Here is a 259,936-nt window from a genome sequence, read left to right as displayed (position 1 = left end):
ATTATATATAAAAAATATTTTGTATAATATTAATTTTGTATAAAATTTATATATAAAATATTAATATATATATATTTTCCCAGCCGGTCCGATTTCGGAAATCTTAAAATTGAATCGGACAGGTTCTGGCCAATTTTTCTAATACAAGAACCAGTCCTGAACCGAACCGGTTCAAAACCAGAAAAATGGGTCCGGTCCGGGGTTTTTCGATGTAAAGTTACACCCCTATCTCTCTCTTGTCAAACTGTCTGGTTGATTCAACGAAGAGGGAAAACTGAAAATGCAGAACCAGTTGAGACGTAGGGTGTGGGATTTGGCACAATGATTGATGAGAAGATTTTCTTTTCGAATAAAGATTAAAAAAAATGTGGAGTTCAAATTTTTAAATCGACATTACTTATATTGTCAAATTAATATACCGCATTACTTATGATTTGAGATTTAATTAATAAAATTTAAAATAAAATTATATAAAGTGAGCATTACGTACCCCTCTCAAAAAAAAAAAAAAAAACTTTACGTGAAAAAAATTAAAATTTTAATAATAAACTCATTCTTTTTAAAAAACAGCAGACTTCACAATCCACTCGTCACCGTTACTCTTTTACGAAAATCAAAAGAGCCCTTTCGTTGAATTAACTCGCTGGAGGCTGCCCGATTGTTTCAAGGAGACAAAGAATTCGTGAGACGCAATCCAAAATGCCATATTTCTGGTCCGAGCAAACCCCTCGATTCGTTTTTTCTTTATCTTTTTTTTTTTTTTTTTTTGATAATGAAATTTTGAGGGTTCGTGATGGAGTATAATTTTTTTCTCGGGAACCAAACAAAGCTAAATATTGATATCTCTTTTTTGTCTTCTTTTGATTTTAATCTTTGAACTCTGAGTGGTTTTTCCGCTTCGTAATTGAATATACAGGACCATAAGGCCAATCCTTCACAGACCTATGACTTTGCTTGAGATATCTCTGCTTGGACGTGTATAATGCAACTCTGTTGATACGTTCCGCCTTGGCTATCTCGTCTTCTTGCATGCATGGGGTGAGTTCTCTCTCTCTCTCCCGTTGTTTGTCTAAGTTATTCATCGACATGAATCCCGGCCCTCTCTGGTTGCTGAGAAAACGGGAGAAAGGAGCAAAAAAATTGCAGATTTTAAATGTTTGCTTCCCGAGAAAAATGTAGGAAAACAGGGGAATAAACAGTTAAACGTTTTTTCAGAATGCCAGTCATTTTGTTTTGGTTCACGAGTATATAATGTCTGGTCAGCTTTCTGATTGGCTCAGTTGAATTAATGTTGAAATTCTTGTGATACTGCGATAACAAGAAATATAAGATTTGAGATTCCAATTTCTTTGTTATTCCTTAGCTTTCTGTGTGACCAAACAAGGGGTGTCGAGTTTTCTTGTAGTTTATGATTTCTTTGTCCTTTATGGAATCTTTTTGGGTTTGTGTTTTGCTTGTTTAGTAAGCGAACTTTCAGACTGGGTGAACAGGGAGACATGTTGGGGCTTTTTGGTTTTCATTCTTTCCTTGCAGTGTTGGGAAGTTGGTTAGACTATATACATAGGATGTTGGCTTTTCTATAGGGGACTTCATAGGAGCTATGTATTCTAGGTGTTGTTTGTTAGCCCAGTCGGAGAGATGCGTTCAGAAGAAACCCTGCTGTTCGTTTATAATGTTTTATGGAGCGTATCTTCATGCTCTTATGCTTTTGATGAGGGAAAGGGTCAAGGCTGAATGGAAGGCACTTTTTGTAAGAAAGAGGACATTTTTTTAGCTGTTTTGTAGAAATGGAATACCGTTGAAAGTGACATGTCTTCTTTTCACCACAAGCGGTTTACTTCTGTAAATTATGTTACCGTGGCTTAAATTGGAAATGTTGATCCAGTGATTCCCATTTTAGTAGTTAAGTTTATAATGCGGTGATTTCAATCCTTATTCTCCTTTGTGTTCATAGGAAGTACGGCAGAAAGGATTTCGTTCAGTTTTTGTCATTTTGCCAATGTTAACACACACACACACACATGGAAGATTATATGTAGATTCATTTCAACCCCCTCCCCCCCAAATAAAAATTTCCTCCTTTTTTCCTCTTGAGAATTTTCTTAGTAATTATTTTGAGATCAACAAATGTAAGTTTTGGACAAAGTTGTATGAGTGTCTCTTCTTTCCTCTTTTTTTGTTTCTTTGGTTGGCAATATTTTTTTCTTTTTTGGGGGAGGGGAAGATGCAATAGGGAAAAGATTGGAAGCTCCTGTGGCAGTACTTATATGTGTTAGCACAGGCAATAATTTTGTCTAACCTCTTTACTTTTTAAATTTCAAATCGTGTATGTGGTACTAATCTTTTTGTGGTCAAAACCTGCTTTGTAACAGACCAGAGGCTGTCTTGGATGCTATCCAAAACCTAAACTAACCACTTCAGTGGATGAGTCATCAAAAGGGAGATCTCAAAGGCAAGGACGATCTGTGAAGAAATCAAGGGTATTAAAGGACTCCCGGAGCACCAGCACCTGTGAAATGGACAACAGTGCAGTTCATTCCCAGAGAAGCATCTCATCAAATCAAGGCCTTGATACTGGGGGTTGTGCTGGCAGAATGAGCAACCCATCTGAATTCATTAATCACGGCAAGCTCATATTTATTAACTTCTTCTATTCACAATCTGATTACCATATATTTCTTATGTTCTTGCAATTACCTGTCGGAATATATTGTAGCTTACTTGATTTTGATTTTCACTGTAGTGGCTTTTTTTTTATGCCATCTCATGAATATCTTCTCTCTCAAAAGAAAATACATTTTCTCACCATTAATCTTATTTACATGTCCGCCAAAGCTAAATCTTTTTTACAGTGGAAACTTTTTTTTCTGATGCAGGTCTGCTTCTGTGGAATCAGACAAGGCAGCAGTGGCTTGGAAACAGAGGGTCGCACAGGCACCCACAAGTCCGTGAACCCAGAATAAGGTGAATAACCAGCTGTTAGCATTCTGTTAATCTGTCACCATGAAAATATTATATGAAGAATCACAAAAGATTTTTCTCTTCATCCCCACTCCCCCAACCAAAGAAAAAAAGAAACAAAGTAACAGTTATATCCAAGCATGTGGAAAATTTAACTTGCACGGTTTTAGTGACCTGATTAAGTTACCTTTTAATATTTTATTGACTCCTATTTTACCATTAACTCCAGCCCTTGTACTTGCACCTTTTTGGAGGTCTTGAGTCCTTTGTGGGAAAACTCCGCCACTTCAGTAGTCACAATCCAGCAGCTTTAGCAAGACTCGGTCATGCTTTTTGGTTGTTTAACCTCTTTCATTTGTGCTTCTGCAGTTGGAATGCAACTTATGAGAATCTACTAACCAGCAATAAGCCTTTCCCCCAGCCCATCCCCCTTCCTGTAAGTTGTTATGGATTGAGCTTGTTTCCTCTATTTTCATTGCTTGTAAATGTTAATACACTATTCCTGACTGTTTTATCGAATTTTAAATGACAGGAAATGATAAATTTCTTGGTAGATATTTGGAAGCAGGATGGTTTGTATGATTGATTGAGCAAACCAGGAAAACTCTAAACTCTTCTCTCTTTTTTTCCTCCTCCTTCAAATCTTTATTTGTACTGATTAAATATCAGGGACTACTGTATTTTTTCAATTTGAATTCATCTTCTGTGCTTAGGTTCTTTATGGATGGGCTAGACGAAATTTATTGTATTATTAATATCTTCACTTTTCAGAGTATCAAACCATAAATGATTTGGGTCTTCCATTATATGAGTATATCTGGGTTTCCTTTACTTAAAATGTAATCAAACAAAGATAATGTTTCAAGCACTCCCCAATCAAATTAACTTAGGGCCAAGATCCTGTTCCATGCCTTGATGTCATGAACAAGGGAGAAGAAAATAACTTATAAGAAATGAGACTCGCACGATCTCTCGCACTAGTCATGCAACACTGAGGTAAGATCAGTAGCTCAAACTCGAATACTTGATCCATTAAGCATTTCAAAGTTCAAATAGTCATTAAGGATGTCCCAGCACAAAATCAGCCTTCATCAACAATTCCCATTACCCATTTGTTCAACGGAATCAGCTTAAACAAACAATTCATTTTATCCTGAACTATCTAATAGCAGAATCTCCCAAAATTTTCTCAAGATTTTCAAAGACGAGGTAACTAATCAATTCTTGAACTTATAAATTAAAACAACCTGACAAATAGTTACATACAGTGCTGCAAGCTGGAATGCAAACTCCTATGACAATACCAGCAACCTTGAAAGCACACAAAATAACCAATGCTGCTATGGACAGGACGATATCACAAACCATAATGCAAAATCCTTCATGCCTTCATCGTCAAATAATTCAGGTCTTATAAGTCTTATTTTCAGGAAATAGAGAGGGCTCCATAAGTGCTCATCTCATTCTATTGCCACATTTTGTTTAATTCTCCAATGGTGTGGCTTCTTGAATCAAGGTGGCATGAGGCTGCTCTTCTACCTCTGCCCCATAATCTTTACACGCTTGAGTTTCACTTGGCTCAGCTATGGGAACTGCCTCGGGGTCTTCAATGATAGATGAAGTTCCATTCATTTCACTGGACATATTGATATTCTCTTCATCTGTTGCATTGGACATGGCAGTCTTCTCTTCATTTCTTGCATTGTCCAAGTTATTATGTTCTTTATTAGTTGCATCGGAGAGGGTGTCATATTTCTCATGCTTAGCTTTAGTTGAAGTGGTTTTTTCTGGAATGATTGCGTTAGATATATTGGTATTTTCAGAAGGCAATCTAGGAAGAGACTTTCGTTGTGGCTTCTTAGGATGGATGGTACCTTTGGCAGGGTTTTCCTTGGAGACTTTCTCATCTAGACTTAGCCTGACTATTCTATCACTGGTACCATTCCCTTCAGTCTCAGAGCTCTTCTTTCGGCCAAGCTTGGGAGATTTAGCTCTTGTTGGTGGTATCTGCTTCAAAGTGACAAAGGTTTTAGGGCAAATAAACTTCAATATGATAACAATCCCACATGCTAACCCAAAACAAATTCAGTTAAATGATCGATGCTGCCACATAGCAGACAGGGACAGTAAATAGGATCATCAAATAGAGAAAATCACGAACATAATGCAGCAAACTAGATGACATAAAAATTTGCTATTTGTACATATACCACATTAGGCTAGAAGACTAGAACCATGATAAGTACTGAGAAGGTCTTCCCTGAAACAACTCAGCATCAAGATTAACTGTTTTCATGGTGGACAAGAGATGAGAAACATTCCAATTATGAAAATATTACCATTCGTATAACATAAGCATGATAACTACACTAAAATGATAAGGAGCCATGGGTAAATGGGAACAAAGGCTCCAAATGACAAACTAAAATAGGATCAGACTAATAATGAATGCCTCAATAAGTCCTGAATTGAACAATTGACATGTATAGCACATTGCCAGCAATAAAAGATACTTAAAATCACCAGATACAATACCAGTACACGTTGTTGATATATCCCATACATGTAAATAATATGCCAAGAAGAAAAGAAAAGAAAATAAATATAATAAAGAAGAAAGGCCAAAGTTACTTTAGAACAGTTCTAAGAGGGCCTATCAAAAGGATTCCCCAACAGAAGTTAGCTATCTGATAAGTACGAAAAACATTATATGAAGATACACCTAGGGAATCCTCATTGCCTTTACTAGCACCAATTATATTGTAAAAGCTGACAGAGCCCTGGCTCTAAATTAGGTATGCTGGCTAGGACACTTTACAGGAAAACTTCAATGCCATTTGGTGCTATTTATTTCATTTATTACTAGGCTATAATCTAAATGACAATTAAAAAAACAAAGGAATGCTACTATCACAACCTTACTCTGACACAGCCTAGCAAGTACGTGTATGCTTGGAATGTATCAAGTTGTGGACAAAAATAAAAAAAATTATGGTAGATAGCACGTGTTCATACACCTTACCTTCTTCAACTCCACTTTAGGAGGTGGAGGCTCCTGATAGAAGCTTGGCATGGGGGTTGCTTTAAAGGTCAAACGCTTTCTAAGCATCTTGATCTCAGCTTCTTGTGTTTCCTGCAAAACAATTGAAAATTCTTCATGGTCAGGACATATTGCATATACAAACAAAATTCCAGTACATATTTAGAAAAAAATAACACCTGGGACTTGGCTTGCAAGTTATTCTTCTCTACTTCCTTTGCATGAATCTTTTCCTCAAGTTTAGAATAGAACTGCACAATATAAGTGTAAAAGATTATATTTACGTGCAGATCCAACAGGAGAAGACCATTTAGTAATTCAATCAGGTGCAAGTACAAAACCAACCTCTCTCCGTTTCTCAGCTCGTTCATCACACCTAAAACTGAAACCATAGTTTGGAAGTGCACCAACCTTGAGAAGTTTAGCATCTCCTCCCGAGGGACTTTTATTAGCACTTAAGGATAAACTAATGGATATCAGTATATTATCATAAGCCACAGAATAAATGTCACATTGTCTTTTCTACTTACACAGCAAAGAATAATGTTCAAATTTCTAACTGCAGAGCAAAAGAATAATGTTAAAAAACAAAGGATACGAGGAAGGTTGTGTGTCATCGGCTTTACCACCAGATCCTTTTTTCAAGGGCTTCATTTTTGTCTTATCCCTGTATCCAGGAAATCACATTTAACAAATACATGCAGACAATAGCTTTATGATTTTCTTTATTTGTAATTCTGGTAGTAAAATTAGGTAGCAACAGAAAAATAGAACTAATAAATTAATCAAATATTTCAGACATAGATGGTTAGGTAGATCATCCTACATCCTGTCTCGCAAACTTAGCACCAGCTTAAATTTGGATAAAGACATAGCTCTATCGCTCAAGGATTAGATAAGGAAATGACAGGCGATGGCAAGAATACATACTCAAGTCCTTTAGACGGTGCTCCTACAGACTTTCCAGATTGCTGTTAAAAGCAGATAGAGACCAAAAACAATCATGATTATGAAAAATCAACTTCAGATGAAATAGTAGGAGTGGTGAGCTAAATTTAAAATTCAGCCATGCTACAAAAGGAAGCCACCATAAAAGTTTACCTTAATATTTGTTGGGTGCATATTCAAACCATCTGAACCATTTGAAATAGATGTTCTCTCGACATCTTTTCCATTATTGCTCCTCACCACCCCAGCTGCTGAAGCACTTTTCAGGCTCAGGGCCTTCTCATTCTTGCTCTTACCTTGCGCCTTTTGAGGTTTGGATTGCTTTGAATGATCTGCATTTTTCACCTCCCCTTCCTGTAACATGGGCACACGGGTGGAATTCAAATCATAAGGGATCATTCAACAAACCATTCAGACAAAATAAAAACATCCTACCTTAGATGTGTAGGGAACGTCTGATCTCTCATTGACTTCCCCAGTAGAGGAGTTAATAATTGCATCAGCATCCAACTTGACAACATTCTCCAAATACCCATTTGGCACCGCTGGCTCTGAACTTTTACTGACAGTCCTTTTTGCATTATCTAAAACAGCTCCATCCTCTCCAAAAGCGGGAAGTTGCTCGTGAACACCATTTTGATGGGTTGCCTCAAGCCCATCAACAGGTACAAGACCATCTGAGTCCATCACCCCAAGAACACTACGAAAGCAAAGATGCATGGAACTATGAACTTAATCATTAAGGAATTAAGCAGAACTCCAAGAACTCCAGCACCCCCCCCCCCCCCCCCCCCCGGGGGGGGGGGGGGGGGGTGCTGAAATCTACAATCTGCTAGTCCTAATAAACAAACCAGCATATTCTTCCATTTTCACATGGACCATATGATCTTGAGGGTCTTGCACTATCGTGCATGAGTACATTTAAATTTCAAATCCCGCATGCAAGCACAATCAAATGTGCAAATACTCCATTGAAGTTAACAGGCCGGGCGTTCAGAACAACCAAGACACCACATTAGTACACAAGCCATCCATTTAACCTCGCTTGGCCGCTACAGAAGTATAGAAGGAGGCAAGAAATGCGTAAAATTTGGGACTTGTGTGGACAAAACCTAGTTTCGAACTATAATTGACATTTTAATTTCTTTTATTTTCGAAAACAATCACATCCAATTAAGGAGGCACTTGACACTAATCAATGATTTCGGATGAAATCTCAACACCTAAGCAACATAGACACATAAGCAAGATGGAAACGAATCAAAATACAGCAAAAAAAAATCAATTTTCCACTTTAAAAGAAGAAGAAAAAAACAAGCACATTTCTAGATAAAAGCTATCATTTGACATTGATCTGCCATATACACCAACATGCAACAAATCTTCATCATAAGAATCAGGAATCTGTTTGATTTTAGAGGAAATAAGAGGAAACAGCATCCTGAATCTAAGTTGAGACCATTTAAGACTTCACTTCCAAAAAGACGAAAGCAGCATAGAAACCATTCGATTAAAACATTATTCCATTCAGTTCATTTTCAGATACTTCAAAATCTTTGCTCTTACCTCGAGAAGCGTGCAATAATCAAATCTCCATCAAAGCACGATTTGCTTTGATTCAACCACAGATTCGCTTGGAAGCTTTGAAAGATCTATGCAGCGCAGAACACGCTCGCGCACACACAGTGTCAAAGAGATAGAGGGGATGATAATGAAGATGGCGACAATGGATCGAAGGATCCGAACCCTAAGAAAGTATCTATCGGAATCAAAATGTCACTGTTGGAAATTTCCTTTTAATTAATTATTTATTTTTTAACAATAATAATGGATTCGAAAGATGTAGAGGGAGGAATTGAAGGGTCAGAGAAGGTGTAAATCGGGGTCTTTCAAACCCATTTCATGGTCAGGTCAGGTCGGGTCACACTCCTTCGAGTGTGTGAGGGAGAAAGAAATAGATAGGGATGGAGATAGAGAAAGACGGTTAGGTATGGACATACGGTTATACGGTTTTTCGGGGAAATACGCGCAGTTATACGGTTTTTATTATATACGCACTGTCAAGTAACTGACACCGTCTCCCTCGTAACTTTTTCTGTAATGGATACAACCAACGATCGGTGTCCTAAAGGTGTAGAGTTTAAAATAGCAGTGACAGAGATAGCCGGACCATATGAAATTTACATTTTCTTTACGTGATGTGATGAGGTTTATTAAAAAAAATGAAAAAGTATAAATATAAAAGAGTTAGCTCAGATATAGATGATTTTAGATAAAAATTAAAAGTTGAATAAGATATTATTAGAATATAATTTTTTAATATTATTATTATTTTAGGATTTGAAAAAGTTGAATTGAGATTTGAAAAAGTTAAATTATTTATTGTATTTTGTGTAAGAATTTGAGAAAATTGTAATTATGAGATAAGATGAGTTTAGATGGTTTCTCAATCCAAACGGGGCCTAGAGAAAATTTAAAATTTTAGTTTTCTTTTTTTTTTTTTCCAAATTTTCAGATGCCCTCTTACTTTGAATATAATTTTGTTGTATTTTTTTTCAATAAATCACGTTGCATTATATAGTGGTGTCACGTCAAAAGGATCATCTGAGTGATAAGTTTTAGATGATTCAATAACAGTACTCTTACGTAATAATATTTTAAGATGGGGATATGTCATTTTTTCAATAAAATGACGATATTTTTATATATTACATTATTATATATTCTATATAAAAATTTAAAATTTGTCAAAAAGGTTTTATATTTATCATTTTTCTTAAAATAAAGAAAAATGATTTGATAGAAAAATAAAGAAAAGGTTAAATTCATTTATAAATTTTATTTTAAAAAATGTGAGTGGGACTATTGATTTTGGTTTTTAATTGGTGACATTTTTACAAAATCTACTTAATAAATCTTGTAGTGACATTGCTCTTAATATAAAAACTTTCAATGTTCAAAGCTTTAACTTTGAAAAAAATATTTGCAATTATGACAAAAATATTTAAGAAACAAATTAACTTAATACAAAGGACTAAAGTAAGGCACATATATTTTGATTCATCTTCTGTTGAGTAGACAACTTAAAATCAAATTTCTTTGTTTAAATATGTTGATGTCGTGTTTTGCAGGCCTAGGCAACTCCAAACTACATGCGCTCAGGTGCTTCCTTCCAAGGAGGAGCTCGGGGGTTGTGGTACTTCCGACGGTCAAGTCAGTCAAAGATTGGAGACAAAGAAAGAGAGTTGAGAGCTAGACTGAGATAGCAAATGAGAGATAAAAAATAAGTAACCCCCTTCTCGGCAAAGTGAGGGGTATTTATACTTAGTCTGGGCAGATCCCCAAGTGATGATGACCTGTATGAGGCTCTATACCGTGGTCATACATTCTCGCCAGATCTTACTTTACTCTAGACATGTCAGGTCTAGCATGGGTCGTTGTTGACACCTAGGTGGGCGCATTGAATGTGGCGTGCTCACCCCTACTCCATTAAATGCGGTGTGACTCTAGACAACCATGTCAGGGACGGTGACGTCTCTGATGGTCAGCCAACTCTGTTCATCTTGCTGCCCTATTAGTCTCCTTGGTGCAGTTTTAGATTGGGTAGGTCCCCACGCTACTTGGGCACCCAACCTCACGTTCCTGGCCCTGGCCTCCTGGGCCAAGCCGGCTCATCCCTGACCCCATGAGCGGGCCTTGGCCTAGTGTCCATCCCGGTCTGGTCCTTGGAGATTTCTCCCCTCATAAAATACATCCAAACTTATGAAGCCAAAATGACCCTCTTCCTACTAATGTTGTGTGGGATGGTAAAGTCAATTAAAATGCGAGAGAATTAAAAACCAAAAACAAATACCATATCAAAAATGGAAAATTTCTATTTTCAATTTGGATATGTTCTATACGCAAATTTAAATATTACAAATAAAATTTTATTATTTTGAGAAGCGTAAGATCGTGAGTAGTGTAGTTGCCATTATCGTATCATGCACACTATAATATTATTCTGTCGTTGATTTAACAGATAGAAGAAGAGGAGGAGGATTGAACACCAACAATGAACTGAAACGGCGACAAAAGCAATTGGCCTCAAGTGAGCTGGAGTTTTTGGTGTTTGAGCAAAAGGGCGTGGCCTCAGTGCTTGGATCTACGCGAGCAATTTAAGTTTATTTGTTGTGGGATGTGAGAAGGGTTGCGTAAAACACCTTGTTTGTTTCCAGGGAAACCATTCCGTCGATGCATTTATACAATATTGTTCACTATAAGCCCAACTCCAGACATAAAAACTCCGTAATGGGCGCATGGCAACTTCCCTTTTGTTCACTGTAAGCCCAGCTTCTTCTGTGTTTCTCAGTTACTCACTACACTTGTACCATGGACTTTAACGTATACCTCTCTTTTTTTTTTTTTTTTTCTTTTTTTTTTTTAAAAAAATTTATATATATATATATATAGTTGTTTCGGGAAGGGGGTCCAACCCCAAGACCTCCAAAAAACCCTAGACCTCCATTTTTGGAGGTCTTGGTATTATGCTACCATATCATATGCCTTTTGGCTCTTTAAGCTGAAGGCTGACAATTATAAAGTATACAAATATCACACAATTATTTTAAAAAAGATTTATGGCACACAAAAATCTACTAAATGGTAAAAACTTAGTTATCAATGCTAGTAAAGGAAGATACTAGTAATTATTAAAGATAAATAATTTGTACAAATTTTAAATAGACAAAACTCGTACATCTTTTTGTAAAAAAGTGAACCAAATCTTAAAAAAAATTATTATTTTTTAGTGAAACTCGTTTTTTTTACAAAAAGTTTACGTGAAATTTGTCTATTCAAGACTTATATATATAACATTATTCAATTATTAAATACGTTTAGGATACGTATTGTAAAATGACATGTTATATGGAGATAGGATAAGAATACAAAGTTATCCATATTCCGAAACAACTTCTGAATTCATTGCATATTAATACATGGGAACCTCGTGCATACCTACATATTAATGTTCCACAGTGAAATCATATATATATATATATATTGCCAACGTACTAAAAGGAGCGATAGACCACACCCCGATACAGATCAATCATGGTTTAAAAATAATTGTGCAGTTAGGAATTTGACAATAGGAATAGAGTAATGCAATATTTAGTAATTAAGTGTAGCGTAATTATTTTAAAAAATAATAAATATTATTAAAAAATTAATTTTTTTGATATCATATTTATTCAAATTTTTTAAATGAGATTGCAGGACTATAAATATAATTTATTATAGGAAAAATAGTAGTTGGGACAAACAAATTGTCGGACGGGCCTACGTTTTATTCACTGTATTTAGTACTACTTTTGACTTAAGAAATTAATTTCCTGTTTTTAATATTTTCTGATTACCCACGTTTAGAAATATAAAGAATTATGAAAATAATTTGTATTATTATTATTATTATATTTTCAATAAATAAGCCCATAACACTATATTAAAATCATTATTTCTATAATCCAAAAAGAAAATCAAAGCAACCTAATCTCGAGAAAAAATAATTTTTTTAAAAAAATCTTTATTGGTTGATCCTAAAGAAAGGTTATAAAAGATATAAAAGAAAATGGGTTTGATTTGTAAGTCAATTCTCTTGTACCATTGATATCTCGGCATAACACGAGTGACCATCACAATGTTAACATTACATATTTTAGATATATTTTTTACTTATAAATATATATTTTTTAATTTTTAGGCCAGAAATTAAGACCCATTTAAATAGTAAAAATATATCATCTCATCTCATTATTATAACTTTATCATATTTGTATATAAAATATAATAAATAATTCAACCTTTTCAATTCTCAAAATAATAATAATATTCTAACAATATATTATTCAACTTTTAACTTTCATCTCAACTTATTATCCAAACAATACAGTAAAAAAATTAAAGTGGTTTGGATTCAGAGATGAGTTGAGATGATTTGTGAATAGTAGAATAAAAGTTAAATTATTTATTATATTTTGTATGGAACTTTGAAAAATTTATTTTGGAATTTGAAACGTTTAATTATTTATTATATTTTGTATAAAAATTTAAAAAAATTATAATAATGAGATAAAATAAATTGAGATAAATTCTAAATTCAAACGAAGCAATCTATTTTGACCACTAGGTCACGTGGTTTCCCATGGGTTTGTAGTCTCTTGCGGAGAGGGTCGTACTCGATCCTGATTGGATTTCAACTGACATGTTTGGATCGAGGGGATGCTTTTTTGGGTCTCGTCTTCTCCAGCATTCCTACACATTTCCTTGTTGCTGTATGTTCCTCCTCTGCCCAAATTGAGTTACCATGCTCTCTCCTTTCGAAGTAATTACATGTTTTTCATGCCATTAAAAGTGATGAATCAAGCATTCCTAGCCGTGAGCACCTCGAACCACAAGTTCGAAAAAGTAAAATGTGGGCCCTGAGCCCAATGGGTCACATAAAAGTCATGAGATTGTTGAAGATGTATGAGCCCTTATCATCTCTATATATCACATTTTAATTTTTTATTTATTTAAAACATAATTATATTTAAGATTAGAGCTTTATTACTTATCATTTCCATACACTATATTTTTTTTAATTTTTTTAAAAATTTTTTAAATTTTATTCTTCTTAAACTAATTGAATCCTTCTACTCATTATCTATATACCATATATTTAGTAAGAAAAAAAAAATTTAAAAATATAAAAAAATATATAGTATATAATATATAAAGATAATGAATAGATTTTTCTGATCCAAACTTTCAGCCCGATTTATAGGGTCGTTCTTTATCAAAGGATTAGGCTTGGATCTAGGAACTGGGCCATGCCCTCCATTAAATAAGATTGTCACATGTGGTTAGAGGGAAAAAAATAACCCTCAACAACGATTAAGAGTAATGTTAAGTATAAGTATTAAATAGATAAATCTCATATAAATTTTTTATCAAAAAATAGATCTCACTAATAAAAAATAATTTTTTTTATACTTTTTTAAATGTGAGATCTACTTTTTTACAAAGATTTGTTTGGACTTGTTTATTTGAGACTCGTAAAAATCATTTCTCAATGCTTAATATACAATTGTAAAGTATTTTTGCATATAAAATACGATGCTAATATAGAAGTGATGGTCGAAGATACCCAAAAAGAAAGAGTCTTTCAAAAAAGAAAAAGTGGAAGGGCGAGGAATTCCTTGTGTATGCATTGTGAGTAATTTTATTATTAGAAAAAGATGGAAATGCTACTAAAGGGACCCATGTGTGCATCTTTTTAATTTACAACCATTATGCCTTCATTATTTTTCTTATTATTTTCCCATTTTGGTTCTTCTGTAACCTAAGACTTCGTATACTCTGTTGATCCCCATGTGCAACCTTTAATTGTGAAGTTTTGATTATTTCCCTTTCTTTAATCACTTGGGGTTGGTGCATAAGTTGGATCAAAGCAAAATATTAAGACATTAAAGTATTGAGTTTTTTTAGTACAGCATATACATCGATCTTTGGCCATATATTTTTCTCCACCACCACCTATTTATATATATTCCTTATCATGTTGGAGGGAGGGTCTTGCTCTAATGCCCTCATGATTTTGTTTATTTCTCTATATATCTTTAATTTGTTAATGCTTATAATTCCATAACAGGTCGGAATGGAGGAAAGAATCATCACTGGTTCACGATGATGATTCGGACTTCGATACGATGCTCTTCGCGTTCATCTATATAATGAATAGTAAGCAAACAAATAAAAATAAATATAGAGAAACACAAGGATTTGCGTAGTTCAACATAAAAGCCTACATCTACGGGTTGTTTGGGAGCGAATTTTACTATAATAAATGATTTTACAATCTCTCATGACTCACACATCTCACAATACAATGGAGGAATTTAGGAGATATCTTTTGGAGTCACTATGTATGGTGGAGTTTGGACATAGAGAGCTTCTGTAGAGAGATTTTGTGTAGCAATTCTTCTAGGTACAAGCGTACCAATTAATATTTTAAAATTGTTGTCAGTTGTATTAAAAAAAAAACTAAAAAAAAAAGAGCAAAACACGATAGGATCCAAAAAAATTGAAACAAAGCGGACTCTCTGTTTCTCCTCGGCACTGTACTCTTTGTAACCACAACTCACTTCATTAAGCTTCGAAAGCATTCCAATGGCATCTTTTTCTCTGCAGAATTCATTCATCTTATTGAACACATATCTTTGTCTCCGCATCTCCTTGATATCCCTCACCATCTCCACCCTTGTCAGCACTGCCTTTTCGAGTTGGATCTCGGCTTGTGACTTTGTCATTGTTGAAATCTAGAGCTTTTCGGACAGCTCTTTTTGGATTTCTAACAATGAACTTAGCCTGCTCTTGCTTTCTTTAATGTCGATGATTACTTCGTTCATTTGTTCCGTTTCTACGACTAATTCTTTCTCCAACTCCGATCGATTTTTTACCTCATCTTTTATAGAAGTTTCAAGTTCTTCAGCTTGCATAAAAGATGAAAAATTTTGTAGTCATGGTTTTTCTAAGGGACCAAACACAAAAAGTACTAATCATAAATTGAGAAACTAAAGAGGTTGCATTAATTAGTACCCGTTGAATGCATAAAGAAATGACCCATCCAGCTTTTGCATGGAAGGCACGTAGAGAAGATTACCAGAGAAGAGAGAGGGCATGCAGGGAAGAGGCGCAATGAAGAGATCATTCGTTTAACTTCAGATCCCACCCAAAACTGTGCTCACTTGAGTTAAAATCAAAACGATTCATTTCATTAAATCAGTCCATGTCAGCTTCTCGGTGCACTTCGGTGCGCAAATTTGCTTGAGTTAAGAGTTTTCCTTTGTGTAGAGAGCTTGTCAGATTTGTGAGGAACTTGCTCCTTATATAGAGGTCTATTTCTTGGAATAATTGAGTCTAACTTACCTTGTAAAAAATTTTTTTTTAGAAGTCTAAGTCTCATTTCTTTTAGGCGTATGAGTCTCGTTTCTTTCAAGAATCTGAGTCAACTTGTCATATCTCTTCTTGACTTTATCTCTTAGCTTGATTTTTAACCTTATCTCGAAACTAAATTATAGGATGCTGATTTGATCCCTACAATCTTACCAAAAGAATTCATTTCGTGATCATATGAAGCTAAAGCTTTGAACCCGGGTCTAAAATGGCTGAGAGCCACTTTAATATAGAAGAAATTTCATGCACTCGTTGTGATTTTGTGCTTCAGGCTTGTTGGTATTTATTTGAAGGATGTGTTCGTGGTCAGATTGGGAGGGGTTGAAATTGACAGCCATGTATTTTTCGGTGTTTTCCAAGATCAACGGGTAATCATGCATGTAGCTACTTCCAATTGTTCAAAGGGTACGTACGCTGTACGCAGTACTTCAATCATTTCTTTGGCAAAATCATATTCAAGCAACCTGGGAGACAACCGGAAGTTGGGTCAATCCAAGGAAGTGAGATAAAACAGATCAACAATCACCAACTTGTTAATTTCTGCCATCCTATTAATCGGAAAACCTCTATACCATTCATATCAATGCCAATTTAGAAGTGAAAATCCTCACCCTATTCATATCGGTTCGGGCAGGCAGGTCAGGTTTGCTTTTTTTTTTTTTTTTAGAAGATGACGGTCCCCTATTTTGATTGATAACTCTCACTTGATGTGGAGCAATATCTTGTATAAAGAGGTCGGATTTTCTGTTCATACTCTGCACAACGCTAGTTTGTAGAAGCTGGAAATTTCCTAGAGGTATAGAAAATGCACTGACCCATTCAATTTAAAGCTATAATCTAACAAAGGGTGTGATCTAAAAGTGTGGATTATTATTCAAACAGCAATTTAGGATATCAACTGTAAAAATGACAGCATGGATATGTTTTTGCAAAAGAGGAGAAAGTCAGCCCAATCATAGTATGTTTCTGCCACCCCCTTGGAAAAGTCCACTTTTGATACAACGTTAAACCCACCAAAATAAGCTAATTATTAAACTCCAAGAACATGTATCTTTCAAAAGTTACCTGAAGGATATAGCACATGGAAAATGCGTTTTATTCCTTTTGAATGGGTTTGTGGCTAAAACCTCTTTCAGGTGTACATCACAGATGCATTTCCAGTGCATAAATTCTTCTCGGTCCTTTTACTTAATTTGTGGATGGGAGGATTGACATGACAGCTTGAGATCACGTCTTTTCAAATGCACCTGAACTTTTGAAACGGGAAAATGGGATAAAATCTCTGGAATTTTGCACTATTGAATATAATCAATCACTCTTTTTCTACAAGGAAGAGCGCATGAACAAGTGAGAAAGCTCAAGCAATGGCTAGTATTACAAAATTTGATTGTTCTGACAAATATACAGGAACATAAAACATGGAAACTGTAGCTGTCCACGAAGGCTCTGATGCTGTTAACCCCCATCTTCAGTTACTGTTATCTTGGGCCAGAAAGCCGCACAGCTGAAAGGTAGGCATCGCTGTTGCAGTCAGATGGTCCTGAGGAAGTGCCTTCCTCGCTGATTGATTTAAAGAAACTTGAATATAGGCGGGAACCCAGTGGAGAGGAAGTTGGAGGCTGAGGAACAGCACAGAGACCTTCAAGCATTTGCACGACTTTGGTCATTGATGGCCTCAGATTCATGTCTTCCTGTACGCACCACAATGCAACCTTAATGGCAGTAAACACTCTCTCATCGTTTTCATCTATCATCAGCTGTGAATCGAGGATGTCTCTCAGTTTCCCTTTTTCCAGCATCTTAAAAGCATAGGATGGGAAATGAGATTTCTCCGAAGTTTCTGCTGGATCGAAGTTTTTTCTTCCACCTATGATCTCCAACAATACCATCCCATAGCTATACACGTCACTCTTCTCTGATATAGCATAGTTTGTGATCCACTCCGGTGCAAGGTACCCCCTGGTGCCCCTTAAGGTTGTGAAAACATGGCTTTGCTCTCGAGTCATTAGCTTAGCTAAACCAAAATCTGAGACTTTGGCAAGGTATTTATCATCAAGAAGCACATTTTCAGGTTTTATATCGCAGTGTACAATCTTGTTGTCGCAATCTTCATGGAGGTAAGCTAGTCCTTTTGCTGTTCCCAACGCAATATTGAATCTGGTGTCCCAATCCAACAGAAACTCATCCTTGTTTTTCCTGAATATCCATTTATCTAAAGACCCATTTGCCATGTACTCATAAACAAGAAGCCGATGAGTTCCTTCAGCACAGAACCCCTTAATCCTGACCAAGTGGAGATGATGGATGCTGCCAATGATGCTAACTTCTGCTCGAAACTCCTTCTTCCCTTGTCCAATGCCTTCTAACTTCTTCACAGCCAGTCGAGTTCCATCAGGGAGAGCCCCTTGGTAGACAGATCCAAAACCTCCTTGCCCAAGCTTCACTGAGAAGTTATTAGTTGCAGTTTGAAGATCTCTGTAATTAAAACGAATTGGCATCCCAGATAAGGTCTCCAAGAAATTATCCTCCTCAGAGGTCTCGCGAGGAGATTCAGGGATTCTTTTCTTTTTCCTGTAAAAACGAAATCCTACATAAAGCAGGCCAACAATGACTAGTATTGTTGCAATAGCTATAATTACAACATATGGGAAGCGCTTTTGGCTGCTTCCATCTCTCCCAGTATTTGTGCCACTCCCTCCATTACTCAAGACCTTAATCAATGAAACGAAGTCAGAGCCCTTATCAGAGTTCTGGAAGCTACCTATCCTGTCAAACAGATAGCAATCTCCCGTGCTGTTCTTGAAGAACAAAGCAAGGCATGAGCAGTTACTAGCACAGGACGCTTTGCAACCATTCAAATCAGATTTAGAAGAAGGTGGAAGGAACCCAAGTGCAAAGTAGTTAAGCCCATCCCCAGCATTTACGAGTTCTGTAGAAACCCTTGAGCGACCACATGGAGAGACAATCCCGCTGTTGCAATTTGAAGAAGAGGCAAGAACCGAAGGGCATCGGCACCTGTTGTCGCTGAAACATATATAGTATGCACCACAAGGTTCCGGGTTGCTGCATGGGTTGCTTGGTATTTTTGTTGGTGAAGTAACACTCGATTGTCCATCTTGGAGATTGTAAAAAGAGATGAAGCCATCATTTCCTAAGACTGCAATCCAAGTGGCATTGGTGTCAGTGTTGTCTGAAAAAATAAACTGCCACAGTAAGACCTTGTTTTTATCATAGAACCTCCATGAATTTGCACTGAGAGATGCTACGGTGACCACACCACCATCTTTATTGATGGTCTTTCTGCTGTCCTTCCCCATAGACCAATATGGTTGTGGAGTTTGAAAACCCGCAGAAAGTATCATGTCCCCTGACTTGATCTCCAGAATACAAGTCAAGTTACTGGAGCTAGGATCGCTTATAAGTTTCAGTCCTTCAAAAAAATCTTGGTTCGATAACAGGGTATCTGTGGGATGACTAAAACTCTGCCAGATTAATGTACTTTGATTCCCGAGCAAAACCAAATTCCCCGAGTCGTGTAATTCCATTGCTGTAACTACTCTGCCACCAGTTTCTACTGACCAAACCACACCGTTTCCTTTTTGCAAAAATACATTACCCTTTTCATTGAACACAAAATAATCAGAATTTGTAACTGGGGAGCCTCTATTTGCAGACCAGACTACTTTCAAACTCCTCGTGTGAATGATTGCTAGCAGGAACAATCTCACATCTGGGGTAGTGACAAAGCCGAAAGCAAATTCCTTCTTGGCGGATAAGAGAAATAGCCCATCATTGTCAATATATCTCATCTGAGACGCTTGAAACCCGGGCTGAATTTTTCCTACACTTTGAATGCTAGCCAAACATTTTGCAGACAAAAGGAGAACAGACAACCACAAAAGGCCTATGAAACGAAAGAAGCCCCAAGTTTCCATGGCCCACTCTAAGAACTTAACAGTCTCGGGAAAATCAAAAGTATAGTGAGAAGAATAGAATTGGCCACCCAATAAAAAGAAGTATTGTAACTAGAGGTAGAAAGGAGGAAGGCGGATGTCGAAAGAGCAACAACGCCCTTCGACCGTTGACATTTTAAGACGGGATCGAAATGCCCAAACCTTAAACAAGCTAAGGAAATGGACAAGAAGATATGACAAGCAGAATTGTCCTAAGTTCAGCTAAAACTTAATAAAATATGAGGTACAAAGAAGACAACCCATAATCCAACTGCCCATATATGGTTTTGTTTCCAATTAAAAGCCTCCTCAGGTTTGCTATCAACCCAGTTCTCTTTGATTCCTAACTTGACTTTGAGCGCACAGCTTGGAAAGCTCCAAAATCATATATTTAAGAAATAATTCGACGAAACACGTTAAATTCAAGTACTGCAATCACACAAAATTCTACCTTTCATGCTCAGAAAGCATCGAAACGCCTGAAAAGAAAGAGATACAATAGTCAACGAATGGTGCTCTTTCACTTGACATAAATTGGAAGAGGACTACCCACTTGAATCCCAAGCTAGGAGAAGATTCGATGCTGACAACTTCTGGGTGCTCTTCACCTAGCGATAAATTCAAAGAGAGCCACGGCCGCCCAGTTGAATTGAAGGCCAGGAGAGGAAGGGAAAAATCACAATTAATAGGTACCATTCATTTGAAAATGGCATGAGAGCAAGTTGCAGGAAGCACAGAAAATTATGTCCAAGAAACCACGTTCAGAGGAATTATCCAACACACGACAACAGCAAATGAATAGAAGAAGGGGACACAACCAAGGAAAGGAGGAGAAAAAAAAAAAAAAAAAAACAGAGTGAATTTGCAGATATGGGTCTCTCAGGCTTTTTACATGTGTTTCTGCTTCGGTAATGAGGTTTGGAGATCTGAGGTCGGATGTATTATTATAAGAAAAATGATAAACACAGTACTTTATATAACAATATTTTATATAGGCGGTTCAGTAACGTCAAGGAAATAGTTTACTGGTTGTTTGAACAATGACAGCCAAAATGATTTCCGTCAAGCCCAAAAACACAAGCACAAGGTAAAAGTCAGATAAACTTTTAAACAAAAATAAATAAATAAACATGAACCACTTGGAACCGTTCGGATGGCTAAAATGTTACATCTTATTTTATTTTATTTTATTTTATTTTTATAATTTTTTTAAATTTCTTTACAAAATAAAATAAATAATTTAATTTTTTTTTAAATCACAAAAAAATAATATTTTAATAATATTTTTTTTAATTTTTAATTTTTATCTTAATATATCTCATTTTATATCACTGGCCGGATCTTAAAAAAGCATGCTTTATTTTTTGAGCGGAAGAAAATCAATAGCTTTTTTTTTTTTTTTTTTTTTTTTTTTTTTAAATTTCTTATCCCGAAGCTGATAAGAATGGAAGGCGGGGAATTCGCATTGAAATGAATGCAAGCAGTTGGAGTAATTAATTGAAAGTTGCAGAGTTTGAATAAAGTTGAGGGATGGGGATGGATCGAGGCTCGGAAGTTTCTGCAATCCAAAAACCCAAGTCGTGCCGAGCGTATCGTTACGTTTGAATTTAGAGATGAGTTAAGATAATTTGAAATGATTTAAATAAAATATTATTTTTTAATTTAAAAAAATTAAATTATTTATTATATTTTATATAAAAATTTAAAAAAATTATAATGATAAGATAATATAAATTGAAATAAATTTCGATTTAATCAGATAGTAGGCCCCAAACTAATTAATAAAGTCTCTGTGGGAAAGTTTTGTCATTAGAGAAATGCTTCTCTCAATCAACGGCATCAGCTTCTTGTCGTAATCAGTCTTTCAACGCAATACTACGCCACGTTTGTTTGGAGTAAGCAGGAAGAAAAAAAGAGAGGTAGTGGATGGTGCAGCCGGGGAAGGTTCTTATACTATTTTTTGTAGGAAGGAGACACTAAAATCTATTCTAATCCTCCAAAATCAATATCAACCCGTTTAAAAGGTGTGGGCTCATAAATCATACCATCCCTCCATTATTTTTAAAATGATTCCTATAAAATAAAGTAATTTTTTAAATTTACAAATTGATATAATTTTATATAATAAGTTAGAATTATTTTATAATAAAAATAATTTTACAATCTAACGAATATCATCAAATCACGTCAGTTTATGAATTTATTTTTTTATAATCTTTTTTATGACTAAAACATTTTTCAATATCTAAACACTATTATTTTATAATTTTTATGCAAATCTTTTTAATAAAATATTATTATTTTTTAAATGGATGATCTAGCTATATTTTGTTTTATTTTATTGAACAGCTATGCAAAAATTATAAAATAATTAGGCATATATCATTATTCTTTTTAAGTTTATTCTATCTTTTACCAAGTTTAGCGATCGAGCGTACTAGAAATTCCATATAGAGTAAAACCACGTACGGTTATTATTTTCTTTTCCTTTTTTCTTTAATCAAATAGTATAAAATTTTTTTAATAGAGGCATAAAAACGTACAATAAATTATAGTATTTGTTTATTGATTGTGGTCTCACACTGTAATCCTTTTGTCAGTCATATTATAATAAACCATGCAAGTGATCTTTTGATAATTTGTTCAGATTTTTTCAAGAAATACTTATAAGCAAATTAAACCTTTTTATATAGTACTCTATTTATTTATTTATTTATCTCAAACAACATTATCGTACAAAGTGCACATGAAGAACGAAGACAATGGAAAAGAAAGGAAAACTGATGTAAAAATAGAGATCCTGATATTGAACCCATGCATGCAGTCAACCAAATTACGACCGATTGGGTCACACTATCGCTATCATGCGAATAACATAAATATAAACAGCTGTTATATACTACTTGCAATTAATCATTATTATTATTATATGCTTATATTTAATTATTTCTTTAACTAATACCCAGAAACAACATATATATTATATGGTTCGATTTCTGGAGCGTACATAAGATTTTTGGAAACACAAAATTAATCTCTAGCTAGGGTTACCTTAAGAGACACGAAAGGTCTCATACACGTACGCTTGATTTTAACGTGACGGCCTGCTCCTATAATATATATATATATTTTTTTTTGTTCTATTATTGATCATCAGTAGACTACTGATCTTAGCATAACATGAAATTTAACTTTCACGTACGTACGAGAATGTGGCATACAATTAATATTATTTTCCAATTAAAACATATAGAATTTATGCGTGAGATGATCAAGACTAGGTAGTGATCGTAATATGACGACCACCGGCCAGTAAAACTCGGATTTTGGCAAATCATACGATCCTCCTATATTATATGAATCATGTAAGTGGTGCATGGTATTTTATTCACTTGATCGATCAGAATCTTCTGATGATCATCTCTAGCTAGCTAGTACTGTAACGATTAAGAGATATAGAACAGTATAAACTATATATAAACTAAAATAAGATCATAATACATGGGCCACATTAATATTAATTACAATATAAAGTTGATTAAATTAATTATTGTATTAATTCATATATATTTAATGAACACGCAATAACACGTACCATACAGCTTTCTTGGGCTTAATCTATTCATGTAATGCAATACACATATAAAGTAAACAGGAAAAAAAAAAGTTGCGTTAATTAATATATAATTGATTAGAGAATTATATATATATATATATATATATATATATTACTACATACGGGCTACAGCAAAGACCATTATGTCGGAAATGTATTCAATATTGATATATAGAACTATATATTGAAGTGGAAGCTTCAATTCCAGTACCATTACCTCAGGATAATTTTTGCATAAATTTTTTCAAAGAATAATGCTGTTTGTCCCGATAATTTGTTTTTTTAGTAATTAAATAAGTGTTTTTGAATGATATTATGAATTTCCTTTTAAAAAAATATGTAAGTGTATAAAAAAAATGAATAACAAAAAAAAAACCAATTGGTCTTATCGGAACCATCATCAGCGTATACCAATCTCACTCTTTTTCAAAATCTTTAAAACTAATTACAGGTTAACAATTAGAAAAAAAGTTAAAGATAAATGTTATTTATCATTTCTATATCACATATTATCATTTGATTTTTTTTATTTAAATAGAAAATAAAAATAATAAATCACGTATTAACGTTAACGTGTGGTATAAAAAATGATAATAAGAATTTTTCGAAAGTTAAATTGACCATGGCCTTTTTTTTGTTTCCTACTTACCAGACCGGTTGAATCGAGAAACAAATGCAGCGTGTACGACGGGCTACCTGAATTACAGCTAAGCTTTAGGCTTTATTTAAATAGTGAGGTGAAATAGAATCATCTATGAATAGTATTAAATTAATTTAAAATTTATCTGTTTGAATCTGTATCTAGTATTATTAGGAAAAATTTGAATAAAATTATTATAAGTTAAATATTATTTTTAATATAATTTTTATTTTGAGATTTAAAAGGTTGAATTATTTTTTTATATTATTTGAGAGTTTGAGAAATTTGTAATAATTAGATGAAAATATTTAATATTTAAAATTAAAAAATATTTATATTTATAGTGTTTGTATATTGACATGAAATAGAATGAATTGAGTTGAGATAATAGAGAGAGTTTTATAAAATTCACTTAAGATGTGTTTAGATATTTAATATGGTACGCTTTGCAAACTTTTCATTTTCTAAATGTCAGCTACTAGTAATTATGAGTGATCGGATCTGAGTTTGCGTACGTCCGACTGAATATATAGTTCAACAGCTTAACTCATGAGGATGCAGTTGGATCCATCCATATATATAATTAACCATACATCATGGTCTCGACATGGAATTAATTCATTAATTAATTATGCGTTATGGTTGTCACTCGTGATATATTATATTAATTAATAATCCTCTGTATTTATATACCTGTGACTGTGAGAGTGGAGACAGATATATATATATATATATATATGTGTGTGTGTGTGTTGTAAGATATATATATAAGATATATATCGCATGATGTCTGCAAAATGGGCAGGACATGTCCTCTTAAAATATTACCAACAAATATATACCTATATAAGTACATTTAGCTACCACAAGTGACCTTAAAAATCCAAACATTGTGGTACATGATAAGATGATCCATCTCATACATGTTATATATGAAAATTTATTCTATTATTAAATCTGTGGTAAAACATATATCTACGTCACTTAAATGATATATACAATTTAATTTATAAAATTAAATTATATCATATAAATATTTTATTAAATTATATATTTTACTGAATATAATTTTTCAAACATGAAAGAAGGTGGCATATATATAATATGGAGATCGAGGAATTAATATCAATATTGCCGGTACGTACGTTGTAGTTTGAGGAGCTACCAATTTAGCCGGAGACATTCACATGATGCATGCAGCTAGCCCTAGATCTCACAGGAACTTCGGCCATTCAAGGATTATTTTATTTTTTTCTATCTTCTTTCGATGAAGTAGTACCATGCACACCACCACATGCAAGGAAATTCTTTCTTTAATATTACCAAAGGAGAAGTCACTGGACAAGCTGCTGACATTGATGTGATCCGTATTTTCCAGTTGAGATCATGCATGCATTAGCAGGCATGCAATTACTTCCTGAGCTGTTCAACTTCAACCACCACGTTCAAACTCCATTGCACCGGTGAGGGAGCAGGTTTGTACGTAATAATCTTTAATTTTGTGCCCCAACCCAACTCAACTATACCAAGAAAGTGATGACAACTAATAATAGTACTGTATTTATATAATATAAAGATTTCTATGTATTATTCGTAAGAATTGTATTATTTATCATCTCGATACTTTTAAAAATAAATGTATTCTTTCTGTTAAAAGAAAATAATTTATATAATCCTATAGTGTAGGATCAATCACTTAATTTAGTCATGCAAATTGGTCCATTATTCTTGTATATATTATGAGAAATGATATTTGTAATCTTGAGATGTGTAAGTCTTACATATTTTTTTTTAAAAAAAATTAAATAAATCTTGGATAGATATAAAAAAAAATTATTTTTTTAATAATAAATCTCACTTTTTTTGTTTCAAATAAAGTACTACTCAGGATTTGAACGTATGATTGTATGTCACATTCACAGTACTTATATTTGTTTTGCTAATTAATTATTAATACTATTATGAAAACGAGAAGAAAAATCGCTTAGAATAAAATAATAATTAATTAATATATTGCTCTGATTTTCCAAGTAACGCTGGTCTTGGTTTTGGTCTTGCAGCACTGAATTAAGGAACAAGAAAAGCAGCTTTAATTAGGTTCTCAGTTTAACCTTTGAAAATATATCTGACTTTGAAACAACGACCAAGTACCAAATGAAGGGAAGGGAAAGCCGAAGTGGAGACTGAAGAAAGCCTGAATTTTACATAATTCAACGTACAATTAAAATGAAAAATGATAGTATGTTGAATGAGTTTCTTCTATTATTTTGACTGTTTATGTATTTATTTATTTATTAATTTTTTTACTTAATAATTAAAAAAGTGATTTTTAATGTATTAGTGTATTTTTTTATTTTTAAAAATATCTAAATTTTTTAAAAAAATATGAACAAAAAAATTAAAATATACACTTCATACTATTGGACACGTCTAGCAGTTAAAGATAGACGGGACACTTACAGCACCATAGAAAATGATAGTATGCCCCAAATTTAAACTATGGGTTAGGTAATCTTGAGAACTTAACGAGTTTGAAGAAAAGGCAAGGTAAATTAATTAGAAAGTTCAACTTTTGCATATATACAGTACTTCGGATGAGTAGCACTGAGATGAGATCGATGTAACATGCAGCTTTGGTCAAAAGTGCCTCTTTCTCTTAGAATTAATAGTAAATAGGTGGGGGAAGGTCATGGCCTTAGAGTTTGGTTAAATTTGATAGAATACCCCACCATTTGAAAAATGAAATAATTAATTTTACATCACTGCTTCAATCTTATTCATTCATTTTTCAACAACATGTATCTAATAATCTACGGTCGAACTGTTCCTTAAGAAAATTTATGATCTCATTAGTTTACTTTATATCTTTATTAATATAACACCTCTCTTATATTTAACTAGAATTGTCCTTTTTTTTTTTTTTTTTTTCGGCGAGTTTGTGCCCATGTGTGAACCATATACAAGTCTTATGCATTGTTTAGGCCCGGAGAGAAGCCCAGGTCCCATCGTTGAATTGAGTCATAAGTGAGCAACTTTTAGAATTCGTGGGCCTAGTGAAAGAAGCCCAATTAAACCTGGCCCAAGTAAGTTATCATAGTTTTGTTTAATTTAGGGAACGTTGGGGGGAGGAATGATTTCGGAATAACTATCTCATAAATATAATGAAAATGTCTAATTTTCAAATTCAAAGTCATACATATATATATATATATATATATGATCCAAAAAAGGAGAAATAAAAAGGAGGACCCCCACCCACTAGCCAGTCATTCATTGAGCAATTTCTTCCTACTCCTGCTCCTAAAGGACAGACAGAGAGAAGGCCATCAAAAAAGTCCAGGTGAGGGGCCCCCTGCCTCAATCTCAAATACAGGAGGAGCAGCAAAGGGATTATTCTGCTCCGGGGTCCAAGAATAATTGGTTCTACTTCAGAAGTAGAGGAGTGAAAAACTAAATTAACCCAAGCTTCTTCCTTTTTATTTGTGGCAATGGGAGACAATGAGGTGTCCTTTTCCCAACCCTAATTATCATCCCCCATTCAATTATGCCTTGAGAGTTGAGAGACTATTGTGGAGTGTGGACCCCTTTGTTGCTTGGTCTACTCAGGAGGAAAACTAAAATGATTATTAATGATTAGGTGTATCAATAATCCTTACAATTATTATTTTTTAATTCTAATACATTTGTGATTTGTTTTTTGTTTTTCTGAATTTCCAGTTAATGATATTTAACTGTTTTTTGAAAAAAATATATGATAGTGTTGATGTCATGTTTATGTTAGAAAATAGAAAAATGATAAACACGCATAATTTTTCACATCGCATTATACAATCATGTTTTAAAATGAAGGATAGTTTAATAAAATATTCTATAAAAATAACATCACTTTACAAAAATACCCTCGCTTTAAAACATGTGTTGTGAAATATATTATAAAATGTGTTGTGTGGGTCGAGACAAAGTGAGCTCTCAATTCTGAATGCTAAAATCCAGGCTTGATCTGTCTTCCTCTTCTTCAATCCCAACCCACAATACCATTCTTCAGGTCATGCACAAACCCATCTCCTTTTCCAATTTGTTTGATATCATACCTCACCACTTCTGCCTTCCGTAACTGATAGAAAAACCCCCATATGTGTTGATGTAAACATGTTTTATAAAGCCTCGAGTGTTATCAGCCTCCATTTTAAACTAGGCACACTATCTCCCAACACTTTATTTCTTCAAAAATTCAAGGGCACTGTTCTGAAAGCAAATCTTGATAGTGTATGAACTAAGTCAACACAGATTAATGGCATATAGTTCAATATTATACTACCAGCATCAGCCATACAAGACTCTTCTGTACATTGCACATTAAAAGGCCTCTGCAGTTAGATTATCCATCGCGTGCATCTAATTTAAACTGAGTCTGTTTACATTTTTACAAATGATGCATCATTGCAAATAAGCAACTCGTCACTATCTAATTTAACCATATAAAGATTGCAAGAGACAGTTTCCACACCAAGATCTGAAACAACATACTTTGAATCGGTCTACGAACCTGCATTTCTCATACTTCCAGTTAGGTGACTACATGGAAGCTTTGGCTGCCGACAGAGCTGCTGATCCTCTGCTGGGTGGTCAAAAACTGCCTTTCTCTTTCTCGTTGTTTCTTCTACATTTCTTTCGCCATCATAAATCCATTTTCTTGAACACAAGTCTAATGGTCCATGCACATATTTCCCGGGAAAGAGGGATAGTTTTTTATCCACTTCTGGTGCTTGATAACAAAACTTTCCTCCATTTGGAGAATTACCAGAATCAACATCTTCAACATCTAGTAGTTGGACCTTACTGTTTCCAACACTAGGGCATGTATCAGACACAGGGCCCAACCGCAATGATAGATCACAACCAATCTTACATAGTTTCTGAGGAGTTCCACTTGAATTAGTTTCGATCGTCTGATATGAAGCATCTACATTACATGAAAAGAGGTTCTCAATACCCACCTGGGCAGGGTCCAAAGTGTTAGAATCCATTTTAGGGAGGATTCCAAAAACATGCTGGGATTCTTTGAATGGGCAGTCATTAACATAACACAAGGGATAAACTGAACAAAAATTTGACGCCAGATAGCTTTCCATAGGTAGACTGGGGATATTACAAGAAGGCAGAACATTCTCAGATGCAAAGGGATACTTGTTAGACGCATAATCGATGTTTTGAATAAAATTGCTCGGACCGGTTGGAATCAGAGAGGCAGGATTCAATTTCACGAGTTTCGGACAGCGTGACAAGTACTGTAAATTGGTGGTATGATTCCCTTGACAAGCATTCTCAACAGTTCCGGAAGAAATATGGAGGGGTTCTTGAATACTGGGAGTTAAGTAACACTTCGGGTTGCAATTCCGCTGGCTCCTTGATGCTCTTCTTGGGGTGCAGCCCAAATTTAGAGCAGCTGAGTGGTTCAGATAAAGAGTAAAGAATTACAAAGATATTTAACCCAGAAATCTCTCTTTGATTGTGTCTATATCCAGTGCTTTTTTTGTTAGAAACGGAGAGAGGAAAATTACACACGGTTACCACGTGATCAAATCACAAACTCTTGGCAATTGATTTCAAGTCCAACCAAAATTAAACTAAAATAATGAGAACCTAAAAGCATATATGCAAAATTAGATTGAAAGTAAAATACATAAATAAATAAACTTTCAATACAAAATCGTATGGGTTACCTTCAATACATGGCTGGAGAAACTTTCCATTTTCTGTACTCTCATCACGCCTTATAATTGTATTAATGGCGTTAGTAGCTCGGTCCCACAACGTTTTAAGGTCCATGTATTCAGCCTAAGCAAGAAAGAGGACCCAAAAATATGAGCTTGAAAAGAAGATGGAACTAAACCCAGATGCATATACTAAAGCAGTAAAGCTGTGTATCAACAAAGCAAATGTGGTAAATGAAAGAAGTTTAGAATACTCGAACTCACAATCATTGAAGTTTAGGACCCAAACAACATATTTGGCCTTACTCATGAAGTAAATACATGTAGCTCAGTTGATTGTTTCTTTAGGGGAAACCAAAAAAAAAAAACTTCGCTCACTTGTGTATACCTCGGAATTGGCTTTGGAGTACATAATGTCTTCTGCTTTGAGCACAACAATAGGGAGCTTCTCCTGCCATTCTTTGTTCTTCTTCGTAGCTGAGCTATGAACCTTTTCGACAACCCTAAACAGGCAGACGGCACAGATTAGAAATGTTTCATGGGATACCTGGGCATATATCTATATTGTGCGATATGGGGTACCTGAAAATTTCTTGAATGAGAGAACCTCTGATGGGCTGGTGTCTATCGCTGTGCCAAGCTTTCCTAACACACTCATAAGGTCTTGGGCCTGGTCTAGGCATTTTCCCTAATTCCTTCATACGCAGAGAGACAGAAAGGGGAGGGGGGGCTTAAATTTCCTGAAAGAGAAACAAAGTCCAAGCTTTAGGAGAAGTTTTGGTGGTTTCTGCTTTTGCTCTACTTTCTCTTACTTCCGAGACTCTGAACAAAAATGCAGTACCTCCAAGATATTTCTATTTAGCAAGCAAGGAAGAGGGGAGGGGGTTTGGCTTTTTCCTCTGTTTGCAGTATTCTTTCTTTTCTGTCACAAGTCAGAATTATTTGTGAATCTTTGGTAATGAAACTCAATTATTTCCTTCTGATAAATAATAACTCTCTTCTTTTAATATATCTTTTGTGGGTTCTGTTCGGATGTGAAAACTAATTTAACATTGACGAGTATGGCGTGTCCCCCACTCATCCACATGCCTGCTTCCCCTTGCCCCTAGAGTCCCTTTCTCTCTGTTTCTTTTGTCGTTCAGCACTCTGTCTCTCTCTCTCTTCCTCTTGACCATTCATGTCGAGGAAGTGGGAGAGATTTGATAATTCGGTCACTGTCGATGGTCTTTTGGCAACCCCAACCGGTACTCGATACTGTAACAATGGCAAAAGGAGCGACATGAGGCAAGCTGGGTGTCTGATTCTGGATCGCCTCATCTCTTCCCCTCTGCCGACCATTCTTACGAGAAAATTATATATACAAAAAATGTAGATTTTATTGCTTTGGTTCTGCTTAAACTTTAATTTTATCACACTACTCTTAACACATTATTATTAATGTGTTTTTTTTTTTTTTGCGTCAATTAATATAAAAAAATTAATGTTTTATTTTTATAACTACGATAAATTTGATAACAATTAGGCCTCGTTTGTTTACTTAATAAAATGAATCTCATATTTAGTCATTCGTTTGTTTTCACAATTCATTTCAACTCATCTCATATAATTATTATAATTTTTTTAAATTTTTACACAAAATAAAATAAACAATTCGACTTTTTTAAATCTCAAAACAAAAATATCATTAAAAAAATATATTTTAATAATATTTTATTTAATTTTTAACTTTAATTTCAACTCATCTCATCTTATCTATGAAAACAAATAAAGCCTCAACAAATTTCTTACTGTTGATGAGATTTTACATTGCGAAGAGGAAATTGAAAGTAGACCACTTGAAACATTAATTTTTCCTTTTATCGTCCACATAATCGGTAAGGAAAAAATAAAAATAAAAAAGGATAAAACATTATGTGTAATGTATAGAATATGGATGAATATAATTTTTCTGAAGATTGAATCAAGTGCTGTATGACTGGGTGCATTTTGTCCATTTATGTAACTGATTATTCAAGGAATATCCTGACTTTTTGCTGATTTGGGTAATTGAGTTTTGTTGCAAAATATCGTTTTTTACATTAGAACTATGTCTTGTAGTTCTTGTGATTTGTTGCTATAATTAATTTTTGTACACGATTAGATGGAGCTATTCTCCCTCCTATAAATTGGATCTTATTTATTCAATAAAGCTGAACTTACTAAAAAAAAAAATCTAGATTTGAGTTGTAATCTAATATCAATCGTATCAACAACATAAAACTACTAAGATGGTGGATAAAAAATGTTAATACTCGTTAGCAAACCTCGAGGCTCCAATATGCTTGTTTGGATATATGTAGACGGAAAATAATGATAGGAGAGTTAAATTATTTTCCTTTGTTATTTAGAAGTTAAGGTATAGTTTGGATAGTAAGATTATTTTAGATAAAAGTTAAAAATTATATAAAATATTGTTAAAATATTATTTTTTAATATCATTATTTTTTTAAGATTTGAAAAAATTAAATTATTTATAAAATTTATAAAAATTATAATAAACAGATAAAATGAGATAAAAACATATTTATTATCCAAATAGTGCCTAAAAAAAACAAGTTAGTTGAAGTGCTCATCATCTGGCGGTAGGTTTATTTCACTTCAATCATTTCGTTTATTTTACGAGTATCTAAGGCTTAGTTTATTTTAAAAGATAAGATGAGTTGAGATTAAAATTAAAAAATTGAATAAAATATTATTATAATATTATTTTTATTTTGAGATTTAAAAAAATTAAATTATTTATTTTATTTTGTGTGAAAATTTAAAAAAATTGTAATGATGAGATGAGAGATTTTCAAAATTTTCAAAATTTTGGATTAGGGGTGGTGGGCATAGGTTTGATATTTTTAGAGAGCGGAAAATGATGTACCTTAGACTTTTTCCTAGCTTGTTATGTTTGTGAGGAGATTTATTTGATTTTCATTCAATTTATTAGGGTAAGGCACGTTTAGATATTGAGATGAGTTGAGTTGAGATGGTTTGTGAATAGTAATAAAATTATTATTTGAAATTATATAAGATAAGATGAGAAATCATTAGACAACTCAATCAAACAATTTAGACTGTGTTTGGATGTTAAATTGAATTGAGTTGAGATAATAAAATATTATTTGTTAATATTATTATTATTTTGAAATTTGAAAAAGTTGAATTGTTTATTATATTTTGTATTGGAATTTGAAAAATTTATAATGATAAATTGAAATGAGTTGAGATGAGTTTAAGAACCAAACAAATATTTGGTTTAATTAATCCACCTTTTTAGACGAAGATGGACGGGTACTCTAAATTCATTAATAGTCCTAATTTTCGGTGGAAGAATACCATCTACAAAGATAAAAACTTTGGAGTACTTACAAACTATCTACTTCAATAACAATGTGTTTATAAGTTACTCAAAGTAATTGGTATTAATTGGACATCATGATCGATCTGATTGTTTTTTTTTTTTTTCATCATCTAAAAAACTTTACAAAGCTAAACATATTTGTGTGATCCTGTCCTTGCATATAATTTAGTCTAGCCACTATACGCTATATTAATGTAAAAAGAAAATAAACATGGAGCGTACAACCAATATAAGATGTAAATTGAAAACCTTCATGCATTTCATGTGAGTGTAGTCAGAATAAGGAGTCGACAACCCTTTCCTTATTTGACCTTTTGAGTACCAAGAGTACTTTTGTTTTTGTTTTTTATTTTTATTTTTTGTTTTCTTAGGACAAAATGATTATACAAATCCTGTGTGCAAGCCTATGCCTCCCACCCCCAACCTAGTTTGTTATTTGGTCGGAGAGACAAGAGAAGATTAAGACTTGATTAGATAGTAAGATGAGTTGAGAATTTTATAAATAGTAATAAGATAGTTTGTAAATAGTAGTGAGACAATTTGAAATGATTATTTTTTGAGTTTTGAAAAATGAGAAAAAAAAATTAAATAAAATAATATTATTTTTATTTGAGAATTTAAGAAAATTAATTTATTTTTTATTTAAAAAATTAAAAAATTTGTAATAATTAATTGAAAAATTTTATATTTAAATTATATTTAAGAATGGGATATAGTTTTATTTTCAAAGAAACCCTAACCGTAAACTAATAACGATCAACCAACTGAAATAGCTAAATTTCTGGACACTGCTTATGGCAGAAAGACAGGTTTTTTATTTTTTTGGTACCAGCTTTCTGAAACCCTTTAAATGAGAGTACCAACACGATGAATGTGCTACGACTATGTCCCCACACGTGAGGCCCAATACATTAAAACCTCGCACTCGAAAACGGCAGGCTCACGTAATTGACATTTGCATGCTTGCCACGTGTAGTTACTGTCGTGATATCCAACAAGGTGCTTCGAGTCTTCGACAACTCGAAAAACGTTGTTACCCAAAAAAGGAAAGGAAAAAGTTTGCTCAAACTGACAACGGAGACGAGCCCTCATCAAACTTCAATCCAGACCGTTCGATTACACAATCACGAAATTCGAAAAATTCAATCCTACGGATATAAATATGGGTTGAAACGCCATCGATCGGCGCCGAACTCTAGGATTGTTATTAAGAAAAAATCTCGATGGCAATTAGTGGGACTGCTTTTAGGTTTGCAAAATCATTTCGGGCTTATCTCCGCCGTCGATCTAGGATAGTACTTTTGTAGTAGTTAGATTAGAACCCAAATCCATACACCAAATCCCACTCTCCCTCTCTGATTTCACTGTCTCGCTCACCATCTCTCTGCTTTTTCGATATTGACTCCATTTGCTCTCTGACCACAGACAATCATGCTGTCCCCCACTCCACTCTCACTCTTTTGTGCTGTGCTTCTCTGCTTACCCCTCGCCGTTGTCTTCACCGTCAGGACCCCACTAGCATTACCACCATCACCACCACCAACACCATCAGCAGCCATGAAAATCCAGAAACCATTGTTGTACACAAGCTCGATTGCACCCAAAACTATCAGAAAATGGAGCTTCAATCCACCACTGCGCCACCATTATCGCCACCCCCAGAAGCCATTGTTGTTACCAAGCTCGATCTTACCCAGAACCACCAGGAAATGGGTCTTGAATCAACCACTGCGCAACCATTACCGCCACCCCCAGATGACGAAGACTCGCTCTTCCGATCTGCATCCCTAGCTAACCCAAAGCCCTCTCCCCGAACTTCACCCAAAAAGGTCGCTTTCATGTTCTTAACCACCGCGGCTCTCCCATTTGCACCACTCTGGGAACTATACTTCAACCAAACAAGTAAAAACCTATTCAACATCTACGTCCATGCAGACCCCACTTACCAGTACGAGCCCCCGTTCTCGGGCGTCTTCGCTCACAGAGTCATCCCCTCCAAACCCACCCGCCGTTACACCCCAACTCTGACCTCCGCAGCGCGTCGGCTACTTGCTCGCGCGCTTCTCGACGACCCTTCCAATGCCATGTTCGCCCTTCTCTCTCCCTCCTGCGTACCACTCCACTCCTTCAAGTTCACTTACAAAACCGTGATAAGCTCCAAGAAGAGCTTCATCGAGATTCTCCAGAACGAGGGCGGGGCGTTTGGGAGGTGGGCAGCGCGTGGGGAGGACGCGATGCTGCCGGAGGTGAAGCTGGAGGAGTTTCGAATAGGGTCGCAGTTCTGGGTGCTGACACGCAAGCATGCGAGTCTTGTGGTGCGTGACCGGAGGCTTTGGGCCAAGTTCAAGCTGCCTTGCCTGGTGTGGAGCACGTGTTACCCCGAGGAGAATTACTTTCCCACTCTACTCAGCATGCGGGACCCACGGAGGTGCGTTCCAGCGACGCTGACGCACGTGGACTGGAGGGGGCGGTTTGACGGCCACCCTCGCACGTACGAGGCTTCAGAGGTGGGACCAAATTTGATCTTATCGCTTAGAAAGGATCGTCCAAGGTACGGTGACGATAGAACGAACGGTTCGGATTCATCTGTGTCCAAAAGGCGTGACCCGTTCTTGTTCGCCAGAAAGTTCTCCTTCGATTCCATTGAACCGTTGATGAGTATAGCCAACGACGTTCTATTCAAAGATTAGAATGGAGTGGCGTTGTTTGTAAACTTCTGATGTTGACGGATAATTGTATAAAAAACATATATATTTGTGGAACAAAAAGCCAATAATGGTTTGGTATTATTTGAAAATCGTTATTTAAATATTCAAACTACACCTAATGTTTAGAATAAAGAAAAATGATATTTGCAAAGTAGGTATCTCATATTCATTAAAAAAAAAAAAAATTCAATAACTTTTTTTAAGAAAATGCGTAAGATTTGCAGATTGTATTTAATATTATTCATCTTTATATAATCATGTCAGTCATCTATAAAAAAAATGATATTTACTGTTATAAAGTAATTAAATATGAGATTTATATGAAAAATTATTTTTTTAATAATAAATATTATTCTTTTTTAAAATGAATGTGAATTTAACATTAATTTTTATATAGACTTCATTTATTTTCACAATTTCTATCATCTCATCTAATTATTATAATTTTTTTAAATTTTCACAAAGAATAAAAGAAAAAATTTAACTTTTTTAAATTTTAAAATAAAAATAATATTAAAAAAATATATTTTAATTATATTTTACTCAATTTTTAATTTTAGTCTCAACTCATCTCATCTTATTTACGAAATCAAACTAGGCCCTTATTCTCTGTTTATATATATTCTGGGCTTAGCCCAAAACGAGTAAGAAGGTCACACCGATATCGGGCATGGTTGATGGTTTCACTGGACTTTTGGATCGTGAGTCTGTTTTGTTGGTTAGTTGATTGGGCCTGGGCCTTCATGGTTCATAATAATTCTTTGGGCTAAAAGGTCAGGTCTGTTCATGGAGTAGTGTTAATGCATAGTTGGGGAGTTCCAAATCGGCTGGTTTTGGTTCGTTTTAGGGGGCAGAATAGAATAATCTTAATTGGGTCCACATTCTCCGCCTCAAAACCACCATTACCAGGACATAAATGATATCCGGAAATGAGCTTTTTGAATTTGGATATTGCTAATAATAAGCAATCGAATAAATAATGATACACATATATATATATTATTATTATTTTATTGAGTCATTTTAAATTCATTAATGTGATAGTGATATTTTTAATGTTTTTTCTTTAAAATTTTCAGCTGATTTAAATTTTAAATTTAAATAGTGATATTCTAGTTTTAACAAAATTATATATATATATATATATATGAAAAAGAGAATTGCTATAAACACAAAGAGTTTACACAAAAATAAATCCACAAACTGATGTGCCTTCACGTGATTCGTTAGATCTATTTTATACTAAAAATAACTTTACAATCTGATGTATTACATCAAACCATATCAGTCTATTGATTTCCTTTTGTATAATTCCTTTGTACCTAAAGTATTTCTCTACTTTGGTCACACAAAGAAATTTTATAAAAGTTAACTCAAATTAAAGTGAATTGATGTGATATGTAAAATAAATTTAACGTATCATATAAAATTTTATCAATTTTTAAATTTATTTTTATAAAATCAATTTGTGATTATAATACTTAAAAATTGAATTAAAAAAAAAAAGAAAAAAAAAGGCAGGAACAGCACTTCAAGTGGTGGGACTGGTGAGCAGTTAAGTTGACCTTTCAATGCCCCGATTTAATTTCACAACAATTTTAGGTGTAGGTATTATATCTGACATTTTTTTTTTTTTTTTTTTTTTTTGTGTTTAAAGTTGGACTTGTCACCTCTCTCTCTCTCTCTCTCTAAAGGATTATTATAATATATTTTTGGGGTTGGGGGGGGGGGGGGGGGGTGGTGGCCCGGGTGATCCCTATAATCGTCCTGTTTAAACTTTAATAATTTTAGTTTGAAATTGTTTATTGAACATATGGAAATAATTAAGATAGGAAAATAAAGAAACGGATCATCCTATCACCTCACACGATCTTTGCTTCAACCACAACTGACAACTTTAAACCTAATTTTTAATTGGATATCACCAACTTAGGAGCTTCGTGTTAACGGAATCTAACACAGAAAGTGCTCAATCATAGCAATCAGCAATCATAACATCACCTAATACGAAACATGAGAGAGAGAGAGAGAGGACCTGAGGATGTTTGGCAAGTGGTTATCGTTGTTTAAAATAAGGTAAAATGGTTAAAAAAATGGAAACTTCCCCGGTGGAGTCTCGGGGTGGGTTTTGATTGTCATGTATATAGTAGAGATTGTGTCAGCCTGCACTTGCATCATCATAATTGAAAATGGATAGTGGGGAGGAAAATTTATTTAACCATTCTGTTTTCAAGATTCAGGTGTTTTGCAATAGGGTGTGATTTCAACCCTTGACAGAAAAAAAGAAAAAAAAAAAAAGGGTTCTCTTGTTATGGTCGGTGGTGCCTAAGATGGACACCACATGCATAATGCCATGATGCCACTTTTCATCTTTCATTTGAGACCAACAACCATACACCCCCCCACTTTCACTCGGATGGGGAGTAATAACAGGTGACATGGAGGGACACAGATGACAGATCCACAGCACCGACAAGCATGTCCATAATACTAAAAGTGAAAATGGCCATAGGGATGACACAAACCACACATTTCTTCTAAAAGCTGGATGCATGCCTCTCCCCTAAAATACTGTTCTTTTTCCATCTCCCTTGTCAATAAGATCTGATTCTATCTATATAATTAACGGCAGGAATTTTGGGTGCACAACAGCCACAATCTCTGAGTTTTCAGTGAATGAAAGAATGAGCATTCAGTACAAACATATGGAATCCAATGTCCATCTTCTCCATGATTCAGCTGTCCTATTATTATTATTATTATTATTATTATTTATGGGACATCAGTTGTCTCCAATCCCAATAACCCAAGTGGGCAAATCATAGCTCCTCAGGCTTAATCAAATCCAAGGTGCAATTTATGTCACAATTGTAGTCCCCATGTTCTTCTTTTAGCAAAAATATTATTCCCAATTTCCCACTTGTTTTGTCTGTCTGAGTAGAAAACCAAAAGGCATAGTTATTCACTCGAATGCCTTTTGTAACTCATCATCCTAACACTACACATAATTATTTATTTATTTTTTCTCTTAACAAACGTGTGCTATATGGATGATGAGAAAAAAAATTGAATTACTCTAAGAAAAATTAAAATAATAATAATAATAAAAAATGTGGTGTGTGGAGATGATAAGTAGCAAAACTCAAAATAAAATATCAAGAGCAGTGTACTAAGGCGACTGATAAGTTAGTTACCTAATTGGTTTGTTCCCAAATTTTTTTTTTTTTTTTGAAAAATAAAAAGGAAAAGAAAAAGTTTGGTTGGCATAAGTGCTAGGGTTGTATTATCGGATCGAATGAAGATTGATCTTACAAAAGTTTTACCCAATCCTTTCCCCGAGAACAAGGCACGTATCAATACAGAGGACATGAACTAGTATGGCAAGAAACTAACAAGTTCCAACCCAACTTTTTGCGATGACTGAACCTTTTATGTAACCCAGAGAAAAAGAGAATAAATTCTTAGTTAAAACAATGAACAAGTGAAAGTAAAGATGTCAAGAACATCCATCTATTACAGAACATAAAGAGACATCACTATTAGTTAACACATTCAAGGAATCAAATATCACGTATCATTCCAACTCAGCCAGCCTGTTTCTTCCCCTCCATTCTCACGCAACAGATGGCAGGAATAAGATCATACAAGTTGGATAAAAGAAGCAAAACGCTAATGGAAATGAACAAAGAAAGGTTATCGCAGATTTGTGGGAGAAAGGCAAATTCAGTAAGGAGTGTAGTAATACCCTGCTGGAGCAGGAGCTCCTATTCCATTGACTGGCGGCATGCCATAAGGCATCATGGGCATGGGACCTGCAGCATAGTATCCAGGGCCGCTGATCTTCGCTAAACTAGCTTGACCTTGCATTCCATCCTTCGCATATTGCTGCCATACCTGCTGCTCCTGTACAAGAAAGTGCTGTTTCTTCTCCATATCAGCCATTTGCACATAAGATGGAGGCGGAATACTCATGGATGCAGCAAATGGGTCTTGATTAACTGTTTGAACCGTCCCATCCGGTGCAGGGAGAGCCAAAACAGGTGTGGCACTATTCCCTGGCCCTGGTAACGCCACACTGCTGGCACTTCCTCCACTCAACTTGGCAGTACTCACATGCTGCCTCACCATTCCCTGATCATACATTCCATTCAAGAGCAACGGATCAAGTCCACCACCCAATGCTGCTTTCTGCTTCGATAAATTGCTGGCCGTCTCAACCAATGCCAACTCCCAATCAGCCTTGCCAGATTCAGCAGCCGGAGTCTGCCAAGCCGATGTCACTTCCGGCTGTCCATTTGATGGGAACGCTTCCCACGATCCATTTGCATTACTGGCGGGTGGACCAGCAAACAAAGCCAAGGCGAACCTATTCCCCTGATCATCTGAAGTGGCTACATCCTCCCTCAAATCGACCAAATCTTCAGTTACTTGTTGCTGAGGCTTAGGCTCCATGACAGGCTCTGGCTCTGGCTCCGGCAGTGGAGGAGTGTAATTCTCAGGTGGAGGCAACGCCTTTATCTCATTCATACTCTGTACGGCCGCCTCCTCCTCTTTAGCCACGGCCTCCTGTTTTCTCTCAGGACTCTTTGGTCTCTTGGCCCTATCCCTCACAAACTCCTCCAACGTCTCCAGCAGCTTAGCCGTAATCCTCTGCACATCTGGATACTCGGACGACCTTGACACGCCGGTATCCTTACACCAATTGTAGAACGCGATAAGCTCATCAATCTGCTTGGCAGCACCCGCATAAGCATCAAAGGTCTTAACACAATCTGGGTATTCCATGTCGAAGAACTTATCAAGCAGCACTGCTAAAACCTCGCAGATATCCGCGTACAACTGGAAGCTCTCTTTCACCATCGGATACAACGCTATCAAAATCATTCGGCTATTCTTGGCCAAACTCGTGGGCCGGCACGACAAGAACCGGTCACAGAGCCTCTGCAAATGGGCCATCTTCCCGAATATCCTCTCGGGCTTCATATCCCTCAGTGGAGTCACCGGCATCGAACCCCTCTTCTCTGGTGCTTCGCTCACGTCTCCGAAGGAACGGGACCGTCTCATCGTCATCCCGTAATTCCCGTACCCATGAGTACTACTCTCGCCGCCTCCGTAATCATAATCGTATGGCCTCGAGGGCGAAGGTGACCTAAAATTGTCTCTGCCGCCCCCAAATCTTTCATTTCCACCGACGCTACCGCCGTCGCCGCCTCCTCCAACTCTACCACCACTCTTCCTGTCGAAGAGCATCAACTCCAGGCGCTGATCCAAATACATGGCGTAAGTTCTCACAAAAGCGGAGTGATCCCAGGAGCTGGAATGCGCTTCGTCCCTGAAATCGGACATGTTCAAGAGCCTGGTGCCCCGTTTCGTGGCGTAGAGGATCTCCTCTTGAAACACGGGGTCTCCCTCGTTGAGCAAGCGGTGGACAAGCATGAGCGCCTTGAGGGCCACGATCCAGTCCCGCGTCTTGCTCAGACGCTTGGACACGGCGGAGACGCAGGCGTGGACGTACCCGCGAGAGTAGGAAGTGAGGTTGAGGATGGAGCGGATGTACTTCTCGTCGGCGGGGTCGTCATCGTGGCTCATAGCCTTCACAATCGCCACCTCCAGCTCGGGGGCCATGTTGCTCGCCACCTTCGCGAGCCCGATACTCGTCTGGTCCTTAACGGCCCCAATCGCCTTCCGGATCGTGCTCGGCGCCATTTATGTCTTACGTTCCCCCTTTTCTTCTTCTTCAGTCGCCCAAACTAGCATAATCACAATTAATACAGATAGAAGTTAACTTTAACACACTGAAATATAGCTCAGAAGATATGTAATGGATTTTAATGGCCAATTAAGCTCGTAATTAGTTGACTTTAAAGGAGTGCTCAACGAGAATGAATCAGAAAATGAAGCCTAACCTAAACAAAACATATAAAAAGATCTGAAATTTACCGTTGCTTTTCGAATTGTAGATCGGCGGGCGAGTGCGGACTCTCCGTCTCCGATCAGAGAAGTCGACGTCGGATCCAGTCAATCTCCTCGACAACAACAGCGTTCCGATCGAAACGACCAACTGAGTTATGAGAATGGGATCAGGGTAGTCGTATAATGCAAGAAAACAAAAAGCAAAAAATTCTCCGAGATGGTTCTCCACTAGATTCTCTCCCCCTCTTTCGGATTCTGTGTAGGAAGAGGGGGTAGGGATAGGCAAAGGAACAAAAAAGGTCAGATTTTTAAAGTGGGGACTGGGAGTGAGTTTGGGAGGAATTTATTTAAAAACTGTTGGATTGAGGAGAGATCTGGGAAAGCAGTGCAGGCTGCAGCCCTCGTTTACCTAAAGCGTGGAGAGGCGTGCGGGTGTTTCGCTGTCGGAAAGAAGCATATGGCTGTGCGCGCGCGGGGGTTAAGAGCACTAGCTATGGTTTATCTATCTTTATCTTCATCTTCATATTTACATAACAATTAACATGGCAGTGAGAGACCGGGAGAGACCCGGTTGATCTCAGTGAGCTCAAGCTGTGCTACTTGTATGCACAGCTTCTTATGAGATATTTATACACATATATCATTTTTTTAATCCTGTGATAACTTCACATATGACTCCGTTTGATACACAAAAACGGTTTTATCTTAATTTGTATAGTCTCTCATTTATTATTATAATTTTTTTAAATTTTTATATAAAATATATTAAACAATTTGATTTTTTTAAATTTAATAATAATAATAATAATATTAAAAAATAATATTATAACAATATTTTATTAAATTTTTAATTTTTATCTAAAACTATCTCATCTAATCTCAATATCGATCTTCTTTCAACCTTATAAACTGATGCACTGTAAATAAGAAAAATTATGATTAAAAATATTTTCACTTTTGAACCGTTTTCTGAAAATAAATTATGTTCTATATTTTAAATTTTATCGCATCCAATCAGAGTATATATGATTAATGTGACTCATTTTAAATAATCTTACGTATAAACTAATTATTTAAAATATGTAGCATCCAAAATAAAAATAAAAATATTATTTTTATAGTGGTCGCGGATTAATTGGGTTACTAAAATTCGGTTTTAGGCTATCAAACAACAGACAACGACAACGTTGGTCGATCTCGTTCATTCTTAGGTATTAAATCTATTCTCTAACTTGGCTTCATTGATCATATCAATATTGTATGGAAAAAGTTACTTTATCTTTTCATTTTATCAATTCTATTTGATCGTTAGTTAATTTTTTTTTATTAGTAATTAAAAAAGTTATTTAAGTATATTAATATATATTTTTTTATTTTTCAAAAATATTTATATGTATTAAAAAAATAAAAATAAAAAAAAAACTTTTTAGGTGAAGTTAGGGCGGCATAGTAGCCGCACCTATTTACAAGTTTGATTACACAATCATTTTGTTTTGTCGTCTTCAAATCTTTCGTTGTCTTTTCAATAACTCTACTGTTTTCTGTGCAAGTTTGTATCTTTTCTGTATGCAATTGCAGAGCTTGGTTATAATAACCTCCATGTCACAAAGTAAATTACGGAGGAAATAGCGTCGGATCGCGTGGCCTAATGGATAAGGCGCTCGCCTCCGGAGCGGGAGATTGTGGGTTCGAGTCCCACCGTGATCGCATATCATGTCTCTGTCGTTTTAAGTTGTTGAGTTGACGGAAACGTTAAAAGTTGAATATAATATTATTTTTAATATTATTATTATTTTAAAGATTAAAAAAATTGAATTATTTTTTCCATAAAGCATAAGGCTCGGATAATGAAAATAGTTTTAATTAAAAGTTGAATAAAATATTGTTAAAATATTATTTTTTAATATTATTATTTTTTTAAAATTTAAAAAAATTGAATTGTTTATTATATTTTATATAAAAATTTAATAAAATTGTAACGATGTGATCAAACTATTTTGTATCCAAATGGGGCCAAAGAAGACACGGTTTGAGACGCGAGACTTCACAAACCATTCAATATTGTTTTCACAACATATATATTTTACATAAACACACACACACACACCCATATATATTACATGGAGTCTTTCCTACAATCCTATCCAATTTATTTTAAGCCTTGCATAAACTATATATGCAATTATGCATCTTCATTGACACAACCATTTGCTGTTGTTAGGAAGTTTTAGGATAGTTGAATGGAAACTGGTCCTTGAAAAATGAAAAGCATAACCAAGCACCCAAAACATTCTCGAGTGCAACAATTTATTGCTATTTTAACACATTAACATGGTCGAAATCAGCGTAATCCTTTCTTCCTTGGTGAGTCTGTGTATACTCGCATGTGTCCTGGTGCACCCTTTTTGGTGAACCATAAGTAGAACATTGATAAGATTATCACAAAACCAGCTACACATCCAATTGCTATTCCAACAATTCTTCCTACAAGCTTCTTGTCCGGTTTGGAAGAAGACCCAGCATTAACTGCGGGAAATGTTTAACATTTATGATGATTGACAAAGGAAAATGCGAATTGCATGGTACAGGGAAAGATATAAAGAATTACCTTGATAAGCAACGACTGCTGACACCAATGGTCCATATGTGCCTTGCAATGGAATGCAGCAAGTGCCTTTCCCAGCCCAGAAGAAGTGGATATCCATTATTGTGTTTGTTACATTGACCTCGAATGCTCTGATCAACGCTCTTTTGGATCCACCAGCTTCCTTTTGAATGTTGAAGTCTTGGAGAACTCTCTCACCCTTCGGCCAAATTGCAGCATTTCATGAATGTTAAAATGGGCAATCAAAATAAGATGAAATTAAGCAGTTGATCCACTAAAATATGCAGATTCAGGAGAATATGTCTCCCTCTTCCTAACACGATAGGAAAACTTGAAGCAGTTTTTATGATCATTAGGGAATTAGTCTTAAAGCAAGTTTTTAACCACAATCTTATCAGTCTTGTCCACTTTGCATTATTCATATAAAATGGTGAGCCTGCCTTTGATATCAGATGTTTTCACCATACCTGAATGTAAATATCAAATAAGCGTCTCCCAAGACCTTTCCAAGACTGAGTATCATCGTCCATTGTTATCTCTGCAAAGTGAAGCTCAACAATGTACTTTCCATTCTTCAAGCCAAGGCCATAGTACCTCAGTGAGCTTGGTGAAATCCTTGCTGTTTTATACAGTTCAGAATCTAAAGTTTCCGTGATTTGAGAGTCAGTCTTTGCAATATACTGGGGTCCACTTGGATTGGAAATGAAAAATCCAGTGTTGCTTACAACCCATTGATCATTAGAACTTGTGTACATCGAAGCAGCTCCAAGGTTTTCAGAATCATCATCATATTTGATGCCAGTGGAAGATATTTGTTCAGTGCCTCCACATTTAATAGAAAATGAAGCTACAACAGAAGTATATTCCCCAAAAACTAAAATTAAAACATGAACTTGATCTAGAAAGTAAACAAATTTCTACCCTTTTTGCGAAGAATTTCATAAGTTCCAATCCCTCGTCAACTTTTTTCATATATCCAAATGGGTTACAAGATGGTCATATCAGTATATATGATTAAGAAAAAGTTTACTCACAGGCTGGAACTTGGTTACTGCATTTGGCATTTCCTTGGAGGCATTGCAGCATCCCTATTGCCTTCCTATATAGATGACCATTAAAATGATATAAAAAAAGTTTACTGGAACCTAGAGTTACGAGAATATAGTCAATCATCAGTATCATAATATCATTCACTTTCAGTTATACAAATTACCTGTCCAGTAAACTATTTGCATTGATGGATGTTCCAACAACATTCCTGAAGGGGAAAAGGTAGTTATTTCATGTTAAATGGCACCACAACATAATTTTACTATCAAGGCACACATAAGTTTCAAAAAGCCTGCTCTCATAGGTTCGTAGTACTTCTACTTTATCACAGTATCAAGCAGTTAACTTACGGGACGTAAAGAGAAGATTAACTTACATTGAAAAGCCTCTCTTTGAAAAATTTAGAGGCAAACTGCCAGAGATGGGATTGAAGGAGATATCTCTGCCCACAAACCAGAACTATTAGTCGTACTTCTGAGAGATTTAAACAGGTTACTATATTTGAGAAAATTTTTACAGCAGGCCTAAATACTTTTTATGTATTCTTATGGTCATATAATTTAGCCTTTTAAAAGACTTCCACATCCTTCGAGGCAGGAAAAAACAGATATTTCTTACAACAGGACTGCACAGCTTTGCCTTTATTGTAAATTGCAGCTATTATAGATCCGTCAAGAGATACCATGCTTGAAAAATATTAAGGAATAACATCTCAAGACTTCACCAGATAATGGGAAATCTTGTTCACAAACAAGAAGGGAAATCATAAGTTCAAGGTTGCACATACAAGGCGATGAGCTTTGGACTTATGATATTCGCAGGTAGCTGTCCACTCAGGTTATTGTTTCCCAGAAATCTGAGACATAGAAAGCGATTATCTTTTAATGATTCTGGTAGCTGTCCACTCAATTCCTATATATATATATATATATATATATATATATATAGTAATGGAAGTCCGTTGGATTACTTACAGATATTGCAACAAAGGAAAATCTTTTAATGATTCTGGTATTTGGCCACTCAACTTGTTGAAGCTTAAGTCCCTATCAAAGACATAGAAAATCAGTAAGAGTCCTTTAGAAAAACTAAAATCATGAAAACTTCATATTAGAAAAAGGTAAACGACTTGATTACTTCATTTAAATAAGACATGAAACATAAAATAAGTGAATGATTCTGATCATGAGAAAAACATATTGTCAAGGTTACTTACAGGTGTTGCAACTTAGAAAATGTGCCAATCCGTTTTGGAATTTCACCCGACACTAGACAGTTTCGTAAAGATCTATGAAACACGTTTGAGAAAGTTTATTTAGTATGTACATTAAAGATTCGTGTTAAGTTTCTTTTTCTAAGATCGATACAGAACATAGAACATCTTACAGTATGGACAAACTTGTTTGTTTTTCCAAGAAATCAAGATTTGAGTCTTCCTTGCTAAGATCACCGATTCTCCTAAGAACATAAGGAAAGCAGAAATCCCAAATGAGTCGGGGAAAAAGTATAATCATGAATAGTACATCAGAAGTGCAAAGGGATATATATAGATCTTATAGCAACAATTAAAGTCCACATGACGCATAAAAACATGCAAGTTCATATTTAGGAGAGGCCTTACAGATTCTCTAGCTTAGTTAGAGCACCAAAACTGCTTGGGATTGGGCCTTCAAGCAAGGAACCTTGAAGTCGCCTATGAAAGAGAAAGTGCAGTACCAGTCAACATAATATATATCAAATATCATAATGAAATGAGCCCTCCTATTTTGAAAATATAGTAGCAATAAGCAATTGGAAATCCTTGCATACAGGTCCCTGAGTTCTGTAAGGGTCCCAAAGAATTCTGGGAGCTTTCCGGTAAAGCGATTATCAGATGCCCAGCTGAAACAAGACAAGATAATCCACAATGAATATACAACGGACATCATCAGACTCTGATATTTCAAAAAGCACCATGTTCAAGTACATAGAGAAGAGAAATTAAGTACAGAATTTGTAGGGATTTTAAGTTTGCAAGTTCTTGAGGTATTGGTCCACTCACTCCACTGCTATCAATATACCTGAAAGAAGTACAGGTAAAAAATGAGATGGCTCAACAAAGAGCAAGATGATACTTCAAGGTTGCCAAAAATGGGAAAAACTTACAGCTGCTGCAAGGAGGTCAATTTTCCAAGCTCAATTGGTAACGGTCCAAAGAAGTTGTTTGAGCTAAAACTTCTGTAATATGATAAAATTTTTGGAAATTACTAGATGAGTACAGAAGAAGCTTAACAAACACAGAAAATAGCGTTGAAAAAATGCACATGTTTGCTTACAGAGAAACCAACTTGGTTAAATTACCAAGCTCTGGAGGCACTCGACCAGTCAGGTTGTTTATGCCCAGGCTACTGTTCAATCACTCATCATAAAGAAACTAAATATGAATACACCTCAAACGTACATATGAAAATGAAAAACGGCAGTGAGTTGATTCTATCCATTCAAACTAGCGGTAGGATAAAAAGAAGTTAGTTTGGCAGTTACAGCCTTACAGGTATTGCATATTTTGCAACTGTGCAATTTCATCCGGTATGGGTCCACTCAGAACATTCTGACCCAGATTCCTGCATCATTAGGCAAGATTTCAAATATCAATCAATATCAAAGCAACAAGGAGTTCTTAAAATCTTAAGAATAGATCCCTCACAAGTCCATCAACTCCTTTAGCAGAAAAACTTCCTTGGGTATTTCACCAGAAATGTCTAAAGCATAAACCTTCCTGCATCAAGTGAAATATATTGGAAACTTCCTTTACCCAACAAGAATAAATGTGACAACTGAAAAATGATGAAGGAGAACTAACAGGTGAGTGATGTGGCAGCTGTTGCCAGCACAGTTGCAAGCCACACGGGGATTTGCAAGCTCGGGAGCCCATGGTGCATTCTGGCTACATGGGTCGATCGTAAGGTTCACTTTGCTTCTCAAGTTCCAGTGGTCTATTATCTTGTTGAGAGCAGCCACTGACCAACAGAAGCAGTAGTTAGAAACATTGATTGAAAATGACTCAAACTGAATTTCTTGTATAAGAATCTGAATTCGTAACAGCTAGAAAACCTTCATCAGGAGCAGTTGTTTGCTGTGCAGAAACAAGCTGAAATGCACAGAGAAGAAGAAAAGAGATTCTCCCGAGCTCCATTGCTGAGCAGCACCAGCAACACACTTACGCACATGCGTAGCCACGGACGAGCATAATTATAAACGCAAAAGAGAGAGAGAAGAGGACAAGGACAGGCAGGCTGCAAATTTTAAGAAAATAGAGACTAGAGACCCATGTAGGTAGTTCATTATGCTGGCTTATTACGCATTATTTTTTTTCTCTCATGCAAAAAACAAGAAGAAAATCAAGACTTGAGGTTGAAATATAATATCAAAATACATATTTCTTATGAATTTTCTATGGCTGTATGAAAACGGTGACCAAACAGAGCTATAAAATTTGAATATAGACCTTTTTTCTACCTTTGATGGATTCATTGCCGCCAATAGCAAGCTGCCAGTATTTTGTTATCTTTAATCCCACTTTGCAATACCACAGCGACGTTTTACCCTACAGATAGGCCCACTCGAGCATCAAATTGCAACCTGTAAACTTCGACGGTAGTCTTTCATCTCAACGACAGAGATGTAGGGATGCAAATATTCAACGAGCCAATTAAATGGGACTGTCACCAAATGGGCCATCACAGGATTCACTGATAGTGCTTCAAATGTTGCTGCAACCCATTTGATCCATCCCATTATTCAAATCCAGCTGAGTCCTGAGGGTTGAACAGAGAACTTGGTTGACTCACTTTATCCCGTTGAAAGAAAAGGATGTTGCAGAAACATCCAAGCAAAGGATGCAAAATTAGAGAAAAAGACAGCATTTTTCTTTCCTTAACATATACTTTCTTCATCACTTCTTCTGTCGAACGAATCTGAAAATGTAACATATGAATGTCTTGTTTCACCAAAAGCATAAAAACCGGCCATGAATGATTTTTCCAAGTAGACTCCGAACCAAAACGGAAACAACAATTGTAACTTTTGAGTCATAAAAAAGTACTTAAATCAGCGCAAATCACGGCCCCTCTTTCCTTGCACTTTACATCTGATTCTCTGATCACCAAGTGCTACATCTTCTTGCAATGGTTGGTAGATGAATTCTCTCGACCTTACCTAACTGTTTCTGCAACACACTTTCATACTATCAAATGTCATAGGTTGCTCTCCCTTTGAATTCTGAAGGTTTGACCCAAAAATAAAATATAAGCCTTTTCTAGGCTAGCAATTTTCAACAAGAAGAAGTTGCAGGGGCCCCGGTGTTCCGAACGAAGGCCGGGCCATTTGCCATTTGGAATGAGAGCGGGGGGTATTTCGGAGAGCTAGAACCCTTCAAGGATGTTATGGTAAAATCATGAAGAGTATTGCAGGGTAAAGTGGTAAAAAGGTGGTTGTTGAATCTCAACAAGAAGAAGTTGCAGGGGCCCCGGTGGGCCGGTGTTCCGAACGAAGGCCAGGCCATTTGCCATTTGGAATGAGAGCGGGGGATACTTCGGAGAGCTAGAAGCCTAGAACCCTTTAAGGATGTAATGGTAAAATCATGGAGAGTATTGCAGGGTAAAATGGTAAAAACAAATTTGGACTATTTCTCGATTTATGCGTGTCATCCTTGTACAGGGGCCATGTTAATCTTTTCTGCATGGTTCAGCGTGCTGCCATATAAAGGCATTGAAATTGTTCTGTCTGAACGATGTGGGATAACAGTAGTGGACCCCTTTCAATACCGACTTGGTCTTGGACTTGGGCCTGTTGTTCTGATAATAGCGCCCCAGTTCTATTATAAAAAAGCTGAACGTGGGCTTGGACCCACCTAAGTCAAATTTAAAGTTTTGTTCAATGACCCAAAACCAGATATTAATGATCTTATTATTCAAATGACTCAAAGCATAGGGGAGAGGACGTCGGGTATATTGCCTATATTATTATTGTTATTTTTTAAATAATGATCTTGATCTATTATAATTAAAACAAAACTGTTCATACTTTTACACCAAGAGATGTAGCAAAACTTTTTTTTTCCTCGTAAAAAATAAGAATGTAACGCAAGAATGTCTCAAGAGGTGTCGAAACTTTTATATACATATATATATGGTGATTGTATAATTTCATAATTTGAATTGGACACGTGAAATCATGAGCTTTTTTCAAAATACATATATATAGTTTCTACTTCTTGTATTTTTTTTAATACAATATAAGTCAATTGAAATTGAGACTCAACATTAATAAAACCGAAAATACACCCAATATCATGAGGTACATATATTATATAGAGGTCTCTTTTGGATATTCGAAGTACAATCGATGCAACTATATATATATATATGGCTAGCAAACAAACAGTAATAATATCTATGCTAAAATCGAGTCATTGCTCTGAAAAAGGGAAAGAAAGAGAAGTACTGGAGTAGTCGAAAATAGAACATTAATACTACTATTAATTAACCAGCTTAATTAATTACTGAAGCAGATAAATGATTAATCGCAGTATAAGGATTATATATCATTTTTTGATCTTGATTTATCCCATGCATGGCCATATTGATCATCAAGCACTTGTTACCGGCCTTATATTGTGAGTTATCATCGATCTGCAGCTTCATTATTACAGCTCAACCGTCATTCCTTATAATCTCCAAACGCTGCACAGACTCCATGAAACTTCTGCAAAATCATCATTAATTTGTTAGGCCTCGTACGAATTAGCTAGCTAGGCTTGAATCCATTCTAGTTTTTTAAGATTGATAACACGAGGAAATTAATAATTATTAGAAGGGAGTAATAATATTTTTTTATCTTAAATTTTGTCATCTCTAATCATACTTACCGATCATGCGATCATATTTTATATGGCGCATAACATGAAAATTTACCTTAATTATCTTCCTGAAATTTAAGAATAAAAAGGATAATATAAAAATATATAGATACGTACTGCCAAGGAACATCTCCTGCAAGCAGCCAATCTCCATCTTTGTCTTGATAGGTGAGTGTGTAGCTTGAACCATGATCTTTCTCAGTTTGTTGGTCTGAGCATAAGTATATATAATCCCAAGCAGAACCATTAATATGAATAATCATATATTGACTAGACCACCTTGTATCAAATTTTTAAAATGCTAGCTAGCTTGCTGCATGTCACTTACAATTAGCAAACATGGTCATCAAGCTGTCTCTAAGCATCTGATAAGAGTGATAGAGCCTCAGATCAATCTTCCTTGCTATTGGTACCCCCTCCATCTTGACCTTCACATACAAAGAGTAATTTGGTCCAGTATCAGTTGATCTCTCGGCCGTCCGATCATTGATCTTAATCTGCCCACCTTGATTCTCATGATGGAGCTGTTTCTTCACCCATGGTTTTATAGGTGGCCACCCCACCACATGATTTTCTTCCTCTTCTTTCCTGTCATTTGAAATAATACCAATTGGTCATGTAGTTAGAAGTATATAGTACTTTCCATGCTCGATCAGTCTAAAACCCCTCTAAAGTATTACTTGCATAGAACTTATAAAACATAAGCGAGCCTTACTATATATATATATATATAATTGTTGGGTGCCTTGGAGTATATATAGTGTTCTAGGAAAATCGCATTTAGCTGATTGGTCGCATGAATTCTGAATGTAATTTTTGCTGTCAAATATGTTACCTTTCTGGGCAAGCATTCAAATTGTTTTCCTCAAAACCCTTTACCATGAAAAGTACGACCTTTGTTCTTTTTCTTGAAACAAACCTATAAATTTATCAAAATCAAATTTATTCATGGCCGGCACTTGTTTATAAATGGAGCGATCGCAAACTTGCTTTCAACATGAAGGACGTACTGATCATCAAAGAATTTTTAAATTACCTTCGTTTAGTTTAGTTTTTTTTTTTTTTTTTTGTTCCATATTATAAAGAAAAAGTTATGATAAGACATTAATTAACTTATTGTCAAAAAGACGAGGGAAAAAACACAAGAAGAAGAAGAAGAAGCACGTTGGCCAACAAATATCTGATGATTAATCCGATAAAAGACTCTTTTCTTTGTTTTTTAGGAAAAAAAAAAACTGAAAAACTTACTTGTTAATGATGCAAGATATCTGATCATCTCCTGTCTTTCCAAATGCAACCTCAAAATTACGTTTGTTTTTGGCGCATTTTTGGCTTTCCAAACAGGTATCATAGTTCCATGATTCCGAGCCCAGCAGTTGAAGCTCGCGATGATCATGATTTAGGTCAAACGTCACCACCTTCTTTACTACTGGAATTAGTGCCAGGCCCAGTTGGAGATCGTCCATCTCATATATATAGCAAGCAGAATGGCAACGCGAAAGCTAAAAAATATGGAGGAAATCTAGAGATAGGGACTTAGTTAATAAGGTGAATGCAGAAGATTCTGTTTGGTCTTTTGAAGTACTTATAAAATGCGTGTTCATCATATTTTTGAGAGACAGAGAGAGAGAGAGAGAGAGAGAGAGATCTGGACGGAAATGACCAATATGATCTTCTGGAAGAAAGGAAATAGTTGGGGACAGCATGGTAGTTGGGTCGGCTAAAGAACTAGCAGTAGTGTGATCTAGACAATATGCGAAGAAAATGATGCATGAATTATATCAACGTGCCAAGGCTGCCTAAGCCCCTGGCCTTGACTCTTTAAACAAAAAAATGGAAGAAGTAGTCCAATCCAAGATAGCTAGTAATTCAGGGATTAGGTTTTTTTTTTTTTTTTTCCCAAATATGAAGTATAATAGTTATTGAACATTTAATAATATTAAAAAAAAATACATAATAAATATTATATGTTCAATTTACGTATTTATCTGATCTCGGACTAATTAGCATCCCTAGCCTTCTTTCTTTAAAGTTTATTCTCAAATGCTGGCTTTTTCGTTCTTGTAATGACAGACGACTTGGCCAGCCACATGATTTGGAGTTGGAATTTCTTGTGCATTTCATGAACATTAATATTAACTCATGAGCTTATATGCACTCTGCACTAATTAATTAGATCGGTATTATAATTCGATAAATATTCAGATTTTTTTAAAGCTTCATGATGTAAAGGCATGGGATTAGGTCTATGCATGATTTGGGCTTTTCATGAAAATCTGCTGTTTAGCATTTTAATTTGTTTCGGTCATTTGTTTGACCCAAGCACTCAATAAAAGTTTAACCTAAGTGGGCCATTAAAGAAAAAAAACATGTTTCAAAGTTTGACCTTACCAATTTGTATAACACTGTAGTTCATTTATTGATTATTGAACAGAACAAAAATGTAGTACCGGTTAGCTTTTCGGTATTATTTTCTATTATATCAATAAAAAATGTTCCAGCCGCAAAATAAATTTTATAAAAATAAATTTATAAATTAACGTAACTTTTAATATTAAAATTACTTTTATTATAAAATAAATAAAGCTTATCATAAAAAGTCGAGTCAGTTTACAAATTTATTTTTAAAAAATCTCTTTATAACTGTAATATTTCTCTATCTAAGTCAAAAAATCCTGTGTTAACCTATCTATGTATGTATTTTGTACATCATTAAAGTGTTTATTAAATATCGCACTTTAACTTTGAAATGTGAATTTAGGATGATTGAATTATAAACTTAGAACAAATCATCATTAATTTACAATAACTTGCTTGATATATAATATAGTATAATTTTTTTTTATAAGATTAGCCTATATAATTATTATTAGAGTGAAAAAACTTAAAAGACGAAAATCATCATTTACCAGCTTGGCCATTGATGCATGCATTGTGCGTCTTTTGAATTAGTCACCAAGTGCAACCATCCATGAGCACGGCACACGTGACGTGGGATCCAGCATACATAGACTGTTGTCGTTAGGTCTACTTCCATGCACGTTGGACATGGTTTCTTCAAGCTTTCACATTAATGACAGATTTATATGACGTTAATCTCGAGCCACTAGAGACCTCAGACCTGCAGCAGGATGCCAGGAACCCCAGATCAGATACTGTCTTGTCAGAGACGCAAAAACCCCACCATGCGGCCTTACATGTTTCGATTGAGTTTGATGCTATTTTTTCTTTTCAAAGTCCAAGACTCTCTCTCTCTGTCTCGTAATTTTCATGATCATTAGTAGTTGGTTTGAATCCTCGATCGGAAAAAGGCGCAAGAGAAGGTCAAGTCGATGGGCGGGGTGCTACGTGTTGGGGCACCAAAGCTGCAGAGAGTGCAGACAGTATCATCTTCTTTTGTTTCATATATCATTTCTTCCAATAAAATCAGTACGTTCTGTGAACTCATCTTTCCACCTTTCTATTTTCCAACCATCGTGATAAAGCTTTTGAAAAGCTACCCGTCCTTTGAGATTCCGCAATTTCAATAGCTTCCACGCCGAAGAATTCTATCGTATTATTCACTTCACACTTTATATTTATAAATTTTTTATATAAAATGTATAGTATTTTTTATAAGATATAAGAGTATTTCATAAAGTATAAAGTGTAGTTTAATAAATAGTAATTGATGAAGACAATTTTTGTTCTTAAATAATATTGCTAATTTATATATATATATATATATATATTAAGTGAAAGCAACGTGTAATATATGTTTGCTTAGTTTATATTTACTTTTTTTTGTTAAAAACTAATTTTTCTTTAAAAAGAACGTAATGTTTTTGATTAATTAAATAACAATGTAATATTTAAGTAATTTATAAATAATTACACGCTGTGATATATTATAAAATAAGAGTATTAATAGAAGCTATAACATAACCTTATAAATAAATAATATTGTCCATAGTTTTATGAAAGTTGTTTGAGATAATTTTAATTCTAAGATGACGATCCAATATTTTTCTCATCTTGCATTGCCTCACGTCAATAAGCTCTATCTTCTCTCTCTCTCTCTCTAAGATTCACATCTCTCTCCATATCACACGAAATTTCTTCCGAGTGTATAGTTTTGAAAGTGAAGTCATAGTTTGTGGATCTTATGGATCTCTCCGGCGATTTTAGTTTGTAGTTGGTGTTGCGATTGTTGGGCATTTTTTTCATATTTGTGATACACTAGTAAACTCACTGCCTTGTCCCTCATTGTTTTTCATCCACAATATCCTTCCACTTCCTGACCAAAACAAAACCATCGCAATAAATTTTGAACAACTTTCTCCAACACTTGCACTATCATGTGCAAGATTAGAAACGAAAAAAATAAGAACATTTGTACATATTTCTCTTAAATTTTGGTCACTAATAGCTTCACCAATCTCCGGACATCGCTTGATGAATGCTTTCAAAATCGATTCACATGCCTTCCTACTATATCAATCTCCTATAATTCAAAATAGCAACAGATGAATAAATATTAGATAATTATTATAATTCAAAAAGATTAATTTAAAAATACCAAGAAAAATCTAGTAGCATAAATTAGAAGATAAAAACATTAGTTCAAAGACAAATAAGTTAAAATAGGCCATAGGTTGATACAAGTTTGGGAGAATTGAAATTACAGTTTTTCCTAATAGGAGCATATATGATGCAGAGGTTTTCTTGCACAATTTTTTCTTTTTCTTTTTCGTTAACATAAAGCTGTGAGTCATTCCAGATTATCATATTCAGTATTTACAGAAGGTTTAAACTTCAAGAGCTCTACTTATGATGGTTCAATTGTGTAGATCTTTTTGCTCTCTAAGAGAATGGATAGAACTTGGAAGCTCCACTGCAAAACAACATATGGATTAACAAGAAAAAGTTTTCAGAGAAAAAATGGTCCTACAAAATCAATACTAAAAAATGAAATAAATCTCAGTGAAAGACAAACAAGAATCCACGAAAATATAGTGGCCATCATATACATCAATAAAAGGCAGAAGATATGCCAAATTCTTATATAGTAGATGAACCTTTAAGACGATCTTACACCATAATCATGATTATCATATAGCAAATCTTTTGATTAAGATAGGCTAAGCTTATTATATATACTAATGGGCTCTAGAAATAAATCGTCCCACAAAGAAACAAATAGTGTATTAGTTTTTAGATATAAAATTGGGACCTTGTATAGGTGTCATCCCCAAAAATTAGTAAATGTTTAGAACAATTAATTAAGTACAAAAACAAATAAATAGAGCTAAGCATGGAACCAACTCTTTGTTACACAATCAACCTTGCAAACTACAGGGGATGGTAGCAATGTAAGATAAAATCATCAAATCCATATATAGAAAATGGATAAAAAAAAATGAAATATAAACATAAATGATAAAAATCAACTGGAGGTAAAAAAGTTAAACCATATGCAGAAAGTGGTGGGCTTACCAAGTAGGATAGCGATCTATCACCATTTGCATTCGTGTAACCATCCATATCAGATTCTTTTTGCATAACTCTGGCATTGAACCAAAGCCATCACCAAGAAGTCTAGCACTCTTAACATGATTAAGGGCAGTTTCTTAGAACCAAAAGTAAGAGGAATAAGGCAATAGCTCATGAAAAAAAATCTCAGACACATGCTATTCAAGAAAAACAGAACGACTTGTTAAATGATGTAATTTTGGTTTTTAAATAAGTGGTATAAAATTTGAAGAATTAATCGTATCTACAAATGATTCATCAATGTCTCTATAGAAGCTGTACGATCAGCACCTATTTCATATGATCTAATAGAAAAATTTTGCCGGAACACCAAACCATCCTGAACAATTCTCCCAAGACCAAAAGGGTCAATGAGCATGTTAGGCCGCCTAGGTTTCCAATCAAGCATCATCCACTACTTCTCAGCAGCCAAGAAGATTATGGTGATAACGGCAATAAGCATGCTCCAATCAGGTAACGTGTTAATGAAAGTCCTAGGGGCAGCCCAAGTGATTATAAATTAGGATTTTGTAATGGGCATTTTAGGAAAAAAAAGGAACAATTGTGAAATAGAGATATAGAAAAAAGGCGGGCGCAGGGGTGCGGACATATTTAATTCCATATCAAAGAAAACATTTACAACCTCACATGAATACCAAACAACTGGATGCTGATACTTTGCATATTGTAACAGTAACATAAAAGCATTTCTTTTAACCATGTGCCCCCAAGTCATAGAATCATTGCCAGAAAATTACCTGGGTACCAACCAACAGGAAAACATTTGCTTTTTCAAGACCAGCAATGGTACTATTCATTATATATCTTGATCGCAGATCAGCATCGGGATTCATGCCATTTCCTTCACACCATAGATTGTTTGACCCCAATCTGTTTAAGAAATCTTTTAGTGCCATCATGGATTCAGCATCAGACAGCTTGCCAGCAATCCCAACAATTTCCTCCCCCTTAGCTTGATGCAATACCTCAGTAACCACAACAAGAGCATCACGCCAACTAACAGCCTTAAAATGCCCATCAACACCACGAATCATAGGGTCATTTAGCCTTTGCCTCTTCAAACCATCATAAAAAAAAGGAGTCTTATCTGATATCCACTCTTCATTAATGTCCTGCAACAAGTAAGAGTAGATGGCTCAATAGGTAAACTAATACATAGAAGATAGTTAAGTAACATTCCTTTTTTGCTAACCAGAAGTTCCAAAAGTTTATACTTGTATACCTATAAGTTTAAGATTGTCCTACAAAGGACAAAACGGGAACCAAAATTCTCCACTCTATTTAAATGAAATGCAAAAGATAAAATGAATTATGCATATTAAAGTTTATTTTGTTCCTTTATAAAAAATCGAGGTCAAATACAAAGTCAGCTTCATAGCCTTCATTAACTCTTCAAGTTCCACAATTGACATAGGAATCAAACCATTAAATGGTTGAGTCAAATCTAGAGAGAGAGAGGGAGAGAGAGAGAGGGGCCTTAAAGCACCACTGATCCAAGCCAGTAACTGAAGAAATGATATTTACAAGGAAAAAGCCATGGAAGTGAGACAAGATTGGTTCATTTATTCCAAAGTTTGATCAGGTGCTCAATTTAATCAAACTGCTATGATATACGTTAGCATAATTTACCTGTGTGTTTGATCAGGAGCAGGGGATAAAGAATGCGGATGTAGCGGCAGTAGCAACTATGATGAATTTCTATGGCCCAATAGAATCAATCAACGTTTGTCGCCAATCAGAGCACTTTTTTCAGAGAAACTCTGTGTTTGTCATGTAAAGGAAATTACAACCAATGGCGATAATATTTAGAAACACGAACCAGACACCAATATGCAGCGAAAAAGCTTTATTAAGCATCGTGAAAACCCATACAACTAAAGCAAAGCAATTGCCTCGATAAATTACAGTACAAACAGAATGTCGTCGGTCTCTATGGTTCAGATGAAGAATAAGTAAAAGTAAAAGTAAAAACTACTTAAATAGACAAAAAAATAGCTAAGAATGATTCTCATAGAAAAAGATACTAATTAGAAAAAGTAAAAAAAATAGAGATCTAGGACGCCTATGCTTGGTTTTGTATGTAGAATATCTTAATTCCCATGTGATTTTCATATTTTTTTGTCATGTGCTCGGAGGTATAACCATCTTTGCACAAAATGAAGTAGAAAAAGAAAAAATAGAAAACGTCACAATTTAGCATAAGATATTCACATGACAAAACCCATAGAAATTAAACGCAAAAACCCTAAATGCAAAACTATTTACACATATCCAAATGCACGAAACAGAGGTCCAGAAAATCCGCAAAAATCCAAATTCGAAGTACGAGATGCCAAAAACATTAACACAAAATCCGGCTAGCAAATTTCCATCGAGCAGGCTTCTGTTGATTGCGATTTCTGTCAAGCCCTAGGAATCCATTTAAAAACCTCATAAAAACATAAAAAAAAAAAAATTAATCGTAATATAAGAAAATATAAATTCGAAACCACAAAAAATCTAAAAAACATTAAAAAGAATGAGAAATACTGGGCAAATTAACCTTTTAGAAGCAATCTTTTGGAAAAAAAATGTCATCGACCACCTGTTTTCCATGTTGAGAAAGAAATAGTCAACCCAACCATCGCGATTTTCTCATCCACTCTCAACAATTCATTTTCTCTCCTAAATCGGCGATGCAGTCTGCCACTGGCGCCCTCTGTTGGCGAAAAGAGCCCATTAATGTCGTCGTTTTCCCTTGGGGAGATATCAGGGGCTTGCCTTGACGACATTTCCAGATCGCCTTTTGCTCAAGAGGTTTTCAGAAATGAGAGAAATTGATAGAGAGCGATGAATATGAAGAGGTTGGTGCTAGAAGCATTACTTTCTATTCTCATAGATATTATTTTACAACAACCAATTAAATAAATGAAGTTAGACGATCCTGACGGATTTAAAGGAAAGTTAACAGAAAATTACTTCTTTCCGTTAAAATAAGAAATTTTTGTTTGATAGGCTCTTTATATATATAGATAGATATTTTAAAAAATCATAATAACGTAAACTCAATACGTGCCTGATGAATTAAAATTTAAGCTTTATTATTTCGATATTGTCAAATATTTAAAACTAGAAGGATGCCGTTTTGCACCTCCAATATGAGTTTAAATAGTATTTTTATTTTTTTACCTATTGTTATTGAGATGACAAAAAAAGATGAAAGGAAGAATAAAATAAATGAATGAAAGAGAAAAAAAAAAATCATTGAAATTCGGAAGACAAAAAAGTTCCTAATTGGGTGGGTCCATGGGCCTATAAAAAACCTAGTCTTTATTCCATACTTTATTGTTGCGTCTGGCTTTAATTGGTTTGGGCCAAGTACTCGCTCCATCTAACATTAATGGATTTGTATCCAGTGCTTGCATTTTTTAGTTTAAAAAATGGTAAATATATATTATTTTTCATAATATATTAAACAATTATATTTTAAAATGAAAGATAATTTAGTAAAATATTTTATAAAAATAACATCACTTTACAAAAACACATTCACTTTAAAATATGTATTATGAAATATGTTGTGAAATGTGTTATGTAGATATATTACTCATTAATTTTTTTATTTTTTAAATATTTTTTTTAAAGACATCAATATATTAATAACTACTTCTTTTAACTATTAAATAAAAAAATTAAAAAATTAAATATATGAATAGTGGAAGACAGAATCATTGTACATGGTATATTTTCCTTCCGATTAACGTTTGGGCATCGACCTTTATTCATTTTTCATTTTCCTTTGCAAGTGTTCACAAAAGTGTCAACCGTCTCTTGAACTGTCTTTTTTTTTTTTTTTTAAAGAAATAACGAGTATATAATTTTACATTTTACGCTGTTATCCTGCCTGTGCTCTCTCTCTCTCTCTTTCTCTCTCTCTCTCTCTCGAAAATCATTAGAATCAATTTTGATATTCGCAATTATTGCGTCACTTGAGAAATATAACTGAATATCTAAATTTTTTATGTGCTTTCGTTCTTTTCATTAATATTATATATATATGTATATATCCATGTGATAATATATATATATATATACAATAATTATTAGTTATATAAATATTTTTACATATTTTAATTGTGTGAATCATCTAATTGTAACTAGACGAGATTTTGAAGAAAATATATCCGTTGAGTTCGAATCAAACTTTAAACATGTTTACTACGATAAGACAATTTTAACATGTGTGTCTAGAGATGATAAATTCATCAACATTTTTTTTTTTTATAAATATCATATTAGTAATAGATTTTTTTTTTTTAATTGTAGATATCCAGGCTAGTTTGCGCGCATCTCAACTAATCTCATAAAACCCTGAAGTTAACAACCAGGTAAACCTCCAATAGCCTTAAAGAGAAATTGAACTAGTGACTATTGGAAAACAAATCCAATGTTCAACCGGCTGAGCTACCCCTTCAGGATTTATTAGTAATAGAAAATTGAATACAAAATCTTATAAACTAGTGAACTATAATTTTCTACAAGCATAATACAATGAGAAATATTGTTTCCCATTATAACTTTCATCAATTTTAGATATTAAAATTAAATAAATGCAAATTTATTTATTGAAATATACACTAATATAAAGTACATATTTTGGATTGCGGTGAAAAATATAATTTATAGCTTTGAGACTTATAACTTATAGCTTAAATAATAAATTATACTATTAAAAATTTATTTATTATTGGATAATCATATGTTTAAAGTGTTTTTAAATATGTTACATTTGTTTGAAAACAAATTAAAATACTTTATAATGTAGAAATGGCAATCATTTGATTTGTTAAAAATTATGATCATATATTTAAAAATTTAAAAATTATAATTATCTGAAAATTATATGAATATATTCACTAATTGACAATCTTTTCAAAATTTAAACTATATTTCAAATTATTTGAAAAAACATGTTTGAGGAAAAAATCAAACGTACATTTTAATTTATTTGAAATTAAAAATATTTACATGTAACATCCAAATAATTTAATTTTTTCATTAAAATATTTTTAAGACTATTTAAACAAAATTTAAAACTCTTAACTCAACGTACGTTATGATATGAATTATGAAAATATGAGACAAAGAAAAAGGTAAAAAAAATTGTCCGATTCAATTTGGGCATACGGGCATGCACGGCCATTGCTGAAATTGCCTCACCGTCGGAAATTTCCAAATCCATAGGACGGGCGCTCTGAGACTGAGTGCTTGACTTGACCCGATCAAGTCTAGCCAATCATTGACTTCCGACTCGTCTTTGAAATAGGTCGTTCAGTTTCGCCGGCGAAGAAAACCTCCATTTCACGAAGAAAGAGATACACTTGGCAGAGGTAGAGATGTCTTTGAAGGCTTCGAGTTCGTCGAATAATCTGATACTGCCAGTTTCGGATCCTCCACGCGACGAAGAGAGAGGCAAACTTCTCAAGGGCGATGAGAAGCTCTTCCAAGGGTCTGCCATGACCAAAAGAGGAGCCTATGCTGCAATCTCTTACATGTCTTGCGCAGGTATATCTCTCCAATAGATTTGAAAATAAAGCTTCCAGTTTCAGTATTGTTTCGCTTTTTATCCTATCTAATTTGCCTCAGAATCTTAATAATCAGTGAATTTGGAAGAATTTAAATTTCAATCGTGTTCTGAATCCATTTTACTTATTTTTCTCGTCACGGTATGTTTCAACTTAGTTTGTTTATTAAGGTTTAACCTTATGAAGCAGGTAATAAAATTGGCTGCGAAATTCTGTGAGAATTGAGTTTCCAAATGTCTTACTGTAATCCATGATGGGATGCTGAATTTGATACTTATTTTATCCTGCTAATTGCTGGTTTTCTATAAATAGCTGTAGTATCCATGTCTTCTCACGAATTCGCAAGCCTATAGGCTATAGCTTAACCAAAATCACATTAGCTAAGGTAGGTGCGATTGTGTTGTTCAGTTGGCATACTGCCATTGAGAGATAAAGTCAAGCTTATTTGTTTGTAGCTGGGCTTGTGCGACAGGTGTTCTCGAGATCATTCCCTCATTTCTCTAAGCGTTTTCAGACACATCTAGTGCTACACTTAGATTTTAACTTGTGTCCCATTTACTCTGCAGTGCTCTTGATATTGTTCAACAAAGCAGCTCTTTCATCCTATAGCTTCCCAAGTGCAAATGTCATCACACTTTTTCAGGTATTTATTGCAAGTTATAATGAATGAATGAAATAGTGCTTTTGAAGGTCTGAAGTTGCCAAAGTCTTGTATTCCATTTTCCCATTAGATCTTTTATGGATTGTAATGGACTCAATACTAAGGCCTCGTTTGGATGTTGAGATGAGATGAAAAATATGCGAGTAGTAATGAAATGGTTTGAGTTAAGGTGTTTTATCTGATCAATTTATTGGCTTTAATAAATTGCAAGGCTTGGCTTTAATAAGACCTTTGTAATTGATTATCATTGGCCATTTTTTTACAAAATATATTTCTGTGTCTATTTATTGGTAACGTACTCCTTCTCTCTCTCTCAGAAAAGAAAGTACATGCTTTATGTTTCTGTTCTGCCAAATTTACTAGTTAGGCTTTGAAGTTTGACTGCCAACAGAAGAATTGTTTGAAGATTTATGTGCATATTTTTAATTTTGTTTCTACTGCAGATGATATGTTCATGTTGTTTTCTCTATGCAATGAGACGCTTGAAGATAATTTCTTTCACAGTAGGTGAATCTTTGACCGTGTCTGACAATGCAACAACATTTGTACCATTGAAGACGTTAAGGCACACCTTTCCTCTTTCAGGAGCCTATTTGCTTTACATGGTAGGTATATTTCATTATGCTGAAAACATTCTTTTGGTGTTTGAATGTTAAGAACATTATTTGTTAGTTATTTATAATGTCTATTATTCCTCTATCTCTTTGAAAGCTGGCCACTATGGAGTCTGTCCGTGGAGTAAATGTTCCCATGTACACTACCCTCAGGCGAACTACTGTGGTATTTACAATGGTTGTGGAATATATTCTGGCAGGGCAGAAGTACACATCTTCTATAGTTGGAAGGTAAATGGCTTTTTATACAGCAATTTTAAACTTTTGCCCTCAAACAGCTCACTGCATAAGGTACTCTATTATCAAGGGTAGCCCTGTGCATATTCTGTTAACATAATTGATTAAAGATCAGGTACAATGCTAGTAAGAATTCAAAGATGATTACATGAAAGGCTTATGATTGCTATTTTTTGTATTAAGCATGCAAGATGTGCTTTTAAGAAATGAGAAGCCTGGTTTCACACATAATTAAACAATTTTCCCCTCTTTAGATGACAGTATAAAGTAGAATCTTGCTCACTATATTAGTAAGACGATGTGTGTGTGTGTGTGGATATTCAACTTCATTATTGTAAATTTCTTCCTTGTTAATCAGTCAGGCAGTTAACATAAGCGAGAAAACTCTTATGCAAAAGGTTATTGTTGTTGTTGGTAAAATCTTACCATTTGTAGTGAATGATTAAGTGTATGCCATGTCGCTTGTGCAGACAAACATATTGCACACCCTCTAACCCCTTTAGCCTCGTTATTTATAAAACCTTGTGTTACTACAGATAGTCGTGAGACATTTTACTTGAATGCCCAAGTTTCTAATTCCCTCATTTAACTGAAAAAACTTAAGAATGTTATCAGTGTTGGATTGATCGTTCTTGGTGCATTTATTGCGGGAGCTCGGGACCTCTCTTTTGATGGCTATGGCTATGCTGTTGTTTTCTTATCCAACATCACCACAGCAATATATCTGGCAACCATAGCTCGTGTTGGTAGTACCATAACCTTTGAGAATCTTTGAATGGCATTTTCTCTTTGCCTGCTTTACATCTTTTTTAGATATTCACTGTTTTTTTGTTCTCAGGGAAATCCAGTGGTCTGAATAGCTTTGGCCTTATGTGGTGCAATGGTAAGCTAACGGTTCCTAACCTGAATTTGTTAGTTGAATCTCATAGTTTTCCTGCAAATAAAGTGATGCATTTATTTTAGTCTATCTATGACACAGAACAATAATGCTCTTCTATAACAGGAATAATATGTGGACCAGTTCTGCTGTTTTGGACATTTGTTCGGGGTGACTTGGAGATGACAATTAATTTCCCTTACTTGCTCTCACCTGGTTTTTTGGTACTATTTGCTCATTGGTGAATCTCAGATAATATATATAGATAGATATGCGAATATATATGTTTATATATATATTTCATGGTTGGAAGTCATCTTGAATCTCCATGCATGTTCTTTGTTGTAGTCAGGAGGGCAGCTTTGTCCAATATTTTCCTGTATATACACCAATATATCTTGATTTTCATCCTTGAACAGCATACCTTTTGTCTATTTTCCTTTTTTGGTTATTGTTGTTTAAATTTCTTTCAAACTGTCCTGTTTGTTAGTATGGTTACTCCTCTTATAGTCCCCCCCCCCCCCCAAAAAAAAAGGCTTTCCAAAATTGAGTGTGCATATTGTTTTTTTTTTTTTTTTTATAAGTGTGCATGTTGTTCTTGAAGCTGTATACAAAGTTAGGGCAAAATCTTCCATCAGAATGTCATTCGTTTTTTGGCTCATCGATTTTATTCCGATACATAATTCATTCGCTGTATATTTTATTAAACTTAGAATAAATCTCCTGTGCTGAATTTATTTAGAGAAAATATACAATCTCGTGTGTGTATGTGTGGCACACGTGCACGAAACCACGCAGCTATGTGTTTGCACATGCTTGCTTGTGCATTGGTTTTGTAAACAATGACCTGTAGTATTGTGGGTGTGCTTAGATATCCCATGGGATCTTCTCATTGTTTTAATCAATCAAAGGTTTGAGTCTATTAATGATGAGTCTTTAAGTTTAGTGTCCTACTTTGTTGTGGAATTATTGTATTCAGTGTTCACGCCGATATAAATAATTGACTAGTACTTGATCATGTCGTTACTTATTTGGATGGTTTCTACAACCTTGATGCATAATGTTTTCATTCAATTTGTGCAGGCCGTGTTACTTTGTTCATGTATATTGGCTTTCTTCTTGAACTACAGTATATTTCTGAACACGACTCTCAATTCAGCACTGACACAGACAATTTGTGGAAATTTGAAGGTTTGTTTTGCCAACTTTTCCTTGCATCTTGCATGTACTTGCACACGGTTTTGTGGCTTGAGATATGACGGTGTTGTGTGGTACCTACAGCAGTGCATTAGTACATTTCTTGTCTATTTAAACTGGCCAAGCCATTAATGTAGGGTTCAACCAGTTAGAACAAATATCATAAGAACTGGGTGAAAATGATTGTAATGTATATGATTATTCAAGTTTCCATCACGTACAAGTGTTATACTTCTGTTCATAAATATTATGCTGAAATTTGATATTTATTGGGTTCTCACAGGATCTTTTTACAATTGGGTTTGGCTGGTTACTTTTTGGCGGGCTTCCATTTGATTTTGTGAGTACAAAATGCTCTAGCTCAGAGGGCATATTTACTGTGTGTGTGTGTTTATATTCCCTTCTTTTTTCACATTATTGCTATTCTAATGGAACCTGAAGTCCGACGTGTTATGTTTTCAGCTGAATGTTATTGGGCAACTTCTCGGTTTTATTGGCTCTGGTCTGTATGCTTACTATAAGCTCGTGGGGAAATAATTTCTCAAGCCGTTTCATGGCTGACCTTTTCATTGGAGATAGTGAGTTTTTGCCATATTGTTTTCTCCTCCAATCCTGGTTTAATTGGGAAGTGAGATACACTGTTACAACGATGACGAAGAGAGATTTCTGCAGATCCAACTTTTTTCAAAGGGATCAAAATCTGTGTATTCAGAATGAGTTTATTTATAGATGGGTGGGTTTAGAAAATAAAAATGGCATCTAGGCACTCTCAAAGCCATGCCAATGTAATGTGTCTTGAGTATACGCTTTGTAGTATGATGATTCTTTATTGATCCCTCTTCTTGGGTGTGCTGTTTTATCACAGCAAACATGGATTGGGAACAAAATGTAGGAGAGAAATAGGTGGTCAGAGGTTCCTTGGTTTGTTTTCACAGATGAGTTAAAATTAAAGTTAAAAATTGAATAAAATATTGTTAGAATATATTTTTTCAATATCATTTTTGTTTTGAGATTTGAAAAAGTTGAATTGTTTATTATATTTTGTGTGAGAATTTGAGCAAATTGTAATGATGAAATGAAATGAGTTGAGAAGTGTGTGAGAATTTTTTTGAATTCAGATGCTTTGTAGTCTGAATACAAAAAAAATGTAACAAATGGACTTTATTAGATCATACTTCAAGTAATCTCGATTTTACCAACAATGGCGATCTTGTTGCAACGCTTGTGCTTTCATTTCTCAAACCATCGACAATATTCATTTGCGTCTTGAAAAAAATCTTTAAAATTGAGAAGGTTTCTTCTTGTTTGTGATAAAAGTAGTATTAATTTTCATATTAAATTTATTATCTTCAATCACATCATATAATTGACGTCTCGATGAGAGATAGAGATCCACCTATTCAGCAGTTGGCGCGTGAGACAATTATACCCTTCAAAGCTATATATGAACCTCAACTGTCGCTCCCGCCAAAAATCCACCCCGCAAAATAAAAAAGAAAAGCCCCACTCTCTCTCTCTCTCTCTCTCTCTCTCTGTGCCTATTTCCTGGAAACTAGGGGTTGAGAGGGGATGTTTCGACTGGGAGTGGGGATGGTTGATAGTATTCCGATAATTCACGAGGACGATCTTGCCCCTAGTGTTTCGGTGGAGAGGCGTCGGCGCTCTCTCGCTTTGTGCATCTCTTCCTTGTTGATCGTCGATGGGCTTTGTCGCAAGGGTTCTCTCTATAGGAAGCTTCCTATGGAGCCCCTCAAGCTCTCTGTGCTCAAATTGGACGGCTCTTGCTTCGGTAATCTCTCTGGTTTGTTTCTGTAATTGTTTTTTTTTTTAATTATCTTCTCCTATGCGGTTGTTTGGTTGCAGAGAAACTGTTAGTAGACTAGTTGGTTGCTGAGAAAGTTGATTATGTGCTTTGTGTCGTTTTGGTGCCTAGAGTTGGAATAAACTCGCCACTAGTTTAATATTAGGTTCCTATTTTCTGGCAAAATATCCTCTGATTCAGGATTTCAATTTCATTTCTTCTCCTACTATTTTGTTCTCAGCATTAGATTTAACGATAATATTCGCTGGACTTGACGTTTAAAGTCCCTAACATATTCCAATTTTCCCCTCGATTCACCGCCCCTCTCTATATATACGTGTGTGTGTTTTATATAGGGGTTAGATGAACCTATTCATATGCTTGATTTTGCAGATATTGAAGTTGAAAAGACAGCCACTGTTGCTGAACTCAAGCAGGCTGTGGAGGCAGTCTTCGGTCACATGCCACAGAAGGGACCGTGCAAAATTTCATGGTATATTCATTTATTATTTTTTATAAATTTTGCAAATACAGTGATCAAGATTTTCCTTTCCAGGCCAGTATTTTTGTTGTGACGTTCAAATTTTGTTTTTCTGTGCCTCTGGAAAATCTTCAAAGAGGTAGCACATATAAGATGTTAAGTATAGTTCAGTTAACCAAACACTTCTGTATTGCCGGAAGTCATATAATGTATATAAGTCAAGATAGTAAAAGTCAATTTCGTTTCATTTCCTGCATTTTTATCGGTTGTCAAACAGAGCACATGGGGATAATTATTATGTATTCCTAACATTGAATTACTTATTGAATCTGGTTCATGGAGGTCACATCTATGGGGACATTTCTGCTTGTGCTATAATGGTCAAAAGCTAGTCACAGAAACTGACTCTATCAGAAATTACGGCATCAAGGATGGTGATCAGGTTTGTGGCAGGTTTCTTCTGGTTTATTATTAGAAGATGTTCCTCATAGGGTTGGCAATTTAGATGTTGATGAAACTCTAAAACTGTTTTCTTTTTCTAATCAGGTGATGAAGCACTAAAACTGTAAAAAGATCATTTATATGGGAATCAATTGGGTAACTGATTGAAGTTTTCTTCTTCTATTAAGTTTTTCCAAGTTGGGGATATGCTGGGGAAAAATTAGAATATAATTCATCGTATTTGTTTTCTCAACGTCTTCACACTGAGAAATATTGAAGCAGTTGCTACCATATGTTACTAACATAAGCTGTGAAAGCATATAGGTATTGCTTCAATTGGACGTCAAATGCTTGTCTAACACACGATACTTACATAATTATCAGAACTGTATTGAACATCAACCTAAAAAAGTCAGTTCTTAGTACCATTGGTTTGACCTTTCTGGTACAGATTTATATATATAGTGAATATTTCTTACATAATTATTCTAATAAAAGTACATGAAAGAATAGTTATTAAGCATAGAATAGATAGTATATCTCACCAGCGAAGCTCTTATAGTTCGGTGGTATTGCCTTCTATATCTAAACTTGGAATTCCAGTTCACTTTTTCAGTCCGGTTCTGTTAACCGTACTCGTAAACTGACAAAATTGACAATCACCTTAAAGACAGCAACTCAACTATTATTCCATGGCTGAATCATTTGTTCTCTCGTTACTTTTCTTATTTTATCATCGGGAACTTGCATCTTTGTGATGATAAATTTAATAAATGTTTAAAAGTTGAAGTTTACCGCTGTCAACTCCTTTCTTAAAGTTTATCATTCCTGTTCTGATATGTATAGCTTAAGTTTGTTCGGCATATTGCAATCGGCTACAACCTGAGAAAGAGGCGAGCAAAGAAACGGGTTGTTGGCTCTAAGCAAAAGTTGTAAGGCTCTATCCATGGCCTTGGCTCTTTTATTAAATTTCTCTTATAATTGTCTATATATAAAACAGAACTTGCATCCACTGCACTAGTCCACACAAATCAGAAATGACATTGTCACTGGTAAATGTGGCACCAGTACAGCCCATCTTTCCTGTGGCTCAAATTACACAGGTCTCAAGTGTAGCACTAGGAAACTCATTATTTATTTGTATGCTGCATTATGGTCGAGCAATACCATAGAACAATTTAGCTTTATGATTTTCCTCGAATATGTGAAGCATAGAGCTTCATGAGATTGATATTTCAGCGGACTGTGTAGGTTGGGACTGGGTGGTCTAATGGTTGATTGCATTTAGTACTGTTTTAAGTAAAAAATCTCAAATGGAGTAGTACAAGGATCAAGAGTCGATACTTGCCTCTGTCATTTTGCCCGCATTATATAAAGAGCGCGCTTGTTACTCGGATTATCCTTGCGAATTTAAGGATCTAAGGCTATTCCTCTGTCAGGGGAGTCACTGTAGAGCTTATGAACTGTGGGATTTGGTGCTGACTCTGTCCTGGTGGGAACTACTGCCTATTGCAGTTATTGACATCATATAGGAATTATTTTAAAAGGCTTCGATCTTTTGTTGTCCATTTCTTTTAAAAAATAAAAAACTACTGCTGATCCAGGCTCAGAAAAATTTCCTCCCCTTTCACCTGTCAGCTAGTCATGTGGTTGTCTTAACTGGGGATAAAGAGTTCTTCAGATAGCTACGATAAGGAGATCAAAAGAGATTTGCTATCTCTCTAAGCTAAGAAACCCCACGTGATATCCAAAAAAATAAACATGTACTAGTGCTGGCCAAGTAAAATCTTAATCAGGTATCCTTATAGGCTAATATGAAGAAAATTAAAAATGTACTGTACTTTCAAACCTTTTGTGCCCACCAGCAAATCTGGTTCTTCATTCACTTTTGTTGAACTTGTAGATGGTGTAATTGGAAATTTTCAGGTCAGCAATGCAAGTAAAAAGCAGTGAAGAGGGGGAAACGAGGGATGAGAAAGATAGTGATTGCGGTGATATCGAGAAGGGGGAGGTCCTGCGTTACAATAAAAAGGATCGGCGTTTGATTCAATACCGCAAGTCCAAGATGGCTGGCCTACTGGGAGGGTGGTACTTAAACGCAAGGCTATCAACTATTAGGAGGAGGAAGATTGTGGGCTTGGCTTGTCCTGCAGGAATTGCCACTGGTTTGGTGGGTGGTTTTAGAAAGATTATATGGCTTTGCAGAAGAAAACCCTCTTCTGGGAGGATACATGGGGAAAGGATTGATGCTTCTGCTTGAATTGGTTTGGTAGGATCCATTTCTTCAAATTCCTTTGCGCTATACTCTTAAATTCTTAACACGTTCAAAAGTGTGTTCTTAGTAAAAATATTGTGCCGATGTATGTCAGTTAATTTTTCTTCATGGGGGATGATCTTCCAATGCTCAGAGTCAGGACACCAATCAAAAGTTTGAATAGGTAGTTCACAGCGGGGAAATTACCGTATGCCATGATGTGGTTTGCTGAATAACATCGTGATCACTTGTTCACTTTTAAAATGTATACTTGTGAGAGTCCTTGAAATTGTTCACCCTCCGAGGATGGCTGCGACGTAGCCACAAACCGTCCTGACCATCCTGTGGATGGTGCGCAACCATCCATGCGGGGAAAGGGCTCCCATCCCCTTTGACGAGCCGAAACACTGGAAGCGTGTTCCCGTCTCCTTCGGTGACAACAATCATCACACGAGAGGGGGACCTCACTCCCTCCCTTTTTTTGTTTTCTTTTAATATTTTTCAAAATTGTTTTTGTTTTATCTAATTAGATTTTAAATATGATTGTTCTAAATTAATTTTATGCTGATGTGCATCATGAAATAGCATTTTGGACTGTGTGTTTATATGATTGAGATTGTAACTTGGTAGATTTCTATTCTGATTATCAGTTTTATCATTCCGGACAAAACCCCCACGTAAACTAACACAACAATTTTTTCCTAAAGTTATATTGTCTTCTATATCCGATGGTCTAAACGTGATGATGAGGTGAAACAAAATAGGGATAATTACGTAATAAACCGTGAGAGTTTGATGTTGGATTCACGTTTAATTATATAATAAAGTTCCGATTGCATCAATCCCTATCCTAAAACGAATGAAGGCGTTCACTCTTTGCTTCCTCATCTTCTTGGGATGAATTGAATAAATGACAATGTTGGGGTGTTTGTCAAATGTGTCTACCAAATGTATACATTAGTGCAAATGAGTTCTTTGTATTTTTTTTTTTAATATTTTTTAAACATCCTTAACCATTAAGAAAAAAAAAAAGAAATTCATTAATAATGACTTTCTTAATCATTAAAAAAAATAAAAAATATATATATAAGTGGGCACATTTGATAGACATATTTGATAGTGAATTACCAACAATTACAATAGAGCTGTTATTGCCTTCCCGACTTATTACTACTTATCCAATTAATTTTTATTACATATTATATTTAAAAAAATCGGCTGTACAAAATATAACATTTTATGCCTGTTATCTTTCGCTTTAATGGAGGTGAATATTAAACTCAAGATCCTCTGCCTAATTAGCTACCTTTTTCACATATCTTAAAAAGGGCGAATATTCTAATCATGTAACTTTCGTAATGTGTTTCAACCAAAATAAATGAAAAGGAAAGAATAAAATGAAAAGGGCACTCAAGTACACGTGTAATTTTGTCTTGGTTATATATAATAAGTAAACTAATAATTTATTTATTTATTTTAAGGTAATTAAATAATTTATTTCAAGGATTAATTTATTTATTTTAAGGTGATTTTGATTGTTAATTCATGCAAAGATACTAAAATCTAAAAATGGATAGAGATAAATATGAAAATTAAGTGTCATACTATTTATTATTCTTAATAAAAGTAAATCTTACAAATATTATTAAATATTTAAAAATTTCACGCTCTTTTGTACGTTTATGATTTTATCTCTTTTTTAATTTTAGATTCTAAAAAATTGTAATAAAAATTGCAAGAGATCCGGTCGGCCTGCGACTGCAGTATGAAAGTCGCAATGCCATCCGGCTCTATTAACGAGGGGCCCACCTCAGGAGACACCGGCTCAAGGACAATGTATGTTGCTCTCAGTTTCTCAGGCTCCATTCTTCGGATTGTTTTCTCTAAGGGACACGTGTGTTCCTTTCAGTTTTTCAGTCCCTTGCTTGCAGTGGATGTATGTGTTGTGTATGCGTCTCTGTTTCTTCCTTCGCCAAACTTCCCAAACTCCCTCCCTCCCTCCTCTGGGATTCCAACCCCAAAACTTAAATCCTTCCTTCAACTCTCTCTCTCTCTCTCTCTCTGTTGATTTTGACTCTTAATTTGTCGGCACTTTAGTCTTTGTAAGTTTTTTCTTTCTCTTGCCCCTTAAACTTTGCTTTGTAACTTAGGAAACGATTGTTTTGTTTTTAGTGACTTCCTTAGAATACTTAAGAAATGAAGGAGATGAAGAAATTTTGTGAATTTATAAATTCGTGTTGTTTCAATTTCTTTGTGTGATTATGAACTGGGTATGAATTGACTCCAAGTTTTTTCGTTAATAAGTTCCTAGAAAGGTAGATGAAAATTTTATGCGGTTAACTTTTAGAATCTGCACTTTTCCTTCCTTTATCATATAATTTTTGCTTTGATATTTGTACTGTAATTACTAATTGGGTATGTCCTGTGCTTGTTGATTTTTGTGTCTGCCATCATATTGAGACTGTTCGATAATCAAATTCTTGTTGCTCTATATCAGGTTGAGTGAATGGCTAAACAAATTGTTCCCACCCAACCTGGTGCTTCTTTTGATTTCGAACTTCTTGAAGATGATCCCGACCGCCCTAACGTGGTGGCCTCATCAAGCCGGACAAACCCATGGATTGAACCTGCGAAACTGAAACTTCGACACAGAATTGGGAGGGGTCCTTTTGGGGATGTTTGGTTAGCAACTCATCATCAGTCAACCGAAGACTATGACGAATTTCATGAAGTGGCTGTCAAGATGTTACATCCAATCAAAGAGGATCGCACGAGGGCTGTGCTGGATAAGTTTGATGTTTTCTTTTTCAAATGTTTAGGGGTTGGAGGCGTTTGTTGGCTGCATGGGATTTCGATTATAAGTGGAAAGGTTGAGTTTTTCGTAGTTGTATTTGGATTTGATGCATCGTAGGGAGATTATGTTGTCTAACTTTTCAAGGTTGGTAGAGAATGATGTTTTCTATATATTACAGATATGCATCATAATGAAATTCTACGAGGGATCAGTTGGTGACAAAATGGCTCGCCTTCGCGAGGGGAAGCTTTTGTTGACTGATGTTTTGAGGTGGGTTTTATCGTGTTTCTATCACTGCATAAAATAGCGAAGGATTGAGGGTACAATTTTGATTGTATGCTACTCGTTGCAGGTATGGTATTTATTTGGCTCAGGGAGTTCTTGAACTGCACTCAAAAGGGATTTTGGTGCTTAACCTTAAACCTTCTAATGTGCTCCTTAATGAAAATGAAGAAGCGATTCTTGGTGATTTTGGTATTCCTTATCTATTGCTTGGTATTACATTGCCAAGCTCAGATATGGCTCGCAGGCTTGGCACACTAAACTATATGGCTCCAGAACAATGGCAACCAGAAGTAAGAGGTCCAATATCCTTGGAGACTGATTCATGGGGATTTGGTTGCTGCATTGTTGAGATGCTAACTGGTGTTCAGCCTTGGCGCGGGAGATCTGTGGATGAAATTTATCTTTCAGTTGTCAGCAAGCACGAAAAGCCATATATCCCTGGTGGCCTCCCTCCTTTACTGGAGCATGTTCTTATTGGTTGCTTTGAGTATGACTTGAGGAATCGTCCTTTGATGACAGACATATTGCACGTGTTTAAAAGGTATCTCTCCTTTTAAATTTATATGTTCCCTTCCTGTCTACAGAGTAACAGATATAAACACATCTCCTCATATATGAGGTTTCCTTTAGGTTAGCTGCCGAAAATAGCAGTCATGTTGCATTTGGTCTTGCCCATTGGTTGTGATATATGGCCTGCACTAAATCAAGAGCATCTTTTATCCTGTCTGTGGCTCTGTGCTATATTTGATTTAGTTTAAAACTTTATGATTTTTTTTTCTTGGTGTAGATGAGTTGGTTATTCAGGACTTCTGGGTTCAAATTTATTAGTCTTGAGTGAAAATTTGCATTGTTAAAGCCATAGTCCTCGGGCGAAATAGAACCTCCTCCCCAATTGGAGTGGATTGTTGGATCACAGGCACAATCTCATACAGGCACATGAAACATACTTTTTTGGTGAAATAGTCTTTGATTATTAGATATGTTGTATAAAAAATTCCTGTCGAAGCAGCTTTCCCCAATAAATGATCAAATTATTAGTTTGGTGTGGAAGCAAATTACTTTGTGCAAACCTCTGAGATGTAAAAAGAACATGGCTGTATCTACATGGAGTTATAGGGAGCCAAGGTACTTGATTAGTGCATAGCATGATTCAAAGTTCTTCCAATAGTGTTATACATTATGAATACTCATATTAATGTCAAATGCTACTTTTTAACTTTACAGCAACACATTATATCTTATTTTCCTTAATTTTCTTGTGGACTTGCATCGAAGCTTAATGGTTAGTGACTGTGTTGTCCACATTGGAGCTAGCAAGCTTGCATTTTGTCTTGCTGACCTGCCAGCATGTAAGGCTTATCAATCTGCCAGTAGGACTATTGAGAAGCAAAGTGATACATTTGTTGAAAGATGCTATTTATGAAAAGATTAGACTTGTTATTCTAATAAATGCACCAGGAAAATATTCCTGTTAGTCTAGTAAATCTTTCAGCTTTTCATTCTTTCCCATTGAGATAAGGCAGTAATTTGATTGGGACAAATGCAAGATCTGTTGTTTGTACTTGAACTTCTGTGTTGTTGATGATCACAAAATTTGCAGCTTGAAGAATGCCCTCGACAATGATGGTGGCTGGACGGGTCTTGGGAGTAGGTCAATCATGGAAAAATCAAGTAATACCGGTTACACAGAGTGGTTCCTTGCCAAGGATCATCTGCAAGTGGGCGACATGGTGCGTTCCAGAAAGCCTCCGAACTCATCCAAACCTGAAAACATGGATGTCCCAGAAGGGACAGTAGTGGGTTTGGAACGTGACACAGATAGAGATGGTTTTGTTTTGGTTAGGGTCCATGGCATCCATGACCCGTTAAGGGTTCATGTCTCAACTTTGGAGCGGGTAATGTTAGGCTTGGCAGCTGGGGATTGGGTACGCTTGAAAGAAGAAGACAAGAAGCACTCGCCAGTGGGTATAATTCATTGTATCAATCGAGATGGTAGTGTGGCAGTTGGGTTTATAGGGATGGAAACTCTTTGGAAGGGAAGCTCTACAGAGTTCCAGATGGCAGAATTTTATTGTGTGGGTCAGTTTGTTAGACTGAGAGCCAATATTCTGAGCCCTCGATTTGAATGGCCTCACAAAAGGAGTGGGACTTGGGCTACAGGGAGAATTTGGTGGATCCTACCAAACGGGTGCCTTGTAGTCAAGTTTCCAGGAATGTTGACTTTTGGAGATGAAGGGACCACCTTCTTGGCTGATCCAGCTGAAGTAGAAATTGTTACATTTGATGCTTGCCCGGGTATAGTAAAGAAATATCATCACCTTGAGGATTTTCACTGGGCAGTGAGACCACTTCTGATTACACTGGGCCTATTTACAGCCATGAAGTTGGGCATCTTTGTTGAAAAGAAACTGGGGAGGTCAAATGCGAAGAAGCAACAGGCCAGTGCAATTCAAACTAACAGCCAACATATGGATGGTCAAAATGCTGGAAACTCTGGGTGGATCCCTCCAAAAGTGGCAAATATGCTTTTCTGAGGTGGTGTCTGGCCTGCTCCGTATCTGTTGTGCTTAAATTATCTGCCAAAAGCTGGTTACGTTTGCCAAAGAGTTCATTCAGATTGGCATAGCTAGTCAGTAACTGTCAGTTCGCTAGTGAAGGGCATTTGGCGTTCTGCTAAAAAGTGCAATGGGAAATAATATTTCTGCCAAATGCCTATATATCCTATAACACAAACATGTCTGCCTGTTCATAATTGTAAAGATTCACTTGTGCTAGTCTTGAGTAATTTTCCGTGATTATTGTTAATGTTGGCTGGTTTAGCTTGTGAATGTGCTCATTTTGTGATTCTCGGAAACCTAGTCCTTGAACACAGGGCCGGTTATCAATAGAGTGGCAATTCGCAGCTTTGTGGACTCATTATTTCCTTTTTGGGTACTTCCCAACTTCCAACGAAGTTGGACCACGGTGTGGGTTTGAGAAGAAACCCGAGACCGCTCCACAGAGAGAGAGAGAGAGAGAGAGAGGGAGGGCTTGTGTGGCAGAGAATGGGACTGGAGGGAGAAGGACCAGAAGGAAAGGCTGACATTGGCGAGGGCGACAAAGTTTAGTTTCGAAAGAGACTAATAAGATATGAGCTTTGCTACAGCCTTACATACCATACATCATTTTTTTTTTTTTAATTTTTTTAGTTTTATTCTTCTTAAACTAATTAAATTTTTCTATTTATCATTCATATAGCACACATTTAATAAGAGAAAAAAAAGTGTATTGTATAGTATATGAGAATAATGAATATAATTTTTCTATATATATACTTTAACAAAGGTTTCAGCATTATATCGAGCTTCGTTAAAAAACTGGTTGGTCTTTCATTAATCATCAAGACTACCAATAACAGTTTTTGTTCTTCCTCCGAGTCAACGACCCCATACCTGTTTTCGTTGAGCCTCTTTAGTCTTGTAGCCCAAAACCATACCCATAGAAAGAGTTCAAACCATAGCGGATTTTGTATTCCTTCGTATCAGCCCAAGAATGGCAATCCAAACTGAGGACAGACATCACATCAAAGCTCAAAAGGAGGAATTTTTTTTTTAACTTTAGCAAAGATATTTATTCAATTCACTCGAAAACTATGTCAGTATACTGCATCCAGTCGTAAAGTAGGTTATATATTGTTTTGAAAAATATTAAAATTTATTATTAAAAAATTAATTTTAATAATCATATTTTTTATTTTTTTAAAATAATTACATAACGTTTATTTTTAAAATATAACACAAGTTTCATTGATGTGATGTATGATTAAAGCTACGTACGTATGCGTGGAAAAGCCAGCCATGATCTCTATGGCAGAAGGAAGATCTGTGATGCAAATTATTCGGTCTGCACCCCAATTAACGCTACGTGTACTGGAAAAAGTTGCCTTCATCATCATCGAAGATCTTGGTATTTACGCTGATCCGGGATTTGCGTGCGCGAGCTGCCTCTTTACAATCGAGGAAGAGTTATTAAATAAGTTAAACGGGTTATGAAACATTCTTGGAAGTGTTGGCCTATTGCCTAATTACGTACAATCCACGTGATCTCTGCTACAAAAAAAATGCAATAAATCAAAAGCCTATCTTGCTCGCTCACGTCAGTATTAACTGTGCCAAACATACGCCGATGGGGGCAGATCTAGCATGTGATCACGCGGCTATGGTGCGGCCTCCATTCAAATCTTCATCAGAAATGCTGCTCTTTCATTTATAATATCGTATTAGATGAGAAAAAATTATTTATTATATTTTATTTATAAATTTATAATTTAATATATATCACATCATAAAATGATAAAAAAAATAATAATAAATAGATTTTTCTAATCTAACTTGTGGTTCATTCCTTGAAAGGGATGAGAAGGAACATCAACACGTTTTTTTCCATCCTTTCTCTTGGCTTCTTCTTTTATTTATTTTTATTATTTTTTTCCATCTTTTCTAGTACTGTTGAATCGTTGATTTATCCTTCAATCGACAAAATCATCTTCAAGACAGCCCGTGAGTTGAGAAACACTTTCAAACTTGAACGGTTAAAATTCATCCTTTGCTGATTTTTATTTCCGGTTTTACATATTTATTTTAATTAGATGTTTGTTCGTATATATACATCCCTCGTCTTTGAGGTTTTTTATTCTTTAACGGCTTGGATTATTGCCTAGCTTATGGCAACATACAACTAATAAGATAAATCATGTTTTAATCACATAAAAGATATATCACAAAAGTAAATCCATAGATTAATATGGTTTAATACGATAAATTAGATTGTTAATTTATAAAACTAATCACATTAAAATTATTTTTATTATAAAGTAGATCATATAAAATCATATCCTCATCCGTGTATAAATTTATTTTTGTGGCTCATGTAGTGCGCACTTCTTAATTAACTGATAATTTGACGAGCATATCAATTTACTGATTAATAATTATTCATTTGTTAAAATCCCACGTCCAGATCAACTGATCTGCCCTAGTTCCAGGTACTATATATACATGATGATTGGGTTCGGCTTACTGAAATTTTAGGAATTAGCTAGCAAAAATCGCAACGAATTTATTTTTTAACAATAAATATCATGCATGAAAACAAACAGATTACTAATATAACAACGTTACAAACAAAAAGACGCAAATTAACTATCATGAAAAAAAGATACGAATTTCTGATAAACACTGATCATAATTCAGGCAAAGCAAGCTTGCTGGCCTGCCTGGTTATTTGAACAAATCACATCAGTCCCACATGAAACAAATGGAAATTAAGAGCGAAAATTAACAAACCAAAGCAGTACTACGTACTCTGTCAAGCCACAAACCCCAGCCATGCATGCATATTATATATATATATATATATATGATGATCAGCAAAACAACTAGAAACAGTACCTTAAAATTAAGCTAACTTGCCATATATAGAGCTAGCTAGCTTTGCCCTCGTTAATGCATGCATGCATGCATTCCCTATTCACATACGAAGCCAGGAGGAACTGACTTTTGGCAAGCACTAACAAGCAAACTAAGCGTTAGGGGCACGTTCAAGTTAATTCCAAGCACATTGGCCTTGATGGCAGTGCAAAGACACAGAGCAGCTTCTAGATCGGCCAATCCCGCAAGCAACGCGCAACACTTGCTCGAAATAGGGGATCCAATCTGAAGGTTAACAAGTCCGAGAAGGTCGACGCAAACTCCAAGCTTCAACGTGTCGTTGGGGCATTTTGCTGGAGGAGTTGGCTTTGGCCTGCATGTGCCACAAGCGCTAGAGAATGTGGCGTACTGGAAAAGGAGAGAGATGACCAGAATGGTTGCGGAGAGCTTTTTGGAAGCAGCCATTGCAGGAGCTCTAACTAGCTAGACAGATCAGTAGTAGCTACTACTGAATTCAAGGGCTTTGGATGCCTTTCTTTGGAGTGGATCGGAGGGAGAATCTTTTTTAAAGGAAATTGTGAGGCGTATGTTTGGAGTTTGATTGAGTGGAAGACAGAAGAAAGGGACGATATTGTCACAGTTGGATTTTTTGTATACTAGCTAGCTTGCAGCATCTCATGTTGTGCATGCAGCATGCCATGGAAGATTTTTACTAATTTGTTTCCTTCTACAACATTAATTTTTGCAATAATTTCGCTTGGAAATTTCTATGCTATAAGCTGACAAATTACCCTAGCTGTATTTAAAATATATAATATTACTGATAATAATTTAACAATTAATTATTGGATTTTTATTGATAATAATTAATTTCTAATTTCAACAGCGATAATTTTAAATGTTTCCAAAATTACCCTAGCTAGCTGATAATTTCTGGCAAATTATATATTTATCTAGCTAGCTAATTTGCTTCACTTTCAGTAGTACTACTGCCCTTTGAATGGTTGGAGAAACTAATTTCCAAAGCAAATTGCAGTAGTACCCCCAAGGCACCACTCATGGCTTACAGCTTTTGAACTGTAACCAACGTGAACCTCTTGATCTGATATTCCTGGCTTGTCTTGTTTTTTTCCCAATATTTTTGTTTTTTTTTTTTCTCAATTATTGGAAACAATGAGGTCTGGAACGCAGTTAGGATCACATGGTCGGGCCGGGTGTTGATGGAACTGCATGCAAGGACCAGTCTTGCTCTGCTAATATCTTTAGCCCTAGCTCGTGATCAAGATGGATGGTGATTTTATGTCTGCTAGCTAGCTTGTGTTGATGGGAAACCACTCTTAATTAAACTACTTCTCCTATTAATTAAACAAACATTAATAAGTTTCAACAACTAATTTCGCTTTTGAGTTTGGACTTTGGAAGTAAGGAAAAGTCTTATTGCAAGCGAGTTTGCGTTCTAAATCGCGCATCGATACTAATATGTAAGATATTCATTTAATGAAATATTACAAATTAAAGACGGAAATAATTTTGATGAGAGAGATAACCTTTTCTTCTCTTATTTTTTTTCTTTTCAATAAAAAAAGTAATATCAGTATCGGTATGCGTTTTGGTGTATCAAACTACTTATAACTAATAAGACTCAAGGAGTAAATATATATATATATATATATATATATTACTTGGACAGTAGGAAAATCTTTCTCCGACTGGCTGGGAGATCATGTCAATTTTCTTCAAGAAACTGCTCATGATTTATTCCCATGGAAATCAGGATGATCTAAAATATTATCTCGCCATTGTGCATGTGAGCGATCTTTCAAACTCCCTTTGCATCTGGGGAAATGGAAAGCAATCCATCGATCGGCTTTACACTGGAAGAATGGCAACAAATTAACCGAGACAAGGGCGCTATGGACCACGCGGGTGATCAGCATGTAACGTACACCGACCATGACCAAAAGTAAGGTTTGTTCTGTTCTGCTACAGTGAGGTATCTCTGCAGCTACTCTACGCTAAGATCAGAAGTTCGAATAAATTGCTTATAAGCGACGACATTGCTTTGTGTTGTCGACTTGGATCTTGACTAATTCTTGAAGTTTCCCATTGATACGTACCAAGGTTTGATAACGATCGAAGATACAAACTGACCTTTACAGCATTGCAACAATCCCAGCAAAGTATTCAAAAAGATAAATGTTTTAATCACAACAAAATTTTTACAAAAATAAAATGCATCAATGTGGTTTGACGTGGTGTTAGATTGTAAATTTATTTTTATTATAAAATAAATATAAAGTATCATATGAAATTATGTCATCATATTAATTTATCTTTATATGATATCTTTATAATTGTAACACAGTAAGAAGATGGATTATCCACGTTAATTCTGCTTTTCTGAAAAAATAAATAAAATAATCTATTTTAAACACCCCCCGGGTTCCAACTTTCAAGGAGATTGGAACGTGAATTGAAATGGTCTAAAATCAACCCGGGTCAGCTGGGCTTAGCCTACCATTAGGCTTGGCTCGCATTAACCTGTCAAGGCCCAATCGATATTTTGTTTGTGGTCCAGCTTTTTTGGTCAGCTTGCTGTTCGGAGTCCGGACCAAATCATATTCTTTTGTTTGTTCAGAAAAAAAAAGATACAAATAAATGAATAAAATTATTTTGTCTCTGAGCTGAGGCTAACGAGTTCTCTACAGAAAGTTGAGAAAATCACGTGCGTAACCCATGTGCGTGTACAAATGACCAATTTCCGTTGTTTAACTCCACCTAAATTATTATTATTATTAAGTTACAAAAAAGTAGGAAAAAAAAAAAGATATTATCTTTGAGCCCCATTGTGCAAAGAAAAGCCCAGCATATCCCTTATTTTCTACAATTTCTGAGCCCATTGATCATGGGCCGGCTCATCGAATTAACCCACGATCACATTCTTTAATCAACTGTTCTTACGACATGTTTATTTTTACAAATGAGATGAGTTGTATTGAAATTAAAATTAAAAATTAAATAATATATTTTTAAAATATATATTTTTAATTTTTTTTTATTTTAATATTTGAAAATGTTGAATTATTTATTTTATTTTATGTGAAAATTTAAAAAAATTATAATAATTAAATAAGATGAATTGAAAATAATTGTGAAAATAAACTAGAGACAAGAGCACTCGTATTGGATTAGCTAAAGCTAAAGTACATTTTTTATGAATGTAAGATGAATTTAACTTTTAACTATTCTATACAAATAAGTCTCCATATTGGAATAACTATTTTTTCATTATATGATAATAAAATAATATAAGATGAATTTAACTTTAACTATTCACATCAAATCTCCATATTGGATTATTCATTTATTCATTATATAGTAATAAGTAATTAATAATTTCAAAAATATTTTAATTTTTTTAATTATGAATTTATTTTATTTTATCATATTTTATTATTCATGATATTATATATTAATTAGTAATGATATTCTAATTATATTTTTTCAATTGTCATTTAAAAGGAATAGATAAATAATTTATATAAAAGGGAGAGAGAAATAATTAATATAAAATATATTTGATAAATAAATAGTTCATTTTAAATTTAGAAATAATTTTAGAAGTGACTGTAGCTGAAATTTAGCTATTTTAATGTGATCACATTTTATGGTTTAATAACTAAATCTTTAATAGATTTAAATTTTAACTAATTCAATGAGAGTGCTATTAGAGAATTAAATCACACGTGAATAGACGACATCGGTAATAAAATAATAATAATTAATAATAATAATAGACCAGTGCCCACGCCACGTGCAATACTTTTTATGTTTATTCTTTTGATTTTGTTAATACCCTCACGTTTTTTCTTTTTCACTTTTTTCATCATTTCTCTCGCTTCCCATTTCAGTTAAATGTCTTTAAAGTGATGATTCATGACTAATGAAAACTTTATCCATTTAAGTATGAGATTGAGATATTTGAGGGTCAAATTTCTTTAATCCATTCTTTAAACATGTAAGAAAAAATAGTTTGTCTAATTCTAGAGTGTGTTAAATATGTCCACCTTTTTTACACAAAAGTAAGACGAAATTGTAAGCTCACATGAAAAATCTAGTTTTTGATAGTCTTATTTTTTTTACAAATAAAATATGCGCTACTTACGTACTCTAAAATCATATTTAATATTATTCAAATAAAAACTAAAAAATCTATTCATCTCTCATTTTCTCACTATTCTCTTATCATCTCACGATATGAAATACAATAAATAGTATTCAATTATCTAATATCACATTACGAGATGATGAGAAAATAATAAAAATTGAGACGATGAGTAACATTACTAAATAAAAATAACAATAACATTTATTTTATGATTTTTAAAGGTAACAAAAACTAAATATAAACACACCATCAACCCAAAACTGAACCACCCCAAAGGATCTCCGCCAATTAATAACTTGTAAAACATACCTAATTACTAAATAGTGGGTTGTGAGTTGTGACACTCGTGTAGAATTAAATATTTTGAGCAAGATTTTTATGATAAACTTCTTTGTATTTTAATAAAAATAAAACTTTTTATATGTCTTAACCAGGAATAATATATTTTTCTAGGCATGTTCTTTGTGTGATTTTATTTTAAATAATACTACTCATCATCTCAATTTTTATCATCTTCCATCATCTTATGATGTGACATTAGATAGTTAAAGATTATTTATTATATTTCACTTGTAAATCTATTATCTAATGTCACAGCATGAGATGAGAAGAAAACAGATGATAGATCTATTTTTTCTTTTATTTTATTTTTCTCAAATATTGTTTAAACATTAAAAAAAAATAAGTACACAAATTTACTAATAGACAATTTTTTAAACATTTTAAAAAAAGAATTAAAATATACCAACAAATTAGCATTTTCCAAAAATAAAATGAAAGGATAATACATATTGATGTCTTAAACAAGATAACATACAAATTAGTAGATTGAAACACGTCGTATTCATAACATACAAGATAACATACATATTGATGTCTTTCTACTATGTCCTAAACACGTCGTATGTCTTATGGGGCAAGGCAAGTCGAAAAGAAAACCTTTTCCAGCTCGACAGTCGTATGTATCGAGGGAGAGAGAGAGAGGGATAGAGGAGAGACCGAGTGGAAGAATCCCGGCTGCTTGTGAGACATAGAATTTCGAGGAAGGAATAGATTCTTGCTGTTGATAATTTGATATAGCTCCCGTAATATTTAATTTATATTATTAGGAGTAGTTTACGGAGAGGGAATCGCATCACCATTTCTAAAATTGAGGAAATTTTTTTAGAGAGAGAGATATAGAGAGAGGGAGGAGGATCTTTGGTGGGGGATGGCGATACTCTACGCTCTGGTGGCAAGGGGATCGCTGGTGCTGGCGGAGTTCAGCGCCACGTCTACCAACGCCAGCGTGATCGCGCGGCAGATACTGGAGAAGATACCGGGAAACACCGACACCCACGTGTCATACTCTCAGGACCGCTACATCTTCCACGTCAAGCGCACCGATGGCCTCACCGTCCTCTGTATGGCCGACGAGAACGCCGGAAGTTAGACACTCGCCCCCTTCTGTCTTTGTTTCTTTTACTTATCTCATCCAGTGGTCTCCGACTTCGATCGAGTTCCTAGTAAATCGAATTTGATATTGATTTCATTTCATTTTGTGTCTGAAATTGTAAATTCGGTATTTTCTCACAAATTTAACGATGTTTGTGTTTGTATATGTGCTTAATGACGTTAGGGTTTCGTTTCCATGAATAATTAATTTGATGTTTTATCCCAAATTCTCTGTTTTTAGAAAAATGAAATATTGCTCGTGTTTGTTGCATCTGGAGTGGAATATGGTAGAGATCTTAAAGCACAGACAATGTTATGTGCAGGAAGACTACCATTTGCGTTTCTCGAAGACATTCATCAGAGATTTGTGAGGACTTACGGCCGTGCAGTTCTTTCGGCCCATGCTTATGCCATGAATGATGAATTCTCAAGGGTTTTGAGCCAGCAAATGGAATACTACTCGAACGACCCGAACGCTGATAGGATAAATCGACTAAAAGGTGAAATGAGTCAGGTAAGTTTTGAATGCTTGCCAGTTGTCATTAACTATGATTTCAACGTTGTTTAGTTTCCTGCCCGTGTAAGTTCTCTTTGAAGAAATACTTAGTACTTTGGGCTTTCTGCTGGTCCTTTATAGCTGACAAAGTAATTCGGATGCATGATTTCATTGCATACGAGTCTCTTTGCTTGAAAAATGAATGTACTCAGTTAGTTATTGTTGCTCGGTGTATAACATTATCCTTGGGACGGTTAAAAGATTATCTATGATTAAACTCCTCACAACTTATCAATGGATATAACCCTTTTGGCATAGCTTTTGGTATGAATAGTTTATCAGTTTGGGTGTGGATGTTCTTATTTGGACATCTTGTTTGCACTATTGGATTTATGTTCTTAATTTCCTGGAATGGATATGGCAAGAATTGATTGAAACTTTAGCGTGGGTTCAGGAAGGCACACCTTTGGTTAATTTGATTCGATGGAGAGATAAATCAGTGGCTCTTTCCAATGTGCAAGCAAGATTGGTTGGATTAGCCCACTTTTCTATAGGTTGTATATATTTGCTTATGTGGCTTTATTGATTGCTGCCACATCGGGCAAATTTGGTTAATTCTTTATTTTATGTGTTATATCCTTCATAATATCAGTTCTTTTGATGGAGAGGGAGTCTGACTTCTTCTATTTCTACATCCAGGATACTACTCAAAAGAACTGAACCATTATGGCAAAAAAATGTTTAATTCAGGGGGAGGTTGTGTGTTAAATCGTGTGTTTTTCCTTCAACCTTAACCTGCTGCTCAAATTTAATGATTTATTTTTTTATGAATAATAAATCATTAAATGAACTATAGTACTTTTTTTGTTGAGTATAATTAAAATGTAATGATTTATAATAAAGGACCAAAAACCGTAATGGTTTGTATAATCTTACAGTTCCCGAGTTCCTGACTTTTTTGTCTTTGAAAGACTATTGATCCCCCCAGTTTTGCAAAATTATGTTTGAGTAGGTGCGAAATGTCATGATAGAGAATATTGACAAAGTTCTAGATAGAGGCGATCGTCTGGAATTGCTGGTTGACAAAACTGCAAACATGCAAGGAAACACCTTTCGCTTCAGAAAGCAAGCTCGTCGTTTCAGAAGCACGGTGTGGTGGAGAAACGTCAAACTCACGTATGTTCTTGAACTAAAGTATCTGCGTTAGAAATTGCATTAAGGGAATATGGATGAAGCATAGCTTGTTTATGCATATATGACAGAATCCAATATATGTTATTATTTTTGTTCAGGCCAAGTTAACTCATGATATCAACCCCTAGGGGTTGATATCATGAGTTAACTTGGTTGGCTCAAGTAGTAAAGGCCTTGGGCTTGGGGGTATGCTCCCCCAGGTCTAAGGTTCAAATCCTCTTGGGTGCAAACAATCTTTAGGGGGCCATCGGACTGGGGGATTTATGCTGTTCCTAGACACCCGGTGCCAATAAAAAAATAAAATAAAAAATTCATGATATCAATCATATTTTAAAAAGCTGCATATACTCACTCCCAACAAGAATCAACCCTTGTTTTCACGGTCTAAATTACTTGTTCCTACTTTCCACAATCTGAAATTTAAACTATAATGAAGCCAGAAAATTATCATATATCCCTTCGGCTTGGAGAAGTGGTGTTTCATGAATTAGCATTACCTGCCTGCTGAGATGGATAACTCTTTTAGCCACTGATGAAATACTTTTTGAATCTGATTATATTCTTGCAGTGCTGCACTGATACTCCTGCTGCTAGTGATTGTTTACGTTGTGCTGGCTTTCGTTTGCCACGGTCTCACCTTACCTTCCTGCATCAAGTGAAGAATTGATGTCGGAGTGAAATTTGGATGTGCGTTCTTTTCTCAACCCTTTCTTATCTGGTGTGATATATTGGATTTTTTGTTTTTCAAATTTCATCTTCCACTGTTGTAAGATGCCTTGGACTTTAATTTTTGCGCTTGCAAACACTTAACTGTCAATGTGAGTGCTTATTTTCGTATTTACTCCTAGCAAGTGCAAGTGGTTCAGGCTGTGTTGTCGCTTGAAGCCATGCCCCGATGAGTATACGGGAAGACCGTCTTGTTTTTTCTTGCAGAAGATGTGGCTTTTTCTTCATCGTTTTTAATGAACTTTTGCATATGAGGTGGGAACAAATGACTCGAAAAGCATACAAGGTTCCCGAATGAACTATACATACTATCAAGATTGTCTTAACACTAATAGTATAAAACAAGTACCTTACTGCAGGACAGGAACTTTCGTAGATCATGCTAATCCTGAAGTTCGTTGGAGTTGTGTGAAGTGAAAAATCAAAGAATTCGACAAATGACTCGTAAAAAAAAAAAAAAAGTAGAATTCGACAATTCAAATTAAACCACCCATAATTTAAACGCGTAATTATACCTATTTAATTGAAAATTTATATTTGTAAATTTTTTTAATTATAATTCTTCCATCATTTTTAGTAACATTTATTTATTTATTTTATTTTTATACATAACTGACTGTCTCAACTAAAATAGTGCTTTTTAAAAATGTTTCTTACTGCAAAAAGAGGTACGTCGATATATTCATTTCACATGAGCTTACTGTTCTCAATGGACAATTATAGTTAGAATAATTATTGTCATGGAATGCTATTTATTACTCTATATCTTATGAAAAATACTTCACATTCTATAAAAAAAACTTGTCAGACGTGGAGTGTGGGGATAAATAGTGATTGGTGTATAGAAATTAAGTAATATGAATAATGGCTATATATAAAAAATTAAGTAATATGAAAGTATGCGTTTGACACTAAACGAGGATACAAATAAATAAAATAGAGATATGTTATTCAAAGTTTTTAATTATATATATATTTTCATATCTAGTCTTATTGATTTTTAAACCTTTTTTTTTCATAAAGTCTTGTAGATCAAGTTTTCTCTTTTTTTTTTTTTTAATGGTATCAACATAGATCCTCATAAAACATATTTTGAAATAATTTTATCATATACTATATCTATATTTTATTACTGTTTCACAATATCGATGTGGTATCATATATATGAATTTGATTTTTAAAATAATAATTGATTCAAAAGTAATGATACACCCAATTATTTTTATAATATTTTATATAACTATATTTTAAAATAAAACTATTTAATAGTGATGTCATTTTTATAATTTATTTTATAAAAATGTCCCTAATTTAACGTAATTGTGTAAATGATTGTAAAAATAATTGTATATCTATTATTTTTATTCATATTTTACTTTTAAAAAGAAATAAAATATATATATATATATAAATTCTAAACGTACAAAACTCGCGTATAAATTTTATAAAAAATAGATCTTTGTAATTTTTTTTTTTTTTTTTTTTTTTTTTTTTTTTTTTTATGTTTTGTGAGATAGATTTTTTTTACAACAAAAGGCTTACAAAATATTTGTGCATCGGGAAAATCCCATTACTCTAAAAATAAAGAAAAGAAAAAGGGTACACTAGGGGTGCACGATAGTTAAGCTGCGCCTTCAATGTCCAAAGTTCCATCTTCTTAGCATCTCTCACCACATGCTCATCGCTCCTCTCTCTCTCTCTCTCTCTCTCTCTCTCTAAATAAAAATCGATCCAACGAAAAAACCAGAGATAGAGAGGAAAGCCTACAAACAAACCAGAAAACGAAGAGATGAAGCAGAGTTCACCTGAAGCAGTCTCTTCTTCATCATCTGCAATCGGTCTACCTGACCAATCACAACCAGCCGCGTCATCATCGGACAAGGCTTCATCAATATCTACTGCGGCGGCGGCGGAGGACCTTGCCGTTGGTTCCAGGGACGGCGGAGGCGTAGCCCATGAGAGCGTTACCGTGGAACGGCGTGGCGAGTTCTCCGCCGTGTGCCGGTGGACGGTCCAGAATTTCCCGAGAATTAAGGCTAGGGCTCTCTGGAGCAAGTACTTCGAGGTCGGCGGCTATGATTGTCGCCTCCTCGTCTACCCAAAGGGCGACTCGCAAGCCTTGCCAGGCTACATCTCAATCTACCTCCAAATCATGGACCCTCGCGGCACCTCCTCCTCCAAGTGGGACTGCTTCGCCAGCTACCGCCTAGCCATCGTCAACGTCGCGGACGATTCCAAGACCATTCATCGCGATTCTTGGCACCGCTTCTCCAGCAAGAAGAAATCCCACGGTTGGTGCGATTTCACTCCCTCCTCCACTGTTTTCGATTCCAAATTGGGTTTTCTTTTCAATAGCGACACGGTGCTGATAACCGCCGATATTTTAATCCTTAACGAGTCCGTTAATTTCACTCGCGATAACAATGAGGTTCAATCCTCCTCGGCCTCGTCGACGATTTCGTCGTCCGTGGTTGCGGGTCCCGTGTCGGACGTTTTGAATGGCAAGTTCACTTGGAAAGTGCACAATTTTAGTTTGTTTAAGGAAATGATCAAAACTCAGAAGATAATGAGCCCGGTGTTCCCAGCCGGAGAGTGCAATCTTAGGATTAGTGTGTATCAGAGCTCGGTGAATGCGGTAGAGTATTTGTCAATGTGTTTAGAGAGCAAGGACACGGAGAAGACGGTTATTTTGTCCGATAGGAGTTGTTGGTGTCTGTTCCGAATGTCCGTGTTGAATCAGAAGCCCGGGTCGAATCACATGCATAGGGACTCCTATGGGAGGTTTGCTGCGGATAATAAGAGTGGGGACAATACAAGTTTAGGTTGGAATGACTATATGAAGATGTCGGATTTCATTGGGCTGGAATCGGGGTTTGTAGTCGATGATACTGCGGTATTTAGTACTTCCTTTCATGTGATTAAGGAGTTTAGTAGCTTTTCCAAGAGCGGAGGATTGATTGGAGGGAGGAGTGGGAGTGGGGCAAGGAAATCAGACGGGCATATGGGGAAGTTCACTTGGAAGATTGAAAATTTCACAAGGTTGAAGGATCTTTTGAAAAAGAGGAAGATTACGGGCCTCTGCATCAAGAGCAGGAGGTTTCAGATTGGGAATAGGGATTGCCGTCTCATCGTTTATCCTCGAGGTATGACTATTGCTGTATTTGTTTTTTCTTGTGAATTCAATTGTTAGTCTTTTAACCGTCAGGGTGGAGCCTAGTGGCGAAGGGAGGGTTTGGGATGAACTGTAAACTAGATGGGTTCAATTCCACATTAACAGTTCCCTTGGATTAACTTATACATGATTTTGGCTGGAGTTATGTATTGGAGTTTACTACCTAGGGGTGGGTCCTTAGGACCAACCTTGGGGAGGTTCCACATCTTGGAAAAAATTGTTGATCTTTATAGGCCTCAATTTGAGGTAATAAGGATTACCAATATCTTTTGTACCTCTAGTATGTTAGTAGAGCTATCTTTAACTTATTAAAAAACTGTTATTTATCTTTTACCACTATCCTTTTCCCTTGAGCTTAATGAAGCTGTGCTGATAGCTGCTTGGCATAGTTGTCTTATCGCGATTTCCCATATGCTGAAGCTCCATGCAGTTTAAGCCTCCGTTCAGTTTAGCATATAATTTTTGTACTCTAAACCTTAACTTTCTTAAACTTGTTGCTTAAGCGTATATGTAGGGAAGTGGGCTTCCAATTCTTTATCTTGTTTGCTTTACCATGCTTGATGGTAGCAGGGAAATTTTTTAGTAACCTTGCATTGTGGGTTGTGATGTATTTCCTGGACCTTTCATTTGTGATTATATGACCTAGGCTGAAAATTGCTTAGGTTGAGCTCAGAAGAGTGAACTGATGAAAATTTCCCATATACTTGATGGTATCAGGGCAGTCTCAGCCACCATGCCATCTTTCAGTGTTTCTTGAAGTTACAGATTCTCAAAATACTTCCAGTGATTGGAGTTGTTTTGTTAGTCACCGGTTGTCTGTTGTGAACCAGAGGATGGAAGAAAAGTCCGTCACAAAGGAATCTCAGAACCGCTACTCCAAAGCTGCAAAGGACTGGGGTTGGCGTGAATTTGTGACGCTCACTAGTTTATTCGATCAAGATTCTGGATTTCTTCTTCAGGATACAGTTGTCTTCTCCGCAGAGGTCCTTATATTAAAAGAGACATCAATAATGCAGGACTATACTGACCAGGAAACTGAGTCTAACAATGCTGGTTCACATACAGACACGGTTGGGAAAAGACGCTCATTTACATGGAAGGTGGAGAACTTCTTCTCCTTTAAGGAAATAATGGAGACCCGCAAAATATTTAGCAAATTTTTTCAAGCTGGTGGATGTGAGCTTCGGATTGGTAGGTATCCACCTCTTTCCTTCTCCCCTGGAGAGGTAGTTGCAGTTGTTGCATTTCTGTATTTGATTGACGGTGGTTGTTATTGTTTTTTCTTTTTTTTTTTTTTTACGACACAGGTGTGTACGAGTCCTTTGAAACCATCTGTATATATTTAGAGAGTGATCAGTCAGTTGGCTGTGATCCAGATAAAAACTTTTGGGTTAGATACAGGATGGCTGTTGTAAATCAAAAGAACCCAACAAAGACGGTGTGGAAGGAGTCTTCTATTTGTACAAAGACATGGAATAATTCTGTCTTACAATTCATGAAGGTTTCAGATATGTTGGAAGTGGATGCAGGGTTTCTTGTGCGTGACACTGTTGTTTTTGTCTGTGAAATATTAGATTGCTGCCCTTGGTTTGAGTTTTCAGATCTGGAGGTTAGTATTTGTGGGTCTGTTTCATCTCTATGTTACATGGAAGTCATTATAAAGTTCTTTTCATGTTCTTCTAGTGAGTTTGAACCTATTAGGCTATTACTGTATATATTTTCGTTGGCCTTTGTAGAAATTATTTTCTTAGTCAAAAGCAATTTTCCCATAGTTAAAGACTAACCTAATATTGGCTGCAGACGCAAACTTGGTGTCTGTGTAACTCTTATCTAACCCTCTTTATTTTTGTTCTTCATGTAACGTGGCTTTGGCTATATACTGAAAAAGATCCCTAGGTGCTTAATGATGATGCATTTATGAAAAGGGATAGTTCATAATTCTTTTTCCCCTTCTTCGTAGTTGGTTGCTTTCTCTTGTATTGACCCTACGTACTTTGGTTGACCCCCTTTGTGTTTTTCAGAAAATTGACGTACTTATAAAAATAATTATCTTTAGGCCATTTCTTGTATACATTCAGTGTACTTGGTTACTATTTATATATATAATATTTTTACTTATAAAAAAAAAATTTATCTTTAGGCCATACACTGACGATTTGAAGCATAGGTTTTATTCATGGTATATTATTGTAAAAAAATTGAACGTCACCTTTTTTGTCCGTAGCTTTGAGTGCGCTGTTCAAAAGTTAGATTGGTATTATCGTTTGAACGAAGAGGCTCCAGATTACAAGTTGTAGAAACCCAAGCTCATTTAGGTTAAATAGTTTGGGGTATATATTTGCATATACTATGGATTTTTACAAATTTATTAGAAAACTTATTTGCTCTCCTTTATGTGGTGGTTGTAACTGTGTTTATGCGTGGCCTAATATTGTTCAGGTTTTGGCTTCGGACGATGATCAGGATGCTTTGACAACAGATCCTGATGAATTGATTGACTCTGAAGACAGTGAAGGAATAAGTGGGGATGAAGAAGATATATTTAGAAACCTTCTCTCTAGAGCTGGTTTTCACCTCACATATGGAGATAATCCTTCACAACCACAGGTCACTCTACGAGAAAAGCTTCTGATGGATGCTGGTGCAATTGCTGGTTTTCTGACTGGACTTCGAGTGTACCTTGATGACCCTGCTAAAGTAAAGCGCTTGCTTCTTCCAACGAAGCTCTCTGGTAGTAATGATGGAAAGAAGGCCACAAAACCTGATGAATCTTCCCCTAGTTTGATGAACTTGCTGATGGGAGTCAAAGTTTTGCAGCAGGCAATCATTGATTTACTGTTGGATATTATGGTTGAGTGTTGCCAACCTTCCGACGGAAGTTCTAATGGTGATTCTTCTGATGCAAACTCGAAACCTTCTCCAGATGGAAGTGGATCTGCAACTCCGTTGGAATCCGATAGAGAGAATGGAGCAACAGAATCTGTGCAATTTCCTGAATATGAGAGATTGGATTCTGGTGTTGATGAAGGTGGCAGTGCATCTGCTGTACAAAGCTCTGACATGAATGGGCTAGATCGACCAGAAAAGTCTTTTCCTGGACAACCTATTTGTCCACCAGAAACATCTGCTGGGGCTTCAGATCAAGGACCCATTCGCTCAAAGGTACACTTATATTTCATAGTAAGTGAACTGCTTTGCTTCAAAGTTGATGTTGGCTACTTAAACAGATTTTATTTTTTAGACAAAATGGCCAGAGCAATCTGAGGAGCTTTTAGGCTTGATTGTAAACTCGCTGAGAGCGCTAGATGGAGCTGTTCCACAAGGGTGTCTGGAACCAAGGAGACGGCCTCAGTCTGCTCAAAAGATTGCACTTGTATTGGATAAAGCTCCCAAGCATTTGCAAGCAGACCTTGTAGCGCTGGTACCTAAGTTGGTTGAGCAGTCTGAACATCCACTAGCTGCTTGTCTGCTCCTTGAAAGACTTCAAAAGCCAGATGCAGAACCTGCATTAAGGATACCTGTAAGATAGCATCTGTAGAGGCTATACTTCCTTTTCTCAATAACCTGTTGGGCTTGTTGGCATGTGCTTTCAGGGTTATTCTTGGAAAATATAAGCATCTTTGTGGAATATATTTTTCTGTAACTGAATGTAGTCCATTGCTGTATCTTTCATTTTCTTAACTTGATTAATATGTTTCCTAGGTTTTTGGTGCTCTAAGTCAACTGGAGTGTGGCTGTGAAGTGTGGGAACGTGTTCTGTTTCAATCTTTTGAGCTTTTGACTGGCTCAAATGATGAACCTCTTGTCGCAACTATGGATTTTATATTCAAAGCTGCATCCCAGTGTCAACATCTTCCTGAAGCGGTATGCATTAGAGCATTCTGAAGTTTGATTGGGTACTTTTACTCGTGTTTTTATTTTAATTTTTTAATTTCTTTTCTTTAAATGTAGTAACCTTCTTTCTCTCTATTATAGGTCAGATCTGTCCGTGTTAGGCTAAAAAATTTGGGTGTTGAGGTGTCTCCTTGTGTCCTTAACTTTTTAAGTAAAACTATAATTAGTTGGGGAGATGTTGCTGAAATCATACTTAGAGATATTGATTGTGATGATGATTTTGGGGAAAATTGCTCGACAATTCCCCACGGGCTTTTCTTATTTGATGAATATGGTCCTACTTCCGAAAGGCTGCATCTGGTGGAAGAGCAGGCTTTCCGTGCTGGTCATCATTTTTCTGACATTTATATCCTTATTGAGATGCTATCTATACCTTGCCTTGCTGTTGAGGCTTCTCAAACATTTGAGAGAGCTGTAGCTCAAGGTGCCATTGTGGCTCAATCAGTAGCCATGGTGTTGAAAAGGCGTCTAGCGCAAGGATTGAATCTTAGTGCCAGTTTGGTTACTGAAAAGTATCAGCATGAAGGTGCTGTAGCAGAGGTTGAGGCTGACGAGCAGCCAACACTCCAACGAGATGATTTTACTTCGGTTCTTGGTCTTGCTGAGACATTGGCCCTCTCGAGAGACCCTGCTGTGAAGGAATTTGTAAAGATCCTGTACACAATTTTGTTTAAATGGTATGCTGATGAATCTTACCGAGGTAGGATACTGAAGAGGCTTGTTGACCGCGCCACTAGCACCGTCGGTGACAATCGTGAAGTAGACTTAGAGTTGGATATATTAGTTACTTTGGTTTCTGAGGAGCAAGAAATTATTAGACCAATTTTAAGCATGATGCGGGAGGTTGCTGAACTTGCCAATGTTGGTCGAGCTGCTCTTTGGCACCAGCTTTGTGCTAGTGAAGATGAAATTATTCGTATGCGTGATGAAAGAAAAGCTGAAATTTCCAATATGGTCAGAGAAAAAGCAATCATAGCACAAAAACTGAGTGAATCTGAGTCCAACAACAATCATCTCAAGGTATTTGATGTCTCAATTAGAATGATATGATTTCAACTTTTCATATTTTTCTAGTATTTTTGGAGAATGTGAATTGAAGCTTTACATGAAATGGCAGTCAGAAATGAGGGCTGAGATGGATCGGTTTGCTCGGGAAAAGAAGGAGCTCTCTGAACAAATACAAGAAGTTGAAAGTCAGCTTGAGTGGCTTCGCTCAGAGCGGGATGATGGAATTTCAAAGCTCACTTCAGAGAAGAAAGTTCTTCAGGATCGTCTACATGATGCAGAGACACAACTCTCCCATTTGAAGTCACGTAAACGTGATGAATTGAAGGTATCAAGCTACCATAACTTTGACCATCAGTTCCTTGCCTTTCTTTTAAGTTTCTTTCTGCAAAAGAGGGAAAAAGACTGACTATATTTTCTGTTTTAGGTGTTATATGATCTTTATGGTTTGTCTCATCATAGTTTTCTTGGTTGTATAAAAAACTATGTGCACATCTTCTATGACTATTGGCTGCATTTTTAACATCTCCATCATGCCTGCTCTGGGAGAATTTTCTGTAATTTACCTCCCTATCTATCTACTGTAAATTTTTACTCTGTTTGGGACACATTGATGCATTGTAGGGCGTCTAGTATTTGAAAGGTCCTGGTGTTTTGATGCTGTTAATAGATAAGAGTATTCATTTTATCAGTACTTTTTCGGAGGAAATTCAGAAATGGATATATGTCTAGTTCTAAGTTGCTACCAGATTTCTTCAGTCTGGCTTTGAACTAATTACTCTGCTATTGAAATTGAGTAGAAAACATTACCATTCAAGTCTACATTCAATTTTACTTCATTTACCATCTTCTCTTGCTCTGCACTTGCAATCTTAGGTTGTGGCTTGAGCAGCCACGTTCTGTACAACTATATAGCATCAGAACTACAAGCACTTGAGGGTGATTTGTGTCTTGCTGTTTCCTCCCGCTTTTTTTTATCTGCTTGCTTCCTAGTTTGATACTTTTGAGAACTTGGGCCTCGTTCACTTTCACAAAACTTTTCATCTCATCTCCATCTCATCTCATCTAATCATTACAACATTTTCAAATTCCCACACAAAATAAAATAAACAATTCAACTTTTTCAAATCCCAAAACAAAAATAATATTAAAAAAATATATTCTAACAATATTTTATTCAACTTTTAACTTTTATCTCAACCCATCTCATCTCATCTGTGAAAACAAATGAGGCATTAGTGTAAGATTATGTTTCGATCTCCCAATAAAGGCATCCTTTCTTTTTGAAGCATGGCATTTATAGAAATTTTAATTGGATAAACTGTAAGTCCAATGAAATTGCTATTTTATTTGGGAGGAGGGGAGGGGTTTTTTATTTGGCATTGCATTTTTCTGACTGCAATTTGTACGTTACAGAAAGTTATGAAGGAGAAGAATGCTCTTGCTGAAAGGTTGAAAAGTGCTGAAGCTGCACGGAAAAGATTTGATGAAGAACTGAAACGGTATGCCACAGAAAACGTGACTCGAGAGGAAATCCGTCAGTCACTGGAGGATGAGGTTCGGCGATTGACACAAACAGTGGGGCAGACTGAAGGAGAGAAGCGTGAGAAGGAAGAGCAGGTTGCTCGGTGTGAAGCATATATTGATGGGATGGAATCAAAATTGCAGGCGTGCCAGGTTTTTTCTCTGAAATAGCTTGTGCTTTTTTCACACTCCCTTCTGTATTCATATGGTCATCTTTGTTTTGTTCTTCCATCACTTGATTTCTTTAGAGGTCAAAATACTTGGTTGTGGTTCTACCTCAATCAAGCTAACAACTGCATTGATGTCCAGTAAAATTAACATATAGCTGCATACATTGACATTGAATTTGATCGACAAGATAATTTGCTAAATAAATCCTGGTAGACGATCTAACCCGTTTGACTGAATGAACTCAATTTGAATTGGTACGACTCATTTAGGTAACTCAAATAAAGATGAATTTAGCATTTGTTTGGTTGGACATACTGCGTGCTAATAATTTATAGAAGAGTAGTGCTACATATACTTATACTTTTACTTACAAGACTCATTTTGTCAGTTTTGTTTTTAAATTCAAATTTTGAATTTCAAATTTCATAATTTCCAGCATATCAATAACTGACATATGGAGAAGTAAGTTTTTTGTAAGTTTTTCTTAAGTACAAATGGCATTTTTCATTTATGGAATAGTATAGTGGTATCAATAGGTGGGAAACTGCTAAAATTGTCTATTTGAAACTCTTTGGCTTAGAATGTTGAATTTGGTTGCAATATGGCTTAGAGTGGATATCATTATTATGTTGTTAAAAAAATCCTATAAACTTTTGTGAGCTTACCTTGAATTTGATTGCCTCTCTCTCTCTCTCTCTCTCTCTCTCTCTATATATATATATATATATATGTGTGTGTGTGTGTGTGTGTGTGTGTGTGTGATGACTCTGAAGATGAAGAATAACAGAGTGGTGGATTGATGGTTCTCTCTCCTTTTCTCATGCAGCAATATATTCACACCCTTGAGACTTCACTCCAGGAAGAAATGTCGCGACATGCCCCTCTATATGGTGCTGGTTTGGAAGCTCTGTCAATGAAGGAGTTGGAGACATTGACACGTATTCATGAAGAAGGGATCAGACAGATCCATGCTCTTCAACAGCGGAAAGGGAGTCCAGCTGGCAGTCCTCTTGTGAGTCCTCACACCCTTCCACACAATCATGGGTTATACCCTGCTGCACCACCTCCAATGGCTGTTGGATTGCCTCCTTCACTCGTTCCAAATGGGTTGGGATCCACAGTAATGGACATGTGAACGGTGCGATTGGACCCTGGTTCAACCATACTTGAGTTCTGCCAATATATAGGCATTGGTTCACTCAGTTCAATGGATCTGAGCGACATCTTAGTATGAAGGCATGTGTTATTTCTCTTTTTTCGAGTTATTTTTTTTGGCATTTTGACTGGTAGAACTGTTGGAACACACGCGTTGGTGAGGGAAGGAATAACAAGGGTGGATGGGAAGAATTTAAGTGAGGAAGTGGCTGTGGGTCCAATAGAACTGACAGTTGCAAATGCCACACTATTTGCATCTTTCTATTACAGCTAAATCATAGGCTTTTTGCAAAGTTTTGTCAATCGCGTTTCATTTACATCTATTATCGATTCTCTCTCTCTCTCTCTGATATAACTCCAGTTTTACGAGAGAATGGTCTTGCTGTCGTCCGAGCAACGCAGGGAGAGGAGGCCGTAAATGATACTTATGTGAGAGACACGTCGGGGAATAATGTGGTAGACATGACTACTTTGTACAGTGGATGAAAAGAGGGAGGGGTCTAGTAGCAGGCCATCAAGTCGAAGAATATCGAGACCGAGGGACCGACCGACCTTCCCAGAACGGTCCTGGAGACGTGCTCAAATCTCAAATGGTTTTATACGCAGAATTAGAAAACATCCAATACTAGTGCTTTTTGTCCCAAGCAGATTTAACAATTCATCAGAGAAAACATCATACCAATAATCATTAACATAAATAAAGAATAGACGTTACATCGTCGTACGAATTGTCCAAATAGCCTCCCATTTCCCCGGTCACCGTTAGTACCGCAGATATTAGCCGCGGAATCCTTCACTCAAAAAAAAAGGACATACCAAAGCACTTGGATTACTTACATACATCAAAGGTAATCACTCAGATGCGAAGAGAAATTATTCGTAAAAAAAAAAAAAAAACACCAAAACTTTTGTATACCCATAATCCGTGTTTTATGCCCCGCTGGCGTATAACAAAACAAGAAAGGAGAATTTAACTACAGCAGACAAGCCGAACAAAGCCCACCTTTGTCCTTGTGCAACTATATAATATAGAACGGTAGAACTTCGACGGGGGAACCCGAAAGGCAGAATTATGAATTAAAAAAAAACCAGGATCATGCTGCCAGCAGATGCTTATTTATATATAACCCCAATTGGTACCAAAGCTAGGCAAGAAGGAAATTTGAAGGGCAACGGTGTACCGAAGAAGGGTGGTCGTTTTAGAAAGACGGAGTAGACTCCTTTTGAAAGAACTAAAAATTGAGAATATTTTTAGGAAGCTGATGATATAAAGAAGGCCCGACCATTGATATGACAGACCAAACATTTCAGTGCCAAATGATGGGTTCTACTTCTACCCCGTACGAACCCCTAGTTTTTGCAACGAGACTCTGATGTCGTTGCTGTTGCATCCCTCGGCTTGAACAATATTGGGACTATCAAATGGCACAACGTGTTCTAGAGGATAACTTCTGTTAGCATGAAGGTCACGAGCACTTGTACCGGCTCCCTTCAGTATCACAGTTTTATGGACACCACCGAGCAATCCTTCATAATCCGTATCTCCGCATTCTCCCACGAAGACCACAGTATTTGACAGGTCCATGCCCCAGCGGACAAACAGATACCTGCAAGAAGATGTACGAGTGCTCCATAGTTACCAAAAGAAAAGAAACAGGAAACGACGTGAACTACTACTATTACAGGAGAAAAATTTGAAAAATAGTAAACCTCTCAATGTAGCATACCTTAGGGCTTGGGATCTAGAAGCCAACACAGGGATTATATTAAGCTTTGAACCATTTTGGCAATATATAACATGGCACCGAAGAGCCTGAATTCTCATCAATTTTCGAAGTTCCTTAACCGGGGGGATCTGTGATGGCAAAATGGTTACTAAAAAATAACTTCAAAATTACAAAAAGAAGCATCGGTAAGCAGTAAAACTAAGAAAATATGTGAAAAATCCAACTACAAACGAATTGATCTAATAACTAACAGTGCAAAGATGTAGCCTTATATCAGAGAGAGAGGCTTTGGTATAACACCACTTTTCCTATATGTCTTTTCACGTATAGAATATAAAGAAAGATTACCAATGATAGGTCTTTCACTTTAAAAGCATAACAATGCACAGAAGATCCTGCTTCATCTTCTGCAACAATTTTTCCTTCTCCCTTTCCATCATTGATAGAAGCAGCCCAACGGACCAAAGTTTTCCTCAAACCTTCTCCACCCCAACGGTATTCAGTGTGTGATCGATAATCCAAGTCTACCAAAAAGGGAAGACCAGAAGGACTGTCCTCAGAGTTAGAGGATGGATAGTAGAGCTCACTGCCACTGTTACAGATAAAAGCATCAAATTCTGACGGGCTCAAGCCTCCTGAGACCAAAAGAGAGTGCACTTCAGATATTGTCAGTGATGTTGACAATATGAACCCAATGGATCCTGCACCCCAGTCCTTCCCTGCCACCTCAACAACTGTTTCAATAATTTCATGAAAATCTGAGGTTGTATTGCCATCCACGGCAATTACAAAAATATACTTCCTCCTCCTCAATGCTGGAAATTTACTGGTGTTGTCTGCTTTCTCCATTGACGAAGCCTTTTGTGTACCTCCTATAACACCCTTAGACAATGCCAAAACAGCATTTTCAGGTCTACTCTTGCCATCAGAACCATTTTCTTCAGTGTCTAAAATATTATCAAGTGTGGAAACCCCGTCATTTTTCTCCCCATCCAATGAAAGCTTTAAGTTTAAAGATAGATCCTGCATATCTCTCAAGGAATCACCAGGTGAATCTGATTCTGAATTTCCAAATTCCGCATCACTTCTTTGCCATTGTGGCTGCCTTGGTCTGCAACTGGCTATTCGAGATAAGTATGTCTTACAATGCTCTGGCCATGAAAAAAGATGAATATTTTTCAGTCCATTCTGCCGGCATCTTGCCCAAAGTTGCTTTTCTGAAACAAGCTTCAGAAGAGCATCAGCAATAGCTTGCTGATCACTTGGATCAACAAGTAGACCATTGTCAAGTACCTGTAATAAGTCTATCATCAGTTTTATTAAAGCTAGAACGAACCTTTGACAGAACATTAAGCCACTAAGAGGAATTAAAAAAATCCTTCAAAGTAAAAGAAAGGCTCCATAAATGGACAGACCCTATGAATATCCACAGGACCCCCGTTTTTGGTGGCAACAATTGGCAAACCATAAGCTGCCGCCTGCACAGAAGAGGAACTAAAGTTGAGTTTTGTACAAAATAACATCTAAAAAAATAAAGTGTCCTAATGAAAGATAAAGACAAACACCTCAATTAAAGTAAGGCCAAATGGCTCAATGAAAGCTGGATTGATGAAAACACCCTGCAGAAACAAAATAATTGAGATAATAGGTCAAGCAACACATGAGGTGGGGAAAATTGAATCAAATCAATATGGTGTAAAGATGAATAACTTCGAGTGTGAGGGAAACATGTAGAGAACTTCAGCCAACAAAGTTATTTTGGTGAGATAAAATTGAAATTTAATTCAGACCATACCAATATGACAACAAAACTTGATATGCTCTAGCAGAGATGATAATACTTGCCCTTTCCCCGTGACACATTAAAGCAGGGTGTCCCACTTAGTTAAGTGATCTCTTTGACATAATACTTCCCATGCAGAGAATTGATAAGTGAACTTTCCCATTTATTTCAATATTCAGCAAGCCTATATTAAGAAAAAATGAACAAGAAGAAAACATTCACAAGAGCTAATGGGAAAACATATGCCTAGACAAAGACTTCACCAAATGATGCCAATTAAGCCATGTTGTGCGGTTATATATTTTACTTTATGGTACTTTAACCAGTTGATCCCATTCTCGCAAAAATATGAAAAATAAAAGCAGAACCTTTGTTTTTGCTGCTAGACGATAGATGTTAGGAACATCAGACTGCTTGTGGTGTTTAGGATATGCCACTTGTCCATACAGATCATATTTGTCGATCAGCTTAAGAATTGAAAGAAGCACAGATGCATTTGTGCTAGACATTTCATCAATATCGTCACGGTTTCCCATTATTAATGTCTGGAACAATAAAAAAAAGTGCTATCAAAATCAAATTTTATGTGCAAGGTAGGTACAGTTCAAGGGTTAGAACAGACAAGGTTAGCAAGCTCCCTCAGTGGGCGGCATTCTCCAAATGCTTTGACTAAGGTTGTAATATTCTTTTTAGGGTCTGCTCTGGCAAGGGCAAGTATCATAGGCTTGCGTGGATTGGAAAAGAAACGCATAATCTGCCCAAGTGAAATCTCTGGCATTAGTAATACAACTGAAATTCCTACCACACCAGTAAAATGTTTATCGGCATATTTGCTGCAGGGCAATCAAAATTGAAAGGGCAGCAATTTATAGGCTCCCACACAATCACAAACCAAACACTGGTAATGACTGGACATTACCTCAGACCAAATTGGTGGGTCAGAAGAAGCAGAATGGTCTTCATTTCTTTCCACATCCCCGTCCATATCACCGTCATGTGGAACAATGTGGTGAAATTCCATTCCAGGAGGAATCACCTGGAGAATGTTGTGAAAATTTAAACACAAATAGCAAGTTAGGGAAACTTGCTATAGATGCAGAAAGGAGCCTGACGACTCATAATTTTAATAATGAACTTGAGAACAGTATCTTAATACTTACAACCATCCGAGGCATAAACCTGCCATAACAGCTCACACCCCTTTTTATCCTCGCTCTCAATTTGCGTTCTAGTATTGGATCAAAACCATCGTACAGGCGCCATTGCTCTTCAATCTCCTGTCTAGTGCTGGTTATAACAATTTCAGAGGCATCAAGAGATAGCTCCTCACCTTCTATCCTCCGCATTATTTTGTATGTCGCATTTATCTCTTCTCTTGATTGCCGTCCTTGCTTTAAATTTTGTTCAAGCTTATCTCGTCCTAGTGAATGGCCAGTAAAAAGCATAGGTACATTTAAAGCTCCAGACAAGAGAGCAGCAGAGTCACCTGCATCTGCATAATGTCCATGGATTGCAACAGGCCAGGCAGGTTGGCCACTGCCAATTTGCTCACCCAGAACTTTGGACATCTGTATAATGTGGCGGAGTGCACCATCAACAAATTCAGGAATGTAGGGCCAAAGGAGTTCTTTAGGAATATATTTATCTTTTGGGCCAAACGGTATACGGATTATATATGCCCCGCCACTTTCCCCAAGCTCCTGCATTGAATTTTCAGAGCTTCTTGTATTCAGCATTTCAGTTGGTTCTCCATAACTCCAGTCTACATCCGGAGAAGATATTTGTCTCGTCAGCAAGTCCACCCGATAAACACCTGGCATCGTACCTAAGGCCCTGGCAAGTTCTACCACGTACTTAACCTGGTGATAACATATATCATTCAAACCCCACCACAAGCAGTTCTCAGAAATGTGTGTCTTGAAATATCCCTGACTAAATGAGAAGACACATCATTTTTTCATTTTAACAAACTAAAGTACATGGCCAAAAGTCACCTGGCCCCCTGTATCAGAATCACGACCAAGCTCCATGTTTTCACCACGTATCAGGCCATGAAGGCTGCATGAAAATTGCTTGTTAAAAAGAACTAAATACCATACAAATGATGGGAATATCACAAGCTTTTTTTTCAAATATCAGAAACAAATCCGTGCTTTTTTTTTGGGTAAGAATTAATTCATGTTTATGTCTGCTGATTTCAGAATACACCCCCATAAAACATTATAAGATAAAAGTTTTCAGTTCATGCCTAATTAACACAATGTAGAGTTTCTTCTCCTTGTGCTGGCTGGCCCAGTTCTCCATCACATCAACAGAACTGATTCTGGGCATTCTTCCTCTAGTGCTATCGACATGAGTCGAAATATCACCAATCACATCTCCTTTTTCTCCCTCTGACAAGTCTTCTGACATATCAGCCGTTGCCTCTCTGCGGCCTCTTTCTCGTTCGAGACGGCGTTTAGCTGTATGCTGAGCTTCCTCTCCCTCTAGCTGATAAAAAAACCATCAAATCAGCACAAAATTTAAAAAAGAAAAAATGGGATTGTATTCTCTGACCAGCATGAATTCCATTAAATTACATCCAAGTTCAGACGATATTCAATTATTAATTATTGTATAAAAGGTCGGTAATCAAATTATGACAATGCAAAGTAACGTCTATCACATATCCTCTGATGTTAGTTCAAATATGCAGCAAGGGATTGTGGGAAAAAAACGATGAAAACAACATTAAAAGCACTTATATGTGATCATACGGCATAATGCAATGAAACTCTCAAAACAGCAAAATCAGTCATCAAGCACTCCAAAAATTGGGGGATGACTAGTAACACAACGAGCATTCATTTGCCAATATTAGTATAATCATCAAGTAAAACTTCCAAACAGCTCAAGCAAGCGTGTATTTACATGCAAGGCAAACATTGCGTGGCAAATGAAACGCTCAGAGAACCAAACCAAACAAAGAAAATAATTGCAACTTTTTAAGTTTTCGAGTTTGGACATGTAACGATAGCCATAGTTATATATCGACCATCATAGCGATCAGGGAGTGAAATCCATCGAAAGCAAACTAACAAAATCCAGTGTGTAAGTAATAGCAAAGCGATTTATATAGAAATCGAGGCTGTACCGTATCCAATCAAAGCAAGAAGTTCGTCTTAATGATCATCGTGATGAAAACAAAATACAAAACCACTTTACTAGTATATACGCGTGTGTGCAAGTACATATATACACATGCAAATAAAAAACTATAAAACTATAAAACCTTTTTGCTCAAAAAGGCGAACAAAAGAGAAGAGAAACAAGAAAGAAGACCTGCTTCTTCTTGCGAACCAAATTCCAAATCCGCCAGCACATGTTCTCCAATCTCGTGTTCCTCTCCTGCGGACTCCTAGTCGCCGCAGCCTAAGCAATGGAAATTAATCAATTCAAAATCAAACAAAAAAGAGGAAAACAAAAGGAATGAGAAGATATTTGAATGAATACTCGAAGCCATGAGCGGTGGAGATCGGTCTCGTCGAAGCCGGTGATAACCTCCTCCACAAAGTAGCGGGTGGGGCTGAAATGACCTCTCTCTCGGAGCAACAGCGAAGATTTCTTGGCGTCGTCGAGCCCCGGCCCGACGTCCAGGATCGCCTCCAGGTAGCTGTTTATCCAGTCGTTTCCCGCCATCTCCAAACGCTTTCTCAATTCTCAACGCTACAATGTGCATGCGCCGATCTATAGCTATGTATGTGTGTGTGCGCGCGCGTGAAAATGTTGATTTCTGTTCGTCTATACACAAAAACATACACAGAACGAAAGAGGAAAAGCGAGAGATGATCAAATGGTAAGCCTCCACATTCAGTTGGGAGTGTGTAGTCTAAAAGAGAGAAACCGAGAGGAACGGTTATGGTGCTGTGCTTGTTATTAGATCCGAGTGAGAGACACAGAGTGCGACAGAGAGTGGAGGACTTGGTAGTTAGGAATGGGGAGGTGTCATCACAGAAATTCCACGTTTCCGAGGTTCGAGCGACTTCTCTGGGAAAAACTTTATATGACTACTCAGAGAGAGAGAGAGAGAGAGAGAGAGAGAGAAGAGGCTCTGTTACCCTCTTTTGGACTCGATATTCTCACCGACTTATGTTTACCGCTTCTCCTTCGTAACGCATCTATAAAAAAAATAAAGAGAATTTAAAATTTTAATCTTATTTTTTTATAAATAAAATATATTCTTTTATAACGTGAACAATAAGCTTGGACGCCCGGCTGATTGGCATCAACTAGCTTTTAAAATGGAGGTTTTAAGTTAGAAAATCTCTCCCTGTAAAAAAAAAAAGATTAGACCCGGAAGATTCGAAGAACTCGAAAGGAAAATAAAGCAGTGTGAAATGGCAATATTGTCCAAGAGCAATACTATTTATCATCTCAATTATCATCATTTCATGATATAGTATTAAATAATTATAGAATATTTATTATATTTTACTTGTAAACCTATTGTCTAATACCATATCATAAAATAACGAAGATGATAAAAAAAATGATAGATTAATAGATTTACTCATTGTCTAATCATCCAATAGCATCTCTAAAAACGTACGTCTTAACAGTTAACAGTAGTTTGATTCCTTTCCTTTTCCTTTGAGATATGAATTCTAGAAGATTAACGGATCTTAGCAAAGTACAGGGGCATCGAATAATCAATCACATACGAATGTGTCCTACTTTTATTTGCTTTCCATCAATTAACGACAGGCTCGTAAAAAACTACAAAACTTTATTAACAAAAAATAAGATTTATGGGCCACGATGCTTGAAATGGATCCCACGATCAAAACTCATATGGTTCTTCTCCCTGGGATGGAGGGAGAATGGAGATGCCTCAAGTAAATAATTTCTTTAGAAGATGGGGCCGTCTTCTTTATATATTCCTCTGGAAGATAAAGGTGTTGTTCTCTGAGTTGAAAGCAATGCCATGTGTCTTTTTCTGAAATCTGATGATCTGATCAAATAGATTCGTAATCACATTTCCTGGAATATTTTGATTTCCAAATCAATTCCCCCAATATTTAAACTGTCTATATCTTACTCGTCCAAGAAAATAAGGTACTATTGATAATACAGCCCGTCACCCGGCAACTGTCGTGGCAAATCTTTGCAGTGGAAAGATTAGTCCTTGACTGCATGCACCAACAGATCCGTAAATGTAATTGAATAGATTCAAGGAACAACAGATCTTAATCCGATTGTTTCAGCAGCTGATTTCTCCTACAGCTTACAATGACTTTTCTTTAATCTCCTCCTCCGCAGATTGCTTGCCCTGCATGATAATAGATCGTGACAACATACTTCACTACATCCCTAGTTTTACTAAGAGTAACCTGCATTTGAATGCTTGATTGGGATTCATGGCCCATGAGAGCAAGCAAATGGCCATCTACGAGATAGTTTTGCTAGGGCATCTCTAATCAGGATTTGGTTTGGTAGACAACTGGTAGTGACATTGATTAGCCATTTTCTAACAACTCAACAGAAGCTCAATACGGATACAAGAATTTAACTTCATCCGCTGTCATTCTAGCATTACAGGATTAAGTAAAGATCATTGAGTTAACCATTAGAAGATTTTTTAGCACCAGCCCTTCATCTGAGCCATAGCATAACCAATAGATATGCAGATAATTTATTATGACTGCAACTTTTGTTGGCATCTGGAGAGCGTTTCTTTTATTGACCATGATAAAATTTGGTTCACTGACTTGATCTTTTCTATTAGTGACAGCCCAATCCAGGAGGAACTCAATCAACTGTGTTGACTTTAAATGTACTACAAACAAAGAATAAAAAGGTCTTAAGTGGCTCTTTCTTTAACATTTATATATATATACACCATATACAGATATTACTTATAAACCTTCAGGTCAAAACTAAATATCCACATTCAGAAGCAATTCATGAAAAAGTTGGACATAGTTGATTCTTACCAGTACTGATTGTAAAATGTTACTGAATCTGTCTCTGTTTTTTTCCCATCATCATTTCGATTCCAATGGTAAAATGCGAGGGTTCTGTTCCTGATCTCCAATGTAGAATGACCATAACTGGCTTCACGGAATGCAGAATAATCTGGTTGTGGGTCCCAAAACCTACAAATAAATCCCATGTATCAGGAAAAGTTTCCAAAGAAGGGAATTGTAAATGCAGAATAAAATGAGAAATTTTTTTTTGAAGAGTAAAACAACAGCAATCGAGAAATTTACAAATTGTAAATCTTGCTTTACCTTCCAGCAAGACCTTCCTGATTTCCTCCATCTCCAACAGTTATGTACACTGGAGCTGATTCATCAGGTATTGGATAACGGTCACCGCTTGACACATTGTAATGTATATTCGAGATGCGATACTACATAGGAAAACATCTCTTATTGAGATGAAGATGTAGTTGACTTTATGGTGCATAGCAGGAGTAAATAGAGACATGGTAACCATTATTCTTGGCCCAAAAAAAAAGGATATAAAGTGTAAGTGCCATAGGAAACCTTGCATCAAAATGTTGTTGCAAAATTACTTATAAGTCCTACCGTGCGAATTATTATAATATGGCTCTAGAAAGACCAGTCAAGGAATTGACAAATGAAATGTGGTAGAAGCAATTGCATTTGAGGACAAAGTAGCCAACTGGTCAAAGAATTTTGATAGGGAATTTGGGTTGCAGCTATGTGAGCCAACTTCACCATCTGCCTCATGCATATTGATATTCAGGTGTTGTGCAAGGGAAAATCATCTAAGAATATTGATGTCATGTGCTATGATTTTCATGAGAAGTAGATTGAGGAACATGACTGAAAGAATTATGCAGAATATTTTGGGTAAAAAGGCTGAATGAAAAGCACATGATCAAGCACAATGTGGCATGGTATACCACAGTTCCTGGTTCTTCCCTGACCAGCTGAAGAACGAAGTACATGTGGCAACGACTGTAGTTCCTAGATGTGTCTTTCTGCACAGAGTCCTTTGTGCAAACCCCATCACCCTCCCCCCCACAAAAAAAAAAAAAAAAAAAAAAAAAAAGAAGAAAAAAAGAAATCCTTTCTGCCCTGAGGAAGAACGGAGAACTATGTTGATGCTTGTTGCCTTGTGACCAAAAGGCATGCATATGCAAAAGAGACTTCATAGGGCTCTAGAAAAGGACAAAAAAGAATTTTTACCGATCTTTCATAGGCATGAACGTGCCCAGCAAATACGAAATCAACTCTATAACAGACAAACCATCTCTCAAAGACAGCTCGCATACTTTCACCTTCCATATAGTGGGCTGAGTTACTACTGTAGATGGGTACATGAAGGAGAATAATAAGCCAAGGTGTCTTCCTCCTATCCACTCTTTTTAGTTCTTCTTGCAGCCACCTCCATTGAAGTGTATATTTCACTGGCAATAATATGTCAAGAAGATTAAGTTAGAAGTAAATAGCAAATTCAACAGTAATATATGTATTTTTTTAAATGCATACAATTCATTTCCCTATGAGAAGTGAAACCTTTCTGTCGGCCCAATCATTCAAAGTTAAGAGAAAAGCATGCATAGAAATAATTCCAAGTTTTGGATTAATAAAAGCACCATGGAAACTATAGTCTATAACCATCATACTTCACCCATCAAGAAGACATGGATAACTATTCGCTGAAAAAGAAGAAGCTGTTGTTAGACTTTAAGGGCATTAGAAACTCATAACCAGACGTTATTGCCATTATAACCACATAACTATAACCATATCTGATGATAAAATGACTCTTAACAAAGTGTTTGTCAGAATGCATCAATGTGACAAGAGACAAGGATAAGCCAAATTACCAAATGGAGAATAGCTGGATAGGACAATAATATGTGCAGACGCCCTTCGAACAGCATACCAGAGAGGACTGGTGCTATGTGATGCTATATTGGGTGTAGCAAATCGATGTAGATATGACTTGAAAGGCAGAACTTCTCCCTGAAAAATATGTGATCATATGTAACAAATCATGAAAACAGAAACGAATAACATCATTTATCTAGTGCAAAACTCATAATCAAAAGAAATCAAGTATCCCTTCAGCAAGTGCTTCTCTTTCTGATAAGTACTTCCACCCTCATTTTCTCAAATAATGGGGAAACAAAAAGATACCCATGCTGCCTCCCACATCCGGGCGGAGGCCAGGAGGGGGGGCGGGCAGGGAATAGCCAAACTGTAACTCTAGTCGGCATAGTCGCCTTTATAAAGTAGTAGCCACTATTTCTCAAATCAAACATCCAAGAGAAAAATAAAAACTGCAATGTCAATAAAGCTCTCTATAACGCTTTATATGACACTTTACTAATTCATATATGTAGAATAAAATAACAAAACATCCACATAAGTGCATACAGATGTATGTAGGTATTTTTAGATACAGAAATACATACAAATATGGAGTAATTTATAGCAAGGTGCTCATGCTTACTTATAGATAGGAACAAAAGTAAACATTAAGCTTAAATCGAAAGTTTGCAAAGTGCAATTGGTAATAGTACCACATTTGGCATGTACTCTATTTCATGATTCCCAGCTGACCAAATCCATGGCTGATATGCAGTACTTCGCTCAATAAAACGGCCCCATGCATCCCATCGAATACCAATATTATTGTATTCATATCTATCAGCATAAGAGAGATCACCAACATATAAGACAGTCTGTCCCCCACTCTGCATGTAATGCTCAAGAGTGGAAAGAGAATTATACGTTTGACCCAAATCACCTAGAATGTACAAAACCAATAGAAAATGAGAAAAATCTCAAAACACATCCTATAAACAACTTGTTCTTCAAACTACCATATTATATTTTCCATATAATCCTATATGAATGATATATAGTTTGTTTCTACTTTGCCTTTCTAAGGCAGTGCAAACTGTGAATCAACATTCATATTTTCTTTCAAAGAGGTTATATAAAACGAATATCTTACCAATAATTCCAAAAGTATAGGAAGCATCTGGATCAATATTTGGAGGTGTTTGAAACCAAAATTCACGAGAAGAATCGCCAACTCCAAGCTTGTAGTAGTACTTCGTGTTATACTAAAAGACAAGAGATTGGTAAGCTTTAGCATAATAGTAATACTTCACAGGCATCAAATAAACAGATAAAAAGTACTAAACATTTTTCCTCTTGCAAATAAATAACCATAACTTTTTGAAGCAAAGGTCTTTAACCAGCTGACAATCGGAAACTTACCAAAAATTACTTAATATAAGCAACAAAAATCATTTACTTCTTTCACTAGACATGGAAAGGTTGACTAACTTATATAAAACCTATACAAGAGCAAGTAAACGGCCGAAGACATTAAAGCAAATGCATCAACCCATAGGTTAAAGAAAACAAGAAATAAAAAATAAGATGCTGTTAGACAAAGAATTTTGGTAAGGTTAATGAAGACCCCTTAACATTAAAGTATGTATTTGTGTCGTTGCGTATGTCCATGCCTGTAAAAATGACAAATTATAAAATGTAATGGAAAAAAAAAAAAAAAATAGAATGACCTTCATCACGTGCATGAGTACAATAGGAATATTTCCCTTTAAGCAATATTTTTACAGCCTTTTTTTAGGCAAGAAGGAGGAGACCATAGTAGCACCCTAGTCCACTAGGGAGCCATTTAGAAGGGACCTACACAAGCTCACATAGAACCTGCAACTTAGGGTCAAGGCAGGATAAGTTTAACCACAAGTTTTGCTTCTTCAAACAAACTGTAACCATGGTCTCACCTTAGCCCCACCAAGGGCATAGTGGTACTAAGCCAGTGGATAGAGATAATAAGCGTGAACCTCATGTCCTTAGCGTCTTGCCATACATACTCAAACCCATAACCTTCTATCCACCATCCTATATGGGAATAAGCCTCTTACCACGAAGCCAACACCATTGGTAGTTACAATCTTTTAGATATTGACAAAAAGTTTTATTAACGAAATGGATTTAAATACTGATATTTATCATACTTTTTCCTACAATTGTGTTTGTCTGCATAGGCCAAATTGCGCGGGCATCAATCATCAGTTACCTTTGCTACACACAAGTGCAGATGTGTATAAAGAAGAATAAAATATATTAGCTCCATTAAGGATAACCAGGTGCCTTTTTAAGTACTTAATTCATACTTGTAGACATCGTCCAAAAGATTAATCACAAGAACATGACATTCTGTAAGTATACTCAGTATACTTTGATTAGTTTGACTAGTTATGATACAGGTAATATTACATTTCAGTTTATATTTACCTCAAGGCCATCAACAAGGCAGTGATGAATGTAGCCGGACTTATAGGTTGAAAAGGTATAGTTTGCCACTGTGCCATCAGCAGTAAAATCATATTTCTGCTTTGATGTGCCATATTGTACTTTGCTGTTCCCTGGTTCATCAGTTGTAACCCATGAAATTATTATAGCCGTTCCATCATAGTCACCTTGAGTGATATGCACCTACAGCCAAAGGAAAAAACAACAATGATGGTGTAAATATAGCTGGCAGGTAAGCCAACATTACCACAATAGCACAAATGCATGCTTGTTTCAATAGGAATAATTGCAATGTCACAAGGCTCAGTAAGAGCGCTAGGTGGCGGTAAATCAATTGAGTTGCCATGATCTATTGTCTCAAACAATGCTGAAGTCTTATAAAACAGATTTGAGTACTTTGCATTTTCATGGAACACTAGAGGCCTCGAGTGAATTAGGGAGCTACACCAGAAATCTAACCTTGCGATTAGATTGGGAGATTTGATGCATATATACTAAGACGACTGATTGTATGAGACAGAATCATTCAGAACAGTGCCGTTGGACAAAGTCTAGCACACAGCATGATAGCCAAAACCCATTAACAGTACACCTGCATCAACTACCCAACTAGAAGTAACTATCCCTTAACATAACCAGACGGCAAAGCCTATAGCGCGTCTTCAAGTATATACTTGGGAATGTAGACGTCCAATACTATCTACATATATGAAAATTATTAATCTCGTACGGAAATCATAAACAATTTTGCCTGGCCGGGTATGAACAAAGATAAAAGGCTTACTTGTTGTGGGGCGTTATGAACTTTTGGGATTGAAAATATTTCATTATCAAGAGGGATATCAACCGATGGCCATTCAGAACGAATAAAAGTGCTTGTGATTCCTGCATTCCCTTGTCCCACGGATCTTAAGATGATACATATTAGAAATAGAAGGCGGTACAGTAACAAGCACACGCCAAAAGTCAACAGCATTGCTATTCTTCACTCAGCCTGTACAACAGCCAATTTGGTCAAATCCAACGAGTGTAAAAAAAAAAAAAAACCAGAAATCACAGCCTGAACTGGACAATCCCCACCCATCTGATAGGGGGAAAAAATCTCCAGTTCCCGGGCGTCCGATTTCCTTCCACTGCTTCAGTCCCCACTAAACCCAGTTTTTAACAACCATATCCCATCAAAACAAAAAACCAGACAAACCCGAGAAAACTAAACAAGATCGAGTAGAACAACAATTGCCAATTAGCTAGAAATATCACAATTAGATAATCAGAACGAGGAAGAAAATAACAAAACAGAATAGCTGCTTCACAAACAGAATAGAAAGAGAATACCTGAACCGATGTAAACAAAGAGTAGGAAAAGGCTTAGTCGGTACGTTGACGGTTAATTAAAGTGTTAATGAGATTTGGGAGCGTAAGATTGCAGGGAGCGACGACGGGTAAGCGTAAAATAGCAGCCAAAGGTTCGTTGTAGTGTCACTGCTTTGTTGCAGCCTTGCAGGGAGCGAGGATTGGCCGCAGACTCTCGGACGAAACTTTCTTCAAAGAGGATTCTGCGACTGTCCAACGGAAATTGTCAGACTCAGCGTACCTCAACTCATTCGATTCTTCTCGTTTTATTATTACAAAATTTTCTCAATTCTTATTCAAAATATAAGAAATAATTTAACGTTTTTAAATTTAAAAAAAAAAAATTATAGACATAAACCTCATACTCCTACATACCATTTAAAAATATATAATTTTATTCTTTTATTCTCATATTTCATAAAATGTAAAATATAAAGATAAAAATATAAAATCACATATTTTTTAAATAGTGTGTAGAGTGTGAGTTTCTGTGTAATATTTCTTTAATAATAATATTAAAAAATAATACTTTAATAATATTTTATTATATTATTTACAAATCATCTTAACTCATCTTTAAATTCAACTTTCTTAATCTGATGTGAATATTGTTCTATCAGCTCATCCTTTTGATTGAAGGAAAATTCTTGAGATTCAGTTTCGATAGTAAGATAAAATGAATTAATTTTTTATAAAAATTTAATAAAATATTATTTTTTAATAATATTATTATTTTTATGTTTGATAAAATTGAATTATTTATTATATTTTATATAAAAATTTCATAAATTTATAATGATAAAATGAGATGATATAAAATATTTTAACTATCTAAATGGGACCAATTTCTTTTTAGTAATATTATATATAGTCCGGTTAAACAAAATTGACACGTGTCTTTTTTTAAAAAAAAAAATAGTAAACTCTTAATGTAAATCTTATATTTATTTATTATTTTCAAAAAGAATATACGACCATTGTGCAAATATCATTTTTTTCAATTGAATTTAGAGATAATAACGTGTAATTAGCTCTTTTGGAAGTTGGAACGCCTATCAAGCGAGTTTTTATTTTATATATTTATTTTTTGGCCTGAAATTCAAGTTTGTTAGGTTACATTTGATCCGAGAAATGTTTTATTTCATCTCATTTCATAATTATAATTTTTTTAAATTCTCACACAAAATATAATATATAATTAAATTTTTTCAAATTACAAAATAATAATATTAAAAAATAATATTTTAATAATATTTTATTCAACTGTTAATTTTTATCTTATTTTAACTCACTATTTAAACGACATATTAGATTTCATCTAACTATAAGAAATAGACCGAAAAAGGTTGAATTTTCTTTATGCCATAGTCATAGACCGGTGAACTGTGTATAAAAAAAAGAATGAAATACCATGAAAATGGAGTGATATTCAATGAAGGGTAGTGACTAGTGATAGGCTTACTATCCTATTACTACTCATTTATTAATCAAATATATTTCAAGTTTTTTTTTACTTTTTTATCATTTTTTTAAAGTATTTTTTTAACATTCTTAATCATTAAGAAAAAATTAAAAAAATATATAACTTTACTAATACTCACTTCTTTAACTATTAAGTAAAAAAAAAATTAAAAAAAAAATCAAATATAAAAATAATAGTATATAGATAGTAATAAAATAGTAATCCTATCATTATTCTTCAACGAATACATTCATAAAAACCCTAAACATATAAGTTATAACAGCCACAACCGGCCACGCTTTTTCCTCACTTGCATTCACCTTAAATACACTCAAACGACTAAAATCATAAGCAATGCCGTGGGTGACTAATTTGTCCAAAATACTTATAGCGTGTTTAGGAGACAAATTTTTTTAGTAATAGTACTCATTATCTTAATTCTCATCATCATCTCATGATGTGATATTAGATGATTATAGATTATTTATTATATTTTACTTATAAACTTATCATCTAATGTCATAACATGAAATGCTGAAAAAATCATAATAAAATAAATGATAAATAGATTTTTCATGAAATTTATCACTATTCATTTTTCGGCAAAATTGGGTGTCTAATACGGTCTGGGCATCCGCCCAAGTCAATGCTTGAAAAAATCCGAGATTTTGAAATCCTGAATCCAAGTACTCGAGCTAACCAAATTTTAGGAGTGACAATATGTGATATGACTTGCTAACCCAACACGAACACGACACGATAATAATATGTTTGAGTTTAGTCTTAACGGGTTTGGGTCAAGACAGGTTGGCCCGTTATAACTTGTTATGACCTATTGAGAAAGTTAAAGTTACAATTATACCCTTATACCTAAAAGTAAAATTGTTGATATTTTAATTTCAATATTTGTATTTTTTCGATTATAATTTTAGATTTATAGTTCGTTTTATATTTTTATAGATGTTGTGATTTTAACATCTATATAAAATTATACTAAACTTAATATGGTCAAATGGATAAATTTTGACTCTCTTCAACTCATTTACATTAACGGGTTGAAACGGATTGGGGCGTGTCGTATTAACTTGTTTCGAAGTATTTACTAACATATTAAAACGAGTTGACACAGTACGACCCGTTATGTTAATGGGTCATGTTAATATTTTAGATTTTGACATAATAAGCTTAACGAGTCGTGTTCAAGTTGGTCCATATAATATACATGTCTTGATACGATACGAACACAACATATCAAATACTCTACCAAATTTTGCAAAAAATTCACTATTTTTTTCTGCTTAATTTTTAAATCCAACTAACTAGGTTGTGCCCAAGTTAAAAATAAAATGGAATTGTGGGTACTGGATTTTATACTCGATACCCGTCTCATGTACTCATACCCACCCCCGATTATCGACCTGAGCCAATAACCGCCTCCATAATTGGGTTCCATGCCATGTCGATGGAGGGATTCTCACCTTCGGATTTTCTTCTCATCCAATTTTAAGGCAATATTGAAATATTGCCTTAAAATATATTAAAATAAAAAAATAAACATTAAAAAACTCCTCTCTACACCAATATTATGATAGTATATAATATATATATATATGAATAGTATATTATGATATTATTATAATAACATTTAAATAATATTATGCTAGTATATAATATATATATATATATGATAAAATTATTATATCATTGTATTAAATCTATTATATAATAAATTTACTATTAGAATAACTACATTTTGTTTCTCATGATAATCGTACTCCCAGACATATAGAATTTCCATGCAATACATCGTACTACCAAACTAGACAAAAGGCTTTAAAGGAGGGTGCTTTCTCTTCGCGGGGGAAGGGTTGTCTGAACGCGATGACAGCTGCTAAGCGTATCCTTAACTACGTTGAACGGTTGGTTAGTTGGTCCTCCTTTTTGGATCTATTTTTAGGTAACTTGGGTTTTCCTGTTCTCCCCTGGCAGCGACCTCACCCTCCCCCAACCCCCCTCTTCTCCCTCTCTCTCTCTCTCTCTCTCTGTCTCAATCACCGAGCTTCGAATCTAACGAGTCATGGATTTTGAAGTTGATCAGGAAAAGGAAAATCGACATGTTCTAACACTCTTAGAGACGCTGAAGAAGGCCTCCAAAGATCTACAAAGCAACCCCATTTTCCTAACCAACAACAACGATTTGAAAATTACAGTTGAAATCGTTTCTAGGGTCGAAGCCGAGGTTGCTACTGTTCTTCCCTCAGACCCTAAACTTCTCAACATCTCTCAGTTGCTCTGCAACCTCAAGACCTTACTCGAGAAGCTCGAGAAATCTCAGGGCTATGGCCTCAAATCCATCCTTCACCGGCAAATCACAAACTACAAGATCTCCCAGGTTGCTATCACGACTGAGGCTGAAATTCAAGCATTTCTAGGCCGTGAAATCGTTCAAATCCTTGCAAGAACGTTGAAGGAATCAGCGGACGAGGACGAGAAAGTTAGGGTCTTGATTGAGTTCAAAAATCGGGTGTGCCAAGGTTTCGATAGAGATTTTCAAGATTTGATTTTGAGAGCGAAGGTATTTTCGATTCTTGAATTTTTACTTTGCAACTCAACGTGTTCGAAGCGGGCTCGAGGCCATGCGGCTCTGGTCGTAGATGCTTTAGTTAGATTCAACAGGAATGTTTTTGTGGGATTGGTGCTCATGGGTCCTACTGTTGGGGCCTTGATTTCGATGGGTTCATGTCGTTCGGCCAAAGTGCTTTGCTCACTGATCACATTTATCAGAACTCCATTGGTAGATGAAATGGAGTGTAACGGTGAAATCCCAAGAATTATTAACCTCTTAAGCTCGGAAGATTTGTCTATTCGAGCTGCAGCCTTGGACTGCATTCTCGAACTTGCTTATTTTGGGAGGGAAGAAGTTATCCAAGCAATGCTTGGAGAAGATTTGGTCAGGAAGCTCATGGAGTTGCAAAGATTGAACAGTGGGAGTGGTGTGCTTGAGAAAGAGAACGGAGGAAGTTGTGTTGAAACAGAGTCAGACACGAAATTAGACGACAAAGGGAGTAAAAACATGGAGAATCATCCATTTGAAAGCTGTGTTACAAGGTTTGCAGTGCAAGTGGAAGTGGGGGAATGATTGAGTAGCATAGAGAAAAGAGAAGTTAAATTGGAGATTCTGAGGAGAGTCAGAGAAACCTCTATTTCTGTTGCAGAGTCCGCCACCATTGAGGCAGAGGTTTTATGGGGTTCTTCTCCTTGAATATATATATATATAGGGAGCTGGTGCAAACAACGTAGCGACCTTTCCTGTGCATGATCATAGGAGCTCATCTCAGTATGGAATGATCGGTTTGAGTTATAGCAACCGCTCAAAAGGTGAGTCCGTCACACAGCACTCCTAAATATCTAGTTAATCCAAATCCATCCACATAACTTAAAAGATTAGGCTTTATTATCACAAATAATTTCAAGTTATGTTATGATTCGAACTCTGATCTTAAGAAATACCAGTTCGTACCAACTGTACTACCAATTTGGTGAATCTCCTCCTTGAAATTAGATTAAGGATGGCCCTTTCTGTCTTTTTTTTTTTTTTTTTTTTTAAATTAATTTTGGGTTTAGTCCGGGAGAGTAGTACCACCATTACTCATGATCTTTTTTTCAACTAGGAGGAGGCATGATAAATTATTTTACAAACAAGAAATTACCTATATTGTGCGGAGTGTGTCCAACTTCCAAGTGTGTTTCCCGCGTTCCGCACCAATTTATAAAATATGATTTTTTTTAAAAATCTATTTGCGACCATCTTTATTGTCACATTAAACATGTCCTTGATTAGTCTATCGTGTCAGCCCACATAAAAAGTGATGTTATCTTGTTTTTTATTTTTTATGAATAATAAATTTCGTAATAAGTAATCTATTACATACTAGACTTATCAATACTACAACTCATTTTCAACATAATAAATGATGGACCCTACTCATTATATGTCCACAGCACTGCTGTGACAGCAGTAGTCATAACAATAATACTCTTAGTATTTGAAACCAGCCAACAAGGGACAAAATGAGTGCCCCACTAATACTTGCTTAAGAAAAAAACAAGAACACGACTTGTGCCCCAGAAATCAGTGGCGATGGATATTCTTTTTGTAGATACTGACATATATTGGATGGGGGGTGAAGGTGGTACTGCAAGTAGTGTGATTTTCAGCCTAAAACAGAGTGAGGTTATTAGATAAAATGTGAGTTTTAAAAAAAAATATATATTTTAACCATAAAATAGATTATGCACAAAAAAATTATATAAAAATAAATATACAAAATAAATATTTTAAACAATTTTCTTATTGGTGCTATATTTGAGAAGGATGTCAAATACCGACATTTTCCAAGAAATACGAGATTGCGGGTTTTATATAGAAATTGAAGCAAGTACTACTTATTTAATGAAAAGTTGCCATCGACATCAGGAACAAATCCTAGCCGAAAGCTCTCCCTTCCTTTTCTTTCTAAGAGCCGTCCCAACAGAAACCCAACCTAGGGGTTGGAGCTTCAGCTCCTCCTCTCTTCTCTTATATGGTTATTAGATAAAATGTGAATTTTTTTTTAAAAAAATATTTTAATTACAAAGAAATTATCTGTTATAAATAGATTATACAAAAATAAATTAACAAAATATATATTTTAAGCAATTTTCTAAATGAACCATGTATTGCTGCAATATTTGAGAAGGATGTCAAATATCGAAATTTTCCAGGAAATACCAGATTGTAGGTTTTATATAGAAATCGAAGCAAGTACTACTTATTTAATGAAAAGCAGCCATGGACACCGGGAACAAATCCTAGTCGAAAGCTCTCTCTCATTTTCTCTTCAAGGTTGCCCCAGCAGAAACCCAGCCTAGGAGGTAGAGCTTCGACTCCGCCCTTTCTCCTCCTATCTTGCTAGACTAGAGATAATGTAATCCTTTATTTTTCTATTTTTGTTTGTTTTTTCGTCTAAAGTATGGTGAAATGCTAATCTGCTGCTTTCTGAAGCCTATCGACCACCACACACCCCTCTGCAGGATTCTTAGGCTGCCAATCATTCGGACGGCTAAAGGCTTTCATCGAACAGAGAGGTGCATGAGTCACACACGCGGGTAATAACAACGTGTGAGATCCACGTGCCACCGCACCAGAAGCTTCTACTACTGCCACGCACGGTGTTTTTGGGACTAGGGACCTCGGTTTCTTTAGACTCGATTGGTCGCTACGCTCCTAGCATGGCGCGTCGCGTGTCTCTCACGTGCCACTACAGTCTCTTTGGTTCTTGTATTTTGCTTTCATTTAGGCTAGAAATTTGGATCTACACTTGTAATCCGTTATTTTTATATCTATTTTTATGTTTATTATTATTTCCTTTTGTTTAGGTAAAAATAAAAAAAGAAATAGTCTCTTGGATATTTTGTCCATAGAGTAAAAGTCCTCTCCTCCTCTGAGGTGGGGTTTGAAATCTATGTTTTAGACAAAGTGTGGTCTCTCAAATAGTTATTTATAGAGAATTATAAAAGTTAATACCATACCAGTCACAAATAAATTTGTGTACTGGTGGAGCTCAAACTATAAGTAGTTGACTTGTAATTTAAGATTTTCTTTATATATATCAGGTCACAGACGTAATTTTAATGAAAAGCTATCATTTTCTCGTGTCGGTTCCTCTCGACAGCCCTTTCATAAGTCGTGACTAAAAACCAAGCAAAAGACTAATAAAAGGATATTCTACCCACGCATAAAATCTGGAACTTAATTATCAATTTACTCTCAAATGTAACATGATTTATAATTTATTTTTGAAATGAAAGCCCCGCGTACTCAAATGCTGGAAAAAAAAAACATTTGCAAAATCCTAAAAACTTGTAAGAAATGAAATTTTATGAAACATGCATTGCTGTTTGTGCTAGTTTCTATTTCCTTTTGATCCGAGGAGGAAACATATCGGGGATAGAGGGTCGTAGTAAATAGTTCTGCGTGTGCGAACTAAATTTCATGAAAAAGATCCTTTTACGACCAACAAATAATTGTGGATGATTGGTTAATAAGGGTTCAAGACTTTTAGAATTTCTATCCTAATCATAATATCTAAAGTATGTGAGACACATTAAATAAGATCTATAGCAATTGTTGGTGATAATTAGAATAAAGATTAAATGTTGAATAAATACATTTGACTTGTTTTATCCAATAATCTATATCGTTGTAAGTTACAAACGTCATCCAAATAAAAAATAAAATAAAATTACCATTAAAATTCCTTAATTAATATGTAGTATTCTCTATTGATTTTCGTATTATCCGCTTAAGTTTCTGACTAATATGATATGATAAACATATTACAACTCGAAAGTTGATGTTCACGTGAACCTGTGTCTTTGGTTCAATAGGCGGGGGAGTGAGAGAGGGAAACACGGAAAGAAATAGAATTTCAGGTCTTCTACTCCGAGAGGGTTGGGACTAGAAAAAGAAAGAAAAACCGAGGAAAATGGGAGAGAAAATCTGAAAATGTGAGGAAAAATGCCCAATATCCTTTCTAAGTTTCTAAATGGAATAACTTGAGAGAGAGAGAGAGAGAGAGAGAGCGAGAGGCAGGAACTATATTAATTAACCACCAAAAAGTTAGAAACTTAATTTTAACACTTCCCTCTCATTCTTTTCGTCCCCGTTCCCTGTGCTTTGGCTTTTTTATTTTTTTTTTTGCAAAGAATCCCCTCCAACCCCCCAACAACGTCAACGCTCTTGTTGATTCACACACCAGCCGCCCCAACTGTCTTCTCTCCTTCTCTGTCTCCCGAGATCTTATTTTTACATGTCGGTGATCGACTGATTGGGGAAACGAAAAAGACGTTTCAGAGATCTGAGCGGACCGCTACAACGCAGATCGTTGGCAATTCCTGTAGACTCTGTATCTGGGTCTTGTTTGATTCGCTATGAGTTGGAAATACAGGGCTGGGTTGTTCCTGATAGCTGCTGTTGTTGTTATATGGGTCTCCTCTGCAGAAGTCACCCAGGTCAGCTTATAGGCTATATGCACTCTAATTCTCTCGTTTTTGTTTTATATATTTAGTCGAATTCGGGTGAAATCTCCATTCATGATAATGCATTTATCTGCCTTTTGTTGGTGTTTGATGTATTATAAGCTCTTGTTTCTGGTTTGGGTTTGAAAATGATTGAAGATACCATGTATTTGGATCCATTCGCTGAAATTCAAATCTATCTGCTCGGTAATAGGTTGGATTATTGTCCACGGAACTGTCCGAACGTAAAAGAGAAAATTGCGATCCTACGTTGTTGGAGACGCTTTTGCAGCGTATTTTAGCATATCTTCATCTCAAGCGTCATATTCGTTTTCGTTTTTTCTTTTTTCAAGGGTCTTATATAAGGTTGTGTTTCTTGTTTCTTCAAGTGTTTGCATAATCATTTATGGGCAATAGTAAGTCGCGATATTTTCTCTCTCAGCATGTTTGACATAGCGCTTAGTTATTTTCTTGTTGACATAATACAACATCATGCCAGCACCCGAACTACTTCTCGCGTCAGGTTTGAGCTGACTGCTATCTTATTTGCAGGGCATATTTACAGACTATAAGCAGCCATTTGCAGTAACATATCTTGGAGCTTCTCTTTTGGTAGTCTACCTTCCAGTAGCATTCTTAAAGGATTGGGTGTGTAGTATCCTAAAACGTCGCTCTTCTAAAAGTGGAAAAAATGCGGAAGGCATGAATGAATTTTCTGTTGGTTTGAGTTCTACTCTAAAATACATTGGAGGCCAGAAGAACTTTGAATTGGAACTTCAAGGAACCTTGAATAGAAAAGATAGTGAAGCAGACCTTTCACCTCTTGCAGAAGGAAGGCCATTGGTTGCTAAACACAAAGATGATGCACACATACTGAAACAAGATAGAGAGCTTACAACCAGAGAAATTGCTACTTATGGATTTTACATTGCCCCGATCTGGTTTGTAACCGAGGTAAGGCACTCCCTTGGCTGGTTTCATCAAAATTATATCTCCCGTCTTGTTTTATAGAACAGTTTATCATGAATATTGTTTTCCTAGATCCATTTACTTTTTTGGATGAATGTTTAATTTGAACCCATTCACAATTTTGGATAAATGTTTAATTGGAATCTTTTTGGAAGAGCAGAAAATGATACTTCCTCTGCATGTATCTTGATTCGTAGAATGATTCAAGGCAATACTTGTGCCCCCTAACACAACTGTTACAGTAACTGTTCTCTTTGTAGAAATAGTTCTAAGCATTATTGATTGCTCCCCACTTGTTGCATGTGTTAATTGGTGCTTGTGCTTGTGAGTTGGGAGAGTGGTTTTTTTCATAACCGCAAAGGGTGCATGCCCTTTATGTGAACTAGTCTATTACTTTTTGCAGTTTTGTGATGTCTTGGGGTATGTTTTGTCATGCATTGGCTGTTAGGTGCAAAACAGGTTCTTGGGTCGACTGGAAACTGTGTTTTAATTGTTCAATCATGTCTACTATCATATAAGGTTCTCAAAACCCCTAGGGGTTGGCTCAAGTGGTAAAGGCCTTGGTCGTAGTGGTAAGCTCCCTCCAGGTCTAAGGTTCGAATCCTCTTGGATGCAAACAATTTTTAGGGGCCATTGGAGTGGGAGAACTTTTCCTTGAATTACCAGAGATGCACTTGCGGGAAACTCTTTGTCGAGGGCTTGTGCATCTCTGGGATTAGTCAGGACTTTGTTCTTGGACACCTAGTGCCAATCAGGAAAAAGAAGAAAAAAAGAAAAAAAAAAAGAGTTCTCTAGGTGAAGAGTTTAGGGAGGGGTTGTTTATTGCAAAACATGTACGTCGTGGCATTGACCCAAATCAGGTATCCTTACCCTGTGTGAGGACATGTCTGACGAGGAGGTGAGTGCTTCCAAGTCTAAGCTTACCAGCCTACCTACTATTGGACTGTGAGGGATGCAGGTGAAGAGGAACTTGTTCTAATGTTTATATACTCTGCTATAAGTGAGGGCTTTTTAACTCAATTATATGGTGCCGCTCTCTTGAAAAGAAGTCCTAAGGTGTATATCTATACGGATTTTATATCAGTATTTTGTATTCTTTTGTTACCTGTTGACATTTTTTCCATGACTTTGCCATTGCAAATTTTGATTAATGCATGGTCAGTGGTATTTTCACGGAAATCTTGTTATTTGATTTCTTGATGGTAGTAAGGCTTTCAATTTAGTATGAAGAACCCACAAATACTTCTTACTCGTGTTTTTTTTTCTTTTCTTTTGGCTCACAGTATTTATCAAATGCTGCACTGGCACGTACAAGCGTTGCAAGTACAACAGTATTATCCTCTACTTCAGGACTTTTTACTCTTTTCATCGGTGCGTTTCTGGGCCAAGATTCTTTAAACATTGCAAAAGTAGTTGCTGTCTTTGTAAGCATGGCTGGTGTTGCCATGACGACTCTGGGAAAAACCTGGGCTACAGATGATTCACAAATGAATGCTTCTGCGTAAGTGCTTACTCCATGGCATCATGTCCAATATTGACCTGCTTTATACTTAAGACCTATTTCTAAGGTAGATGAAATTTATTGATGGTGGTTGATGTGGTGTATAATTTAACGATTATGATGTTGGCGTAATATATTAGTGAAGTAAATGCTGAGTTAGCAAGGCTTGCTGTTAGTTCAGGGAAGGTGTTAGTTTTTCTAGTGGCAAAGCTTTCTTGTTCTTTGCTTACATGTTGGCATGCTGGCGGGGGTCTAAGATTCAGCCATTCTGAGTACCAATATACAACTTTACTTATTTATTGAAAGAAAGGCTGTCTGCCCTTTTGCCATAATATGAAAATTGTTATTTAATATCTATTTTTTTTTATAGTTTCCTTTGTTTATGCTGAAGTTTTTTGTTGGAGCTTTTTTGCCGTGCCCTGAAGATTTTTCCATTCCACTTTATGAATTTGAGAGAAAATATCCCAAGCAACTAAGTATATATATACAAATTATGCCGGCTAGCTGTTTCACATTTCAATATATATATATATGTATATATATAGAGATATGTATATGTATGTATGTATTCTAGTTGCATATAGTCAGTTTGCTCTTTGTAATGCATGTTTTGGGTGTTGACAGTTGATGTTTGTTTTCAGCAATGGGAAACGTTCTCTTGTTGGGGATCTTTTTGGCCTTCTCTCGGCTATGTCATATGGTTTATTTACAGGTCAGGAACTGTGTTTGTTACTCAGTTTTAGTATTCATTCCAAATTTATATTGACAAAAAGTATGTAACGCTATTTTATGATCGATGCTGCAGTGCTTCTAAAAAAGTTTGCAGGTGAAGAAGGAGAAAGGATTGATGTGCAGAAGTTGTTTGGCTATATAGGATTATTTTCGCTTGTAGCAATGTGGTGGCTTGGTAAGAATCTTGATTAGCTACAATTCTATTAATCAGCTGTCAAGAGTGTTTATAAGGTTCTTTATTTGCTCATCTCTCCTTTCTTTCTGTAGTGGATGCTGACAGTGGACTTTTCTTTTCCTTACTAAATGTTTGCTTTCCTTGGTCTCAGTTTGGAGAGTTAAATTGTTGGGGATCTCTTCCTTCTAAAAATTTGGCAATAATGATAATTTATGAGACATATATAATGGTCCACTTCTTCAAATCCAACCACTCGTTTAAACGTACAGAAATCAAAGATCTACTTTGACACCCTACTCTCAAATATATCTGAATCCAGGGACACTTAACATTATATCTCAGTTGTGTACCCTTTTCCTTTTTTCTTCGTATGGCTAACTTAGTGTTTGAAAGGTGTGCTAGATCTCTCTCTCTCTCTCTCTGTCTCTCTCTCTCCTGTGGTGTCTTTCATGTGGAGAGTAGTGTAGGATTCTGTTTATTTAATGAATATATATCCTTTTGTTTTTTTTCCTTTCAGTTTGGCCATTGACAGCGTTGGGACTTGAACCCAAGTTCACAATTCCTCATTCTGCCAAGATGGACGAAGTTGTTCTTGCCAATGGCTTTGTAGGAAGTGTCCTCTCTGACTACTTTTGGTATGTAAAAGCAACTGCTTCTAAATCAGTGATGTGGAGCTTACGTTTTCTCCTTTTTGTGCTAAAATATCTCATATCTCCATAGGGCACTATGTGTTGTATGGACGACTCCACTTGTAGCCACCTTGGGCATGTCACTCACCATCCCTCTTGCTATGTTGGCTGACATGGTGATCCATGGTCGTCACTATTCAGCAATTTACATTCTTGGCTCAGTTCAGGTAATGATATTGATATAAAGATGCATTTTCTTTGGCTTTTGTTGTAATTAGCATTTGTTGTATCTTGTTAAATCCATTTTTTGAAGGCATCTAGAATCTCTGTCATTTTTGTGAATTAGGTGGAAAGTGTTGTTTTTTGTAGGGCACAAGTTAAAAGTAGAAGACTAGGGTGTTCATGATTGTGATCTGGTTGCTTCTCTTTTCTAAAATAAAAACAGTTAGTGTTGCATCCATGTTTGTTTGTTCTTATTATATATACATACATACATATATATATATATGTATATTTATTTTTTGAGTTGCTGGAAGAGATATGTTCCAAGTCTATCCATAATAAATATTGCTGTCACCCTTTCAATGCTGCTGATTGTGATCGAATATATTTTGACTTAGGTTGGAGAGGCAGCGAATACTCAGCCACTCGTCTCTCGCTCCAAATCTTGAACACCAATAAACAAACGGAAAAAAAGAAAAAAAAAACTCTTCTTTTATAAAGAACTCTCAATATGAACTAAAAGTATTTAATTATCAAATAAGTTTACCACGTCCCTTTCTATAGGTTACAAATCCCAGTCCTATTGTAGATAGAAATCCTAAGAAATGAATTACTTGAAAACTACCATTCCTTTCAATGCAAGCTACTCCTAAACATTCCAGGAAACCTAAAAGTATATAAATTAACGAGGATGAAATACCGACACCATCAATATCAGTCGTTGTTTATACCAAGTACTACACTAGAGAGAGAGAGAGAGAGAGAGAGAGAGAGAGAGCTACCCAGCAATGGTGTTCTACTCTGCATTGGAGAAAAATATTAGCTTATTTAATCTCTAATTTATTTTGGTAATCATGTTTAGATCTCTGTACTACACCATGGTATTCAGAATACACTTTATCGATTCAAATTTCTGAGGCTGACTGTCTAAAAGTCTATGTTTCTTTGGTGGTTCATTGCAGGTATTTGCAGGTTTTATAATAGCAAACCTTTCAGGCTGGTTCTCAAAGAAGTTGGGATTATAGCATTTCGTTATATTCGTGTTAGCTTAATCTGGGAAATCCTAATTCGTTCTCCATTGTTTTGATTTGGATGCCACATTCATAATTCTCGTGACCAAAGTTCCTTTCCGGTAATATGCATCAATGGCATCTCAGCAAGTGGAAAGTTATGAATGTTACTGTACTATAGTTGATTGTGTAAATGAAGGTTTCGCCTTTTCGTTGGGTTTTGAGTGTTGGCCCCCATGGTGTAATAACTTCTCTTTTTGGTCAAATGAAAATATTTATTTTGAGGCATTTTTATCAATGTTTCTTATGAACGTTTGCAACATCTTTCTATTTTGGGAATGGCTTTTTACCAATGCAATGTCGATTGATATTTAACTGCAGAATTTGGCAAGAATAGGAAAACAATGATGATAACCATAACAAACAAACTGATGCTTGAAATATATACCGACCCCCATCGAAACCTTATTGTAAAGTGTAACTGAATTATCTTTATATCATTTTTTAATAGGACATTGAAAAATTATTTAATTCTCTTTTAATTATTTGATAAATATAATATAAAGATAATTGAGAGAATGATAAGCAATATTTTTCTATCCGCTTTACCCATTATCTGATAGTTATTTCTGTAGCGGTATATAAATTGATGTGATTTTATATAATATGTTAAATTTAATTTATAATAAAAATAATTTTACAATCTAATGTATTATATTAAATTATGTGAGTTCATGAATTTATTTTGTAAAACTTCTTAGTAGCTAAAACGTGTCTCTTCATTCATTGTGAAATGAACCGTTATTATGCATGGACGGTCTATATTTCACTTATGTACAAACATTGACTCATTCATCTACGGTCCAGAGGAGCCTCTCGCTCTACTTGTTTGATGCCATCCTTACAGTCACTTGCGAGTGCATGACCAAAAGAACACGGTAAGGTCTCTAGGTCAGTAACACTGGATCGCAATAGTAACGAAACGGCGAATTCTGAGAACACGAAGAAGAGTCCCAGTCGTATTTTTCTGGCTTTGATTTCTCGCACTTTCCGAAGCCTTTTCCTAGGATCTGTGTTATTAGCGGAAGCGACCATGAGATCCAAACCGGTTATTCTCTTGCTTTTTCTTCATTCATTATTATGCTTCTCCTCTCTGGCTTCGTCGCAAGCCATATCAGCCGGGTAGGTTTTCTCATCTTTTCTCCTTTTCAATAAAATTTCTTCTTTTTTTGGTTCCTTTGAATGGAAAGCGATCAATATATATAACTGTAGCTTATATATATGTTGATTATGTACTGTATCTTAGGCACCGAATTATAAACATTTTATCAGTTTTGTAGGATATGAATTTTAGGACCTCAACTTTAGTTTCTTTGTTACTTAATTTAGTTGTTATCGTTTCGTTTTTGTTCTTTTCATTTCCAGTGATGGGTACACGATCAACGGTCGGGTGAAGCTTCGAAGTATGTTGTTCTTTTCCTCTTTGATTTAAGTGCAGCTTTGAAAATTGGAACTGCTATGGTCTTTACAATCCGACTAATGTGTAAATTGTATAAGTTTGAGTTACATTCAGTTATTGAGTGGTCGGTTTTAAATCAGAACATTGAAAAACGCAATAGAGATGGAATTTGTGTTATTACAACATTAGACCACGAATCAAATGTACTATCAGTTGCTTGTTGACCTTTCATTGCTGCCGTAGGTCAAAGGTTTTAGATTTAGGTTTTGGAAATTTTCCCCCCTAGATGTGCTACTTCTTCCTTTGCCACGCCTTTTAAGAATTCATCTATATCATTTGTGAATTTATTTGACAGGTATGGGTGCACAAGGTTTTGGCCTTCCTGGAAAATTATCAAATGTCAAAGTTATACTAAATGGAGGCCAAAGGGTTACTTTTCTGAGATCTGATGGATATTTCTCGTTGTATCCTATTTTTCCACTTTGACATGTATCCTATTTTTTAAATTTGACATGTATTATTCTGTTAAAATTAATTCAGGATACTTGGTGTTTTCTTTTTAAACACAGCAAATTTCTCTTCAAAAAACCCGACCCTATCTTTTAATCAATGTTTGTCCTAAAAAAATTCTCGTTAGTGTTATAATTGTTGAACCATTTCTTTTTCTTTTGCAATTTCAGAATGTAAATTGGAATATTGAACCTTTTTGCTTTTGCTAAATAGGTTTAACTATTGTATACCCCGTGGACTTAGATTGCTTTAGTGCTTATTAATGAAATCATCTGACTTATCAAAAAATCTCAGAACGAAGATCTGTGCGTTACTTTTATGATTCCTAAGAACTTTTTTTTCTTTTAATTCTACTCTTTTGGGAGGGATGCCAGTAAAGCATGCTTTAAACACTCTTATGTGGTTCCTTAACATGTATGCTTAAAGCCATAACGTGCCAGCGGGAACTCATCTAATTGAGGTGGATGCTATAGGCTATTTCTTTTCTCCGGTGGGACTCTACTCTTTACTATTTCCTGTCATTTAATTTTCTTTAATCATTAATGGCCAATAAGATTTTTCAGGATTAAACTTGCAAGAAAATATGATTTCTCATGATTGCACTCTCTTAATTGTTGTTTAGGTCCGAGTTGATGTTAGTGCCAGAAATCCAGGTAAGGTTCAGGCAACACTTACAGAGAACAGGAGGGGTCTGAGTGAGTTGGTTCTAGAGCCAATGAGAGAGGAACAGTATTATGAGGTTTATTTAGACTAAACTTTTCATGTTTCTTCTTATTAGGTTGTCTGTTTGAAGTTATTTTCTTCTCTGTCTAATTTTGTTTTCTGCTTTAACAGATTAGAGAACCCTTTTCCATCATGTCTGTTGTGAAAAGCCCAATGGGTCTGATGATGGGATTTATGGTGGTGGTTATGTTTCTAATGCCCAAATTAATGGAGAACATGGGTAAAGTGCTCTGGTTCATAGCGTTTTATGTTTTAAGTTTTAACACCTTGTCTTGGGGCTCTGACTTGCTGTAGTTTTATCCTGGTTGGCTTGGTTAATGTAAAACAGAATTGAGTCCAAGGTTTCATTAGAGTTTCTCAAGGCTAATTGGGTTTGTTGTTTGGTTCGAGTTATCTTATTGACTGTATCCATCTGTTATGTTTTGGTGGCAGACCCTGAGGAAATGAGGCGAGCACAAGAAGAAATGAGGATCCAAGGGGTTCCCTCTCTGGCAAACATGTTACCTGGTGGTGCTGCCAGGAGTTAAGAGGATTAGTTTGAAAAACTGTGAACCACGGGCCCCTTCTCTGTTCGAAGGCTGAAAGATTATGAAAAGTTTGAGGTTGGAGCCGTTTAGGCCTTTGTCATGATCAAGCAAAAAATATGCTCTGGGACATTTATCTGAATTTATGCTCTTAAATTCTGCTTCTTTTTTGTTAGGACCTCTGAAATAAAGGTTTTTAATAATTTGGGTTTGTGATGTTGATGGCCGTTCATTGGGCCGGTTTGGATTGGAAACTCATCTCAACTCATCGCATCTCATCTCATTATTACAATTTTTTTAAATTTTTACATAAAATATAATAAACAATTTAATTTTTTTAAATTTTAAAACAATAATAATATTAAAAAATAATATTTTATTCAATTGATCTAAAATTATCTCAACTCATCTCTGAATCTAAATTGGAAATTCTCTAGCTCTTTCATCATTGAGTTGTTTTCTTGAAAAATTGATGGAGCTATTCTGCAAGCCTCTCTCTCTCTCTCAATCCGTAATTGTTACCTGGCTGATGTTGATTTGAAGCTCTGAGTTTTATCTTGCACTCGTGCAATAGCAGAGAAGTACTTCTCCAGACGCTAAAATGTGACTATCAATCAAGAGAAATGATACAAGGGGGATTCCACCAGCATGCTTTCCTTTTCCTTACCCAAAATAGGCCAGCTTTAAGCCAATCTGCCCCGCCATCTAATTTGTTGGCCATGGGGTGCCATGGAACTATCCGACGTCTGATTACGGTTCTAAGGGGATTCAGGATTAAGATCTATGAGCCTAATTCATGATTAATATCAATTGCTCCACCCCAAATTTTTTCTGAATAATGCTCCTTCACCAGCTGAAATTTATTGCTGACGTTACACGATTATTAAAAAAATAAAAAACACAAACATAAAAATAGTAGAGGGAACCTATAATTTTAATTTTCTTCTTTTTACATATTCGAATATCCTTTTATTTTGAATATGTTTTTTTCTAATAAATCTTGTGGCAATCATGATAGTGCCAGGTCAAGAGGGCCGTCTGAATGATAAGTTGTCAATTTTCCTACTTTAAGCAGGTTCCTTACCATACATGCTCCTAAAATTCTCAGATATAAATTCTCAGATTTCATCTACTTCACATTCCTAAAAGGTCTTTGGGTGCAAATCTGCATTCTGACATGCTTGTAGCGATGTTAGATGAAGGAAAAAAATCTATTTATTTTCTATTTTTTTATCATTTAATAATATAAAATTAAATGATAAATTTATAAATAAAATATAATAAATAATTCCTAATTATCTAATGTTACATAGAGAAAAAAGTATAATATAAATGAAATAGTGGCCCAAACACAAAAAATATAAAATTATTAATAAATTGCACGCTCAGCTTGAATGGTAAAGTTTTCTGTTCTTGTATCTAGGTGAATCATTCTCATACAAAATAAAAATGAGCACGGCTACGGGTCCCAAATTCGGGATCCAAAATGTTCACCGAACAATATAATTTTTTTTTTTTTTTCATGTATTTTTTTAATCATCATAAATACTTTTTAAAAAAATAAAAAATTTACAATATTATTAAAAAATATTTTTTTAATCATACAGTTAAAAAAAAAAAAAAAAAGGAATTCGGTGAACTTTTTGCATTTCTCAATAGAAATACTCTTAAGAGATTTTACAATACTATGTCGACAGAATTTGATATGATCTTATTTCTATAATTATAAAAATCAAATCATTTAATTTGTAATAATAATCAAATTAAATTGCTTAATTAGAATAGACGTAAAGACTGTATATAATTTACTCTCCTTCCCTCTCCCCCTCCCCCCCCGGTCGAGATGGAGGGCTTACCGACGACGATGAAATCAGAGCGGCGGTCGAGATCTAAGCCTCTCCAGTCCTCCAAACCCTCGCTCGTCATGGCTTTCTTCTCATGCCTCGCTTGGCTCTACGTTGCCGGCCGGTTCGTCTCCCTCTTCTTTTATCCATCGCTCTTAACTCGGACGGAAAATTCTATCTTTTAGCTTTTGCTTCCATTTTGATTTCCTGGAGAATAATGTCTCTTCTAAAATGACCGAAAGATGATAGTATCTAGGATGTGTTTGGCTGCAAAGAATTGGAATTAGTTCTCTTTGTAATTGGAGAGATGGGGTCTACAGACTTCAAGTGTAATTCCAGTGTCATTGGTGTACGTACCAGCCTAACTAATGATTTGGAATTGGATCCTCCCTTCTGAATCCCACAGCTATCCAATGGGGAAAAAACGCAGCCTTCAATTCAGCCATCCAATCTAAATATGTTTTTCCTTCTTCTTTCTTTAGTTTTGCTACAAAACATGATCAGTAACACATTACTAATCTATGCATTTTCAATCATTGATACTTTTTTTTTCACAATAATCAGGTTGTGGGAAGATGCAGAGAACAGAAAATTGCTTGCCAATCTTCTTTACAAGAATGCCCTCCAGGTCCTTTTTTTTTTCGTTCCCCTCGTTTTATTAAGCTCTTACTTCGATTATGAGGATAGTATTGTACCTCGACAAACAATATTAAGCTCATCTTAGCCTATTAAGTGTTGTAATTTATTATAATTTTTTTCACGTATATACATATATATTTGTCTTAAGAGTTCCTGGGCTTTCAAATCGTGGGATGTGACTTGTGCAAATGTCTGTTTCGTTTCAGTTTTTTTATTCAATATATCTTAAATATGTTGCTGTGTTATTATTCACAGAGACCCAAGGTTCTTACGGTTGAAGATAAGCTAATGGTGCTAGGATGCAGGTAACTTCTTTTTGTTGTTTGATAAGTACCTTTCTTATCTTTCTTTTCAAATATCTCTTTTTAGGGTTGGATATGCTTCAGTTTCTATATTGTGTTTGTGTTGGAATCTATGGTGTTGATTTTTATTTTTAGAGATTTGGAGAGGAGGATTGTGGAAGCTGAGATGGACTTGACGTTGGCTAAGAGTCAAGGGTACCTAAAGGACAAATTGCAGCAAAGTGGGTCTTCTTCTGACCAAAAGCTTCTTGCTGTTATTGGAGTTTATACTGGATTTGGCAGTCGCTTGAAGCGAAATGTGTTTAGAGGGTCTTGGATGCCTAAAGGTCAGTGGGAATTCTAATTGCTCATTATGCTGGTTCTAACCTGAATGCTCATTGGTACTTTTGGATGTCTGGTCATTGCTGTCCCCAATTTCTGGATCTCTGGCTCTGTCAAATTGAAGTTTCTGACTGTACTCCAAAGTCTTCTTTGCACAGATTGCTGAATTTCTTTTCATCATATATTTGTATAATTGAGAGCTTATGTTAGTTTTTAAATTATCTCCTCTAATCATAAACTATTAATGAATTGAGCCTGATGCCTGGGAAGACACATCTATTGTTTTTTCTAGTCGGTAGGTCAGATTTGTAGCATTACTCAATTTAGACTAGAGTAAATAATTTATTTTTATTTTTATTGAAAAAGTTGAAGGAATATTAAAATATAAAGAACCGATCCATCTGGAGAAACTTCAAAGATTTCTTATGGTTTTGAATGGAGTTTCTATTGTCTGTGAAGTAGAAAGCTAAACCATAGATTGAAGAATTGAAGGGTTTTGACCTTAAACAAGAATGTTCCCAAGACTTTGAAATTGGATTTTTTATAAGTAAATGAATTTCCGTATAAGTGCAGAGGGGTACAATCCTGTTTTCAGTCCAATCAAGACGTATTAATGTTTAAGTGTGGCATTTCATATGTTCAAGGAAGCTCATGAAAATTTGCAATACCCCATCCAGTTGTGATATACGAAACCTTAATTCACAATGCCTCCAAAGCTACTTATAATTTTTGTTTTCCTTTTACTTATAACTAGTTGCTATGCATCTCTATCATTTTTGCTTTATATAAATTTTTAGATGTTGTATTATACCATGTCTAACACTAGTGATAAAAAACAAAATATATATATATATATATATATATACACACACCATGTCTAACACTACAACTCCCTTTTGTGAATGGAAATTTCAAGGATATATAGATGCCTCTTTTTTTTAGCAATATATTAAAGCACCGTTGTTGTGGCTTTTACAGGTGATGCCTTGAGAAAACTTGAAGAAAGAGGAGTGGTCATTCGTTTTGCAATTGGGCGGAGGTGTTTACCCAAAAAAACATAATCCTTAAAATAGTATTAGTATATGTTTTCTTTTTCCTTTATTTTTTTGGCTGGTTCTTTTAGAATTTCCAGGTCTACACTTTGGTTAGCGAGAATGGTCAAGGTTCTGTCTTACCTTTTAACTTTGAAACTGGCAGTGCTAATCGAGGTGATAGCTTAGATCGCAATATTGATGAGGAATATCGCTCAACAAAGGATTTCTTGATTCTTGTGAGTTAGAAATTCAAATGATACTACAATTTAACTCATCAATCTTTTACATTTGATTATATGAACCAACATATAACCATAAAAAAAAGGTATAATGACGTCTTTCAGCAGCGTGTTTTAACAGGGACTACTTGAAATTTAAATTGAAGCTACTCTCTCAAAGGAATCTTTTTTTTCCCCACTTTTAATTGCTATGCTTTTGTAAGAATCTCCATGTTCCATAGTCACTAATTCTTATCATCAAAAATTAAAATTTTAATGAAAGATAAATCCTTGATTGCTTTAAGTTGGATGCATTTGCTCGAGTTTGAGTATATGCTTCTCATTTTATAGCTTTATAACATGCTTTGCATAGAGTTTGAACATGTTTCATTGATAATATATCAGGAAGGTCACGAGGAGGCTCAAGAAGAGCTGCCTAAGAAAGCAAAGTTCTTTTTCAGTACTGCAGTTCAAAATTGGGATGCAGAATTTTATGTAAAAGTTGATGACAGTATAGACCTTGATTTGGGTAAGCTTTTATATGCATCTGTTTGTTCAGAAAGGTAAAACTTAGTACATTCTGATATATTGTTTCAGAACTTTTTGATACATCATTTGCTCTATTTTCTGCTCGGGCAGAGGGGTTAATTGGACTTCTTGACCGTCGTCGTGGTCAAGATGGTGCTTACATTGGGTGCATGAAGTCAGGAGACGTGATATCCGATGAGTATATATTTAGCATTTTTTCTACAGATACTCTAAATAGAAAACATTTATAATCTGTTATTGAAACCAGCTTTTCAGCATATAATTGTTCTTTTCAGGGGAAAGTCTTGGTATGAACCTGACTGGTGGAAATTTGGCGATGAGAAGTCGTAAGTGATCTAACTTGTGAATGAGAATTGTCCTCTCCCTTAATATCTGTTGTAGAACCTCAGGATTCAGGAGGTGACTCTAATGTTTTTGTTTGTTACATGATAATTATTTCTGAGGATGTTGGGAGTCTGAAAATAGTTTGCACAAATTAGGCAGTCTTCATCTGTCCTTAGAGATTAATAATGTAGTTGACTTTTCTCATTATGATGGTTCTGCTTGCTGCTCCAATTGCCATGATATGACATTTGATCGTAGTTACTTGTCTTCATTCAGGTACTTCCGACATGCTTCTGGTTCTCTTCTTATACTCTCCAAGAATTTAGCTCAGTATATTAACATCAACAGGTTAGTTTTCAATGATTTAATGACACAGGGTTCGGTTCCAATAGGCAATTCTGTTATAAGTTTTGAGCTGATTACTTTCAACGTCTGTCATTAGAGGCTTAGTGTAATTTGCTGATATTATAAGAAACTCAATAACTAAATCCATTTGAAAATTGGAACATGATGGTCAATTCATTTGATTTTTCTACGATTCTCATTGGTTGTCAACATGCTTGCATATTTTGAAACATGCAAAATGATGACGGAATTGATATTTCAGTTTAAATAATGAGTAGGTAACTTGTTGCTACTTATATTGCATCATTCTTTCCCTCCACTGTATCAAACTGAAGTTGCGGAACCTATTATTACAGCATCATTGTGTTCAATTGCACATCTCATTCCCATTTTCCTTATCATTTGCAGTGCATCTCTTAAATCATACGCTCATGATGATGTATCAGTGGGTTCATGGATGATGGGCCTCCAAGCAACTTATATAGACGAGAACCGCCTTTGCTGCAGTAGCATTAGACAAGGTAAACTTTCTGTCATGCTTTAATTGATAGCTTATCTAAAAGTAGCGACTAGATCCTGCTCTTTTGTTTTAACAAATGCATCCTTTATTATTTAAAAGAGAATAGAAAGAATTTTGGGCAATGGATACTTATATTAAGGACTATAAAAGGAAAAGGCCTTGAAGAAACATTCTGATCAACAGAACATTTTTTAAGCATCGATTAGAGAAGGTGAATTTTATGTTTGATTTGGGTCAGGGTGGTGGTCTATCTTAATAAATATTTTCAATAGTAGTGTTACATGTATACTAGGGCAACAACTTTTTTGATCATTAATAAAGTTCAACTTGCAAAAAAAGGTAGTCCTACCCTTATTTTTATGTCATTTACTAGCTATGCAACTTGTATTTAGTATCTAAGCTTCTTATTTCCAGACAAGGTGTGTTCCCTGGCTTGATCAGAGGAAATAGCTTCTTATCAGAGAAATAGATGCAACTTCCTTCATGGTCCATTCATTTAGCACTCAGCAAGATTTGCATAAGCACATTCAGCAACTTCTAGCGTTGGTCACAACAGTGGTGGTCTGTCTTATTGGTTCATTCTGGGGCACATATCTGTCTTATCCGTGGGGAATTTGTGAAAGCATCATCAAGATTATTTTTTTGCCTAGGATCAGGAGATTGGCTGCAATTTTTATACAATCGATGTACACATGTTTACTGGACTGTCCTCTCCAGTTGGGGCTCGGCTGTTTGAGCTTAAGTGGTAGCTGAATGCTATTGTGTAAAGTTGATGAAATATTTCATGTTTTGTTTACTCAATAACAAAGCTTCTGTTTGCCACATGCCATGCATGTGCAATACTCACCCCCTCCCCCCCCGCGCGCGCGGGAGTTGATCAATTGAGCTTTACAACATGAAAGAAATCCTTTAAATTAGCTTCGGTTGTTTTCACAATTCCCTCAACTCATCTCATCTAATCATTACAATTTTTTTAAATTTTCAGGCAAAATAAAATAAACAATTCAAATTTTTTAAATCTCAAAATAAAAATAATATATTCTAACAATATTTTATTCAACTTTTAATTTTAATATCAACTAATTTTATCTCAACAAACAAGTTATAAAACTCCTCTTTCAAAAGAAATTTGCTTACAAATCAAAGTTCCACAACAATGGGAAGATGAGTGGTGGGTAAATTACAAAAAACCCAAACTTTGATTGCCTGATATGCCTTAACAATTCTGTGGCCCAATGTCATTCCCTAATTCGAGTGGGCCGTTTTGGGTGAAATTATCAAATGTGCATCCATTTGATTCGACTCTTGATATCTAAATGGATAATTTGCTATTCTATTCATATGAATTCTGGCTGGGGGCTGCCGAAGCATACACCCAAAACGACCGCTAAAGCTCGAACTCAAAGAGAACCCCGGTAACAGCCGGAAATGGCTACGCTCCTCAAGTTTTGCAGACCTTTCTGCCCCATCCGCTTCCCTAACTTGATGCGGACGATTCGAGTCACCACTCACCTCCCCCATAATACCCTCTTCTTCAATCCGAAGCCCAGGAGGAGCAGCCTTATCCGTTGCGCTCGTCTCAGTTCTTTGAGCTCGTCTCAGCCATCGGAGCTGTGCTTGTACAACACAATGACCAAAAATAAGCAAGTGTTCGAGCCCAAATTGGAGGGCCGGGTCGGCATGTATGTCTGTGGAGTCACCGCCTATGATCTCAGCCATATCGGCCACGCTCGCGTCTATGTCACTTTTGATATTCTCTACAGGTCCTTACTTCCCTGAGCTCCCTCTATATCTATATCTGTAAGGAGAAAAATATGAATTTTTATTTTTGAATTTTGGTGATGTATTTATATTTGTCCGCAAAACTTTGGATTTAGGCAGATATCTTAGGCATTTGGGATATGAAGTCCTTTATGTTCGGAATTTCACTGACGTGGACGACAAGGTGAGTTGAATTACAACTTAAACTTCGCTTACGAGTTACAGATTTGGCTTTGTTTTATCTTTCCTGCTTAGTAAAGCGTGTGTGGGCTTGCTGGAATTTCGAGTAACCATGAAGATTGAGAATCCTCTTCACCCACCCCACCCTCCAAATGTGTTTGTCTGGTGTATCTCGTTTCTTTCTACAAGATTTTAACACCCATAAACTTTGGGTTTTTTCCTCGTGATTTCTAATCTTTGTGACTAAGTGTTTGTTCACATTCTATAACTTGTTTATTTTGTTTCTTACCATCCAGTTTGACACTCTTGTAATTTGGGTTGTAGCTCTTAAAATGTAAAAAGGGTTTTATGTCTTTGTGCTACAAGAGCTGGATGCCAAATACCAACTTCCTCTTTTCACATTGGTATGACAGGATAGCTGAGTCTGCATTTTGCAAATTCTGTAGATAATTGCTCGGGCAAATGAATTGGGGGAGGATCCAATCAGTTTGAGCAGACGCTACTGTGAAGAGTTTTGTCAAGATATGTTGCATCTTCATTGCCTGCCACCTTCTGTTGAACCACGAGTATCAGATCACATGCTCCAAATCATTGATATGATCAAGAAGGTGCCTTGTTTAATTTTTATCTATTTTGTTGTATAATCTCAATATCAAGAGATTCTACATTGAATTGACACCATTTTTTAAATTGATCTCGTCTCAAGCTGCACATCTAGAAATGTTTTTGACTTGTAAGGATACAGTACACTTTTCTTTTAAGTTTTCATTTTTTTATTTGTAAGGAGTGTATTTGAGTCTAATATTATACCTCTCTTGTGCTCTCTCTTGGATGCTTTTCCTTGAAATATGAGATTTGTTGATTGTGATTTGCTGACATGCTTCTTGGCAGATTCTTGATAATGGATATGCCTATAGAGTTGACGGGGATGTGTACTTCAACGTATACAAGTTTCCAGAATATGGACGATTATCTGGGCGAAAACTAGAGGATAATCGAGCTGGTGAACGAGTTGCTGTGGACTCGAGAAAGAAAAATCCAGCTGATTTTGCTTTATGGAAGGTAACCATTCGTTAAAATTAATGGCGAAGTACTTGCATTATGAATGCAAAGTATTAAACAATCGGAGCTTGTAATTATACCCTCTTATGTGTACTAGTTAACCTGCCTTGCTATTAGCTGATTACAGGGGAGTTCACTTTGTAAATTCATGCATGTGCCTTTGCGTGCCCACATGTATGCCTTCATGTTTGTGAGTGGTTTAATGACATATGTCACGTTGGTTGTTGTTCTGATCGGTTCCCTTTTTAATATGATTCGTTATGTGTATTTACATGACTTTCTCTGTTATCTTCTGTCTTCTGTACTAGAGGCAGATGGACAGAAGACAGTGAACATTGTTATTTATCTTCAGTTCAGAATTTGTTTGAAGTTATTATATAATTTTGCAGGCTGCAAAGGAAGGAGAGCCATCTTGGGAGAGCCCATGGGGTCTTGGAAGACCTGGGTGGCATATTGAGTGTAGTGCCATGAGTGCTGCTTATCTGGGTCACTCTTTTGACATTCATGGTGGAGGAATGGACCTTGTGTTTCCCCACCATGAGAATGAAATTGCTCAGAGCTGTGCTGCATGTAAAGAAAGCAATATAAGGTACTGGATCCACAATGGCTTTGTCACTGTTGACTCGGAGAAAATGTCCAAATCTCTTGGGAACTTCTTTACAATACGGCAGGTACAGGATTCTGTCCGGCTTAGAGCATTTCTTTGTTAGCCTACTCTTTTTTATGGCAATTGACTTCATCATCTTGCTTTGAGCCCTTAATTTTTTGCATTTTAGAAAATTTTGGAATCATCCTTTGGGGATAAGTATATAATGATTTAACAGGTTATAGACCTTTACCATCCACTGGCTTTGAGACTTTTCTTGATGGGGACCCACTACCGATCTCCAATCAACTACTCTGACGTACAACTTGAGAGTGCTTCAGATCGTATTTTCTACATTTATCAGGTACCAAAGACACAACCCCCATCTCTCTCTCAAAGTGGATCCTCCCGAGGTTGTTTGATTATGTTTTTTTATATCTATTAATTTTGTCTTCAATTTCCGAGCCAGATTCATTTTTTGGACCGATATACCTTGGTTATTAGCTATTGTTCTTTCTGCTTGGGTCCCTGATGAAAGATATCATTACAACTTGGGGTTTCATTGGGTTTAGTTTTCATTGATACATTGCAGCATTTGAACTGATGTATTGATATTTTTAGATTTTTTTTTCTAATTCTTAACACTGGATTTCATATCAAACATGTGATCCAATTGGTTGCAGACATTGCATGATTGTGTAAATGTTCTAAGCCAGAATGATGTAGCTGTTCGAGTGGATCTTATCCCGCCTGATACTGCAAATTGCATCAATAACTTCCAAAACATTTTTGTGGATTCAATGTCAGATGACCTTCACACTCCTGTTGTTCTGGCTGCAATATCTGACCCACTGAAGACTATCAATGATCTCCTGCATACGCGCAAGGTATTGTGTTTCTGATGCACTTGTTCATTGTCATGAATATGTAACTTTGTTGAAGTAATTTGTTTGAATATGGTGTGTACATCATGAAATAAACTCATAGGATGTAATATTGATTTATATTTTCATTTTACCAATAAAAAGGTATTGGTTTATATTTGGCATGAGTATATTGTAGTTTGGTTTTACATTAAAGATTTTTTTATAAATAAAAAGCAGAGAGTGGAAGAAGATTACATTGAAGATGTTTTACGTTAAAGATAGTTGAGCTTTTAAGCTATATCAATGAGTTGAGGACTAAATCCGACCCTTAAACCCATGCATGCCACCTGTGAACCAAAAATATTCATGACCAATCTAAGGATCTTGTTTGCACTCATCCAAATTGCCGTCATTTTTTTTTCTTTTTTTGCAGTAAACTTGTATATGATTGAGATTCTCACTTTGTTGCTTCTTCCTACAGTATGATTAATTCACCTGGTTCTTGCTAATGATATAATTCCTAATCTATCTTCCATTTTTGTTTCTTTGTGTCCTATGTAACTGAATAATCCGAACAGGGGAAGAAGCAAGAGTTTCGAATAGAATCACTTGGAGCTTTGGAAAAGACAATCAAGAATGTTCTGACTGTTTTAGGACTAGTGCCCACAAGTTACTCAGAGGTACAGAATATTCATGTTATCAGAGCTCTCTGTTGCAAAATTCTACTTTCTACTTTGCATTTGCAACCTCTACTAAAATTTATCTTTTCTTTACCAATTCACATATTTTCTGAGTTGGTCCTTTTCTCACTTTTCTCCACCATTTTTGCACATGTTTCTTAATCAATTCCAGATATTTAATAGATTTGGATGCCGTACTTCTTATATCCCGATTGCTGTTATATGCTGTTTTAGTACCTCATAGTTAATATTTGCTTTCTTATGCTACAGGTTTTGCAGCAGCTTAGGGAAAAAGCTTTGAAGCGTGCTAAGTTAACACAAGACCAAGTTTTGGAAAAAATAGAAGAACGGAAGGCAGCAAGAAGGAACAAGGAGTATGAAAAATCAGATGTAATTAGGAAAGATTTAGCTGCCGTTGGGATTGCTCTTATGGACAGTGCTGATGGGACTACTTGGAGACCAGCGGTTCCACTTGCACTCCAAGAGGAGAAAGTGACGGCAACTTGAATGGCTTTTTAACTTGTCATTGTGATTTTGTACCTTAAGATTTGGAGGAATGCATTATTTCCATGGCATTTAAGGACGGTGTTTTGGAATTTTGGGTTGTGGAATGCATTAGGAAGGTTAGCACGTGCTCTATTATGAGGAGATGTCACACTCTGATATAGAAAACAAAACAAAACAATTAGAACAAAACTGAGTGAGCTTCGTAGTGAATTTTGACGCTCATGTAATGATTGATTCATTTTGTTCTGTACTTGTCTAATCTTGTTCCCAATGAAAGCAATCAACTGTAGCCCTATTAGCATTTGATCCTGATTTGGAATCTTCTTCAATGGTATTATCCCTGTAAGCATTTTTCTCCATTCCTTCTCTTTGCTAGATGAAATATGTAAACATTTTATATCTTGCGTTTCACCATCTTATAGAATCAGATAAGAGGAAAAAAATCACTCATATTTGTGATCCCTTCTTTTTCTCCCGTACAAGTTTGGGATATTATTTTACACATGCAAGTGGGATTTATCAATATTTGTCGCTGCACTTAACTACATGCAGAGAGATTACTGTAAGGTATTTGAACAAATACAACAGAGAAAGGAGCAACAGTTGCTGGATCTGATTGGTTTACATTTATTGGATCCAAGGATGGAATAGCCCCAGAAGAATCTACTGTGAGTATTTGCCCATTTAACAGCACTGTTTGGCTGTGTAAATTCCTATCTTTTGCTGTTAAGTGGTATTCTTCTCTAGTACCATTACCAATTTTAGACCCTGGAGACATTGTAGCAAATTTTGTTCTTGGATTTTGACTTTGTTGTGAAGTCGAAGTACTGATGCTAGTATCATTTTCTGTCGAAATGTACACTTGAACTGTAGTGCTACCATCTAGGTTGATCAAGAGCAATGTGATTCCTTGCTGCAATGATGAAAACTTGATGAATCAGCTAACTTTCTCTTCCATTTTCCTTCTTTATCAGTTTTTTTTTTTTGAACTAAACTTTAGATTATTCTTACAATTTTCTTTGAGCAGTGAGCATAAGCACGAATTTTTTTGGTTCCAGAGAAGTTTGTGGATAGAACTTTGTTTCCCATTAAACGGTGCCAAAGAAGTGCACTATAAAATGAAGCAACAATATTAATAGCTTAGGTGATTTATGGAAAGATATGCATAATTCTCTATTTCTGGCTCTCCTGTAGTTATTGCGGGGGCAGACCCACTAATAGATATCGCTTTGGAAGAGAAATATTGTACTTGGAATTTAAGAATAACCTGTAGTAATCAGGGTTTGGAGCGAAACTGGAAGTGTTGAGTAGGCCATAGTTTCCACCAATCAAGGATTGTCTACAATATGTTTTGGTGTCAAAAGACGACGCCATTCCAAGCTGGTCCAAGTACCTGTTTGTTTATTTCGATGGCAAACAAGATCTTTACCCAACAGCATATTCAAATGGTTAAGGAAAAAGAGATGTAAGAAAGTGAGTTTACTGTTACCAGAAACTGAAAACAAATGCATTAGTGACATGATTGTGGCCACTGTTATGAGCACCGCCTGCTTCGCCAACCCATGCAACTGCTCGAGTCCCACTACTCTTCAGGATGCTCTGAAGGCTACTAAATGTATGTGATACGCTGTCAAGACTAGATGGATCCAGGATATTGTCAATAAGGTGATCACTCACACCTGCATTTGAGAAAACAAAAGAGTTATCAGATAAATTCTCGGGCAGCTATAAATGCAGTGAGGCTTACTTATTGTGTTTATCTTTCTCTTATTCTAGAGAATCCAGATTGGAGAGGGATGTGACATAGAAATAACTATATTTTGTGGTGAAATATCACTTCCCCCATATTCTTTTACTATATACTAATTAATGTACCTGGACCAAGGCTGTAGATGTGGAGTGTGACCACCTGAAGAGATTTAGGTGTTTTCTTGATGAATTCTGAGAGCCAGTTTGCGTCAAAGAAACCTCCTGGTGCAATGACTAGTGGTTTTACTTCGAAACCAGCATAAATCTTCTGCACTATGTTTTGGAGAGAGTCTATATCAGATGCATATTGATCTGCTGAAACTTTTGTTCCAATTCCATTCCCACTCAGTTCATTTCCTGTCAGGGAAGAAGGTTTACATCTGAGATTGAAGCCTTCGGCAATACACTATATGTTTTCACAATTTCTCTCAATTCATCTCATCTAATCATTACAATTTTTTTAAATTTTCACACAAAATAAAATAAACAATTCAACTTTTTTAAATCCCAAAACAAAAATAATATTAAAAATAAATAAATTCTAATAATATTTTATTCAACTTTTAACTTTAATCTTAACTCATCTCATCTCATTTTATCTGTGAAAACAAAGGTTAAAAAAGTAAGTGTAATGTATGTTCCTAGCTAGCTTAGATTACATTGAGTTTATATGTAGCTATAAAGCTACATATACCTTTCAAATATGTGCATAAGATGTCTTACCAAGCTCCCAACCATGAATAGTATAACCCTTTCTGACACTATATCGTATAAGAGACTCAGTATCACTGGAATTCCAAGCTCCAACAGCAGCACTTGGGTTGTCTATAGTCTTCCCGCTTAGCTCATTTAGACCAAAAACAACAACAGCCCTGGATTTCAAACGAAAATGTGATCGATGATGCTACGTTGATAAACAGTTAATTTATAATGTTATTAATAGGCCTGTGCAGAATATCCGAAAACCTGGCCCACCTTGTCCGACTCGACGTGAACTGAACCAATAAAGATCAGTTTTCATTGATTCGGTTCAGTTCATGTTAAGCATAATTTCAGTAGATTTGGCTGACAAAGTTGTTACCCGGTTTTCTTGAAGAAAAGGTTGAGTTCGTCCCAGCGAGACATTGATAAGCAGCCTTGAGAGAATCCAAACAACTCTGAATTATTTTTGACAAATGAATTGCATTGTTGTCCATTGCCTTCTGTCTCATATATGACTTTGTTTTGTAGAGTCCCACCTAATCTAATTTTTAAGGGAGAAAAAGCTGCTAAAGATCAAAGCTTATGATCAGTCCTGAACTTGGGTAATATAAGAAATTGTTCAGCAAGTATTTATGTAGGCGTGACTACTTTACCTTTCATGGCATTCAGTAATATAACGTTGTTTAGGTCCTATCAAAAGAAAAAAAAAATCATTAATTTCAATAAGGAAAATGAAACGTGAGCTTGCTCTTTACGACATTGACCATAATCTTAGGAGTTTGTTGTTCTTTTTTTGGTTAACACTCTTCAAATTAAGGAAAAATCACCTTCAACCTGCAACTAAGTTGACCCAAGAACAAGCAAGCTGAGAGTAATCAGAAGTCCTTAGAAACTAATATTGGGGAAGCTCCTTAGAATTTGAAAAGTTGAAAACCCTTTTCTCTCAAAGGGAAAGTTCAGAATTTTTAATAGATATCCACTTGAATGCTTATTGCTGGTCCTGTATTAATCTCATGAGTTTTGCAAATAAAACAGTAAATTGATTCATGGACCAAGCAATTTTGTGATGTCCAGTACTTCTGGTTCCTGCCATGAACAGTCAAATCACTATAAAATGTTTCTTATATGTTGTGGATAATTAAAAAATCGATGCCATACCACTTATATTTTGCAGATTTTGGCCGTACTTCAGTCATGGTAATCACCTTTTCCGATCAGTGGTCACTATCTTCGATCCTAGCTAGATATTCATTCCGAGATGCAAAGTATATATAGTTTTCCTGTTTCTAATTTGGAATGAGAAAGTGTTGGTCTGTTCGTCATGATCTCAAAAGTGTTAAAGGAGGATTTAACTCAAAGGTGGCAATGGCTAAAAAATTCTAAAAAGCTTTGTAATATGAAATTGTGGACAACCCAACCTACCTACCACCACCTTTGGAAAAACTCTATGGCCAATAATCTCAGTGAAACTATATATATTTTGAATGATATCAAAGATGGCCGGAATGATGGGGCGGGGCTACTGAAGTATGCGAAGGATATATATTGATCGGCTCGCTTACTAGATTTAGTATAGAAGCTCTGCCCCAGCTACATCTTCCATAGTCGCATTTCTCAGGAGGCCACCAATCCAAAGTGGCACAGACAAAATCATCATCTATTCGTCCAATTGAAGTTTCCCCATTTATATGAACCACACCTTTAATGGTATTTCTAGCCGTACTCTTTGAAGACATATAGGTGTTGTGAATGATCCAGTAAAGCCAGAAACACCCACAAAAGAGCAGACATAGAGAACCCATCCCATAAGACAAAGTCTTCTGCATGCGCTTATTTTGTACCCTGGTCTGCTGCAATTCCAGCCACTGTTAATTTTAAGATATTACATATATATATATATATATATAGAGAGAGAGAGAGAGAGAGAGAGAGAGAGAGAGAGAGATACCAATTGATTGCAGAGGGGAAGAAGAGAGAGAGAGAGATGTTAACAAATCTCAAAATCAAGACCTGTAGCCGAAGATATCATAGTTGCTAGGAAAACCTCCCCAAGACAATCCAGATAATTAGATATGAAGAAAAACCTCCACCAGAGACCAGGTTTTTTAAGGACAGGTAGTCACTAACAAAACCATAATATAATCAATTCAAGGGTCAACATACTCCCGTCGAATTCGGTTCACTGTCCCTATCACCTTCACGATCAAGAATTTGACCCGTTATGAGATTGGCCATGTATTAATTACAATAATGTTGTAGATAGATCTCTCATATTATTGATAGACTTCTGATTATCAAGAAATCTAGAGACTTTATATCCCATCGCGACTCATCAATTCATTGATAAGTATTGAACTATTTTAAATCTATTAGGATACAAGTGTGTGAGACATACATTTAAATAAAACTCTTATATATATATATACACACATATCTGTGAAATAGCCTGTTTTTTCAGAAAATGTCTAAAGTACACTAATTTGGTTGAGTGTGACAAGCAATAAGCGTGCACTTCCTCTAATATTACTGGTTGACGACAATGGCGGCCAACAAGACAGATCATTCCAATTGCCTTATCCAAATTCACGGGAGGTCCTAATTACTTCTCTCTGGTCGACACTGCATAAGTCACGTACATATTCGATATATTGTCAAAAGGCTTTTTAATTAAGAAAAATTATATTCATCATCTTTAAGTCATACACCACACATCACATATAATTTTTTATTTTTTTTTCTTATCAAATATGTGATATATGGATGATAAGTAGAAGGACTAAATTAGTTTAAGAAGATTAAAACAAAAAATAAATAATAAATAAATAAAAATAAGTATTGTACGCAAAGATTATGAGTAACAAAACTCATTTACATTGGTAAGTGGATATTTGTAATTAAAAATACAGCTTTCATTGATTATAGATATAATTATACCTTAATTATACTAATTAAGTCTCATATTAAATATTTATTAGGTGAAATTTAATTCTATATACGATTACAATTTACAACGATTTTGATTAAATTATTGGATATTATGCAAATAATGTGATTCACTGATTAGGCAAGCGAATTATTAGACCGTGAATTAATTAATAATAATATTGGCGAGATTTTTTAGATATTGCTTGCATATGCGATGGCTATACTCAACGAAAAAAAAAGTTATGATATGAAATATTGAGGGCGATTTGAGGAAATTAATCTAAAAGTTTTAAATTTCTTAAATTCATCATTTAAAACCACAAAATCTTGAAGAATTAAAAATGTTGGAAACGGTAGATATCTCAAAATTCAGTAATTTTTCCTTACCATAATTGTTCAAGAGACCTCTACTATTTATAAGTAGATCATCGAGGAAGTCCCTTGAATCGATTAAAGCAAAAAGAGAGTGACCATCATCTCTCCAATGGCTGCCATCATCAACAAGAATTTATTCTTAGTTCTCTCTCTGAGTCTGATCATTGGCCTAGGTACGTATATATGAATATTTCTATAGTTTCTGCATTTCAAATTAAATTATTTCATCATTGCAATCCTTTTCAGTCATAAATAAATAATATATATATATATATCATACATGCAATCTTCTAAAAAATAATGTTAGAATGCCTCTTCATTTTGTCCCCTCATTTTGACTGCTCATATATTTATTTTTTTTTTAAAAAAATTCTTAATGATTAAGGAATTGACTATTAGAGTATTGGTATTTTTTTAAAAATGTTTAAAAAATATTTGAAATAAAAAAATACAATTTACACTAGACGGCACACGGAGTGGGCACATAGAGGCGGAGTAGCACCACTCTCTTCTTATGATTTAAAATTAATTCGGAAGTTAATATTTCTTATGATTTAAATTATGTTTATTCAAATTGCAGGCCATTGCCAATGCTCTCTGAAACAAATTGCGATTACCCAAACAGATACAGGAGCTACAATTCATAATAAACCGGAGTGGAAGGTGACAATTCACAATGTCTGTTCTTGTGCTGTATTGCATCTGAAATTAGCTTGCAGTAGTTTTCAAACCGTGGAAGATATTGACCCATCAGTCTTGAGCATATCCAATGGCGAGTGTCTTGTCAACAATGGTCAACCCATCTATCCATCTAATACATTCAGCTTCACCTATGCTTGGGATACTTCGTTTCCTTTCAAGCCAGTTTACTCTGAGGTTGCTTGTTCTTAAGGAGTATCAAAAGGCCAAAAGAAAGATGACACGTAAACTAAGTTCTATAGTATTTATTCCCGTTCGACTTTACGTGTTTATCACTTTCCTATAGAATTAAATAAAATGTCAATTCAAATTCCAAATGTTTTGAGATAATTTGATTTTGTAATGAGAACTGCTACAGATACAGAAAGATTACACAAAATAAACCCATAAATTAATATGACTTCATAGAATCAATTATATCTATTTTATAATAAAAATAATTTTACAATCTCTTGAGTTTTGCAAATAAAACAGTAAATTGATTCATGGACCAAGCAATTTTGTGATGTCCAGTACTTCTGGTTCCTGCCATGAACAGTCAAATCACTATAAAATGTTTCTGATCTGTTGTGGATAATTAAAAAATCGATGCCATACCACTCATATTTTGCAGATTTTGGCCATACTTCAGTCATGGTAATCACCTTTTCCGATCAGTGGTCACTATCTTCGATCCTAGCTAGATATTCATTCCGAGATGCAAAGTATATATAGTTTTCCTGTTTCTAATTGGGCATCAGAAAGTGTTGGTCTGTTCGTCATGATCTGAAAAATGTTGAAGGAGGATTTAACTCAAAGGTGGCAATGGATAAAAAATTCTAAAAAGTTTTGTAATATGAAATTGTGGACAAACCAATTACCTACCTACCACCACCTTTGGAAAAACTCTATGGCCAATAATCTCAGTGAAACTATATATATTTTGAATGATATCAAAGATGGCCGGAATGATGGGGCAGGGCTACTGAAGTATGCGAAGGATATATATTGATCGGCTCGCTTACTAAATTTAGTATAGAAACTCTGCCCCAGCTACATCTTCCATAGTCGCATTTCTCAGGAGGCCACCAATCCAAAGTGGCACAGACAAAATCATCATCTATTCGTCCAATTGAAGTTTCCCCATTTATATAAACCACACCTTCAATGGTATTTCTAGCCGTACTCTTTGAAGACATATAGGTGTTGTGAATGACCCAGTAAAGCCAGAAGCACCCACAAAAGAGCAGACATAGAGAACCCATCCCATAAGACAGTCTTCTGCATGCGCTTATTTTGTACCCTTGTCTGCTTCAATTCCAGCCACTGTTAATTTTAAGATATTACATATATATATATATAGAGAGAGAGAGAGAGAGAGAGAGATACCAATTGATTGCAGAGGGAAAGAAGAGAGAGAGAGAGATGTTAACAAATCTCAAAATCAAGACCTGTAGCCGAAGATATCATAGTTGCTAGGAAAACCTCCCCAAGACAATCCAGATAAGTAGATATGAAGAAAAACCTCCACCAGAGACCAGATTTTTTATGAATAGGTAGTCACTAACTAAACCATAATATAATCAATTCAAGGGTCAACGAGCTGGGTCTCTCTCTGTTAAAAGGGAAGAGGGAGATAAATATTAGACTGAAAAAGTTGTTTATTTCGTATTAAGCTTTACAAATAAATAGATGTACAATGAACTATCTAAGGAAAAATATACACAAGGAAAGTGGACTAATTGATTGAGTCCTAAAATTAAGGTAATTACAAAAATTGTGCGAGTCTTGATTCTTTGCATGTATGGTAAGAAATAAATCTGTCAATACTCCCTCTCAAGTTGGCGCATGGAGGTCCGTAATGTCCAACTTGCGCGAAAAATGATGAAAAAGCTCATGTCCTAAAGCTTTGGTGAAGATATCCGCAATTTGCTCATGTGAAGAAGTGTGGACAGCATTGAGGAGGCCCGGGCGGATTTTGTCGCGAATGATATGACAATCAATCTCAATGTATTTGGTACGCTCATGAAACACGGGATTGTGTGCAATATACAGTGCAGATTGATTGTCACAATGTAAGGTAAAAGGCTCGGGATGAGAGACACAAAGATCAGTGAGAAGTTGTTTTAACCAAGTGAGTTCACAGGTTGTGACGGCCATAACTCGATATTCAACTTCAGCAGAAGAGCGAGAAACTGTACTCTGTTTCTTGGTGCGCCATGAGATCGGACTGGTGCCTAACTGAATAAAGTAGCCAGTGGTGGAGCGGCGGGTGATGGGGCAGCTGGCCAAATCAGAATCTGTATAGGCCGAAACATGTGTACTGTTGGTGGAGGGAAGAAGATACCTTAGCCGGGACAGCCTTTGAGGTAGCGGAGAACTCTGGTAGCAGCAGTCATGTGGGGAACCCGAGGTGCATGCATGAATTGACTAAGTGTGTTGACGGCATAAACAATGTCTGGTCTGGTGATGGTCAGATAGATGAGACGACCGACAAGGCGACAGTAAAGGCCAGGGTCAGGAAGGAGATCGCCATCTTGAGTAGTAAGCTTCAAATGTTGTTCCATAGGAAAATGAGTAGTCCGTGCACCAAGTTGTCCACTGTCAGAGAGGATGTCGAGAGCATATTTACGCTGATTAAGAAAGATGCCTGTGGGAGAGCGAGCAACTTCGAGTCGAAGAAAGTATTTCAGGGAACCGAGTTCCTTTGTCTTGAAATAAGTGGAGAGAATTTTCTTGAAAATCTCAATCTGAGAGAGGTCGTTACCAGCAACTAGGATGTCATCAACATAAACAAGAACAAGAACAATGCTGGTGGAAGTGGTGAGAGTGAACAAAGAATGATCTGCCTGAGATGAATGAAAACCTGCATCAAGAAGCGCAGAGGTTAGTTTAAAAAAAAGTTCCGGGAGGCTTGTTTGAGGCCATAGAGGGATTTTCTGAGGCGACAGATGCGGGTCTCCCCCTTAGGACAATATCCAGGTGGTGGGGTCATGTAGACTTCTTCATCAAGATCGCCATACAAGAAGTCATTGTTGACGTCGAGCTAATGAATAATCCAATTTTTGGTAGCTGCAACTGCCAATAAGCAACAGACTGTGGTCATTTTGGTGACTAGAGCAAAAGTCTCATGGTAATCAAGACCATCAACTTGAGTTTTGGCAACAAGTCGAGCTTTGTACCTCTCGATGGATCCGTCGGCTTTGAGTTTGGTTTTGAAAACCCATTTGCACCCCATGGGTTTCTTACCAAGAGGAAGAGGCTCAAGAGTCCAGGTGGAATTATCCTCTAAAGCACGAAGCTCAACAGTCATGGCCTCGTGCTAGTGACAGTGGCGGATAGCATCAGTATAGTAAGAGGGTTCAGTACAAGATGTAAGAGCATTCAAATAAGTAATATGTGAGGGAGAAAAACGAGAATATGAAAGAAAAGCAGATAAAGGGTGAGCAATACTTGAAGCCGGTGAAGTAGATGTAGATGACGTGGGCTCCGCATGTAAGGTAGGACAAATATAGTCGTGAAGGTAGGCAGGTCGAGTAATAGTGCGGCGAGGGCGAGGAGCTGATGGAGAGGGGTTGGGCAAGGTCGTGGGGGACGGAGAATCAAGAGAGACATGAGAGTCAGAAGAGACAGGAGAGTCAGGAGATATAATAGGTTGAGGGACGGGAAGAGGAACAATAGGAGCGGAGAGAGATGGAGTGTCATGAAGATCTTGGAAAGGGAATGTTTGTTCGTGGAAGGTGACATCACGGGAGTATAAGACGGACTGAGTCTGGAGATTGTAGAGCTTGTAGGTTTTATGTGTGCTTGGATAGCCAAGGAAGACACATTTAGTAGCACGGGGTGAAAACTTGTCGCGGTGAGCTCTGAGAGTTTGTGCATAACAAAAACAACCGAATACACGAATATGATCATAGTTGGGAGTTTTATTGAACAGAATTTCAAAAGGTGATTTATTTTGGAGAGTGTGGCTAGGAGTGCGGTTGATGAGGTAGGTTGCGGTGAGGACACAATCACCCCAAAAAGATAGAGGTAAGTGTGCTTGAAAATGAAGACTGCGGGCAACATTTAGAAGGTTCCGGTGTTTACGCTCCACAACGCCATTTTGTTGGGGAGTTTCAACACAAGTACGTTCATGAATGATGCCGTGTGTGTGCAGGTATGTTTGAAATTGATGGGAAAGAAATTCTTGTCCATTATCAGTTCTAATAATTTTGACGGTGGTGTTAAACTGATTGTGGACAAGAGCAAAGAAGTGCATTAAATGGGTGTAAGCCTCAGATTTAAAACGCATAAGATATACCCACATGGTGCGAGAAAAATCATCAACAATTGTGAGAAAATAATGAGCGCCACATAAGGATGCCGTGCGATAACCACCCTAAATATCACAAAAAATGCGATTAAAATGAGAATCACTTTTATTTGCATAAGAGGAAAAATGTAATATTGTGTGTTTAGAACGAGCACAAACATCACATTCAGAAAGAGTACAAGGAGAATTAAAAATACTAGGAATATTAAAATTGGAAGGGTGACCTAGATGTTGATGCCATAGGGTCTTATTTGCAGTAGATTAAGCAGCAAAAATGACGGGGGGTTCGAGGCGGTACACGTAGAGCCCATTGCATAGATTACCCGCTCCAATTAGCTTCATCGATGGAGAGTCCTGAAATAAACAAGAATTATTGGAAAATGTTACAAGACAAGAATTATGAATGGCAATTTGAGAAACTGAGAGTAAGTTGAAGGATAGAAGTGGAACATAAAAAACATTTTGTAATGTGAGAGAGGGAGAGAGACGACAACAACCTAGCCCTTCGGCTGGGATATCTTGTCTTGTAGGAAGCCAAATGTGATGCAGGGAGGCAAGGGGCTTCAAATCGGCAAAAGCTTCCCGTTGGTGGCAGATGTGGTGGCTCGCACCACTGTCCACCACTCAATGAAGGCGCTGATTGAAGGAGAAATCAGATGGGGAGAAGAGGTTACCAGCAAAGGGGGTAGAGGATGGGTCAATCGAAGCGGGCGGTGGTGCTAGAAGGTTGAGCAGCTTCTGATACAACTCCGGAGGGAGAGAAACCAGGTTCGCAGCCGACGGAGGAGGAAGGGAGACCAGATTTGCAGTCGATGGAGGTGGCCCTAAGATGGACGACCACGATTTGTTGGTGCTAGGCTCTCGGCCTGGAGGGTACCCGATGAGGGTCCAGCAACGGTCACGCGTGTGGCCATCTTTGCCGCATGCAGTGCACTTCAGAGGAGGTCATGGGCAAGCAACGGTGCGGGTAGCCATGGCCATGGTTTTGGATGCTGAAGGTTGGAGATTGAGGAGCCTCTGTTGCTCTTCTTGAAACAGGATGGAGAAGACTTTGCCTATGTTGGGAAGCGGATCCATGGCCAGAATTTGGGTGTGAAGAGGAGCAAAAGAATCGTTGAGCCCAAGAAGAAATTGGAAAACACGTTCATCATCAGCCTATTGTTGCATGTCTTTGAGGTCAGTTGCGGTTTGGAGATAGCTAAGTTCATCCCACAACTGTTTGATTTGGTTGAAATAATCATGGACATAATTTGTTCTTTGGTGTAGGGAGGAGAGAGCTAGTTTAAGGTGATAGATGCGGGCATTGTTTCCATGGCAGAAACGGGAAGAGAGATCGAGCCAGACAGCACAGGGATCGGTATGATATTTGAGGGAATTGGCGAGGGAATGGCTGATGGAGTTGAGGATCCAGGTAAGGACCATATCCTTCGTTTGTTTCCAGTAAGTATATTCTGGTTTGGTAGATTCAGGGGGTATGAGGGTGCCATTGGCAAAACCAAGTTTATTCTTGGCATTAAGGGCTCTGGTCATGGCTTTTTGCCGTTTTGGGTAGTTGTCACCTGTGAGAATGCCATTGACGAGAATTAAACTTGGAGAATCTGAGGGGTGAAGAAGATAAGAGGAGGGGATGGGTAGGGTGCTGGTGTCGGCCATGGCAGAATGGCTGGATCTTTGAATTTAGGCTGATACCATGTTAAAAGGAAAGAGGGAGAGAAATATTGGACTGAAAAAGTTGTTTATTTCGTATTAAGCTTTACAAATAAATAGATGTACAATGAACTATCTAAGGAAAGATATACACAAGGAAAGTGGACTAATTAATTGAGTCCTAAAATTAAGCTAATTACAAAAATTGTGCGAGTCTTGATTCTGTGCATGTATGGTAAGAAATAAATTTATCAATACTCATCATACAGGCATGGATACTGTGGCGCCCCCAATCCCCCTTATATAAATACACAGGGATCGAGACGCCAGGATGGTGACAACACGGTCACACATCCCAACGAAGTGCCAGTGTGTGTACATGCAACAGTGTACAAATAAAATAACGCAGCGGATAGTCAACTAAGTACCAGAATTTATTTACAATCAAACATCAGTAAAGATTTAAATAACAGTTATACAGTAATCCATAAAATATATTACAATAGTTTCAGATAAACAAACGAGTGATCCCAGATCACTCCTCAGGCGGAGCCGTCTCCTCAGGCTCGCCCTCTTTCTCCTCATCTGCATCAAAATCTGCGTTATCACAAAATGGTATCGCAGGTAAGTATAACCCAAAATAACAACGTAATATAAAATGCATTAAATGCAACTAACATGCATGCGCATGATGAAATATGCATTTTCCACAAAACATCATTTTCCCCGAAAATGATAATTTTCCAACACACGCCAAAATCCCATTTTGACCCAAAATATCTGTAAAACATTTTCTCAGAAAATGATTTACCCAAAAACCAACTCGCACTATTTTCCCAGAAAATAGTGCATTAATTCCAAATGCACCATGCATTATTTCCATATGCACCATGGCCTCCCCTATGGACCATCCGCACGTCCTGGCTTCGTAGCGGTGCTCAATTCCGCGCCCAGCGCGTACATGGCCAAGCACCCACACTACGCAACGAGCGATGCCCAGTTCCGCGCCCAGCGCGTACGTGGCCAGACATCCTCTAGTCCCCGCCAGCAGAAGGACCACGGAGTCAGCACGAGACCATCTCGTTCGATCCCATTGTCGCCCGGCGACAATCCAGGGGACGTTACTCAGTATATTCCGCTCCCGAGTAACCAGAGAAGCTCCACCGAGTTAATACCCCATCTCGGCTTGGGGTCGTGATACACACGCACCAAAAATCTATTCTCACATGAAAACCCAGTTTTCATAAACACATGAACATGAATGCAATACACGAAAACCCAGTTTTCTTTTACAAACATGATCATGCATAAAATAATGAAATGCACATGTACCAACACAATATCCAAACCAACAATTACCAATCCAATCAAATCCAATCAAACAACTCCAATCACAAATCCATCCGACCCCCGAACTCCTCGGACTCAGTCCGGCATGCCAAAAAATACAGTGAAATGGGTTAGTGCAAAAATACATTTAAATTACGAAAGTTCTTTGGAGAAATACATAATAATTTTCCGAGGATCACGAAGTTGAAAAAGGCGACGTTTGAGCAACACCACAGTGTAAAATACACTGTGGCCGTGGGTCACAATACCAACTTTTAAACGGAGGCAAACGAAGACCCAAGATTGATAGGGTAGGGCCTAGGGAGGTCGGTGAAGCTAGTGGTGGTGGTGGTTTGCCGTGGGTGGCGGCGAAATGGGCGGTAGAAGACCAAAATGTCCAAATCGAAAATGTAGATGGTGGAGCTTCACCGGTGGCGGATCGGAGCTGGGGTTGGGTCCAATGGGTTGCCAAGAGGTCGAGGATGATGTGGTAGGAAGATGGTGGCCAATGGTGGTGCGACGGCGGCGTTGGAACGAATGGTGGCCGCGGCTTTGAAGGGCTACTGGTGGTTAACGGCGGCACGGATGGAGGTGAGGTTGGTGGGGTGAGGTCGCCGGCGGCAGGGGAACACAATGGGGTGGGCGGTGAAGGCCACCGCTGGCTCACGGCGGCGCTGGCGTGAAAGTGGCCCGCGGCTTCGTGGGGTGCGTGCGGGCTACCGGCGGCGAGGTAGGGGCTGGGATTTGGGGGGTGAGGTCGCCGGAGGGAGGGGGAGCTGGTCGGTCGGGCGGTGTCGACCACCGCCGGCTCACGGCGGCTCTGGGTGGAGATGAGGCAAACGGACGGAGAGAGGGAGGGAGAGGGGGCTGGGTTGTGCGCGCCGCGGGGAGGGGGAAAGCAGAAGAAAAAGAAAAAAAGAAAAGAAGAAAAGAAAAAGAAAAGGAAAAGAAAAAAATAGAGGAAAAAGAAATGAGGTCCAATCCTCATAACTTGGGTCACAAAAATGATCCAACGGAAACGATTTCAAAACCTCAAGTTAAATAAAATAAATTAAACGTAATGGTAAAGTCAAATTGAAATAATTAAATCCCACAGTAATTAAATAAATATTAAAAGCAATTTAAATGCATAACAATAAATAAATATTAAGAAAGCACATAAAAATAATTTTCACCAAATTAAAATCATAGAAATAAATTCATTAAAAATCCAACCAATTTTAAAATAAGAGAATAAATTTTAAATAAATAAAAATAATCCTTTAATAAAAATACACTAAAATGCGGGGTGTTACAGATACTTCTTCGTACTTGTTTAATATATGAACTGGTAAAGGAAAACTCTTATTTCAAGCATTTTTGCTCACCAAAGTGCACCGACCGAAGCTGACTTGGAAAGATTTAATGAAACGGCTCATTTTGGTTTTACTTTTAGTAAATGAGTTTTGGGTGGGATCTGAAATGAAAGTTACTGAAACGCATAGTTTTGCATTCTCTCTTCTACGCTTCTCTTTTCTGAGTGCCTTCTCTCCATTCTCTTCTCTTTAGGAGGTCAATTCTCGTTCTCTGTTCCATTCTCTTCTCTATCTCTCTCTCATTGCCATTATCTCTATTTTTTTGTTCTTTTGGAGAGAGACAGAGTCCCGATTCATAGGCATGTACAGGCCAAAGAACCAATGGTCAAGATCTGCCAAACCAACCATTATTCATGGCTACGGTCAGTCTGGTGACCTTCTTAGATTTCAATGGCTACTCCAAGACAACCCGTCTCTTATCAACCCGTCTTAAGATCCCATTCTCTCTCTTTATACGAGTTGGGTTTTTCCCTTTGGCCCAAAATTGTAATTCTTTTGTGTACTTTCAATTTGATGGCTTTTTTTTTCGAAAAGGGTGCGAATTGTGTCATGAAAATCGAACGAATTGAATGCATTTGAGCCCTATGCTAGACTAACATATACTTTTGATCCATGGGGAATGTATTTTGGTGGGTAAGGGATGTTATATTAGTTTCTCAAGGAAATTCAGACTGTCATTGCCTAAGGCCATAATTTTGTTTTTCTGTTTTTCTTTCTTAAACCTGTTAGTGTCGAGAGCGTTTGGCAGGTCAGTGCAGATTTGTGGTTCAACTTGGAGAGGAAACAGGCACAACAAAATTGATGTTTTTATTGATATCAAGAATAGAAATGCGAATGGATCTATTGGGACGAATGGATTTCATGTTAGTGTGCATTAAGGGTTGCATTGAGCCTTTATTATTGTTCTATAATTCAATCGTCATTTTTTAACCGTGCATTGGATACAGAGGGTCTTATTAGGTAAATTTTCTAGATTTTTATAATGTGTGTAATGCGACGATTGCATACACTAGAGAATCTGTCAATGTTGAATAGGGTCTCGAGGCATAAAAATGAGCACGTTTAGAATAGTTAGGATGAACATGGAACAGATGAATAGTAACTTCAGCAAACGTTAGACTGGAAGCAATGTATTGTAGGCACTAATGTTGTTAGTAAAAAAGATTAAAATGCATAGCGTTTATTTTTGTTATTGGGTTTTTCTTTTGCTTATGTATATTTACTTCTATTTTAAAGAGTTGAAGAAATCTGGTTTGCTTTTCATCGTGTTCGTTGATCCACTCCGGAACCTGCATCTTATATGAAGTTGTTTATTCTTCTATTTAATGCATTCCTTTTGTTTGCTTGATTTCATATGACACAGACGCCACTTCACGTTTCTGCTGGTTATAACAGGGCTGAGATAGTCAAATTTCTTCTTGATCGGCAAGGGACAGGTCATAAGGTTGAGTTGGAAGCCAAGAACATGGTAAGTATTAATATAATTGGTTTTTCTTTTGGAAAAAGTGCGTACATTACAATGATGCTAGGGATTTATTAAGCCTATGCTCACGGCTTATTGATCTTGTTATTGATTCTTGAGTGTCAAATTGATGTGCTTTGCAGTATGGAGAAACTCCTTTGCACATGGCAACAAATAATGGATGCAATGATGCTGCACAATTAGTTATTTTGGTCATGGTGCCATTATTGAAGCCAAAGCAAATGTGCTTTTTCTTATTACCTTATGATCCATTTTAAAAGAGTTCAAATTAAAAGTGGGATTTGGATTTCTGATGGTAAACTCAATTTTGTGTTGTCTTATTAATGTAGAATGGAATTACACCATTAAATCTTGCTGTTTGGTACTGACTTCGAGCTGAAGATTGCTCGACTGTCAATGAATTGCTCGAGTACAATGCTGATTGTAGTGCTAAGGATAATGTACGGTGGATTGCAATCGTTTGAGGGGGATTTCCCGATGGTTAAAAGAACACCAAAAAGACCGGAAACTTTACTTTCTTTTTTATTCTCGTAACTTTCCGGGCAAATCTCATAACAGGTCAAATTCTTGATCGTGAAGGTGATAGGGACAGTGAACCGAATACGACGGGAGTATGTTGACCCTTGAATTGATTATATTATCGTTTTGTTAGTGACCTGTCCTTAAAAAATCTGGTCTCTGGTGGAGGTTTTTCTTCATATCTAATTATCTGGATTGTCTTGGGGAGGTTTTCCTAACAACTATGATATCTTCGGCTACAGGTCTTGATTTTGAGATTTGTTAACATCTCTCTCTCTCTTCTTCCCCTCTGCAATCAATTGGTATCTCTCTCTCTCTCTCTCTCTATATATATATATATATATGTAATATCTTAAAATTAACAGTGGCTGGAATCGCAGCAGACAAGGGTACAAAATAAGCGCATGCAGAAGACTTTGTCTTATGGGATGGGTTCTCTATGCTCTTTTGTCGGTGTTTCTGGATTTACTGGATCATTCACAACACCTATATGTCTTCAAAGAGTACGGCTAGAAATACCATTAAAGGTGTGGTTTATATCAATGGGGAAACTTCAATTGGACGAATAGATGATGATTTTGTCTGTGCCACTTTGGATTGGTGGCCTCCTGAGAAATGCGACTATGGAAGATGTAGCTGGGGCAGAGCGTCTATACTAAATCTAGTAAGCGAGCCGATCAATATATATCCTTCGCATACTTCAGTAGCCCCGCCCCATCATTCCGGCCATCTTTGATACCATTCAAAATATATATAGTTTCACTGAGATTATTGGCCATAGAGTTTTTCCAAAGGTGGTGGTAGGTAGGTAATTGGTTTGTCCACAATTTCATATTACAAAACTTTTTAGAATTTTTTATCCGTTGCCACCTTTGAGTTAAATCCTCCTTTAACATTTTTCAGATCATGACGAACAGACCAACACTTTCTCATGCCAAATTAGAAACAGGAAAACTATATATACTTTGCATCTCGGAATGAATATCTAGCTAGGATCGAAGATACCACTGATCGGAAAAGGTGATTACCATGACTGAAGTATGGCCAAAATCTGCAAAATATGAGTAGTATGGTATCGATTTTTTAATTATCCACAACAGATCAGAAACATTTTATAGTGATTTGACTGTTCATGGCAGGAACCAGAAGTACTGGACATCACAAAATTGCTTGGTCCATGAATCAATTTACTGTTTTATTTGCAAAACTCAAGAGATTGTAAAATTATTTTTATTATAAAATAGATATAATTGATTCTATGAAGTTATATTAATTTATGGATTTATTTTGTGTAATCTTTCTGTATCTGTAGCAGTTCTCATAACAAAATCAAATTATCTCAAAACATTTGGAATTTGAATTGACATTTTATTGAATTCTATAGGAAAGTGATAAACACGTAAAGTCGAACGGGAATAAATACTATAGAACTTAGTTTACGTGTCATCTTTCTTTTGGCCTTTTGATACTCCTTAAGAACAAGCAACCTCAGAGTAAACTGGCTTGAAAGGAAACGAAGTATCCCAAGCATAGGTGAAGCTGAATGTAGTAGAAGGATAGATGGGTTGGCCATTGTTGACAAGACACTCGCCATTGGATATGCTCAAGACTGAAGGGTCAATATCTTCCACGGTTTGAAAACCACTGCAATCTAATTTCAGGTGCAATACAGCACAAGAACAGACATTGTGAATTGTCACCTTCCACTCTGGTTTATTATGAATTGTAGCTCCTGTATCAGTTTGGATAATCGCAATTTGTTTCAGAGAGCATTGGCAATGACCTGCAATTTGAATAAACATAATTCAAATCATAAGAAATATTAACTTCCAAATTAATTTTAAATCATAAGAAGAGAGTGGTGCTACTCTGCCGTTATGTGCTCACTTTGTGTGCCGCCTAGTGTAAATTGAATTTTTTTTATTTCAAATATTTTTTAAACATATTTAAAAAAAATATCAATACCCCAATAGTCACTTCCTTAACCATTAAAAATTTTTAAAAAAGAAAATTAAATATATGAGCAGTCAAAATGAGGGGACAAAATGAGGAGGTATTCTAACATTATTTTTTAGAAGATTGCATGTATGATATAGATATATATATATATATTATTTATTTATGACTGAAAAGGATTGCAATGATAAAATAATTTAATTTGCAATGCAGAAACTATAGAAATATTCATATATACGTACCTAGGCCAATGATCAGACTCAGAGAGAGAACTAAGAATAAATTCTTGCTGATGATGGCAGCCATTGGAGACATGATGGTCACTCTTTTTTTTGCTTTAATCGATTCAAGAGACTTCCTCGATGATCTACTTATAAATAGTAGAGGTCTCTTGAACAATTATGGTAAGGAAGAATGAGTGAATATTGAGATATCTACCGTTTCCAACATTTTTAATTGTTCAAGATTTTGTGTTGTTAAATGATGAATTTAAGAAATTTAAAACTTTTAGATTAATTTCCTCAAATCGCCCTCAATATTTCATATCATAACTTTTTTTTTCCTTGAATATAGCCATCGCATATGCAATATCTAAAAAATCTCGCCAATATTATTATTAATTAATTCACGGTCTAATAATTCGCTTGCCTAGTCAGTGAATCATATTATTTGCATAATATCCAATAATTTAATCAAAATCGTTGTAAATTGTAATCGTATATATAATTAAATTTCACCTAATAAATATTCAATATGAGACTTAATTAGTATAATTAAGGTATAATTATATCTATAATCGATGAAAGCTGTATTTTTAATTTCAAATATCCACTTACCAATGTATATGAGCTTTGCTACTCATAATCTTTGCATACTATACTTATTTTTATTTATTTATTTATTATTTATTTTTTGTTTTAATTTTCTTAAATTAATTGAATTCTTTTACTTATCATCCAAATATCACATATTTGATAAGAGAAAAATAAGTGGTCACCCTAAGTAACTCTACTTCAGATAATAAACTTACCATGACGATGGTTAAGGATGCCCTGTTTAATGAGGAGACTAGACGAAAAGATACGAGTATGAATCAAACTCATGTCCTTATCATCGAGAGTAGAGAAATGCCTCAAGGTAATGATAGAGGGAAGTCTCAACTACGTGGAAGGTCCAGCTGTAGCAGGAACCAACAGACGAGTAACATGAAGTGTTACCATTGTGGCAAATAAGGCCACATGAGGAAAAACTGCTGCAAGTTTTTAAGGGAGCAAGGTCAAAGCAAGCTAAAGAAAGAAGATGGTGAAACTTTTGTCACTCTTTCGGGAGATGTGGCAATACTCTTCATCAGTGATGAGACGTGTCTGCACGTTGCAAGCCACGATATTGAGTGGGTGGTAGACACAATAGCATCATACCACGCCACTTCCCATAATGAATTTTTCACTACGTACAAAGCATGAGACTTTTGTATTGTAAGGATGGGGAACGCTAGTTCCTTGAAGATCGTGGGAGTTGGCGAAGTGCAGATAAAAACCAACGTTAGTTGCACCATGGTGTTGAAAGATGTTCGACACATTCCTGACCTTCAGCTCAACTTGATTTCAGGAACAGCCTTTGATCGACAGGGTTATGACAGCTACTTCAGCAATGACACTTAGAAGCTGTCACAAGGTGCCATGGTTGTCGTTCGAGGACATATTTGTGGTACGTTGTACAATACCCATGTGAAGATTGGTTCTGATAGTCTCAATACAGTGAAAGACGATGCATCACCGAATCTGTGGCACAAGAGACTTGGACACATGGATGAGACAGGGTTGGATACGCTTGTGAAGAAGGCACTCATCAAAGTTGCTAAAGGAACAACGTTAAATCCTTATGAGTACTTTTTGTTTGGCAAACAACGCAAAGTCTCGTTCAATTCCTCTACGAAGAGAAGATCAGAGTTGTTGAGTCTGATACACTCTGATGTATGTGATCCCATGGAAGAAGAGTTATTGGGAGCTAACAGATATTTCGTGATATTCATTGATGATGCTTCACGAAAGGTCTGGGTATATGTTTTGAAATCAAAGGATCAGGTCTTCGAGCACTTCAAGAGTTTCCACACCCTAGTGGAAAGAGAGACGGGAAAGAAGTTGAAGTGCTTGCGAACTGACAATGGAGGAGAATATGTTTTCAAAAGGTTCGCTGCATATTGCGCTGATTGCGGTATTCGACATGAGAAGACGGTCCCATATACCCCTCAGCACAATGATGTAGCCGAAAGAATGAATCGAACCATCATTGAAAGAATAAGATGCATGCTTAGTATGGCCAAGTTACCAAAGCCATTCTGGGGTGAAGCTGTTCGTGCTGCCTATTATTTGATCAACAGATCACCTTTTGCCCCATTAGAATTTAAAATTCCTAAGAAGGTTTGGTCTGGAAAAGATGTCTTTTACTCTCACCTGAGAGTGTTTGGGTGCAAAGCCTTTGCACACGTATCCAAGGAGCTGAGACAGAAGCTCGATGTCAAGTCAACTCCATGTATCTTTGTTGGATATGAAGATGAAGAATTCGGATTCAAGTTATGAGATCCAGTGACAAAGAGAATTGTCAGAAGTAGGGACGTTATGTTCCATAAAAATCGGCATATAGGAACTAAAGTTTCCTCGATGTCAGTAGAGTTTAGTTCCTATACTCCACATCCTGCACCATTACAGTTTGCCACAGATAATGAAGATATGCAGGATCGAAATCTAGAAGCAGAAGAGGAAGGTCAGTGTGTCAAGTAGGGGGAGCAAGAACCCTCTCCACCAGCAGCTGGTGTACCACCACAAGGGTTAGATGGTGATGAACCTCCTTTGGTTGATGAAGCTCAACCAAGAAGATCGGTAAGAGGCCGCCTACTGATTCCGTCGAGGAGATATCCGGAATCAGACTATATTGTGCTTATTGATGAGGGGGAGCCGGAGAGCTTCCAGCAAGTTCAAACTCATGCTGATAGAAGCCTATGGGTGCAGGCAATGTAAGAAGAGATGAGTTCTTTGTAGAAAAATCAGACCTATGAGTTGGTGAAACTTCATAAAGTAAAGAAAACTCTAAAGAACAAATGGGTGTTCAAGCTGAAGAAAGATGACCAAGGAAAGCTGATAAAGCACAAAACCAGATTGGTTGTCAAAGGATTCCAGCAGAAGAAGGGAATCGACTTTGACGAGATATTTTTCTCGATGGTGAAAATGATGTTAGTCCGGATTGGTAGTCAGCTTGAATTTGAAACTCGAACAGATGGATGTAAAGACAACCTTTCTCCATGGAGATTTGGAGGAGGAAATCTATATAGAGCAACCAGAAGGGTTTGAAGCTCCAAGGAAAGATCACTTAGTCTGCAAGCTAAAGAAGAGTCTCTATGGCTTCAAGCAAGCGACGAGTTAATGGTACAAGAAGTTTGACTTATTCATGATGAGTCATAGTTACAAGAGACTTGTTGCAGATCAGTGTGTCTATGTTCAAAGGTTCTAGGATGACAAGTTTGTCAGACTCCTTCTTTACGTTGATGATATGTTAATCGTTGGTGAGGATAGGTCCAAGATTAACAAACTAAAGAATGAACTATCCAAGTCTTTTGGCATGAAGGACTTAGGTCCAGCACAATAAATTTTAGACATGAAGATTGTTCCTGATAGGAAAGCTAAAAGGGTATGGCTATCACAACAAAAATATATTGAATAGGTTATCAGACGTTTCAACATGGGAGATGCTAAGCCAGTCAATACTCCACTTGCAAACCACTTCAAGTTGAGCAAGAGCTCGTGTCCTTCATCAAAGAAAGAGATTGAAGAAATGGAAGCAGTCCCCTACTCTTCAGCAGTAGGAAGCCTGATATATGCAATGGTTTGTACCAGACCAGATATTGCTTATACTGTAGGCATGGTGAACAGATTCCTTTCAAATCCAGGAAAGGATCATTGGGAAGCAGTCAAGTGGATTCTCAGTACCTAAAAGGTACATCGAATATGTGCTTGTGTTTTAGGGAAGCTAAACCAGTTTTGGAAGGCTATACAGATTCAGATATGGCAGGAGATCTGGATAGCAGGAAATCTACTTCGAGATTTCTCTTCACCTTTGCAGGAGGAGCTGTCTCTTGGCAGTCCAAATTGCAGAAGTGTGTTGCTTTATCTACAACAGAGGCAGAATACATTGCCGCAACGAAAGTTGGAAAAGAGATAGTGGGTGAAGCGTTTTCTCCAAGAAGTAGGGGTTAGTCAAGAAGACTACAAGGTACATTATGATAGTCAAAGTGCTCTAGACTTGAGCAAGAATTCAATGTATCATTCCTACACCAAGCATATTGACATCCATTATCATTGGATACGCGAAGCGATGAAACAACAACTTGTGAAGATCCATACGAAAGAGAATCCAGCAGACATACTGACGAAGGTGGTTACAATTGAGAAGCTTGAGTTACACAGAGACATAGCTGGGATGGAGAGCATCTAGGTAAATAGGCATGACTGCTTAGCCCTCAGCGCTTAACGCTCAACAAGTAACTGGTGCCGAACTACGTTAAATTCTTGGTGTCACTGACTGCGTAGGTGTACTATTTTATTTCCGCTTTTATTCCTTTCGCTGTGTTGATTTTCCCAACAACATCTCCTCATAATAGAGCACGTGCTAACCCTCCTAATGCATTCCACAACCCAAAATTCCAAAACATCGTCCTTAAATGCCAGGGAAATAATGCATTCCTCCAAATCTTAAGGTACAAAATCACAATGACAAGTTAAAAATCCATTCAAGTTGCCGTCACTTTCTCCTCTTGGAGTGCAAGTGGAACCACTGGTCTCCAAGTAGTCCCATCAGCACTGTCCATAAGAGCAATCCCAACGGTAGCTAAATTTTTCCTAATTACATCTAATTTTTCATACTCCTTGTTCCGTTTATTTTTCATACTCCTTGGTCTTCTATTAACTTAGCACGCTTCAAAGCCTTTTCCCTAAGCTGCTGCAAAACCTGTAGCATAAGAAAGCAAATATTAACTATAAAGTACTAAAATAGCAGATAACAACAATCGGATATAAGAAGTATGGTATCCAAAACTATTTAAATATCTGGAATTGATTAAGAAACAAGTGCAAAAATGGTGGAGAAAAAGTGAGAAAAGGACCAACTCAGAAAATATGTGAATTGGTAAAGAAAAGATAAATTTTAGTAGAGGTTGCAAATGCAAAGTAGAAAGTACAATTTTGCAACAGAGAGCTCTAATAACATGAATATTCTGTACCTCTGAGTAACTTGTGGGCACTAGTCCCAAAATAGTCAGAACATTCTTGATTGTCTTTTCCAAAGCTCCAAGTGATTCTATTAGAAACTCTTGCTTCTTCCCCTGTTTGTTTGGATTATTCAGTTACATAGGACACAACGAAACAAAAATGGAAGATAGATTAGGAATTATATCATTAGCACCTAGCAATTGGTGGCAACGGTAAACTACTCTAGTCAATCTGGTAGTAATCGCTCTGGCATGATGTCGTCAAAAGACAACAATGCCTATCGGGGCTTCAACAAGCAGTAAGGAAATAAGCATAACAATGGGCCGCGTGACAATAAAAAGCCATTCACTAATGGAGGGAAGCACATAGGTCAAAGACGTTATCAACCCAAGTGTCAACTTTATGATCAATTGGGCCATGTAGCCGAACAGTGTCCAAGAATGCATTTTTCGGAGCCCACTACCAATTGTGTCTGATCCTCTAATCAAAAGGACACCAAATGGTTAATTGATTTTGCTGCTTCTCATAATATTATAGGTGATTTGGCAAATTTATCAGTTCACTCGGAGTATGATGGCACATATGATGTCGTAATCGGTGATGGTTCAGGTTTGCATGTCTCACACATTGGTTCTTTGGTATTTCATTCCCCAACATGTACCTTTCAATTAAATGATACCCTTTGTGTTCCGAGTATTCGCAAAAATTTAATTTCTGTCCATCACTTCACTACTCAAAACTGTGTTTTTATTGAATTTTACCCCTCTTACTTTCTTGTTAAGGATCAGATCACGAGGGCGATTCTTCTCAAAGGTGCATGTGAAAATTGTAACACCCCTGTATTTTAGTATATTTTTAATTGAATGATTATTTTTATTAATTTAAAAATTGATTCTCTTGTTTTAAGTTTATCGGATTTTTTAGTGGGTTTATTTTTATGATTTTTAATTTGTGAAAATAATTTTGATATGTTTCCTTAATATGAATTATTGTTATGCATTTCAATTGCTCTTTATTTTAAATTAATTTATTATTGGATTTAATTATTTTACTTTCATTTAATCACTACGTTTAAATCATTTTATTTAACTTGCTGTTTTGAAATCTTTTTCGTTGGATCATTTTTGTGACCCAAGATGTGAGGATTGGACCTCATTTCTTTCCCTCACTTTTTTCTTTTCCTCTTTTTCTTTTTTTCTTCTTTTCTTTTCTCCCCATTTCTTTTCTCCTCTCTCTTTCTTCTCTCCCGTGCGATTTTCGTCCCTTTCTCCCATCCGTTGTGTCGTCCTCCACCCACTGCTGCCGTGCGCCGTCGTGGTCATCACCGCCCCTCCCGTTTGCTTCCTCTCCGGCCGGCGATCACCCCATCCATTCCCAGCCCCTCTCGCCCCGCCATTCTCCTCCACGCACGACTTCAAGCCACGGCCACCATTTGTTCCAGCGCCGCCGTCGCACTGCCGTTGGCCGCCATTTCTTCACCACATCACCATTGACCTCCCAGCAACCTAACCCACCCATCCTCAACTCCGGTCTGCCACTGGTGAAGCTCCACCATCCACTTTTTTGATTTGAGCATTTTGGCCTCCAAACACCTCTCACGCCGCCACCCACGGCCAACCATCACCACCATTAGTTTCACCGACATCCCTAAGCCATTCCCTAGTAATATCTAGTCTTAGTTTATCCCTGTTCAAAAGTGGATTTTTGAGAGCCACGGCTCAGTGCATTTTGCACTGTTCTGTTGCTGTGTCGCCACCTTTTGCACCTCCGTGATCATTCGAGAATTATACTATAGCGCTGTAAGTATTTTTCCAAAGAACTTTTGTGATTTAAATGTATTTTTGCACTAACTCATTTTACTGTGATTTGGTTGGTTGTGTCGGACTGATTCCGAGAAGTAAGGGGGTCGGATGGATTGGAGGATGAAGTTGTTTGTGTGACTGGATTATATTGTGATTTGTTGGTTGTTGGATAATGCATCGTTTCATATATTTGCATATTTGCACTCATGATCAAGTTTGTAAATAAAAACTGGATTTTCGCATAACTGCATACATGTTCATGTGTATTTTTGGAAACTGAGTTTTCAAGTGTGCAATAGTTTTTGGATGCGTGTGTATATCACGACCCCAAGCCGAGATTGAGCATTATCTCGGTGAAGCTCATCTGGTCACTCGAGAGCAAAATATATTGAGTGATGTCCACTGGGTTGTCGTTGGGTGACAACGGGATCGGACAGGATGGTAACACTCTCGCACTCTCGTGCTGACTCCGTGGCCCCTCTGCTGGTGGGGGCTAGAGGATGCTTGGCCACGAACGCGCTGGGCGCAGAACTGAGCATCGCTGGTTATGAAGTCACTCGCACGGTCGTTACCTGTGGTGTGACGATAGAAGCCAGGGTGTGCGAATAATCCCTAGGGGAGATCATGGTGCATACGGTTAAAATGAATTATTGAGCTATTTTCTGGAAAAATAGCGTGTGTTGTATAAAATGATGTTTTGAGACTAATGCCTACTTCATCATATGCATGCATGTTGGTTTCATTAATGCAATTTTATCTCGAGAGTTGTTTGGGTTATACTTACCTGCGGTACCGTTTTATGGTAACGCAGATTTCGATGCAGATGATGCTGAGGATGAGTCTGAGGATTTGACTCCGCCCGAGGAGTAATATGGGATCACTCGTAATTTTATTTGGACTTGTATTATATTTTATTTTGAGATAACTGTATAACTCTTATTAAACGTTTTACTTATGTAAATTTGTATTAAAAATTCTGGTATTTAGTTGACTTAAATTATCTGCTATGTTGCTCATTGTACATTGTTGCATGTACACACACTTGGCACTATCGTTGGGATGTGTGACTGTATTTTCATCATTCAGGTGTCTCGATTCCTGAGTTTCCGTACATGGGGGTCAGGGGCACTACAAAAATGGTGTTTACACGCTTCCGAACTCATTGGTGGACTTATCTCCAAAAATGGTTGTAAATTTGCATGAGAGGACTTGGATTGATGGGTGGCACAAGCGGTTTGGACATCCATATAAAAAAATCATAACTTATCTTGTTAATATTTTTTTCTCTTCCAATAAAAAAAGAACATCAAGTGAAAAATCTTTATACTTCTTGTTCTATCAATAAAGCACATCAACAACCTTTTCATTTCAATAGTCTTCAAAGTCATGCACCTCTTGATCATATTTACACCGATGTTTGGGGTCCTTCACACATTGTTGGTCTTGATGGCTCACGCTACTACTTAATTTTGGTTGATCATTTTACTAAATACATGTGGTTCTATCCTATGGCAACCAAGTCAAGCGTAAGTAGCATATTTCCTCAGTTTAAACATCTTGTTGAAATAAGGTTTCAAGCCAAAATAAAAAGTGTTTATTTTGACAACGGTGGTGAGTTTGTGGCTCTCAAAAATTAATTTTCAATCCATGGAATTAGCCACTACACCACTGCTCCTCATACTCCCCAACAAAATGGTGTTGCCGAACGACATCATCGTCATCTTGTAGAGACAGGACTAACTCTTTTAAGAGATGCCGAGCTACCACTCTCATATTGGCCTCACGCCTTTCAAACAGCTGTTTACCTCGTAAATCCTCAACCAACAACTCTTTTACAAAACAAATCCCCTTTGAAAGTTTGTTCAATCAACCACCAAATTATCTAAAAATAAGAAAATTTGGTTGTTTGTGTTTTCCCTTAACCCTGCCTTACAACACCCATAAACTCCAGCCCAAAGCAAGTCCATATGTGTTTCTGGGCTACTCTTAAACCCAGAGTGCGTATTGGTGCATGGACTTACAAACCAAAAGACTCTACCTTTCACGTCATGTCCTCTTCCACGAAAATGAAACACATTTTCATCCTTCCTCTGGAAATCCTCCTGGAAAGCCCGCTCCTGCGTCTCTGTCACTATCACCCATCACGCCGCTTCAAATGCTGCAACCACCATTAGTGCGAATGGATCGTGCGCCTGCTTCCGCATCACCTTCAGGTATTTCCCCTAATTTTTAATCAAGTCATTTACCTAATTTTCCAGATTTCACACCAAGCTCAAACTCAAACCCACGACACTTTCACTCTGTGGAAGATTCCACAAATCCCACAAATTTCCTGCAACAAATGCAACCAATTCAACCAGAATCCTTCCTTGCACTCGTAGGCAGTCCACAAGCCAATGACCCACCTCGCACCCACTCCATGACAACCCGTTCAATGAACAACATCTACAAGCCAAAGCAAATACACTCAGTCACAAAACACCTCATCTCACCAACCATTGAACCAAATTGTGTGAGTCAAGCAATTCGTGACCCGAAATGGAGAAGTACCATGTCTGATGAGCTCACAGCTCTAATGAGACATAACACATGGGAATTGGTTTTCCCACCACTTCACTGTAAACCAGTGGGTTGCAAATGAGTGTTTAGAGTCAAAAGAAATCCGACGGGTTTGTCGATAGGTTCAAAGTGAGACTTGTTGCCAAGGGGTTTAATCAACGACGTGGGTTGTATTACAAGGAGACATTTAGTCCGGTTGTCAAACCGGCAATAATAAGAACTGTTCTGACACTTTTTGTGATGCAAGGGTGGCCCTTGAGACAACTCGACGTTAATAATGCATTTGATGACACTTCATCTGTAGACAGTACAACATTTCGGCGTGTCATAGGTGGACTTCAGTACCTCTCTCTTAGACGTCCAGACATATCATTTGTTGTAAACAAACTCTCTCAATTTATGCACAAGCCCACTATTACGCACTGGACAGCAACAAAGAGACTCCTACGCTACTTGAAGCAGACAATTTATCATGGCATTCATATCCTCAAAAGCTCAAGCTCAACAATAACCACCTACATCGATGCTGATTGGGCCGGAAACTATGATGACAGGAGCTCAACATCTGCCTATATATGATTTCTTGGTTCAAATCCTATTTCTTGCAGTTCAAAAAAATAAAGGGCAATTGCAAGATCATCCATTGAAGCAGAGTATAGAGCCCTTGCTAATGCAACATCTGAAACTATTTGGTTATTGACACTGCTTCAGGAACTCGGCTTCCCTATTTCTTCACCACCAAAATTACTTTGTGACAACTTAGGAGCCACCCAGCTCAGTTTTAATCCCATTCAACACTCTCGGATGAAGCACATTCAGATCGACCTGCATTTTGTTCGAGATATGGTTCAAAAAGGAATGCTGAAAGTTCATCATGTATCCACACAAGATCAGCTTGCCGACCTTCTTACAAAGCCATTGTCAAAGTAACGTACGGAACGACTAAGAACCAAGATTGGCCTTGCTAACGGCAGCCCTATCTTGCTGGGGCGTATCAGAGACAATCCCACAAATCATGCACCAAATCAACTCACAGAAGAGTAGCCAAGATTCAAGGAGGTGACTGTCGGACTAATCACAAGAATCAAGCTTCACAACAGTTACATCTTTACAGCCACAATTTTAGCTAGCTTTCCTAAAATAGACTTTGTATTCTTAGTATATATATATATATATATATAGCACTCAATTCTATTGTACTGTACTGAAATATTGTAATCAATTCTGTTAATATACAATCAATATTCAAACTCCATCACAGAGGATGATGAAGATGAGGAGGAGGATGATAATGATGCGGCGGATGATGAGGACGTTGATGGAGGCAATGATGATGATGCATATAATGATGGTGGTGAGGGTGATGGGGATCCCGAAGATGAACCTGAAGCAAATGGTGATGGTGGAAGTGATGATGATGATAAGGAGGATGATGATGGGAAGGAGGAAGAAGAAGAAGATGATGAAGATGAGGATGAGGAGGAAGATGAGGAAGAGACACCTCAGCCACCTGCGAAGAAGAGGAAATGCAAGTTTGATTTTTGTATCTTTGTTCCTTCATGTTTTGGCCACCTTTAGTTGGGTTGCAGGGATATGTTGCGATAGTAGAACTCGAGCGTGGAAGGTTAAGGTTGCGTCTTCAACATAGACAGGAGAATTAATATGTAGCACTTGATCAACTTTATTATTTTATATTTCTACTGCTCTCTTATGTAGTTTATTTTGAGTTTGCTGAACTTAAATCATTTAATTTCAAAATGATTGAGATTTTAAAAAATTATTGGAAAAATCTCTAGAAGATTTTAATATCGCACTTTTTTGCAACTTTATTCAAACTCTTTTTATTTAGGGCAAGACAGACATAATTTGCGAAGGACAAAAAAAAAAGGAAAAAAGACAATCAACAAATAATCCTCTCCAAGATAACAGTAAACCCAATAGCAAAAGGAAAATATTTTAGTCACAAGGATTACATAAAAATAAATTCACATATAACTTGATGTGGTAAGTCAGATTGTAAAATTAATTTTATTATAAAATAGATATAACGGATTAAAATATATTAATTTTTGAGTTTATTTTGTATAATCTCTTTGTATCTAAATCAATTCTCATAACAAAATCAAATTATCTCAAAACATTTGGAATTTGAATCGACCTTTTATTGAATTCTATAGGAAATAGATAAACACGTAAACTCGAACAGGAATAAATATTATAGAACTTAGTTTACGTGTCATCTTTCTTTTGGCCTTTTGATACTCCTTAAGAACAAGCAACCTCAGAGTAAACTGGCTTGAAAAGAAACGAAGTATCCCAAGCATAGGTGAAGCTGAATGTCGTAGAAGGATAGATGGGTTGACCATTGTTGACAAGACACTCGCCATTGGATATGCTCAAGACTGAAGGGTCAATATCTTCCACGGTTTGAAAACCACTGCAAGCTAATTTCAGGTGCAATACAGCACAAGAACAAACATTGTGAATCGTCACCTTCCACTCCGGTTTATTATGACTTGTAGCTCCGGTATCAGTTTGGGTAATCGCAATTTGTTTCAGAGAGCATTGGCAATGACCTGCAATTTGAATAAACATAATTCAAATCATAAGAAATATTAACTTCCGAATTAAATTTAAATTATAAAAAGAGAGTGGTGCTACTCCGTCGTTATGTGCCCACTTTGTGTGCCGTCTAGTGTAAATTGTATTTTTTTTATTTCAAATATTTTTAAACATATTTAAACATTTTTTTAAAAAATACTAATACCCTAATAATCACTTCCTTAACTATTAAGAAAAAAAAATTTAAAAAAATTAAATATATGAACAGTCAAAATGAGGGAACAAAATGAGAAAGCATTCTAACATTATTCTTTAGAAGATTGCATGTATTATATATATATATATATATATATATATATATATATATATATATATATATTATTTATGACTGAAAAGGATTGCAATGATGAAATAGTTTAATTTGCAATGATAAAATAATTTAATTTGCAATGCAGAAACTATAGAAATATTCATATATACGTACCTAGGCCAATGATCAGACTCAGAGAGAGAACTAAGAATAAATTCTTGCTGATGATGGCAGCCATTGGAGACATGATGGTCACTCTCTTTTTTGCTTTAATCGATTCAAGGGACTTCCTCGATGATCTACTTATAAATAGTAGAGGTCTCTTGAACAATTATGGTAAGGAAAAATTACTGAATTTTGAGATATCTACCGTTTCCAACATTTTTAATTCTTCAAGATTTTGTGGTTTTAAATGATGAATTTAAGAAATTTAAAACTTTTAGATTAATTTCCTCACATCGCCCTCAATATTTCATATCAGAACTTTTTTTTTTCCTTGAATATAGCCATCGCATATGCAAGCAATATCCAAAAAAGCTCGCCAATATTATTATTAATTAATTCACGGTCTAATAATTCGCTTGCCTAATCAGTGAATCACATTATTTGCATAATATCCAATAATTTAATCAAAATCGTTGTAAATTGTAATCGTATATAGAATTAAATTTCACCTAATAAATATTTAATATGAGACTTAATTAGTATAATTAAGGTATAATTATATCTATAATCGATGAAAGCTGTATTTTTAATTACAAATATCCACTTACCAATGTATATGAGCTTTGCTAGTCATAATCTTTGTATATTATACTTATTTTTATTTATTTATTATTTATTTTTTGTTTTAATTTTCTTAAACTGATTGAGTTCTTTTACTTATCATCTATATATCTCATATTTGATAAGAGAAAAAAATAAAAAAATAAAAAATTATGTGTGATATATAGTGTATGGTGTGAAGATGGAGAATATAATTTTTCTTAATTAAAAGCCTTTGACAATATATTGACTAAGTACGTGGCTTATGCAGTGCCGACCGAAGAGAAGTAATTAGGACCTCCCGTGAATTTGGATAAGGCAATTGGAATGATCTGTCTTGTTGGCCCCATTGTCTTCAACCAGTAATATTAGAGAAGTGCACGCTTATGGCTTGTCACACTCAACCAAATTAGCATACTTTAGACATCTTCTGAAAAAACAGGCTACTTCACAGATGTGTGCATATATATACATATGAGTTTTATTTAAATGTATGTCCTATACACTCATATCCTAATAGATTTAGAATAGTGTAATACTTATCACTGAATTGATAAGTTATAATGGAATAAAATTAACTCGAATAAGATAAGATTAACTCTATATCTAATCACAATATGACACAAAGTCTCTAAATTTCTTGATGGTAAAAAATCTATCAATAATATTGAAGAGTCTCATCTACAATATTCTTGTGACTTTATCCATTGAAATACACTAGGAGGCGAAGTGTTATTATCATTCTCTCATAACAGGTCAATTCTTGGTCGTGAAGGTGATAGGGACAATGAACCGAATTCGACAGGAGTATGTTTTACAAACCAATTCTTCTAGGTACAAGCAGGTGGTGGACGAAGCTCACGTGGAACTGCTGCTGTCAGAGTTATTTCAAAAGAAAAGTAGAAAGAAAGAAAGAAAGAAAACGAAGAGAAGAACACTACCAGTACCAGATCCCCTTCGTCCATCTCCCCCTTTGTCGATTGCCACTCTCCATGAGCGCCACAACCATTTGCCAATCCCAAACCCTTATTCTTCTTGTATTTTCTTCTCTTTTCCCCATTTCTCACCTCCACCACACTTTCGGTTTACTCTGTTATTCCATGGACACTTTCTTTCTCGAGCCTACTTCACCTCAAGTGTATATGGATGGTTAGAGGTATAATAATGTTGTAGGTGATAGAGCCCTCAATATTATTGATAGACTTCTGGTCATTAAAAATTTAGAGACTTTGTATCCCATTACAACTCATCAATTCAGTGATAAATATTGAACTATTTTAAAATTGTTAGGAAATGAGTGTGTGGGACATACATTTAAATAAAACTCTTATATATGCACACACATATTATTGGTTGAAGACAATGGCGCCCAACAAGACGAGTTCTTCTATACTTAAGCTTACACAGTAACAAACACCACACACCGCTTATGTGATTTTTTTTTTTTTTTTAGGCTGTAGTAAAACGCGCCCATTTTACTCACAGATTAACTCGTCGACTTCTTCCCCAAATCCATTCGAATTTTCTCCCTCCAACTTCAGCGTCGCCTTTCTCGCTCGTTCCCGCCGCTCGTCTGCCGTCGTCCATCTGCCGTCGTTACAGGATTCGCGGTGGCATTTGTTTACCCAGTAAAGTGTTGCGACGGCTCTCTCCCTCCCAATTTTTTTTTTTTTTTTTTTGGTTACCCATTCTGACGATTATTGGGTGTTCGCAGTGGCATTTGTCCGTCGTCCGCGTGCCTTCTGCCGTCAGCCGGCATTTACAAAACTCAAAACCCACTGTTGCAATCAGCTAAACATAGGGAGCGGATAATATCAATCTAGATACCTTGATCAAATCTGCTACGTACACCTGCAAGAGTAAAAGCATCTTTGGGTCACCCATTTCATGTTACAAAATCTCTTGGTAGTTGCATTATAAAGAAAAATAAGATCATTTTAGTTCAAACAACACATAACTAAGAAAAATTTCATAATATAGTCTAATTATTTTTGGTAGAACGGCGCACTGCATTTAGAGTTTCTTCGAGGCAGATTGATAAAGACGAAGGAGAAGATTATGAAATTCGTAGATGGAGGGGGAGAGATTCGCGTAGAGTAGCTTCTTATGTGGAGACGGATTCGTAGATGGAGGGGGCAGATTTTAGAGATTTTACCTGATAAAGTGTTCGCGTCGCCTCTTTCGTGGGGGATTTGTACCGCCTGAGATGCTCACGCAGGGGAGTCGTGTGCCGTCTGAGATGCTTCGGAGGGGAGACGGAATCGCTTGGTCGTGTCCTGGTGTTCGCATCTTGGCGCTTCATAGTGTTCGCGTCGCGTCATTGTTCGTGGGGGATTCGTCTCTTCATAGGGGAGGGGGATTCAACAGGAATAGATGGGGGCTCTAACTCGAAGCAAGTGGACCGTTTACACTAAACCTGGTCAGCCACATCAGCTGGTGTGGGGGGTGTTAGAGCCTAGACTGGCTTTAGAGTAGATTTTCTCCAACAAGACACATCATTCCAATTGCCTTATCCAAATTCATGGGAGGTCTTAATTACTTCTCTTTGGTCGGCACGGCATAAGCCACGTACATAGTTGATATATTGTCAAAGGCTTTTTAATTAAGAAAAATTATATTCATCATTTTCACATCATACATCACATATCACATATAATTTTTTATTTTTTTATTTTTTTCTTATTAAATATGTGATATATGGATGATAAGTAAAAGAATTCTATTAATTTAAGAAAATTAAAATAAATAATAAATAATAACTAAATAAATAAAAATAAGTATAGTATGCAGAGATTATGAGTAGCAAAGCTATTGGTAAGTGGATATTTGAAATTAAAAATACAGCTTTCATCGATTATAGATATAATTATACCTTAATTATACTAATTAAGTCTCGTATTAAATATTTATTAGGTGAAATTTAATTATATATACGATTACAATTTACAACGGGCCCTAATTTTGATTAAATTACTGGATATTATGCAAATAATGTGATTCACTGATTAGGTAAGCGAATTATTAGACCGTGAATTAATTAATAATAATATTGGCGAGATTTTTGAGATATTGCTTGCATATGCGATGGCTATATTCAAGGAAAAAAAAAGTACTGATATGAAATATTGAGGGCGATTTGAGGAAATTAATCTAGAAGTTTTAAATTTCCTAAATTCATCATTTAACACCACAAAATCTTGAAGAATTAAAAATGTTGGAAACGGTAGATATCTCAATATTCAGTAATTTTTCCTTACCATAATTGTTCAAGAGACCTCTACTATTTATAAGTAGATCATCGAGGAAGTCTCTTGAATCGATTAAAGCAAAAAAAAGAGTGACCATCATGTCTCCAATGGCTGCCATCATCAACAAGAATTTATTCTTAGTTCTCTCTCTGAGTCTGATCATTGGCCTAGGTACGTATATATGAATATTTCTATAGTTTCTGCATTGCAATTAAATTATTTCATCATTGCAATCCTTTTCAGTCATAAATAAATAATATATATATATATATATATATATATATATATCATACATGCAATCTTCTAAAGAAAAATGATACAATGCCTCTTCATTTTGCTCTCTCATTTTGACTGCTCATATATTTAATTTTTTAAAATTTTTTTCTTAATAGTTAAGAAAGTGACTATTAGGGTATTGATATTTTTTAAAAAATATTTAAATATGTTTAAAAAATATTTGAAATAAAAAAAATATAATTTACACACTAGACGGCACACATAGTGGGCACATAGAGACGGAGTAGCAACACTCTCTTCTTATGATTTAAAATTAATTCGGAAGTTAATATTTCTTATGATTTAAATTATGTTTATTGAAATTGCAGGCCATTGCCAATGCTCTCTGAAACAAATTGCGATTACCCAAACTGATACAGGAGCTACAATTCATAATAAACCGGAGTGGAAGGTGACAATTCACAATGTCTGTTCTTGTGCTGTATTGCACCTGAAATTAGCTTGCAGTGGTTTTCAAACCGTGGAAGATATTGACCCTTCAGTCTTGAGCATATCCAATGGCGAGTGTCTTGTCAACAATGGTCAACCCATCTATCCATCTAATACATACAGCTTCACCTATGCTTGGGATACTTCGTTTCCTTTCAAGCCAGTTTACTCTGAGGTTGCTTGTTCTTAAGGAGTATCAAAAGGCCAGAAGAAAGATGACACGTAAACTAAGTTCTATAATATTTATTCCTGTTCGACTTTACGTGTTTATCTCTTTCTTATAGAATTCAATAAAAGGTCAATTCAAATTCTAAATGTTTTGAGATAATTTGATTTTATTATGAGAACTACTACAAATACAAAGAAATTATATAAAATAAATTCACAAATTAATATGACTTTATAAAATCTATTATATCTATTTTATAATAAAAATAACTTAACAATATGATGTAATATATGTGAATTTATTTTTATATAATACCTTTGTAGCTAAAATATTTTTCTTTTATAATTGGGTTTACTGTTATCTTGGAGAGGATTATTTATTGATTGTCTTTTTTTTTTTTTCCTTCGCAAATTTATGTTTGTCTTGCCCTAAATAAAAAGAGCTTGAATAAAGTTGCAAAAAAGTGCGATATTAACATCTTCCAGAGATTTTTCCAATAATTTTTTAAAATCTCAATCATTTTGAAATTAAATGATTTAAGTTCAGCAAACTCAAAATAAACTACATAATAGAGCAGTGGAAATATAAAATAATAAAGTTGATCAAGTGCTACATATTAATTCTCCCGTCTATGTTGAAGAGGCAACCTTAACCTTCCACGCTCGAGTTCTACTATCGCAACATTCCCCTGCAACCCAACTAAAGGTGGCCAAAACATAAAGGAACAAAGATACAAAAATCAAACTTTCATTTCCTCTTCTTCGCAGGTGGCTGAGGTGTCTCTTCCTCATCTTCCTCCTCATCCTCTTCTTCGTCATCATCTTCTTCTTCCTCCTCCCCATCATCATCATCATCATCATCATCATCCTCATCATCATCATCACTTCCACCATCACCATTTGCTTCAGGCTCATCTTCGGGATCCCCATCACCCTCACCACCATCATTATGTGCATCATCATCATTGCCTCCATCAACGTCCTCATCATCTGCCGCATCATCATCCTCCTCCTCATCTTCATCATCCTCTGTTTCACTGGCATCTTTGTTCTCGGGACCAGGTTTTTTCACTGCATGCAGCTCAGACAATGGAAACCTGAAAAATACAATTGGTTTAGTACCACCCTCTCCAGCAAAATAGAGCAGCAAGCAATACCAGAAAGGTGGAAGAAATCAGTCGCTAACCCTCCAGATGAGTCTGGCTCTTTGTGCAAAATATCCATTCCAATTGGCGAAAGTCCCATCTGAAAAAAATAATCCAAACTCATGCCAATTAATAAGATCAACTAAATAGTCCATACAAAAAGCAAAACTTTTGGCAGAGTTAAAAAGGTAGCGCGAAAAAAATCAGTAACCACAACAGGTCATATACACACTTTCTACAAATTCTTGTTTATTGCAAATTACTGACTAAAAAAGTAATAATAAATTGGAAATTTTATTGAAGGGTGCAAAGGCTTAGCCCAAGTACATAGGAACTTATAAAAAAAAGGCTTATAGGAATGATGTACAAAAAAAAAGGCTTATGTGTGAAGGTACAAAGTGTTGGCTTGAAGTCAGACAATGGTTGTTCAAAGTATTAATCCCACATATCTTGTAATGAGTAGTGTGTCTATGACCTGTACCTTCACACATAACGATAAAGGTCAACATGAATACAAATTAAACATGGCAATTGATGCGAATCATTTTGGCAACTAACTAGCACAAAAACTAACAACGTGCTTCGGGGAATCAGTTGAACGATAACGTGTATGTTGTTTCCTTGAAAATTCAGTTCAATTAGACAGTCATTCCCATGCATATTCCTTTTAGAGGATGGCTTGAGAGAGAGAAGTAGCAAGTTACAATCGCTCTCTACCGATCTACTCCCCACAACATGAGCACCTACATGTTAAGAAAGAAAAGTAAAAAAAGAACCCACTCAACTAGTCCCCGTACTCCAAGCCATAAACTAGAACATTATACACCTAGGCATAATACCAGCTACCAAGAGGTAATCTAAAGGGTATACACACCTATGACAGCCTATGAAATATGTAAACCCTAAACTAAATTTTATAAAATTTGGTCATGGTTCTGGGTTGAGATTAACTAACAACGTCAAGGCTAATGCCCTGGTGTAAAACTTCGACCAGATTTACCAGGTGTACACAACAACTCGATTATACAGAGAATAAGGCCGAAGATTTTCTTATTCTCAAAGGCCCACTAAAAGTCCCACGCAATAGGTTTTAAGAAACTTGGAAACAACGATTTCAACACAATAATTCAAATACAAAAGACCACAATTTTCTGATGCAGATAATCAGTGAAAACACTGAAAATGCTGATGCCAGAATTTGTTTACCTATCCCAAAAAAAAAAACAGTACAACATAACAAGGGAAAAATCTTACCTTTCGATAACAGATATTGTTCACACTCACAATTCCAAAAAGATAAAAGGAGAAGACGAAAGAGAGAAAGAAATCCAGTTACAAACTCAAGTTAGTAAAACCAGAGGTTCGCAGCGTAAAGAATGGGAATATAAAATACCCATATACTGAATTTAGTCTATACCATCGAGAGAGAGAAAGGAAGAGACTTGGCAGCGACAATGGCAGCGACAATGGCAGTCTCAACCACCACAGCCTCCATCACAGAGCAAAGAAAACACTCCAGAGCAACGGCGTTCGAGCGAAAAGTATCCATATCCATCTCCCGAGCAGACTAGATCCTAGACAGACCAAAAAACCCTAATTGGGAGAGAAGGTATTCGAAGCGTAGAAATTTCCTTATAGGGAGAGGTTCCAGGGTTTTAGAAATTGAGGGGGGTTAAAAATTAGGGTTTTGAAGATGGGACATTTCATTGACCGCTTTGCCGCTTAGACTTGGGATAATTCGATCTATCAAGGACTCATTAGTTGTGACGTCACAAGATGACAGGTGGAATCTGGACCGTTCGCTTTGCAGCGCACGAGACTTCTATCTTTAGGCCGTGCGATTTGCCTGTCACTCTGGCCCGTATAAAAAAACCTTGAGTTTTATTTACTGGTAGCTTTCTAATTTTTTTGGGGTAGGTAACAGGGAATCTGGACCGTTGAATTTGCAGATTCTGAATAGACAGCCTAGAAGTAACTAAACATTCGTAATAAACATTTCCAAAGATTGATCAGGACACATTGATCATAAACATTCTGCAGTGATAAAACCCTAATTTTATGAAATATTTACAGCTCAGGAAACATTGATCATAAACATTCTACAATTCTACAGTATTTGAAGTATTAGGGCCATCCCTTGCATTTTTGGATCTTCGTCTCCATATGTTTCCTTTGTAAACAGCTAATAATCTGAATAAGCAGACAAGCTTTACTGTCACAGATGGAATGTTGAGAAATAATCTCACATTGCCTATGGATAAAGACTTGGGCATGTTTATAAGAAATAAACAATCATCTCTAGAATTGTTCATTCCTTATAAACATACCCAAAACTTTATCCACAAACAATGTAGAATGATTTCTCAACACCCTCCCTCACGTGCAGAAACCAAATTGGCTTAATTCATCAACCAATATCAATCACAAGTAGAGCTTTCTTAATTGTGAACAATTCACAAATCTGCTTTTGAATCGACAAGCTTCTGATTTAAAGGCCAATGGCGACTGTTATTGCAAGAAGCAGCTGAAGTGTATTACTGATGAAAGTAGAATGCCAGTACAAAAAAGAAGCAGCAGGAGAAGAAAGAATGTCAGTCAAATAGATTTATTCAGATCCAGGATCAAGGCAAGCAATTGAAACAATTCAACTTCAAACCCGGTTTGTTATTCTTGCCACTTGCCAGTCTAATTGACCAAAACTGGAAAGCATATTTGACTAGCCTAGCAGTTCCAAGAGTTCCTGGGCCATATTTTGTTAAATTGCAACAAGTATTTCAGCATGCATATAACTATGTAGCTGATACCAAAATGAATAGAAATAGTCTGATAAAGTAAGGCAGGCAACAAGCCAGGCAAATTGTTTCCCCTGCGCCATCAGCTCTGGGGTTGATCCAAACCAAAGGCAGCTCGGGGAGACGCAATAGAACTCAGTGATCCTCTGATTCCAGCACCTCAAATACATGAACCCCATAATCAGTTAATCCTACGGCAAACTGGTTTGGTTCTTGTGGATGTGCAGCTACCACAAGTGGGTATAGTGAAGAACTGCATCAACATGGGGCAATGAAAGAAGAAAAAGAGAAAATTATCCCAGTATGTCATTGCCCACCGTTATCATACATATTGAATACCGGCCCAGTTGCCACTGAATGCAAATGCAAAAGGCTACATATCAGAACCGTTAATTTAAAAACTGCACAAGCATTATGCAGAATTTGGGAGATGAGGATAAGAAGTCCCATTAAGTATCAGAATTCGGCTATTGAACAATGGATGGCAAGCAATGCCAGGCAAAGCTGATAGCACATATGTCAAACTTAATGAGGCGTAGGCCAAGCATCTTTACAGATGTTGGCAAAGGATCACCGAATGCCTGACATCGAATGGAAGATAAGCAATGGGGTTAATCTGGCATCGTAATCGAACATTTGAAGCACCAAATGCACGCACATTTCCATCCAAAAAGCTGGTATAAATTAACTGGCTATCACAAGAGAATATTGCATGGGAGATTGGTGCTGGAGGTTCTTTTACAGTCCACTGAAAACACATAACATTGTCAAATATTCTGGACAAGATTGATGGAGAGGGGGAGTAGAGTGGAAGGAAATTGCTCATTTCCTTCAAAGGCTATCCACCTCTCAGAAGCTAGATAAGGCAAAAACAGAAAGGCTTGCCTCCAAAACTGAGAAGAACAGAGAAAGTAAAAGAAACAGAGCACTGAAAAGCTTAGAGACTCTCCATCTCTGTAAGAAAATTTTCTTTCCCAGATGATGCTGATGGGGGAAGGTCGTCAAAGAGAGGTAGTTGGTCTCAGCTGTCTTTACATAACCTTCTTTTTTCTATACAAGTACAATTAGTTATCTTATCGTCAATATATCGATAGCATTGTCCCTCTCCGCTGCACTTTGCGCGCGCGCACGCAGAGAGAGTGTGCAGGGGGGAAAAACACGAGGCCAAAGCTTTCGCAAAAGCTGGCAATATAACTTTTCGAGCTTTAAATCTTTGTACTATGCTTGTCAAACCTGTTTTTATTTATCCTGTTCTTCGATCTTGATCTCACAGTTGAGCTTTTTCAGAAACCTCTTGATCTCGATGTTTCTGCAATGCTTTCAGAAAGCTTTTGCCTTTTCTCAAGTCTTACCTTCTTTTTCAATGCCCATCGTATGTTTCCTACAAGTTAAAGCTTTTTTTGGTGTATTCACATTGAATGAGGAACACTCCTTCGCCAATTAGCATGGATTTTCTTCCCTTCCAGCAGAATGTTCTACTCATGAATGCTGCAATTATTTTCTTGTCATTATTCGAAGCATCTTCTGCAATTATTTTCTTGTCATGACGGACACAATGTGAGGCAGGAGTCGGAGGTCTTTACTATAAAAAATCGTTACGACTTTCGAGTTTATATGTTTGGGTATTAATTATTTGAAATCTAACGCAAAATATTTCAGATTTAGATTGACGCTGATCGCATTGGTCGTGTGAATGATCTAGCATTGGCTGCCACACACAAGCAACTTCAGGTCATAACATGCGGAGATGACAACTTGTTTATTATTCGAGATAATATACTTCTATGTGCTAGACAAAGTTTTTCCATTGTTTGCACTAGAGCAGCACAGAAACTCGGAAAATAAAAAATGGAAGAATTACTATGCATATGAATGGTGACCTCAATCAAGCATTCTGAATTCGTTCTGTCGTTGTTTCTCCGGATACGAGTAATTATACATACAACTATAAAATGCGTAAACGCCGCGTAATCACTTAAAAAAAGAGTAAGATCCACTATTAAAAAAATTAATTCTTTTCATATGAATCTCATGTTTTATTCACTCTTTTCAAAACGATTATGCAGCGATTGCACGATTTACGGTTATAAATATCTTTTCTTGTTCAGCAAAAGGGAAAGAATGTAATGTAAAGATATAGAAAGATGGTATCATTCTGCTATATATTTAAAACCCACAATTCTTTCAACTCAAAAGTGAGCAAACAAACAAATACAGTATATAACTTACAATAACGCAAACCTTATTGGGTAACAGTGTTACCCCTATTTATTGTTTCAACCAAACAAATTCAATCATATACACCCGCTATCTCAAACAGTGAACAACTGAAATTCCTCTTGGGGGGGAAAAAAAAACTCCCAAAAAATGAATGACATGATCGGCTTCATGGCCTAATAACTGACGCTCTCCTCCAAACCAACATACAGACACAGGTCGTCTTTTGCTCCCATAGCAAACTACGAGCTAAACACAATAATCCATGCAAAAACCTGCACTGACGTTGATGACCAAAAAGAACATGTTTTGTTCAGTCCATTTATGCTAATTAGCTACTGGCATCAACATAAAGATAGAGCATCCATAATTAAAATGAATTTACAATGTATAATAGGAAAAAATAAAGCAAACAAACAGAAATCATCAATCACTGAGAAGGGAGATCTAGGGGCAACTAATGGATAGAATAAACTCAAATAATTCCCTTTGGGATATCAAGAAACTCAAATATGCCATATTAACATCTTGGAAAGTGTTTTTGTCCAATTTTTTTACGGCTATCAGCTGCTGTTTCATTTTTCTTTTTTATTCCGTCACTCTGTCAATTACAATCTGATTGTTCTGGTTAATACACAAGGTTAGCTGTTGTTATATAAATATTTATACACTAACTGCTCGGGAAATTTTCAATTTCTAATATAAGAACAGATTAGTATAGATACAACTACTTGTAGTCTTAAAAGAATGCTTCATAAAACCGAATCCAAAATCCCAATGCAATAAACTTGCTTTGCTACTCTATGTCAAAAGAGAGACACAATTCTACTCAAATGCCGAAATCAATGACATCCTAACCATGGTTGCTAAAATACATGTATTTTGTCAAGAATGAGCATTCAAAGTTTTACCTAGTCTCTGTACACGTTCTACTAAATACAAATGTTTGAATATGATTTATTATTCTCATGAATAACAGTGAGGTAGAGTGTAGCACCTCATGGTTAAACACTTGAATGTTAGGGTGAGGCAGTGTATAGGACGTCATCGTAAAACACTTAATATAGATTTCTCTAACTCAGAGCAATGTGATAAGACAAAGGCTTACCTATTTTAATTCACAAAAGCATAGCTTTTTGAGCAATGAACTAGAGGAAGCTGAAGCATTTGTTCAGTGCCCCTAAAAAATACGCAGCCCATCAACAGGAAAAAAAAAAATCAAGCATGCTCCAAGACTGAATGAAGCTTTGGAACACGCCTACGAAACAATGGTTCAAGTCGAAAAGATGGAACGCCAAATTGCCACCTCTTAGCATCATACATCTCATTCCAGGCTTGTATGATCTCATCAATTTTGAACCCAAGACCTGCATGATTGCAGATTATTAAGATGTTTCAGATAACCATACTGAAATCATGAAGGATATACATGACGACTAGAGAAGCAAAATTTTGCGCTTGTTTTTATATTACCTTCCAATGCAGTATTATTGGAACAATGATTCTTTATCATAACAGCTATATCTGTGGGAGATGCTCCCGCAAGTTCGAACTTCTCAACCGCAACCTCTAAACATTCTTCCCAAGTTGGTAGCACTAGCTTATATTCCACAATTGAACGCTCATAAAGCAAGGTACCCCATAAGAGATATATCTGCGATGTCATGTTTGCAGCCTGCTCTGCAGCTTCCTCAGCAGAAATATCTTTAAATAGCCCATTCAACCCCATTTTCTCCAGAGATTCTTTATATTTCTCCCATTTGGAGAGTCCATTTAGACGCTGCTCTTCCATCTCTTCCCACATCAGCATGCCTTTCTCCATGCTGTCCTCGGCCTTGTTATAAAGCTGTAGGACCTCTGAGGAAGGTTCAGTCTCTACTTCAGTCTTCCTCCCAACTGCATAGTACCAGCAGAGCTTCGCCTGCTCAAACTGCTGCTGCCCAAGTGCAAGATAGCCTTCATAGAAGTCTGGTTTGATTTTTAGAGCTTCTTCATACCTTTTTTCTGCCTTCACATACTCTTTATGTGCCCACTCATATGCAGCCTTAATCTGCTCAAGTACACATTCTCTCGAACTCTCTTCTGAAATGAGTACTCGCTTCCTTGCCCTGGACAAGTGAACATTCCCCCAATTAAACAATGCCAAAGCTGCCATCTCTTGGAACTTATCTGCAGCAATTTCAAACAGTTCTTGAGCATCATCAGTTGTCACGGTATCCTCCATAGCCTCCGAGTATAGCTTCATACCTAGCTCATGAAGATCCAAGTACGAATCAGAATCAAATCCAACATGGTTCTTGAACAGTCGTGCAAACTGAAAAATCCAGTCCTCGATAGAAGTCAACCCTCTTTCAACTTCCTTGTCTTTCCCCACATCCCCATTTTCAACAACATTACCTGATTTTCTATCATCCTTATGCACCTTCTCCTCGTTGTTCATCCCCTCATAGAGTGGCTCCTGATCAGGACTAACTTCTGCTACATACAACCTAAGAGACCCTTGTGAATCACCAGATGATTCGGCCAACCTCAGCTCATCAGTAGTAGTGATTGTAACCAAATCGCCCTCTTGATCCCTGTACTTCACAAGAACGCCCGTGAGTCCTGGAAACCTATCCTGAACTATATCTCTTACCAACTTCATGCTACAATTAACTGGTAACTGCGCTGCCCTAATATCCTCCCCAAATACCAATTTCACCGACTTTGTAACCTCTTTTTCTTTCCTAACAGTCTTACTAGACATTTTCTCTTCCCCAACCATCTTTGTAATCATTTCCTTATCCTTAACAGCACTTATCTTCTCCTCCACAACCACCTTATCCTCTGCTTTCAACTCACCTTTCCTACTCTTCTTCTTTCTTAACTTCTCTTTCACCACTTTCCGCAACTTTGCAGCACCGGGCAGTTCCACATTAGCCAAACCAATTACTTTCTCATCAACAGTTATACCTTTTTCACTCATCGTCTTTCGCAACCTCTCCAAAATCTCCAAAGCAGTGATATTATTAGGTTCCATACTCAAAACAGTATTAACATCTCTCAATGCCAAATCCAATCGATTCAAAGCTTCATAACACCTTGCTCTCTTTAACAGTGCTTTACTATACCTTGGCGACACCTCCAATGCTAAATTACATTCATTGATTGCTCGAGGGTACTCACCGAGACCCAATTGCATGTAACAAACAGCCATATTGCAATGTAAATGTGCAACATCAATGTGATTTCTGGGTAAGAGTTTGAGGGCCTTTTCATATTTCAACATGGCACCCTCGTGGTCGCGTTTTTGGAAGAGTTTGTTACCTTCTTCTTTGAGCTCTTGGGACATGTTGATGAAGATTGCGGTGTCTTCATCCAGGGCTGTCGAGCTTAGATCGGAGGGCTTGCTTGGCTTACCGTTTGCATTGCCTGGCTTTTGCTCTAGCTGATTCTTCTTCTTCCCTGTTGGCTTTCCCATTGACTACTATGAAAATGAGAAATGAAGAAGCAGCCCCTCCAACTTAAAATCAACAAGCTCTATTTAGCCCTCTTCACCAACCGACTACATCATATGTATACAAAGAAGTAGAGCCTGTAAGCAAATTGGTTCCAATCAAAACCAGCATGACCTGTTCGTGCAAACGATCACTACAAAAATTTTAAAAAGAAAATATTCAGATGTTGAAGAAAAAATAATCCAAAAAGTTGATGCTCGAAAGAAGTCTCATTTCCTTCTAAACAAAACACATAACAGATATTCATGCAAATATAAAAACAAGAAAAAATCCCAAAAAACCGAATTTCAGAAATTGTAGTAGCAATAAGCCGATAACAACCAAAAGAAAAAGAAACAAAAAAAGAGTAGAACCTTTTTCAATTTATCTCCGTCTCCAATCAGAATCTGATTCTACAGGTTGAGCTATGGGGGAAGAGAGAGTGGACGAAAATGGTATATTGGGTTGCAGAGAAAATGTCTGGCAATGACAGATTTTCTGAGCTCTCTCCCCACTAGGGTTTCCAAAACAGTAGGTCAGCGTTCCAAAGTATTATTAGAATTTCCCACCTTCCGTCGACACACGTGAGATGCTCCTCTGCAACCTCTTTCGACAAGTGTTGGTTTTCTACATTGGATGTGACAGACACGCGCCAAACAGAGCTTGGGCATATCAACCAAGCAGCCAGAGAAGCAGGGGCATAAGACAACCATATTTTGTACCTGTGGTTTTTTTTTTCTTAAATATAGAATCCCTGAAAGGACACAAAGTAAACCGTGTTGTTTTTTTTTTTTTTTTCTTTTTGAGAATGTAAAGCGTGTTGTTTGTCGAACGGCCCGGTTTTAAATTTTAACGATATTATTACTCGTCCTTCTCATACATTATATATATATATATATATATATATAATTTATTAATTTATTAATTTATTAATTTTTTTTACTCATCATCTATATATTACATATTTAATAAGAAAAAAATAAAAATATAATATAATATATAGTGTATAAGAAGGATAAATAGAATTAAATTTTAATGGGTGCAAAATTATTATTAATCTGTTATAATATTTTATAATTTTATAAAATTAAGGCTTATAAATATATTATAAAACAGTTGTTAAAAAATTACAGTTGCATCATTACTCTTCGAAGGGTTCTCGACTTAAAACCATGCCCATGTTATCATTATCATAACCAATATAACTCGGTTTTTTTAAACTATAGAAAATTAAAACATGATCAAAGAAATAAATTCGATTTTGCAAAAATTGTCACTTTTATTTTAGAAATGCTTTAACCACAACAAAGTTTTATAAAATAAATTTACATATTGACGTGACTTCATATGATATATTATATTTATTTTATAATAAAAATATTTTCACATAAAATTACGTATTTTTATAATTGTAAAACTTTTCACTCGGTTTTGTCTAGCCGAATTTTGATTCTGGATCTAAATCGATCCACATACATTTATAAGTAGATATAAATAATTAATTAGTTCCCAAAAAATAACATATTTTAACTAAAAAAATCAAAATTTAGTAAAATATCCTCTCGTTGGAAGAAGTTTTTGTTATCCGATGATATCTTGTTTGGACAATGAATATTTTAAAAAAAAAATGCAAATTGTATTTTTTTTTTTTAAACAAAAAAAACCTTATAGAAAATTTACTTCTCCACATGTTAGTTATTAATATGTTAAAAATTACGAAATTTGAAAATTCAAAATTTGAGTTTCAGAATAAAGCTTACAAAATGAGTATTGTATGTAAAATTGTAAGTGCATGTAACACAACTCATTTTAAAATATTTTGTGAATAGTAGTGAAATTATTTGAGTTAAGATGTTTTATTGAGTTTTGAAAAACGAGGGAGAAAAAATTGAATAAAAATATTATAAAGTTAAATAACTGTTTGAATATTATTTTTTAATATTATTTTTATTTTGAAATTTGAAAAGTTTGTAAAAGTTGTAATGATTATGTGATGATTAGATGAAAAAGTTGAATATTTGAAATAAAAATACTAGTATAACTCCTAAATATGCACACCAAATGTGCACACTCATATATTTTAATTTTAATTTAATTTTTTTAATTTTTTCTTAATGATTAAGGATGTTTAAAAAATGAAAAATTCTATACATCACACTATCATCTCACTTTCATCCCACTAAATAAGATGTGCCACATTTATCATCATCAAATGGTCATTTATCAGATGCTTCGTTATCATAATGGTTATGAATATATCACATCTTACTTATTAGGATAAAAATATAGTATATAACATTACTCTTAAAAAATATTTAAAAAGAAAAGAAAAAAACCATTTGCACTCGTGTGCATATTTGGGATGCACATGTGCACCCTAGCATTGTTCTCTTTGAAATTTGAAAACTATTTTATATTTAAGTGCAACTTTGCTACATACAACCGACATTTGCAACCGTGGTGCAACCGACTGACACATACGGGTCCCCCTTTTTCTTTTTTTCGGTCTTTCTTTCTTCTTCCCCCTTCATTTTTCTGTTCAATCAAAAACTTAGAAACTATTTCTTAAAAAAAAGGCATTTATGTCCTTCATAAGAGCCTAGACCCTCCGCATAGAGGCGAAAGGACCTTCACCCAGTCCATTGCAGAGTTAGAAAAAAGAAAGCGGTAGAGAGAAAGAGAGAGAAATGAGGCTACTAACTCACAACATGTTGTCGTCAAACATCAAGGGCGTCGCCAATAGCTTCCCTCTCCGCATCGAGGTGGAGAAGGTGGTGGAGAAGAAGGTGGACTTAAACGCCGACTTCCTTCGGGACATTTTTTTTCTAGGAGGCTTGTGAAAACAGTCTTCATTGAGCTCAGTCCCTTTTCTTGCCTTATATCGATATGTTGCATAAAATTTCTCTTATTTCACAATCAGTTAACCCCAAATGGAATACTGAGTTGCAAAGCGCCAGCAAGGTTTAATTTTTTTTTATTCAGTTTAGGTTTGTGGAGAAAACGAATGGGGTTTTGTTACTATTCATTACTTCGCGTTGAATTACAGGCTTCTTTTCTTCTTTTTTTTTTTAAAGAAAAAATTCTCCTTTTTGGTATGTTAATAGTACAAATATCAGTTGGTTGACAATCAGATGGATAAGGCTTAGATAATCAAATACGCCATTGAATATATCCAAGAGCTCCAGGAACAAGAAAAAAGAGTTAAAGCTGAGATAACGGAGCCTGAGTAAGGGAAATTGAAGCAAAATCCAAAACTCAACTCCTCACCATATCAGAAAGAGGAGAACAAACCCGCTGAAGTAAACACCTCTGATCTGGAAGAAAAAGGAATCTCTATGCTGGAAGCTGAAGGAACCTATGTGCTGGAAGACGAAGGGGGTACCTTTGTGCTTAGGGAAGATGAAGGAACAAATGTGCTTGTTCGATTTTGAGATAAAGGAATGGTTGAAAAGATGAAGACGCTTAGACGAAGAGTGAAAATGAAAATGAATGATTTTGAGATACAAAGAAATAAAATTGTACTTTTTATTTAATGCCACGTAGAACTCGGTTGCACCGCGGTTTCTCTCTCGGTTGCTTCCAGAATTATTCATTTAAGTGATATATCAAAATATATGAGAATACTTATGGACTTAAAAAAAAAAAACGCAAGTCTCAGTTAGACCATACAAATTTAATAATTCTAGAACTTACGAATATTCCAGGAATAATTTTAGCATATATCCTTTTCTTGACTTTTCAGTTTGAGAAAGTCGAATAAGCGGTGTAAATGATAAAAGGGACGTAATGAATAATGACGGGGGACAGAGGGATTGACCAAAATGATACCCTATTTCCTTCGTTATTAATGCCACAGTTACAAATTTTACCATACATGTTTTACAAATTGATGCGCCAATTAAAATTATAAGTTAATATTTTTCTAATAATCTATCACCAGTCAGTCAAATTAAATTTATAAAACTTTTATAATAAAATTTATTGTACGTTTAGATTAGTAAAAGTCAACCCTTCTAGGATACCATACTGATTCCGGTATTATCAACGTTAATGTTCATTATTATCTTTTATTCTGTAATTCAGGCCCAAGGCAACCATCCAAATATTAGAAGATAAAGCCCAATAAGGGAGGGGCGAGATGGGCCGAGATGGCCCCTGAGCTACAACGAATTTTTGTTTTTGTCTATCTACCACTTTGCGATAGGGATTAGGGACAGAAAATTGGGACATGTATATAAACTTTAAGGATGTTACAAGTGTAACTCTATAGTGTGGTCTGCACGTCCTTGTTAATACGTTATGACCTAATTAGGTATAACATTTAATAATATCTCCAATGAGATATTTTAATTATAGCAATATTTCAATTAACTTAATTTAAGGAATAATATTTTCTAGACTTAATTTTCATGTACGGCAAAAGTGTAGAGTCCAAGTTAAAAAAATCTATGAAGGAAAATAATTTTCATGTTCAGCATTTAGATTATCTATATAAGGAGTCGTATGTTTTGCGATAAGACCGTCTAGGAATTTTTTTAAATGTAATAAAAATACACACAAATTTACTAGTGATAAGTTTTTAAAATATTTTAAAAAAATAAACAAAAACACTAAGAATAGTTGAGAGGCCAAGCATTTTCTTAATTTTTTAAATAATGATATGTAATTAACGTTTGGATTCAAAACTAGAAAATATTCTATCTTGTCTCATTATTATAATTTTTTTAAATTTTTATATAAAATATAATAAACAATTTAACTTTCAAATCTCTAAATAATAATAATATTAAAAAAATATTTTATTAAATTTTTAATTTTTATCTAAAAACATCTCATTTCATCTCACAATCCAATCCAACCATAAGTTAAATTGCCATGGTAAGCCCCGGCCCCCTCTGTGCACTGTGCGGCCACATGGTAAGGATATCTTGTAATCGTCCATTAGGAATGGTTTAGATTCATAAATGGATTGAAATGGGTTGAGATAATTTGTGAATAATAGAATAAAAGTTGAATTATTTATTATATTTTGTATGAAAATTTAAAAAAATTATTTTAAAATTTAAAAAAATTAAATTATTTATTATATTTTGTATACAAATTTTAAAAAATTATAATAATAAAATAAATTAAATTAAAATAAATTTTAAATACAAACGAAACTAAAATTTAGGTCGGAGGACGGAGGATGTAAGTGCCAAATGGCATTGGTAGCGATGGATGAAGCCTTTGTCTGTCATGTCAGCTACGGTTGGAGCATTTACATCCTACCGGCTGTTTGTCTAGAACAGACATGACACAACACGTGTGGCACATTATATAAAAAGTACAGCTGTCCTTGAAAAACTTCACTTTCGTCGGGTTAATTAAGAACTTAAAAAGGAAATATAATACTGGGATAGATTTATTCGAACCTACGCAGTCTCTCTGCTTGTTTGGCGAAAGATTATACATATAATCGCCTCTCATCTTAATTTTAAATATAAAATTTTTAAATTAATTATTATAATTTTTTTAAATTAACTATTACAATTTTTTTAAATTTTTAAATAAAAAATAAAATACAATTCTAATTTTTTTAAATCTTTAAATAAAAATAATATTATAAAATTATATTCTTATTATATTTTAACTATTCAAATTTTTTTTCTCATTTCTTAAAATTTTAAAAATATTTAATTAAAACAATCTCGTTACTATTTACAAAATTCAAATTTATTCTCACTCTCAAAACCAGCTCTCAGGCACAGCCTCAGGCCCTACGTAATTTCTACCTACCTGTTTGGCTGCTTCTTTCGAGTTCAAGGCACAAATGAAAAATTACTGCCTTTTTTTATTTCTGTGATGAGAAATAAATAACTAGATTAGTTTGATATCTTTCATATATCGCAGGTATCCGTCGTTCTATATAATATTATTGCTAAAGAAACAACATTTGTGTGATACCTGTGACCAACAAGGAGAGACGTGATTTGCACTTCTTTCTTCTCTCTTTCCAGCTCTTTTTCAGAATTTTGTTTTGTTTTCTTGTTTTTGTGTAAATTTCATCTGTGCATTCAACCCACATGATTTTTGTGATGATGCGCACTCATCTCCTGTGAATTTTGTGGGTGTCGATAATGCACATCTCCTTTTTCTTCACAAATTCTTATTCAACAAGTTTATAGATTCCACTATTTCTTGGTAGGGTTTTTATTTATTTATTTACATCGTTATTAAAATTCAATTTAAGAATTTTGTTTTCCTGCATAAACTAATTTTAATTCTCCCGGCATGAGTAGTTTTCGGAAGTTTCTGTTCCAAAATTCTCTCCTTGAAGTGGTACTGTACCTGCATCAAACGCACAGAAACCAAACGTAATACATGAACTTGGACAAAGAAAATTTTTAGTAAAATGAAATACCCAAATGAACAAAACTAAACAGGGACAAAGAATCATACATACATACCTCCCTCGCCGCGAAAGCAACGCAACCCGATAAATGATAACGGCGAGGTCAACGGCAAGCGTAACGGAACTGACGATGATATATGGTGACGACGAACGGCACCGTCGACACGGATCAGGGATGTCGACGGAACTCACGAAGGGAATCCTGACGCTGCAAAGAAGTGGACGGAACGCGACTACGGACTGCCAGTTTCAATCAGATTATTAAATACTGAATTATTCTCAAAATTGGTACTAATTAATTATGATTGTTTAATTTTTACTAATTTGTCGGAGACATATATGAGTGTCCAAAAAACTCTCCACCCACACCAAATCCATATGTACAGAAGAAATTTTCTCTTCGGTCCCCCGCTCCGAATAGAACAGCTACGGTTTCGGGGCGCCGACTTCCGTTGAAGCTGTGAAATGCGCAGAGATTGAAAAGAACACCAACGGTGAAAGCTGATACTGAGAGACGAAAACTAGAGAGCGAATGGGATTAGATATCCAGTAGTCCTGCCGAAAACGATAGATACTAGGCGCTGTACGACCCGTGCAGTATTGTAGCAAGGTATCCCGCAGAGTACGTTTGCAAGAATTGACGGGGCCGCACAAGCGGTGGAGCATTGCAAGAGTTGGCTCGGTTCTATTTCTTCAAGTGCCGCACAATATTTGATCCGGGTTCCTCATTACTGCACCGTACTTTGGCATTCAAACTCGCCGCTGACGAATACGTTGACAAGCTCCTCCAGCGGATTCCGACCTCCTCACCGGAATCTAGGACTCAAAAATTCAAAGATGACCGGAAAAGCATGAACCAACCTGTGCACAACAGAAAGGAAACTCACAGATCCTCAACTCTGGACATGATCGAGAGCCGGCTCGGCGTGGGCTCGAACGCGGCTCTTCTCCTTAGCTGATGCGATGAGGGCCTGATCAGAGCGGTCAATGCTCTCTTGACCCACTCTCCCTCTACGCCTCCGATCCTAACCAGCGAGTTCTTCATTGCCGATCTTCGCATGTTCAGGCCATTGTTCGGATACGGCGCCGCATGATGGCTCCCGCGACTGTTTGATGCTTTTTTGTGTAGATGACAGCGAAACGAACCCGGATGCGTGGTCGGCGAGCACGTACACCTCTTTTTGGGGATCGACATGGGGCTGTGGTGGCTCGCGATGACCTGGTTACGGTTTGGGGAGATTGAGCGGTGGTCGATGGAGAAGCGGACGGAGGGAGAGAGGGAACCCGAGGTGTAGAGGTTGACGCGTGTGGGAGAGGCAGATCGCTGCTGATGGTGGTGGTGGTGGTGGTGGTGGTTGTTGTCGTAGTGATGTCTGTGAAGGTCATGGTGGAAGAAAGTTGTTGACGGTGAAGAGAAACTGGAGCTTGTGTAGGAAGCGAAGACTGAAGAGGACGAAGAAAAAGAAGAGTTTGGAGCGTTGGAATAGTAAAGTCTGCCGGGGGGCGAGAGAGAGCGTAGGACTGGACCGCTCGATCTGGTTTTTGACAATGAGGTAGCCATTGTTGAGAAAAGAGAGAGAGGAAGAAAGGCAGAGTTTTTTTGTTAGAAACTTTTTTTTTCGCTCCTAGAGGACCCGTAGGGCAGTTGGTTTGGCAAACCTGACGAGTCTCGAGCGCTGAATTTATCAATAGAGATTGGGCCGTATAGCAATTAATCTGGAAACTCCGTGGGCAGTGTAGGGTTTTCAAATTTTTGGGTTGGTTCAGTTAACTACGGTTTAGCTGACCGGAGGTTGGAAAGGGGATAATATAGTTTTTGGGAGTGATGTGGACGCGCAAGCCGACGAAATTTGGAGGCCGTTAGTCCAAACAGCTTTCTAGGACTGCCGCAAACGCCTGCCACGTATATGTCTATTCAGTGGGTCTACGCCCACCGCTGGGATCTCCCGCTGGGCTCCCGCTACTGTATTTTGTGCTTTTTTTTATTGTTTTTTTTTTTTACATGAATTTTTTAACATTTTTAAATTTTTTTAAAAAATAAAAAAATTCACAATATTATTAAAAAATATTTACTTAATTATGAAGAAAAAAAATTTTAAAAAAAATAAATAAAAAATTACCAGCAGAGCCTCCAACGATAAGCATAGCTTTTTTCATGTCTATAAAGAAACGAACAGAAATAAAAATGATAAGCTTGAATTTGAATAGTGAGACCAGATAGAGGTAATTTTAAATGAAAATTAAAAGTTAATTATGATATTATTATAATATTTTTTTTAATATTATTATTTTAAAAATTGAAAAAATTAAATTATTTATTATATTTTATGTATAAATTTATAAAAATTGTATTTATGAGATAAAATGAAATAGATTAAGATGGTTTATTGTATACCACTTATATCTTTGTAATTATCATATAAAAATATAAATACACGTCGCTTTTCACAATATTTTATGTAATAATGTTTTAAAATGAGTAGTATTTTTATAAAATATCTCATCAAACTAACATCATTTTACAAAAATATATTTATTTTATAATATATATTATAACATATGTTGTAAAATGTGTTGTGTGGATATAATTACTCATTATCATATGCCATTGTTTTTTTTTTTTAACTGAAATGATGAGGCCATAAATAGGGGCTTCTGATGGGAACTTCGACGGTGGCGGAGTTTTTTTTTTTTTTTTCTATTTAGTAATTAAGAAAGCGATTTATAATGATACTGTAATTTTTTTTAAATATATTTAAAAATGTTAAAAAATACATAAAAAACAAATAAAAACAAAAATTCCATTATCAGGATCCCGTCGGATCCCCAAGTGTGGCTGTAGAGTCACTCTTTTTTTTTCACACGTTTTTGTATACCAAAGATGAGAAATGAATAATTATACTTAAAAGTCTCTACGCCATAGGAAGTAATTCAATTTAAAAGATAAATTAAATTATGTGTGATGTAAAGGTATTTTTAGGGCTTTAAGGCTATTGGTCCGCATCGAAAAAATCGATTGTACAGAATGATTCAGACCGGTGGGTCGAATCGATAGTCTTATTGGTCAGTTTTGGAGTGTGGTTTTTTTGGACTGGACTCATACCAACTGAATATATATTATATATATTTAAAAATTATTTTTTATATATAATATATTATCTTATATAGTAGTTGTATAAGTTAGGGCCGAGCCAAAATCCGACAATCTGACTCCGCACCTGCTCCGCTCCGACTCCGACTTGTAGGAGTTGGAGGTTTTTTCCTCTTGGAAGTCGGAGCCGGAGTCGGAGTCATTGATGAACCGACTCCGGCTCCGCTCCGCTCCGATCCGACTCCGACTCTACTCCGCTCCGACTCCGCCTCCAATTTTATACATATTTTATAAAAATATGTATTTTTCTATATATTAATTATTTAAATTTTATACAACTATATCTTATATAGTTAGTTAAAATCAATAATATACTAGTTAAATAATATATTTATACTATAATATATAGATTTAATTGACTAATAATAATTTAGTATATGACTATATGTAAATATCATACTATTACAAATTTATAATATTACTACCGTGTAACACTAAATTACTAATGTATATATAATATATTATAAACACTAAGATGCATAATAACATCAACATGTAATATTGTAATACTAATGGATAAACACCAATCTATAAATTTATAATAACATATCATACTAATGTATAATAACTAAAGTATTATTCATATAAATTACTAATAGTATTAATTACTATATATAAATTAGTAAACCCCTTTAAGCCTATATATAAATTACTATATAAATCACTGTAGTATTAATTACTAATACTATATTACTATATGATACTATTAACTATAGTGATATACTACTATTAGACATTAGTGTACTAATACAATCAGTGATATAGTTAGTATAATATTTATACTAATACTATTATATAGTTATACTAAATTAAAATTACTATAGCATATACTAATATATAATTATGCTAATCACTATAGCTAATACTAATACTAATATAGACTATAGTTATAACTTATAGTATTATAACTATACTGAATCACTATAACTTATACTAATATAGTTATATTAAAATTTAAATCACTATAACTAATACTAATATAGTTATATTACTATAGGGTACCATTAACTATAGTGATATACTAGTATTAGTATACTAATACTATTAGTGATATAGTTAGTATAATATTTATACTAATACTATTATATAGTTATACTAAATTAAAATCACTATAGCAAAAATTTAATCAAAAGTTAGTATGTTACTTGTTTTATTTAGTTGTATTTTTTGTTACAATCAAAAGTTTAATTAGTTTAGATTGTAATGTTGAGAAAATTGAAATTCGAAAGGCCACAAATTTTTTTTTTTTAAAAAGTGGGTCAAATACGAAGTTAAAAAAGATAAAAAAATTCAAAAAATCCGACTCCGCTCCGACAAGTCGGAGTCGGAGCAGATTATGTACGCCTCGAAGTCGGAGTTAGAGGTCGGATTCGACCTCCGACAAAGTCGGAGTTGGAGTCGGAGTCGGAGATTGGGCCCTCCAACTCCAAAAATGTCGGTGCTCAGCCCTAGTATAAGTTAATTATGTAATTTTCATCCGAGTGATCATCATTGACCATATGTACAATGAAATTATTTAATATTAATTAACCATATATAAAATGTTAAAAATATTAATTAATTTTAATTTTACTAACTTAATTAATTTTTTGTATTAATTCTTCTGTAAAAAAAGAATAAATATGAAAAAAGTATTCATGGACCAAATAAAATCGAACGGATCGACCAAATTGATAACTAATAGTCCGATCCGACAAAAATGATGAAATAAAATTTTCGGTCCGTGATCACTCCAGGTCGATTACACCCCTTAGTCTTTCAAATAGTACTTCTTAATTTTAATTGACATAAGAATTTAATAAATTTAATTGAGTTTTTTTTTTCCTCCAAACCATGAAAAGTTTACCCTAATAATAATTTTGTTAAAGATGCATAAGAAAATAACAATATTAATGAATATGTAAATATTAAATAAATTAAGGCCGTATAACTATTTATGAAATTTTAAGTTAGATTTACTTTACGATGAAAATAATTTTATAATCTGATCTATTGAACTAAGTCAATTTATATTCTAAGAAAAAGTCAATTTATGAGTTATATGTTTGTAATTTATTCTATAAACTAGATATTTATCTTTTTCTTAATACCAAGTAACCATTTCTTATAATATAAACTAGATATTTTCTAAACTAGATACCTCACGTACTGAGAATACTTGAGATATTCTCATAATACATATTACTATTTATTATTATTTAATATTTTAATATTAATTTTTTATTATTTTTTTTTACTGCTATTCACATAATACTTGAAAATACTTCACTATACAAATGCAACTTAAATCCGCAGCAATCTTCTTCCACTTGACTTCAAAACGGGTTTACGGGTGAAACTTGGGAATCAAGGCAAGACTCTCCTTATATAAGTTAATATGTGTATGTGTACATACATATTGATATAAAACGTGTCGAGAATTCTACGTGCAAAATCTTAAGAAAAATATGAAAAAGTAAAGAAATTTGAAATTGAATAGGTCAATGTTTGCATAGTTTGTGTTACGTTGGCATCACGACAGAATATTTGTTCACGAAGTTATAATTGGACCAATCTTCAAATGACTATTTTGGTGGACCAATTCAAATCAGTGACCCGAATTATAATTGTAAACGATAGACTTTTTGCCATCTTCTACTGTTCTACATCCCAGCGTCGCTGCTTTTCACCATCAATGGGTTTGCGTTCTTGTTTCGGTCAAGTTCCACACGCGCGGCGCTGACGGCCGTATAAGTTATAACTAATTACGATTTGAAAAAAAGAATAATTCTATTTGTTAAAGTATCAGAACACGTTTATTATATATTTTTTTTACATCATATTATATTGTTAATATACTATAATTTATTTATAAAAAATATTTAAATATTATAAATCAAACGATATTATATTATGGTTTAGCTATGGTGTGTTTTTTATATTGAATTTAAATATAATAACACATAATTTTGATATCTCAAGACAGTGACTTATAATATTTATATATTTGATTTTTTATGATTATTCGTTTTGAACAAAACTGTTTTCGAATATGAAAGATTAAGGTTGCGGTTGTTTTTTAAATTCAGCTGAGTTAAATATAATTTTAAGTTAAATATAACATCAAAATATTTAACTTTTAAATTACTAAACTCATCCCAACTCAAAACCTTCTTACACGTGTGACCCGTAACCTTTTTTAATTTAAAACATTTTTATATGTGGACCAACAACTTTTTTTAATTTTCTATAAAAAGTATCTTAATATTTAAATACACTTTAAACTTAGTTTAGATAGGTTCTACATAACTCTCTCTACTACTTAACTCACTACTATTCATAAAAAATTCAACTCAGCTGAACTTAGCACAACATCCAAACGCAATCTAAAAATCACTAAACAAAAAAAAGTATTGGAATATTGATAATGGAATGAATATTCCCTAGTTTGTAATCACTTATAAGAGAAATTTATATCTATGATCGATTACATTCTGGTATGTACTCATATAAAACATGATATCATAAATCAAAATAATATATTTGAAGTTTCACCAGTACACTATTTTTTTTTTTTTTGTGATTGGTCTAGTTTTTGCTATTGCCAACATTCTCTACAAACAAACATCCATTTGAATCATTCATATCATATATACTAAATACATGCATCTTTTATCTTTGAATCATTCGACTAACCGTTGAAAGGTGAATCTCAAATTCAACATCAATAGATTAAAATGATAAAATGTTATTGAATTTAAATAAAATAATTGTTATAGGGTCGTGCTACTGTGACGCACAATTCTTAAATAAAATAAATGTCCACTAGTTTATTCTATTTTTTAAATATTTAAAAATACACAAATTCATTAATAATGACTTTTTTTAAAACATTCTTAAAGAATAAATAAAATACGCTAGCATTCAAAACTAGAGGACACTCTATGATTTTGTACCGAAGGTGCACCCATTCGGTCCCTGTAGAAGAATGACCCTATAATTAATAATATTTTTACGTTAGACACATTTCATGACTTTGAATTTAAATTTGAATTTGAATAAAATTAGTTGCATCAAATAGGGATCTTTGGTAACAATTCTGGTCTCATCTAATTCTATTTTATTTTATTTTCAAACATTATTTAAATATAAATACTTTTAAATTAATAATTATAACTTTTTAAATTAATCATTACAATTTTTTTAAAATTTTAAATAAAAAACAATTTAACTTATTCAAATTTAAAATAAAAATTATATTTTAACAATATTTTAACTTTATAATATTTTTTATTCAATTTTTTTCTCATTTTTTAAAATTTTAAAAAAATTTATCTCAAAATATCTCATTATTATTCATAAATTATCTTATTAAAATATCTCATTTTTCAAATTACAGTTACATACCGTACCTGTTGGTCATTGTTATGATATTCTCGATTGTGGCTAAACGAATAGTATAAACTTGTTGACAAATCCAATGTAAGTAGAGATCTACATAAAAGTCTAAAGAAACAATATAATAAATCAATGAAAGTGTGACAGCTATACATTAGAATGATTAAACCAGAAAGCAGCAATAATAATCATTAAATTCACTTGTTAAAATGAATAATATTTTGGAGACTATTGGTGCATGATACTCTATCTTATCTTTTGGTACAAGGGACCCCTTATTTTGTCCCCCACTTTAATGGATTCGATTCTTCTAAACTACTCATCCGACATATCTAATTCCAAATAAAAATGAATAAAGTACTATAAGCACAATGAAATTTTACAAAATAAAATTTATAAATTAGTATGATTTCATATTATACGTTAATTTATTTTACTATATAAATAGCTTTATATTTTAATATATTACAATAAGTCATGTCAATTTATTATAAATTTATTTTTAGCATGATTTCATGTGATACCTTAAATTTATTTTATAATATAAATAATTTCATTAATTCAGCATACTACAACAAATCATATCAATTTATTATAAGTTAACTTTTGTAAAATTCCTCTAAACCAAGACATTTTTCAAAAATTAAAATAAACAAACAAGGCCTAAGTCAAATCTGGATTGAAGAGTAAAGAATACTCTTTTTATAACAAAATCCTCCCGACTTATTTCAATATCCAAATATTATAAATATAAATATTTTTTAATTTCAAATTTCAAATTTTGTTATCTAATCATTATAATTCTCTCAAAATTCTAAACAAAATATAGAAAATAATTTAACTTTTTTAAATTCCAAAATAATTATATTTTAATAATATTTTAACATTAGAATATTTTTATTCAACTTATTCTCTTTTTTTTTTAAAAAACCCTATAAAATATATTAACTCAAACTATTTTATTATTATTCATAAACTATTTTACTATTATTCATAAATCATCTCATCTCATCTCGTCTCTTCTCAAAATTAATCTTAAATGGTGGCAGAAAATCACGTATATATCTTGCTTGGACAAAAGTAATGCCTTCTGATGATTTTAGTGCTAAATTATTTTGCAGATATTGTTACTTGTTAGGCGATGTTCGAGAGGTGTTATGAAGCCGAGCCTTTCAACGTTTTGCTGGACCTTTCTCTTAGATTTTGGCTTGGCTTACTTATTTTATTCATACAATGCGTGACAGCATATTACCTAGGAGAAAAAAAAAGATGGATGAACTGTCCTTTTTTTTTATTATTTATTTTTAAATTATTTGTATCGCAAGATCTAGTTTCCTCTCTCAGTTTGTACGTGCGTGCTTGTCCAAATTTACTGTAATTTAGCGAGGTCCCTGTCTCTCAAAGATAAACATTAGGAAAGGGATTAGCTTTCAAGTGTGATTTCTCCGAGGCACGACGGCAATAATCTCATATTCACGCGCTGTAATATATTATATAACTGTAGTATTTATCTTCTCGTTTTTTTTTTTTAATATTTTGATAACTTATATTCTATCTAGATAATTTTTAAAATAATTTTCTCAATGCCCATTCTCCCAATGTTATTGTAGATTAAATAAAAAGATCTTAGACATCTATGTAATTTATCATCAATTAAATAATTAACATTATTTCAATGCCCTTTGGCACAACATAAGGTCGGATATTCAATTAAATGAGAAGAAAAAGGTCTTCTACGTTCTTATCCGGTTCGGAAATATTCAATTATAGAGTAATGAGACCCACACAATATATTTCATAATAATTTTATAACATATATTTTAAAGTGAAGGTATTTTTGTAAAGTGATGTTATTTTCATAAAATATTTTACTAAACTACCATTCATTTTAAAATATAATTGTATAATGTGTTGTGAAAATTAATGTGTTTATCATTTTTCATTCAAGTATTTGGATATCTTGGATAGAAAATAATTTACACATAATATTTTTTACAACACTTTACACACTTATATTTTAAATGAGGAATATTTTTATAAAACATCTTATAAAAGTAACATAATTTTATAAAAATATACTCATTTTATAATATTATTATACAATATATTGTGTATATATCATTACTCATAAGTGTTTATTTTTCAAGCAAAAAAACCCTTGATAGTAATTATAATGTAAGTGCAACTACTGCAAAGAGATTTAATTTATAAAAGTGATATTTTATATTGATGGAGTTTAATGTAACACGCTAAATATATTTTACAATTTAACGTATTACGATCGGTTTATAAATTTATTTTTATAAAATAATTTTATGAATAAAATATTTTTCAATAAGGAATGGATAGTAGCCATTTGGGTGTTAAAATATGGAGTAATTAATTATTAGTAATAATTCTGAAACAATTTAATAGTGAATTATATTGAAACAAATATTTTTCAATAACGAATGGTTTTTAAACAAGCGGTCATTTATAGGATCCGCATTCTTCGGGGAGATGAGCTGAATTCGGAACTCGATACCATTAAAATTAATAAATAAAGATGATCACATCGTAATAAGATTTGCTACAATCTCAACGAGGCAACCTACTTTGGAACATTGGTTAAGACTTTCTACCCACAAGATTGAAAACAACGTCCTCCACGAGAGTGAGAGAGACAGGAGGTTATAAAAAAAAAAAAAAAAATTATTTATTTCTTAATTATAGATGACATGGTGCTGTCATCCTATCATAAATTTATCTAATATAACATCTTATGATATGTTGAAAGTATGACTGCATCGCATGCCTGTAATTTAAAAATATATAATAATTATTCAAAAAAATTCAATGTGAAATAGCATTTGATACCTACATAACACTTTTTACACATAATGATATTTTTATAAAATGATATTATTTTTATAAGTAATTTTAAAAAATATTTATTATTTAATACATAATTTTGTAAAATATTGTCTAAAAAGCGTTATGTGTTTATGATTTTCTTTTGATAAATTAGGAAGGTGTCGGTTGAAAAGGAACGGAACGACTTTGTGCGGGTGGAGATGGGTGAGTTGTTAAACTGGAGGGCTACCAAGGCACCAAATCCAACATGGTGGGGGATGGAGTGTAAATAGGGTAACACTTGCGTTGCTTTTTACTTCGGAAAATCCACCCAAGAGATGCCGAAAGGATAATTCCGTGACAAGATCTAAACCCAGGTTTAAAAAAAGCCTTAATTATTCAGAGTCTCGAGAGCCTTCACCAAAAAAAAATCCGCTTTATATATAAAAAAGAAAAATACTTGAGTTAGATTATATAAAAATAATTTATGGAATGATATGATTTGATATAATACGTTAAATTGTAAAATTAATTTTATTATCGATATAATGAATTACGTGATTTGAAATGATTTTGAAATGCACTAGGTCAGTTTTTTTTTAAGAAAAATGTTGCTCTTACCATTGAGACTTCTGTTAAGAATTTTTTTTATTTAATAATGAAGAAAATATGTCTTTTACTGATGTTGAAAATTTTTTATTTGTTAAAAAAATATTTAAAAGTGTTAAAAATATATATGTAAAAAAAAAAAAAAAAATCCAAAATGCACTAGTAGGAACCCTACAGCCACCCTTTTTTTAATTGGTGTTCCAAATTCTGAAGACAAAACGATGAATGCTCATGAGTGCATTGAGTGGCAGTGGGTACCGCCCAACTGGACCATGAGTTTATAACCCAATCTTAACGGCGGATACTTGCCGTCCCAAAGCCTATTTCAAGGAAGGTTGTAAGGTAGGTCACCAATGTTTAACCTAAGGAAAATTATAAACACACGCTCAATTTGTTTCATTCAATCTCATCACATCAGTGCCAAAGCAAGTATGCAAAATCTGGAAGTTGGTTTCTATGTAAAAAAGCATGATAGAAGTAGTTCTTTTTACAACACATGGAAACCAAACCGAATGCAAAGACATAGTCTATTCTATATGTCCCAATGCAGTGGAAATAATATTTAATGCTCCTTGCCTCCTTCAAAAGCTTCGGCTGATTCAGATGTTAACTTTTTGGTATACACGCGGTGACGCCTTTCTCTCCCATAGATAACCCAGAAGATCAGTGAGAGCATAACTGAAGTGGAGACCATCACCAACCCTATATAGATCCATCCACTGTATCGCCGCAGACCGGGACAATGGTCTCTATGTATTTTGCTGAATGTTTCCCTCACAAATGTGCAATCTTCAAGTTCAACAAGGAAAGGTGCATAATTATACAAGGCAAAGCTAACATTTACTCCGGCAGTCATCTGGTTGTAGAAGGTCGGGGTCAAACGCCCTGTTGTGACACATATCTCGGTTGCTGAAACTTGGCAGACATAGTTCATCCAAACCTGCATGATTTAAATGAAAGGCTTCCTTTTTTATTCTGGCACTGGAGAATGGCCTCCAGATGCTTTGCTAAATTGGTACATGTGAAAGTAGAATTTGGAAACGAGACTATTTGATCATTGGGAGTATGAAGAGGACCGACTTCTTACCTCTGTTGCATTGGTCAAGTCCACTTCACCAGCAGTGCAAGCTCGATCCGTCAAGTCGGAATAAAATGGGTTACATAGGAGGGGTATCTTCGGGCCGGATTGGTTGTAGTACAACGGTGTGAAGTTGGGGGCAAAATTTAAGTTCGAGACATTGGTAATGACCTCGTTAAGTAAATTGACAAGCTCAGAAGTGACTTCCTTGCTCCGCATCAATGTCTCTTGTGCAGCTGCAGTATCCACACATGGAAGTATATCATCTAAAGCTGTATGAGAAGTAGGATTTTGAGTCCATTCATCCATTGCAACACAAGTGTCTGCAGCTACACTAATAGGTAAAAGGGGAAAAGATCAGCGTCTGAGCTAAAATATTATCATCAAAAGAATGAACCTGATAACTAACACATGTAGCAGCAAACTGAAGTTGATAATTCTGAAGTGACGTGGAAACTTTAGCACTTGAGCACTGCGACCATGGATTTTTTTTTTCTTTTTTGTTGTAATGCTGAGAACTGATATTCCTATTGAAGAGAGAATTTGTGTATACTATACGCTTATTGAAGATATTTTTGCACAACAAGCGAAAGAAAATCCATTTTCCTTTTGTTTACAGTTTAGTTAAGATTACTGTGACAAAAAGATGTCAAATCTCCTCTATAGTGAAGAACAAAATTATGCTTGGCACTTCATGTCATGGCTCTGCCTGCAATCTTTATGAGCCACCCCCATTGGTCTTTATTTTGACGAACATGACGAACTTTCTAAGGACCAACCGTTCATAAGTTCATAATAAATTTAATTAGCCTCGATTTAGCACAATGCTGAATAAAGATGTAGGCGAACAGCAAATGACGAAACTAAGAATAGACTGACGAGATAACACCCTTATCATCCTTAAAATAGAGCCATAAGGACTCAGAATTAACAGTAATCGTTCTTGAAATACTTGCAGTCAAATGGAGTGCAGAGAGTTGCCAATCTAGACTTTGTAACCATTTTATTAGAAAGTGATGAGCAACATGGATTGTGGCAAAGGATACGAAATGTTCAATTAGTATAACCACACATAGCTTTGCAAGTATATATGGGCAGCAAGATATCTAGAAGAAAACTGTAAGCGTTACACATTGTCACAAAACTTACTTGTGTAGGAGAAGAAATATGCCGCACATGATAAATGTTCCTGTAACAAGTACCCACCCAGCGACCACCAGGCTGCAACAAATGCAGCATTTGTTGGAGCGACATGAACGAGGGAAATAACATAAAAGGAAAATGCAGTGCTGGACAAGATTCTCTTACTCACATGTAAACAAGAGACTGCATGCCAAATATTGAGAATACTGAAGCAAACGCAAAGAGTACAAAAAAGAATTAGGATCTCTGCGGAAAATGTTTTAAATTTATGAAGTTAATCATACATAGCATTGCCAAAAGGTGATTGACAAGGCTTACAGAGTCCAAGAAATGTCAAGACAAGCATAATAGCTGCGATTATGATGAGTGCCAGTCTCCTGCAAGAACATCACCATATTCATTTTAGCATTAAGATACGTCTCAGAAGGACACAAAATAGAGAAGGCAAGACTTAATTCTTCATTACACAGAATCCAAGAGATCGCGAATGTCGTCTGAATTCTTCACTGTTCGGTCAGCAAGGGTACTAGCAGAAGAATTAATTTTTGTTTCAATCAGGTCAATATCAGTTTGAACATTTGTAGGTAAAAAAATTCGATCTATTCCAATCTGCTTAGCTGCACCAAGATAACCAGACACACTTCTAAGCTTCTCAACTGTGAAATCTGCCTGAACCACGACATACTCCAATGTATTCGTGGTACTACTGTGGAACCTCCCCTGACCAGCATATAAAACAACGCATCCAACACTGTAACCACAGTATAGCACATCGAGTTATTACAAAAGTGGAACTTGAGAGAGAGAGAGAGAGAGAGAGAGAGGATTTACATGGCTGCAATAGTGAAGATTACGAGGAAGATAAGAGAGAGAGCATAAGCCGTCCTGGAATAGCCATAAGGCTCCCTTTTACGACAGAAAGAACAGACACAGATGAGACATAAGCACATTCCAAGTGCAAGGAACCAGACTGCAGCGATGACAAACAAGGGAACTGCAGTAAAACCCACAGACTGCATTTTCAAAAAAGAAAAGGAGACGGGGAAATAAGTTAAGAATAGGAATACAGCAGTTCAAACATAACAAAAAACCAATATAAGTACAGATAAAATGTTATTAGAAGTAAATTAAACTGAATTCCGAAATTAATCGAAAGAAACCCAGGGAAAGGATTTGTGTACATAGGAAGCAAATTGCAAATAAGATAATTGATAATAAATCAAAAGCATCAGTAAATTGATCATGAGAGTGATGAGACCAAGACCTCTATGGAAATGTGAAACAAATAAAATTTTGAGACTTGAAACTTGAGATGAATCTTATCTAACGAAAATCAGAATATTCTCCCACTATAATTGGAAAGGGAGCTGGATAGCACATGCTTGTTTTATTAATATAATTTTCCTTTTATATACATTGTATGCACTTTCTGCCAATCCCAGCCTTAAATCCATTCTAATAGTAATACCACATATCCATAAGTTTCAACATACAATTGAAAAGGTTCCTAATTTTCTTAAAATATATATATATAATATATATAAAAGAAGAAGAAGAAGAAGAAAAGACAACCGGGAGATCTCATATAAAGAAAAAGGTTTGGAGCAAACTTTCTTATGAAAGAATTAATAAATTCACGATTAAAACATCATTTTCTGCTCCTTTCTATTTTTCATTTAAACGTTTCTTTTTTATAGATTGTGCTAGAGTAAAGACACTTGATGATCAAAATATTATTCATTTAACGACATGTGACCAACATTCCCTACCACAGTTTTTTTTCCTTTCTAAATCTAGATTGCTCCTCAACCCACCTGTAAATTTATCCAGAAACAATACAGTAGTACTGCTAAATACAAGCCTCCTACTGTATCAAGTTTTACTTGATGGCATTCATTCCCTTGAAACAATAGTGTCTCCCGTACTGTACCACCACAGGTTAAGACAATATATATCATGATTTAGCACCAACCCCACCTCTCTACCAGACCGAGGCATGCCCGAAAAAGAGGATACAAAAGTAAAACTCATACTGGCAATCAAAGCCATCCGTGTTGTTAAAAAAAAAAAAAAAAACCATCCGTGTTCAAGACAGCTATCTAGGACAAGAAAACCAGCCTAATTCGTAGGAGGTAGTTTGAGAAACTTACAGCCCAGTAATGGCGCTCACTGATATTCCATCCTTTGGTGTACTTTTTGAACCCATTGAGAGGGTCTTTTCGGTATGTTCTCTTTGAAGCCAAGACATATGATGAGCTTTCAATAGGTGCAGCAGTGGGACCCTCCACGAGAGACCTCCAACTCCCCTGCGAGTGATCCACACCATATTTTCCTTCATTTTCCCAACCTGGAAAGGAGAGAAGATTTAAGAAGGAAAGAAACAATTATCTTCCACGCAAACAGCGCCAATGTGGTAGAAAAAGGAAATTTATTTTGGCTCCTTTGTTGGTGATCGTAAAAACACAGAGTACAGAGAAACAGGAACACTATATAGATATTCTCTAATCTTACATTTTCTCAGCAGCCAAACAGGAAAAAAAGAACGAAGAGTAGTACCTGCAGTGGGCAGAGTTTGGAGGGGTGAAGAGCGAGAATCCCCGTGTGAAAAGGAAAAGAAAGTAGCAGAGTAAAGGAAGAGAAAAGTGGCCAGAAAAGAAGACGTTAGAGACCAAAAACATGACATTATGAGAGAGAAGAGACAGAAAGAGAAACAGAGAGCTCTGCTTGCGCACCGGGTTTTGAGAGAGAGAGGTAACGGTCGGTGAAGTGGGGAGGAGAGGGAGGGAAGTGAGCTGTGAGAGTGGGACTGTGGGAAACTCCCTCCCCGGTTAGCCAGCCAAGCACCACTGTGTTGGGAACCTTTTTGACTGAATTACCCCTTCTGCATTTTTACTTTTTTAGCCAACATTTTTGTTTTCGGCCACACAATTTACCCTTTAAAATTTATTAAATCTTTGCCTAAATGAAACAAAGGGATCCCAATAATTGTCCCAATCTAAATTCCTAATTAAAAATAAATAAACTCTGAAATTAAATAATGAAGCGCATTTCTGTAATTTACGAGCCCAAAGCCCACGAGAGGGTCCGCCTCATAGTGATTGTAGTGACATCAAGTGCATCTCAACATACCCTGGTGACCTGGCCTGACTTATTCATTCAAAAATAATAAATGGTGAATTTTATACACCATACTAATATTTTATTTTTATCTTATTAATTATGATATAGTATATTTATCACAATTAAATGATTATTTATTATAAATTTTTTTATTATCTAATGATAATAAATGTGTCACATACCACTTAGTATGATCAAAATAGGATGAGAGTGTGATGTATATCATTACTTCTTAAATTATAAATTTTTAATCAATAATATCAAAAAATGTTATATTTAGAACTTGTTTTTTTTCATAACCATTCTCATTTATTTTATTATTATAATTTTTTTAAAATTTTCATACAAAATAAAATAAATAATTTATTTTTTTAAAATTTTAAAATAAAAATAATATTAAAAAATATATATTTTAATAATTTTTTATTTCAATTCATCTATATGCGAAAATAAATAAAGTCTTAATATATTGAAAGTGAAGAGAATCATTTTTAATTATTTCGTGTTTGACAATTAAAGATTTCGGAAATGTTTGTCAAAAAAGTGAGCTTGATAGGGCGATGAAATTCAAAAAGTTAACAGAAGGGAGGGACCCAAAAAAGGCATAGCACTAGGAGAGCTCATTCCCCAAGAAATTTTCGCTGTTGCTATTGACTCAAGTGAAAATGCCATTCATTCATCCCCGTAATTTCAGCTTATTTTTCTGTCGTCCTGCTGTTCCCCACCTTTTCGAATTTCGAACTACTGCTTTTCGTTTTGTTTGTAATTTTTATTGTAAATTCTAGTGTATAATACCATCACCATAATTCAGAAAAATTAAAAAAAATGTTGCAAAGAGATTCGTACCATGGAATATGTAACGAGACACGTTAATTGTTTATTAATTAAGGTACGTTTGTAAATTAAATCAAACTTAAATCATCTTAACTTATTATTATAATTTTTTTAAATTTTAATATAAAATATAATAAATAATTCAATTTTTTTAAATTTTAAAATAATAATAATATTAAAAAAATAATATTTTAATAATATTTTATCATCTCAATTCAATTCAGTTCAACGTTCAAATACAGTCTAAAAGTATTCGTCAATATGAATTGCTTTAGAAATTAAAGAATACGTGTGAACAGTTTATTACTTGTACATGCCTTCCGATCGAACGTAAAATACAATAGAAAGTGCGAACCTTTGTAGGGCCGCCAACTATTTGGAGCAAGAAAAAAAAACTAGTTTGTCCACCAAACATGACCGCTCAACCGCTCAATTTGACCGTTTAAAAAAAAATTATTTTTACTTAATAATTAAAAAAATAATTTTAAATATATTAGTGTATTTTTTTTATTTTTTAAAAATATTTAAATATATTAAAAATTTTTGAATAAAAAAATAAAAAAAAATTATAGAATGCAACTATCAGTCAAGTAGAGTGGACTACTCTCGACAGAGTAGCCCGACTCTTTGGAGCAATCGTACTCAGAACAAGCAGTTTCCACAATAAACAGCAACATCAGTAGAGTGGCTGCCAGAAACGTAAGACGTGGCCAGGAAGAGAGGATAAAGTTCTTCATGTTCATGTTGATCCTCACTTTCCAACTTTTGGAATAATAGGTATTACCATCTTCAGTAGCCTTAGAGCTTTGATAGAAAGACTAATTCTACTATAAGGTCACTTAAATTTCTAACATCATACATCAGTTGAGCTGATTTTGTTTATTTTTATTTTCAAAACGCATCGTTAGACAGAGATTTCTCTCCACGTTTTCCTCATTCTCCACGTTTGCTCCATTTGAAATTTTGATTCTCCTCCATTTCGTGCCCTCTCACTGTGTTGCAGTACATCTACCTCTAATCGACCAAAGAATGACAGATTTGGTAGGCTGTTGTGAAGCTCTTCTCTAACGTTCCTATTTTTCAGCCCTCTCTCTCTCTATTGCAATCTCTCTCTCTCTCTAAAAAATTGTAGTAAAATACAAAACTTTCGTTATTGCTGGGTTAGAAGCTTTTGGCATACCTCCTAGAAGGGGACGAAAGTTGGTCTTGGGTGGAAAGGTGTAGTAATTTTTGGGTTAGGTAGATGGAAACACCCTTCCTTGGACTTAAAAAAAAAAAAAAAGAAGAGAAAAGAATCGATTTCTTAAACCCAGAAATTCTTACTCTTCCTTATTGCTGGTTATTGAAACGAGTAATGCTATACACACAATACATTATACAACACATTGTGTATAAATTATTTTTCTATTGAAACACCCTTCCTTATTCCTTCAATAAAGACAACACTTTATTATATTATTTCTTCAAACAAGAAATAAACAGATTTCTTCTATTAAGAATAATTATTAGAATGATTTATTCTACCATTAGAATGATTAAGAATAATTTAGACATGCCCATTCTTTCTATGATAGTTTTATAGAAAAAGTGCGAGAAAAAAAAAATTATATGATAGTTTTATAGAAAAATATTTGAAAAACTGAGGAATGTTTTGTTTTTTCTTGTATTGTCGTTCTATGAACTCAATTGAAATAGCGTGATGGATAAAGAAGAAGATGAAAGGCCACCCAAGCCTTCTACATCAAATCTACCGACTCAGGTATGATACACATTGGTCATTTATAAATGTCATTGTGTTGATATTACCAATTAGTTAGTAATTTTTATTTGTGTATTATATGGATATTATGGTCTAGAAAATATAATTATCCTCCATTTATGATGCATCCAAATGCATATCTAAATTCATGTACATACGCATGTGGTAGCCATGTAAATTCCTTACTAATTTTTTAAATGTTTTCTTACGTGCATTTCAACGGTTCTAATGTCGTGCTTAATTATAACCCTCGTCAATGCAACATTTACAACCAATGTTCGTCTACCCTCTTTTGAGTAATGCGGAGGAGTTGAGCCGTGTTTAACAAACAAAACTGGTTGAACTGTCTCTAATATAGGAATTTTGAAATTTTGGAACATGTGAAAAATTTTGAAATTTTGAGCTGTCTCTAGTCTTTATTTTTTCTGTGGGAGATTTTGGAGTTTTGGGACATCTTTTTCTATACTAGTTGGTCCATCAAAGCACTAAGCTTTAGTGTGATTGGTTGAAAGTTAAATTAATTATTAAAGTTGATTATTTGAACACAGGCTCAATCCCTGCCTCGGATTTGTGATTACTTGCACATAGGCTCAATCTCTGCTTAACAGGTTTTAAGAATCTCAATTTCTTGGTGTGAAAATCTGTAGAAACAGGAATGCAATAGAACAAAAGTCAAATGTTGTGTTTGCACGTTCTGTTCTTCTACTGGATTACATCATACTGGAATGGATTACATCATACTACCTAAAATAAGATTGTCAAAATAAGGAATGAATTCCATCATACTGGCCTTCTACTTTTCCCAAGATTATAACAAAAATTATTACAATTGATAACACTCAGTATATACACAGAAAAATACGTGCACATCTATTCTCTCTTGTCCAATTTTTCTCCTCTACTAATTAGCATCTTGCTTCTCCCTGCATATAATTTGAGAATTTCAAACTACTACTTTTCATTTTGTTTGTAATTTTTATTGTAAATTATAATACCATCACCATAATTCAGAAAAAAAAAAAAAAAAGGTTGCAAAGAGATTCATACCATGGAATATGTAACGAGACACGTGAATTGTTTATTAATCAGGATCCGTCAACACGAATTGCTTTAGAAATTAAAGTAAATTAAAGAATACGTGTGAACAGTTTAGTATTTGTACAATCCAATCGAACGTAAAATACAACAGAAAGTGCGAACCTTTATAGGGCCGCCAACAATTTGGAGCAATCGTACGAAGAACAAGCAGTTTGCACAATAAACAGCAATATCAGTATAGTAGCTGCCAGAAACGTAAGACATGGCCAGCAAGAGAGGATAAAGTTCTTCATGTTCATGTTGATCCTCACTTTCCAACTTTTGGAATAATAGGTATTACCATCTTCAATAGCCTTTAGAGTTTTGATAGAAAAATTTCTTATTTTTTGCATACAATTTGTTGTACGTGTATTATAGTTTGATTAAAGCAATGTATGTATTTTGTAATATTTTTAGTAAATTAGTTTAAATAATATAATATGTAATGTATTGCATCGTGTATGTCGCATGCATTTTACATGATGAATATTGATTTTTTTTTATATGCATTTAGTTAAAAAGTTAATTAATTATTTATAGGCTTATGTTGTATTAAGAGAGTTGAGTTTTCTTTGCTCTTTTAAAGGCCATCAACTGATTTTAATTCTCAACCACCACTATATGTGTTCCTTGTAGCATGAAATTTTCCTACTAAGAATAAAAGAGATGTATATTGTTTTCTATTGAGAATATAATTTGAAATTTCAAATTGAGACAAAATCTTTGAAGTCTAATTAATAATAAATAAGCTTTTGTAATTTAAAAAAAAAAAAAGAAAAAAAGGTACAACCTGAACCTGGATTTTCGAGTTTCAAAATCTGGATTCATCTAGGTTTTGGCTCAGGTCTGACTCGGGTTAACCCGACCAAGTTTCGACTAGGGTTTGAAATAGAGATTTCAGTCCGAGTATATCTAGGTTCCAGACTGGAATCCGGATGAACAATCGTATAAACAGTTTATTACTTGTACATGGATGCCGTCCAATCGAACGCGGTAAAATACAATTAACAGAGAGTACGAACCTTTATAGGGCCGCCCACAATTTGGAGCAATCGTACGAAGAATTACAAGCAGTTTCCACAATAAACAGCAATATCAGTATAGTAGCTGTCAGAAACGTAAGGCATGGCCAGGAAGAGAGGATAAAGTTCTTCATGTTCATGTTGATCCTCACTTTCCAACTTTTGGAATAATAGGTATTAGCATCTTCAATAGGCTTGTCAAGAATCGGAACTTTCGTTGCTCTAACAGATTTTGTCATCCCATTCCAAAGGGTTGCCACTTCTGCATCGCTTTTGAGGCGGTTCAAGATAATCCCTGCCTCTCGAAGAATCCTCACATCTTGTTCCGTATCAATTATTCCATTCATAAACTCTGTGTAACGTGTAAAAACCATCACCTCTGGTGCAATACATGCCTCATAAGCCACAAGGTTCCTGAGCACAACATCGGAATTATCATCTAAGTGAATAATTGGAAGGTAAAATGTCCCAGAAGACTTGTCGAAGTTTATGGTTCTCAAGCCACCCTTGACTGGACGAAATTTGACACCAATTTTATGAAGTTGCGTCACACTTGGGATTGCAATCTCGTCGACTGAAGGACTTTCGTCGCTAATATGATTAAAAGACGTGCCTCCCAGTTTTTCTGCCACATTCTCTGCGGAAGATAGTATATTGGTTACAGTACTATTCTTTGCCCGACCCGATATCCGTGAGAGTATTGAAAGTTCCGATGCAGCTAAACGTTTGACAACTTTTGACTGGAAAATTCTCTTGAGAATGCGAAGCGGGGCGAATAATAGAAAACATACCGCTATCAAGATTGATTTCATCGCTTTTCTAAACCAGCCAATCTCTTCATCCTGATCTTCCATCTTCTCCTGTTGATCAAAATCAGCTACGAGTGTCAATTTTGGCACAATCATGTAGTAAAGAAGATCTAGCAAATGGGCTCTCGTGAAACATTCTTCCGTAAAATGTTGATGATTGATGTACTTGATGGGTGATAGATACTTGCAAACTCCCAATAGTATGGAGCTCAATACTGCGTCCTGATCTTCATGCTCAAAAAAACCGTGGACTTCTTTGAGCAAAAAGAGAGGTATTTGGTTTTCCATCATGATAACATCCTTGAGTACATGAGTACGGTATGCGTTTTTCTTCCGCGTGCAGTTGTTTTGATTACTCATATTAGACGAGATTTCCATAACTTCACGAGCTTCTGAAAAGTAGGTTTGGAGACAATCCAACAAGAAGGAAGAATCGATGGCAAATATCCATGAGAGTGTTTCTTGGTCGAACTCCAAGAAACGTCGATGGTAGCAAGCTCTGATGACGCAATCCCTTTCTGCAATGCGGCTAACCAAGTCGTGGAATTTGATTTGTTTGAAGTTCTTCAACATTCTTTTAGCTGAATCCAGTTTGCAGCGCTCCATCTCCAAGAGTTGAGGCCGCTTGTGATGGTATGGGCCAAGGGCTACGAGTTGTGGAGTGTATGTTTCCGGTTTGCTAGACATTAGGGTTGTAGGAACGGTGAAGATGGTAGTTATAGGAACATCTTCATGATCGTCGTCCTCTTTGAGGCCTTCTTCTTCTAGGGCTCGACTTATCTGTATAACCCATTGATCATGAATACCATCGGAACCTTTTGGTAGTTTCATGGCTTTTAACTCAGAGGATCGTATGATGATCTACTGAATCGGGGAAGGAGATGGTGAAAGAGAAAACATGCTTAATTAGAACGGAGAGACGCCGTGTGTTTCTCTATGTAAAGATCTTACCCTGATCAGGCACCCTTTTTATAATGGATTGGAGAGATTTTGGAGGACAAGACAAATCATGCGATTGATCGAAATTACGAAGATAACATTATATTACTTTGATTTTATCTGACGTGCGCTCAATCTAGTGCAGGTAATCCTTATCCGATATATATATATATATATATATATATATATATATATACTACCTTTGAATTATATATTATTTTTGAAATTCCAATTAGGTTTTGGTGGTCTATAGTCAAACTTTGGAATCCTGAATACTAATTCATGTCTCAGGCACACCAACACATGCAATATTTTCTTATCAAAAACTCGGCGGTCAATCTGTCCCAATTAGTACGGAGTTGAAATTTTCAATGATTTGCCATCTAATTGTTTGGACATTCCCCAGTTGATCAAGGTATCAACTGAACGTATGTACGGCCATGAAAATTATAAACTGATGCATGAATGCAGCTAGATAGGGACGTTCGTACGTAGCTTCCTTACCTTTTTCCCTGATTTGTTTTTTGGGTTGTGTAGACCTTCATCGTCAATAATTCAAGAATGGAATAGTAGTACTATCGATCATCATCTTGCTACTCTGTTCTCTGTAGATGAATATGATAAGATCAATAAAAATAAAAAAATAAATAAAAATATAAGAATGATCCTTATAAGCGTGTTTGAACAGGTTTGTGGGTTTTATTCTTCTAAATAAAATATTGATACAAATTTGGAAAAGTATGAAAAAAAAACCTGTCATATTTCTGTGTTGTCTAAACTTGTGCAACAAGTAAAATTAAAAACGACAAAAAAAGAGGGGAAAAAAGAAGAAGAAAAATACAGCAAGCCGTGTTGAAAGCACGTACGCCAGCCTTTTATATATATATATATATATATATATATATATATATACATACTAGCAGTAGGGTAACGTCCAAAGGATGTTTGCCTATTTTTTATTTTTATTTTTATTTTATTTTTACTTAGTGATTAAAGAAGTGTTTTTTAATGATGTTGTAAATTTTTTATTTTTTTAAAAAATATTTATGATGATTAAAAATATACTAAAAAAAAGAAAAGAAAAATAAAAAAAATGAAATACACATTCAGGATACATTTTCGGATTACTTTTTCGGTAGCTGTATCAGTTCTTTTTAGCTAATTAAGAATATTAGCATGTTTAAATTATGTTAAAACTTTAATTATTTATATAGTTTTACTTTTTTAAAAATATTTAACAAAATTTCATCATTTATTTAATGATGAAAGATTAGTATTTTATAAATTAAATTTGATAATTTATTTATGATATGATATTTATATATTAATTATATATTTAAATTATTATTTAAATTAATAATGATGAAAGATTATTAATTTAAATTCTTTACTGAAATTTTTTTTAATTTTTTTTTACTTAATGATTAAGTAAGTGTTTTTAAATGAATATATATTTTTTTTTATTTTTAAAAAATATTTAAATAGTTTAAAAAAATAGTGAAAGAAAAGATAAAAAAAATAAAAAAAAGATTTTGTGTGTTCGGTAGAGGCTTTTTGTAGAAATACGTAGCAACGTCCATATCAAAATACTGTTCACGTGAACAGTAATTACTGTTTATTACTCGTTTATTTATTTATTTTAAAGACAAAGAAACTTTTATTATTATTTAGATTATTTAAAAAAACTTAAAAAAATGAAAATAACTTGAATAATAATTCCTATTTATTACTGTTCACGTTATACATGTTAAAAAAAAAAACGTTATACATGCTAAAAAAAATTTTTAAAAAATAAAATAACGTAAACAGTAACATTATAGACGCTTTTAAGATATAGGCAGATATATATATATATATTATATAATTATTCGTCATTTTCCTGTAATTATAATTAGAACTTATGGGACGATCTGTCAGCTTTTTCCTATAAATATAAATGAGATGGCCGACTATTCAAATTGACATAAATGCTGCATTATATTTAGCTGCTGTTCTGTGCGTGTGAAATATACATATATACATATATATATATATATATACACACACAGTGACACAGAGCTGACCCAAATTACCCAATAAAGAGACAATAATGAATTTTTTTGTCTCCTCAAAAAAAAAAAAAAAAGTGAATCAAGTCATGTATTGGCGTTTAAACTTTAAAAAAAAAAAATTGGTTTCAGATAAGAATAAGATCCATTGGCACTTTGAAAATGGCAACAGTACTACCATGCATGCTACCAAAGATTATTGATCAAATTAATATATGTTTCAAATTCCCATTGACACGTACATATTATTTAGTAATATTAATTATGTGTACAAAGTAGTACAACTTTAGTCTTTAGCACACATGATAACAAATTATAACTGAAATTTAAATGTACCAAAAAAAGAAGAAAATAATGAAACATTATGTCAAGTGTTCATGAACAGAAAATGATAATTAATCATGGAGAATTTGGACATTAGGACGTTATTTGAACCCCTATTTCCAGCCACTACAAAACACGCGCCATGTACAAAAACAAAAAGGGAGGATACTTTGAGTCATGCGGGGTTTTGGATATTCGGAAAAGTTTAGGTTGCATTTAGATATTGAACTGAGTTAAATTAAATATTTTATGAATAATAGTAAGTTAAGATGGTAGAATGGGTTTTGTGACGTCTACTTAATATGAATTTAAATGTGTTTAAATGTTAAGATGAATTTATATATATTTATGAAAAGTTATAAAATTTATGGGTCCCACTACTACTGTTTACCTGACATATTATTTTACAGCTGGCATAGCCTGTAAACAAAAACTTGTAAAAAAATGAAAGCCGACGTAGATGCTTGCTGACCACTTATTTTATACATATATCCTTTCTAATTATAATTTTTTTTTTAATTTTAAAATGAGACAAAATGTACAATAAGAATAGTGAAATGTCTCTTTCAAATCCTTGAAACCAAGTTTGTCAGTTGTGGAGCCCTTAGATGAGTTTAAAATTGGAGTGCATTCAGTCTGCATAAAACGTTTGTTTAGATGTTGAGGGCAGTTCAAAAATAAACTCAACTCAGATGATTTATCATCCAAACGAACCTGTTTACACAAGCAAACAGAGAATAGTACTTCTTTTAATGTATATGGGAAGTTAATCAGTTTAGTGCATGCAGTTGAGGAAAACAGCTGAGCGGCTCATCGTTGAGTATTTTTGGGCTGCTAATTAGAGGCCCATAAACTAGGTTGGGCTTTCTTAAGATGCATGTTGGTTTTTACGTGTATTCATGATGTTGTGGACGTGCAATTGGCTTTCAGCAACCTGTATCAAGAAGATAAGGGGGCTCAGTGTGGCGAGAGACACATTTGATGACTGAGTTATAATAGAATGAATGAGGTATTTTAATTTTTAGATTGTTCAGAAGTAATCTCATGCGTGTTTTTTTTTATCTTTATTTATATCGATTGAGCGTGTGATTGGAATAACTTATCTTATGGCTTGGCATTCTCTAATCCTCATTGGATTGCAGACTGTTAAAGCATCATCAACGGATTAATTAAAAGTTAAATTAATTGAAGATTTAGCTATTAAGCCATAAAATGTGATCACATTAAAATAGCTAAATTCGAAATAATTGGAATTTAACTACAGTCACTTCTAAAATTATTTTCAAATTTGAAATGAATTATTCATTCATCAAATACATTTTATATTTATTATTTCTCTCTTCCTTTTATATCAATTATTTATCTCTCCATTTTAAATGACAATTGAAAAAATATAATTAGAATATGATTACTAATTAATATATAATATCATGAATAGTAAAATATGATAAAATCAAATAAATTCATAATTAAAATATTAAAATATTTTTGAAATTATTAATTACTCATTATTATATAAGGAATAAATTGATAATTCAATGTGAAAATTTGATGTGAATAGTCAAAGTCAAATCTATCTTATATTATTTTATTGTCATATAATAAAAAAATAACTATTTTAATATAAAGACTTATATAAATAGAATAGTTAAAAATTAAATTCATCTTATATTCATAAAAAATATACTTTTAACTTTAGCAAATAGAGTGCTCTTAGGGCTTCAAATCCACTATTACGCCGGGGGAATCGATATTCTAGGCGAATGTCATAAGCGGCTATCACATCGAAGATTATTTGTCGGTTACATAATTGAATTGTCATTAATGATGGTTGAATTTGAATTTTGTATTAGTATGCTTTGGCAGTTGGAGTCTTGGTTTGTGCTAAACAAACATTCAGGGTGTGTTTGAATATTGAAGTGAGTTGAGTTGAGTTGTGATGATAAAATATTATTAAAATATTATTATTATTTTAAAATTTAAAAAAATTAAATTGTTTATTATATTTTGTATTGAGATTTGAAAAAGTTGTAATGATGAGTTGAGATGAATTTGATAACCAAACGCACCCTCAATTTTTGGTTTGTGGGACTTTATGGTATGGGGCTAAGTTAACTTTATAATGCGTAATGTTAGGTACAAGTTTTAAATAAATACGTCTCATACAAGTCATTTGTAAAAAAAATAGGTCTCACAAATAAATAATAATTTTTTTTATACTTTTTTAAGGTTAAGTACAATTTTTATAAAAGCTTGCTCCGGACTTGTTTATTTCAAATTTGTAAAAATCATTTCTCATTTATAATAGAGAATATTTGGTCCTTTCACATGACATTCTCAATCCTAATGGAGTTCCTCCTCCCTTGTACCAAGATGATTAGTTACTAGTTTTAATTTCTAAAAAGAAACTAATAAATTTATGATTAATTTATAATTAATTTATAATTCTATTTAAAATGAAGAGTAATCATGTAAAATTGAGATAATTTTTTAATGAAATGACATAATTACATTAACTAATTTAAAATAAATTATAAAATAATTGTAAAAAAAAGTGCAGGAGCATCATTTTCCTTTTTAAAATACTCAAATTAAATTAAAATTCCCTTTTCATATTGAGGGTGGTTTGGTCATTACTGAATGTAGGGCTCCACTTATAAGCTTCTTTAGTTCTGAACACTCATTTAGCTAGGGTTTAGGATTTTCTTCATCGCCTCATCTGCGTCGTCGGCTTCTACGCTTCCGAAAGTACCCACAAACCCTCACCATGGCGGAACAGGTTGGATCTCTATACACCTCTCTATCTATCTATCGGAGAATATTTGAATTTGTAAGGCTGCTTTATTAATATTACGAGATCACCATTTTTGTGCGTTACAGACGGAGAAGGCGTTCTTGAAGCAGCCCAAGGTGTTCCTCTGGTAAGTAGTTGCATTTACGTTTGATTTGACTTATTTATGCTCCGTTTGTTTGCTCGGAAATCAATGCAATTTAGTATTCTGAGTGTTATCCAGTGTACACGGGCGATGCCTCTTATATCAATAAAGTTTACTTTTACCTGTAAATTTTTTTTTCGAGTGTTACGAGTTTTTTTTCGTTCTCCTCAATCAAATGTGGACAGAATAGGTACCGCATCTTTAAGTAAAAAATTTGGTAGAACACTTAGTACTATTTTGATGAAAAATTGCGTAGCTCGAAGAAGTCGGGGAAAGGGAAGAGGCCTGGGAAAGGAGGCAACCGATTTTGGAAGAGCATCGGGCTGGGGTTCAAGACTCCAAGAGAGGCTATTGAAGGTATTAACCTCGCGAGATACATTTTCATGATGCGATTCATGTCTTGTTGATTTTGTTGGCATTTATTATTTAGCTTCTATGGGTTTGTGCCTTTCGAAATGTGTTTATTGGTGTCAATGGCACAATGCCGAACTCGTTCTATATCCAATGTCTTTTGTGAGATCTTGCGATCAGTGTGTAATTTTGTTTCATGTCTGTCTTGGCTGGTTGCAATTATTGTGCTCTCAATAGTAGTGTAATCTGTTGTTGGATTTGAACATGTTTTTGTGTTTCAATTATCGTGTGCTCAATAGTTGGGTGTATTTGTGCCTAATGAGATTTTGTAGAAAGCAAGCAATAGTTTCTAGCCTCAGGGCCCAACAGATCTTTCCCCGAGTCCCTCTTTGTCAATCCATTGTAGACTACTGTTCTTGTAATTGCATCTTTTTGGAAACTCAACTGACTTAGATCTTTTTGCTACATGATACACTTTTTTTTTTTTTTTTTGTGATTTTGATGATACGTGACCATTTTGTTCTAGTAACTTTTGATCTTTTTGAAATCTCAACTATGAGGTTGTGGAACCTCATATAATTGTATATGGATTTACCAAACGTATTGCTTATGAAATATGGTTGAATCTGATATGCCTTCAATTAATGATTTTGCTATTGAAAACCATGTAGAATATGATGGTTTGATCCTATGTTTTTCCTTTCGGTTATAGAATTAGCACTGTAGTGACAAAAATTTGCAACTTGTTTTGTTTCGTTTTTGTTTGGGAGCAAATGAAAGGGATTTGGTAATCTTAAACTACTATGAATTTATGATCATTACTCTGTCTCCCCCTTTTTAATTTTATGGGTGATCCAGGGGGGGTTTACAGTTTCTTTTTGCATGGTTAGTTATTTTGTATATGTTTTTGAATATTATGTAACAAGGATTTTGCCATGTCTTTATAGGTGCATATATAGATAAGAAATGCCCATTCACTGGGGATGTTTCCATCAGGGGTCGCATCCTTGCCGGTACTTGCCATAGCGCCAAAATGATGAGGACCATCATTGTTCGGCGGAATTACCTGCATTTTGTTAAGAAATACCAAAGGTAAGAACCATTTACCTATACTATTTATTTACTTCTCGTGTTTATCCGGTGATAAGATTAACTGTTTATGCTAAATATTAGATATGAGAAGAGGCATTCAAACATTGCAGCACATATATCCCCATGCTTCCGTGTGAAAGAGGGAGACTATGTCACCATTGGCCAGTGCAGGTTTAGATCTTAATTTGAGCATTTTGTGATACATTTTATGGTTAATAGTTTTTCCTGGGTACCTTTTGTTTATGGTTAATTTTATATTTTATTCCCCATCTTTTGCAGGCCATTGTCAAAGACAGTAAGGTTTAACGTCTTAAAGGTGATACCAGCTGGTTCTTCTGGAGGCGGTAAGAAGGCATTTACTGGAATCTGAGTTCTCCCTTGTGAAAGGTCTCAGAAGTATCAGATTTGAAGAGAATGGTGTTAGATGGGAGCTTTTCACTCCTGACGATACTTCTTTTTTATTCTTTTGTTTGCTCTTCAAAATATGAATGTGTTCATGACTTGTTTTATGTTTCCTTTCAATTAGTTACCGAGTTTTGCCATGTCGATTCAATTTTTCAGTGAGATCCTTTTAGTTGTTTCTACGTGTGGTTTTGTTATGCCCAAAGAACCGTGCAAATGTAGTTCGGCCTTGATGTGTTTTTGAGGAGAGGAATGATGTGTTTTTGGTGAGATGCCATATAGAGGCGTTAGAACCTTACATGGATCACGATCTTGGGTAATTACGAGGTGGAGTTTTAAAAATTCTAATAATAGCCAACTGTTGAGTAAATTAGGTTTTATCATCCAAACGTTTATCATGTGTAGAGGATTCTAAAATAAACGGATTTGAAACAATTAATAATGTTGTTAGGGTATCAAGTATTTCACTATAGAGATAAGGATCCAGTTCAAGCGAGTTACGCCATTTAGTCTAGTACCTGGGCCGGAACCCAGATTGGGTTTAGCCTGGGTCAAACCCGGAATGAAACTGATTTTTCTAAACCTGGCACACTTAATTTTTTAATCAAAACTTACATGAATATTTTTCATGAAAAAAATATTGATGCAGCATTCAAACTCTATTTGATTTTTTAAATCAAAGCTTATATATTCTTTGACCACTAATAAAAAGCCATGTGAATAAGAGAGTACAAAAAAATCATAAAATGGATGATTTATTAGATATAATATACATTTTCTTTTTGAGTTTCTGTTCATTTAGAAAGAAAGAATAAAAAAAAAAAGACTGCCTAGTGTACTTGGGTTTTTCTATATGGGTACCAGTCCGGAACAATTCTTAGCCAGAACCCATAACTAGAACCCGATTATTTGGGTTCCAGACCGGGCCGGATTTTTCCCGACCTAGATGAAAGGCCTAATTTAGTCTCATATGCTAGTTTTAATTGCATCAATAATATAGTTTATGATGTTAAGCTTCGATTTCATTGGATCGTTTATCCTATATGGGAATGTTTTAAGTTTCATTTGGATAATGAAAGTGTTTCATTTTATTATTATATCTTTATCAAATTTTCACACAAAATATAATAAACAAATCAATTATTTCAAATTCTAAAATAATAATAATATTTTATTTAACTTTCATCTCAACTCACAATCCAAACGGCACCTTAGTCGATTTGATTGTGCCCCTTCCCAACTCACGTGGAATGTTGGGAATGTTTTAGTTTTAGTCGGTCTAATTGTGCCCTTTTTTTTTTGGGACAAGGCTAGGGATTCCCAGCTCATTCAATTTTTCAGCTTGGTTTTTTTTTTTTTTTTTTGTCTTTTTTTTTTTACTTTTTTTTTTCTCGGCAAGTTAAGTATTTATAGATAAACTAACGGATACAAGATACAAGTTCGGTAGGGGTGGGAGTCCCCTACAGTTTTTCCAAAGCCAACAAACATTACAACACAAAAATAACAAAACAAAGTAGGTGATCGAAGCCAAAAGATTGACTTCCACTCAATTCCCACGAGGGGAGACAACTTGGTGACGGTTTTTAAATAGTCTGATAAACAGACTATAAAACTACAGCTAGAAGTTACAGTACAAAGGGGTGTGCTGCATCGTGTTGGTCTGGATTGACTAAAATGAACTATCACATCCACTTTCACTTGATCCTTGGTTAGGGAAACCGGGAACATAGTATAGCAACCAAAAACTCTGTCAAATCGCCGGCGATGGGGTGTTACTGGCGGTGGCGACGCGTGCAGGCCACGCACCACAACTGGAGTGAAAAGAACAGTCGAATCTGGAAGATTCGAAGCCGAAAATCCCGAAACTGCAGCACGTGAGGCGAACGCGCTGCACGGATGGGCGGATTTCTTCCGCCAGATTGACGATCGGCACCTGGAGAAGCTGAAGAAGGGGAGCGTGTCCACCCTAGGTCGCTGGAAAGCAGCAGATCGACAAAGATGGATGGTGCTACCGGAAAACTAAAAAAACAAAGAAAAAATACAGATAAAAGGAAATAAACGGAATTAAAGGCGAGGAAGGGAGGTGGGTGGAGCCGAAGCATCAACCCTCCTCCCCCCAGTGAACAAAAATACTTTCTGGGAGTGACAATGGAGAGAAACGGCTGGGAAACTAAATGGGTCTTTTATGGCTGTTTTTTTTACTTAATGATTAAAAAAATATTGTTTAATAATATTGTAATTTTTTTTAAAATATTTAAAAGTGTTAAAAAAATGATGTGAAAAAAAAAAGTTTTAAATATGTTTTATTTTTTTTACATCATTTTTTAACACTTTTAAATATTTTTTTAAAAAATTCACATTATTATTAAAAAACATTTTCTTAATTATTAAGTAAAAAAAAAAAAAAAACAAGCAAGCGGGAAAATTGAACGAGAGGGGGATCCCTATCATTTTTTTTTAATTCTTCCTAAATTAATTGAATTCTTCTGCTCACCATCCATACACCACACATTTGGTAAGGAAAAAAAAATTATATAGTGTGTGGTGTAAGGATGATGAGTATAATTTTTCTTTAACGGAATTGCCAGGAGAATGCACAAGTCCGTACAGGGTCTAAAACCTAAGAAGATTAGCATTATTGACAAGAGAAATGATAGTTGCAATTGTAAGTGTGCAAACGTCGTATAATCACTTTGAAAAAATGAATAAATATAGAACCCGCATGAAATAATAATAATTTTTTAATTGTAAATTCTACTCTTTTTCAAAGCGACTGCACAACGTTTGTACATTTTATGACTGCATTTACCATTACTCTATAGACAATGGGAGTGGAGCAAGATTGCCCACTACAGTTTTTGGACTCCCCACCCATCATCGGGGAATATGTATCCAATCCAGTTTATATATAAAAGAGAAGTAGTTAACAACAGTTTTCACGTACACAAAATCTGTACGAATAACGTGCGTCCATGCTCAAAACATGGCTATGCCTACAGAAACCTAGCCTCAGATCTCGTCCCTACGATCCCCAATTTGGAATGTTTGCTGTGGCTTCATTGACCATTTTCACCAGTGTCACCTGTATCGCATAAACTAGCCCATCGAAACCAAAAACATGGAAGAAATTCTGAAACCCTTGAAGCAAATATCATTTCTTGAAAACTATTTTCTTTGTATTTGTATGTGTGCGCAGGCGTGTATGAACTCCATTCATAAAGTAGCAAGTCGCTAAAGGTTTAGACTGCGTTTAGATGTTGAGCTTAACTTAGTTGAGTTGAGTTCTTTATGAATAGTAATGAGTTGTGGAATGAGTTATGTGAGGTCCATCTAAATTGAGTTTAAAGTGTGTTTGGATGTTAAGATGAGTTTAGTACTTTTTATGAAAAATTGAAAAAGATTGTGGGTCTCACGTATAAAGATGTTTTAAGTTGAGAAAGATTGTGGGTCCCACACGTAAGAAGGTTTTGAGTTAGGATGAATTTAGTAATTTGATAGTTAGGTATTTAGATGTTTTAATTTAAGGTTTTGGGAACCAAACACAGCCTTAGCTTTAAGTGTGCACAATACCCACGCTTGGCTTTCGAGAAGTTGTAGGGTGGATGGGACTCGTCTACCTCAATGGGAGAACTCACAACCGCATTTGATTGGTGTAAACAAGTGAGCCCAAAAAACAATACTGTCCTAAAACCACAATCACGCTTCTTTGTCAATGTGACTAATTACTGTCCTAGGTTCAAGCTCAGCTGGTACAGGGGTAGCGTGTTTGCATAGATCCTGGGTCAAACAATAGCTTCATGTTATATAACAATATGTCATGAGCCTCATTTAACCCAAATGTTGGTCAGCCTAATTAACCAGAAAGTTTGTAAGTTCCATGTTCAAAATTCTAAGCAGAAGAGTTTCCCAGGTAAAAAGAAATAAATTAACGAAGAGAAATGATTTATACAAGCTCCAAATAGACAAGCTAGATGAATTATGTAGCAAGCCAGCAATAGATTTCCTACTTAATTGGTGAGATAGAACTTACCACACTTTCTGGAACACCAGGTGGAGGCAATGGAAGGTTTCTTGGTGGCGGGATAGCATCGTAAGATCTTTTGTCAAATCTCCATTCTCCTATCTTCCCATATGTCAACTCACCCTATATATCATAGCATGCAGTAAAGAGTCTATAGACAACACTTCTCATAAACTGGAAACAGTTAAATTGGCAATAAATAAAAAGCCGATAGGCATTTATTCTGCCTAGCAAGTAGCAACCCCCCTCCCCCAAAGAGAAAATCTTGAAGTGTCTCATCTCTCTAAGAAACATTAACTCCAGAAAAAATATACGAAAAACGAGTCACGAAAAGAAAACTACCTTCATATTATAATCACATCCGTAAGTGTAATGAATTATGAACTTCTTGCCAACTTCTGTATCCCACGGAGGCTGATAAATGTCACAAAACAGGCAACTAATAGTAACTTATACAGTGACAAGGGAAACAAAAGATAGTAACTTAGAAAGGAGAATAGATGTTATATAAGTGTAGAAATCTTTTCCCACCGAATCCTTAATTACTTCCCTTGATAAAAATTTCATGACGCTGTACTATTACAAAGATGCCTAACATAAAGAAATGGCAGAAGATGCTTGTATCCCCAAGATTGAAGTGCACTCAGATAAAGAGTAATTAGTAATTACTTCAAATTTCCTCAGTGTTGACGATACAGGATTAGACAATGGTAAAACCAATTACTAGTAGATTGATAAATTGTAGAAGCTAAACAAAGTATGTGCACTCAAAAAAGGAATAGTTATCTCATCAAACCTGAATCATGAAGTCCTTGTACAAGATGTTACCAACTCCATGCAGAGCAGATGCCACAGCATAAGCATACCTATAAATGTGACAGGACAGGTAGTAGAGGTCAATAATGTAATTCAAAATTGACACAAAAATTGAATCGATTAGATAACCCTTACATTTCAAGCACCCAACCAAAAGCCTTATCTGTTTCAGGATCCTTCTTCATTGCCAAGGAAACATTCATCCATGTGGGAGCAATCTTCTTGAGTGATTCCTATTAATTTATCATAGAAATCAAGAAAATGCCAAAGAAACCAAAAGACTGCCATTACTTTTATTACTCCAAATCACAATATATACCTTCCCAACTATGACAGGGGAATTCCCTATTGGGTCGATGTTAGTTACTGGTCCCTTGTCCTCGGGAAAATACTTCCTCAGTACCGACTCATACTTCTTAGGTTCAATATAAAAGAAAGGAAACGCAGCTCCAAGCCCGTCTCTTGATAAGTTTGGTATGGGCTTGACGATAATATGATCTGGCTCCGCCATCAGTATGTAGCTAGATACATCATATGAATAGTATATGTAAACTAATATCTAGCCAGAACAATAGAGACCAGAAGGAAAAATCAACTCATCAAAGACAAAAGTAGGTTGTTATGAGTTTCATACTCCTCTTTAATGTCTGCTTGTTGAAGCCATTGCACAAACGCCCATGGTCTGTTGAGAACTATATAACCCTGCAATTGCGAGATGTGAGATAGGCAATAAATTATATTTTACCGGCAACCAACAAGAGTATAGTTGAAGGGGAACAAAAAGAGGAAGCGCACAAAAATAAGTCACTACACTTCAAATTCATTTTCATATTTTACTCACATCTATGGAGAACTATTGTTCATTATCAAACCAAACAGTGAGTGAGAGAATGGCCGAAGAACTAACAGAGTTGAACTGGATACTCATAGGCCTGACAATTTGAGAGCTACACATTACGGGTTAACGTTAATCTCTCATATGGGAAAAAAAAGTGATTAAGCACCTCTGATGTTTGGAGTAAGAAAAAAATTACTCACAATCCTGTTTATACAGGGATTTTAATAGTAAATCGTGCATCTATAATTACTTTCCCATTTATAGCAGACTTCTGCTCTTTGTAACCATGTCTTGTATTTCTTCCCGATGGTAATTGTGAATAGGCATCTATAAAAGTGATTATAGACCTCCTTATGATGCCGTGTTATGTTTGCTAACCCTCAACGATCCACTAAATATCTCAAAAATTAAAATCCCACAACGGAAACCCGAATTGAATTGAAATTTCCAAAAACTGGCACTACCAAAAGTAAGACACACAGTACATATAAATTGATGAAAAGGAAGGAATAGCTGGGGAAGACCGACCTGGTCCAATCCCGAAGGAAGAGGCTGGGCAACAAAGGTGGGGATCTCGTCCATGTACTTGTCGGGCTTCCCAGAGTGCAAGATCCTCGTGTACCCACCCATCTCGGAGTTGGGACTGTCCTTGAATTTCTTGAACCAGTAGTACATGACCCTGCACTGCCAGGTGTTGTAGACGGAGTCCGAGGCCGTGACCGCCGTGTGAAACAGACGCCCGGGACTTTTTGAACCGGCCCCACCTCTTGATCTGTCCACCGGCATCTTGATGATGGGGTCGACGGATATTCTCGATGAAGAGGATCGAGAGGGCCCAGGGAGTTCGAGCTTGAGAGGGGCATTGGCTGAGATGATTATGTTGTACGTGATTAGAGCTACTGAGAAGGTTACGAGGACAGTGAAGAACGTATTACCACAACCCATTTTTCTCTCTCCGAAAAACTCACTCACTCTCAGAGCTCTCTAGTGTCCATGGATTCGTGTTATCTGGTTGCAAAACAATTTCTCAGTACAGAAATATATAGAGAGGGAGAGATGGGGAAGATGAAGTCGGCGTCGACAGGAAAAAGTCGCCTTTAGCTGTCAAGGCATGGTCGGGTGTTAACAACTCTCAAATTCTTTTGTTTTTCTTTTTGCGCTCTCTCTCTCTCTCTCCTCATAGTCATTAGTCATTGGGCAACTCATTGAACAGGCAATTAATGACCAAATGAATCGACTTTAAAAATAATAAATAAACATAATAATGGCCTCCTGAGTGTCAAAATGAGTGTAATTTGAGGGAACAAAATAGCATTTCTCTAATACTCAAATGAATATCTGAAGAATGAAAAACACTCGTATTCCATTTGTTCATAGAGAAATACTATTTTGCCGTCCAAAGTCTACCGCTCAAGTGTATCGCTTGCCACTTTTAATTTTTTTCATTTAATGATTAAAAAAATGATTTTAAATATATTGGTATTTTTTTTAAATATTTAAAAACTGTGAAAAAAAAAAGAAAAAATAAAAACAATGAGGCGAATAGGAAATGCTGTCTCGCTAAATCAAAATCCATATCACTTAACTCCTTTGGTCCAACAGCAGTTAATAGCTAACGCAATTCGGGTGCAATCGCCTTTTTGGTTCTTAGTTTGTGTGAAGTATAAACAGATCAACTTAAACCTAATCCATCAAGTTAAATGGGTTAAACTTTCAAACCCTAATCTAATTCATTTAAATAACGGGTCGAATCAGGTCATTAATTGACTTGTTTAATAATTAATTAAAAATAAATTAACACAATATAATCTATTTAAACTCGTTTCATGTAAATAGATTAAACTAATACACAAACCCGATTAACAAAATTTCACATAAAAATTAAAATTTATATTTAAAATATAGCAACAATATCTTAAAAAATACATATTAATATTTTTCAAATTTTAACATATAATAAAACCAATATTGCAAACCGTACAATAACAAATATGAACATCGGTCTAAAATTACAATCTCAACAAAAACATAAACATACTGAAAAATATCAATATTACAACTTAACAATAATAAAATTTTAATTTTAAAATAAAATCAAAACGGGTCAAAACAAGTTGATTTCGTATTAAGCGGATTGACCCGTTAATAAATTATATCTCAATAATTCAATCCGTTTTAACCCAAACCCATTAACATCAAACTCAAATTCGTCAATTTCGGATCATATTCATGTTAAATTTACGGGTCGTGTCACATATTACCAACCTTACTTACTTTGAGAGTGCAATAGTCCGATCAAAGGTTGGGCCACATTATCAGAGTTTGTATGCCCCCAACCCAAACTCAGGCGCACGGATTCTCATGTACCAAAAGAGGGGTAATTAGAGAAGAAAATTTCTATTAAATAGAGCCCGACTTCTCTAATCCTTGTCTAAATCGGATCTTAAAGGTATTCTAGGCAACGGTTCAGCAATCTCCCCAAGGATCTAGGGTCAATATATGGAAAGCTGACAGGGCCAGTTACGGTGTAATCAAGGAAGATTGAAAAAAGAAAGGTGAACTCTACAAGTTATAAAACTCGGAAAGCTATCATCCATATACATACACAACTTGGAAAAGCATGCCAAAAAACAACAGGGGTTGACCACATGAAAGTGGAGTAGAATCAATGCACCGAGATCGTAGAGAAACGATCATCCCTTCCTGATTTCTTCGGTTGGCAACAAAATAGAATTTCGCCCAAGAAGCGTAACCAGTTTATCTCTCAACTTCCGCTCTTATATGGGGGAACCTAGGAGCCCATCGAGAGTATCCTGCAAGAACGCCCCAAAACCACTTGAACAGGATCTCAGAATAAGTAGATGAAAGTTGAAAAATCCACAGTTCTAAACAGAGAGGTCTACACTTTTTATACATAAACCGACAAATTCATAATTTCAGATGCGAGAATTTCACAAACCTGCATTAACAATCTCCAAAAGATCCGCATCTGCATTGGTATCTTCAGACATATCCTGCAATTAATTAAATGCAATAACAGCATATAAGTAGACAATAATCAGTCTGTGGTATCGTTTCTTGCTTTAAGCATCAGGCAGGAGTGGAAACCATCCAAGGCCACCTTGAAAACAATCATCGGACTTCAAAAGCCTGGATCACAAATTTCCAACAGAAAAGAACGCTACAGCTCAATCCCAAGTTTGTGCAGCTCGTAGTACATTCTTGTCCCAAAATTATAATTCTGGCTATTGGACTTCACCCCACATCTAAAGCATGAGGATTATTAAGAGGGCTAGACATCATGCAATTTACCTGTCCACCTGAAGCCAAACTTCTCGCAATGAGCCTAGACAGAACACTAAGAGAGCCACCATCAAAGTTGGGATGATTAAGAAGAGCCTTCTCTGATGTGAAATCAAATATCAGTGCACAAATGCTTGAAGCCATCATAATAACCGATGGGTCTTCAGTATCCTCTGAAAACAAGTTCAGAAGTTTTGACTGAGATGCTTACATAATTGCAATATTTCATCCCAAAGGAAATTTTGAAGTATTAAAGGGCGCAAGTTCAAGGGATCTAAATAAGCACATCATTGACCCCGCAACACAGTTGTGGGATCACAACCTGACAACAGTGTTGATTACAACAGTCTATCCTTCTAATATATTCATTCAGAATTCAGTTATAGTGATTCAAGCTCCCAGCTTATAGATTAGGACTTGAGTTTTTATATTTTCTTTTATTGAAATTTTTTGTCATATCTTCTTTCTTTTTTACTAAGCTTCTAAATTATTTGCACTGAATTTTAAGTATAGGCTCCGTCTAAAGTATCAAAAGGGGTTAGTATTTGGAGATTTGTTTTAAGTGGAAAAATGATGTAATGAAAACAGAAGTGAACATAAGGTTGAACAAAAGGAACTCTAATAAATATAGATTCGTATGAAAGTTCATGTGGGGGTACGTACCAGATGACTTTGTCTATATTCTTCCTTTACCAATAAAGATCACATTTTATCATTGGTTTTAGCACCCAACCTTTTTTTTTTTTTTTTTATAGGTAATCAAAGCCCAAGTACACAAGAAGTATAAATGAAAAAACGCCTAGCTAGAGGTTACAATAGAAAGAAGAAGATCATGGACACTAAGTCTGTTACAACTATAGCCCCCGCCCATAGGAACGACTTAAAAAAGAAAACTTTAAGCTCATCCATTGGACACTAATTGTTCTTACCAATTAGATAGCAATATAACCAGAGTGTTCCAGCACCCTCTTTTCCGAGCTCTCAATATTTCAATCTTACTATATGGCTTTTTTTTTTTTTTTAATAATTAATAAGAAATTTTATTACCAATAATAGGCACAGCCCAAGTACACAAGATGTATACAAAGGAAATACCTACTACACTCTAGAAAGCCTTACTATATGGTTGACATACTCCAATGAATTTCCCATCCATAAATTATAACCCAATTTTGTCTCAGATACTTTTCATGAGGCAGGACCACTTTATTGCAATATACATTTTTTTATAAGTGAACACTACACTACATAAAAAGGTAGAAAATGTTGAAAATTATTAAAACACACAAGAAAATTAACCTGAAGGAAAAGAAGTCTAATATTTCACTGGAATACAAAAAAATTTCACATCATAGGTTCCCACTTCTGATGCAAATTTGTAGATAGGAACTGCATGGAGACAATGGTACCTGTCCAACATGCCAACGCTTTCAAAAGATGAACATAAGTTGATTCGTCCAATGACAACCGCACGTGCTCTTTCTATTGACAAAAAGAAACAAAATGTGTTATGTGTTGTTGTAATGCAATATTATAAAATGCATCATGAGACTATGTTAACCACCTTTAACAGGAGATTCATGATTGTATCACAAGCCAAGAAGACAGAACTGTCGTTCTCAACCATATGATTATCCAGGCCAATCAATTTTATGAGGCATTCCATAACCTGCAAAGAAAATCAATATGCAAACAAAATTAATAGAAGTGCTTTAATACAAATCATTCCATTGAGTTGAGATAATGCATCTGTACATGTAACAAGTATATTCAAGATTTCAATTTCCCCAATTTTAACATAATTCCATTATGTTACAGTGCCATAGCCGTCAAATGATATATTGTTAGGTAGAAGAATAATGATAGAAGGCAAAAGACAAGCGATCATGAGTATTAAAGAAGCCACAACATTCACATTGTGTTACAAGGATGCATTTCCATGTATCAATGGGAATTATGCTTACAGCTTGCTGTCTCCCCCGTATACCTCTTTTTGTTGATCATTAATAAAACTTATCTTACTTTTCAAGGGAGGGAAAAAAAATAAGAAGAATTATGCTTACAGCTTTATGCCCTCCGGAAGAAGCCAAAGCATTGCATCCTTCAATCTTCATTGTTATTTGACACAACATTGGAAGCAAAAAACATATTGAGTAGAAAGGGCTGCAATTCATAAACAATTTGAGCAAAATTCATTCTCCAACTATTTTCTTAAAAAAAAAAAAAGCACAAATACCAAGAACATAAAAGAAAAGAAAACCAAAACCAAAGAACTAATTATCAGTCCATCAAGGAATTATGTTTTGAAAGCTCTCAAACCTTTGTTCATCTTCACCTTCGATTGAAAGCATATACTCTAATAGTTCTTCGACCTTCTCTTTGCACGCAAAGGGTGCTTCTGCAAGATAGCTGATTCAAATACATTTATTAGCATATCGGTGAATTTCTAATTAAATCACAATTTATCAGATACCATACGGTGAACAGTTCCTCATGTAATGTAAAGGTGGAAGTTTCTCTCTTTCTAGGGAAATCAATTGAATGGTTTGTTTTTTTGACAAGTAAAATAAATTGAATGGTTTGTATGAAGCAAAACCCTTCTCAAAAAACATTGCTAACCAGTATAGCCTCTTAGCCTAGTTTGTAATGGATGTTTAGCAACATATAAAGGAAGTTTGTCCTTCTCCCAAAAGAAGTCAACAAAATGGAAGTTTTATTCAGAGATTGTGGACAGAAGCTCGATGCAGGGAGTTTCAATAAATGTGGCATTGAAGGAAAAATAACACTGTGATCATAGTTCACTATAAAGATAAAAAAGAAAATATTATAAGAAGAAAATGGGAAATTGAGCAGACCTCCCAACAATCCGCACTGAAGCAAGAAGATCATCTCCTTTCCTTTGTCCATGTTCCTGTATAATCAAAACGGTAAATTTACGAAGGCAACACATGAAATCTTATTGCCATCAAACCACTACCTTACCTTTGCATCCTGTAAATACTCCAAAACAACACTAACTGTCTCATTAAGTGCCCTGATCACATTTGTTAAAGTGCTTTCATCAATAAGGTCTCCTGAAAATGATCATAAGATTTCATACCCTAAGACAGTTAGGTGACCAAGCTATAAATGATCGTTTACTTATAAAAAGAAAATGATCATAAGATTATTGAAATCAGTTAGGTGACCAAGCTATAAACCTAAACAACAGCATACCCTAAGACACAAACTTCACAGATAGCATACATACAAGTGACCCTCAGCATTTTTTGTTTTGTTTTTTTAAAAATGTGTACTATCGTACTAAATAATAAAAAGATAAGATTTGCCAACTAAATTTGTAAAAAAACTTAAATTTTGAGATACAAGTGAAATATAATAGCACATAAGATAACTGTAATTTTCTAGGCAAAATGTAATAATTTCTCATACACAAACACAAAAATCTTCCCTGAAGAGAATGTATAACTGCCCCAAAAAAAAACTATTGCGATTGCACAACTCAGGTAAATTCAAATGCACGGATATTCACAAACCTATAACTAATTTAGAAAAAGAATGGAATTATGAGCTGTCTACAATAGAAATTTCTTAAATACCTTCATTTCCACCAGTGTCTGATATTAATTTAATTATCTTCTCCATCAAGGAAAAAGCAATAGCCACATTTCTTTGCTTTAAAAAAATCGTCTCAGCAGTAGATGAACAATTCTTAGATGCTTCATACTTCAAGTAGGCAAGCTCGTTAAGCAAAACAGCAACTTCAACCCTTGATTGCTCTAAGACAAGCAGCAGAAACCTGAAAAAAGAATGCAGTGAAAAAGGAAATAAAAGGTATGAAAATGAACCACATGTCACACTTGATGTGGATGGCTTTAAAACCATAGCATTTACACGTATCACCTACCTGTCAACTGGAACCAGATCTTCTTTATGAGGCAAGTTTACTTGACCAAGCAACCACTTCCCCCCAAGTATGGTTACCATAGTCTCAGCCAACATAAGAGCCTCCAGCCTCTCTGCAGGTGCTGTACAAGAGTGGGAAAAAAAGAGGCATCAATATGCTTTTCAACGGAATTTTTTTTTTAAAACAAGTTGTGGGTTATGAATAATAAAGCATTATCATACACACACACACACACACCCTACAAAGATGAATGCTGTAAGAAACACAGAGAGCTTTCTTCTTGCCCTCAAATGATAAAGATATAAGAAATCTTAAAGAACATTCTTGAGAAATGGGAGGAAAAGAAGAAAAACATGTTTCCCAATCTTGACTTGTGAAAAATTAAACAAACAAAAAATACAAAAAAATTATATATAAATGGTATGAATGAAAAAGTAGTTCAACATACCAACACGACTATGTAGGATGGCCGCAATACCATCACGCATATAATATGACCAACTTCTGTTTGGCATTACCCGAAGGGCATCATGTAGTGGTGCCTGCAAGTACAAAGAACCTATCACAATCAGTTCCATAAGCAGTTGAATTAGAAAGCATATACATGATAGTATAAAGATGCAATGATTATAAACATGATTTGCAAATTTATGATCTGAACCTAAAAGGTACAGAATTAAATGAGGATACCTATGAGTAGCTTCATATTCATTGCTTAAAATCACAGACTCAAAAGTTTCACTACCTTGCATATAACGAACTAAAGTAAATGAACTCTAGCCAAGGTGCAGAGTGAACTCATTGGTTCAAAACCCCCCATTAAGTTTGCATCTAGCTTACCAGATGTAAAAAATAAATACAAATATAATGAATTAAATTAAATAATGCCCAAAATTTCAACGCTCTTACAACAGATCAGATATGAAATTTCCAGACATATTTCCAATTTATATTCCTGAGAACCAAGAACCAGATCTGATATAGTCAAGGGTTATGGGCGCAGCCACCCAACCAATTGATAAAATCCCAACAGTTCAATCTGAATTTATGGAGCTTTCATTGGTGTACTTATGAACATTGTACCAAACCTTTTATCATTATGACTAATAGTATTTAACATTCAGACTAATATATACAATAGCATTAATACTAAAATATCTGAAAAAAAAACACTTTAAAAGAATACAGCATACCAAATATTTCAATGAGATAATGGTACAGAGTAGGTGGAGCAATTCAAATTTCAAGGAATTCTGCAATACTGCAAATGGCCTTGCCATTGTTGACACCTAAAAGAAATGAAAGATGATAAAAAAAGGTTCACTTTTGTAAAGAGTAAAAGCCATGCAAACCAAGTCAATACAAATTTAGTAGACCACATGATTGATAACAGAAACACAATTTTAACATTTAAACAATGACAAATGGCTAAACTTACAATCACCGAGAGCTCAAATAAGTAGTCATTAGCAATGACATCCAAAGACAGCTTGCTTAGTATCAACATCACAAGTTTTGAAGCTATCTCCATTAGATGAGAATCTGCACAACATTTTGCATCGTATGACTTCTGTTAAAATTAGATGAAAGACCACAAATTCATAATCTAATAATGTCAAAATTGTCAGACTCGCTTAAGCACAACAGCTTCATAGAGCCTTAGCACAAATTGCAAAGCACAGCATGCCTGATTGAAGTAAAATTCACACTTTTAAACACGTATCAAGTCACTTCGGATCTCCAGGTCAACAAGATTGGAAGACTTCCACACAAGAACTCAGTCGGTGACCATAAAAACAAATAACTCAACTGTTAAAAAAAGACGAATACAACATTTTTAACAAATTTGTTTAAAGAATTTAAAAAAAAAAAAACACTGAATCAATGCTCATCCAACTTCCCTCAGCAAGGTGTTTCCAGCAAGTGCACCTCGGGTAATTCAAGGGAAAAATCCTTCAGTCCGATGGCCCCTAGAAATTGTTTGCACCCAAGAGGATTCAAACCTTAGACCTGGAGGGAGCAAAGGCCTTTACCACTTGAGCCAACCCCTAGGGGTTATCAATTCATATTTTATACGATTTCCCCCAAAATACTATCCAGCAATGTTAATAAATTATCCAACCATTATTTGTAATTGAATGCATATGCTTGACTGCATGCCCTTCACTTCAAGGTTTGGAAGTGCCTTTCTTCTGGCACCTAGCCCTTCAGGTGCACATTTTTTTTTTCTTTTGACAGGTAATCAAGAATTTTTATTCATAAGAAAAGGAAGCATAGCCCAAGTACACAGTATGTACCCATGAGAAGTACCTAACGTTTTCAATAATTCTAACATTAGTTCATAACATAAAATCCAAAATAAGACCTGATTTAACCCTATACTCCTAATGACTTTACCCTCAAAACTATATGAGTAGCAATGTTACACATGACCTGTCTCAATCAGATGTTTCACAAACGAATCCCACAAGTGAAAATTTTCAAATTGCCAAAATTGAAAAATACTTTAAATACAGCAACTTGATCTTACTTCCATGGTTGCATCGTATTATTAATCACTAGTTTCATAATCGATGCTAAATTTGAATTGGTTTCAGATTTTACTGGTAAATACATGCAATGCCTCACAACGTGGTTAAATACATGTGCTTTGCTTTAGGGGTAAGACGCGTTTTTTCCTCTGGCACTTCCCGCTTTAAACACACCAACACTGCCAATCCCACACATCCAATGCATGTTCTACGCGATAAATAATTACAAAAAAAGGATGCAGACACAGTAAGAGGTATCAATCACCACACACACTAGAGATAGCACTAGTGGTCTCTACATGCTCAGACTTCACTGTACGCAAGAAAGCAGTACGCATTAAAAGGCTCCAGGGTGCAAGAATAAATTATAAACAGGATTCCAACAAGATTAACAGTAAAATTCACTAGAGAAGAATAATAATACTCACCATCTGAAAAAGTAGATATTTGAGAAGCCAACACTTTCATGCCTCCAGATTCATACAATGTCAAGGCTCCATCTTCAGAAGCAGTTGATACTAGGTAGAGAAATTCATAGCATTCTTCAAGCACAGATAAGCCTGAACTGAACAAGAAAGGAAGTCCACAAATCAACAATGAACTATGTGTGAACAGTTCTGGGCAAAAAAGGAATTCCTAGACCAAAGAAAAAGGCACCATTAAAATTTAATATAGAATCCAAGTTCTTTCGAAAAATAATGCACAATCAACAGAATAGATAATTCATTATTGAAAACAAAAGGCATGATAAACAGATATCACTAAGCAAAAACAGCAGACAAGCACCAAATCCCATATAAGCCTAATGAAAGAGATCAAGCCAATTGAAACAATGCAGCTAAGATTTTCACTCAAGTCATAGGAAACCACATCTTTTAGAATATTTCAACAATGAACATCATCACTATATATTTTTTTGTTTGTGTGACCATGAAGTAAGACGACTTTCTTAAAGCTCACACCTGTTGAGGCTACTATGTATAACGTTTAGTATATAATACAATCATGGTCAATCAATTTGCTTTTAATATGCATGCATGACAACAAACTTGTACTTCGTACATGTGTTCCCACTTTGCACTGGAAGTATGAACAGCTCAATTTGAAATCAAACTATTAATAAAAGCCTAAAGAAAACTGAATACAACAAACTAATTTTCCTTTTTTGGTTCACAATATTTTTTTCTGATATGTGAAAAGATGTTATCAATCTATTCAGTTCACAATCTCTAAGCTCTAATCCATTCCTTTTTTGGAAATAATCATAGATCTTAATAATAGACGCAAGGAAGCTCTGATCCCTTCCTTGCTCATAACAATATTCTCAGAGGCCATAACTAAAAATTATGCTACAATAATAAAATCTGATGGTCAATTTCAGGTTGAAATCATAAGAAAGAATAAACAATAAGAATTTTGGATAACATTTTCGAGCTCGGGCTCGTTCCAATTCATCAATATATAAAGAAAATTTAATGACAAAACCTTACTCCTTTGACATTATCTCTAGTATCAGCGGAATCTTCAGATTCATATCTTCTGAAGAAGCAATTTCAGGCACACGACACAAGGCAGCAAGAACGGTAATAGATAGCTTCAAGTATGCGTCATGGTTGTCGGCTCCACTGCCACCAACGCTTCCTTTTCCCGTCCCTTAACGCATACATTCACACATGCACGCAAAATTCAGAGTTTGAGCTTCAATTTCTTGAATACCGTGCTTTCCAATATTTGAAACCAAAGTAGGAGATGACTTCACTCGACCAATTCCAATAAACCTTGATGGCTTCGGTTGAGGTGGGTCTTCCAACTTGGAAAAATTCAAGCGTAAAATATTTTGGCTTTTTACTTCCTTAATTTTCATTGTCTTCCTTGAACTAAGCGGGAAGAACAGCAAAAAAACTTCTAGTAATAAATTATTCCAAGATGTAATTTCATCTTCATCAAACTTTTCTTTTAACGAAGAAAAGTTAAAAAACGCATCAATCTCATTAACCAATTAAACAACAAAATATGCTCGAGACTGAACTAACTACTAAGTACAAAGCCTAGTAAAAAAACTTGGTTTTCTTAATTCAAAAAATAATTAGAATTTAGAAGCATTGGTTTTCAAAATTTTCTTCTCTCGAAATCCAACGGGGGATTCAGAAGTTACCAGTTCTAAGCAGACGATCCAGGAAGTGAAATCCGACGGCGTTGTAAACCCTGCGGAGCGAAGCGTTGTCGTCACCTTTGCAAAATTTCGTGACCAGAAATAGACCAGCGAGGCGCTGCTCATCCCGCTCGCCTTCCAAGAGCTTCAAGCAGTCTTCTAGTGACGGAGATTGTTCCGGCTGTGAGTCCTGTAAATTACGCAAAAGGAACTAATAAAGAGAGAGGGAGGGAGAAATGGAAGATAGAGAAAGAGAGAGATGCTCACCATGGAAGCTGAGGAGCTGAAAGCGAAGCGAACAAAGAGAATGGAAGTTCAACGGAGATTCTGGAGGGTTTTCTTTCTAATTCTCTGTTTGAAAAAATAAATTTAAATAATAATAAAAAGAGTTCTTATTGGGGGTCGAGAATGTTGACAATCACTTCATGAGTGTGGTCTAAACGGCAATAAGAAAAACCACCGTTTATACAGATTCAAGCCAAGTGAAGTTTTACATCATGGAACGACATCTTTTCTCCTGTTGTAATTAAATTACGAGGAGTGCTACAATCATAAATGAATTATATAAAAATAATCTCACAAATTGATATGATTTTATGTGAACTGACATGATTTTATGTGATCCGTTGAATCTACTTTACAAGAAGAATAACTTTACAATCTGTCAAACCATGTCAAGCCACTTCAATTTGAGAGATTACTTTTATGTAATCACTTTATGTTTAGAATATTTATTGGCAATAGACTAAATAGTTGAATAAATGTGTGGATATACAACTCATTATCTTCAAGTTCTGCTACATATAGTTACTTTTACGTACTCCTTACACAATACACTGATGTGATTAGCCAAAGCAGTTACTTTATATTAAAAAAAAGTGACGTAACTAATCACATCAGTGAAGTGCGCAAAGGAGTACGCAGAAGTGACTACATATAGAATTTTTGTATCTTTTTAAGTTTCAATCCAATTCGCATTTCAAATTTTATGCAAAACTTCCTTAGTATATAATGTGGTTGTAAAAATTATTTTATATACATAATTACTCTAGTAGTATAGGATCGACAATGCTTGCTCATAGTGATTTTGTATTTTCATTTTGAACTATTTTATAACTCATTTTACTATTAAATAATGCAATCAAGCAAACTCATTAGAAGTAAATTCTAATTTTACAAAATTTCCCTTAATTTTCAGTAGAAGTAAATTTGAAAATCTGACGGACGAAGGAAGAATCCTAATTTACACTAAACTTTAAGCATCTAACAAAGCAAATACTGAGGATTAAGGATCTTCCTTTTTGTTGATTGATTGATCGGTGTAGGAATGTCCAATAACAAAGGGCCGTGCAAAAAGTGGAACTTACGAAACGAATCTCCTCAATACTCAATAGCTAATTAATAATTGCGTAGAAATACAAAATGGGTCTTAAATACATGTTCACCTTTCCATCCCACTTTCCCATTTTAAATCCAAAAATCCAGTTTCAGAGCCTCTCTCTCTCTCTCTCTACAGCACTCTCTTCCATGGCCAATCCACATGAAAAACGGCCTCAATTAGTTAAGCGAAAGTCTTGAATTAGAAGAGAATGAATGGGTTGAAGAAAATGGGCTTCTCTATCAGTCTCAGTGGTATTCAATCAGACTAGAAAAAAATTTTCTTGAATTATTTGAAGTGTGGACTCTACTTCAGATGGTACCCAAATGACAACAATGGCGTACACATAGATATCTGCATCCGCAATGACATCAAGCAGTTTTCGGAAGTACTGGAGGTATTGCGCATGGCAATAACAAGAAAAAAGAAGAATCAGTATCAGCATCATCTGCGGAGTTACCCGCTTCAATTTGATGATGGATTCAATAGATAAGAAAGTTGTGCATATCTTGATGTCATTTTGCTTACTCGATAGACGGCTCTAGGACTATCTTTTACAGTTTGACATGGTAACAGCATTTGCATTGATATACAAATTAGCACCTCTGTTAGAGAAAACAAATTCCGAGAGAGAAAAAGGATGAAGAAAATACACCGCAAACATCATATTTCATGCCAGTGATGGCACTGTAGTTGCTTGAAAGAGCATCATGATCAAGCCATCAACAATCGAACTGTCAAAAAACTTTCATGCAATATTTGCTACAAATTTAACTCTGCAATACAATTGTCAAACTAAAGCTATAATCACGTATAAAAGTAAGGTAGCATGCACAGATTATTACACTGTATACCCACAACCCTTAACCATTATTATTCACAGCCATTAAGAAGGTAAACAAAAATCATAATCTTGCTGAGGCATCCAAACCATTTTCAGTATTATAATTTCTAAAGTATTGGATTTCCTAATGAGATTTGCATCATATGCACTAAACTGTCTAAAGCCTTAGAGCATATATGTGCAATGTCACAAACCGGTTTCATCATCCCGACCTCATCCTCAATGTCAGCCTTTTCCTATCTGAAAAGGCAAAATTGGAGTGTTTTACTTGAGCCCATAGTCATACCATGAAGTCCTGTGCAGTCAGAATTTTTTATGTAGTATGTTGGATTGATTTCTTGATAGGAAGGACGAACAGAGCTCACTTGAGAAATCGTTCTTCAATTTTCTTCCAATTACATAAAACGATCATGACTATTTTCACCTGCATTACTTCTTTTCAAATTTTGGTTGGTGCAAAGCTCGTGGAAAATTCAAACTAACAAACATTCTCTACTTGGAATACCTTTTGCGTTTGCTCTTCAAGACAGTAGAAGTTGAAGGGTTGCTGTGCCAGTTCCTCTTCCTCTGATTGATGAACCAATTATTTATCTGCTTCAATTGCAAACCAGTTTCCTGTACCAATCTTGCCTTGTCTTCCTCCTGAAAGTTCATAAAATTCAGGGTATGGATCACTCAAGGATTGTTGCATTCGTTTTACTCAGATTCTCTTAAGCAGCTTACTCATTAAAAGGGTTTCTTAAAAAAGCAGTTTCGCCTTGTAACTTAAATACAAATTGTAAGTGGGTGGTAACCATTCGTGTTTGTGTGGGTGTGGTTGCATTGTTAGGAAGGAGAATTTGTGGTTTTTGACCAGAGTATACCCTAGACCTTTTTTTTTTTTTTTTGGGGGGGGGGGGGGGGGGGGGGGGGGGGGGGGGGGGTGTTGTCATATTTGCTCTAGTTAGTGCTTGCCTTGCATAAGACCTTTTGCCCTATCATAATGTCAAATTATAGGTTCAAAAAGATGAACAAATCTATTTGCAACCCTCCTTTGGTATACACCCAACACACTGCTGATGTGAGAACTTTTCACATCAGCTGTGTTAAAAAATGATTGGTATTTATGGTTTTTTAAAGTTTTAATGGGTCCCACAACAAGTAGTGTGTTCACACACCGGCTTGAGTGTCAGTGTAACAAAACTCCAAAAAGATTCCTCAGCTACTTGTAACTGGCCAAAACTTACAGTGGGGTATGGCCACTTCGAATGTGATTGCCACCATGCTTTTAAAACAGAGGTAGTGTCTCCAGGAAGCTTTCCTGCTCTTCTCTTGCGTAAAATTTCCTCTCTTATGTCTACAATTTTCTCCTTGTAACCCTATCAAAGAAAGAGAACACTGTTCAGGTGGCAACACTGAAGATGCCATAATAAACATTGCAAACAATAACTCCAATTACCTGTTTCAGTTCATGCTTCAACTCTTGCCTCACACGCTCCATTAAGGACCTCTCAGTCTCTGTTGGGATCAGAGGGCCAAATCCCATGCTGTCTGGACCCTCCAAACCTCCATCAAACAAGTTGGCATCACTATCTACTTGTTCATCATCATCATCAGACATTGTTGCACCTGTACCTTCACCTGGAGAGACGCCTGTTCGTGCAGCATGTAGGAGCAATTATAGCTTTGGTAATCGATTATTCCATGCAAATTTGCTTGCAGATCAGTGTAAAAAAATATGGACATGTGAATACATCTAAATAACCACATGCAGCTTATTTAAGGATTAGTTCATTATTTTCAAGTAAAATATAGTTATTTTAACCACTCATTTTCCCTAGAATTCCTTGGAATTAACAATGGGTTCTGTTAACTGGCCTGTTTGGGAACACAACCGTTCTCAGATATTCTCAAACTATTTCATTTCCATTCACATATATTATGAGATATTCTTAGTATCCAAACGAGCCCTTAAGTGCCCCATCACAAGTTGAGGGCTAATTGATCACATAAGCCATGCCAAGGAGAAACCTTGGATTAAAAGTACTGTCACCACAATATGAGACGGGGAAGCATATTGGGCAGCTGCAAGAAATTTTCCAACCATTGAAATGTATTCTTATTACACTAGCATGGAGCATCCACTAGAATAGAAATAGAACAGAATATCACCTGTTAAACTTTGTAAGGATTGCTCAATCTCCCAGCAAGCCATTACTGCCTCCATTGCATGAACTCGAACATGTTGTTGCAGTTGTTCTTTAAAGGAACAAAGCAACAGAACATAATGTGTCTACATTAACAAAGGAGAAGATAAAAAATCCGATTCTATCGTGACAGCCAATTACAAAATAGGCATAGGGACAGAAAGGTGTGAATGCATGGAACAAACAGGCATGGAAGCCTTTACAGCTTAAATGAATTGTTAAGCTACTCCCTGTAACTCAATGTCACCTTTTTAGTTAAAAAAATAGGTAATAACATAAACAGAAACCTTTAACCAAGAAGTATTTTCGAAGAATCTTGCCATTGTTCCGCTTTAAGATGGATAATCTATCCTATATGTCAAAATTGAAAGAGAAAAAAAATGAAGTGAAAGAAACTTTGAATGAAGAGGATATCGAGTTCCAAATAACATTTCTTGTATCCCCCAAGTACCCATATTATGTATTCAGAAGTTTTGACTAGGCACTCCAACTAATTGAGAATACCACATGCAACCTTACTTAAGGTTTCGATAAAGAAAAATATAATACATTGTGAAATATCTCAGTATAATGTAAGTATCATGCATGAATCTAGCAGTCCAGCAATCTCCCCGCTGCATACAAGCGAGATTATGACTGACATTTAAACCTGTATGAGTACCGGCAAGTTTTTTTTTTAGCATTTCTGAAACTAACCTCGCAGACAAGAAGTACGTAAATGATGAGGAGAGGAAATCTTCTCCCTCCCTATCCAGGATTTGAAAATAGCAGAGACTAGAATTCTGCCTAATTTTCCAACAGGCACTAAAACTTAATAATAGGAAGCGAGTCAAGATATTTTTTTTATGATACACTACACCTACTGAGTAATGACGTTCAGCTGCCTTTGAATTTATGATGAGAACGGAAAACCTCAGACAGATGTACTCATTCATGCCAAAATCAAACTTGTGTATCTTGGATATAGCTTCCCAGCACAGGGATTGTTATGCCCTCTAATTCATACATCTCAGTTTGCGATCTGTATTCCTTCACAAAAGCCCAAAACCTTGTTTTATTTAGTGACAGAGATGTTTAAGTGACCATGTTCATCCATCAAAGTTTCCTTCATTTATCCAATCATAATCACTACCACCAGCCCAACTTTGCAGTAACCGAGCAACCTTGAAAACTTTTAATAGTTTTTCTTTTTTCTTTCCGAGTATATTTATCCATAGAACGCATGTGTTAGGAATTTTCTTTACAATTTGTGTTGGCTGAAAAGACTAGGAGTTGCTGTTCCTATCTTTTATGACTTGAATTGTGGCTACAAAAAAGGATGCGTGGTGGAAATTTCATTCGGACGTCCAATTATTGGCATTCAGGAAAAACTTGAGAAAAATAATCTGTCGGTTAAAGACATCTAATCTGCTTTCAGTCTTGGAGGGCAGCGTTAACTATGTCAAGATCTTTCTGTTTGCTGTAGCTTCCTCTGTTTATGCTTTCTTGTCTACGTACAATTGGCCGTAACACAGTCTCAACAGCTTCCCATACCCAGAAATGCTTGAAAATCGATGGGCCACAAGGAGGCATGCTTCATAAAAAAGTTCACAATTCATGGAATACTTGACAGTATATCAAATCGTTTGTTACCAACCAGGAAATTTACAACTAATAGTACATCCTTCCCTGTGCTTCATGAAAAAAAGTTGCACCATCAATTTCAAATAACAAGCCACAAAAGGCCAACTAATCTTGGGTCCCAATTGAATTTCATGAGCAAAGATGTGGTCTTTCTTAACACCACCAATCGATCAATCCTCACGCAACAAAACAGATTGGAGTAGTGGAGTTATCTGTCGGTGCATCAGACTTTACAGTTCAATCACCAAGAATTTCTAGTCGGAGAATTCTCGTTCAGAGGGAATTTTCCAACAAAATACTGTAAACCCAACTGAATTTGATGAAACACAGAATAATATAGCCAAGTTGATGCACACAGATGAAAAGGACAAATAGTGAACCCATAATTTTTTTGGTATAAAAAGCTTTTATTTGCAACAATTACAAACACATGAATCAACGAATTTTGAACAACAAAACGACGACAGCAGAGAGAAAAAAGCGTACCAAGAACTGATCGAGCTCCTTGTCGTCCCCAACCATGCTCGGAGTCGCATGTCCGAGAGCCGAGTATTTGGCGACTACATTTTCAGACTGCGCGAGCTGGGCGTCGATCCTGGGCAACTGGTCGACCGGCGTGGCGATCCGGAGGCAGGTCACGTGGGCGGAAAGCAGCTGCTCGTAGAGCGGATGGGACAGAATCTCGGCCTTGTACCTTGCATTCTGCCAGTTCATCACTCCGTCTGCCCCGCTCTCGACCACAACACCCACTCCCACGCCTCCCTCGCTCTTGTTCGGGTTGCCGCTGGTGATATTGAGGTTGTCGCTTCCACCGTTGTTCTTCAAGTTCTCGGCCGAATCGTGGGACATGGTCGCGGCGATCATGGGGTCACCGGCGGCGGCGGATGCGACGTCGTCGATGACTTCACTGTGGTTTCGGTGAAGGATGGGGCGGGAGAGCCATTGGTTGGAGGATTGAGAGGCTGCGGTTGAATCAGAGGCGGTGTGGAGATTCAAGAAATTGGTGCTGTTTGTGTTATTGTTGTTGTTAGCGGCGCCGGCAGCGGTGGTGTTCGAGGTATCGTTGTACTGGGCTTGCGTACGGAGGAGAGCGCTGTTGAGCCAATTAGGTGCGGTTTGGAGATGGTGGTGGTGATTGGAGCCGGGTTTTGAGCTGGGGTCAGAGGGGGAGGAGTGGGTGGCAAGCTGGTCGGGTAAGATGGTGCGCAAGGCACTGTTGTCAGGCAAGCCTTGGTTTTGCGCTTCCCGTTGACGGGATTGGTCCGCGAAGTGCTGAAGAGGGAGGTCTCGGGAGAGCTGGTTGTGGTACGCCATGAATGAAACAGAGAGATGGAGAGAGAACGTAAAGAAAGAGATTTTACGAGAACTCCTCCTGGATAATTACGAGGTACATGGCTTTAATATAACAAGACCTGCACAGGTACGAACTTCAAAGAAGAAGAACCGAACGAGAGAGAGAGAGAAGTGATACGAAAAAGGAAGTAGAGGGGATGCAGAGAGAGAGTCGAGCGGAAGGTTTGGGGAGAGACGGTAGGGTAGGTGGTTTTTTGTGAGAGTGGTTTTCAGGAGAGGTAAAAGGTCGAGAAACGGCTCCAGTCTGAAAATGATAGAGGAGGATGGTTTTCAGGTTCTGGCTACTTAACGAGTCTTTTAATTAAAGCGAGTGATTATGTCATTAACTCTTACTTCCATTTTATAATTGTTAGTTGTTGTTGTTATTATTGTCGTTTTTGTCGTTAACCATAACTTAACCTAGATGGGATTGGTTTTGTACACGTCCTCATTTTTATTCATTTTTTCAGCATATCATTATCATGTCATAAGGCTTGGATGAATAAATACAACGTACGTAGCCTTGAGGCTAAACAAATGTCAAATTTGGTAACAAACACATAATCCATTATCCAACCCTCTTTTTTTTTGGAATTATTTAAAAAATATTAAGAAATAAATGTTTATATGAGATTTATGTTTAGATAAAGAGGTATTCTTAAGTATTTTATGAATAATAATGAAAAAGTAATTATAAAATATTGAATAATAATAAAAAATATATAAAATAATAAATAATAATGATGTATTCTGATAATATACTCAATACTCAAAGTAAACCTAAAATTTAAGAGTGAGTTTGGATCTCAAACTTATTTTAACTTATTTTAACCAATCATTATAATTTTTTCAAATCCTAACACAAAATATAATAAACAATTTAATTTTTTTAAATATCAAAATAATAATAATATTAAAAAAATATTTTATAATAATATTTTATTATCTAAATTCAATTCAATTCAACATTCAAATGCAATCTTAATAAAATGATAATTGCATACTCTTAATTGTTTTAATGGTTTAAAATGCTTAGTAACTAAAGGCTGATTATAAAGGCTTGCCCTTTAATTATTCTTAATTATTACGGTGAATCGGTGATCAGTATTATATTATGTCGACATGATGTTTGCTTTTGTAGTAGTATATAGTAAAAGTATGATCAATTTAAATTTTAAAAAAGAGTGCGGAAAAACTGTGTATTTGCGTGGACCTCTACTGGTCGTCGGTTGATTATTAATGTGATCGGACGTCACAGGACAGTTAACGTGGCAAAACAGTTGGTCTTGGGGATGAGAGTTTGGCATTAAGGTTGGGACAAGAAGCGCGTGTTGAACACACGGGTGGTTTACGTTGGGGTCAGGTTTTCAGGTTTTGCTTGAAGACAGAAGCAGGAGCTGAAGTTATTTCTAACTGTAGCAACGACCATGTTTATGCGCGTCGGCGCACTGTTTCTCCCATTGTACAGATCAATACTTTAACAACTGCCTGCAAATCATTTAAAAATAAAAAAATCTATTCTATATTATTTTTCTTATCATCTATCATTGATATAACATTAAATAATAATTTTATAAACAAAATATAATAATTAATTTAATTATTTAATATCACATCATAAAAGAATGAAAAAATAATAAAAATTAAAATAAAAAATATAATTATTTTTTAAAAATATAATTTTTTTAGATTATTTTATTATTATTTATAAATTATTTATTATTATTTTAATATCTAAAAGGAGACCTACCTCGTTGAAGTGATAGAGAATTGCCAACTTAAAAAAAAAAAAAAAAAAAAAAAAAAAGTAATCTTACAAAGTCCAATGATGACGACGCTCATCTCATTTATTTTCAACCATTGGAGGGATTAGTACAACTTGACGCAATATACTTTACTAATGGAAGAGATAGATGGGAAAGACAATGGGCAGAAAGCAATTCCATTATATATAACATGCAATGTTTCTTTGATCACTACTCTATGCACATTCTCATTTGATTCTCTTTAAACACGTGACACCTTTCTTTCTTAAAGTCTAGAGTTCGAACAACTCGAGCCGTGGCACATTTCATGATAAGTATAAGTTTTGTTGGAGGGAATGGTCAGTAGTAATTTCTATTCTCCCATCGGATTGCGTAAATAATTATGAAAATAGTTCTATGAATATCATTTTATTTTATTTGATTTTATTATCAACTTGGTTACTAAGCTAAAGCCAAATGATTTAAACGTATTACCAAATGTGGTTACTTATTTCCTTTATATGGAAGTTAAAGTGAGTACTTATTACTATATATGGCTTCACGTATGCATGTAAAAGTACACAATTGTATTCATGATACGTGCGCAGTGCTGACATTTGTCCCTGTACCCATTGGAGCGTATCGTTCACGTCGTCCCATGGTAGCGTGAAGGATTAGGGATTGAAAGCATCATCCATTACGAATAATTATATTAATTAGTTTATACTTACGAGGATTCTCGGTATACCGTTTGTTCGTTAGGTGCGGTGGTTCCATGACCGGCAATAGCCGGTAGAACCGTAGAAGATAAGAAGAGGGAGAAACATCGCGAAAAAGGAACGGGGGAGAGAGGGGGGACCATGAATTACGTCGGCACGCTCTCCGCTACTCGCGGGAAAACGACCCTGAGACACGCGTCGAGAGCAGGTCGCGTGGACCACGAGTGGGGCCGGGATTCGAGGCACGCGCCAGATAAGCGTATCACGACCGTCCAAATGGAGAGATCAGACGGGTTTGGACCACCAAGAATGTTGACTTATCTGACAGCCGCCGGCTTAATAAATGGGAACTGTTCACCTATAAAGGAGCTAGGTCCCCTACCTACTTGCACTTCTTTCTATTTTCCATTTTTTTTTATTAATTTGCGGACCTGCCGTCAGGCAAACCGCATTGCACCTCACAAATAAAAGGGCTTACGTAATTTCCTAAGATATGTCCCATTTTGTCTTTATCATCTTTCCCGTCTGTTCCTTTTCTTTTCTTTTTTTATTTACAATTTTGTGTATTGAATTTTAAAAAAAAAAAAAACAAGTAAATCTTATATTTATGTGAAAAAATAATCCTTTTAATGATAGATCTTAATTGAAAAAAAAAAAAAAAATCAACGCGAAACTTGCGCATATCTAACGTTACTTTTAAAAAAAACTAAAGTCTGACATTTGCTTCCATCCCATTGGGCATTACCGGGTGCATAGATCACGACCCTACGGAGCAGTGTAAAAAACAGTACTGTTAAGATGCTCGTGGTCATAGGGGTAACTTTTTCGTGCAGAAAAATCGGATACACTTAGAAACGATTTCTATTCATTACAATTTTTTAAAAATTTTATATAAAATATAATAAATAATTTAATTATTTTAAATTTTAAAACAATAATAATATTAAAAAATAATATTTTATTCAACTTACAACTTTTATTTAAAATCATCTCATTTCATCTCACTATCCAAATGAGATCTTAAACCATCCGATTCATTTTCTCATTTTATTTAATCATTATAATTTTTTAAAATTTTTAAATAAAATATAATAAATAATTTTCAAATTTTAAAATAAAAATTATATTAAAATTTTATATTTTAATAATATTTTATTTATAAAAATGATTCAAATTAGTTACTATTCAGCACTCTATATCTCACATCTTGTAAAAAATATCCTCATACCCTATGAAAAACACACCACTTCTTATAAAAAAACTATAAGTATACGTTGTTAGAGTAAATAATGACTGATACATAGTAAAAAAAATTTTATTTAACTTTCAATTTTTATCTCATTTCATCATCTTATCTGGGTAATTAAATAGGCCTTAATCTCTATCCCTCTCCCAATACTATTGTCCGTATCCTTTGAACTATGATGTTTTGAAAAATAGTGGGGCTACTCTGCCGCCCCACTCTTTCCGTACTCCCAGCAGCTTTTTTTTTTCTTTTCATATTTTTTTAATATATTTAAATATTTTTAAAAAATAAAAAAATATATCAATACACTTAAAATCATTTTCTTAATCACTAAAATAAAAAATAAAAAAATTTGACCAATGGTCAAGTGGAGCGGTCAAAAGCAGAGAGCAAAGTAGTTTTATTCTTTGAAAAATTATTCAAAATGTAAACAAGGACATGTTTCCGAAAATTTGAATAATTTTGATAAACAATTCCTTGTTTATATTTTCATAGTGACATTGAATAGTTTAGATTATTCAACACGTGATTATGAAAATAAAAACAAGTAAATGTTCGTCCTCCTTGATTGTTGTTCTCCAAGCAAGCTCATTAAACACGTTTAATATAGTTAATTTGTAACACGTGAACATGAGTGGGTTGAAATATCTTTGGAGTTTTATATATATATATATATATATATATATAAATTTGTAACGCATTTAATATAGTAAATTTGTAACACGTTTAATACAAGTAGAAATGTTTAGGTTTAAACATTGTTTGTAGATTAAATAATATCTGTTTATTGCCTTACCAAAATCAAATAAAAACAATTAAATAAGTTTAAAATTCAAGATTTCCTAAAAGTTAAAAAATAGATTAAAAAAATAATGCTATATACAAATTATAAGCATATAGTATAATCTATTTTTAAAAAGTATATATATATATATATATTTTTTTATATGAATCTTATTTTTTTCCAAACGGTCGGTACGAGACTTTCATATCCTAAACTTACAAAAACAATTTATTACGAACGAAGGTAGCAACGTTCAATTTAACACTTTCAATATAATCCATTGATAGCTTTTAACAAGTGGAAAAAAAGAAAGAATATGAGAGTGAGTTCTCACAAAGAATAGTTTGGAGGCATATTCGAGAATATGAAAATTCAAGACTAAATTGATAAAATCCAAACTAAATTAACGTTATGTTTAGATGCTAAACTGAATTAAGTTGAGTCGAGATGATATAATATTATTAAAATATTATTTTTTAATATTATTATTATTTTTAAATTTGAAAAAATTAATTTATTTATTATATTTTGTATTAAAATTAAAAAAATTATAATGATGAGTTGATATGAGTTTATGAACCAAACGAAATCTAGAATTCGTTTAGTTATACAGTTCTGATGAGATGAAATTTATTTAAAGTTGAAAAAAATATTATTATAATATAATTTTTTAATATAATTTTTATTTTAAAATTTAAAAAAATTAAATTATTTATTATATTTTATATAAAAATTTAAAAATATTATAATAAGTATATAAGATTGAGACAATTTTATTTTACATAACCAAAACAGCACTAACTCCAACAAAAGTGTGGAATGAAGTTTTTTGTCAACACTCAACAGAAAAAAATCTCACTCAACAGAAAAATATCTGGCTAATTTGTTTGTTTATTTATATTTATTCTCATAGAAATCATTTCTTATAACGCAAACAAAAAATGTTGAAAATTCAGGGAGACGAGGTCTATATTTCGTGGAGCAGCCATTAGTTTCGCAGCCCCGACGTGCAGTTTGTGTGGGGGGCCGTGACGCATCTTCTATTGGACGGTACTGATGGGTCCACTCGTTTTACAAAGATCCAATCGGCAGCACCTTTATGAATTAATTAATTAATTAAAGATATTATAGTTAAAAAAAAAATACATTAAAATAAGCGATTTTCTTTTATATAAATCATTAAAATAAGTGATTTAGTAGGTTGAAAATATGATTATTTTAATCGCAGGGGGTGCTGTATTTGGTAGGTTGGGTTTAATTATATTCTAAACTTGGGGGGTCCACCTAATTATGTGGAAAACTATATTATAATATATTATGGGGTGTGTAAAATAAATGTTGAATCTAAGGTACATCATCATCCTTGTCTTTGTCTTATTAGGTGCCGAGTCTTTTAGTCAAAATATTTAATAAATTTGTCTACTTTTTGGGATTGGGTATGGACTTTTTAAAACATTACATATATTTATATATATTTATATATATATATATATTATATTGTCTATCGGTAGGAGTTTGAAAGTTCAATGCGATGGACAATGTTGTTCTCCTTTGTGGAAGCATTAATTCATGTTTGAATTAATTCTGGTTCTTTATGAGGTAGGAAAATTTCAAACTACGTTTGTTTTGGTTCAAATGTGCATTTATGATTCTATCTCTTTTTTTTTTTTTTTTGGCTTTTTTATTGAATTAAATTTAAATGAAGAAGCCTCAGAACTAATGTGTAAGTTAGTTTATAGATTAAATTTTTCTTGTATTGATAAGTTATTGTTGTAATTTTGGTTCATTAATGAAATGAGTCTGTTTCTATCAAAAAAAAAATTTTAAGATTGAAATTGCAATAAATTTTAGAAATAGTTCACGATGGAGTTCAAAAGAGTTAATCAGATAATTAAGATTTATTTTATTTTTTCATGCATGAACATAGCTAAAACTATATTCATGCATATCATACAGACTCTAATGTGCACCGAATTTATTTTTTTTAAGCTATAATGTTTATCGAAATCTCGTCTAAAATTATCATTTAAGAGAACTGTTATAAATACAAAAATATTACGTAAAATAAACTTACAAACTGACGTTACTGTATAAAATCTGTTAGATCTACTTTATAATAAAAATAACTTTACAATCTAATATAACACATCAATTTATGAGTTTACTTTTACATACTACTTTCGTAATTAAAATATTTTTCATTAATATTAGTTGGTCGGGATTAAATAGAATATTTTGGACTCTTCTCTGGCTTGGCTTGACCAGACCAGGAATAATAGCCTTGTGAAACATAACAAGGCTAACAAGGCAAGGCAAGGCTTTTCTACACTCTTTCCCCTGTCATAAAAAATTGACAAGCCATGCTAATCCCTAATGTCATTCTTCATCTTAATTTTATTATTTTAATTTTTATTTACGCATCGTGTTTTACATCATTTATTCATCAACTACTCAAGTCGAAAATAGTTAAAATATATTATTTAATAAATATGATTGAAAATAACAAAATTAAAAACAAAGATTAATATTTTATATCATAAATAATAATAACAAACTTACAATTTTTATTGACATAACAATATGTGCTTATGTGTAAACTATTGATATACCGAAAATTATTAAATTTAAAATTTAAAATTTAAATTAAAGAAAAACTAATAAAATTAATATTTTATGTGCATTTAACTTCGCTTCTTCCATTTGTATTAAGAAAAATTATTCTCATAATTCATTATTCACTATCCCACATCTTATGAAAATGCATTTATATCTTATGAAAAATATACTTATAGCCTATAAAAAAATTAAAAAAATGATAGAGTTACTACTCTCTTACTACTCATTTACTGTTAATTTTTTATTTTATTTAATAGTTAAGAAAGTGACTATTAGTAAGATTATATATATATTTTTTAATGATTAAGAATGTTAAAAAAATACTTAAAAGAAAATGATAAAAAAAAAACTTAAAATAAACTATGAGTAGAAAATACGTAGTAATAAGGTAATACTCCTATCATTATGTAAAAAATTATAGGCTTGTAAGATGTGAAAATAAATAGTAATTAATACATAGTAAATCACTTGAATTAAACATTAGACTGTCTTAGTCCTCTCCGTTAGGCGTGACAATGGGCTGCTGGCCCACAACAAACGATGTGATGGTCTTATCCATAATAATGATGATGAAAGTTGAAACGTTCGTATGTTTCACCTCGAAGACTTTTTCAAGCACCCGAGAAAAAAAAAAAAAAAAAAGAAAAAAAAAAGAGAAAGGAAAATGAAAGTACACGTGATATTTAGATGTTAAGAACCATATAGGGTTTTAAATTTGTGGACATTAAAGATCATTACATACACTGACCCACTCAAGAAAAAGAAAAATACAAAAGACTTTGCTATCTAAGTCGCACTTAAATCACTAAATGGTCGTACACGTTTAAAGAAAAATGGTATCTATCAATTTGGAGCTATGATGGGGGAGGGAATTTGGCAAAAAGTGGTTCCAAAAATAATGCTGTTGGTTTCAAACAGGGACATGCAATTGGTTTGAATATGTGCAATTCACTGTATTCTATTATGGTTCACATCAAACATGTGTTTTCTTAAGATAAAATGACATCAGTTGAGAGTCAAGATATCATGCTTTTACACGAGATCCCATGATTCCTATTCTCTCAACAAATCATTTTAGTCGAAATTTTCTTTTCAAAATGCAACTATAATTGTGTTCTTTGAATATGATTTACACTCGGAAAGTTTAAATACAAAAAGATTTTCTCAAATTTGTGGATCAAGTGAGACAGATAGATAAAAAATGTGCGTCTTATTGCATTTACTACTAATTTAATATTGTCTGAACTATTTATACGGACAATAATAAGTGAGAGAAATTATATTTGCAGTTATGGAGTGTTCAGTTTTCATGTACTTTTTTAAAAAAAAAAAAAAAGAATAAATATGAGATATATAAGAAAAATTATTGCACACTACATAAATATATATAACATTACTGTAATAAATCGTGTATGACCTACTTTTTATGATTAAGACTTACAAGTTGGAGTGAAAATTTTGAAGTGGGGGGTGTCGTTAATCCAATTAAAAGGACAGGAATTCTATTGACAAAGACCGGTTCTGTTATGGGTTCAAAATTCGAAAGGATGTGGGTGGGTGGGTACTAGAGATGAGAAGAGATGGGTTTGTTTTTGGTGTGGCATTCATTTCCCACACTCTTTACGGCCTCATGTTCTGTTGCCCCACTTTGTCTCTCAAAAATAGGCTTTTTTCTTCATGGACCACAAAACCACTTCGAAACACTCTTTCCAGGACCACACAGCCACTTACCTCTTTGCTATTGCCTTGCATCTTGCAAGTAAACACCCTCTCCACCACCCACCCCCCCCCCCCCCCCCCCCCCCCCCCCCCCCCCCCCCCCCCCCCCCCCCCCCCCCCAACTAAAAAGAATCCAAAAAAGAAGAAGACCTTGCCTGCTGGAATGTGTAATTCTATGGTCTTGAGGATTTCTAACTTCATCCCAATTTAAACCTGATTGGAAAGTTTGTATCATCTTCAAAGACCTACCTACCTCAGTCGAGATCAGAAATTCAGAAGCACAGCACAATACTTCAAAAATATGTGCTTAAGATTGTGTTGGTCTTCCTATGTTGGACACAATGACAAAATAAAAGGTGCCGAACGTTCGTTGAAATGAAGTTAAATGTTATTTGAAGTGTGTAAAAGGCACTATTTTTTGGAGGAAGTTCAGCTTAGGCTTAGGCTAGCTGTAAGTGTTTTTGGGAACATCCATCAGAAGAAGGAAAGGGGGACCCAACTCTCCCACAGGCCAATGTAGGTGAGATGATGGATCAGGAAAAAGGCATCAAAGGAAGGACCTATGATAAGGTGAAGCATGGCTTTGATGGTTGTGTTTTGTTTGCAATTCCCCTGAGCTGTCACCCCTATGTTTACTCTCTGTCTCTCCCTTTTTCTCTGTCTCTTTATTTTTTCAGTAAATTCTGATAGCGACCAATTAATACTTAAGGAAACTGAGAATTCATGTACACAAACTGTTATAGATGAGGGGGTATATATTTCCCATTGACAGGATGTATAAATTCTGAAAGTGACCAATTAGTATACTTTTTAGGAAACTGAGAATTCATGCACACAAATACCATAAATTGGGGCATATTTCCCATTTACATGATTTGATGGTACTTTGGACAGAAATCTTAGGCCATTTTATCAAAACAAGGCAGAGACGGGAGGAATTGGCATCGTGGCATGAAGGTAGAGGACTTTTAGGAATAAATAATATTCATAAAATGCGACTGTCAAAGGCAGTGAAGATAACTTGATACCAACCAAAGGCAATTAGGGAATAAAGTTTGGCTGGATATTGTCCAAGTACTATTTATTCTTGATGGCTATTTAGCAATGAAAGTATGTATGCTAAGGAAGATTGACGACCTTTTGAGGAATTTCTTGGACGATTTCGTGTATCCATAACAGTGAGGACTTTTTGGCTCTTTTTAAGTATTGTTATCAATCTCACATATAATTATCATATAAAAAAGGGTTATTTTTCCTCATACGTTTCCAATCCAGTGCATGTTTCTATCTCCCCAACTGGTACCTCCCACAAACAATGAAACAAGGGTACCTCCCCAGTCTCCTCCTTCGCATCTTAAGAAAATTAAATTGTGGCAAGACAAGAATGGCGACCACTTAGAGGAGTCCACTTACCTAGTACTTTAACTTTTAAA

At 35.3% G+C, this 259,936-nt stretch overlaps 32 protein-coding genes, 2 long non-coding RNA genes, 1 other non-coding gene and 1 pseudogene across 52 annotated transcripts; 14 read left to right on the top strand and 22 right to left on the bottom strand.

Moving 5' to 3' along the window:
- The first annotated feature begins 561 nt into the window (after positions 1–561).
- Positions 562–3,673, top strand: LOC121263749. 3 transcript variants are annotated; one of them, XM_041166816.1, is made up of 6 exons: positions 562–713; positions 917–1,038; positions 2,378–2,625; positions 2,877–2,964; positions 3,331–3,397; positions 3,494–3,673. In XM_041166816.1, exons 2-6 carry the CDS (start codon positions 1,034–1,036, stop codon positions 3,545–3,547), a joined length of 462 nt encoding a protein of 153 aa, XP_041022750.1. In that variant the 5' UTR covers positions 562–713; positions 917–1,033; the 3' UTR covers positions 3,548–3,673. The 3 variants fall into 3 exon arrangements, with proteins under 3 accessions (XP_041022750.1, XP_041022749.1, XP_041022748.1); XM_041166815.1 differs by having other exon boundaries at positions 2,373–2,625; XM_041166814.1 differs by lacking the exons at positions 562–713; positions 917–1,038 and adding an exon at positions 1,303–1,741 and having other exon boundaries at positions 2,373–2,625.
- A 498-nt stretch (positions 3,674–4,171) lies between these two features.
- Positions 4,172–8,960, bottom strand: LOC121263748 (protein WVD2-like 6). Its single transcript, XM_041166813.1, has 9 exons — positions 8,516–8,960; positions 7,385–7,649; positions 7,103–7,303; positions 6,932–6,972; positions 6,600–6,668; positions 6,347–6,443; positions 6,181–6,252; positions 5,984–6,094; positions 4,172–4,968 (listed from the first exon to the last, which is right to left on the bottom strand). The coding sequence occupies exons 2-9, from the start codon at positions 7,634–7,636 to the stop codon at positions 4,444–4,446; spliced, it is 1,368 nt and encodes a 455-aa protein (XP_041022747.1). The 5' UTR covers positions 7,637–7,649; positions 8,516–8,960; the 3' UTR covers positions 4,172–4,443.
- Positions 8,961–17,194: 8,234 nt separating this feature from the next.
- On the bottom strand, positions 17,195–20,806 carry LOC121263747 (G-type lectin S-receptor-like serine/threonine-protein kinase SD2-5). Its single transcript, XM_041166812.1, has one exon. It carries the CDS (start codon positions 19,858–19,860, stop codon positions 17,404–17,406), a length of 2,457 nt encoding a protein of 818 aa, XP_041022746.1. The 5' UTR covers positions 19,861–20,806; the 3' UTR covers positions 17,195–17,403.
- Positions 20,807–28,429: 7,623 nt separating this feature from the next.
- LOC121263746 lies at positions 28,430–30,813 on the bottom strand. The gene is made up of 5 exons (XM_041166811.1): positions 30,690–30,813; positions 30,431–30,588; positions 30,237–30,351; positions 29,858–29,972; positions 28,430–29,580 (listed from the first exon to the last, which is right to left on the bottom strand). The coding sequence occupies exons 2-5, from the start codon at positions 30,547–30,549 to the stop codon at positions 28,673–28,675; spliced, it is 1,257 nt and encodes a 418-aa protein (XP_041022745.1). The 5' UTR covers positions 30,550–30,588; positions 30,690–30,813; the 3' UTR covers positions 28,430–28,672.
- A 3,759-nt stretch (positions 30,814–34,572) lies between these two features.
- LOC121263745 (glycosyltransferase BC10) lies at positions 34,573–36,025 on the top strand. The gene has a single exon (XM_041166810.1). It carries the CDS (start codon positions 34,853–34,855, stop codon positions 35,924–35,926), a length of 1,074 nt encoding a protein of 357 aa, XP_041022744.1. The 5' UTR covers positions 34,573–34,852; the 3' UTR covers positions 35,927–36,025.
- Positions 36,026–39,483: 3,458 nt separating this feature from the next.
- On the bottom strand, positions 39,484–42,336 carry LOC121263744 (probable clathrin assembly protein At4g32285). Its single transcript, XM_041166808.1, has 2 exons — positions 41,885–42,336; positions 39,484–41,694 (listed from the first exon to the last, which is right to left on the bottom strand). The coding sequence occupies exon 2, from the start codon at positions 41,648–41,650 to the stop codon at positions 39,668–39,670; it is 1,983 nt and encodes a 660-aa protein (XP_041022742.1). The 5' UTR covers positions 41,651–41,694; positions 41,885–42,336; the 3' UTR covers positions 39,484–39,667.
- A 1,155-nt stretch (positions 42,337–43,491) lies between these two features.
- Positions 43,492–43,564, top strand: TRNAR-CCG. Its single transcript has one exon. It is a non-coding gene; the product is annotated as a tRNA-Arg (tRNA).
- Positions 43,565–44,069: 505 nt separating this feature from the next.
- LOC121263742 (probable LRR receptor-like serine/threonine-protein kinase At1g56140) lies at positions 44,070–49,036 on the bottom strand. The gene is made up of 19 exons (XM_041166806.1): positions 48,606–49,036; positions 48,355–48,511; positions 48,199–48,270; positions 48,044–48,115; positions 47,828–47,899; positions 47,658–47,729; positions 47,501–47,572; positions 47,322–47,393; positions 47,134–47,205; positions 46,899–46,970; positions 46,729–46,800; positions 46,487–46,558; positions 46,300–46,368; positions 45,889–45,954; positions 45,676–45,720; positions 45,497–45,561; positions 44,930–45,309; positions 44,466–44,661; positions 44,070–44,383 (listed from the first exon to the last, which is right to left on the bottom strand). The coding sequence occupies exons 1-19, from the start codon at positions 48,685–48,687 to the stop codon at positions 44,199–44,201; spliced, it is 1,965 nt and encodes a 654-aa protein (XP_041022740.1). The 5' UTR covers positions 48,688–49,036; the 3' UTR covers positions 44,070–44,198.
- Positions 49,037–50,164: 1,128 nt separating this feature from the next.
- On the bottom strand, positions 50,165–50,261 carry LOC121263910 (annotated as a pseudogene).
- Positions 50,262–50,841: 580 nt separating this feature from the next.
- LOC121263743 (auxin-responsive protein IAA31-like) lies at positions 50,842–53,201 on the bottom strand. Its single transcript, XM_041166807.1, has 4 exons — positions 52,660–53,201; positions 51,740–51,999; positions 51,529–51,622; positions 50,842–51,257 (listed from the first exon to the last, which is right to left on the bottom strand). Exons 1-4 carry the CDS (start codon positions 52,875–52,877, stop codon positions 51,206–51,208), a joined length of 624 nt encoding a protein of 207 aa, XP_041022741.1. The 5' UTR covers positions 52,878–53,201; the 3' UTR covers positions 50,842–51,205.
- A 2,807-nt stretch (positions 53,202–56,008) lies between these two features.
- Positions 56,009–57,423, bottom strand: LOC121263741. Its single transcript, XR_005940328.1, has 2 exons — positions 56,887–57,423; positions 56,009–56,284 (listed from the first exon to the last, which is right to left on the bottom strand). It is a non-coding gene; the product is annotated as an uncharacterized LOC121263741 (long non-coding RNA).
- Positions 57,424–62,078: 4,655 nt separating this feature from the next.
- LOC121263739 (UDP-N-acetylglucosamine transporter UGNT1-like) lies at positions 62,079–67,089 on the top strand. The gene is made up of 10 exons (XM_041166805.1): positions 62,079–62,487; positions 63,074–63,150; positions 63,612–63,773; positions 63,880–64,013; positions 64,635–64,765; positions 64,858–64,902; positions 65,023–65,120; positions 65,980–66,087; positions 66,377–66,433; positions 66,556–67,089. Exons 1-10 carry the CDS (start codon positions 62,319–62,321, stop codon positions 66,628–66,630), a joined length of 1,056 nt encoding a protein of 351 aa, XP_041022739.1. The 5' UTR covers positions 62,079–62,318; the 3' UTR covers positions 66,631–67,089.
- A 213-nt stretch (positions 67,090–67,302) lies between these two features.
- On the top strand, positions 67,303–71,173 carry LOC121263738 (U11/U12 small nuclear ribonucleoprotein 25 kDa protein-like). Its single transcript, XM_041166804.1, has 5 exons — positions 67,303–67,882; positions 68,288–68,387; positions 68,718–68,817; positions 69,663–69,748; positions 70,743–71,173. Exons 1-5 carry the CDS (start codon positions 67,663–67,665, stop codon positions 71,074–71,076), a joined length of 840 nt encoding a protein of 279 aa, XP_041022738.1. The 5' UTR covers positions 67,303–67,662; the 3' UTR covers positions 71,077–71,173.
- Positions 71,174–72,884: 1,711 nt separating this feature from the next.
- LOC121263737 (E3 ubiquitin-protein ligase KEG-like) lies at positions 72,885–77,061 on the top strand. 3 transcript variants are annotated; one of them, XM_041166801.1, is made up of 5 exons: positions 72,885–73,172; positions 73,568–73,939; positions 74,043–74,134; positions 74,217–74,690; positions 75,750–77,061. In XM_041166801.1, the coding sequence occupies exons 2-5, from the start codon at positions 73,577–73,579 to the stop codon at positions 76,681–76,683; spliced, it is 1,863 nt and encodes a 620-aa protein (XP_041022735.1). In that variant the 5' UTR covers positions 72,885–73,172; positions 73,568–73,576; the 3' UTR covers positions 76,684–77,061. The 3 variants fall into 3 exon arrangements, with proteins under 3 accessions (XP_041022735.1, XP_041022736.1, XP_041022737.1); XM_041166802.1 differs by lacking the exon at positions 72,885–73,172 and adding an exon at positions 73,235–73,385; XM_041166803.1 differs by lacking the exon at positions 72,885–73,172 and adding an exon at positions 73,323–73,340.
- Positions 77,062–79,330: 2,269 nt separating this feature from the next.
- LOC121263736 (14 kDa proline-rich protein DC2.15-like) lies at positions 79,331–80,174 on the bottom strand. Its single transcript, XM_041166800.1, has one exon. It carries the CDS (start codon positions 80,020–80,022, stop codon positions 79,654–79,656), a length of 369 nt encoding a protein of 122 aa, XP_041022734.1. The 5' UTR covers positions 80,023–80,174; the 3' UTR covers positions 79,331–79,653.
- A 4,439-nt stretch (positions 80,175–84,613) lies between these two features.
- LOC121263735 (vesicle-associated membrane protein 711) lies at positions 84,614–87,781 on the top strand. Its single transcript, XM_041166799.1, has 4 exons — positions 84,614–85,152; positions 85,483–85,673; positions 86,668–86,831; positions 87,418–87,781. The coding sequence occupies exons 1-4, from the start codon at positions 84,936–84,938 to the stop codon at positions 87,506–87,508; spliced, it is 663 nt and encodes a 220-aa protein (XP_041022733.1). The 5' UTR covers positions 84,614–84,935; the 3' UTR covers positions 87,509–87,781.
- Positions 87,782–89,231: 1,450 nt separating this feature from the next.
- LOC121263733 lies at positions 89,232–98,799 on the top strand. The gene is given in 11 exon segments (XM_041166796.1): positions 89,232–90,718; positions 91,465–91,938; positions 92,055–92,356; positions 93,187–93,909; positions 93,989–94,267; positions 94,450–94,611; positions 94,723–95,661; positions 95,759–95,974; positions 97,063–97,323; positions 98,168–98,447; positions 98,450–98,799. Coding segments are annotated over 11 exon segments (5,052 nt in total). The 5' UTR covers positions 89,232–89,364; the 3' UTR covers positions 98,512–98,799.
- A 370-nt stretch (positions 98,800–99,169) lies between these two features.
- LOC121263734 (probable sucrose-phosphate synthase 1) lies at positions 99,170–106,146 on the bottom strand. Its single transcript, XM_041166797.1, has 13 exons — positions 105,499–106,146; positions 105,328–105,417; positions 104,255–104,496; positions 104,001–104,064; positions 103,167–103,865; positions 102,926–103,042; positions 102,629–102,760; positions 102,375–102,551; positions 101,789–101,842; positions 101,639–101,701; positions 100,572–101,516; positions 100,224–100,351; positions 99,170–100,103 (listed from the first exon to the last, which is right to left on the bottom strand). The coding sequence occupies exons 1-13, from the start codon at positions 105,682–105,684 to the stop codon at positions 99,830–99,832; spliced, it is 3,171 nt and encodes a 1,056-aa protein (XP_041022731.1). The 5' UTR covers positions 105,685–106,146; the 3' UTR covers positions 99,170–99,829.
- An 851-nt stretch (positions 106,147–106,997) lies between these two features.
- LOC121263732 (bifunctional purple acid phosphatase 26-like) lies at positions 106,998–113,903 on the bottom strand. 2 transcript variants are annotated; one of them, XM_041166794.1, is made up of 10 exons: positions 113,652–113,903; positions 113,101–113,310; positions 112,299–112,499; positions 110,983–111,094; positions 110,546–110,772; positions 109,847–109,985; positions 109,203–109,423; positions 108,276–108,397; positions 107,979–108,140; positions 106,998–107,314 (listed from the first exon to the last, which is right to left on the bottom strand). In XM_041166794.1, exons 2-10 carry the CDS (start codon positions 113,290–113,292, stop codon positions 107,263–107,265), a joined length of 1,428 nt encoding a protein of 475 aa, XP_041022728.1. In that variant the 5' UTR covers positions 113,293–113,310; positions 113,652–113,903; the 3' UTR covers positions 106,998–107,262. The 2 variants fall into 2 exon arrangements, with proteins under 2 accessions (XP_041022728.1, XP_041022729.1); XM_041166795.1 differs by lacking the exon at positions 106,998–107,314 and adding an exon at positions 107,321–107,821.
- A 7,667-nt stretch (positions 113,904–121,570) lies between these two features.
- LOC121263731 (thiamine-repressible mitochondrial transport protein THI74-like) lies at positions 121,571–127,710 on the top strand. The gene is made up of 8 exons (XM_041166793.1): positions 121,571–122,184; positions 122,743–123,144; positions 124,443–124,660; positions 125,302–125,372; positions 125,466–125,567; positions 126,085–126,202; positions 126,288–126,423; positions 127,381–127,710. Exons 1-8 carry the CDS (start codon positions 122,104–122,106, stop codon positions 127,441–127,443), a joined length of 1,191 nt encoding a protein of 396 aa, XP_041022727.1. The 5' UTR covers positions 121,571–122,103; the 3' UTR covers positions 127,444–127,710.
- A 583-nt stretch (positions 127,711–128,293) lies between these two features.
- LOC121263730 (ER membrane protein complex subunit 7 homolog) lies at positions 128,294–130,855 on the top strand. Its single transcript, XM_041166792.1, has 7 exons — positions 128,294–128,610; positions 128,854–128,891; positions 129,243–129,351; positions 129,824–129,887; positions 130,020–130,136; positions 130,232–130,340; positions 130,553–130,855. Exons 1-7 carry the CDS (start codon positions 128,522–128,524, stop codon positions 130,645–130,647), a joined length of 621 nt encoding a protein of 206 aa, XP_041022726.1. The 5' UTR covers positions 128,294–128,521; the 3' UTR covers positions 130,648–130,855.
- A 1,443-nt stretch (positions 130,856–132,298) lies between these two features.
- Positions 132,299–137,562, top strand: LOC121263729 (hydroxyproline O-galactosyltransferase HPGT3-like). The gene is made up of 12 exons (XM_041166791.1): positions 132,299–132,612; positions 133,053–133,116; positions 133,383–133,432; positions 133,565–133,755; positions 134,729–134,789; positions 134,948–135,020; positions 135,408–135,531; positions 135,642–135,729; positions 135,827–135,877; positions 136,152–136,223; positions 136,629–136,741; positions 137,155–137,562. Exons 1-12 carry the CDS (start codon positions 132,488–132,490, stop codon positions 137,175–137,177), a joined length of 1,035 nt encoding a protein of 344 aa, XP_041022725.1. The 5' UTR covers positions 132,299–132,487; the 3' UTR covers positions 137,178–137,562.
- Positions 137,563–138,057: 495 nt separating this feature from the next.
- On the top strand, positions 138,058–142,686 carry LOC121263726 (cysteine--tRNA ligase, chloroplastic/mitochondrial). 4 transcript variants are annotated; one of them, XM_041166781.1, is made up of 9 exons: positions 138,058–138,503; positions 138,622–138,685; positions 139,128–139,289; positions 139,573–139,743; positions 140,133–140,414; positions 140,568–140,693; positions 141,013–141,216; positions 141,774–141,875; positions 142,146–142,686. In XM_041166781.1, the coding sequence occupies exons 1-9, from the start codon at positions 138,169–138,171 to the stop codon at positions 142,380–142,382; spliced, it is 1,683 nt and encodes a 560-aa protein (XP_041022715.1). In that variant the 5' UTR covers positions 138,058–138,168; the 3' UTR covers positions 142,383–142,686. The 4 variants fall into 4 exon arrangements, with proteins under 4 accessions (XP_041022715.1, XP_041022716.1, XP_041022717.1 ...); XM_041166782.1 differs by having other exon boundaries at positions 138,259–138,503; positions 138,618–138,685; XM_041166783.1 differs by having other exon boundaries at positions 138,426–138,503; positions 139,095–139,289.
- Positions 142,687–142,877: 191 nt separating this feature from the next.
- LOC121263728 (heparanase-like protein 3) lies at positions 142,878–150,081 on the bottom strand. 5 transcript variants are annotated; one of them, XM_041166785.1, is made up of 10 exons: positions 146,782–146,986; positions 146,396–146,683; positions 145,487–145,523; positions 145,213–145,396; positions 144,855–145,003; positions 144,258–144,488; positions 143,872–144,061; positions 143,650–143,775; positions 143,394–143,493; positions 142,878–143,295 (listed from the first exon to the last, which is right to left on the bottom strand). In XM_041166785.1, the coding sequence occupies exons 2-10, from the start codon at positions 146,657–146,659 to the stop codon at positions 142,921–142,923; spliced, it is 1,656 nt and encodes a 551-aa protein (XP_041022719.1). In that variant the 5' UTR covers positions 146,660–146,683; positions 146,782–146,986; the 3' UTR covers positions 142,878–142,920. The 5 variants fall into 5 exon arrangements, with proteins under 5 accessions (XP_041022719.1, XP_041022721.1, XP_041022720.1 ...); XM_041166787.1 differs by having other exon boundaries at positions 146,844–146,986; XM_041166786.1 differs by having other exon boundaries at positions 146,396–146,680; positions 146,844–146,986.
- A 10,850-nt stretch (positions 150,082–160,931) lies between these two features.
- On the bottom strand, positions 160,932–162,518 carry LOC121262694 (TPD1 protein homolog 1-like). Its single transcript, XM_041165282.1, has 2 exons — positions 162,446–162,518; positions 160,932–161,242 (listed from the first exon to the last, which is right to left on the bottom strand). Exons 1-2 carry the CDS (start codon positions 162,516–162,518, stop codon positions 160,932–160,934), a joined length of 384 nt encoding a protein of 127 aa, XP_041021216.1.
- Positions 162,519–178,007: 15,489 nt separating this feature from the next.
- LOC121263725 (TPD1 protein homolog 1-like) lies at positions 178,008–178,943 on the top strand. Its single transcript, XM_041166780.1, has 2 exons — positions 178,008–178,093; positions 178,528–178,943. The coding sequence occupies exons 1-2, from the start codon at positions 178,021–178,023 to the stop codon at positions 178,836–178,838; spliced, it is 384 nt and encodes a 127-aa protein (XP_041022714.1). The 5' UTR covers positions 178,008–178,020; the 3' UTR covers positions 178,839–178,943.
- Positions 178,944–179,374: 431 nt separating this feature from the next.
- On the bottom strand, positions 179,375–181,692 carry LOC121263724 (phosphopantothenoylcysteine decarboxylase subunit VHS3-like). Its single transcript, XM_041166779.1, has 3 exons — positions 181,379–181,692; positions 180,003–180,061; positions 179,375–179,913 (listed from the first exon to the last, which is right to left on the bottom strand). Exons 1-3 carry the CDS (start codon positions 181,514–181,516, stop codon positions 179,565–179,567), a joined length of 546 nt encoding a protein of 181 aa, XP_041022713.1. The 5' UTR covers positions 181,517–181,692; the 3' UTR covers positions 179,375–179,564.
- Positions 181,693–184,916: 3,224 nt separating this feature from the next.
- LOC121263723 (protein PHOX1-like) lies at positions 184,917–189,104 on the bottom strand. Of its 4 annotated transcripts, none has more exons than XM_041166778.1 (4): positions 188,821–189,104; positions 186,444–188,600; positions 186,079–186,337; positions 184,917–185,250 (listed from the first exon to the last, which is right to left on the bottom strand). In XM_041166778.1, the coding sequence occupies exons 2-3, from the start codon at positions 188,428–188,430 to the stop codon at positions 186,189–186,191; spliced, it is 2,136 nt and encodes a 711-aa protein (XP_041022712.1). In that variant the 5' UTR covers positions 188,431–188,600; positions 188,821–189,104; the 3' UTR covers positions 184,917–185,250; positions 186,079–186,188. The 4 variants fall into 4 exon arrangements, with proteins under 4 accessions (XP_041022712.1, XP_041022708.1, XP_041022710.1 ...); XM_041166774.1 differs by having other exon boundaries at positions 184,917–185,245; positions 188,821–189,103; XM_041166776.1 differs by having other exon boundaries at positions 184,917–185,245; positions 186,444–188,581; positions 188,821–189,103.
- Positions 189,105–194,473: 5,369 nt separating this feature from the next.
- On the bottom strand, positions 194,474–194,950 carry LOC121263722. The gene is made up of 2 exons (XR_005940327.1): positions 194,896–194,950; positions 194,474–194,776 (listed from the first exon to the last, which is right to left on the bottom strand). It is a non-coding gene; the product is annotated as an uncharacterized LOC121263722 (long non-coding RNA).
- A 175-nt stretch (positions 194,951–195,125) lies between these two features.
- LOC121263720 (one cut domain family member 2) lies at positions 195,126–196,489 on the bottom strand. Its single transcript, XM_041166773.1, has one exon. It carries the CDS (start codon positions 196,399–196,401, stop codon positions 195,724–195,726), a length of 678 nt encoding a protein of 225 aa, XP_041022707.1. The 5' UTR covers positions 196,402–196,489; the 3' UTR covers positions 195,126–195,723.
- Positions 196,490–206,199: 9,710 nt separating this feature from the next.
- Positions 206,200–210,849, bottom strand: LOC121263719. Its single transcript, XM_041166772.1, has 9 exons — positions 210,587–210,849; positions 210,181–210,377; positions 208,862–209,043; positions 208,497–208,781; positions 208,349–208,407; positions 208,200–208,236; positions 208,037–208,108; positions 206,897–207,221; positions 206,200–206,749 (listed from the first exon to the last, which is right to left on the bottom strand). Exons 1-9 carry the CDS (start codon positions 210,711–210,713, stop codon positions 206,372–206,374), a joined length of 1,662 nt encoding a protein of 553 aa, XP_041022706.1. The 5' UTR covers positions 210,714–210,849; the 3' UTR covers positions 206,200–206,371.
- Positions 210,850–215,844: 4,995 nt separating this feature from the next.
- On the bottom strand, positions 215,845–217,482 carry LOC121262693 (putative UPF0481 protein At3g02645). Its single transcript, XM_041165281.1, has one exon. The coding sequence runs from the start codon at positions 217,480–217,482 to the stop codon at positions 215,845–215,847; it is 1,638 nt and encodes a 545-aa protein (XP_041021215.1).
- A 5,125-nt stretch (positions 217,483–222,607) lies between these two features.
- Positions 222,608–224,887, top strand: LOC121263718 (40S ribosomal protein S11-like). Its single transcript, XM_041166771.1, has 6 exons — positions 222,608–222,741; positions 222,843–222,883; positions 223,155–223,255; positions 224,197–224,341; positions 224,423–224,512; positions 224,621–224,887. Exons 1-6 carry the CDS (start codon positions 222,730–222,732, stop codon positions 224,709–224,711), a joined length of 480 nt encoding a protein of 159 aa, XP_041022705.1. The 5' UTR covers positions 222,608–222,729; the 3' UTR covers positions 224,712–224,887.
- Positions 224,888–227,633: 2,746 nt separating this feature from the next.
- LOC121263717 (hydroxyproline O-arabinosyltransferase 1-like) lies at positions 227,634–231,575 on the bottom strand. Its single transcript, XM_041166770.1, has 8 exons — positions 230,947–231,575; positions 230,215–230,282; positions 229,900–230,101; positions 229,716–229,813; positions 229,561–229,630; positions 229,107–229,178; positions 228,774–228,887; positions 227,634–227,825 (listed from the first exon to the last, which is right to left on the bottom strand). The coding sequence occupies exons 1-8, from the start codon at positions 231,361–231,363 to the stop codon at positions 227,766–227,768; spliced, it is 1,101 nt and encodes a 366-aa protein (XP_041022704.1). The 5' UTR covers positions 231,364–231,575; the 3' UTR covers positions 227,634–227,765.
- Positions 231,576–232,961: 1,386 nt separating this feature from the next.
- On the bottom strand, positions 232,962–242,737 carry LOC121263716 (neurochondrin). 2 transcript variants are annotated; one of them, XM_041166768.1, is made up of 18 exons: positions 242,579–242,737; positions 242,315–242,501; positions 241,650–241,812; positions 240,588–240,724; positions 239,067–239,170; positions 238,822–238,917; positions 238,077–238,170; positions 237,629–237,749; positions 237,321–237,520; positions 236,704–236,795; positions 236,577–236,632; positions 236,041–236,130; positions 235,785–235,884; positions 235,286–235,390; positions 235,131–235,203; positions 233,731–233,894; positions 233,378–233,432; positions 232,962–233,231 (listed from the first exon to the last, which is right to left on the bottom strand). In XM_041166768.1, exons 1-18 carry the CDS (start codon positions 242,579–242,581, stop codon positions 233,176–233,178), a joined length of 1,896 nt encoding a protein of 631 aa, XP_041022702.1. In that variant the 5' UTR covers positions 242,582–242,737; the 3' UTR covers positions 232,962–233,175. The 2 variants fall into 2 exon arrangements, with proteins under 2 accessions (XP_041022702.1, XP_041022703.1); XM_041166769.1 differs by having other exon boundaries at positions 242,315–242,492; positions 242,579–242,729.
- Positions 242,738–244,424: 1,687 nt separating this feature from the next.
- On the bottom strand, positions 244,425–249,983 carry LOC121263715 (homeobox protein knotted-1-like 3). Of its 2 annotated transcripts, none has more exons than XM_041166766.1 (6): positions 248,829–249,983; positions 246,685–246,805; positions 245,972–246,165; positions 245,760–245,891; positions 245,039–245,175; positions 244,425–244,965 (listed from the first exon to the last, which is right to left on the bottom strand). In XM_041166766.1, exons 1-6 carry the CDS (start codon positions 249,654–249,656, stop codon positions 244,929–244,931), a joined length of 1,449 nt encoding a protein of 482 aa, XP_041022700.1. In that variant the 5' UTR covers positions 249,657–249,983; the 3' UTR covers positions 244,425–244,928. The 2 variants fall into 2 exon arrangements, with proteins under 2 accessions (XP_041022700.1, XP_041022701.1); XM_041166767.1 differs by having other exon boundaries at positions 244,425–244,957; positions 248,829–249,982.
- Between the last annotated feature and the right edge of the window lie 9,953 nt (positions 249,984–259,936).

Source organism: Juglans microcarpa x Juglans regia, chromosome 4S (assembly GCF_004785595.1).
Source record: "Juglans microcarpa x Juglans regia isolate MS1-56 chromosome 4S, Jm3101_v1.0, whole genome shotgun sequence".
NCBI lineage: Eukaryota > Viridiplantae > Streptophyta > Magnoliopsida > Fagales > Juglandaceae > Juglans > Juglans microcarpa x Juglans regia.
The sequence above is the reverse complement of the archived record's forward strand: the minus strand, read 5'-3'. Positions and strand labels throughout refer to the sequence as shown.

Coding starts and splice junctions, on each gene's coding strand:
- LOC121263743 (XM_041166807.1), bottom strand. CDS start 52,877: ATGGACGATCTCCAACTGGGCCTGGCACTAATTCCAGTAGTAAAGAAG. Junction 51,623..51,739: donor GATGACCATGTTTGCTAATT/GTAAGTGACATG, acceptor ACTTATGCTCAG/ACCAACAAACTGAGAAAGAT. Junction 51,258..51,528: donor GCAGGAGATGTTCCTTGGCA/GTACGTATCTAT, acceptor ATGATTTTGCAG/AAGTTTCATGGAGTCTGTGC.
- LOC121263744 (XM_041166808.1), bottom strand. CDS start 41,650: ATGGCGCCGAGCACGATCCGGAAGGCGATTGGGGCCGTTAAGGACCAG.
- LOC121263724 (XM_041166779.1), bottom strand. CDS start 181,516: ATGGATATGGATACTTTTCGCTCGAACGCCGTTGCTCTGGAGTGTTTT. Junction 180,062..181,378: donor TTCCTTTCTCTCTCTCGATG/GTATAGACTAAA, acceptor TATTTTTTTCAG/ATGGGACTTTCGCCAATTGG. Junction 179,914..180,002: donor GAGCCAGACTCATCTGGAGG/GTTAGCGACTGA, acceptor TGTATTTTTCAG/GTTTCCATTGTCTGAGCTGC.
- LOC121263748 (XM_041166813.1), bottom strand. CDS start 7,636: ATGGACTCAGATGGTCTTGTACCTGTTGATGGGCTTGAGGCAACCCAT. Junction 6,973..7,102: donor TGCACCCAACAAATATTAAG/GTAAACTTTTAT, acceptor TGCTTTTAACAG/CAATCTGGAAAGTCTGTAGG. Junction 6,444..6,599: donor GATGACACACAACCTTCCTC/GTATCCTTTGTT, acceptor TGCTAATAAAAG/TCCCTCGGGAGGAGATGCTA.
- LOC121263745 (XM_041166810.1), top strand. CDS start 34,853: ATGGAGCTTCAATCCACCACTGCGCCACCATTATCGCCACCCCCAGAA.
- LOC121263742 (XM_041166806.1), bottom strand. CDS start 48,687: ATGGAGCTCGGGAGAATCTCTTTTCTTCTTCTCTGTGCATTTCAGCTT. Junction 47,900..48,043: donor TTGCAAAATATGCAATACCT/GTAAGGCTGTAA, acceptor GTGATTGAACAG/TAGCCTGGGCATAAACAACC. Junction 45,562..45,675: donor GCAAATAGTTTACTGGACAG/GTAATTTGTATA, acceptor TCATCTATATAG/GAAGGCAATAGGGATGCTGC.
- LOC121263717 (XM_041166770.1), bottom strand. CDS start 231,363: ATGGGTTGTGGTAATACGTTCTTCACTGTCCTCGTAACCTTCTCAGTA. Junction 229,814..229,899: donor CCCCTGTCATAGTTGGGAAG/GTATATATTGTG, acceptor ATAAATTAATAG/GAATCACTCAAGAAGATTGC. Junction 229,631..229,715: donor TTTGGTTGGGTGCTTGAAAT/GTAAGGGTTATC, acceptor TCACATTTATAG/GTATGCTTATGCTGTGGCAT.
- LOC121263715 (XM_041166766.1), bottom strand. CDS start 249,656: ATGGCGTACCACAACCAGCTCTCCCGAGACCTCCCTCTTCAGCACTTC. Junction 246,806..248,828: donor AGGAGCTCGATCAGTTCTTG/GTACGCTTTTTT, acceptor TTGTTAATGTAG/ACACATTATGTTCTGTTGCT. Junction 245,176..245,759: donor CGAAGTGGCCATACCCCACT/GTAAGTTTTGGC, acceptor ATGAACTTTCAG/GAGGAAGACAAGGCAAGATT.
- LOC121262694 (XM_041165282.1), bottom strand. CDS start 162,518: ATGAGTTTGATTCATACTCGTATCTTTTCGTCTAGTCTCCTCATTAAA. Junction 161,243..162,445: donor CATCCTTAACCATCGTCATG/GTAAGTTTATTA, acceptor TTCAAATTGCAG/GTCATTGCCAATGCTCTCTG.
- LOC121263737 (XM_041166801.1), top strand. CDS start 73,577: ATGGCTAAACAAATTGTTCCCACCCAACCTGGTGCTTCTTTTGATTTC. Junction 73,940..74,042: donor TTTCGATTATAAGTGGAAAG/GTTGAGTTTTTC, acceptor TATATATTACAG/ATATGCATCATAATGAAATT. Junction 74,135..74,216: donor TTGTTGACTGATGTTTTGAG/GTGGGTTTTATC, acceptor TACTCGTTGCAG/GTATGGTATTTATTTGGCTC.
- LOC121263734 (XM_041166797.1), bottom strand. CDS start 105,684: ATGGCGGGAAACGACTGGATAAACAGCTACCTGGAGGCGATCCTGGAC. Junction 101,843..102,374: donor GTCTAGCAGCAAAAACAAAG/GTTCTGCTTTTA, acceptor TTGTTTCTGCAG/GGTGTTTTCATCAATCCAGC. Junction 100,352..100,571: donor AAGTGAAAGACCTATCATTG/GTAATCTTTCTT, acceptor TTGCCATCACAG/ATCCCCCCGGTTAAGGAACT.
- LOC121263738 (XM_041166804.1), top strand. CDS start 67,663: ATGTTTCGACTGGGAGTGGGGATGGTTGATAGTATTCCGATAATTCAC. Junction 68,818..69,662: donor GCATCAAGGATGGTGATCAG/GTTTGTGGCAGG, acceptor TGATATGTATAG/CTTAAGTTTGTTCGGCATAT. Junction 69,749..70,742: donor GTTGGCTCTAAGCAAAAGTT/GTAAGGCTCTAT, acceptor GGAAATTTTCAG/GTCAGCAATGCAAGTAAAAA.
- LOC121263719 (XM_041166772.1), bottom strand. CDS start 210,713: ATGTCATGTTTTTGGTCTCTAACGTCTTCTTTTCTGGCCACTTTTCTC. Junction 208,782..208,861: donor ATCTTCACTATTGCAGCCAT/GTAAATCCTCTC, acceptor CTGTGGTTACAG/TGTTGGATGCGTTGTTTTAT. Junction 208,408..208,496: donor CGCGATCTCTTGGATTCTGT/GTAATGAAGAAT, acceptor ATGTTCTTGCAG/GAGACTGGCACTCATCATAA.
- LOC121263747 (XM_041166812.1), bottom strand. CDS start 19,860: ATGGAAACTTGGGGCTTCTTTCGTTTCATAGGCCTTTTGTGGTTGTCT.
- LOC121263726 (XM_041166781.1), top strand. CDS start 138,169: ATGGCTACGCTCCTCAAGTTTTGCAGACCTTTCTGCCCCATCCGCTTC. Junction 138,504..138,621: donor ACTTTTGATATTCTCTACAG/GTCCTTACTTCC, acceptor GGATTTAGGCAG/ATATCTTAGGCATTTGGGAT. Junction 139,744..140,132: donor CTGATTTTGCTTTATGGAAG/GTAACCATTCGT, acceptor ATAATTTTGCAG/GCTGCAAAGGAAGGAGAGCC.
- LOC121263735 (XM_041166799.1), top strand. CDS start 84,936: ATGGCGATACTCTACGCTCTGGTGGCAAGGGGATCGCTGGTGCTGGCG. Junction 85,153..85,482: donor GGCCGACGAGAACGCCGGAA/GTTAGACACTCG, acceptor TGTTATGTGCAG/GAAGACTACCATTTGCGTTT. Junction 85,674..86,667: donor TAAAAGGTGAAATGAGTCAG/GTAAGTTTTGAA, acceptor ATGTTTGAGTAG/GTGCGAAATGTCATGATAGA.
- LOC121263723 (XM_041166778.1), bottom strand. CDS start 188,430: ATGGGAAAGCCAACAGGGAAGAAGAAGAATCAGCTAGAGCAAAAGCCA. Junction 186,338..186,443: donor CAATAATACTGCATTGGAAG/GTAATATAAAAA, acceptor GCAATCATGCAG/GTCTTGGGTTCAAAATTGAT.
- LOC121263749 (XM_041166814.1), top strand. CDS start 1,601: ATGTATTCTAGGTGTTGTTTGTTAGCCCAGTCGGAGAGATGCGTTCAG. Junction 2,626..2,876: donor ATCTGAATTCATTAATCACG/GCAAGCTCATAT, acceptor TTTCTGATGCAG/GTCTGCTTCTGTGGAATCAG. Junction 2,965..3,330: donor GTCCGTGAACCCAGAATAAG/GTGAATAACCAG, acceptor GTGCTTCTGCAG/TTGGAATGCAACTTATGAGA.
- LOC121263720 (XM_041166773.1), bottom strand. CDS start 196,401: ATGGCTACCTCATTGTCAAAAACCAGATCGAGCGGTCCAGTCCTACGC.
- LOC121263732 (XM_041166794.1), bottom strand. CDS start 113,292: ATGCTGTTGACTTTTGGCGTGTGCTTGTTACTGTACCGCCTTCTATTT. Junction 112,500..113,100: donor TTCATAACGCCCCACAACAA/GTAAGCCTTTTA, acceptor CTTTGGCTGTAG/GTGCATATCACTCAAGGTGA. Junction 108,398..109,202: donor TTCATGCCTATGAAAGATCG/GTAAAAATTCTT, acceptor TTTCCTATGTAG/TATCGCATCTCGAATATACA.
- LOC121263736 (XM_041166800.1), bottom strand. CDS start 80,022: ATGGCTGCTTCCAAAAAGCTCTCCGCAACCATTCTGGTCATCTCTCTC.
- LOC121263730 (XM_041166792.1), top strand. CDS start 128,522: ATGAGATCCAAACCGGTTATTCTCTTGCTTTTTCTTCATTCATTATTA. Junction 129,888..130,019: donor TAGGCTATTTCTTTTCTCCG/GTGGGACTCTAC, acceptor ATTGTTGTTTAG/GTCCGAGTTGATGTTAGTGC. Junction 130,341..130,552: donor CAAATTAATGGAGAACATGG/GTAAAGTGCTCT, acceptor TTTTGGTGGCAG/ACCCTGAGGAAATGAGGCGA.
- LOC121263716 (XM_041166768.1), bottom strand. Junction 238,918..239,066: donor TATTTGAGCTCTCGGTGATT/GTAAGTTTAGCC, acceptor CATTTCTTTTAG/GTGTCAACAATGGCAAGGCC. Junction 233,232..233,377: donor TTTGGAGATTGTTAATGCAG/GTTTGTGAAATT, acceptor GCGTTCTTGCAG/GATACTCTCGATGGGCTCCT.
- LOC121263746 (XM_041166811.1), bottom strand. CDS start 30,549: ATGAAGGAATTAGGGAAAATGCCTAGACCAGGCCCAAGACCTTATGAG. Junction 29,973..30,236: donor ACTCCAAAGCCAATTCCGAG/GTATACACAAGT, acceptor TTTCTTGCTTAG/GCTGAATACATGGACCTTAA. Junction 29,581..29,857: donor TCTCCAGCCATGTATTGAAG/GTAACCCATACG, acceptor TGAACCACTCAG/CTGCTCTAAATTTGGGCTGC.
- LOC121263739 (XM_041166805.1), top strand. CDS start 62,319: ATGTCTTTGAAGGCTTCGAGTTCGTCGAATAATCTGATACTGCCAGTT. Junction 62,488..63,073: donor CTCTTACATGTCTTGCGCAG/GTATATCTCTCC, acceptor TTTACTCTGCAG/TGCTCTTGATATTGTTCAAC. Junction 63,151..63,611: donor ATGTCATCACACTTTTTCAG/GTATTTATTGCA, acceptor TTTCTACTGCAG/ATGATATGTTCATGTTGTTT.
- LOC121263728 (XM_041166785.1), bottom strand. CDS start 146,659: ATGCAGAAGACTTTGTCTTATGGGATGGGTTCTCTATGTCTGCTCTTT. Junction 145,397..145,486: donor ATTACTGAATGCCATGAAAG/GTAAAGTAGTCA, acceptor GATCTTTAGCAG/CTTTTTCTCCCTTAAAAATT. Junction 143,776..143,871: donor GCATTTGTTTTCAGTTTCTG/GTAACAGTAAAC, acceptor ATAAACAAACAG/GTACTTGGACCAGCTTGGAA.
- LOC121263718 (XM_041166771.1), top strand. Junction 223,256..224,196: donor TCCAAGAGAGGCTATTGAAG/GTATTAACCTCG, acceptor ATGTCTTTATAG/GTGCATATATAGATAAGAAA. Junction 224,342..224,422: donor TTTGTTAAGAAATACCAAAG/GTAAGAACCATT, acceptor GCTAAATATTAG/ATATGAGAAGAGGCATTCAA.
- LOC121262693 (XM_041165281.1), bottom strand. CDS start 217,482: ATGAAACTACCAAAAGGTTCCGATGGTATTCATGATCAATGGGTTATA.
- LOC121263729 (XM_041166791.1), top strand. CDS start 132,488: ATGGAGGGCTTACCGACGACGATGAAATCAGAGCGGCGGTCGAGATCT. Junction 133,756..134,728: donor AGGGTCTTGGATGCCTAAAG/GTCAGTGGGAAT, acceptor TGGCTTTTACAG/GTGATGCCTTGAGAAAACTT. Junction 135,730..135,826: donor GGAGACGTGATATCCGATGA/GTATATATTTAG, acceptor TGTTCTTTTCAG/GGGAAAGTCTTGGTATGAAC.
- LOC121263725 (XM_041166780.1), top strand. CDS start 178,021: ATGTCTCCAATGGCTGCCATCATCAACAAGAATTTATTCTTAGTTCTC. Junction 178,094..178,527: donor GAGTCTGATCATTGGCCTAG/GTACGTATATAT, acceptor TTGAAATTGCAG/GCCATTGCCAATGCTCTCTG.
- LOC121263731 (XM_041166793.1), top strand. CDS start 122,104: ATGAGTTGGAAATACAGGGCTGGGTTGTTCCTGATAGCTGCTGTTGTT. Junction 122,185..122,742: donor CCTCTGCAGAAGTCACCCAG/GTCAGCTTATAG, acceptor TCTTATTTGCAG/GGCATATTTACAGACTATAA. Junction 125,568..126,084: donor TGTAGCAATGTGGTGGCTTG/GTAAGAATCTTG, acceptor TTTTCCTTTCAG/TTTGGCCATTGACAGCGTTG.